At 32.6% G+C, this 276644-nt stretch overlaps 14 protein-coding genes, 1 long non-coding RNA gene, 1 other non-coding gene and 2 pseudogenes across 23 annotated transcripts; 8 read left to right on the top strand and 10 right to left on the bottom strand.

Annotated features, from left to right (window-relative positions):
* Positions 1-3411: 3411 nt before the first annotated feature.
* On the top strand, positions 3412-5846 carry LOC128187531 (BPTI/Kunitz domain-containing protein 4-like). Its single transcript, XM_052857953.1, has 5 exons — positions 3412-3415; positions 3684-3776; positions 4917-5020; positions 5395-5434; positions 5751-5846. Exons 1-4 carry the CDS (start codon positions 3412-3414, stop codon positions 5398-5400), a joined length of 207 nt encoding a protein of 68 aa, XP_052713913.1. The 3' UTR covers positions 5401-5434; positions 5751-5846.
* Positions 5847-10988: 5142 nt separating this feature from the next.
* LOC128187530 (antistasin-like) lies at positions 10989-17942 on the top strand. Its single transcript, XM_052857951.1, has 5 exons — positions 10989-11091; positions 14521-14619; positions 17130-17216; positions 17376-17468; positions 17797-17942. Exons 2-5 carry the CDS (start codon positions 14532-14534, stop codon positions 17940-17942), a joined length of 414 nt encoding a protein of 137 aa, XP_052713911.1. The 5' UTR covers positions 10989-11091; positions 14521-14531.
* Positions 17943-31405: 13463 nt separating this feature from the next.
* On the bottom strand, positions 31406-37106 carry LOC128187529 (uncharacterized). The gene is made up of 3 exons (XM_052857950.1): positions 36998-37106; positions 34240-36893; positions 31406-34060 (listed from the first exon to the last, which is right to left on the bottom strand). Exons 2-3 carry the CDS (start codon positions 36787-36789, stop codon positions 31406-31408), a joined length of 5205 nt encoding a protein of 1734 aa, XP_052713910.1. The 5' UTR covers positions 36790-36893; positions 36998-37106.
* Positions 37107-65942: 28836 nt separating this feature from the next.
* On the top strand, positions 65943-67082 carry LOC128186661 (uncharacterized). Its single transcript, XR_008243972.1, has 3 exons — positions 65943-65981; positions 66680-66813; positions 66977-67082. It is a non-coding gene; the product is annotated as an uncharacterized LOC128186661 (long non-coding RNA).
* A 4471-nt stretch (positions 67083-71553) lies between these two features.
* LOC128190342 (protein IMPACT homolog) lies at positions 71554-72263 on the bottom strand. Its single transcript, XM_052862363.1, has one exon. It carries the CDS (start codon positions 72008-72010, stop codon positions 71579-71581), a length of 432 nt encoding a protein of 143 aa, XP_052718323.1. The 5' UTR covers positions 72011-72263; the 3' UTR covers positions 71554-71578.
* Positions 72264-77125: 4862 nt separating this feature from the next.
* LOC128187708 (epithelial splicing regulatory protein 1-like) lies at positions 77126-94628 on the bottom strand. 2 transcript variants are annotated; one of them, XM_052858193.1, is made up of 14 exons: positions 94446-94628; positions 93542-93869; positions 92731-92874; positions 90684-90909; positions 85900-85989; positions 85173-85227; positions 84653-84763; positions 84336-84511; positions 84134-84228; positions 82606-82818; positions 82089-82343; positions 81754-81985; positions 81341-81642; positions 77126-80301 (listed from the first exon to the last, which is right to left on the bottom strand). In XM_052858193.1, the coding sequence occupies exons 2-14, from the start codon at positions 93665-93667 to the stop codon at positions 80143-80145; spliced, it is 2184 nt and encodes a 727-aa protein (XP_052714153.1). In that variant the 5' UTR covers positions 93668-93869; positions 94446-94628; the 3' UTR covers positions 77126-80142. The 2 variants fall into 2 exon arrangements, with proteins under 2 accessions (XP_052714153.1, XP_052714154.1); XM_052858194.1 differs by having other exon boundaries at positions 80164-80301; positions 81474-81642; positions 94446-94617.
* Positions 94629-101212: 6584 nt separating this feature from the next.
* On the bottom strand, positions 101213-101284 carry Trnap-ugg (transfer RNA proline (anticodon UGG)). The gene has a single exon. It is a non-coding gene; the product is annotated as a tRNA-Pro (tRNA).
* Positions 101285-110289: 9005 nt separating this feature from the next.
* On the bottom strand, positions 110290-130760 carry LOC128189748 (uncharacterized). Of its 2 annotated transcripts, XM_052861485.1 has the most exons (21): positions 130645-130760; positions 129743-129782; positions 128147-128197; positions 127703-127811; positions 127092-127162; positions 125072-125146; positions 124887-124980; positions 124608-124677; positions 124391-124481; positions 123613-123706; positions 123454-123523; positions 123243-123330; positions 120893-120986; positions 120617-120686; positions 119708-119792; positions 117897-117984; positions 116925-117003; positions 116547-116679; positions 113072-115123; positions 112755-112877; positions 110290-111556 (listed from the first exon to the last, which is right to left on the bottom strand). In XM_052861485.1, exons 2-21 carry the CDS (start codon positions 129765-129767, stop codon positions 111306-111308), a joined length of 3813 nt encoding a protein of 1270 aa, XP_052717445.1. In that variant the 5' UTR covers positions 129768-129782; positions 130645-130760; the 3' UTR covers positions 110290-111305. The 2 variants fall into 2 exon arrangements, with proteins under 2 accessions (XP_052717445.1, XP_052717446.1); XM_052861486.1 differs by lacking the exons at positions 127092-127162; positions 127703-127811; positions 128147-128197; positions 129743-129782; positions 130645-130760 and adding an exon at positions 125888-126265.
* A 9097-nt stretch (positions 130761-139857) lies between these two features.
* LOC128190533 (linear primary-alkylsulfatase-like) lies at positions 139858-144612 on the top strand. Its single transcript, XM_052862611.1, has 5 exons — positions 139858-139985; positions 141445-141676; positions 142043-142249; positions 142385-142646; positions 143296-144612. Exons 2-5 carry the CDS (start codon positions 141497-141499, stop codon positions 144414-144416), a joined length of 1770 nt encoding a protein of 589 aa, XP_052718571.1. The 5' UTR covers positions 139858-139985; positions 141445-141496; the 3' UTR covers positions 144417-144612.
* A 349-nt stretch (positions 144613-144961) lies between these two features.
* On the bottom strand, positions 144962-164858 carry LOC128188222 (uncharacterized). Of its 4 annotated transcripts, none has more exons than XM_052859141.1 (2): positions 160957-161140; positions 144962-147141 (listed from the first exon to the last, which is right to left on the bottom strand). In XM_052859141.1, the coding sequence occupies exon 2, from the start codon at positions 147127-147129 to the stop codon at positions 145801-145803; it is 1329 nt and encodes a 442-aa protein (XP_052715101.1). In that variant the 5' UTR covers positions 147130-147141; positions 160957-161140; the 3' UTR covers positions 144962-145800. The 4 variants fall into 4 exon arrangements, with proteins under 4 accessions (XP_052715101.1, XP_052715100.1, XP_052715102.1 ...); XM_052859140.1 differs by lacking the exon at positions 160957-161140 and adding an exon at positions 150047-150184; XM_052859142.1 differs by lacking the exon at positions 160957-161140 and adding an exon at positions 147691-148355.
* Positions 164859-170769: 5911 nt separating this feature from the next.
* LOC128188223 (calmodulin-beta-like) lies at positions 170770-190804 on the bottom strand. Of its 3 annotated transcripts, XM_052859145.1 has the most exons (9): positions 190704-190753; positions 183863-183923; positions 180937-180975; positions 180079-180127; positions 175792-175935; positions 172418-172527; positions 171560-171650; positions 171363-171419; positions 170770-170929 (listed from the first exon to the last, which is right to left on the bottom strand). In XM_052859145.1, the coding sequence occupies exons 3-9, from the start codon at positions 180949-180951 to the stop codon at positions 170865-170867; spliced, it is 531 nt and encodes a 176-aa protein (XP_052715105.1). In that variant the 5' UTR covers positions 180952-180975; positions 183863-183923; positions 190704-190753; the 3' UTR covers positions 170770-170864. The 3 variants fall into 3 exon arrangements, with proteins under 3 accessions (XP_052715105.1, XP_052715103.1, XP_052715104.1); XM_052859143.1 differs by lacking the exon at positions 183863-183923 and having other exon boundaries at positions 190704-190804; XM_052859144.1 differs by lacking the exons at positions 183863-183923; positions 190704-190753 and adding an exon at positions 182824-183049.
* Positions 190805-202797: 11993 nt separating this feature from the next.
* On the top strand, positions 202798-205572 carry LOC128186861 (uncharacterized; annotated as a pseudogene).
* A 323-nt stretch (positions 205573-205895) lies between these two features.
* LOC128186860 (uncharacterized) lies at positions 205896-207526 on the bottom strand. Its single transcript, XM_052856800.1, has 4 exons — positions 207313-207526; positions 206855-207070; positions 206302-206547; positions 205896-206192 (listed from the first exon to the last, which is right to left on the bottom strand). Exons 1-4 carry the CDS (start codon positions 207331-207333, stop codon positions 205929-205931), a joined length of 747 nt encoding a protein of 248 aa, XP_052712760.1. The 5' UTR covers positions 207334-207526; the 3' UTR covers positions 205896-205928.
* A 5322-nt stretch (positions 207527-212848) lies between these two features.
* LOC128186859 (ras-like protein rasU) lies at positions 212849-215594 on the bottom strand. Its single transcript, XM_052856799.1, has 4 exons — positions 214956-215594; positions 214781-214866; positions 214516-214693; positions 212849-213618 (listed from the first exon to the last, which is right to left on the bottom strand). Exons 1-4 carry the CDS (start codon positions 215431-215433, stop codon positions 213350-213352), a joined length of 1011 nt encoding a protein of 336 aa, XP_052712759.1. The 5' UTR covers positions 215434-215594; the 3' UTR covers positions 212849-213349.
* A 664-nt stretch (positions 215595-216258) lies between these two features.
* LOC128187528 (uncharacterized) lies at positions 216259-217719 on the bottom strand (annotated as a pseudogene).
* A 3556-nt stretch (positions 217720-221275) lies between these two features.
* LOC128190569 (GTP-binding protein Rit2-like) lies at positions 221276-222784 on the top strand. Its single transcript, XM_052862661.1, has 4 exons — positions 221276-221697; positions 221822-221910; positions 222027-222210; positions 222388-222784. The coding sequence occupies exons 1-4, from the start codon at positions 221277-221279 to the stop codon at positions 222639-222641; spliced, it is 948 nt and encodes a 315-aa protein (XP_052718621.1). The 5' UTR covers position 221276; the 3' UTR covers positions 222642-222784.
* A 12612-nt stretch (positions 222785-235396) lies between these two features.
* Positions 235397-237444, top strand: LOC128189978 (GTP-binding protein Rit2-like). Its single transcript, XM_052861823.1, has 4 exons — positions 235397-235832; positions 235947-236035; positions 236232-236415; positions 236627-237444. The coding sequence occupies exons 1-4, from the start codon at positions 235397-235399 to the stop codon at positions 236902-236904; spliced, it is 987 nt and encodes a 328-aa protein (XP_052717783.1). The 3' UTR covers positions 236905-237444.
* Positions 237445-248424: 10980 nt separating this feature from the next.
* Positions 248425-276401, top strand: LOC128190326 (neuroglobin-1-like). The gene is made up of 3 exons (XM_052862346.1): positions 248425-249127; positions 274530-274755; positions 275814-276401. Exons 1-3 carry the CDS (start codon positions 248961-248963, stop codon positions 275961-275963), a joined length of 543 nt encoding a protein of 180 aa, XP_052718306.1. The 5' UTR covers positions 248425-248960; the 3' UTR covers positions 275964-276401.
* The last annotated feature ends 243 nt before the right edge of the window (positions 276402-276644 follow it).

Here is a 276644-nt window from a genome sequence, read left to right as displayed (position 1 = left end):
CAGTAATTCTTAGAAATGTCCTCTGCTCCTGGGTATCAATCCGATGAATTAAGTACATAGCTATGATGAAGAAGAGTGCGTCTTTCAAATATAGGAATTTCATGGCCCCTGCATGCCGCGTTGTTAATTAATAATGCGCCTTTGCTCTAGCGCGTCGTACCTTCAGTTCAGTTCAGTTCAGTTTATTTCACTCAACACCATATAATGGTACAAGAGGTACATAAGAAGAACAAACATATTTACATATATACAATATAGTTGTAAAGTTCAAGTAAGTAAGTGGGGTGAACGAACAATATGATTAATTTTTAAAATAAAGAAACACAGTTTTCTTAATGTGATATAATCGACTGAAGACATGATTTCATAAAACTTTTTAGTGTTAGGAGAAGAACAGTAATATTTATCTAAAAACTGACTTCGTAATTTACTTAATGCCTTGCATTCTAATATAACATGAAATTCATCACCAATTTTGTTACAATTACACAAATTACAATAACGTTTACTTCTTTCAACAATACCCCACCTTCCTATTTCAACCGGAAGATGATGATTTGTAGTTCTAAACTTAACTAATATTTTTCTTAATTTACTGGGTAACAAGAGTAAGTAGCGTTCACATTCAAAATTTGTTTTATAAATTCTATATATAACACCCTTAGTCGATTCCTGAATATCGTTATGCCATTTTTGTAAAAATTGATCTCTTAACCTTTGGTTAATAGATGTCTTAATCCAACTGGAGTTGTAATGGTACGATTCGTGATCACACCATAAATTTGAAAGCCCACATTTATCTAAAACATTTTTTAAAGAGCATAGCCATGGATTTAATATTTGTCCCTTATCAAAAAGAATACGTACATACATATATATGATTTTGCTTAACTTGTTTTCACTGCTATTGATTATGTTGGCCCAGAATGAAATCATTCTAGTAAAAATGGTTATATATAGAGGAAATCGTCCAGTTTCGCCATATACCATATAACTAGGTGTACAACTTTTCAGATTAAGTATATGTTTCAAATATTTTAAATGGACACGTTCAATAATTTCAATATTTTCATAACCCCAGACTTCGCATGCATACAATAAAACTGGTACAACAATTTTATCAAATAAATCTAATTGACACTCAATAGGTAAATTAAAAGTTCTTATCTTCCTTATAACTCCATACATTGATTTCTGTGCTAACCTAAAGCGGTTATCTGAACACAGTACGTAAAAAAGTTCACTTGATCACTCGGCCTTGTTTAAAACAAAGCTGAATGATCAATTAATGAAACTCATAGTTTTCTCTCTAGTTTGTTTCCCGCTAAACTGTAATTTACCCTCAAAATCGTTGTAATGAAGGCTACAGCTAACATTAGTTTGACTTTGTGATAAAGCAATTACCCTCTTAAATACAGATTGATAATTGTGATTTTTTTGCTAATAATAGAACACACGTTTGCACCTACAAAAAGTGGCAAATGCGCACAAAAATGGATAAAATGTCAATTATAAGATATATCATCAAAATTGAAGATTCGATAATTTCGAAAATGCATAAAGCTAATAATTGATGCACTAATTATTAAACACTAGTAACCAGGCACTAAGTATAAAAAGTTATGTTCGGCGTTCTCCACATTTTATATGCAATTGAACCAATTATTCTGTCTTCATGACCAAATTGAATTTGACTTTTATTTTACATGAGCCAACAGGTATAAGAGGGTTATAAACAACAAACATCTTTTAGAATGTGATGGTTGAAATTACTCAAAATTCAATTATTAAATTCAATCACGTGTCAAACTTAAAAATAAAATAATATTTCATAGATCTTAATACTATACATGTAGCTACTCCGATTTTTAGAAAATGACAAAATCTTAAAATTGTGAAAATTTAAATAATTGACCTTTAAATAGACCATTTGCATAAATAAACATTTTCACACACTTCAGTTATTCATTACAAAAGGTTAAAATGAGCGGGGAATTTCCTCATTTGACCTAGTAATTAGAGGGGGAGCCAGTGCGTTAGTACTTTGTATAATGAACATATGTGGAATGTTCACTATTCACAATGTATGAATTGAACATATTTTATTGATTAAGTTAAAATCAAATGGATAAGACACAAGTTCTGAATAACTTGGGTAGTCTTCTAATATTGAAATTTTATAAATACATGTATTGCCAATAATAACGTTATATTTCAATATACATATAAATATACATGAATTAACATGAAAAAACAATCTGCTACACATATAATATCACATTTATGAATTTAGACATCTTTTGAGAAGCGACCACATGTATGCCTTACGCAATAAAGAAAGTTGAAAAGTTGAAGTTGTATACATGAACATGTATTGTACAACTAGTAAAATTGAGAGAAAGACGTGGAGGGAGAGAGAGAGAGAGAGAGAGAGAGAGAGAGAGAGAGAGAGAGAGAGAGAGAGAGAGAGAGAGAGAGAGAGAGAAAGATGAATAAAATCTTGACATGACGTCTTTGGAATATTGTCAGAATGTGGTATATGGTCTATATATTTACACATACATGTAGAGTTATGATAAGGTTTTGATCAATATAATTTATATAATTATAATACATGTACTTTAAACTCGTTTTGATTTTACGATAATTACAAACGGCTACCATAAAATGAAATCATTCTGATTTTTCAGCTTCAAATATGTATGAAATTACACATGTACACAAATCGATTAAAGTTCTATATATTAAATTAAAACATGCATATAATTATAACCTTTATCTGTAAATTAATTTTTTTTATCATGACTTGGCAGTAAACAAATCACTTGATCAAAGTCATAATCAAACTTTTATTTTATATAACATAAAGCTTGACCTTTTAATAATTGATCGTGGCGTGATTTTGTTGATGGGATATGAATAATGTTAAGCACTGACCGCAAATTTACGAACGAATAAAATCTTAATGAGACAATTTTTTCCTTTAAATATCAGAGTGTTCAGTCTACTAAACATTTTGGTATCCTTAAAAGTTATACAAAAATGAGACAGTTTTTATTTGTATTAACACTTCTCTGTGGTTTGTGTTTAACCGAAGGATTTCTAGATCTACGTGAGTATATCGAAAACACTGTACTTATATAAATATATCTCAAAAATATTTTATCTTTATAATGTAATCATCAACAAGATGGATTCAGTTCTATCAATTCACCTAATTTGTTCTCCTCTTTTCAACAGAATGCAAATTACCTTGCAAAATTACTTGTAAGCTTGGAAAGATTTTTAATAAACTTGGATGCAAAAAATGTGATTGCAAATCAAAACGTAAGATATTATAACCTATGTAGAATGTAGAATATATATTACATATACTCTGTGTTGTGTCTAGTTCATGTTCGTTGAAGGGAAATGGGTGATCGGTGTAAATACATTTGTATGTAATATCATTCAATAAAATTTAACATATTCATTGTTTCGAAATCGAACTACCATTCTAAAACCTACATATGTACTAATATCCACCTTGTTGTGCGTTGGAAAAAAATGAAGGAAAAAAGATGATTTATAATAATGTCATATGGTGTAATATAATCTAATTCAAATCCGATAGGCAGCGGACCCAGAAACATCAAATTTTGATTAGAACGGTTTTGATTACTAGGTTTTTTTTATTTCAATAGCGCAGTGCTTCCCTCCTGAGTGTGAAAATTTCTGTCCCTATGGTCGTGTAAGAGACAGTAACGGTTGTCAGACGTGTAAATGCAAACCTCCAAGTAAGTCAATGGTGTTATTTTTGTATACTAGCATTCTAAAAGATTCCTTTATACAGCCTTTGCTATATTGTATTTATGATAGTCCATGATCACAACATGAAGATTTTCATGTTTTGTGAAATTATTTATATCCATGAGACACTTTGTCTTACATGCATACATGTATACATGGGCGTTGGAACCGCGAGGGTGGGGGGGGGGGGGTGCCTTTTTTTGCTTGATTTTTTTTTTTTTGGATGAGTCGTTCAATTCTTTCAATTTGCTTCTAACGCCACTGTGTATGATCTGTTGAATGATCATGTTCTGTGGAAAAAGAACCAAACTACTGACCCGCAGATACCCATTTGAATACGACAAGGAGTTTTGTTAATAAATGTTCTAAAAAAAAATAATGCTATTGTTTTGTGTTTTTGATATAAAATTGTTCCATGAATGATAAGTTTGTGTAGAACACCTTGAAATATAAGTGCAGATTAAAGCACATCATATTCAAAATTATAATCACCGTTTTCTTCTTGGAAAATATAACCATAATAGTTGTCCACACAGTTGCAAAAAAATAAAATAAATAATAACTTATCAAAAATATGGTAAAGTCGAAAGTGAAATCAGACATTGGAACGTGCAGGAGTTGAAAGTTTCCATATATATGCTACCAAATTTGATTATGGTCACCGTGTTTTTAAAAATCATAACGTTTACCTATTTTTTTAATACCAAATAATCAGATGGAGATATATGATATATTGATGCTAATGTAAAACAGAGATGGTGAAATGGCATATCTTAGCAAAATCACGTGATCAGCGCATAATCATATGCTCAGAACAGGAATAAATCGACGCGTCTTTGAGACGAGGAAAGTAATTTATGCATAATTACAAAAAATCAAGGCTCTATTTAAACAGAGGAATCAAATCAAATTTTATGTTAACTGAAAGGTCTGGAAAGGTGTCTGACTGAATGGCAGAAATACCAATCGCAAATTCTCGATATTGAGACATCACAAGGATACATTCATTGTCAATTCTTAATTTTTACACGATTTTATCGACATGCAAACGTTACCTGAAAAGAGGAAAATACATTGTAATCAAAATCAATGTAATATGTGATATAATTGCAATGAATTTGTCACAGGATGTCCCCCAGTTTGTCCAATCAAATGTCCAAATGGCAACATCCTTGACAAGAATGGCTGTCCGATCTGCCAGTGCAAGCCCATTCGACCACTTCGTCCGAAGGTAACTATTTAAATACATTAAGTTAAACAAAAGAAATACTTAACTGTTATCAATAGAAATGATCGATGATACATGTAATAGCTTTTAAAACCCTTTTTGGAGATAGTTTTGGGACAGCTTGTTAAACAAAACGTATAGATGTTTGATCCAATAGATCATAAAAGTGGATAGCTTCTCCTAATGAAAGTTATCGGTTGATTTTTGTTAAATCACGATTTTTAAAGGTGATAATGAAATACATTTATTGTAACTGTAAAATACAAATAAATGTTGAATATGTTCATATTAACAATCGAATTTGTATGCTATTACTAAAAAAAACTTAAACAATATGATGATACAACCTTTTTGAAACATGATTTTTCGTCTTTTAGCACTAAAAGAAGATTTCACAATTTAGCTACAACTAAAAATGTAAGTATGAACAACGTGCATTCAAATATATACGTTATTTTTCTATGTAATATATACTAGTACACATGTATGTATTTCATTAGATGTGACAAAGGGGGAGGGGGGGGGTACTCAATCTAGAGTATTATAAACTGGATGGGGAAATTAGCCATATATTTTTTAAAATCTTTTATTCGATTTTGTTTTCAATTTTGAAACATGAATTAATGAAATTAAATCAAAGTTCATAAATTATTTGTTTTATTTCCAAAATTAATATTACATGTACATGTAGGTCATATTAGTTTGAATTTTTGTTTTGTATGATTATTTACAGGTTGGTTCATGAGACCTGGTATCTTGCGAGCCATGCAGTTTAGTTTAGATGATTTCACTTAATGGATACAGATCTAAAACTAATATTGACATTGTGATACATGTATTGGTTGCATAAAATGCAGAAAGAATAAAACAATGAAATCTATAGAAATAGTCATCTGTATCAAAGCTAGCTGCAGGTCTGCAGCTCCCATTCTTTAAAAAATCGGATGAACAACCTGGTCACCCATCCGACTTTTTCTGACCGGAAGCTACAAACCTGCTACGAAATAAAATCTTTTTTACTAGTGCATACAATTTTAAAGGCAATTAAGGAGTCTATTCTTCATGAAAAAAAATGGAAAAAAAATATAAGAGGTCTACAGACATTTAAGGATTAAGTGATTATTTTTGGATGCCAACTGTCCTATGACATACCAAGGCTGTAAAGACAAATTGAATACCGCGCGTTAGCATCTAGCCTTGTATGGCGTGTTAAAGGACAAAAGACATACAGAACTAAGCATTCACTGTTACTTGTAATAAAATATTTGTGTATCATCGCTTTAAAGCCATTATATATGCTCTTAATCAGGGATATGAAACATACATGCACATGCAACATCCATATTAACATGAGTTTGCTTCCGCGATTTAAAATACAGTGCCAGAAACTTTGTCGAAAACTCCTTTTTTAACGAATATATATGATTTAACGATTTTTTCATTAGTATATTATATCAAACTGATAGTTTGAACTTTTCATTTAATCTTACGATAAAAGATATACATACTACCCATAGTCCTCTGCGTCTCTGCACAGTTTAGATTCTAGCTGACGGTTACCATGGTAATTGCAACTACTCGGAAGTCTGAGGTCATGGTCAGTATGTGCAAGTCCGTGGAGTTCGGGCTCTCAATGTAGCGTTTGTTTCGAACGATAAACAAGTAATCCACTCCAATTAAGTCAATCAGAAAGGCACAAACAAGACATTAAAAGAACGATGTTAAAATTATTTATTATAGATACTAAAAAGTTATTAAAGTTGTCCATCAGTCCGACATTAATGCATTTAAAGCAGATTTTGAAAGCTAAAAAGTACTTATCAACTTTTACAAGCCGACACAGTTTTACTGGTCATGAATCGTGGTAGATTTCAATATTGTCAGTTAATAACTGTATGAATTACAATTACAATCGATTTTTTTGAAGAAGTAGAGTGAAAATACATTGGGGATGTAAATACATTGATGTATAAATTAATACGGTTGAATGAGACATTCAGATTAATTGGCAAAGTATATTCTTAAGTTTTTTTTTCACGGATCATCTAAATTTAATGGGTTTGTTTAATACAAGACATGAGAAAATTGACGCATCATATACTGTGTGGAAGAGACTTAAGTTAATGAAAGCTAACAATTCATTTAATATGGATACCTGATACACATTAAATAAGACCTCATTATCCCTGATTAACCGTAACACACAGGAGAGGAATATATGTAGTCATTTATTTAATTAAATTAACTAATAACAGGGTCATGTAAATGTACACAAAAAATAGGACGGAACCAAAACAACACTAGTAATAAGAGTAATTTTTTTAGTATTACGAGGTGGTCAAAGCGGTCGGGCCATGATCAAATCAGAAGGGCTTTATGATGGATTTGATTACGCCCGACAGTATTTGATCACCTCATGATACTAGTATTACTAGTATTCAAAGAATGGTTCTGTACCATATTACATGTAGTTATATTTATTGAATTTTCAGCTTTTGTTTATTAAACAGTAAATTTTAGAAGTTTATGGATTTTTGAGATGGTTGACACCTTGTTATTGTCATTTTTTCATTGTTACGCTATTTGTATTTTGTATAATATGCAAACACCGTATTGCATATCCTCCGCTTCATTGATGAAATATATTGGACTTCTAGTATATGTTACAAAATCGATTCGTAATGTTACTATAGACAAGGACATTGCAAAAAAGTGAATATTTCTCAAACAACTATGCAATGATTATCATTTAAAGTGACTTTTAATGGAATATATAGACAAAGAGAATGTTACAAACTGCGAATGACAGTTAATTGTTTGAAACTTTTGTTAGATCTGATGGATAGTTTGTATTTGCGTTTGCACTAGAAGAAAGTTTAGGCTAGTACAATTGAGACGGATATGTATTGGACAAGAACGGATGTCAAACTTGCATTTGTAAACCACCGAGTAAGTATATTTATCTTTACAAAATATATTTATTTAAGAAAACCAAACATTATTTTAAAGTCACTGTCTCCCTATTCCGTTATTTGATAATAAATTTGCGTTCTATTAGAAGAACCGATTTGTGGAAAAAGAGCGTTCATTAAGTGCCCAGAAAGATGTGCAAGGATTACCAACAAACACGGATGCCCATTTTGTTACTGCAAGCCTACTGCATAAAGTTTATTTAGCACCAGATATGTAAGTATAACACTGTAAAGACCCCCATTAAATCATAATTAATTACAAACACTTTTGTTTGAATATAGAATTACTTTCAAAAGTATACAGGCCAATTATAAAAATAATGATCTTAACGTCTATTTTGATTAAACCTTTTAAGCATTTGATCAATAATTATAATAATCTGACGGATAGTTTGTATTTGCGTTTGTACTTTAAGAAAGTTTAGACTAGTATAATTGAGAAATCTAATAATATACCTTGTTTTCATGAGAAAAAAATGATTAATCTTAAGTTTAAAGTGAAAGATTTAATTCGATGTGGATTATAGGTTTTACAACCAGCGCAAAATTGGAAACATAGATTACTTTATCATCAGCCCCGACTCTATGTCAAGAGTTCGTCAGAATCGTGCTTGCATCCATCCGCCCCAGAAATCACCAATACTGTATACAATTGTACATGTATATGTAACAACGTCAATAATCGTCTACAACAGCAAATTTCTTGGAAATCCTGTTTTGGACATCAATCATTTCTCTTTCCTTTTCCCAATCTGGCTTAGCTGTAGGTTTGCAGCGCCTTGTCTGAACAAATTCAGATGAACCACCTGGGAACTACAACTCCTTACACGTTTTAACTATATTTCTATGTAAAATTAAAAGATCGTAGCTCATTAAAGTCTCTAAAATGCTATGTAAATGAGTGTGTATAGTTTGATGAACCATTTTTATAGACCAAGTACATGTAATTGTCCGGGAAAAAAGTGTAAAAAAGTGGTTCGCAACTCAACTTAAAATTGATAAAAAAAATGTGTACAACGAATGTTCGTATGGATTGTACACACATCATTCTACCTGACATCATATTGAAATAAATTGTGATCCACTGAACATCTGATGGCACTCGATATAGAATTATCAGGTTTTTTCCCAATAAAATGTCAAATCACGTTGAGACATAAGCCCTTATCAAGGTTTTGTATAACGAATATCTATTTGTTATAAAATGAATGTCAGGCAAATGGTATTAGTGATTACCAACCACATATTCAAAGATCTGAGTCTGTTTGATATTTTTTAAATCAAGGTGCTTGCACATAAAACCTACAAGACACGTATTTATTATTTACAAGTTATTTTTTTATTGCATTACACAAATTATGAAAAAAAACCCTGGAGTCATAGACGCCTTTGATAAAGCCCATCTGTGTTGTGGAAACACTGTTGATAAAAATTCATTTTTTTTTCATTATCATTCTCTGCCTTTTACGAAATATAGTACACGGCGTCAATGATATATTTGCAAACCTTGAACGTGAATGCATAATATTTACAATGTCCGAATAAATTCTGAATAATAAGAATGGTAAAATAAATCGTTACATATACATAAAACATTAACGATGCAAATAACAATATTTTTGCGTCACGCATATATAAAACATCATAACTCATTACTCAGCTTCAGTGACTGTAGAACAATGGGGTTTCGTGTTCCTCTCTTCGTTGTTGCCGTCTTTAGTTTTCTTTTCGTCGCTTTTTCTGATGGAGCAGCTCCAAAAGGACGTAAGTGTGTCTTTTTTACCTTTAAAAGAAAAAGAGCCGATGAATTCTTTAAATTCTACATATCATTTTATTTCCTTTATGATAAGCAATTAATCTTAATGTTTTAAAAATGAGCAATTGGAGTTGTTTTTTTTTACATTTCAGACTGCAATATATCATGTATGCTTTTTTGCAAACATGGTGGAATAGGAAGTAGGTATGATTGTGGAAGCTGTGATTGCAGTCCAAGACGTGAGTCTCTCATTTCGTTCTAAAAAGTCACTGATCATGTTTCTGTAAAATATTAGCGATAATTACTTAAAGGGGCATGGTCACGATTTTGGTTAAAAATTATTTTACAAGTTTAACGTTTACAATGCTTCAGTAAGTCATTCTTAATAGGCAACCAAAATTTGAGTGTCATTCGTTGAGTAATAAGCGAGTTACAGAGCTTACAAATCTTTGCTAGGTAAACAAAACTTTTGTTTAAATCTTGAATGTTGAAGTGAAAATTCCCAGTTTTAGACCTAAAATGAATGTTTTATGTGTTAGGAACTGTTCTTTTATGCTTAAAATGAATAACAAGATAGACAAAACAGCTTGAAAAAGCTTTTTAACAGTATATTGAACATATGTAAACAAAAATAGGACACGGGCCTTGTTTACATTACAATGAATTATGAGCCCTGTAGCTTGCTTATTTAACTCTCCTACTGACTCTCAAATTTCTTTTGATCATTAGAAATGCCTTCTTAAAGCATTGTAAACGATAAAAACAGAAAATAGAATTTGACCAATATTGTGACGATGCCCCTTTAAAATTTCTTATATGTAAAACAAAAAATGCAGATAAATATCCCGTAAAATGTTGAATAATGCTTAGTGATGCTTAGAGTGATGCATTCACTCACATTTTCAAAGCAACATGTGGTTAATTAAAATTTCTTATCTGTAATCGAAAATGCAGATAATTATCAATGGTAAAATGTTTAATAATGGTAAGAAAAAATGTACTCAGAAATATTTTCACAGCAAAATGTGAACTTAGATGTCTCAAATTCTGCCCTAACGGATATGTATTGGACAAGAACGGATGTCAAACTTGCATTTGTAAACCACCGAGTAAGTATATTTATCTTTACAATATATATTTATTAAAGAAAAACGAATATAATTTTAAAGTCACTGTCTCCCTATTCTGTTATTTGATCGTAAATTTGCCTGTTATTAGAAAAACCGATTTGTGGAAAAAGAGAGTCCATTAAGTGCCCAGAAAGATGTGCAAGGATTACCAACAAACACGGATGCCCATTTTGTTACTGCAAGCCTACTGCATAAAGTTTGTTTAGCACCAGATATGTAAGTATAACACTGTAAAGACCCTCATTAAATCATAATTAATTACAAACATTTTTGATTAAAGAATTACTTTCAACACTGAACAGTATATAGGCCCATTATAAAAAATAAAGTTCTTAACGCCTGATTTGATTAAACCTTTTCAGCAATTGATAAATGATTTACATGTAATCAAAATAAGATCAAATAATTGATTCTAAGTAAATTAGGATAGACTATTAATATCTTAATACATGTATCAGTTATTGCATGTTGTGTTTAAATATCGTTTACAAAAGAATTTGTTTTACTTTTTTCTGTTCTCACTTACATAACAAACCAATTTTATTTTTTCTTTAGATTTAATCCATGGATGGTGTGACTCCTATCATTTGCCAACCTGCTTCTCCGACTTCAATATTGAATTGTGTTTTTAAAATAAAAACACAAGGACCGTATCAAATAGCTGTATAGCTATGTGGTCGAAACGCACGCATCTTGTACAGCAAAATTACACGTTTACTATTTGTTAATTATATTTTGTTATATTTTCTGTTTACTATCATTTGTGTTAAATAAAAGAAAAAAAAACCTTTGTTTTACCTCCTGTTTCAATTTGAATTGTAGTTTTAAAATTAAGATTTACATTGGAAAAACCATTTTTAATATGTAACACAGTTGTTTGAAAAGAATATACATTGTACATACTATTTTATAAATTTATACAATAGATTGCCTCCGACGATATAAAGAACAATGAACTATATTGAACAATTACAGATATTCAAATAGAAATATCAGTGAATGGAGATATTATAGACTGCAGAAAGAATAAACAATTCAAATAGGGAATTCAATTTGAACAAGAGAAAAGCTTTCAATGTGACAGCAAACCGGGGTTTCTCTTGTGTGAACGGCATCCATAATCTATTTGTTAACCCTGAATTGATGAACACTACCTATTAAGAGAAATTAGGTACCGGTACTCTATATGCAATAATTTTGTAAAAATAAAAAATGACGAAGTTCAACCGTTGGTACTTTTTTTTTTTAATAAATGAATAGAAATCAAAATCTTAGGAGTTTGCACATCTCTGATATAATATCTCTGATATATATATATATATATATATATATATATATATATATATATATATATATATATATATATACACAACTTCCTACCTTGAAAACTGTAGGAGAAGTTCTCCGTACATTAGGGTACCCTATTTGCAATATTTTACAAAAATTGACGAAGTTTAACAGCTATTTTTTTTATTTATTAATTTTTAGAAATCAAAATCATAGTAATATGCACACCTCTGGTATATGTACAATTGATCTGCAAAAGAACAACTTCCTATCTTGAAAACTGTATGAGAAGATATCTGCACAATAAGGGTACTCTTTTGGTAGTTACCCGCCCGCAATTTTCATAATTTCAATAACCGGATTTTTCCTTTGTAAAACCCAGTTAAAAATACTAGTACACAATGAAATTGTTAACTAAAAACAAATGAACATTTTATTATTAATAAATAAAAGAAAAGGACTATATATGATATTGGGCTAAAATGGCCCCCTAAAATGAACATCATCATTTTACTGTAATTCTTTGTTTTCTTTGTACAGATATATATGTGATGTTTTTACATAATGTTCATTTTGATTCAACTGCCCACATTTTAGAAATATGACATCGTAAAGACAACCTTTTCCCGCAATTTTTGCATTTTAAGCATAAAAAAGCTTGTTTTCAAGCAGTATTTCTTTCAGAAAACAATAGACGAATGCTTGAACAAACAAAATATTTTAATCAGAGATGTATCTAACCAAAGCTAATAAGTGACAAAAAAAAATTTCTTGTTCAAGCATGCACTCTTTGTTTTCCATTCATAAAAAGATAAGAAAAATGTCAATGTTTGATTGATTTTGATTGAATTATGGAAATAGCGACACTTCTGACGTCACATAATGCCAGTGAGTACAAATAAATCAAATAAATAGGTGAAAAATATATTTTACATAAACTCATCTAAAATATAACATTTTATTGTACCCGAAACACTTTAAAAATGGCCAATTATGGAGGCAAAATTTAACTCATATCATATATAGTTCGTTCCACAGTTTTGTAAAACAGTATTAAATATCTTAAATATTAGAGTTGCATATCAACAAAATTAAAAATAAGATTTTTTTCTTCGCATTACGATACCAGTAATTTATAAACGTTTACATGTATGTTAAATGGTAACTTCATAATATAAGGTGGTAATTTCAAACAGTTAGACAAACAAGATGATTTACTTCTAAATTATAAACTGTTCTACTCTCTCTAGGTTGATCAACTAAGATAAACAACATTGCCGAAACCCACAGTGTTAAGCCAGGACCCCCTCCACCCCAACCCTTGGGCTAGCTGACTCTCCCTTTCATTCGAATCTCTTTTCAGTTATGTACACAATATGTACCGTTTCAAATATATGAAACTTGACTGAAAATAAACGATTTATGTAAAACTATACCCAAGCTGCATTTAAAAGGACTTTTTTCTCCTGTTTTGACCACATTAAGTCACAGTTAAAAATACATTTTTTTCGTACTTGGTTGAGTGTTTCCCTATAAAAATCAAGCGTCATTTGTCATGTGTTTGTTTATACAGTTAAGAAGTGTCCTGCTTCCCCGCGTCCTTCAAAAAGACCCAAATGCTGTTTAAGTGCATGACTACGCCACTGCAAGTAGTATTTAAGAGAAAGGATTGGTGTGCAGGATTGAATGTATAGTTAACAATTGTTTTATATGAAAATTTTGTTCCATGTAAGGACCCTCATCCACCTACACCCCTAGCAAAAACCCAGAGCATATGCAGGCATTAGAAGACATCGAAAATGCACTGTCCTTGCTATATTCCTAGTCTTTTTATGTTATTTTAATCAAACATTCTTTTATTCTTCATGTATTGATTGAATACATAATAATGTTCTCCACCAAAACTTGAATCACACGTTTCAATTAACAATACTGCAACTTTTTTTTAAGTCTTTGAACCATATAAGATTTGCCACATGTTAAACATGCAAACGAAATTCTGATACTGCATGTTCTTTATATATGTTGTTCTGAGTGTAATACAGTATGAGTTTGAACGATGATAATTTTGCCATAAAGTTTCGTTTAAGTGCAATTGAATACAAGCTACATAATTGTTCTCCACCATCGTTGTACTGAATATTGTATTGAATTGACCAAAGCAAGCTTTACATTTTGGAAAATACATTTTTATAACCTTGAAAGAAGCAAAATGTCTTTTAATTGATATGACGTGTTCCTTTTAGGTAAAATGTGTTCTTGACAATTCAACTTCAAAAGGTTGCATAACTACGCAGCACTTTGTTAAACGTATAAATGTAGGTTAACGATAAACTCTTTTCACTCGACACTAACCAGGTGTGTGAACGATGGGAAGACTAATGCATAGTATCTGCATCTTCGCAGTGTTTGGACTGCTGTACATTACAAGCTCCAAAGCTGGTGTGCCCAGAAAGCGTAAGTTAAATGCACAATAATTGGATGAAATATAAATCAACTTTATTACTCTTTTCAATATACGAGGGTCAATCAAAAAATACGAAGACAATGTGGCTGTTTATCATATATTTTTCATGAAAGTCATACTTAACAGATTAATCTGTGCACCAACACTTATGTTATTGATATGCCAAGTTTTAGTCCATTTGATGAGACGGTATTTTTGTTACCCCTTTTTAAAAACAACATGTTTTGTCACCACGGCGCACGGTAACGTTCAAAACATGACGTCAAGATTAAACACGCACAGTTTATAGATATACCCCATCTTTATATCATGCTTAGTCTCTTGTGTCTTTCTCCTTATAATTTAAAAAATGACACTTAACCACTAAACATCTTATTCGCACACATTTGTACGAGAATCATAAGTTAGTTCTTCAAAGTTTTCATTTTCTAACCTTGTATCTCTTAGTTTACAGTAAGGATAACCCTGAACGTCGGTTGACGTTACTTCTTTTTGACCAAATATTTACAGATATTCTACTCTCTTTCAGACTGTTTTATATTCAAAATACAATGACCACCACCCCCACAAAATTTATTACGGTTAAATACAAACTTGCAAATAATTGTTGACTTATTTTTTGCACCATTGAGCATTTTCACAGCTTGTATCGGCTTTTTCCTGAGTTAAATCCATTTTATTTGAACTTCTACTTGCGCCGTGACGTCTGGCGACGTCGATGTTTTTAGTCAATTCTAAAGAGGACTATCTGACTTTAGTTACTAATATCTGTTCGACAAAACAATTTATTCCGTCACTATTTGGTACATAGAATACCATGAACTATACTAAATTTGAAGTTTCAATATTATTTGGTTTTAAGCCCAATTTATCGAGATACAGTACCCGCAACGTTATTTTTTACAATCCTATCCTATCGTATCGTGTATCAATCCTATCGTATCGTGCGTGTATACTGTTCTATCGTGCGTTAATTCTATCCTATCGTGCGTGTATACTGTTCTATCGTGCGTTAATCCTATCCTATCGTGCGTTAATCCTATCAGGTTTGTCGTTTAATTTCAACAATTCTTCCGTTTATCCTATCGTGTTAATCGTTTCGTGCCTTTTCATAAGTATTACTAAGTTGCAACTCGTTCGGTGCGCCGTATACGAATATTTATCGAACAAGAATTGTAAAACCCTATCCAACATTCCGTCAGGATACTAATTTTTATATTTTTAGATCAAAATTAACCAATATTATATGTAAATCATATCTGTTGATATTGAAAATGAAAAACGAAGTTCCTAGGAAAAAGGTAACATATTTACCTGTATATCGAATATATTAAATCGTACGCAGAGTGTATACCTGCGTAAACATTAACTTTTATGCAATATAATTTTGTTACATCATGTTTTACAGAAACAAAACTATTTATGATATAATTTATATTTAATTAAAACCCGAGTTGTATTTTGAACCCGTTATTATTTTCCGTGTGATATTTGATTTCAGGCTGAAATGTTCTCGACAATCAGCTAGGGTGTGTGGTAATGAAAACAATGTTAACAAATTGTACGCAGAATGTGTATCTGCGTAAATATTTATTTAACTTGTCTGTAATAATTCGTTTTTAATGCATCATTTTCTTTTACAGAAAGAAATGTACTTATGAAAGATTTTTTATTTTCTTTATACAAGAGTTGGATTTATATAATAAAACCCGCTATTTTCCGAGGGATTTAATCTCGGGCTGAAATATGCGCGGCGATCGGCTAGGGTGTTCGGTAATGAAAACAATTTTAACAATACGGAAAATTTATTGATCATTAAAGCTCATAATTTTAGTTGAAAAACAATTAACTGGTCATTTTTATACATTCTATAAATGATGCAGCGATGATTAAAAACTCGGCAATTGTTACTAAAAAGAAATTCCACGTAAATCTTTATTCGTACGTGTTCTCTCTCAAATTCTGCCATTATCAGTTTGTTCGTAAATATCGTTTAAAGCGATCATACGTTTATCATGAACATCGTTTATCCTTTCCTATCGTGTATCAATCCTATCATATCGTGCGTGTATACTGTTCTATCGTGCGTTAATCCTATCCTTTCATGCGTGTATACTGTTCTATCGTGCGTTAATGCTATCCTATCGTGCGTGAATCCTATCCTATCGTTTATCTTGTAAAATATAACGTTGCGGGTACTGTATTACTTTCAACATAATATGGTTTATTGTTGACATAGCACACATTTTGCCCGTGCGCCGTGACCTCATTTTTGCAGAATTAAATTCTAAATAATTCTTAGAAATAAAGAAATTTATTAACTTTTTTTCTTGCAAATTGTTGAAAACTATTGCTAAATTATGTCTACCAAATTTAGTAATGATATGACGTTAAGTAACATTGATATGACAAAAGTCTTCGTATTTTTTGATTGACCCTCGTAATTGTTATTTTTCCATTATTCCTTTTTTTAAAATAATACCTCCCTGTTTCTTTGTAGCCTGCCAAGAGGTGTGCAAAACAAAATGTGAACACGGCTATGTTTATGACAAAGATGGCTGTAAAACTTGCAAATGTAAACCAAAAGGTCAGGGCATCCGAATTAAATTTTCTAGCTTTTTCTGTAATTTTTACGATTCACTGGATCATTTATGATTATTATATATGTATATTCAATGTAAGTATATTCATGTATATTCAAGTTGGTTTTGGGGAAAGTGGACTAGTAAAAAATTCATTTTTGCAGTACAAATATGTCCTCCTGTGTGTGCAATCTACTGCAAGTATGGAAACGTTCTGGATAAACATGGATGCAAAACTTGTAAATGCAACCCAAAGCGTGAGTTTTCGTGACAGAAACTAATTATAATATTCTCATCGAATATATTATTTGTGTTATTTATTCATAACGAAATGTATGTAAAAAAACTTTGATGTATTTTTTAAACCGATTCTTGTAATTACAGTTGACGTTAGTAGCAAAATACATGTTTATCCAACTATGAAGATATTGTCTTTAAACACACTAGGCCGTGATCATTACATTTAAATATTAATGACAAAGTTTATAAAGGTACAACAAATACTATGACTTTTTTGTTATTGGTACTTTGTTGTTTATAAATAACTTTATCTTTATTTTGTTAAAAAGAGAACTTTATTTGCAGCTAAATGTGGACCTGTCTGCGACCTATTTTGTCCAAACGGATATCAATTAGACAAATACCTTTGCCCAATATGTCGTTGCAAACCTCCAAGTAAGTATTTCATGCGTTTATTACTTATTCAAGAAGCGGATGATGGTATGCTTTGATATACAACTACCTAGTAAGCATTTATACGTTGAGAACTTAAAGCAACATATTTTGTTCATTTCATTTATCACAGTATACGGTGGACATTGTCACACATAGCATGTTTAAAACACCGGAGTTTTCTTTGTTATTTTCTTTATAGCAAAGCCAATGTGCCCGAAAGTCAAATGTCATCACGGATCTGTCCATGGAAAAGATAAAAACGGATGTACTGTCTGCAAATTCAAGCTAGAACACTGAAAAAGACACATGTAAGTGAATAATTTAGATCATTTAACACCTGAGTTTTTTGACATTATAATGATCAGAAGAATCATGTCAGCTTAATACATTTTGCATATGCATACCATAACATAATGTTCCGTCTCAAAATAACTCCAGAGTTTTATTGCTAACACTGTATACACAGCAAATGCAGCATGGACGTAAAAAATAACTATGTTTCAGTTTCCTCAAGAACTAAGGACCGGACAACGATTTCGGGAATTAATCATCGTTATTAAGGTCTTCCGTTTCCAACGGAAGACCTTATAGTTTTCGTACTGTTTCTTATTAAGGTCTTCCGTTTCCAACGGAAGACCTTCTTGTTATTCTTCGGTTTCTTTTTCCCTATTATTAAGGTCTTCCGTTTCCAACGGAAGACCTTCTTGTTATTCTTCGGTTTCTTTTTCCCTATTATTATTATTATTTTTTTTCTTCCTTTTTTTGTGCACGCGATTTCTCAGAAACTGCTCGCCCGATTTCAATCAAATTTTAGGATGTAATAGATAGTGGTCTGAACTTGATTGGAAATTTTTTGTATTGATGACGTCATATTCGTTTTTGAGATATTGAGATTTTTCTAATTTTTATATGGGTATTTTGTCTTCTGTTGTTCTCCTAAACTATAAGAGATATTAAGCTCAAATTTTTTACGGTAGGTAAAGGAAAGATTGAAGTTTTGCATGATTGTTGTTTTGTATGTTTAGCACTACTGGCGCCAAAGCTCGCTATGGCTCGAAAATTGACATTAAAAAAGCGTCATGATTTTTTGTGCTTTTCTCTCTTTATCTCTTTTCTGGAAAATATTTTGTTAAAACATGTAATGTAAAAAAAGTTTATTTTTACAAGACATTTCTGCTGATATCAGAAAAAAGGGGCTGGCCCCTTAAATAAGGGACCTAGAGGGCTCTAAAGTCTTTTACCCATAACTCTTTACCGAGTGATATTTTGTAATAAATTATATAAGCAAATATGTTTATCTTACAGATATAAAGCCAAGCAGTATAACGATTTTCTCATATGTTACGTAATTAGGGATTTTTAGGGGTCAGAAGTCCAAAACTTTGACCACCTATATCTCAAAACGGAAAAATATTTTGAAATGCAGTATAAAAGAGAAGAAGCTCAAAATGATGAACTTAACACCATGCAACCTAAAAAATTTGGTTCAGTGGCCCCAATAAGGAGATAAGGGACCGGCCCCTAAAACATTCTTTCTCAGATATCTCAAGAATGGTAACGAATTTCTGAACACTTGTTGAACAAAATGTCTTTATAATCAAATGACCTTTCATTTGATACCATGAAAAAGGGGCTGGCCCCTAATATTAGGGACCTAGAGGGCTCTTAAGTCTGTTTATTATAGTTCTTTACTGAGGGATATTTTGTAATAAATTATAGAAGCAAATATGTTTATCTTACAGTTATGAAGCGAAGCAGTATAACGATTTTCTCATATGTTACGTAATTAAGGGTTTTAAGGGGTCAAAAGTAAAAAAATTTGATCACCCATATCTCAGAAAGGAAAACTTTTTTGAAATGCAGTATAAAAGAAAAGATGCTCAAAATGATGACCTTAACAACATGCAGCCTAAAAAATTTGGTTCAGCGGCCCCAATAAGGAGATACGGGACCGGCCCCTAAAATATTCTTTCTGAGATATCTCAAGAATGGTAACGGATTCCTGTTGAACAAAATATCTTTATAATCAAATGACCCTTCATTTGATACCATGAAAAAGGGGCTGGTCCCTAATATTAGGGACCTAGAGGGCTCTAAAGTCTTTTTCCTATAGTTCTTAACCGAGTGGTATTTCGTAATAGATTATAGAAGCAAATATGTTTATGTAGTAGTTATGTAGCTTAACATTATAATGATTTTCTCATGTGTTACGTAATTAAGGGTTTTTAGGGGTCAAAAGTCAAAAAATTTGATCACCTATATCTCAAAAAGAAAAAATATTTTGAAATGCAGTATAGAAGAAAAGATGCTCAAAATAATGTGCCTAATAACATGAAACCTTACAACTTTTGTTCAGCGGCCCCAATAAGGAGATAAGGTCCGGCCCCTAAAATATTCTTTCTGAGATATATCAAGAACGGTGACGAATTTCTAAACACTTGTTGAACAAAACTCTTACACCTGAAACAAAATAGTATCATGCACTTAAAATGAAGATCCTCTTTTCTTGTTTTAAATCATGTATAGCTGTTAAATAGCAAAATCAAGATCGAGCATAAATCTCAATTTCTAAAATCATACGGAAGACCTCCTCGTTGCTCGCAACGAGATCGTGTCTAGTTAAGGTCTTCCGTTTTCCAACGGAAGACCTTATTGTTTTCGTTCGGTTTCTTTTTCCCTATTATTATTATTTTTTTTCTTACAAAATTTGTGCAGGCGATTTCTCGAAAATGGCTCAGCCAATTTTCGTGAAACTTTCAGATCTAATAGATATTAATCCGAACTTAATATACATTTTTTTATTTTGATGACGTCATTTCCGTTTTTCAGAAAATGACGTTTTAACGATTTTCAGAGGGTCGGCTTGTCCAGGGATCTCCTCCTAAACGGTAAAAGATATTGAGTTCAAACTTTCAGGGATTGTAGACAAGAGATTGTAGATGTGCTATTTGGCGTTCATATTTGTCATGCTCAAAAGGCGTTTAAGCTCGCCAGGTCCCAAAAATTGAGACTAAAAAAACGTCGTAATTTTTAATGGTTTTCTTAGTTTGTCTCTTTTCTGAAAAATATTTTGCTAACACTTGTAATGCAAAAAAGATTTATATTTACAAGACCTTTCATTTGATATCAAGAAAAAGGAGCTGGCCCCTCAAATTAAGGGACCAAAGGCCTCTAAAGTCTTTCATCTGTAGCCCTTTACTGAGAGATATTTTGTGAACAGTTATAGAAGCAAATATGTTTATCTTACAGTTATGTATCCAATAAATGTAATGATTTTATCATGTGTTACGTAATTAGGGGTTTTTAAGGGCCAAAAGTCCAGAATTTTGATCACCCATATCTCAGAAAGGAAAAATATTTTGAAATAAAGTATAGAAGTAAAGATGCTCAAAATGATGTACTAAATAATATGCAATTTTCAAAATTTCGTTAAATGGCCCCTATAAGGAGTTATGGGATCGGCCCCTAAAATGTTCTTTCCTATATATCTCAAGAACGGTAACAAATTTCTAAACACTTGTTGAACGAAATGTGTTGAGATTTAAATGACCTTTTATTTGATATCAAGAAATAGGGGCTGGCCCCTCAAATTAAGGGACCAAAGGGCTCTAAAGTCTTTTATCTGTAGCCCTTAACTGAGGGATATTTTGTGAACAGTTATAGAAGCAAATATGTTTATCTTACAGTTATTTATCCAAGCAATGTAATGATTTTATCGCGTGTTACGTAATTAGGGGTTTTTAGGGGCCAAAAGTCCAGAATTTTGATCACCCATATCTCAGAAAGGAAAAATATTTTGAAATAAAGTATAGAAGTAAAGATGCTCAAAATGATGTACTAAATAATATGCAATTTTCAAAATTTTGTTAAATGGCCCCTATAAAAAGTTACGGGATCGGCCCCTTAAACGTTCTTTCCTATATATCTCAAGAACGGTTACAAATCTCTTAACACTTGTTAAACAAAATGTGTTGAAATTTAAATGACCTTTTATTTGATATCAAGAAAAAGGGGCTGGCCCTCAAATTAAGGGACCAAAGGGCTCTAAAGTCTTTCATCTGTAGCTCTTTACTGAGGGATATTTTGTGAAAGGCTATAGAAGCAAATATGTTTATCCTACAATTATGTATCCAAGCAATGTAATGTCATGTGTTATGTAATGAGGGTTTTTTAGGGGTCAAGAGTCCAAAACTATGACCACCTATATCTCAAAAAGAAAAAAAATATTTTGAAATGCAGTATAGAAGAAAAGATGCTAAAAATTATGCACTTAACAACATGCAATCTTCAAAATTTGGTTCAGCGGCTCCAATAAGGAGATATGGGACCGGCCCCTTAAACTTTTTCTTCTAAGATATCTCAAGAACAGTGACGAATTCTAAACACTTGTTGAACAAAGCTCTTACACCTGTAACAAAATAGTATCTGGCCCCCTAGAATGTAGACACTGTTTTTTTTTATTCTAAATCATGATAGAACAAGATAGAACAAATTCTAAAATCAGACGGAAGACCTCCTCGTTGCTCGCAACGAGATCGTGTCTAGTTATTATTATTTTTTTTCTTCCTTTTTTTGTGCACGCGATTTCTCAGAAACGGCTCGGCCGATCTCAATCAAATTTTAGGATGTAATAGATAGTGGTCTGAACTTGATTGGAAATTTTTTGTATTGATGACGTCACATCCGTTTTTGAGATATTGAGATTTTTCTAATTTTTATATGGGTATTTTGTCTTCTGTTGTTCTCGTAAACTATAAGAGATATTAAGCTCAAATTTTTACGGTTGGTAAACGAAAGATTGAAGTTTTGCATGATTGTTGTTTTGTATGTTTAGCACTACTGGCGCCAAAGCTCGCTATGGCTCGAAAATTGACATTAAAAAAGCGTCGTGAATTTTTGTCCTTTTCTCTCTTTATCTCTTTTCTGGAAAATATTTTGTTTAAATATGTAATGTAAAAAAAGTTTATATTTACAAGACCTTTCTGCTGCTATCAGGAAAAAGGGGCTGGCCCCTCAAATTAGGGACCTAGAGGGCTCTAAAGTCTTTTACCCATAACTCTTTACCGAGGGATATTTTGTAATAAATTATATAAGCAAATATGTTTATCTCACAGATATGAAGCCAAGCAGTATAACGATTTTCTCATATGTTACGTAATTAGGGATTTTTAGGGGTCAGAAGTCGAAAACCTTGACCACCTCTATCTCAAAACGGAAAAATATTTTGAAATGCAGTATAAAAGAAAAGATGCTCAAAATGATGTCCTTAACACCATGCAACCTAAAAAATTTGGTTCAGTGGCCCCAATAAGGAGATAAGGGACCGGCCCCTAAAACATTATTTCAAAGATATCTCAAGAATGGTAACGAATTTCTGAACACTTGTTGAACAAACTGTCTTTATAATTAAATGACCTTTCATTTGATACCAAGAAAAAGGGGCTGGCCCCTAATATTAGGGACCTAGAGTGCTCTAAAGTCTTTTTAATATAGTTCTTTACTGAGGGATATTTTGTAATAAATTATAGAAGCAAATATGTTTATCTTACAGTTATGAAGCCAAGCAGTATAACGATTTTCTCATATGTTACGTAATTAGGGATTATTAGGGGTCAAAAGTCCAAAACTTTGACCACCTATATCTCAAAAAGGAAAAATATTTTGAAATGCAGTGTAAAAGAAAAGATGCTCAAAAAGATGTACTTAACAACATGCAACCTAAAAAATTTGGTTCAGCGGCCCCAATAAGGAGATAAGGGACCGGCCCCTAAAACATTTTGTCTCAGATATCTCAAGAATGGTAACGAATTTCTGAACACTTGTTAAACAAAATGTCTTTATAATCAAATGACCTTTCATTTGATACCAAGAAAAAGGGGCTGGCCCCTAACGGTAGGGACCTAGAGGGCTCTAAAGTCTTTTTCCTATAGTTCTTTACCGAGGGGTATTTCGTAATAGATTATAGAAGCAAATATGTTTATCTAACAGTTATGTAGCTTAACATTATAATGATTTTTCTCATGTGTTACGTAATTAAGGATTTTAGGGGTCAAAAGTCCAAAAATGTGATAACCTATATCTCAAAAAGAAAAAATATTTTGAAATGCAGTATAAAAGAATAGATGCTGAAAATAATGTACCTAATAACATGCAACCTTACAATTTTTGTTCAGCGGCCCCAATAAGGAGATAAGGTCCGGCCCCGAAAATATTTTTCTGAGATATCTCAAGAACGGTGACGAATTTCTAAACACTTGTTGAACAAAACTCTTACACCTGAAACAAAATAGTATCACTTAAAATGAAGATCCTCTTTTCCTGTTTTAAATCATGTATAGCTGTTAAATAGCAAAATCAAGATCGAACATAAATCTCAATTTCAAAAATCAGACGGAAGATCTCCTCGTTGCTCGCAACGAGATCGTGTCTAGTTATTATTATTATTTTTTTTTCCAAATTTTGTGCACGCGATTTCTCGAAAACTATTCAGCCGATTTCAACCATTTTTTCAGAGATGAGGAGTCATGATCTGAATTTTATATGTTTCTGATATTTTTGTTGTCGTCACTTCCGGTACCGATTTATCGGCCATTTTGTAGTTTTTTACGACCTATTTTGTGCAGAGCTGATCTCAGAAACTATCAGAGATATGATTATGAAATTTTCAGGATAGGTAGTCTATAGTCTGAAGTTGTGCACTATTATTTTGTTTTACGCCAGTGGCGCCATTTCTTTGAGCTCGCCTGGGCACGAAAATTGGGTACGAATTTTTATCCAAAATTTTTATACGTTTTGATCTGTATCTTTTTATTAGTTGGTATTTTGTTAAGACATATATAACAAAAGTGGTAGAAAATTAAAAGTTCTTTTCAACAAAATCAAGAAAAAGGGGCTGGCCCCTTAGATTAGGGGCCAAAACACTCGTAAACTCTATGAGAAATAGCTTAAAAATGATAAAGATTTTGTTATGCATTTTAGAAGCAAAGTTGTTGATCGTAACAATATCTATCAGGTAAAATCATTGCCACGCCCATTTATGACGTAATTAGGGTTTTTTAGGGGCCAGAGTACTTAAAAGTTTATCACGATATAACTAGAGAAGGAGACATATTTTCTTAAGTATTGTAGAAGAGAAAATGTCTGTCTTAATAAAAATAATCAATTCCACTAATCAAAACACCATTGTCAGTCCCCAGTAAGGATCTGTAGGGCTGGCCCCTAAAATATTCAATCATTTGTATCTCAAAAATGAAAAACAATTTTAGATAGGTGAAAGAACAAAAAATGTTATTATTCGTGAGACCTTTCGAATGATCTCAAGAGAAAGGGGCTGGCCCCTTAAATTAGGGGCCAAGACACTCGTAAACTCTATTACAGATAACGTAAAAACGATACAGATTTTGTAATGCATTATAGAAGCAAAGTTGTTGATCGTTACAATATCTATCAGAAAAATCATTGCCACGTCCATTTATTACGTAATTATGGATTTTTATTGGCCAAAGTACTAAAGCTTTGACGCAATATATCTAGAGAAGGAGACATATTTTGTTAATGATTGTAGAAGAGAAAATATCTGTATTGATGATTCTTATCGATTCCATTAATCAAAACACCAATGTCTGTCCCCATTAAGGATCTAGAGGGCTGGCCCCTAAAATATTCTTTCATTTGTAATTATAAAATGAACAACAATTCTAGATAAGTGTAAGAACAAAAAATGTTATAATTCGTGAGACCTTTCGAATGAACTCAAGAAAAAGGGGCTGGCCCCTTTATTTAGGGGCCAAGACTGTCGTAAACTCTATTACAGATAACTTAAAAACGATACAGATTTTGTAATGCATTGTAGGAACAAAGTTATTGATCGTAACAATATCAGTTTGTAAAACTCATTTCCAAACCCATTGATGACGTAATTAGGGATTTTAGGGGACAAAAATCTTAGATCTTTAATGTTCTGTATGAGAAAAAGCAAAACTCTTTGTTAAGCATTTTAAAGGATATTGACAATCGTTTACATTTTCTGAAAGGGAGTGGTTGAGGGGAATTCTAAAATTTCATTGATATTTTAATGCTATCGTTTAAAAATTGAACGGAAGACCTACTCGTTACTCGTAACGAGATCGTATCTAGTTCTTTATATAATGCTACTTTAAAAGAAAACAATTGCTTGTTACATAATTATCTGAATTGAAACTATCTTTAAATAAACGGATTTGAGCAAAGAAATAGACTTCATTTTGTTAAATTTAGACTAATTTAAGGTAACTTTAGACGACACTATTAACTAAAGGTAGCTGCAGGTCTGTAGCTCCCGGTCTGAAAAAAATCGGATGGACGACCTGGGAGCTACAGTGCCTCCCAATTATAAAAAACTGAAAAATTACAACGCACAAAAAATTGCGCTAGTTTTTGACTGATTAATTATATTTCCGAACACATTCTGTACAAATATTTTATTTCAAAAAATTTCTTGACATTATACTTCATATATCATCACTTTACTAGTCTCTGGTATCCTTCAAACACCACCACCAGCTCGTAAAGTGAAGTCCTTGGTGCAGTTTGTTTACATGTAATAATGAGGACTCTTGATCTCGACGTGAATTTAACATACTTCATTATCCGAGCTCGGTTAGCGTGTTTAGGAGACAGTCTGAGGCAAGTAAAATGATGATATTAGTAGATAATTGTCTGAAAAATATAATGGTTCTGATTTTTTCTCACAGAATTTTAGTGAAATAATGTTAAAAACAGGGGCAATTTTTTGTGCACTGTAAATTGAAGTTTTTAGCTCACCTGAACTGAAAGCTCGAGTGAGCTTTTCGGATCACATTTTGTCTGCCGTCTGTCTGTCCGTCTTTCCGTAAACTTTTCACATTTTCAACTTTATCTCCAGAACCACTGGGCCACTTGAAATGTTATATTACATGCATATGGCTTATATGCAAGCATTTTGACAAATTGCATGTTCTTTAAACTTGAAAAGACTTTGAACCCTGGTTGATTTTTTGGCCTCACTATTATGACTACATTAAGTTGATTCTATAACGCCTATTGTTGCTCAGGTGAGCGACATGGCCCATGGGCCTCTGTTTACTATGGGAGGCAATGTAGCTCCCAGGTCGTCCATCCGATTTTTTGCAGACCGGGAGCTACAGATCTGCAGCTAACTGAAGGTGGTGAAAATTAATAAATGAAATTTTCTCCAGTCTTGATTTTAATAAACGTCACAGCCACATGTATGCACAATTATCAATAATTTTCCCGTAAATTTGAACAGAATTCTGTACTTGAGAAAGCGTTTCTGCCGATTAATTTTCTTTAAACTAAGTAATACAAGATACTAAGTCGCTTTTACGAAATAAAATATCGAATGTAAGAGATGTTAAGCCGTATAAACAAAATACAACACGAAACTCGTATATACATATTACGATAATGTAAGTTATAAGAACGATATAATAAGTCAAATAATAAGTACAAACTAAACAACGAAAAGCTACCCGATCTAAGTCATACCAACGATCTAATATCTTTTATTTAGGATTAACTAAGTTTACTATACACAACGGGGATATGTTGAAACTCTTAATGCCTATTGGGCTTACCCTCCGTGGTTATGACAAAAATAAATCGGATGGGTAACCTTCCTATACAAAGATGCAGTGGGCATCCACCATCATTTCTGAAGGGTTACGATGAAATATATGTCTACATGTATATGAAAAGTTTAACGGGAAGGTCCTACTTTTGGACAAGTTTTCCAATAAAACAAATGAATTGGTTGTAGGCATTGGGTACTATATTTATGAGAAATATTGTCATGTAAGGTGAGATATTCAACGCTTATACTCGATCACATCTATTTTCCACACCATTATTTCTACTCTGTTCTGAATGGATCAATTGAGATTTTATATACCTGCATCCGATATATTTGACTCTTGTATGTCTGTTGAAGAAATAAACTTTGGCATAGTGACACGAAGTGAATACTTTCATACCGAAAGCAAAAGAGCAACACATTGAAATTATTTTAAAATAACATAGTAATGAATATTTTTATTTTAATAAATCTTTTTGTTATAAATATGGTAATCTATATGTAAGCATACATTCAACAATTAGGAGAATATATATAAATTGGATCCAATAATATTGAACTTAACAATGTATGACATTGCCAAACATTGTTTATGATACAAGTATAACAAATGACAAAAAGTATGCGATATTTATTTTATTATACTACTCTATTAAATAATGATGGTAATACATGTATATGAATTTGACATTTGAAAATATCGAAATTGTGGTCCTTTTGTGTGGACGCTATTAGATATAACGAAAAAAAAACTTGGAATGGCACGATTACTAGTAATTAGTAAATTTTTTTTAGAATTATTGAAATTGACGACCGACTTTAAGTACATGTTTTGCGTTTATTGGTAACTTCTTCAACAGTGATTGAAAGACAATTTTAAAGAGTAAAAGAATATTATTCATTTGACTTAAATGTGAGCATTTTTAGATCAGATTGATAAAGATTCATATATAACTAGTATAACTGGAAGGTCTTACTTTGGGCTTGTTACACCATCATCTCCTGTATTGAAAGTGTGCAGTGGAGATTTTACATGGGTAATAGAAGGTAAATTGAACTTCTTCTATACATGTACATAAATATAACGCGAACCCATTTAAAAAATTTTTTTAACTTAAGTTCTATGGAGGGATTAATCTTTATGAGTTTAATTGCAGCTGGTGTACATGCAATACCTGCATTTCTATTTAAGAGTAACAAGACGTGTGTGAATACTTAAATTATGATAGGAAACACATCAAAATAAAGATTACACATTTAACAAATCTTTTTAACAGTTTTTTTTCTTGTACTATGTTTTTAAGATAATACCTAATATTTATTCCATACGTTCAAATACACTACGTGCATTCAAATGAGATAATTTTACCAACAGCTAAAAATTTTCAAACAAACATCGTTTCAAACAAATTGATCATTATTTTCTCTAATAGTGATTCTAGCACTGAAGAACGTTAAGGTTATTTTTAAGTTGTTTTAAAAAATATCGTTTGCAATTTATACTGTATCCTCGGAAAAACACATAAAAATGTAGTATTCACTTTCGATGGAATTTTTAAAAATGATTTCCCGTCTATGAATCGCTTTAGTCTAGCTAGGGGTTTTTCTTCAACTAATTTTTTTTTAATCAATTTCAGTTGAAATTCTCCTTCAACGCAAATCTCATCAATCTTCTGTTATGTGTTAGGTGTTTCATCAATTTAACCAAATTATTCATGGAGTTATTCTAATAATAAAAAGGTATACGAATTCCATAGTTTTTAAAAAAAATTATTTAACTTACTTAAGTCTGAAAAGTAATGAGCCATTATCACTTGGGCGTAAATACTCACGATCGTGAAGGCGATATATTCTCTAATCTTTGTCGTTGTGCTTGGAATGATTCACTTCACTTCAATCAATGGACAGGCTATCAGATGTACGTATTTTTCTTTAGCTGTTTTACATTGAAATGAAATAATACTATGTACAATGGATCACATTATGTATATAAAAAAAACCGGATATCAATATCACCCAATCAATATACATGGTAATTTTCCTACAAAAGTATGTAAACATTTTTCTTATTTACTTATTAATTTTATATAACATCCAATCGACAATATGTAATAAAGGATACTTGATACTATTATACTGTCACCAGGATAATTCATTTACATTTATTTTGTAACACCAGTTTTGATTTCAATCAATGCATATTTGTAGAAAACAGTGACTGATATTATTTTTTCTCCTTTATTAGTTGACCGTATCTGTAATACAAAAACCCCACTCCTGTGTCCCAACTTCTGCGGCTCGTCCATTGGCGAAAATGGATGTCCATATTGCCGATGCTGGTATCCTTTAAATGTGCGTTAGCACCTGGTAAGGAATTTCAAATTTTAAATGCATAAACATGTTTCTAATTTTATTGAGAGGTTCATTACAGATTAATCATGGCGTAAATTTGTATTTATCCATAACTGATAATGATCCAAAATAACGACTGTAAAATCATCTTTATCAATATTAACCACATAAGCCCTTCATCTGTATTAAGTAAAACTAGAAACAAAAGGTGTATGGTGCACTTTTGTGACTTTATTTGTTACCCAAAATAAAATTACAAATAAACGCAATAGATGATTATGTAATAATCACCTTTTATGATACAAATATTAAATTATGAATAATTGATCTTTTCTCCCCAAAATTATTTGACAACCAAGATAATATTTGGTAGGAAATTTCAAATTTTCCTCATTTTTTTTTTAAATGCATGAACATGTGACAATTTTTATTGAAAGGTCAATTCCAGATCAATCAGGACGTGAATTAATATTAATTGTTCATTCATTTTTGTGCAGTATATCAAGTATCATTTGAAAAAAAGGGAGAACCCTGCTAATACAGTCGTTTTACCGGTAACGAATATTTGCCAGTATCAAATAATTCTTGGAACAATTCTTGGAGAAAAACGAAGTAACTGTTATGATTTCAAGGAAGCTGGATGGTCAAAAAATTAACCACCAGATTCACATACAATTTTAAGATAAGATTTGTTCAGGTAAAAGTTGTCAATTTAAGTATTTTCCTATATATCTATATAGAGCTCTTCTTCTATAGGAGATCGAAGCAGTCTAAAAATGGCCACGACCACCAAGCCCTCCTAAAAATCCTATTTAGTTAATTATAATAAAGAAATTAATATTCTATCCTGGTCTGAGGTTGTTTCACATTTGCACAGTTATTAACCGTATTGTGTACAAATAAAAAATGGTGACCCAGATATGAGCTGCCGGAAGTGCAATGCAGAGAGAACAAAAGTGTGAAAACAAATAAGTTAAACTATCGATATATAAATTTTTTCATAATTTATATATAGTAGCACCATCTAAGTAAAGAAATTAAAAATAATAGCCCTTTAGCCCCTACCTTGAAAATATAGTTATAGAGTTATTGTCCCTATTTTATCAACTGTTTGTTACCGCTACATGTCTCAAACAATAAAATATAGAGAATTGAAATTCATTGTCATTAGTTTACTCTAAGGAGCTTTCAATGTATTTAAGGATTATGTTTACTCAGGGGCGAAAAAAAATCCACTGTTGAACTCAAATATATGTAGATCTGAACCGCCATGTAGTAATCATATTTATTGATTTCAACCTGTTACAAATGTAAACATACGTTAAGTTCACAGGAATTAATAAGTATTATAAATACATGCATTGCAATAATATGCAATAATAGGCTATTTAGTTTTAACTTACACATTGACGGGTCTACATTTTAGATGTTGTTGCACGATTTTCTGTAACCGGAAATAAAACAATCACACTAAATTTGGATTTCATGAATGGAGTTTACAATTCCGAATAAGTTCACTACACTCCCCCCACACTAATGACATATAATATAACCGTATCACTTTTGTTCTTCAATTGGTAAGATGATGACTAAACGTCGTACAGATCTGCTTATAATTGTGTCCAGACATCCATGATAATCACGTCCTGCACTAACGTTCTTGTATCTTAATTTGACGTCCCGAACTCTTCCATCCACAGCAGGGAGTGCTTCACAAATTTCGGCCAATTTCCATTGTCCGCGTATGTTGTTTGAATCCTGAACAAGCACTATATCTCCAACTCGAACATTTCGATTTTCTGTATGCCATTTTTGTCTAATAAGAAGGGTGTGAAAATAGTCCCTCATCCATCGTTTCCAAAATGTATCAATAACACGCTGCACAAATTTCCATCTGATCCTTGGGTTTAAACAGGTGTTCCATTCTCCCACTGGCACTCGTGAACTGGCACGTCCAAGTAGTAAATCATTAGGGCAAAGGTAAGTGCCCTCTACAGGATCGCAATTCTTCGTGCCGATCGGACGTTCGTTGAGTAAGTTTCCAATTTCGAAAAGAACTGTTTGAAGTTCTGAAAATGTCATGACTGCAGATCCAATTGCAGATTCTAAACAGATTTTTGTTGATTTGATGAGGGATTCACTGCATCCATTCTCCCATGGAGCATCTGCAGATTTTATTGTCTCCCAATCCATACCCTCCTGTTTCCCAAATTTCTTTATGTTGTCCCATTCCCATGAATGTACAACAGTCCTTAACTCCTTTCCTGTTGCAACAAGTTGTGTTCCAGCATCTGATATCATTTTTCGGGGATATCCACGTATTGACACAAATCTACGCAATACCATCATAAAACTTCCAACATCATAACCTTCAGCTAGGTCAATGTATACAGCTCTAGACACTAAACAGTTAAAAAGTACTCCATATCCTTTTCCATGAGTCCTTTTCTTTACAGTATCTTTGATAACAAGTGGTCCAAATAAGTCCACAGCACAGAAGTAGAATGGTGGTACTGGCTTGAGTCTGATGTCTGGAATTTGTCCCATTTGTTGAGATTCTGTGATTTTAAATTTTTTCCTGCAAGTCACACATTTCGATTTCACACGTTTTATTATGTTTTTTACTTTTGGTATCCAGTATCTACTCCGAAGTTTGGCAAGAGTAACATCAACTCCGGCATGATCTCTGTCATGAATTTCTTTTACAATAAACTCTGCAAATGGGTGACTTGATGGAACAAGAGCAAATGATGTCTTATTCCAACTATTTTCAATCCATTTGTTCATTCTTTGACCAACAGTAATAATTCCATCTGATGTTAATTGTGGTCCAAGACGTCTAAATCTGTACATAACATCCTTTGGAAGATCTTTTTGCACATGTCTAATCCAATTATCTTCTGCCCTTTTCAATTCGTCTGCTGATAGACAATGTATAATGCCTCGAAATGTGCGTTTTTCTACGATAAGTTGTAAAATACATGTCAGTCTGAGAAGCTTCTGTAATGTTGATATTCTATTGAGATCAACAATTTCTGCCACACTCATAGTTTTCTTGTTTCTCTCTGTTACTGTAGCATCAGTATGTTGTACGATAATATCAGGGATTTCCTTTACTTCTATATCTTGTTTAATAGGCCACTTTTCAAAGGGATGGTACAGAAATTCTGGACCTTTCTGCCACACAGACTCACTGTTAATTAGACTTGGTGATGTTACTCTAGTTGTGAAATCTGCAGGATTCTGATCAGATGGTATCCAATACCAGTCTGTTTTACAAGTTTTGGATTGTATTTCAGCTACTCTGTTGGCAACAAATGTTCCAAATCCATAACTTTCCTTTTGAATCTGTGCTCTAACTATTGCAGAATCCACAAGGTGAATGACTTTTTCAAAGGAAAATCCCAACCCGTTCACAATCTTTTCACGCAGACGAGCAGATAGCACAGCTCCACATAGTTCTAGTCTGGGAATAGTAAGTTGTCTTGTTGGAGCAATACGATTTTTTGCCATTAACAGTCTAGCAAAGAATGTATCCCATGCCGTTTCCCATCGGATGTATGCACAAGCCCCAAATGCCAGGTTGCTACCATCAGAGAATAATATCAGCATTGGTTTTCCATAAATCGTTTCTGGTTGAATACACCGTGGTATCTTTAAAAGTTCGAGATCAAAGAGACCTTTGAAAAATTCAATCCATTTTTGTGTCATTTCTAACGATAGAGGTTTGTCCCAATCCTCACAGCTGTTTGTATTTTCTTGACACAGAGTTCTCATTAATGACTTTGCAGTGAGTATGTATGGCACGACCATTCCGAGTGGGTCATATACCCCAGCAACTTGTTTCAGTACCATTCGCTTCGTGAGTGTAATGTTCATATTTGATAAATCTGACACATTGTGAGACAAAATACTAGAACTATCCTGTGTCTGTTTTCCCTTTTTTATAAAATTCAGTTGGACTTTGAAGGTGAAAACATCGTCCTGTGGTCTCCAAATCAGCCCCAGAACCTTTTCTGTCTCTGCATTCAACAATTTAATTCCAGTTGCCAGTTTGTCATGATTTCCTGAGATGATCCAATGTTTGACAGTAAATCCACCATTCCCGAGTACATGATCAATATCTTGTGCAAGTCGACATGCATCTTCAATACTTGTTTCTGATGTAAGGATATCATCAACATAGCTACTGTTTTTTACAACGTCTGCAACCTTTGGATAATCATCCTCTAATAGTTCAGCTGTTTTTCTCAATGCTATTATGGCAATGGCACCACTTGGACGGTCTCCAAAGGGACACTTGTAAGTGCATAATGATCAGGTGGCCTAGTGGTGTCAAAGTTTCTCCATAAGAATCGGTGTGTGTGTTGGTCTTTTGTTGATAATCGTACAGAGTTGTACATTTTTGATATGTCTCCAACAAGTGCAATCTGATTTTCACGAAATTTGAGTAACACAGAAATGAGATCATTGAGCACTTTCGGTCCTTTCATCCAATAATTGTTGAGAACATGACCCATGAATGAAGCGGACGAGTTAAAAACAATTCGCAGAGGTGTGGACTTGGATCCAGGCTTCAAGACTTCATGATGCGATATGTAGTGTACAGGTCCTTCATATGAATTTATTTCTGTGTTTGTAAGCTTTCTTGCTGCCTTTCTGTGTATCATATCCTCTATCTGTGTGTGATATTCCTGTGCATATTCTTTGCTTGTGTTGATGAGTCTTTGTTCAACTGATTTCAATCGACCAAATGCTGCCTTAATGTTGTTTGGTAAGTTGACAGGATCATGTTTCCATGGATATGATGCAGTCCAGTATTTTCCAGATGTATCATATTCTAGTCCTGCTTCAATTGTGCGTAGTTCATGTTCTTCCTGTATGGTAAATCTTCCATTACCAACGCTACATTGACCGCATCGACAGCCACCACACTTTGGATTACAGTATGTTCCTAGACTCTCAATATCTAGAAAACTGTCAAAATGTTCCTTTAGAGATTTTGTATCGATAACCTGCATGGAGTTTATATCAATCCCAGATAGATGATTGATGTATACGTCCTTTGGAATAGCGGACAATTTCAACATTGAATGACTTCCTCTTAGACAATATCCAAATTGGTTTTTCATTAGCTGAAGGTTTCCTGCACTTTCAATATTCACTGGTAAAAGTATACTACAGTCTGCACCTATCAACAGTTCTATTTCACCATCTGTTCTAGATATGTCACTATCTGATATTCCCTTGAATAAGGTTGAGACTCCACTGATATCTACAGGTTTCGAATTTGTTGATATCTTCTCCATACCATATGCTTTGATCTGCCATGTTTCTCCTTCCACATCTGTTAAGGGAATAATGTATTCCTTGGTGTAAAGATGCTCAATTATATTTCCAACTTTGGATATACGAAGTGTAACATCGATTCCCTTCATATTAAGGCGTTTTGCAGCTGTATGAGATATCAAAGATATATTTGATCCAGGGTCCCAAAGTGTGAATAAATTGTCATCCTTGCATCTGACCTCACTAACCATCAACACAACAGTTTCTCCAGATTGTTCCCCATTCACTAATTGTAAACAGTTATTAACTTTGTTCATAGGTTCTTGGTGTAAGGTTGAATGATGCATTTTGCTACAATGTTCACATCCTTTTTTATCTGGACAACTTTTGGATATATGTCCTATCCTTAAACATATGAAGCAAGCTCTGTTTTTTCTGAGACAATCGATCTTACTGTTGACATCTATTCTGTTAAAGGTCCAACAATGGCTAATATCATGCGAATCAGTGTCGTGGTACCAGCAGAGCTTCTGTGAATTCATTTTGGACATTCTTGGATTGTGTGGTAACTGATTACCTTGACAAACTATATCTGAAATATGAGCCAATCCATCAACTACTTTTTGTAAGATTTCTTGGTTTTGTTTCATTTGGACGCAGAGCTCATTTGTGGCTGTAGTATTTGATGGTTTTTCTATGAAATGATTGGTTGAATTTGTTTCAGATAGGTAATGAACCTTAGCTCTTTGTTCACATCTTAATTCTGATTGCATGTATTCCATTGCATTTTTTTCTTCCAGAAGAAAGTCAAGTAAAGGGATAAATTGTTCATAGTTTTTATGCTTCTTCTTTTGCAGAATCCACTCACGTTTCTGAACTGGAGGAAGAATTTTCTCAATTTCACTTATCATTGTTGTGGTATTCATTTCCCTGTCCATATTAACACGTTTTAAGTCTAAGTAACATCTTTCTATGACTTCAACACTGTTAATAAAACACAAATGATCCCCGTCAGGAATAATTCTGAGTTTTCGAATGTCTGAAAGTATGGAATCTGTGAGTCTTTCAGGTCTACCATATTTCATTTCAAGTCTTTTCCACATTTCTTCATAATCATTATCTACACCCTGCACTGTTTTAAGAGCTTCGCTCATAAGACTTTTCTTTAATGCAAATGGGTCTGTTCCATATGTTGGATACATAATACTTTCATAATCTCTCTTGAAACTAGGGAATTCTCTAATCTCACCACTAAATATTGGAGCATCTAATTTCTTCACTTTAACACTTTCCTTTTGTTTGTCTTTTTCTTTCTCATTTTGCTGTATAGTTTTACACTGTTTATTAACATGTGCGCGACATTTACACAATTCATCATACATTGTGTCCATATCTCTATCTGCATTATCAATGATATCTTGCTCAGTTTCAGGATTTAATAATTCTATATATTCTGCATGTCCACTCTCTAGTTCTTTATAAGAATCCTCCATATCAATTAAAATGTTCTTTAGTAAATCTGGACTTTCAGAATTCTTTAATTTTTCGAATCTGTTATAAATTCTGTGAAACTTCCCTTGCAATATTGACCGCCTCCGTTTCTTGGTCAAGGCAAATGGTGACTTCTGAGGAGTTCCAGTCCTTTCCGTCATATTTCTGTCAGTATTTTCTATTGGCTTCCCTTGTGTTGAAATGTTGAACTCAAATATATGTAGATCTGAACCGCCATGTAGTAATCATATTTATTGATTTCAACCTGTTACAAATGTAAACATACGTTAAGTTCACAGGAATTAATAAGTATTATAAATACATGCATTGCAATAATATGCAATAATAGGCTATTTAGTTTTAACTTACACATTGACGGGTCTACATTTTAGATGTTGTTGCACGATTTTCTGTAACCGGAAATAAAACAATCACACTAAATTTAGATTTCATGAATGGAGTTTACAATTCCGAATAAGTTCACTACATCCACTAATAGGAACGAAAAACTACTTATTGTTCATTGTAGCCCCACTCTTGTGGTGCTTTTTTTCACTTTCAAATAACTAGGTCAATGACCTACTTTTTATGCTAGTGACCTCTGAATGTTTTTTGATAAGACTGTCAAAATTTGTCAAAATTGTCCACCATTTCCAAGGTTTTCTTTATTTTGTAATTATTAGAAATAATAAAACAATTTGTAGATTGGGAAATGATAAAATACGAATAGCTTTACTAATTTTATATTTGAATGAATCGTTTTAAGCTCATATTTTAAATTTAATTTAGTCCGACTTTCCTCTATTAATTTCCAAAAGTGTACCCATTTTTGATCGAGTTTTACAAAATGTTCAGTCAAATGATGAACCAGTGATTAAGCTTGAATACATTTAACATTGCTATAGAGAGATTCTAAATATATCACACTGGTGGCACGATAAACAAAGTAAAAACCTGCATAATAATAGCGCCTTGTAAATTAAAAAACATATATGCATTCATAGAAATTAGACACATTACAATTTCTACTCACTCCATTGTGCTCCAATGCTTGACAAACAAATGAGTATACGAAAATGAAAATGCAGCCCTGCTTGGCTACCCTTTGCATGTACACTGTACAACTTATCCGGAACATGTGGGTCAAACATGAAATCAAAAATATAAACAGTACAGATAGAATATTTCCGGAATAAGGAAATAGGTAACACTACAATGAAAAAACCCCCAATGAAATCGGAAAAACAGCATCTTTTGGTAATATTTGTAAAACCCTGAAAGAGATGTGTCTGTTAGAGAAGAATTATGTCTATATAATATGTTTGTTTTGAAAATATGAACATTTTTTTTAATTTCCAAGATTTATGTTTATATATATAAAAAATCTTTAAAGTTTTAGGTTGATGAAATCTTTTGACAAAACGATCTTTCTCGTAATAACGAGATCTTTTCTCGCCAAAACGATTGCTCGTTATAACAATTAAGTTCTGTTGACATTATAACAATCAGAAGAATTACATGTATGTCAGCTTAATATGTTTTGCATACGCATATCATAACATAATGTTTCGTTTAACACAGCATATGCAGCAAGGACATTAAAAGAAAAATCCGTTTCAGTTTCCTCATGGACTGAGGAGCGGACAAAGATGTCGTGGGTTAAGCAGATTTTTTTCTAATAAATCTTTTTTGAAAGAAAATAACTGCTTATTCCGGTTTTTTTAAAATTAAATTCATTTTTACATTAAAACATTTTAGCAGATTAGTCTTCATTGTTCTGGTTTTTTTTTTTTTTTTTAGGTTATTACGACTCTTTATCTCGTACCTACTACCTTATATTTTGTCCGCACGAATGACATTATGTATAAATGGGGATATGTATAAATCATTAATATGTTTACCTTCCATGGTTTTGACAAAAATGAAGCGGATAGGGAAAATGAAGATGTAGTGACAACCATTCATCATTCCCGAAGAGTGAATGGAAAATATTTAGATTTTATGACCAGTTTAACAAGAAGGTCTTTCTTTGGGACAAGGTTTACTATACAACAGCTGGATTGGTAGTGGGCATTTGGGTATTATACAGATGTACATGTTATACAGGGTGAGATGTTCTACTCTTCTACAAGAACACATTTATTTTGTACATAGATCATTTATCAACAATGATCTGGTTGGATCGAAAACTATTTCACATCCCAAATCAACAAAGTTTTAAGATTTTAAAGGTACTTGGACACGATTTGAGCTCCAATTTAATATTTTTTTTACATTTATAATGTCTAGAATGGTCGATATAGATATATTGAATGCTTTGTCAAAATTTGAAAGTCAAATATTGAGTTACAAGGGAATTACAGAGGTAAAAATTCTTAGTTTTGTAAACAAAGCTTGAATTTTGTTATTGTGTACATGCACGTATGTTTCGTATTGGTGTAAGTTTCAATCTAATGTTCCTGTTTGTTGTTGATAAAATTATATATGAACACATTGAATCGATTTATCTGGTTACCACAAGTTATTTTGACAAAGAAATGGATTTTTTACTTTTCTTTATTTGTAAACTTGCAATGATAAGACACCCGAGCTTTGTTTACATAACAGCGACTCATTTCCCCTGTATCTCGTATGCAATTTGATTTCTAACATTTAAGATGTAGAAAATCATTCAAAATGCAAATTTTTGAACCATTTTTTTAACATAAAGATTAAAAATAAAATCTATATCTAAAATCCTGTTTAGATCCCTTTAGAGTGGTGTTGTTGTAATTATGATCATCTATATGTATATGCAATACATGCACACGAACATGGTTACAAATGAGTATCTTTTAGGACTTCATAATTGTATTCCATTCGGTTATCTCTGGAAAACACAAAATGACTTTAACTGACATTTTATTTAAACTTCCCATGGTGATTTCCCCCCTTTTTCCAAACAAGGGGATCAATTTCGGGATTATCCTTATATTAATTAAAGTGTCAGTTAAAAACTTGTTTTTACCTTCCTCTCATCAATCTTTCGTTATGCAATAGACAAAGGTGTTTTGTTTATTCAACCAATCTGTTCACTTTGTTATTTTAACAATGAATAAGACGTTTGTATATTTTCTACCTTTCTTTATAATTCTGACACGTAATGAACCATTATCACTTGGATGTAAATATTCAAGATGGCACAGGTGCTGTATTTTCTAATCTTTGTCGTTGTGCTTGGGCTGATGTATTTCACTTCTATAAATGGATGGGTGTTCAGCAGGGGTAAATGTTTCTTTTTTAATTTTTAATAAAAATCAAAGAATATCCTGCAGTTTATTTCAATCATCCTTTTGATTACGTCGTAAAACGAGCAGTTGTAACTGTAAATCAATGCTTGAATTGTCTTTTCAGAAACATTGGAAGTCTACTTTTATTTTCAAAATTTAGCTTTTATTATGTATAATAATACTCAAAAGTTTCTATAGGGCTATAGGATAATACTGTAATTATTAATGACATCATATCTATTTTAATTATGAAACATTTAAATTTTGGCGATATATTAAAGATAGAAAAGATGATATATTCTCTAATCTTTACTGTTGTGCTTGGGCTAATTTCTTTTACTTCTTTCGACGAAGAAGAGGTAAAATGATGTCGTATTTCTCTTAGATTTTGAGAGTAAGTTAATAAAATGAAGTTCAAATATGTTTAATAAAGTATCTTTAAATAGCTTTCATTTTCAAAAATTAAAATAGTTTGTCTTATTTGAAATAATGATTTATTTTGGTAAAATAATGTAGTGAATTGAATTAGAAATAATTCATTGGCAAATGTCATCGGGATTGGACATCAATTCTACAACATATATATTCCTCGCATCATGGTACATACAATATTTGTAAAAAAAAAAACAAAGACTGAAAGTTTACTCTTCTATTTTATCAGCTTGTAAAGATGAGCCGATTTATTGTGGATTCTTCTGCGACTTTGCTATTGACAAAAACGGATGCAGATATTGTAAATGCAGGGGGTAATCTGCAAATCCGATTTAGCAGTTGGTAAGAAATTTCTTTTTTCTTTCTTAATTTTATTTAAATTTTATAAACATGTTTTAATTGCGGTAATATTCTGTTTATTTCAGACGTAAATCTCTTTCTTCTTCATATTTGTGCAGTGTCCAAAATATCATTCATGCAAAAGAAGGAAAACCTTGCTATTGATCTTTAATCAAAATACTTCCTTTTACGATTTCCATTATATTCATCATACCAGTCACATCCAAAAAGCAATATTCTTTTTTTCAATATATTTTATATCCATAAATTTTGTTTTATATGAATCTTATGTTCTTTAGCTGTGTTTTATATTTTCCATCGTTATTCTTGAAGTTCATGATTTTTTAAAATTTATTTCTAATTGGCTTTGATTTGAAACATTAAACTTGTTAGACCTATCTGATCTTTTTGTTTTATTATTTAAGTTTAGTTAACAGACTATAGATATAACTCTTTTTAAGGTTAAAGAAAATTAGTGCACAAAATGAAATCTGTGATGAAACATAAGTTGTTATGAAATTAACCCTCAGTGCATATATTTCTAATGATAAAAAATCAAAACAATTTAACTGTTGGAACATACCTTTAATCTGCTGATTTTTTCTAAAGAAAAGTATTTTTTGAATCCGTATTACTGAGATATGGATAGTGAGTGGTTAATCGATGTATTCTTGAAGCTGATGTGTTTGGTAGGCAATTCTTAAGTAAAGAATATGATATAATAATCATACATAACTATCTACAACACAGCCTGTTTAAGCTTCGACAAAAATCAGTAGTATTAATATAAGTAAAGTTGTCAATAACACTATGCCAAAAATATCAAAATATAATAGTCTGATTAACTACATCTGATTATTTTTGTACTTTGCATAATTTTTTTTATAGCAGATAGCATGTGTCTTCAGACTTTGAAACAACTGCCTGACAAATGAAATGAATTACATGATTGGTACATGTAAGCTTAAATTAAAATAAATGATCAAAATAAAATATTGTTGTATTTGTTATTATCAAGTTTTCGAAAGCTGAAGATTGAAACTGACGTTGATGTTACTAATATAAGATTATATATCATATCTAATAGATTATATTTAGTTATAAGACGTGCGTTTTTGTATTTTTAATGAAAAATAATGAAATTGGAAAAACAGCATCGTTTGGGGTAATACATGTCAAGCCTATTGATAAAATTCTGAAAGAAATGTTTCTGTTAGAGAATAATTGTGTCTATTTTATATGTCTGTTTAAAAAAAAACCTTTAAAGTTTTAGTTAGATATTCTTCTGACGAAACGAGACTTAAGATAGCCAAATAGAAACTCACAGTTATTAAATAAATCATAGAATAAAAACCGACCGCCTTTTGAAGGCATGTATTGAAGACATAAATGGTTTAATGTCGAGATCGATATTTTTAGAATAATTTTTGTTATTTAATGTGGACAAGTCAGTATCTCGAAATTTCGAAATAATTTTCTCGCAATAACGAGATAGTCCAAATAGATTTGGATTAGACAAGCACGGTTGCCAGATATGTCATTGCAAACCTCTAAGTTAATATTGCGTGCATTTATTATCTGTTAAAAAGGCAGACAATTGATGTTGTTATGCGTTAATATACTATTAGCTCAGCATATATCCGTAAAGAACTTAACGCAACATTTTTTTTCATTTTCATTTCATCAACCTATGTAAAATGTCACCGTATATGGTTGACTTTGTTACATTTAGCCCGTTTAAAACACTTTAGTATTTGTGTTATATTTTCTTAAGAGAAGCCAGTGTGTCTGAAAATTAAATGTCATCACGAATTTGGCAACGGGAAAGATAATTAGAAGAATTATGTCAGCTTAACATATTTTGTATATGTTGTAATGTTTCGTTTAATTACGAAATTTTATTGATTACACTACAAACACAGCAAATGCAGCATGGACATTAAGAAAACTAATTCCGTTGCAGTTTCCTCAAGCACTAAGGACCGGACAGAGATGTCGTGGATCAGCGGGTTTTTTTCTATGAAATCCTTTTTAAAAGAAAATAATTGCTTGCTCCGTATTAAAGAATTGAAGTTATTTATATAAAAAAGTTTTCAGCAGAAGATTAATTTTCATTGTGCTAGATTTAGGTAATATCGACGCTTCATCTTGAACTTACGACCTTGTGTTTTGTCTGAACGAATTACATTATGTATGAATGGGGATAAAATTTTAAAATCGTTAATTTGCTTACCTTCCATGGTTTTGACAAAAATGATGCGGATGGGGGAAAACCTACATGTATAAAAAATGTAATGACCACAATCCATCATTCCTGAAGATTATTGATCATCAATGGTCTGGATGGTTCGAAAACTATTGGACATCAAAAAGCAAAAAAGTTTTTTTAAATTACGTAGACACATTTTGAGCTCCAATTTTTTAAAATTTATTTTTTACATTTTAAATGTGTAGAATCGTCATCCACTTGCTAGAAATTTACGATTTTTTTCTAAATTTTCATTAGATTGCATGAACTTGTTACTTACTATCTAATTAAGAGGTAAAGTTCAGGTCATTCCAAGCGTATATCTCTTATTTCATATTTTATGTAATATCCGAAAAGTGCTAAATCGAGAGAGAAAAAAAAACATGCTATCAATCCGTCACCAAAATATCCTTTTCTTTTACATTTTTTTTGTCGAGATTTTCGATGTTCATTTTGATTTTTGTGTATATCCATATATTTTGTTCAAAATTTTTGTATTCAAATATCTATTTTCAATTTTTGCTCTTCATGGTTCATGATTTTCCTCAATTTCAAATGGGCTTCGAAATCTTAATTTTTTTTTTACCCCGCTTGGGTTTTTAACCAGGCTTTCTCGTAATGCCAATCGAATCCGTTTTACTGTGACATGTAGGGGTAATTGGATTTATAACTTTTGTTATACATATAATTTAATCACAAACAAGCAAGTGGTAATTGAATGTTTTTTAAGCTATTGGTTTGTAATTTTTAGATACAAGAAATAGAAGTTAATCAGTAGTAATAATAGATATACATGTTGTTAATTAATCCGCGGTATCAATACTATGTTATTAACGTCATGTTATCCCGCTTCCAAAACTATGATTGATCGAAATAAATCGTCTTGTTTCTTTAGTTTCTATCATTAAGTTTTTCAAATTTATTACAATAATTATCAAGTTCTTGACAGACTTATAACATTGTTCATAAAATTATTCATATCTAATAACTAATCAATTGCATGAAATCATGTTTCATTTGTTACTATCAATGATTTTCGAAAGGTGTAAATTGTAATAAACGTTGATCTGAGTGCAAAGTAGAATGTTTCAAAAAATATTTCAGTATTCCTGAGTATTTTTAAACCGAATGCTTGAATATAATTACACTGTAAAATTCGTAATCAACACTATACTATTACATGTACTTGCTTTATGTATAGTATTTATAAATTTTATCATTATATTTCATGAACCAATCGAAACACATAATTTTATAATTTAAGTTAAAATGTATGCTATGTTTATAGGTAACACATGCATAATTTGAAATTTGAAGATATTAATAATGTGGTACATGATTGTACCAGTTATTGCAAGTGAAATTGATTTCTAAAACGTTCACAAATGAGAGATGTTTTGGTTTTAATCTTAATGCATTATGATAATTGATAATCCTTACACCTTTCAGTTTTTTTACTTGCATATGGATGACATGACTTCCGCCCTTTGCTGATCTGCGTCAAAGACTTTACTACTGTGCAGTGTATTGTAATTTTTAAAATAAAAGAACAAGACAGTATCTAATATTTGGCAACCGGTGTGGAAAAATATGCAAAAAGATTTGTCGTAAATTAAATCATGTAGAATTTGATTTTTGTTTGCTATAATTACGTTTTCGCATCAACAGTTACCTTTAAGTTTTGTCGAATTGTGAAACCTTTAAAGAATTTAGTTTTATAATAATAACAGCTGCAAAATTTAATTGAAACTGACGACTATATTTTAGGTTTTGGTTTCATTGTGTACTTGAGTAATACTGATGAGAAAAAATATAAAGAGTAAAAGAACATTATTCATTTTACTGAACTGAGAGCATTTTGAATTAGTCCGATTAAAATAATCAAAGAAAACTGATGGATAAAGAATCTAGCATCAGGTGGACAAAAATATGAAGTACCCAGTTTATAACTAAGTTTTGAGTTTTGCATCGTAAGTTATATTGCGGTCAGTATGTTATATAATCCATATCAAATATGAAAACAAAAGATGTTAGGCAATATTACCATTTCAACATACAGAATGGGTACATGTCACAACCGTCAATGTTCTGTAGTTACCTTCTGTTAGATTTTTTATCATCAATCTGTTAATACCACCAAGTTATCATTGAATAAGCGTTGAAACTATATAAACCAGAATGTCTTACTTATGACAAGTTACACCAAGGTAAGAAAGGTGCACAGTGTTTATACATTTAGATTATTTTGGAAAGTTGATTTTAATCAACTCTCTTATGCAGTTAAAATGGAAGTGAAACAGTGTTTGGACCTCAGCACAAGTCATAACCACTGACAAGATTCAGTAGTTGAAAATAATCGATACATTCGATGAAATTTATCAAGAAGCATTGTTTTTCAAGAAAACGTATTAAAATTTTATAAATACCTTGAAAATAGTCAGATTTTAAATGATACGAATAATTAATTATTTAGATATTCTTGTAGCAGTATGTTTTAATATCATGACGCCAGAGATCAATAAGATTGGTTCGCTGTCATGTCTTACTAATGCGCCATTTCCATAGCGGTAGCATTTGGAATGAAGAGCAGACTATCCAATCAAAAGGTTCTGGTTTAGACTAGTCTTTATTATCATTTGTTTGTTAAAATATTTCTTGGATAAACTTTTCACGAAATGTTTAGATTACTAATACGTAATGCATCTTAGAGTTTGATGGCGTTTATTCTACCTTTAAATATTACATATATGATTCAAAGGGGGTTTCCGATTATTCATCGGAGGCCTTCGCAAAAAAGCGCACACTATGATTGAGATTTTCTTAATTTGCTAAACACTTTTAAAAATGAAATACAGTTTATGAATGGCAGTGACACTAAACAAACACAAAGCTTAAGTTTTCATTCACAATTTTTATAAATACTCTAGTTCGAATTTCCTCTATCAGTTTTCAAATTCGTACCCTTTTTTGATTCAATTTAACAAAAAACTAAATGATGGTAATACTAAAACATTTACAGCATTAAACTAGGTATATAGTGACCTTACTCTGCAGGTAAAAAAAACTTACATGAGGTCAATGATCAAAATTTTGAGATATGGCGTTTTTTATCGTTTTTAAGCATTTTTCAATGTTTTTGTAGTGTGTGCCATTCGATTATCTAAACGAAAAAGTGAGATAAAACCAACATAAAATATGCAAAATTATGTTGACTAACAAATAAAATCTTAACTTTGAATATTGCAGTACTACCAACAATATTTCAGTGATAAACAAAATCTGAAAAAATTAGTCCGAATTTCCTCTGTTTTGCTCAAAGTCCACTTTTGTTTAAGCCTAATTACATAATAAAGTAAAAATATCGAATGGTATGTCAATAATAATTCATTTCATAAATACTTTAAGTGTTTAGAACAAATTTTACTCATGACATTAAACTTTATAACAATCCGAATTTGAGAACTCTAACTCTGAGTAAACAACGTCCTTCAGGGGGAATAGGACACTGATCATGTGACTATCATTGAAATGATGCTTTGATATGCTAACTCTATTATGTCGTCATAATTGAACCGATTGTATGATGTTATGATGTCATTTATCCATTATTACGTCAAACATGATTTGATCTGTTTCCCTTACAATATGGCTCTAAAGTAGTAATTTTCACAACATGAGTTCTTAATTTTAGAAATGTAAATTTACAAAATCATCACCTGTTGCGATGATCATAGGCATTTTAGTTGCAGTTGACATAAATCTAATATTATAAAGTTTAAAAAATGGTGTTTAACCATAAAATTTTTAAAATAAGTTAAAAAAAATGAAATTCTGTAAAAATTTTGAAATAGCATTTCTGTAACATTTCATTATAAAATTTCATTTTAATCAATCAACTGAAGATAATCACACTTGTTATTACTTTTTTATATATTTAATGATAAATATAAACATTTGAAACTTCGGTTTGCTTTGATATTTTAATAATAATAAGCATAATAATGATTTTGGTTGAAATCATGTGATCGAAGAAGGGGGTATGCATCTTCTGGAGACTCTAGTGATAAAAGTAAATAGATAAGACATGTATTTTTGGGATTTTTTTTTATTACTTAAGATATTATTCTACTTGATTATTGAAAAAAACCTAACTTTAACTACAAAAATCCTGAGTAGGGACCTACCTTAAATGCCAAGAAAGTGGACAAAAATTGTTTTAAAAGTTATAAAACAGATATTTAGGTTGATATATGAATTAAAACAAAATATTGAGAATATTTATATGCCATCACATTTTGTTCAAAAGAATCAGTAGAGTCAGTAAAGTTTAAGATGTAAATAATTTTGAAATTTGTTTCCGTTCTAACTAATGAATATAATTTGCACCAAAATTCCATCAAATAAAACAATTATTGCAGAAAATTGAAATTGTCAATAAAAGATATCCTATGGTACCCCAAATTAATACCAAGGATACCAAAACAAATCCCAAAGAACCCGAAGGATACCATAATAATACACAATTGATGTGTAATATATTTATGAATAGATACATGCCAAAGATTGTCCGTTCAAGTTTCATTTATCTGATCGAAAAAATATTTCTTGAAATCAAAATTGTTATTCTCTAATATCTTTCAAATCTATTTAAAGAATAACAATTATTTACATAAAGTACTTATCACACGATTCTATTTAACAAATAAATTGAAACGAAAATGCGAAATTTTTCTAAAAATTACAATTTATCAAATGAACCGATCCCGATCGAAAAAGAAACTGAATAATTGAATGCTGATAAAGGTGTTATTTTTGTACAATCATTTTTAAAAAATGAATTTTTATCATCAATCAAATGATGCATGTGTAGAGCCAACTTAATATTTAATGCTTATGTTAAAATTAACTTTTCAATAATGAATATTTAACAAACACACTCATTAATTAAGACTTGTGTTTCAGACAAAAACCGTTACAAAAAATTGTACATACTTTTCGTTCGTAAAGTGATAACATTTTATTTAAGGTGTTCAAAGAAAAATTAGCATGTTCTACAATTCATCTACACTCGAAAAACCCACACAACCACGTAAATGTAAATTTAGTGTAAACTTTCCACGGTGATTTTTTCTTTCTATTTCCGTCTACGAAGGGGGTCATACTCGGGATTCTCCTTCAATAAATTACGTTTAATCAGTTTCAGTTGAATTTTTCCTTTAAAGTACGTCTCATCAATCTGTTGTTATGCGTTACATGTAGCGTTTTCTTTGTCTAACCAGATAGTTAATGCAGTAGTTCTGATAAAAAATGAGGTGCACAAATTCCATAATGTATTTTTTAATTCCTTCTTTATAAGTCTGAAAAGGAATGGACCATTTTCACTTGAGTGTAAGCATTCAAGATGAGGAAGATGCTGTATTCTCTAATTTTTGTCGTTGTGCTTGGATTGATTTATTTTACATCTGTCGATGGAGGTGTGTTGATGAGATGTAAGTATTTCAGGCAATTTACTACTGATATCGTCACTTTACATGTACTTGCCTCAGACTATCTCTTAAACATGCTATCCGACCTCGGAAAATAAAGTATATTAATTCACGTCGAGATTGAGAGTCGCCATTTTTACATGTAAACAAACTATACCACTTCACTTTACGGGGCTGGTGATGGCGTTTAAAAGAATATCAGAGGCGAGTGTTAAGTGAAGCGACGATATCTGCAGTAAAATGTCCGCGGAATTTTTTGGAATGAAACATTTGTACAGAATGTATTCGGAATACAGATTAATCAGTCCAAAACTAGCGCATTTTTTGTGCGCCGTAAATTGCAGATTTTTGCTATGGGAGGCACTGTAGCTCCCAGGTCGTCTATCCGAATTTGTTCAGACCGAGAGCTACAGACCTGCAGCTATATATATATATTCTTACATGATTACGTTTTGTTGAAAGTGGCTATCTTATCATACAAATACATCACCCAATATAGATGGTTGTGTTCCTACAAAAGTATTGTAAACTATTTTTCCGGAAAACATATATATTTGACTATCTATTTAACTGATTTTTTTTTTTGGGGGGGGGGGGGGGGGGCTAAGTATTTAAATCATATTACAAACTAGACACGATCTCGTTGCGAGCAACGAGAAGGTCTTCCGTCTGATTTTAGAATTTGAGATATATGTTCGATCTTGATTTTACTATTTAACAGCTAAACATGATTTAGAATAGAAAAAACAGGGTCTACATTCTAAGGGTCAGATAATATTTTGTTACAGGGATAAGAGCTTGGTTCAACAAGTGTTTAGAAATTCGTCACCGTTCTTGAGATATCTGAGAGAAAAAAAAGTTTTAGGGGCTGAACCCTTATCTCCTTATTGGAGCCGCTGAACCAAATTTTGTAGGTTGCATTTTGTAAAGTACATCATTTTGAGCATCTTTTCTTCTATGCTGCATTTCAAAATATTTTCCTTTTTGAGGTAAAGGTGGTCATAGTTTATGGACTCTTGACCCCTAAAAATCCTTATTACATAACACATGAATAAATCATTACATTACTTCGATACATAACTGTAAGATAAACATATTTGCTTCTATAGCCTTTCATTATATTTACCTCAGTAAACAGCTACAGATGAAAGATTTTAGAGCCCTTTAGTTCCATAATTTAAGGGACGAGGCCCTTTTTCTTGATATCAAATAAAAGGTCATTTAAATCTCAACACATTTTGTTCAACAACTGTTAAGAAATTCGTTACCGTTCTTGAGATATATGGGAAAGAACGTTTAAGGGGCCGACCCCTTAACTCCTTATAGGGGCCGTTTAACGAAATTTTGAAAATTGCATATTATTTAGTACATCATTCTGAGAATCTTTTCTTCTTTACTGCATTTCAAAATATTTTTCCTTTCTGAGATATTGGTGATCAAATTTCTATAATTTTGGCCCCTAAAAAACCCTTATTATGTAACACATGAAAAAATCATTACATTGCTTGGATACATAACTGTAAGATAAACACATTTGCTTCTATAACTGTTCACAAAATATCGCTCAGTAAAGGGCTACAGATGAAAGACTTTAGAGCCCTTTGGTCCCCTAATTTTAAGGACCAGCCCCTTTTTCTTGATATCAAATGAAAGGTCTTGTAAATATAAACTATTTTTGCATTACATGTTTTAACAAAATATTTTTCAGAAAAGAGATAAACTAAGAAAACCATGAAAAATTATGACGTTTTAGCCTCATTTTTCGGGACCAGGCGAGCTTTAACGCCGTTTTAGCCTGACAAATATGAATGCCAAATTGCACATCTACAATCTCTTGTCTACAATCCCTTAAAGTTTGAACTCCATATCTTTTACCGTTTAGGAGGAGATCCCTGGACAAGCCGACCCTCTGAAAATCGCTAAAACGTCATTTTCTGAAGAACGGAAATGACGTCATCAAAATAAAAAAATGTATATTAAGTTCGGATTAATATCTATTAGATCTGAAAGTTTCACGAAAATCGGTTCAGCCATCTCCGAGAAATCGCCTGCACAAATTTTGTAAGAAAAAAAATGATAATAGGGAAAAAGAAACCGAACGAAAACAATAAGGTCTTCCCTTGGAAAACGGAAGACCTTAATTATTCAATTTTTGTTTACGGGAATAAGATAAAATTTAAAGATATTCTAGTTTCATATCATTTCAAGTGTGTGCAAATAGCTTCGGAATGTATTTTACAACAAATAACAAATAATGCCTATTTTGTCTTGTTGAATATTAACTTTGTGTGTTATAATTTCAATACTAGTAGGTATTTTTTGATAAGCCTCAGTCATCAAATTTATTTATGTTATATGATATAGTTTAAAAATATACCTGTTTTCATTAATTTGAAGATACATTTAACTTAATGACAAATCTCAAAAGGATTTGATACCAGTTCAGCAACTTAAAGAGTCATCTCTTAATGATACATACATCATAAAGGATATGTGATAAAAATACACTACCATAGAAATCATTTCTGAACATTTACATTTTTAGCATCAACGTTTTATACTTAATAATATGATTTATAATTGTGTCTGCCCCTTTAAAGGGGAGCCATATTGTTTATGCCGATTTTCTTATTAAGGTCTTCCGTTTCCAACGGAAGACCTTACTGTTATTGCTTTGTTTCTTTTTCCCTTTTATTATTATTTTCTTATGCTTTTTTGTACAAGCAATTTCTTGAAAATGACTCGACCAATTTTCGCGAAAATAACAGATCTTGTAGATATTGGTAAAAACCTAATATATATTGTTTTTATTTTAATGCGTCACTTCCGTTCGTAAGATATTGACGTTTTAGCGAATTTCAGAGGGTCTGTTTGTCCTGTTATCTCCTTCTAAACAAAAATAGATATTAAGTTGAAATTTTTAGGGATTGTAGAAAAAAATTGTATATGTGATTAAAGGCATTTATGAAACATTTTGTAATATGTTTAAGAAGCAAAAATGTTCATCATTTACTTAAAAAACTATACATTATAAAAACTTTATAATGCGTTATCTAATAGGGTTTTAGGGGCCATAAGTTCAAAACTTTGATCAAAAATATGTCGAAAAAAACTGATATTTTGAAAAGCAATAAAGAATAAAAGATGCTTAGTATCATCGTTCAATCAATATTTAACCGTGAAAGTTTCGTTATCTGGCCCCAAAAAAGGAGATAAGGGGTCGACCCAAAAAGCGTCCAATCCTAGATAGCTGAAAAACGGTAACGAATTTCTAAACACTTTTTGAATAAAGTATGTTTAATATCAAAAGAACTTTCATATAATGTCAAGAAAAAGGGGCTGGCCCTTCAATTTAGGGGTCAAAAGGGCTCCAAAGTCTTTCTTTCATAGCACTTTACTGAGAAATATTTTATAACATGTCTAAGAAGCAAAAAAGTTTATCTTACACATTTGCAACTATCCATTATAAAAATCTTATCATGCGTTACGTAATAAGTGGTTTTAAGGGGCCAGAATTTCAAAACTTTGATCAATAAAATCTCAAAAAGGAAAAAATATTTGAAAAGCAATATGGAAAAAAAATGCCTAGAATTATGCTCTTGTCAATACTCAACTATCGAAATTTTGGCCCCAATAAGGAGATAAAGGGCAGCCCCTTAAACGGTCTTACCAAATGGCCCAAGAACAGTAACGAATTTCTAAACACTTGTTGAACAAAATATGTTTAATATCAAAAGACCTTTCATTTCGTATGAAGAAAAAGGGGTTGCTACTCAATTAAGGGGCCAGAAGGCTCTTAAATCTTTCTTTCATAGCACTTTACTGGGAAATATTTTGTAATATGTTTAAGAAGCATAAATGTTCATCTTACACATATGGAACTATACATTTATTTATAAAAAATTAATCATGCATTACGTAATTAAGAGTTTTAAGGAGCAGAAGTCCAAAACCTCGATCAATTATATCTATAAAAAAAACCCAAATATTTTGAAAAGCAATATGGAATAATAAATGCTAAGAATGGTGCTCTAGTCAATATCCAACCCTCGAAATTTTGTCATATGGACCCAATCAGAAGATAAGGGGTCAGTCCCTAAAACAGTCTTTACAAAATAGCTCAAGAACGGTAACGAATTTCTAAACATTTGTTGAATGAAAAATGTTTAATATCAAAAGACCTTTCATTTGATATCAAGAAAAAGGGGCTTGCCCTTCAATTTAGGGGCCATAAAGGCTCCAATATCTTTCTATTATAGCACTTTACTGAAAAATATTTTGTAATATGTTTAGAAGCAAAAATGTTCATCTCACATTTATTTAACAATAAGTTATAATCATTTTATGATGCGTTCGGTAATTACGGGTTTTATGGGGCCAGAAATACAAATCTTTGATAAGTTATATCACAAACAGAACAAATATTTTGAAAAACATTATTTTGAAAAGCAATATAGAATAAAAGATGCTGAGAATGATGTTTCTAACAATATTCAACCATCAAAATTTTGTTATGTGGCCCTGATAGGGAGATAAAGTGTCGAATATTAAAATCAAGGCCATACTACATCAGAAAAATCGAACGGAAGATCTCCTCGTTACTTGCAACGAGATCGTGTCCAGTTCTTCTTATTCCTCTTCATCCAAATTTTCTCCAGGCCGTTACTTACATACCCTTTTGACATTAAGACTTCAAACTTAAAACATAGGTAGATGGTATTGAGAAGAAGTGCACGCCACCACAATTTTTGACCTTGACCTATTTTGTTTTTCAAGATCAAGCGTTTTATAAATAATATTGTCCGGATCATAACACAAGACTCCTTCAACATACAAACTTTTAACTTGTGTCATAGATAGATAGTATATAACCTAGCTGAACCCTACGAAATTTTTTTTGACTTTGACCTAAAAATAATTTATTAAGGTAAAATTAGAAAAAAATTCATCGTTCATCTCCTGAATATACTTTGACAGAAGGACTTTAAACAAAGAACAATAATAATACACTGAGGTGTACTAGTGATTAATATTTGGCCTTGACTTTGTTTTTACTCAAGGTCAAATCAAGAAAAAATAATAAAATTTTGTCTGGGTCGTAACTTATATACCCTTTGACATTAAGACCCCAAACTTTTAACATAGATAGATGGTATTAAGGTACTTCACTACACCGATACTTTTACTTTTTAAGACACTACGTCACAAGATGGCGATTTAAATGTTTTGTTAAACTGTTTGTATCAATCAATTCAGATATATATCGTCATAGCTCAGTGGTTAAAGTATCAGGCTAGTGAACCGCAGGTCATGAGTTCGAATCCACCTGGGGCTTTTGTTTATGTTTACTGAATGAAATTTTTGAAAATATCATTTTTTATCTAAAATTGCACATTTTTTCGCATATTTGACATATATACTTCTTACCCATCATGCTTTCTATCATAATAAAGTAATTTTCTGCTGATTTGAGAAACTATTTCAAGGTGTAGTGAGACACCTTAAGTAAGAGTGCACAGCACCAGAACTTTTGACCTTGACCAATCTTGTGTCTCAAGGTAATTCATTGTCTAAAAAAATATTGTACGAATCAAAACATGACATTCCTAAATGACTTTAAACTTGTATCACAGATAGATAGTAAGTAACTTAGATGGAACCTACCAAAGTTTTTGACCTAGGCCTAATATTTGTTTCAAGGTCAAATTAGAAAAAAAAACATTCTTGTCTTTATTTAAATTTACTTACACAGAAGGACTTCAAACTCCAAACAAAGAACAAAAATACCATGAGACATACTGTTGTTATTTTTTTTTTACCTTGGCCATTTTCTTAACTCAAAGTGAAATTTAAAATAATCAATTTTTTCCCAGACCATAACTTAAAAATTCTTTAACAGAGAGACTTTAAACTTAAAACATAGTTTGATGATCTAGCAAAAAAGTAAACCAAACCCAACTTTTTGACCTTGACCTATTTGGATCTCGGGGTTAATTATCATGAAAATATTCCTTACCATCATGATTTGTATCATATATGGATGGTATATAACATATAGCGGACATTATTCTTTTTCACTTATTAAATTTGTCCCATATTACAATCCTTGGGGAGACATGTGGGGTTTTTTTGTTAAAAAAAAAAACAACCAAAAAAAACAATACCCACTAGTTATAACGGATATATGCATTTCGAATTCATGGAAAACTAAGACTAAAAGTAATTTCTCTCTCCTTTACTAGCTGTACGACCTTGTGAATTCGCACATGGTTGTCCATGTGGATGTGGATTTGGCAGTCGGTAAGAATTTAGTTTTTTCTCGAAATTTTACTCAAATTTTGTGAACAAGTTTTGTTTCAAGTTATATTTCTGTTGATTTCAAACGTTATTCTCTATATTTTTTTTCTTTTTATTTGTAACTAAAATATTATCCATTTTAAGATACGTATCATTCATGTCAGTCACGTCCAAAGAGCAACATTGGGCTTTGTCAATATATTTTGTATCCATACATTTTTTTTATTTGCACCCTATAGCTGTGGTTTATATTTTCCATTAAAGTTCTTTTATTTCTTCAAGTGATTTTTCATCCGATTTTCTTCCTATTCGTCTTCAGGGGGAACAGGGGGTGCAGTGGAAAATGGTTTATATTTTCCATTAGTGTTCTTTTATTACTTCAAGTGATTTTTCATTCGATTTTATTCCTATTGGTCTTCAGGGGGAACGGGGGGGGGGGGGGGGGGGGCAGTGGAAAATAATTTGTCAATGAATTGTTTTGCTTTTTTAAACATATTTATTTTTATGATGTCCACTAACACATATATCATTTTCATGACACTTTTCCCACCTTGCAAGGGAGATATTTTGATAGGAATTATCACCCTTTTCTGGCATAATGAATTGTTTTTAACAATTTCGATTTTCTGCAATAATTATTTTATTTGACAGAATTTTTGTGCAAATCATGTTCAGTAATTTTCAGAACGAAAACAAATTTTCAAAATTGTTAACAACATTGGCTTTTTTACATAGCAATATCAAAAATTTTATCAATAAACTGCTGAAATCAGTTGTTCAAATTTTGAAGTTTTTAATTCTAAATTTGAACAAAATGTGATGGCACAAAAAATTGTCAATGAAATTTTCTTTTAAAAATTTAAAAATTTCATATATCAACCTTAGCATGTGATCTATAACTTTATACAATAAAATTTTTCATGGCATCTTTCTTGGCATATAAGAGAGATACTAAAATAGGAATCACCCCTACCCCTTATTCTGGAATTATGACCTTTTACGACAAATTCTGTTTGGAACCATCAAAAAAGTATTTCAATATTTAGATGTATCAATTAACACGAACAGATCATATCAGAATATATTTATCTGATTATATTAACCGCTTATGATTTTGTACATTTACATTTCTAAAATTAAAAATATTGATTTTCACTAGCTCATGTTTTGACAATGGCGACGGTAGTGCTGTTTAGTACGAAAAAAAAAACAATAATAAAATAATGAATAAATGACATCATAGCAATATACAAACAAATAAGTTATGACGTCATAATAGAGTTAGAACATCAAGGCATCATTGCATCATTGCAATGATAATCACGTGATATGTGCCCTGTTTCCTCTTAAATTGAAACGTTAGAAGTTCTTCATTTGCCTATAGTATTTTTTTTTCTTGTGTTGGAATCTTCCCATGTTTCTGCTTTAGTTTTTGATCTTTGTTGTGTTAAAGAAAACATAGGAAAATACTGTATTAAAGATTGAAGTGAAATTGCGATCAAAGAGAAATTCAAACTGTGTTTATATTTGTAACAAAACACAAGTTATTATGAAAACTACCAAAATTGCATGTATTTCTAATGAATAAAACTTAAAAGCTGTTAACTGTCGGAACATACCTTTATTTGTTGATATTTTTAAGTCCATTTAATCCGTATCACTGTGATATGGAAAGCAAGTACATGTACTCATTGATTTCATTTTAACTTCAATTCTTAAGTACAGGATATGACTAAAATGATTACATGCATCTGACTCTTTTCCACAACACAGCCTGTGTAAGCCTTCGAAAAAAATCAGTAGTATCAGTGTATGTAAAGTTGTCATTAATGCGTTGTGATCAAAAATATTAAAATATAATTTTATCAAATCTGATCGCTTTGGTACTTTGCATAACTATTTTTTTTATTACAGGTATTACTTGTTTTCCGACTTTAAATCAACTGCCTGAAAAATGGAATGAATCATATGTTTAATATATGATCATAAACTAAAATAAAGGATCAAAATCAAACATGTTAAATTTGTTATTTATCTATTTATTTGTTATACAAGTTTCCGAAAGTTGAAGATTGAAAATGACGTTAATGTTACTGAAAAATGGACTGAAGCTGTTGGCCAGCGTTGTTTATTTGAAATCGGTGTTTCTTATATTGTTCTTATATTAAGAGAACCTTTTGTTTCAGCAACATAAGAAGTCCCACAAAAGGTACATTCTATTCCGTAAACAATATTAGACTACTTGCAATCAAGATGTTCACAATTTTTGGTAAGGAAGCTATGTCCAGTAAGATTGCTGTTTAAGGAAGTCTATGTAATTAATACATTACAGGTTTTACATTTTTTAACAGAACACTTGGAAATAGAACTCATGGAATCGGAAAGGAAATTTTCAAATAAACTCTAATAGAAACTTCACATTACTTCAATTTTCTGAATGAACAGCTTTTTTATACCAAGCTGGGATTCTGAAGACTGTACATATGACATATGTTTAAGGATAATCCGAGAGACATTATCTAAACTCTTAGAATCTTTGCCCCTTATAGAATCTAAAAAGTGACGCCATTTTACACTGAGCACGTCGCGTCACGTCTACCTGTATTGTTTCGTTAATGTGGTGATAACGAACAGTATTCAAAATCAAGTCCAATGACAAAACAAAAACAGAGCAAACACGGATTTTTAAGATGAAAAAAAAACCACCAGCATTTTTAGAAGTATTTATCAAACCCATAAATAATTCCGTAAAAAATATCTACCTGTTAGAGAAGAAATGTTTGACAATCGTTGTCTATTATTATAGCTATATGACATGTCTGTTTTAAAGATTTTATTCAAACGTTTGAAAATATGAACATTTTTTTTTCATAAGAATTATGTTTACTTTAAAAAGCTTTAAAGAAATGTTTGTCGAAACGAGATTTGTTATAGGCAAACAGAAATGCAGAGCTATAAAAAAACTGTAACATAAAAACCGATCGCTTTTTGGAGGCAGGTAATGAAACTATGATTTGTTTAGTGTCTAGATTAATATTTTCAGAATTAATTTATTTTAAATGTTGAGAAGTAAGGATCTGTAAAATTACTGATCCAGTTTCAAGACAAGAACTGAATAAATAACTAGCAAATAATTTAAACTCAGAATATAATAGTATTATATGTATTACATCATTTTAGTATAATGAATATAAAACGCTTATTAATAAGCGAACGTTTTTACATAATATCAAACTAACTGTTTTAGGGTTCTAAAATAACAATAACTTTGAAATGGTCTCAATAATCAAAATAATGATTTCTACTACAGCTGAAACATTAATTATAGCGTTAACCTTTTGTTGTAAACTGATAGTATTTTACTTTGTAAGGTATCATTTACTACTTTTACAGAGATACAAAAACAAAAATAACAACGTTGCACCGATGTTTAATTATGCATATCAGAATGGTTCATTAATAGCTTTGCAACGAGTTTTCAAATATCACACCTCAAGTCTTACTGTTCATCATCATGTTATTTCACTGCTACATGACTTATTATGATTTCTTGAAATCCTGAAACCTGGAAAATTGTAAAATTGCGCATTTATTAAAACGTCTTGAATATTTACATTATAAAAAGCGGTTGTTGTTCTGACCTTTCGTGCGTAATTAATTAAAAAAATTAGGCGCAAATAAAGTCACGTGCATCAATATCAAAGCAAAATTCATATAAAAGAAGTTGACGTCTCGTTTATTCGTCATATTAGGTTTACTACGATCCAACATGCAATCCAAGATTTTAGGTCTCTTAGCAGTCCTCGCCGTTTATGTAATTTTGTGTGTTAGCTTCTCGGAGGGAAGGTACTACCCTGGAAAAATAAGTAAGTACTGAATTGTCATCCTCTGTATACGAATTTTCTTCCCAACATACAACTCTAACTCTATATCTGAATATGACTATAGATATTGTTTGAACATTGACATAACTAACTTTTCACATTGTTAAGGTTCTATAGAAAAGTTTGCCAGCGTTTACTAATAAGAGCTTCAAATCTAGAAATAAAGAATTCTTCTCTAGTGAACGAATAATGAACGTATTTCTTACTTTTTTTTAATTGAATAGAGTACATTCAGAGTTAAAATATGAAGAAAGTTTTTTTGGTAATCAATATGAATATTAAAAAAAAATAAACTCGTAAAATCACATATATTTATTATTTTGAATATATGATGCATTTCGAATATGAAACATAATTCATATAACTACTGGTACTCACTTTCCTCAAGAAATAAATGATTGATTAATAAGGATTTTTTTCTACAAGATACCCTGTCTCTGAAAAACTGTATTACCTAACATGTATGTCACAGGTTTCATAATATTTCAATAAACAAGCCCATACTTCTCTTTATACTTTGGATTTAAATACATGTTAATGATCTGTTTTTACATGTAAAAATTGCTGGAATATAAAATCAACCATTTCAAAATTATTCTCATTATTGACGTGCTAATCAAGTGTTAATTTGTTGTTAAATGATGTTAAACTTTTAAATGTATTTGAATATTTTCATTTGAAGCATGCCCGCCTGTGTGTGCTATCTACTGCGATTATGGCAACGTGCTGGATCATAATGGATGTGATACCTGCGCCTGCAACCCAGCACCTGGATACTATTAGAAACAACCACTAACTTCATATATCTACTTAAAGGTACGGCTACAATCAACTTTGTCCTGGATGAAATCTGATAAATGACGCTTTAACGAATGCTTTATTAACCACCGCCTGAAGTAATCAAAGTACTCAAATTAAAGAGACCCGGGCCCATTTGATGTGTAATGTAACGTTTCGTGATATGACTTTATAACAGAATAATATACAGCCTTATTGAGTCATTATTGAATAAACTAAGTTTATCAGCATATATAAGCATATTTACATTGATAGTAAATGTGATATTAAATCGGGAGGGTCAGATATTTCCACTCACTGTTGTACTAAGTTCTCTCTCTTTTTTTTTTTAATTTAAAACAACAATTTGTGCCGAATATGTAGCTATAGCATGGCCATTGCTTACGCAATAAGCCCGGCTAAAAAGTAGTTAGGGGAATCCATATGGTATCTGCGAAGCTATTATGATTGTAAACGTCTAGTTCAACAAGACAAGACAAGACAAGACAAGAGAGAGAGAGAGAGAGAGAGAGAGAGAGAGAGAGAGAGAGAGAGAGAGAGAGAGAGAGAGAAAACAAGGCCAATTAAGAAAATGAAAATGTCATTTTAAAAATTAATATACAGATTGTATATAATGCGTTTGTGAAAAAATATTTTTTTTTTGCGTTACGTATTTAATATCATGTTGGTATATGGTTTCCAACAAAAAATCCCCACGCTTTCAGTTATGGGATACTTTACTTCATTCACCATTAATATGAATGCTGATATTGTCATGGTTTTCTATATCGTCGGAAAATCACGACCAGTTCCCTTTCATGCGTTTTGACCATGGCTCGACTGAGTGATTTTTTTCGTTCTGGTGAATAGTTTATGCTGTGGTACGATTACGAGGATGGGTCGGCACGGTACTTGGTTAACGAATAATTTCCTTTAAAATTTATGTGTGCGTGTAACATAGTGTTTATTATTTTGTGCGTATGTGTGGTTATGTGTTGTTTTGTTTGTTTATTATTTATGATATCACAAGAAATGTATTTGTTTTTGTTATTTTCAGGATGGTTGTCTGTGTATACAAGAAGTCAGAGAAAGGCTTTAAGTACTTTGTTAACTATTTTACAGAATAAAATTTGAAGAAGAAAAATGTATTCATTCATTTGGTAATACGGTGAAAACTTTGCATAAAAAAAGAAAGGTAAGTTAGATATTTCTGTCTAACACTGTTTATTTCAATATTCAAGTGATTAAGAAATGAAACGATAAATTTTGATTAGCGTCTTGACATCTGACCATACATCAAATGGGTTACCTGTCTTTGTTATGGTATGCTAAATGATATACAGATGTATAGGTAACGCATGAGGTTATTATGTTGCGATTTTTATATGTTAAGATAATAAATGAATAAAAAAAAATCATAAATAAATTTTGATTGAGATTTTTTTTATCTATAAAACGCTTTGTTATTCTTTGTCCCTCGTGTTTGATCATTTTCAAGGTCAAAATAATTAAAATTACGAACAGTATAATGCATACACTTGCCAGGGACGTTAGAAATTTTGACTAATATATTTGTGATCTGATATATTAGTGATGACGTTCGTGGTGTATTGGAGAATAATGTCAGCGGCATCTCTGTGATCTCTACAATAACTGTAGTAGATTGTCGTGCAATTAAATTTTACATTAAAGTCTATGGGTAGAGCATGTATTATCAACATATTTTAAAACTTGTATCTGAACTTATGCGTACACTCTTTCTTTATATATAAAATCTTACTATTTTCCTTTTCATTTGCCTTACATTTAATTTCTTTCTTAATAATGTACGTTAAAATATTAATTTCTAGACTGTTTGTTATACAAGAAGTCAATCTTTCTCTTTAAAATATATAGTTACACATTAATTTAAAATTCTGATTTGTGTTAGCATTTTACCATACATCAAATGGGTTATCTTTCTTTTTATTGGTATCCTGAATGATACACTTTAAAGTGTTGTAGCCAGTATGTCGTAGGATAATTTAAACAAGACAATAACCAATAATTGTAATATTTCAGGTGTAGGGAATTATTCTTAGAATATAATGAGGTGAAAGTTTCGGTCGTACGGCGGCGTGGAAGGGCCAGATGAAAAAAGAAATTAATCTTATTCGTTCGGACGAATTAGCTATTTGTTCGGACGAATAAGTATTTTGTTCGGACGAATTAGGATTTGTTCGGACGAACAAGGATTCGTTCGGACAAATAAATTATTTGTTCGGACGAATTAGCTATTTGTTCGGACAAATAAGTTATTTGTTCGGACGTATTAAGATTTGTTCGGACGAACTAGGATTTGTTCGGACAAATAAGTTATTTGTTATGACGAATTATGATTTGTTCGGACGAATAAGTTATTTGTTCGGACAAATTAGGATTTTTTCTGACAAATTAGGATTTGTTCGAACGAATTAGGATTTGTTCGGACGAAATAGCTATTTGTTCGGACAAATTAGGATTTGTTCGGACGAATTACGTGTCGGACGAATTAGGATTAATCTTAATTCGAATTAGCTATTTGTTCGGACAAATAAGTTATTTGTTCGGACGAATTAGGATTTGTTCGGACGAATTACGTGTCGGACGAATTAGGATTAATCTTAATTCGTCCGAACAAATAACTTATTCGTCCGAACAAATCCTTATTCGTCCGAACAAATTTTTCGATCCATAGTACATTTACTCGAAAGTACTACATCACCACAGAATATTCAAGTTAAAATTGTCCATAACAGTTTATGTTAATTATAAAAAGAATAAATGCTTCTTGACATAATGAAATTTTAGAGAAAATACAGGTGATATGAAAGGGGCAGACATAAAAGGTTGCAGAAACCCAATACATGACAATTGAATTCATCGCAGACGATATTGAAGCACAATTGTGCTAAATTGATCATGTACGAAACAATGCATAGAAATTAACCCAATATTCGTGTAAAATTGAAAATATTAGAATGCAGGGGCAGAGTACAGTAGAAATGCCTGCTTACGTCTGCAGAATGATCAGTCATGCTTCATATAGATATTAAGACACTTTCAGCTGCTGGGATAAGGCTGTATACTTTTTTTAAAATTAAATCACTGAATTATTTAAAGACAATAATATGGCTATGATTTAAACAGCAACCTACTGAAATCGAAAATATCCACTTAATATATGAATAATATATGAACCTTGTCCATGTCTACAAACAAAAGAAAGAAAGAAAAATACCATCCTCTGTTCCAATATTGTAGGAATTTAGAAAGAATGTAGACAATGACATGGAAACGATTCTTGATTTTCTGCGATTCAAATGATAAAAGTTTTGAAAGATATTTTCTACAATTAACAACACGTTAAACAACAACATATGAGGCCAGAGTCTCCTGTACCATTTTTCCTGTTTTTGGTTTAATTAATTGCTTGTTTTTTGGGGGTTTTTTTTGTTTTGTTTTTTTTTTTTTTTGGGGGGGGGGGGTGTTGAAAGTAATATATACTGTATACAAGGAATTAATTGCCCCGTATAATTTTCAACCATTTCACCCTTGTTGTCAGCAGGCGATTTTAAGAATTTAAGAAATTCAATGGCTAATATTATTATAAGTAACTTGAAACACAACTGTGACTCGGAGAATTCTTGACGGGGCGAAACTGTTTTGCAAGTAAAGAAGGGTGAAGATTGTTCAGGACGAAAGTACTCCAGTATACAGTATTTTGATTAAAATATAGAGATAAAAGCAATAATCTAAGAACCCCCTCCCTATTTGAAGAAAGTTTTTATGAGCGAGTGGTTTCTCAAAGTTTAATGGAAAAGAAATCTTAAAAATCCCCTACCCCCCTCCCCCAGATAAGATATTTAGGGCGGTTTTAGATCTAACAAGTAGGTTTGAGTCCTACTTTTTTCCTATCTGCTTTGAGTTATTGGGTGTATACATTTGTATATATAATAATAATGACTAGCTAGTTAAATTTGTAAATAATGCAAACGTGTTGTAAAATTTTTCGTAATAAAGGCAAGAAACATACAAATACACACAAGCACAAATTACAACTGTAAACGTTTTAAGATGCTCCTATTAAAAATGAATTCTCAATGTTTTGAAATCAGTTTCGTTTCATGGGTTTAAATTTTATTAGAAACATTAAAATGGCCTCAGATTTCGCTTACTGTTAATTGATTTAAAAATCAATTATTTATCCATTCTTGTATACATCTATACGATGTATGAACTCGGAGTTATTGTTGTGGAATACATGTATTATTAAGAATTATAGCATCTTTTTAATTTTAGTGTTTATATTAGTTACATGTATTGGGGTATACCAAGTAGTAATGTAAATTACATACGTTCAGTGAATTGAGCCCATTATTCATCAAATTGATTTAATCTTAATATATTTAGAAAAAAGAAAGTTATCGAATAACTCAATAAATGTGAATGTTTCCTTTATAACATATAAAACAATCCCAAAATTAAAAATCTCTGTTAATTTTGCCTTAGAAACAAAACGCTCGCCATTTTGGTGCACAGACAAAGACTTACAACTACCCATTAGCAGGCGTAGATTTAAACCAAAATTTAGTCCCGACTAAGTTTCCGCCTTTTTGTGAAACGCAACTTAGTCTGGTTTTGAGGTTTAGTCCCTGATTTAGTCCGGACTAAGCTTACGCCTGGACGTAGGCCTTTTTGAGAAACGGGCCCCGGAATTCTTCTCGTCTATGGAAAGGTGTAGTAAGTGATTGACTATTAGTATGACGTACGGTAAATTTTCTCTAGAATTCTAACTTTCATTGACAAAACCAGAATAATAGGGTGAATTGCAGTGCTTGTACAGAAGCTGTTGGCCAACGTTGTTTATTTGGAATCGGTGTTTCGATATTCGTATATTAAGAGAACCTTTTGTTTCAACAACATAAGAAGTCCCACAAAGGGTATACATTCTATTCCGTAAACAACATTAGACTACTTGCAATGAAGATTTTTGGTAAAGAAGCTATGTCCAGTAAGATTGCTGTTTAACAGGTCGAGTACACTACCTTATATGGATAGCATGATTTAACACGTAACAGTATCTACATCAAACAGATTCGCCAATCTAGTGAATGAGTTGCAATGCATGACGGTCTACAACGTGTTTACGATTCAACAAACGCACGTAGTCTTTGTCTGTTTTATTCACAATATTTAATTGCTTGCCAGAATGTTTGTACATCTTGATTTTTACTTTAGAAGGTTAAAAAGGAAAGATTACGTACCATTATCTTTGTTCCATGCTCACATTGAAAAATACTGTTGTTTTAGTTGATAAATTGTTGCTTCAAAAAACGATCAGTATCAAACGACTGACAAACATACGCATACAAGTACAAACAGATTTTGATAAGAAAAAACCAACTGCACAATTGTGTATTGGTGACTTTATCATTGTGCACTAGAAATGAATGCAGGTAACTGTACATTTTTAACATACGTGAATAGCCACAGTAGTGGAAATGCACAAATATACAAACGCAGAAGCGCAAGCTATGCAGCATATTGTATTTTGTCCTTTAAGCATTCTGATGAATGTACCTTAAGAAAATATCAAGCGCATTCTACTAATGTTGTCCCAAATATGGGGTATCACGTGAAAAAACGGTACTCACTGCTTCTAATTCAATAGGACGTACCTCTCTTTTGAACATTGACAATGGGGTATTTAAATAGGTTGATATAAGTCCTTATATGCAATATTTTTTAAATGTGAGCATAGAAATTGAAGTTCAGACTTAATTGTCCATATTAATTTCATAAATTCTGAAAAATAATTCAAAATGAGTTTCCAAAGGTCAATTGAAAATGATACATATTTTCAATACGCTTTGTATACACTGAAACTTGTAGTGGCCCACAATGCCTTGCAACTCATTCACCTGATTGGTTTGTCGATAAAAGTAAACAGATGGCTAATTTAGTATGCAAATTTATGCTGACGTCACAAAATATAGTGGTCTCGACCTGTTTAAGGAAGTCCCCGTAATTAATACATTACAGGTTTTACAGTTTTTAACAGAGCACTTGGAAATAGAATTCATGGAATTGGAAAGGAAACCTTCAAATAAAATCTAATAGAAATTTCACATTCCTTCCATTTCCTGAATGAACAGCTTTTTTATACCAAGCTGGGATTCTGAAGACTGTACATATGACATATGTTTAAGGATAATCCGAGGGACATTAACTAAACTCTTATAATCTGTGCCCCTTATATAGTATCCAAAAAGTGACGCCTTTTGACACTGAGCACGTCGCGTCACGTCTACCTGTATTGTTTCGTTAATGTGGTGATAACGAACAGTATTCAAAATCAAGTCCAATGACAAAATACAAAACAAAAACAGAGCAAATACGGATTTCTAAGATGAAGAAAAAAAACCCACCAGCATTTTTAGAAGTATTTATCAAACCCATAAATAATTCCGTAAAAAATATCTACCTGTTAGAGAAGAAATGTTTGACAATCATTGTCTATTATAATAGCTATAAGACGTGTGTTTTAAAGATTTTATTCAATTAGCTTCTCGGAAGGAAGGTACTACCCTGGGAGAATAAGTAAGTACTGAATTGTCATCCTCTTCATACGAATTTTCCTCTCAACATACAACTCTAACTCTAGATCTGTATATGATTATAGCTATTGTTTGAACTTTGACAAAACTAACTTTTCACATTTTTAAGGTTCTATAGAAATGTTAGCAAGCGTTTACTAATAAGAGCTTCAAATCTAGAAATAAAGAATTCTTCTCTTGTGAACGAATAACGAACGTATTACTTTTTTGAATTGAATAGAGTACATTCAGAGTTAAAATGTGAAGAAAGTTGGGTTTTTTTGGTAATCAATATGATTATTAGAAAAAAATAAACTCGTAAAATCGCATATATTTATTATCTTGAATTTATGATGCATTTCAAATATGAAACATAAGTCATATAAATACTGGTACTCACTTGCCTCAAGAAAAAAATGATTGATTAATAAGAATTTTTTTCTACAAGGTACACTGTCTCTGAAAAACTGTATTTATTTACCTAACATGTATGTCCCAGGTTTCATATTATTTCAATAAAAAAGCCCCTACTTCTCCTTATACTTTTGATTTAAATATATGTTAATGATCTGTTTTAAAAATTGGTGTAATATAAAATCAACTATTTCAAAATTATCTTCATTATTGACGTGCTAATCAAGTTTTAATTTGTTGTTAATTGACGCTAAACTTTTAAATGTATTTGAATATTTTCATTTGAAGCATGCCCGCCTGTGTGTTATATCTACTGCGAATATGGTAACGTGCTGGATCATAATGGATGTGCTACCTGCGCCTGCAATCCAGGACCTGGATACTATTAGAAACAACCACTAACTTTATATATCTACTTAAAGGTACCGCAACAATAAACTTTCTCCTGGATGAAATCTGACAAATGACGCTATAACGAATGTTTTATTATTGTTTATTATTTTGTGCGTATGTGTGGTTATGTGTTGTTTTGTTTGTTTATTATTTATGATATCACAAGAAATGTATTTTTTGTGTTATTTTCAGGATGGTTGTCTGTGTATACAAGAAGTCAGAGAAAGGCTTTAAGTACTTTGTTAACTATTTTACAGAATAAAATTTGAAGAGGAAAAATGTATTCGTTCATTTGGTAATACGGTGAAAACTTTGCAAAAAAAAAATACCCCCCAAAAAATTGGTAATATGGTGAAAACTTTTTTCTTTTTTTTTTTTCTTTTTTTTTTTTTTTATGAGTGAATATTTTATTGGCTCAACAATTATGGTACATATATTTTTAGAACATAATTCAAAACGTTTCACAATAGAATAAATAATAAATAGCATGGAAACAGATCAATATACGAGTACTTTGGACATGGAGCTAAAATATTAACATGGATCTAAAATATACATGCATCTTAGTTTTTAACATGGTAGAAAGCATTGATCAGCAATCTTCAAACAATCAAGACAATCCATATAATACTGAAAGACTACAGTTTATAAGTTAACTAATATTGGCTGTCATAATTCGTAAAAAATGAGCATTTGATTCTTCGAACAAAGATAATTTTCTTTTGCATGAAGTTTGTTTCTTAGAAAATTTTTAAAAGCAATGAACTCAATCTGTTTGCCAGGAGATTTTGAATGAATTAGATGTATAAAGCATTTTCCAAGTAAAATACAATAATTTAGTGGAACATTTTTTACTTTGTAAATACCAAATATGACATCTTGCATTGTTAAGTGATTGACATTTTCTATGTGTTGTTGCCACCAATAAATTAGATCTTTTCAGAAAATTTGTATGCTTTTACATTGGAAATATCTATGATGTATAGTGTCAATTTCATTACAGTTGTCTGTGTTACAGTTCGGACTTGGAATCAATTTCATATTAAAAAGCGACTTGTTGTGTACTATGATTCTGTGTAATATTTTGAGCTGAAGAGATTGTGCGTTAGTTTGTGTGCAACACTGAAAAGGTAAATTAAATATCTTTTTATAATCAGAGACTGGAATTTCTACTTCAAATATTTCTGACCATTTTTGAATACAGAGAGTAATTTCCTTACAACTGTTAATTAAAATCCAATATGCATCTATACATTTTAATTCACTTAATGGTATAAGTTTTCCTTGAACAGACAAGGAGTGCATTATATTCCCTTCGCTATGGGGAGGATGTGTTTTGTCTTTGACATGTTTTTGCCAGTTATTTGGGATAGAGGAAAGAAGACTGTTGTATTGAAGAAAAGAGGGTTTAAATTTAAATTTTTCGTAAAACTCATCTAAGGTTAAGAAAGAACCATCATTGTTAATAATATCTTTAAAAAACATTATACCATTTTTATACCATTCAGAAAAAAAGATTGATTTATTGTCGATGCATATAAAATTGTTAAACCACAAGCATTCTGTAAAAATGGGTGGGTTTATACTGATTTCATTCATACAATTTCTAAATATTTTCCATGAAGTAATTATATTATAATAAAAGGTAGGTAACTTTGCTGGAAGACTTGGCAGGCTACATCTTGTTAAGAGAAGATCAGTAATTTCTATTTTACTAAAAAAAGCATTTATTAATTTTTTCCATTTTGCATCACTCTCACTAAAAAATCTTTTGATCCAATTTATTTGAAGTGATTAAACTTGAATTTCAAAATTTGGAGCTTTTAGTCCACCATCAGCTAACTTTTGACAGCTAATAGTATATTTTATTTTAGGGATCTCCGAATTCCATATAAATTTATTTATTTCTTTTTGTACTACATTAATTATGTTTTCTGGTATTGGAATGACAGAGGCTAGGAATACAAGTTTTGACAATGCTAATGTTTTCACAATTAAAATTTTCCCTAAAAGTGATAGATTACACATTTTCCAGAGATTAAGGGTTACTTTTAAATCCTCTAATTTGGTTTTTAAATTTTTGTCGACAGCGTTATTTTCATTTTCACTATTGAACCAAACACCTAAGGAGAAAAATTCCCCTCTGGACCATTTAACTGGCAGAGTGCCTGGTTTATAATTTCTTTTTGATCCTATCCAGATTGCTTCTGTTTTATTCAAATTTATTTTTAGTCCAGATAATTTATAAAACCTTTGCATTATGTTGAGAACTTCATAACCTGACTCTTCATCACTAAGAAAACAAGTTGTATCATCAGCAAGTTGACTGATTTTAAATTCAGTTTCACCTATTTTGATGCCTCTTATGTTTTTATTTTGTCTTATTGCTATTGCTAAAATTTCTACACATAATACGAATAAGTATGGTGATAGAGGGCAGCCTTGTCTTACTCCTCTACTTAAATTGAAAAAATTTGAGGTGTATCCATCATTAATTATACAGCTAGAAATATCAGTATATAAAATTTTGACCCATGACTTAAAACTATTTCCAAACCCAAATATACTAAGAACTTTTTCTAAGTAATACCACTCAACTGTATCAAAAGCTTTTTCAAAGTCTACTAGTAAAATCAAGCCTGGGATATTTTTCAAATTTTTGTATATGCAATAAGGTCTGAAATAGTTCTGATATTTTCACCAATAAACCTTTCTTTTATATAACCTGTTTGATCAGGATCAATTAATTTTGGTAAACTGTCAATGATTCTGTTAGCTAACACCTTTGCCACTAATTTATAGTCAAAATTTAGAAGGGATATAGGCCTCCAGTTTTTTAAATTAGTTCTGTCTTTATCCTTTTTGGGTACTAGAGTGATGACACCCTTTCTTTGATCATATGACATACACTTTTTTTTAATGGAGAAATTTATACTTTCAAGAACTAAGTCTTTGATATCACTCCAAAAATATTTATAAAACTCTACCTGAAAGCCATCGGTTCCTGGGGTTTTATTAAGTTTGAAGTCGGATAGAATTTTAAGACATTCTGATTCCTTAATTTCACCTTCACATTTCTTTGTCTCTTGTTCAGATATTCTAGGAATATTTAAATTATTGAAAAAGGTTAATTCATTTTTAGTTACATTTATTTCAGATGATTTATATAAATTCTGATAATAAGTTTTTTCTTCTTCTAATATAACTTTTATATCTGTCAGAATTGTATTGTTTACTACAAGTTTATCTATACGCTTATTTTTATAATTTCTTTTCTCAAGGGATAGAAAATATTTTGTTGATTTTTCTCCTTCTTCGCACCATTTTGCATGAGATCTTAACATGATACCTTTAGTTTTACTGTTATATATCTCTTCTAATTCGTTTTTCCATTCTTGGTACTGATTGAGATTTTTAGGTGAGGGTTGTAAAACAATCAACTGCGTTTGTGATTCAAGTTTTTTATTTAGTTCTTTTTCCCTTTCTCTTTCTTTCCCAGCTTTTATCTTTGAGTATTTAATTATAATTCCTCGGAGTTCACATTTTATAGAATCCCATTTAAGATGTTTATCTTCCATGTCTTTATATTTTTGCTTTAGAAAAACCTTTTAGATTTTCTCTATAAGTAGAATGTGGTTCACTGGTACCTCCTTTTTTGTCAAATTCTGGGTTTAAAGTGATATTAAAGTCTCCTCCTATTAAAATATTTTCATCACAAATTTCAGACAAATGATTCAACATGAAATCAAGAAACTGATTTTGTTTAGTTTTATGATCTTTAGTTGGTGCATATATATTGATAAAATAAAAGAGGGTCTCATTGATGTTTATAGTTAATTTTAAAAATCGTCCTTCCTCATCAGTGAATGTATCCGTAACTTTAAAATCTAAATTTTGAGGTGTTAAGATTGCTACACCACATTTATTTGATAAACCATGTGAGAACAATATTCTGGAACCCCACTCTTTTTCCCACGTGGGGACAACACTTGGTGTGGTATGGGTTTCTTGTAAAAAAACAAAATGATTTTTGTAGTTTAACTTTAACCAATTAAAGACACAGTTTCTTTTTAAGGTAGCTCCTAGACCATTGACATTTAAAGAAAGTAGAGAAAAATTAAGATTCTGATTCATAGATATTGTTGTGTGTTTTCTTTACTAAAAAATATTGAATAAATGCATAAATGTTGAGGATAATATGTCTACATACCAGACATTGAACCAATACAAACAAAAACGGAAAGGGGGTGCAAAAAGAGATGGAAAGAAAAATTAACAAGAAGAGAATATTTACAACAAAATGTATATGACACATTTTAAATGTAGCTCTGCGACTTACTTGATAATGTCGTGTTGAATATTTATTTGAGCTTTACCAATTCAATATTCCTGATAAATGTGTATGCCGTTACAGAAAACAAACCATGTGTATATGTTTACTCAATATCGGAAACATCAATATGACTATAAAAAAACCCCAAAAATAGAGAGGCTCGGATATCCGAAAAGGCAGACCGAGTAGGTATTGATGGGGAACTAAAAATCCCGGATTAATAATACTCAAATAAATGATACCTGTATCAATACAAGATTATGTATATATATGTATATATATACATTTAAATAATATAAGTATGTAAATAAAATAATAAATAAATAAATAAATAAGATTTAAATATCAGCACGAGGCATTCGAAGTCTGGTTTGTGCAATAGAAGTGCATGTGAATACAATTAAGCAGACAAAAATAAAGTAATAGTTTTGTCAGTATCTCACCCAAGTAAAGTATACCAATTAATCACTCAGTTTGCGCAGTGCATCAATCGCTACATTTTCCATAATGGAGAAGCGCCGCAATCCAACGTGTTTTGCAAAGAGTCTAGTGACAACGACGGCCGCGTTCTCTATGTTGTTGTCGCGCAAGGCACCGAGTATTTTGCGACCAGCGCCGTATTCGCCATCATCCTGGTAGTCCTCGTGGATCAGGCCAGATTTATCTCGAAATCGGTACACAAGAATGTTGTGATCCGCTCTGGCGCAGTCTGGGACGCTCACTACTTTCTTGTAGAAGGCTCGGATGTTCGCGTAAGTATTGACTGCGGCAGCTGTTGCGGTGAATTTGTTACCTGCTTCAGTAACCGGATCACTACTCACGACTTCTAGGGACTCGGTCTTCTGTTTCTCGTCATCGTCTATCAGGAGGATGTCTTCTGCTCTTGGTTTCATGACTTTGTCTCGATAGACTGTTCCGTTTTGGAAAACAAGTTTATTTCCCAGGATACGTGTGCGGACGTTATCTTCTTTGTACTTGTTACTCACCTCGATCAACTTTTTGCGGTTTTCAGTTATTTGAATGGGTTGTTGTGGGGTTATGAAAAATGGCAGTTTGGGGGTTCTGTCTTTCCTCTCTCGTTGTGCGCTCAAAATTTTCTCTTTATCAGAAAAGTTAATAAGTTTGCCTGTGATAGAGCGTGGCTTGTCTTGTCTTGTCTTGTCTTGTCTTGTTTGTTCCAACCATTCCTGTGGATGTTGCTGAATTCGGTATTTATTCCAAAGTGTTCTTTTATTAGTTTTGGTATTTTGACAAAGAGGTTCTCTCCGTCTTCCTCTGCTAAATTGTGGATCATGAGGTTGTATTTCATGGATCTTGACTTCAGATCGACAATGTCGTTTTGGTTTTGAGATACTTTGCGATCTAAACTTATGACTATAGATTTGAGTAGTTGTACCTCTTCTCGGAGCTGAGCGTTCTCCTTACGTAGGGATTCCAAATCGTCAGCGTTTTCGACGTAAGTTTGCGCTAGACAGGATAACCTGTCATGGAAACCGTCCTGTTCATAAAGGTCATCTTGGATTTGCGCAACGTTTTTGGTTAAAGAAGCTGCTATCTCTTCGAGGGGGTTCGCGTCCTGGCTTTCATCATTGTCGTTCCTGAGAGAATCATTTCCCATACTACGACTACGACCACAACCGTTTGATAGACTACGACCGGAGGGTAGACCACGACCGTTAGACAGACCTCGACCGTTAGGTAGGCCTTTGTATTGTGCCCAATCAGGTATAACGCTTTCCCTAGTGGACTCATGTTTACCAGAGCGTTCCAACGGTGAACAGTTTTTACGGTTGCTTTGTTGTCTTGTTTTCATACCTGACATAATGCAATGTTAAACAAAATCCAGAAATCCACAAAAATCCCACAAACTTGAACGAATACACTTTAGAATAGTTTCATACCACACTACACCTCACTCTTTAGAAAAAGTTTCAGATCACAAACGGCATTTTATGCTCAAAACATTTTGGTCAAGGAGCTTTTTTAAAACATGACCACCTACGTCAACGCATGCGTAAAATCGTCCTTGAACTATGTGAAAACTTTGCTTAAAAAAAAAAAATTAAAAAAAATGATAAATCGGATATTTCTGTCTAACACTGTTTATTTTAATATTTCATAGATTAAGAAATGAAATGATAAATTTTGATTAGCGTCTTGAGATCTGACCATACATCAAATGGGTTACCTGTTGCGATTTTTATATCTTAAGATAACTGTACCTTCTTGATTTTTTCATAAAGCAATTAAATAAATTTTGATTGAGATTTTTTTTTATCTATAAAACGCTTTGTTATTCTTTGTCCTTCGTGTTTGAACATTTTCAAGGTCAAAATAATTAGAATTATGAACAGTATTATACAAACACTTGCCAGGGGCGTTAGAAATTTTGACAAGTATATTTGTGATCTGATAGATTAGTGATGACGTTTGTGGTGTATTGGACAATAATGTCAGCGGCATCTCTATGATCTGTGAAATAACTGTAGTAGATTGTCGCACAATTAAAATTTTACATTAAAGTCTTTGGGAAGAGCATGTGTTATCAACATATTTTTAAACTTCTATCTGAACTTATGCGTACACTCTTTCTTTATATACAAAATCTTACTATTTTCCTTTTCATTTGCCTTACATTTAATTTCTTTCATAATTATGTACGTTAAAATGTTAATTTCCAGACTGTTTGTTATACAAGATGTCAAATCTTTCTCTTTAACATTTTAAAATATATAGTAATACATTAATTTAAAATTGTGATTTGTGTTAGCATTTTACCATACATCAAATGGATTATCTTTCTTTTTATTGGTATCCTGAATGATATACATTAAATTGTTGTAGCCAGTATGTCGTAGGATAATTATGTCGTATAATAATTTAAACAGGACAATAATATTTAATTAAGGTGTAGGGAATTATTCTTAGAATATAATGAGGTGAAAGTTTCGGTCGGGGCGTGATCAAATATTATATGTTTAATCACCTCAAAATATTCGAAGAGTGATATTAAATAAATAGTGCCTGTTTGGGAGGGTTACAGCTGTTATCCTTCCAAACAGGCACTATTTATTTTATTATACTAAGTGTCTTATTATTAGACTGCTTTTATATAGAAATGACGGGAATTCTACGGCGAACCGTACGCGCTCAATTTACGCGCATGTAACAATTTGTTGTGTTACCCGTTGCCAAGTGTGTTGCTAACGTTGAGGGTAATAGAACAGAATAGATTATCAACTGCGTCTTCAGATTTCAGTATATTTAACATGAAAGTAAAATAAAAATAAATATGCATGCGCTCGTGTGTTGTGTCGTATATTCCTGAATTAGAACTAATGAACTTTATCATTATTAAGAATTTGACAGTCATATTGTTAAAGAGATAGCAATATAGGCATCGTAAAATGACATTGAATACGCCGTCATTGAAAATTTAGTTACGAAGATTTTACACTAAAGCATTATTCGAATGTTGTGCATGCGATTGTGAATTAGTGAAATTGTACTCACTGCGTAAAATAATTATAAAGAAGAAAGCTTTGAAACATAATTTGATTAAAATAAGTCCCAAGTTTAAACAATCAATGTTAAGGTCATTTTTGCTCCATATGTATCGGACACAAATTAACCATGCATCGGACAGTTTTCAGTGCATTATTTCTTCTAATGATAATGAGATTATGTGCCCATTCCTTGTGATATACTTTAAATGTGAGGTAAAATAACAATTTAAAAAATAATTGATACAAACATTTTCCTCAGACCACTTAAATTTCGAGTTTTACGTACACAGCCTTTTTAGTCCAAAGTTCCTGTATGAGCTGACACGATAAAGAACCCCTCATTGTAAATATTCCTTTTAAACAGAAGCACTAGTCTAAATTCCTATATGCAGATTTAAGAATTTACATTAAAAGTAATCTAAATAGCAATTGAATAAATTTATATTTCCGAACCTTTGTAATTTTGCATTAGAACCAGAAAATGTTGTTATTTTTAAATCTTTACTGTATAGCTGTCCGATGCTTGGTAAATATTGTCTGATCCATGGTGAAATAGTTCAACACTTCATTAATTTGGTGTTCGGGCGGAAAGTACCTGTTACTAAAAATAGCTTTAGGTACCTAGCTGTCGCAATTTGATTTTCGAAACCTGGATACCTGTACTGATTTTATAATGGTGTCTGTAACAACTGATTTGTCATAAATTCGAGAAACTCTGTGTATAACAGTAGTTGATATTCTAAACCGTGATAAGTTCAAGAAAATGCAATTAACTCCTTCACGGTAACTGCTCTTTTGCAGGGCAAAATGATATAGTTTAGTGAAATATGACGTAACGTCAATTCTTTCATTTACGTCATTTAATTATCTACTTACTGAAATTTCGGCAAAGTATCTCATTTTGCCCTGCAAGAGAGCAGTACCGCAGTTATCGTGATGGGGTCTATGGATCTAAGTGTAAATAGAGTACATTTATAGTTTAATGAAGAGATATATTTTTTATATTGGGTGTGCTCATACTAAGACTGAATTAATCAAGATATTTTTAAAAAAACCCAGAAGAATAGATACATGTAACTTAACCTCTATATTCTGTTCATGTTTCAATTCAAGTAAAAAAAAAATACTACTTAGTGGATTCGATCCAGCTACCACGAAATCAAAACGACCTCAGCGTTACCACTAAGCCACGCATCTAACATTATGGGCAGATGCATTTTCAATATACATGGCTATATACAAGATCGTATTAGAAAAGACACTAATTGAAATATTTGTCTAATTTTCAGTACGAGGACCACGTTAAACCAAAAATAATTCAATGTAAACGTGTTCTACAATACCCGTAAAACATAATTTTAATCGGATGTCTTTGGTTTACAGTGGTTCAAATAGTCAAATATCCAATTTTCTATCGTATACTAACTACTTTCCTATATATCCTTAACAAAACCTGAATATTTTAATGATGTCGTGTAAGATAGTTAAGACTCTTTGAGCATGGTGATTGTGTAATTTGCGTTTCTTTGAATATATTTAAACTAGTCTGATGTTTGCAAAATGCTATATTTGAGGCCAAATTGTATATTAAATGCGCTATTATAATACCTCTTTAAAAAAATGAGAATTATAATCAGCGAACTTCATTTTTCCTAACAAACTTCTTTTTCAGTTAACCATGATAAACAGTCATTTTTGCATCCTCGTTTAATTTTCTCATTATTCATATTCTTTGATTCAGAAAACACAATTTAATGGTAAAAATGTGTTCTTAAACACATGACATACATGTATAAAACCTCCAGTATATATGTATATTTTTTTAAAGAAATGTTCAGATAATGCCACTAACACGTGTTTAAAAATAGATATTTGGGTTGCACATGCTTTTTATTTTTCTTCGTAGCTGGTTCCATGAATGAGTTAGGCTCTCTCTTAAATAGTAAACGGCTACAAATGTGTTTCACTCACTATCTTTTTTTTCAATTCTCTTTCACAAAGACAAAATCATCATTTCCCGCCCCAATCTCGACAAAACGTATCCTTTGCATGTCCCTGGTATTCTGTTCAGTAAAATTAACAGGTTCTTACATATCTCACTCATATTTAAAAGGTGTCGGAGCCCAAAACAATGGCGAGATACAATCGGCGCCGTTGTAGAGCAATCAGCGCGTAGTAAAGAATGAATGATCTTCAACAATGTCTCGTTATCAATTTTCGGACATCTTGCACCCATGATAGTCAAGATAAAAAAGATAGGCTCAAAGAACAGAAGTTTGAATTCTATTGTTTTAAGAAGAAGTCAAATCTGCAAATCCCTCAAAGAAAAGCTGAGAACATGGCTCGTGGGACAAGAATTCTTGCAAGTTTTTGCACATTTCAATTTACAGACTTTTTGTCACCAAAACATTGAATCTTGTCTGGACTGAGAAATATAGACTGTGTCAATCATCCTAACCAAACAACAAAATGGTTTCAACACGTAAGGTTTGCAACCAGCCCTTCAACTGTCATGATCAACATATACTTTATTGCTAATAATGCGACAATCAATAAAATAATAAAAATAAAACGAGATACATTAACATTTGGAACAAGATTTTTTCACTTGTCCTAAAAATATGTATATTAAATATATTTTTCTATATTCTTACTGAACACATATACGCATCTTTACCAATGTCCAAGCTTATTTTACACCATCCACCCTACTCGATCAAATACTGGACCTTATGAATTCTTTGTCAAGCAGTATTTGAACAGCGAGATGTTTTTAAACAACGAGATATGTATACTGTGTATAAAATTAAGCTTGTTAATGGCGTATAAAACATGTATAGATAATGTATAATTAAAAGACAATCTCTATAATCTATAAAAACAAATAGTGTGTGAATAAAACAAACGACAATGTGATATGTAGGAATAAATAATAAAAATCATGCAAAATAATTGACTGACTAGTAACCGCATGCTCCGTTTTGACTTTGATTAGATCGAGGTCAGCTAGAGGTTTTTATTGCACAGGTATAAAACCAGCAGCAAGATGGCATAATGGGGTTGAGACAAATGTTATTCTTGATATGTTAGAGGAAAGGAGATTTATTTATTTCTGCCTCAACGGAGGAAGTATTTTTTTTCTGGCATGAGTATTTCTATATAAATATTCAAAACGGTATGGCACTTTGCAACGGCATTATTATTTTGCGTTTCCTAAGCTACATGTTAAAATATGTTCGAGGGTTTGCAGCACTCGTGTAATGGGACTGGTCACCTTTAGTAAAAGCCCGAGTTACACTTTATCCCCAACGCACCATTCTCTAGGATGTAAACCAATTCCAGCCAGTGAGCCCTCAATAGCTAGAACCATTAGGCTCCCCGCCACCGGCTCTTCGAGCAACCGTACCAGATCCAAATCACAAAAAAGGAAGTTGCGCAAAATACCCACACATTTTACACCATTTCCGGTTTAATTGTCAAATTGGACATGGACAGTAAAAATTGTAATAAATAACATGATTTTAAATAAATATATTAATCAAAAAGGTCTTTAGATGGCTGTTAATTTTTTTTCAAATAAATATATCACAGAACGCCATTGTGCTCCCAGTAATTAAAAACCCAGCTATTTATAAAACCCACAACCACATATAAATATTGTCCATAATCCTTATTTTCACAATTAAACACGTAATAAAATGTTGTTAAAATATCAAAATCCGTTTACCAAAATAAATTGATAATGGCGGAAATGCGTGAGAGTTTGCGCATTCTCAGTTGTGCAGTTCACTAATAACAAAAAACTAGTCCCGCACAAACAATTACCAAGAGCAAAAAAAAAAAAAACACTTGTATAATTCTCTGCCACCATAAAACGCTCCTTTTTGGAATAAATTAGTACTTTCTTCCTGGTGAATTCACACACGTGTGCTATGGCATAAAATAATTCTGAGTGTATTGCGCAATTTCGTAATGAATAATGGAGAGTAAAATCAAGCAAAAAGCCACCACCAACACCAAAACAAATCCGGCACCACCACCACTGCAATTCTAATTTGTTTATTGCCATTTTTTTATCGGAAATTATATATATATATATGATGAATGTATACATTCTACAACTAACATTGCTACAAATTATATCTACAAATCTCTAAAAATTGTCATACGAAGTTATTAATCAGCAGAAGATTTTTTTTTTCAAAACAAATGTACAATTATGCGTAGTAGAAACAATTGACAAAATATCACTAGAATTTATCTAACATAGTTGAGCAGAACTCTACATTTTCTAAAACAAAAATCTGGACAGCTCAAAACAACCACTTAGGTTATTAAAATTGGTCAGGTTACCTTCATTACCTTCACATTTCGGTTCAATAATGAAATAAAAAAAATAAAAGAAACCAATGTCCAAAGTTTAAAGCAATTTGTTTCCAATATTGCACATATTATGTAATATCTACTACTTTCATAACTTTTGCAAAGCGAAACTGCTGCAATATGATTTTTTTTTTGTATTCAAATGTCATGATATATGTACAATTCATCGTTATGATCACAACCAAATCTAAAAAAACATCATGAGATTGCTATAACTAATATTTTGACTGCTATATCATATGCAATAAATGTTAAACAACAATGACTAGAGCACAATATTTTCTTAATTTGATTTCAAAGTATTGCATAGCATTTTTGCATGTCTTCAAACAATATTTTGAAAAAAAAAAGGTTTGGCAAAAATTTGGGTTCAAAAATATCTAATGATTATGTTAGATAATCTAAAATCCAACTGTCTTGAAAAAAATTTTTTTTTCATAATAATTATTACATATTATATTTATAAAATACAAAAAAAAATTATATCAACAATGTCATGGAGTGATATGTTTTGATATCAACATAAACAACAATAAAACAAAATTATCAATATTCATATTCACAATAATAAATGATATTATAATAACACAACAAAATACTTGACTCAATACTCTGTAATAGGCACTTGTTAATGCATAAAACCACATACTTTTTTGTCTTTTGCACAAATTGTTTTCTCTGTGAAATACCATAGCATTCTTTCAGACAATTTATTTATTGTTGCGAGCACTAATCACACTAAAACAAAAATCAGCGAAAATCCTTTCTGAAGCATTAGACTTCACAGAGAAGACTTACAATAATACAACCTTTTACACTTTCATGGCAATAAAGTCAGAGATTAGAGAAATGAGACAGGCAAGAATTTGACTGGAAATAACAAATGTTGCTTCGTTTTGCCATGAAAGTACAAGATCTTTAATTTCAAATAGAAATACCAGATCTCAAAAATAATATATATCTACTTTAAAGATCACCTGATCTTTTTCTCATATCTTATATTTATAATAAATATTGTAAAATTGCTTAAATAAAACAGATCTATTTTGACCCTGGAACATCTGAACACATTGTGTGCTGATTGACTTTTCCCCTTTCACAGTAGTAAACGTTTGCATTGCGTACTTTACCAAATATCAGGCTAGGAAAAGCTCTATAAGACACTGCCCCATGGTCTGCTTGCCTCGGGTAGCTATTGCACGCTCTGCTTCCGATCGCGTCATGAAGGAAATTAATGCGTCCCCCGTGAGTCTCCCATCCGGTAAAATCTGGATTTGGATATTCTCTGGAGTTACCTGCAAAAAGCCAAACGTAAATTCGTAAGTCGTTTTTCCCTTTTGATATAAAAGATTCGTTAACTTTCAATAAACATGTCTTTTTGTTTTCTTTAAATATCTCATCGAATTCAATTTGTCATCATTTGATTGAATTATAGAAAAAATATTAAATTTTAATAAAATTGATAATTAATAATTACTACAAATTTTGAGCAACATTGGAAATGTTTAATAAATATTGCAAGAGGTGCAGAATTCTTCAGTTTTTATATCAAAATGCAGATTAATTTATTGAGAATAAGAATTTAAATCAGTCATTTCAATGAATAATTTACTTTATGAAAAGGAATACTAATATTCTGTGCAATAGTAGAAAACTATAATAGAAACTGTGAGAGGTAATGAAATGTGACAAAACCGGTGGATTTTTGGTTTGTTATTAGAGTCAAAAGAAAGGAGTAAGAGATATGAATTATTATTAGTAAAACAACTTCCACCTTGTACGTGAAACATTTATACAATTCAAGTACACTGGTGTCTGTTCACAATATCTGAAGAGCTGTGCATTGGTAGCATCTATAGTTAGGCCCAACGCAATAAAATAAAAAAAAATCCTTTAAAAATCTGATAAGGATTTTTTTCTCTATATAAATGTCTTCATTGCGATGAGCCTAAGCATGTGTACAAGCAGCATCAAACTGTTTCTTCCACTGTCTTTGGGAAGATTGGTTAATAGTGTTTTAATAGTCAGAGAGTACAATAATCCGTTAGCAAAGGATTATAGGTAACTATAGATACACTCTAGAAGCAATATCAAAGCTATATCTGATTTCACACTCTTTCAAACATACAGGGCTCCTGCCTATACTTAATGTCCACGCAATATGTTCCTGTTCAAAAGACTAGGTTTTCCTTTAGCATCGTCCAAAAAATATTTCACAATCTTTTACTATAAAATTATCATTATGAACATTTGTTTCAAAAAAATGAAGTATTGAGATTCTGAAACAGGTTTTTTTTAATTGTGTTTCATTTTGAATAATGGACCTAAACATACCTCTGGAAAACCTTGAAAGAAGTTCAATATGTCTTGAACTTGAGCATTGACAGGTAAGCCTCTCATTACGACAAGAGTGGGAGGCCCTGTATGTGTGACATAGGTTTGTGGAGAGATAGGAGGGCTAGGGTACCAATAAACAATCTGGGGAAAGTAGGCAGGTCGCGGGGCCGCCGCCGCAAGAGGAGCAGACATCATTGTTGGCTGGAAAGCGGCCGTCTGAAGATGCTGTGGCAAGTGGGCAATTGGCAATGTGGCCGGCTGCAGTGATGGCAAAGACGTTGGTATGAGTGTTGGTGCCGCTGAAAAAAGTAAATAAATATACATTTAATGGGCGTAAGGTACGCGTGGTAAACAATGCTTTCAAGATTTTTTCGATAAAGAAGAAGAATGATTTAGAATCAAGTTCAAACCTTGTGAAAGAATAGGTCTCTGAATGAAAGGTATCTGTGGCGGCGACGGTATGGAAGTTGTCGGGATACCGTTGGTCAGAACGAGATTCATGTCCTCTCCGGAGCACTGTATAACGTCAATGATTCTCTTCTTCTGTGCAAACACAATTGGTCTCTTATTTCTGTTGATAGCTGTCAGCTGTGCAGATTCTTCGGAGTCCATTTGTATGAATGCTTCACCAGAAGGTTCTCCCTGAAAACAAAACCCAAAATGTAATTATAGTTCCGGAATAATTATCGTAAATCCGAAAATGCAATATTATACAGTTTTATCAATAGCGTCTGTTTTTACATACCTGTGCTGTATACACCATATGAACACCTTGGAAGATGATGAATTGCGAAAATTCGCCGAGGAATGTCAGAATGTCTGTGACTTGGGCGCCACCTGGAATGTTACGCAGCCGAATACAGTCGCGCCGCGTGCCGCTGGTGATGAGGCTCTGTGGAATGTACGGAAGCTGACTTTGTGGAGTGAGTTGCGTAAGGATTGCAGGAAGGGGCGTTTCTTGCGGTTCTGGGTTCCGCGGGTCCATACTTCTGTTGAGAACCTAAAACGAACGAGGCTATCGGTAATCTATATATTCAACGTAACTTTTATCCAAACAGATTATCTCCCATCCGCTCATCACATAATCTAACGCATTCAAACAAGAAAAAAAAGACTGGAATTGTTAAAGGTGCGAGTGTGCATTTTCTGGAAGTAGGATACTCATGATTCTCATCATGCGTATTTCCACAACAAAACAGCGTAGATGCTAATGCCCGTGAGCGCTTGAAAGAAAGGTTTGCGTCTTCGAAATGGATAATTACCTGTTGAACTTCAGCAGTTGTGCTCTTGAACAGTTCAATGTAACGGGTTCCCATAATCTCCCTGTGTTTTTTAAGGGCTGATACGGCATCTTCTTCCGAGGCCAGAAGAACAAAGGCGTCACCGGTTGATCTGCCATCCGGGTAGTGAACAAACAGGATCCCCTCTTCGCCGTCCAAAACCGAAACAGATGGCTCCCGAGCAAAGAACTCTAGCTGTAAGCGCAAAGACAGAAAATAGCAACGACAAATCTTACAACGCTTCAACATGCACCGATATCACAAGCTAGTGGAAATTAGTATCTGCAGGCCTCGTTGCCTTCCTACCTTGGAAGATGTCGATGTAACTTTCGTCGTTTTGACACAATCGTATGCAGAAAATATGTGTTAAAATGTACTTAGGGAAAAGATCACACTTAATCATTGTCCAGTTCCTTCCCAGTAATGAATGTTATATTATAACTAGACTGTTAAGCACAACTTATTATTAGTGGTTATTAATGTAAATCCCACATGATATATGATACATGTATACCCAACACAACAATACGCGAGAAGATCCCCTGGTCCTGCAGATACCAATATCAGAATAGTGTCAAGGTTCCTGAAGGTGTTTACAAAGAACTGAAGACTGAAGCGTACTTTTATTTTGAAATTAGAAAGAGAATAGTTCTAAACAAAGACATAAACGACCCCCGTTGGTTTCTTGTGAACATGCACTGCGCCCTTCCACTACTGTGACATAACTAAACCTTCTTTAGAAAAGAAATTTACAAAAAGCTAAAAAAAGATGAACTAGAAGACATCAAATTTATAGAACCATCTCTTTCTAATAGAAAATAATTTATAAATCCATTATGATTTGGTAATAATTTAAATATTCAAATGTGTGTTAAATGTTAAAGATATTTTTTTCATTAATATAAAATCGCTTCTTCAGGTCGTTATTGAAACACCTCCAACCTCGGCTGATAGAAATGGATGAGATGAATACATGACCTAATTACCAAGAATTAATTTCATTTGTAAACCATTTGTTACTACGAATATCCGCTTCACGCCTAAGGTGAAGATATCTGAGTAATTATTGTTGTAGCCTGCAACCAACCCTTTTACTGCCCCGCACCGTCGGAAAACTTGCAATACAATTGGTTTCATCACTGGCACCAAAATTTCCATATCCAATATGGCGACAAAACACGAATTATCTCCCCTATAACCGTAACCTCCCTTAGCGTCCACACGCATTCCCCTGTATGAATGTAATATTACTTATAGGGGTCCACAACTTACCTGCTTTTCAGCTCAGATATCGTTTTAGCTATTTAGCTAAAACAGCATGCTGAAAAATGTATCATGTTAAGCAAGTTTTGTACACATCATGCATGGGTAATCTGACGTTCATAGTTAAAGTATGCCGATTCGTTGAGTTGAGTAAATAAACGACTCGTGTAATGCTTAATTTCTATGATGATAAAAGCCGGGATATACAAAACATGTCAACTGTAGAGTAAATACAGCTTCCACTTACCACTTGTTGGGCTGTGGCTGTGAATGGCAAACCACGCATGCGTATAATGACTTGGCCACCTCTCGAAAGGAAAGCTTGTGCTTCTGAATTACTGCCTGTAAGACAAGTAATAATTCATTGTATTGGCATATCAATCTCTCTGGTCAAATCTGCCAAACAAAGTTTCAAAGCAAGATTATTTTTAAGTCCCTTTAGGCCTTACCTCCTGCTACATTGACAAAGTCCTTTCCAGTTGCCTTATAGACCTCGATGTATCTCTGGCCGATATGATGTTTATGCCTTTTCAGTGCCAGATCTCTGTTCTGTTCGTTCTCCAGTCTCACCAATGCTTCCCCATTTCTTCTACCCTGAGGACTTAGACAGAGAGCCACGCCGCCTCTGTTAAGAAGAAAAAAAGTGAGTTGATATACATGTATTCTTTTAAATTTTAAGTTTACATCTCATTAAACGAAAGATTTTTTTTTTTTAAATCGTAAATAATGAATACGAACAGTTTAGATGTGTGAATGTTTAACTTACTTTGCAATGTTTAACCCTTTGAAGAATCGGGCAATATCTTGATCGGAAGACTGCCAAGGAAGACCGCGAGCTCGAACAACATGGTTGTCATCTACTACATCAGATTTACTACTGTAAAAGCGAGAAAAAAAATACAATTTAATTAGTTCCAATCTAATTCAACAATATTACAAATACATTTGTATTAAAGCTTTTTGTAGAAGTTTGTTATGCTACGAGATATCGTGAAAAGAAAAAAATTGAATCATCGTCAAATCATTTCATATATTATGAAAATACTATCTGCAAATAGCAGAGCGTGCGCCCGTTTGTTCAGATGGAAATAACTTGAAACAGCTGAGCATGCAAACTGTAGAAACTCTTTTGTGAATCCACAAATGAGTTTTATTGCCGTTTATTTGAGGAAATTGATGATATTGATCCTAGTGTCTACTATCAACCAACGAGCTGCTTATAAATGACGTAACGACTGCCGCACTTGAGACAGATGTCGCAAAAGACTTTGTAGTATAACGCTTACCATATACCGGGTTCTAGACGTTCGTTGATTATCTCTGGTTCTCCAAACACGTGACCTAAAAAATAATAGTACATTCATGTAGTAACATATTGTGGGCCTTTTTGTACAGTAAAACGATCCAGTTGTGGATAAGAACGCCAATCTTGGGCGCCCATCTATAGTGTTGACAGTATCATGCGGTTTTGTTTTATCGAATCGTCTAACGGTATTTATCATTGCAAAATCTGGTCCTCTTATTAGCCATATACTTATCTCCAATATGTCAATATCTATCCTATGATCCCATGAGATTAATGTTGTCAATGATAACGATTCCACAATGTATAAAGCGTTCACGAGTAGTTATACCCGTAATTTACATAAATGCATTATTCACGCTATTTTGTGCCCTATGTACAGACCTAGCTGTATATTGTGTCATTCAGCGAAAAAAACAACATAAATTTTGAATACCTCTAAGGTAGCGCGTCTGTGTTGATTTTGATTGTCAATGGGCAAAGTGACAAAAAAGGCTTAACAAAGACAAGCACTTCAAAGATATTATCATAAAAGAAGTTAGAAATCTCACCCGAAAAAATGTCTGCAAAGCTCTTTTAAAAAAAATGCTTTTTTCTTTAAGACAAATGTAATACTTCACATACCATTTTCTCATACAAAGCCTCTTGCTGCTCAAGTTTATAGAGCAATGGAAAGAAGTTCAAAGAGTTATTTAAAAAATCATATTTACCGTCATTGATTAATCTGTGGAGTACGTTTGCCATCTCTTGACACTGCCGGATCCCATACTCTACGGAGTTGTCCTCTTGTAATCCTAAATCTAAAGAGTGGGTCAAGGAAAAGGGGCTACATGTAACACATCCCAGACGTTTAATTTTAACTCACTACGACTTCTATTTAATGGTTTCCCCTGTACCCGATTCAACACTTAACTGGAACGCTCTGCGGAACGGGGAGGGGGGGATATGGATAGATAATTTGATTTAAACAGAAATAACTTCCATTTTCATTGCAGAGGTGAGGGTATTTAAAAAGTTCTCTAAGTGTACCAGAATTCAAGTCATTAACTACAATGCAATTAAATGAAGAAAAGACCGAGGCATAACATGTCGTGGTGTATTTACACAGCATAGAAAAGGTGATATCTCTCTTACGTCGCGTTCTGATGGACCAAAAAAAAGCACAGCATTGTGTAAATAGGACAAAAAGAGGGCTTTTTTCTTTCGAGAAAGTATCGATGATAGTCAAAAGAAAAGTCTTTAGGACACCTAAACTTTATGGTCACTATGTTTTTCACTATAAGGAGTCTGGCTGGTCAAAAAGTTAACTAAGTATTTAGATCTGCATTAAACTTTCTAACATGACATTTTTTGGCCATTAACTATCATGATATAGTAAAGTAAAACTCCAATATTTAGCTTTAAAATTTGAACATGTTCCTATATCTTTATGAAGAGCTCTTCGACTAAAGGAGGTAAATAAAGCTTTAAAATGGCCACGACCATCCAACCACCTTAACTTGTTTATCATAGTCCTGGCATATTTTAAAATAGCATCGCAAGTCGTCGGAGACATTTCGATAAAAAAATCATTCTGATTCTTTTTTCGAAGTACATATTGCAAAAAAAAAACCCTATTCATCTGAAAAGGTTTTGTTTGATGTAGCAAGCAAGACGGCCTTGTAGGCAATAAGAGTACAACTGGTGAGTTAGTAGGCATAGAAAATTCCATGGCGGGACAAAGCAAGGTGGGCTGGTAAAACTTGTATACGTCCCCGAGGGCGGTGAACCAAGAAACCACCGAATAAACAAGACTGACATGAAAACATTTTGTTTTACCAGTGTGTTGTAAATTCTATGTTCCTTAAGCGCATTTGGGACGGATTTCGTACAAAGCTGTACAAACAAGATGAAACATTATTCTCTTGTCAAGATATTTTGACAACATACAATATTATGTTTATGGAGAAAAATGAAAATTGTTAAATGTTTTTGTTCTTCTGTTAACGAAGTGTAAAACAGGATTTTGTGAAGTATATATGTATCTTCAAGATGATCGATTTTGCGAGCGGACTAACAGCTAATACTAATGTAAATCAGCCGGGCCCGCGTGGAGCTAGGCCCTTTTACAAGTTACGGAACAGCCTGACAGATCACCACAAAGATTTTAATCGCCGGTGCAGTGACACACGATCGCTTTTTACAAAATAAATTACAGAAGAAAGGGGTTTAGTTAAGATTTGTTAAGTAGCGAGAACAGTTCCCGGTGAAGATAACCAGAAAGTCTTTGACTACTTCACGTTCTGGGGCTATGAAAAGGTTTTACTTAAGTTTCCCCAAATCCGTCCCCAAAACCCGCGAAAGAACTAATCTATACAAAAAATCAATCCCTCTATCTCCCGATTTGCCCTTGTAGATATCGATACCCTTATCTGCTAAGTCCAGTCATACGAAGTTATTCTTTTCTCTTTTTTGTAAGAAGAATTCCACATATGTGAAAACAGATACGTTTATTCTTTAAAACCAGTGTTATACAAATTAAAACATATTTTCTAAATTAGTCTTTTGATCGATGAAAGTGTTATGCGTGTAGTTTCTTACCCAAAACTTTCATTATTATTGTGAATTTTTTTAGAAAACTGTGACAATAGATGATGGCCTTTCTGATAACAGTCATTGTGTGAGTTTCTTTGAGAAAGTCAACCGTAATGGCGAAGATAAGGAATCATAGAAATTGATACTAGAAAGGGAACTTCGGTAATAAAAGAGCTGTCTTCAGGAAACAATGGCACAGTAGACAGGGGGCCTCAATTTGAGTAATCATAACGGACACAGAGGGTGTCAATTTATTAATTGTTGTCAAGACAAAAATGAAAATATTTGGGGCACACAACATTAGCATTGTTTTATAGATATGAGTCCACGCTAAACTTTCTGAAGAAAATATTTTACTTTGCATATGTTTGGGGTTATTTATTAGAGACATAAATCTGCCATAATATAGAATTTATCAGCATAAATTGTGCATAATTTTGTTATTAAAAAACACGCAAGATTTCCGTTTCCTCTAACCCCCATGATCGTTTTTGATGAATCATCAAATGTGAACATTATTTTAGATTAAAATCGATGATATTTTTTTTTCAGTTAAAATTTCCCAAATACAGATACATGTATATGTTTCTGTATTTATGGTTGTCTAAGCTGTTGAATTTTTCGGAATGCCTCGGGCGATATGAATTTACGAACCGTGAATTTCTTCTCTGCTGATAGCTTGAATCAATCACTGGGCTGTCACCACTATGCCCCTTAGGCAAAACAGATATACATCCCACAAAAACATAGATGAACATCGGCAAAAATATCTCTAATCTACGCTTTGAGTGCAGGAAATCGTTAAATCCTACCCAAATAATTCAGTTTTAATGCATTGCTAAATTTACGTCAAACCTTTTTTTTAAAGTTGCTCTCCTTTCTAGTAATTAAAATAAATTGCCATTATATTGTACACATTATTTTATACTAACTTTGGTAAAACTGTGTTTCACAGAAATAAAGTAATTTTGACAGTCACCATTAATTAATCGCCGTTCATGGCTTCTCGAATACGGGTCACGTGATCGTCAGTAAAGTTGGCTTGGTTTTGGAGAATTTCGTTTTAGCAATTAATGATGGCGCCCGGAGTGGACTGTTTAGATAAAATCCAGTCTTTATCCTAAGGACAAGATCGTATATTTTCCTGTGATGGTCACCCTTAAGATGTGACAGATATCTCTAGACCCTTCCCTAATGTAATACACTACCGATGAGAATAAAACCTTATGTTTCCGTCGCTTTTATGACACATTTCATACTAAAATCACGACAGCAAGGCGCGCTTTTTGGGTTCTTTTGGTCTCCAATACTCAGAGAGAGAGAGAGAGAGATAGAGAGGGAGAGAGCAGAGAGAGAGAGAGAGAGAGAGAGAGAGCGAGAGAGAGGGCGGTGGTAGACAACTAAATATAGAAATGACTCGTAGGTCATATTAAATGAAGAAAAAAAAACGTTATGGCATATTTAAAGTAGTAGAGTACCCATCAATGTTACGCTTCGAATCCTTTATTATACGAGAAACTGTCTTAAACTTGATAAACGATGTTGTGTGAATAAACTTTCTCTTTAGACATGGCTGATTCAATAACTCCAGGTACTGATAAGAAAGGGTAGAGAGAGGAAGAACCTGGGTACATCCACCCGGCATGATACAAACAATGCTGGAGTTATCGCTAGACATCGCAGCTATGACAAACATGGAAGAGGAAACTTTGTCCAGTTTCTGCCTATACCAGCAAACACAGAGGCAATCAACATTGCTATGACTAGAGACAACACAACTGGAGGGCCCATTTTTAGGTATTTTTCCTTCCATATTGGAGCCTTCCCCTCATTCAACCAACCAACCTAGTTCATCCTTTTAATATCTAAACAATTACATATATACAACTTGGGCTGAACCAACAAAATAGTAATTTGTTTTTGTAACCTAATTCTTTACCAATGTAACATTGACCATGTTGAAAGTTTCCAAAAAAAGAGAACAAAGCAAAAATCGCTAAAACAATTGTGTATTCGGACCTAAGTCAGCATACATACGTTCAATAAATATACGGTGGCCATTCCTGAAGCGATTACAACATGTTTGGGGGTAATCGGCTAAATAAACACTGGTAGTACATATAATCTGTAAACCTATTTTTCTCCCAAAGGATAGCAGCATTAAAATCTACCAGTGCTAAAGCTTAATCCAACCTGACTAAACATCAGCGGACTGTACTTTCATTTCAGGGACTTTAAATTACACTTTCAATTCTTCTTTGATTAATCCTGTTTCTCCTAATCCCCTTGTTTGTTTTTCTCATTAATTTTCTATTGTCTGAGTGCTTCATGAATATATTTAATTCTCAACATTACCTATAAGTATTAACTTTTGAGTTTACTCATTCAACAGGAATTTTCCTACACACAGTGCCTGTCGAAGCCTTTTGAGCGATTTTTTTTTACTTTACAGAGATGTAAAGGTGTCTTGTTTGACAAGAGCTTATAAGAGTTAAAAAACGATCTTCAGTCTTCGAAATTTAATTGCGAGTTCTGAGAGAAAGGCATGTTTTCTCGTCACACAGTTCCATGTTTTAAAAAATAGATATTGGGTAGCGTGTTGGACTTTTACAGATCCACGATAGGGGCAATTAGACTCTTAGGGCTAGAAGTTTAATAATTACTGTAGTCGGGTGAAAATTCCAAGTCACAACCGTGACAAGTTTTATATAAATATGAAGACGTGAAATGGGATATGAACTGTTTTTCTAAGGCTAAATTTAGATACCACATCCATTCGTCACAAGGGTTTGAGGTCAGTTAAAGAGTTTTCGCTGTCGATGGAATACAGTGAACATACGAAAAATAATGATACATACTTACTGTTCATTTCACAAGCTGAACAAAAAAGTGTTGTTGATGATAGTAGAAAAAAGGATACAATCTAACATTGCTTTTATATTTGGAATACTGTCTGTTTTGTAGAACTTCTTAAATTCTTTCCGTATGTCGTAAAACTTGTACAGATATGATGGCAGGGAAATGTTCTTGTTGCTGGCTTCTGGATGAAGACATTGCCTAAGGTGCAACTGTCCATCTGTTAATACACAAAACGATTTCCCGCCATGTTCCGGATGCACTCCTTTGGAAGACAAGAATCTGTCGAACTGTAAGATATATAAGTAATGCAAAAATAAATATATGTGTAAAATTGTGCACGTGTAAAAAAACTCAGATACAAAAAAGCTAAGGTTTGTGATAGTTTTGTTTTTCTAAAATGCACAGCAGTGGTTAAAAAACAAACTGGAAAGATAGATTATTCGTCTGGATGCATGCATATGAAAAAGGTATGTCTGGGTTATTTTTTCATATATGCATGAAAAACTCTTTATGAAAACTTAACAACCATAAACAAGCATTTACTCCTTTAGTTTATTCATTTCCCTTCGCGAGTGAGGCGGAGTGTGATATATATTCCTTGACTTTGTTTTAAAATTCGCTAATCTGTCAGCAAGTAGTGTTTTCCTAGACGATCTTGGGATTTTTCGTCCAGTTGTCGTCTGCTGCAGTACACACGCTTTGCTGTTGGCTTGTTAGATTTTGGGACAGGTTTCATTTTCCCATGACATTTAAGAATTAAGATAACGATGAAACTCGTCAGGTGCCTGCAGATATCTAAAAGGACCCGCCATACACTACACAGGTGTACTTGCTTGCATAACACCTTTAACTAGTATCCTCCAAGAAACAAACATACATGTAACCCTTGGATAATATTTGTAAAAATTCTTATTTTCGTATTTTCCCCTCTTGCCCCCCACATTTTGTGAGTCGTTCAAGTCCCCTTCGTTTTTATATGGCAAACATGACATTTATAACTAATTCACAAAATTGGACAATTTATATTAATGCTGCAAGTAGACTGTATGTTACAGTATTTCTTTGTTCCATTTTTGTCATTCTATGTACGCCGCTGAAAGCAGCCGACAATATGTTACCAAGACCCCTTTCGCGTTGTACTATGGACATGATTTCGAAGGGGCAATCTTGGTTCAGCCAGCTGATGCAGTAGTTGCAGCAACATCGAAGCTGTTGCCACACAATTTTCAAACACGGGGACGAAACAATCGACATCGATTGCCAACAGTAGGGTGACAACAGGTTGCAGTTACAAAGAATATGAAAAGAGACACTCCAAGTCTACCGGACCAATCGCCATTTATTAAAAATTCACGATATAAATGACGACAATTAATTCGATTATTAGGTTTTTTCCGCCTGCTTCTTCTGGAGACAGTTGGTAATTAAGAATTATTAATTATTCTCCTCACAAAATGGCATGCCGGGTTTGGGAAAATTAAGCTAAAGGATAAATGTATAAGTGTTTCACTATATTGTCTTTCCTCCTGATTTTTTGTCACCGCTTTGTATCTAATTATGAAAATTTTGACACTAAACTTCTCATAAATCATGCACATCGCGCGAGGGAGAGAGAAAAAAATCCAAAACAAATTATTCATTCTAAAAGAGAGACTACAAAAAAATTTACAAGCCAACAATTTCACTCGAGGAAATCGAATTCACATTGACACAGCAGTAAAGATTTAAATGCATATGTGTATAGGTGTGTATAGGAAGCCTTATTGTGTCAATTATTATTTAGCACTGTTAGAGTTGTTTGTTAACCAACAGCTGATGGTGTTTGCTCAAGAGTAGTAGAAGCACATAGCAATGTTTAGTTCTGAAGAGGGAGGGCAAACAAATATGAAATATACCCTCAAAGGGTCGCGTGGATATACGTGCATTGGTGACTGGGTTGTAAATATTAACATAAAAGGCTATCAAACTATGAAATAAACACCAATAAGTGGGTATTCGACAGTAGTCAAATAGATATATGGAGGAGTTTGATAAGATATATAGGTAAACCAGGATGTTAACGTGTTGGTGGGAGGGGGATGTAAAGATTGGTTGTAAATAGAACTCACCTCATCCAGGATGTGTTCAAGAGGCTGTGAATGCTTGACGGCTTCCTCGTTTAGTCCCGTCTCTGTTTTGCATTCCTCGGTAAGCACCGTCTCAGTCGTTTCTGAAGGTTGTGGCTTCACGTAATGCTGCTGCACAGCTACCACCTAGTTATTTGGATGAAAATGGGGAAGTTGAAAAAAAAACCCAACAAAACTATTTTACACGTGCAATAAAGTAAACATATTTATTTTTGGTAGAATATGTAAAATTGGTCAGTATGTAATGCAATTGCTTCTTGTACTTAATATGTTAATGTAGAGACACCTAATGTCAACCCACCATGAAGCACCCATTATTGGTGACACGTATGAAGACACCATATGGTGGCAGTTAAAGGCAAAATTAACAGAGTTTATAAACTTTCAGACATGCTGTCATGGAATGTATGAATTAAAACTAGCATACCTGTGAACAGGTAAAATTGGGACAGAGGAAACGTGATTATTTGGGGGTAGAAAACGGTGTCCCCCTGGCTTGTTTACATTCTTATTTCGGTATGTCTTTTCAACGTTCGTGGGCTATGAATCACATGATTAATTTGGTGTATCGGACTGTCGAAATGTCTCTTGTGTCAGTATTTATAGGTGAGTGTGTAAATAAGTGAGAATGTGTTAACTTTTTTCCACTTTTTCCTTACACAACAAATGTACACAAAACCGCGTGCTACTTCGCCACACAGGTGATTGAATGGGAAACCGGATGGTCGTGAGAGTGTGTATTTACAAAATGTGGGTTACGTGGGAAGAAGTTAGATAAAAGTTTTCCTCTCACCTTGCAGTTAAGCACGTCGAATAATAGATACACAAACAGCACAACTTGTTCCTCGTCCACTCCTAAGTCCTCTCCATTTTTGCCAGCAGTAGCACAGAAAGTCACCACTAAGTGAGAGGTAGCCATATCGAACTACCTGTGTCCAGGAATACCTGCGCTCAGAACTCTTTAATGCAAATGAAATGTTTTGTCACTGCGATCACCCATGTGCGTCGTCGCGGGACTTTTTATCCTAAGGCAATCTTATTGGTCTTATTTACGTGGCACTCGAACGAAAATACCGCCTCGCCTGCGTGCGCAAATTTCTCATATATGTTGCACACTAACTCTAATATAAAATTACCTTAAAACAAGCTGTTACCTTCCGAATATCGTTCATGACAAAGGAACACCTCTAATCAATAGTCCAGATCGAAGTTTTGACGACTTAAGACCTGTGATTGAATACTTTAAATCTCCGCGTTGAATTGTCAACAAAAACTGACAAAAACCCTGCTGTCATTACTGCTCTGATGGCCACTGTGCATTGTTTAAAGTAGATGACTACTTATCAACAGTGCTCATCTAACAACAATTGCAGAAATCAACACAAAAAAACCCCTGATACTACTATTACAGTTCCGTATTGTCTGGACCGGTATAGATTGTATATCAACTCAAAAGACCTCCAAGGTTACGTTACCAAAATGGCCCAGTCTGGTTAAAAACAAACTGACAAAAATATCTACACCCACCGTCATAGAATTTTAGCAACGATCTTAAAGAATATTGCAGTTTTAATAAAAAAAAAATGTGAAGTGGTTCTTAAAACTTCGACCTGTTATTTTTTTGAAAATACATATAAGCACAAGTGTCCAAGTGTCCGATATTAAATTCAATTTTTGATTAAAAACTGTCGTCTTACCGTCGTGAAAGTTCTTAAAATGATGGCCAGATTTCCAGGCACAGGGTAAATATATATCCACGCCTTACGAAGTCGATACACCTACTACGACAAGCCAATAATCACTAAATCTTTTAATCCGACAATAGATATAAAGCCTTAGTCCTAACCCCCGGGGTCGACTTCGAAATTGCCCGTGTTATCAGATTCCACAGGTTATCACAACAGGTGCGAAAATTCCAACACCTAACCTCGGGACAGTTGCGTTGGACACACATTTTCCGCCTGGTGGCTAATGATAAAATTAGATACGTGCATTAAGAACAATTATGAGTAATCGTCCTATACGCTTGTCCGTATTCTTGCACGGGGACACTATTTTCACCCATATTGCAGTCATCATACGGTTTATGGGGATAATTTAGTCTTTCACCATTTATTCGAGGCTTTGATATTTGCAATTGTCACTAATACACTCATGGGAGCAAATTGGACTTTTTAGTGTTGTTCATTCATAAAATAAAACTAAGCGGTCCGGATTCCGAATTATAGAATCGATTTTCCATGAAAACTAACACATGAAATATTTTTTTTCTGCTGGTCTTGTGTAGAATATAAAAAGGCATTATAAAATAAAAACTTAAAATAATAAAAGAAAGCTTCACATTCTCAATGGGTTTTTTTTCTTCAGATACCATAAAAACTAATAAAAAAGATTCGTTTCATAATGATTACAAGAAAGAAATCTTTGTATTAAAGAAATAAAAAGCAATACTATATGAATTACACGTATACATTTATTCATGCAAATAAGAATTATTGTTATCAGATATACATGTAGATGTAAAGTAGAGCATGCATCTATTGCATTAGTTTCTTTAATTAAACGTGTGATATGAAGCTCATATATATACATGTAGTATCGAATACATTTCATACAAAGTTCATTTAGAAGCATATACATGTCATCTAAAGCTCATAATATTATACATGTAATCGCACATATATTTTATTTGACGCTCATACGCAAGTGCATGCATGAAAGCTTATATCTTAGCGCAGGATATATCCATAGAGCTAAATTAAGAAGCGTTTTCATACAACATTTCGCTCAAAATAGTAGATACATGTCCCTAAATGCTATAAATGCAACAGCACCCTCTAGTCAGTTGCATTTATGTCCATAAGGGGTTTCGGTGAGCAAATCTCAAAGTCATATCTATCCGTAACTTCTTGAACTCCATGGGCAATGTCGACGTACATGTATTTAGGATGTCAAAGTTTTCACATGAAACTCTTGTCCAATTCATTTACCTGAAAATTACTTTTTTTTAGTGTGGCAAATTGATAAGTTTTGCAGATAAAGAACTATCTGCATCGAAAGTTTATGAATTCGCGCTGAGCCAATTTGAGGTTTTTGTCAGTAAAATATTATATTAAATGCCGCCATCAGGAAACATGCTGCTTTTTGCTTATTTTGAAGTACATGCATGTATTACTGCATACTTTTGCCTTTGAAACTTAACGTTTTAAAAGCGCTATTACTATTTCTAAAGATATTTGATCCACTAATGTACATGTAGTACATGTATTATGAAACCATTTATGAGATACATGTCGGTTAATACTACTACTCCGCTATTCACTTTATCCGGAAGTTTGATTTGGTATGAATATCAGAAAAATTATAAACTTTTCTTGTTATAGTGAAGGAGTTTGAAAGTTTATACATTTTATATTATTCAGACATGTATGTACATGACATTATGAATTGATGCTATTTCCTTTGCACGAATTTAATTTTTGAATGTTCAATATTTGAATTTCTTATTTTTTTGGGTGTGTGTAAATTCACGACTAAGAATATTATGAAATGTAATTTTAACACGTAAACAGTATTTGTAAATTCAAACTACACAGCTGTATATCAATGAATATCAAGGAACTACATTCATGTACTCTTGGTAATATAAATTATCTTGATATATAAGCTGTCATTAGAAAAAAATAATTTATTAACCACTGTTTAATTATCAAAACGCACACCATTTCCTTGTTTCCAGGGGAAGGGGTTTTCTATTCAGTAGAGACGCCAAGTCGTAAGTAAAACAGCTGAGGTGCTGTGGCTATGAACCAAGTTCCTATATAACGAATCATGCATGTCAAATTTGTCCAGCCTGTGTCCAGAAAAGCTGTTTCCCCATTCAAACGGACGGAGAAATATCGATAGTAGTCCTCACTGATTTAAGTTATATGTAGATTAATAATGTAAAGTGCACATGTACTCACGTGTATGCATCTTGGTCTCTGAGTATGGTCTAGCGTATACGATTTCGGAACACCGTCATTTTTATTGACAACAATGCACACGTGTGCACGTGCTCCTCTTATTTTCCTTTCTGTTTAGGTCAAAGGGTCAGATTTCAAGTACTAGCTGACCACTGGTCGAAGAGGCTGGCGGATCTGTGTTGAAATCTCTAAATGAAATACGTTTGCGTTGATTTCTGTTTCTTTGTTTTATAAGGGGGGGGGGGGGGGAGGGGGTGTTATGTTATGTATAAGCAAACTGGCTTCAACACTTTGAGTACAAGTAGACCAGTCTAATCGACTGTGCAGGCACCGTCCATTGGTACTCTCTGTTTTCAGGCCACTTTTTTTCTGTATATACACGCATTACCTCACACAGATAAATGCGTAAATCCCATACATATATTTAATTGTATTGATGAATCATTTTGCATATTGTTGCCTGTAATATGAACCTGGACATTCTAGGCTATTATTTCATTTATTATTTGTTATGATCATGATATTATTTTTTAAAAATGTATTATATACACCTAGTTACATGGTATATGGTGAAACTGGACGATTTCCTCTGTATATAACCATTTTTACTAGAATGATTTCATTCTGGGCCAACATAATCAATAGCAGTGAAAACAAGTTAAGCAAAATCATATATATGTATGTACGTATTCTTTTTGATAAGGGACAAATATTAAATCCATGGCTATGCTCTTTAAAAAATGTTTTAGATAAATGTGGGCTTTCAAATTTATGGTGTGATCATGAATCCCAGTTGGATTAAGACAACTATTAACCAAAGGTTAAGAGATCAATTTTTACAAAAATGGCATAACGATATTCAGGAATCGACTAAGGGTGTTATATATAGAATTTATAAAACAAATTTTGAATGTGAACGCTACTTACTCTTGTTACCCAGTAAATTAAGAAAAATATTAGTTAAGTTTAGAACTACAAATCATCATCTTCCGGTTGAAATAGGAAGGTGGGGTATTGTTGAAAGAAGTAAACGTTATTGTAATTTGTGTAATTGTAACAAAATTGGTGATGAATTTCATGTTATATTAGAATGCAAGGCATTAAGTAAATTACGAAGTCAGTTTTTAGATACATATTACTGTTCTTCTCCTAACACTAAAAAGTTTTATGAAATCATGTCTTCAGTCGATTATATCACATTAAGAAAACTGTGTTTCTTTATTTCAAAAATTAATCATATTGTTCGTTCACCCCACTTACTTTCTTGAACTTTACAACTATATTGTATATATGTAAATATGTTTGTTCTTCTTATGTACCTCTTGTACCATTATATGGTGTTGAGTGAAAATAAACTGAACTGAACTGAGGGCCCTTGATTGGTAAATAAATAAATAAAAATAAATCTAATTTTTTTTTTTTACAACGTGAAAAAAATTAATGCAAACTCAGGTAAAAGGGAAGAATGAAGGCATGTGTGAAATTATGTAAATGAGAATGCATGTTTTGAATATTTATATTTATTTGGCTTAATATACATTAACATACAAATGTGCGTACTTGGAAAAATATTAATTCAAGTTCTTTTTCAAAAGTACATGTACGTATTATCAAAGATTCTATAAAGAATAACATAAATGAATAAAGAATTTATAAATGAAAAAGATGCGTAACTACCAATAGAAAACCGGAGCATGGATAAGAAAGTGAGAAATGAAAATGCCTACAAACATGTACATGTATCTAACTTACACTTAAAAATATCCGTTCTAGACAATGTTTATTTTCAAGACAACTAGCAATGCAGTAAACATTTGATGCAATCCGATCTATGACTGCCAAAATCTTTAATTTTTCAGAAGGCTAGATGGTCAGCAAATTGATAATCAGATCTACCTAAAATTTTAGGATATGATTTATACAGCTATAAAGTATTATTTAGTAAAGAAAAAAAAATTCAAATATCTAACCTTTTAAATTTGAGTATTTTCCTATATTTTTATGTTAAGCCTTTCTTCTAAAGGAAATTAAAACAGTCTAAAATCGCGTTTTAAAAGAAATTTTAATGAGTTAATGATTTTTTGGAGATACATTTCCAGTTTGAGAACGGATCCTACTGAGAAATAGCTCGGTGCGATGGCCCACCATGCATGTATATAACTACAGTTATAAGCATTATTTATTTATTGTTTTTATGTGGGTTTTTTTTTGGGGGGGGGGTAAAAATATAAAAATACTTATGTTTAGATTACAGAAGTCCAGAATTTTGTATTCATGTACATGTACGTATTAATAGAATACCATACCACTGTGGGTGGAAAGATGATAGTAGGATTTTTTGGATTTGATCCCAACAAAGACTTTCGTTTTCTTTGTGTTTGTCAAAAAATACCACAGACTTATGAAACATTTTTTGATTGCTTCCATTTCTTTGAAAAACAAATAATTCAAAACAATATTTTATTCATTTGAATATAAAGCTGCTTGGTCCGATTTTAAATTAAATTCTATGAACTTTTTGTTACATGTAACTAAGTGTAATATGTATATTTATCAATTTTATATACAATGCATACGCTTTTCCCGATTTTTAAGCGATATTTCGATGGAAAAAATGATTCAAGAAAAACTTTACATAACAAGGCAACGTTTGCCCCTCATTAACTTTCGACCCGGGGTCGAGGCGGATTTGATTGATTGCATTTACTAAAGAAAAATGTAAATTAGATTTCAAAAGTGTTATGTCAAATCAAAAATGGATATATGCACACATTTTTCGACTAATCTTCCTTTTGTTTGTTCCTATAATCAATGCTTAATATGCAGGCTTATTCTGTATAATTTACCTATGTTATCAGAAGACTTTCATACCAACTTTGAAAAAAAAATAAACAGTTTATATTTTTGTGCTGTAGCCCATATGATTAATACATGTGTCTTTTACTAATTAACAATTTTTAATTGTCTATGAGTCCATGACTTCATTAGTCATGGACTCATTGACAATTAAAAATTGTTAATTAGTAAAAGACACATGCAATAATGTCTTCTTTTTTTTATATATATATTTTATAATAAAAGTAAGTATGCAAACATACATGCAATATATTTTAGCGATGGAAAATATCTGCTATGATATTTCACTGAAAATCAACTCTCAGTATTTTAATACGCAGTATTGAACAAATTTGAACTATTACTAAATTAAAGCAATATGAGCTGTATTTATTTGTATAATTTTATTTTGCTGCAAAAACCTGATAGTATGATAAGTCTGCATGTAACTTAAACTTTTATGATATTTAAGATTTTAAAAAATCATGCATTTTTGTAAGAGGAAAGATTTCTCTTATAAGGAATATATAGCACATCAATTTTTGTACAGGACGACAATAATTCAATTTTGCTTAAACATTCTCAAAGGCTTTCCCCACAAAAATATGGCTAACGGAAATTTTAAAACCGTAATATTTTTTGTCGTGTTAGTAAAAAATAACATTTTCGTAAAAAATAAATTCAGCATGGAAATGCAGCTCACATTGCTTTAAAAAAAGAAATCGATATTAAGAAAGCACATGTAGGTTTGAATCATGGTAGGTTTGCCATTTTTTTTAAAATTCATCAAAATGGTAGCTAAACAAAACCTTAAAGCTGTTTATTTCATGAACTATTTGAAAATTATCCACTTCTTGTTACAAATGATACAGCTCGTATAAAATAAATGATTCACTTGGACCTGCGTTTAGTAATGTTAATTTATTTTGAATAAGGCAGAGTAGACTAAAAGATACATGTAACAAAGTTATTTATTGCAAGATGTAATAGACCAAAACAAGTAAAGAGTTATTGATTGCGTGGCATATAAGATCTATAATACGGGTACATATGTTCACAGGTTAAATATTTATTTCAAGATGTATTAGATCAATAATTGTAGAGAATTAATAATGTGTGTCAAAAAATGATTACGCAGTATCCGTACTTTGAACACTTTTCGTTTGTAGGACTACCCATAAATATAACAAGATTATGATTATATGAACGAAAGATGATAAAGCTACAAACATGTCGACAAATGCTGGATGAATGGTCGTGTCCATCTTAAGACTCTATTAATTATATCCCTATAAAGATGAAGAGATGTACATAAAAAAAGTTTGGAAAACTGTTGAAATTTTAAAGTTAGAATAATTGATTTTTCCATCAAGTAAAATATTGTATATGACCAAAATAATATTTTTAAGGTAGGTCTTAAGTTTAATTTAATTGTTGACCATCTAGCATCATTAAAGAATTACATGTACATGTATTAGACCTATAGATTTGCTTTTTAAATAATGTACAAGTATCTCTTTACATGATAACTGAGTGGAATGAATATAATTTTGTTTTGAAAGTTCAGTGTCTCTTGATTGACAACGTACATATAGAAATATACTATACACTGTACTTAGATTAATTATTCGATAGTAAAAGAAAAATGATGCGAAAAAAAGTTCGGGCTCGTCCGGGATTTGAACCCGGGACCTCTCGCACCCAAAGCGAGAATCATACCCCTAGACCAACGAGCCGATATGAATATAGGAAATTATTTTTGATTACATCAAAAAACACATTTCACTTATCAAAGAGATTTGTTACCTTGAATAAAATGGAGAACACTATGAATAAAACCATATACAAAATATTATTAAACAACAAAATAGATTTAAGAACGTCTACGTAATCCACTTAATACAATTTATATGGAGAATCCTGACTGCATAATTATCTTTTCAAAGACAGATAACCCATACCTACATGTACATTTTAGGTTTAGGAACGAATGAGAGTTGTTGGTCTTTAAACAAAATTATTTACAGTGTCAGTTATTAATTTAATCTGTCAGGTTTGTTAGAGGAAATTGGGGTATATGGGACACTTTTCGATGAAATTTCAAACTACTAAAAAATGATTCTCATATTTTATAAATGCATTAAACTGTTTTGGATTTGTGTTAATAAACGGTAGTAAAGTTTTGTTTTGTTATCAATGGATATATAAACACAAAAATAAGAAAATAGGACAAAATGTAAATGTATTTTTCAGGAATTTAATCTTCCTGTAAGAATTCTTTTTTTCATCAAAAATTTAATTGGTGACTCATGCAGGTATGAAGGTAGATATATATAAAAATTGCAGAAAAATACGACTTAGTTACGGGCGGGGGGTGCGTAATTCTTTTCTGCAATTATATGGATGTATGAAACACCGAGAAAAGCATGTTACTGTTTGCATAACTTTTTTACGTATGTACATGTAGCTCTGAATCATTTAATAAATCATCGATAAAAAAAGTATAAAAAGTACAAAAATACAATATTATCATATACGGTTGCGTTACACAAAAAAAAATTCGAAAGGCTTATATTTTGTTCTTATATGTGAATGTTACCATAATAGTAACTGCAACTACTTCGAAGTTTGACAGTCCGTGTAAGTCTGTGGAGTATACGTTCCCTCAATGTAACTTTAGTTTTGATCGATCAAGAAATAACCTACAAAATGTTTTTTAAGTTAACACAAACAAAAGAAGACATAAATGAATGAGGTAAATTTATTTCATTATAGATTATAGTATTAAATTTACATACATGTATAATAAGCTATAAAATACATGTCTGTTTGTTTTTTTTAAAAATAAGATTAAGATATGCACATAAATCGGATTATCCATTGATCTAATACAAATTACTATTATATAGACTTGTAAAACCTATATATATGCGGAAAAGTCGTTTCACTAAATCGTCTAGTGTTCAGTTTTGTCAGTTTCTGTTTAAAAAATTATTTTCAAAGAAATACAGGTGAAATTAATACCACGTGGATCTAAAAAAAATCAATTGTCTTATATATATATATATATATATATATATATATATATATATATATATATATATATATATATATATATATATATATATATATATATATATATATATATATATATATATCCTATAGTAATACAAATTACTGTAGGAAATAATTTAAATTCAGTAGCAATTTTCATGCATCCTGTAAGATATATTCTTTTTCATCCATTGAAAATTTCATTTTTTTTTTTGGAGGGGGGGGGGGGTATAAAATATAGTAGCTGCAGAATTGTAGCTCCACGGGAATTCCGGCCGGGTTGACGGAGCGTGAAGCTACAATGTGTACAGGTTAATCCATTAAAAACTTTATATCTATTGCGCACAAAAAGTTGCACATGCTTTTGTATTTATCAACCTAGTTAAGGAATATTTTCTGTGAAAATTTCAACATGCAAAAATTAAAGGTCTACTGTGATAACATGAAAATTACCCGGATAATGATGTTAGAAAAAATGTGGAGTTTCGAGAATAATCGAATAGATAAAAGCTAAGATATCGGTTCTTACTATTATAAATCCAGGTAAGAAACGTATTTTCTTTTCTTGTGAATTCCTCCGAGTATAAAAGAGGTTACGTGTGAAATAAAAAATCTGAGAGTTTTTGGCAAATAAAATTTATATCAATTGTTTTCACAGACAGGTATGTGCATATAATTTAAAAAATCAACAAAAAGTTATGGACAGGGTAATTTAGGACAGATTTAGATACAAATCGCTTTCTTGGAATTTTTTTTTTGGGGGGGGGGGTGGGGGGGGGGGGGGGGTGTGGGTGGGTGGTAAATGTAGGGATGAGGGTATCAAGTAATCATTCAATACTGGTAGAGGGTAGAAGGTGACGTCACACACATTATTCACGGGTATTCGACCTTAAAATTTTGTTCTTGATGTTTTTTATAGATGTATACATAATTTGCAGTTCAAACTAGTTCGAAGTTTGTTTCATCTCAGAGTCTCGAAGCTTTTAAGACAGCCACAATCAAGATGGAGGATCTAATACTACATTGAAATTTATATTATATAAACAATCTGATGAAAATAAACTTCAGGTTTGAACCAATGAAATTTAAAAAAAATATATTACATAACTACTTGATGAATTAAAGAATTCTCAAATTCAAATCCTACAAAATCTCCGATGTCAGAAAACGCCTTCTATTGTGGATTGTGGATAGGAGCAGAGGTGCTTTTATCTGCTAGGATCTGTTAGAAATTGTTGCCAAGGTATAGTCCTCTGGCCTCTTACATGTATTTTTTTCATCCATCTTTCTAAGAATGGCAATGATGGACGAGTACTATAGACAAATGTACCACACATTACACGGAACAACGCCTGTTTTCATGCATAATTCTGATGTACATCTACATGTAAACAATCACGTCCCTGGATGAAAAGTGCACCCTACTCGACCATGTCCCTTTGGGGCGAGGTTCCTCATCTCTGTTTTTCTATTTCTCCTGTTTTTGTTTTCTGATTTTTGTTTTGGAATTTCTTAATTTAGTTCCATCAGGAATCTTTCGCGATAGAGGGCGCACTCAGTTTCAGACATGTTATGGGGGGGGGGGGGGGGCGGTAATATACGCCATCTGCAGAGAAATCGTTGCATCCTGTTTGTTTAGCATCTCCACACATTGTCTATCACATTCGCGTCTTTGTCTGCCGTGGATATCACGTAATCCTTAAATTAATTGCTATTAATATATATTTATAGGTTCATCGAATTTTCTCTTTTAAAACACCGATTTATATTTGAATTACTAGTATTTAGAAAGAGTTTGGTATTTTCAATTATTGAATCTTGATGTGAAATAAAAATGTATAATTCTATAGTGTAGAGAGGCGTGCAAACTGTGAAATTATTTAAATCATGTGTGTTTCACGCTAATAACATCACAGACAGACAATCTTTTTAGATATGAGCTACATGGATAACTACACGTTGTTTGAGGAAATTAAGCTGGAAAACAAAGAAGTCCATAGACCTATCTCGAAGGAAGGTAAATGACTTCAAATCAATCGGCGAACGTTCACTGGCACTAGGCAGACATTGGTCTACAGAACACAGGGTGTTTGACAGTTTTAAAATCCTCTCGCTTGGGGCTGAGATGGTCTGAAGGGGCGCGGGTGAGGCCCAAATCCTGCAGTTTAAAAAGGCCGCAATCTTTTATATTACAAGTCTATTACAAAATATATGCACGTGTTGGTGTTGGAGCCGTAGGTATATATTTGTTATTCTGTTTTACACTAATATTTTTGGCAGCACTATTATAACAAAGGCAATATAAGTTCATATCTATTACTCGATGGAATTTTGCAATTTACTTTCGGTTTTATCTCAATTATTCCTTCAGATAATTGTAAAGCATGCAATGCGAAAAAATGAAGAAAAAAAACCCACTAGAAGGTAAACAGTTCGATTTTCGTTCCCTTCAGTGAATTTTCTTTTTTCTTTTTTTTTGGGGGGGGGGGGGTCTGAGAAAAAATCATCTTTAAGTAATTAATCGATTGAAACGACAATGACAATAGTGTTCGTCTAAAACTTAGATTATAACTAATACCATTATTAAGCTACCGTGATGCTTTGTACAAAACACTCAACTCACTATATATATACCGAATAATTTAAAATTATTCGTTTAAGAAGAAAATCAAAACAGTAGAAGAATAAACTGCGACAAGTAAGGGAAATAATCGAGACGTACGATAAAATGGGAATACATGTGTAACAATGTAATAATTTCAATGTAGCCTTTATTTATGGTTACTTACATTGAAATTAATGTTAAAACGGGCTTGGCTCCTGTGATGCGATAGGGGGGAATCGAGTCGGTGTAAATTAAATACATGTAACCGAGGAGAAACCGCACCCGCTGTTTAAGAGAACCTTATCAAATAGAAGAGAATACAGCAGAAAATTAGTAATATTGATGAAAAATACAACTAATCTAGATCAATCTTCAGTTTCATTTCAATTATTTTGAGCATCAGGTGATTTATCATAACAAATCAGACTATCGTCATTGATTCGGTTTGTGCAAAAGTATACCTCCAGACAGGCAAACTGTGCCAATGAGCTTCACAATCAGAAAACATATTTGTAATCATGTTCAACAAACCATTTGCCACTGTATACAGGGTTATTTTCGCGCCGTGTAATTTTCGCCCTTTTAAACTGCAAACAGTTTCGTCCCGTCTTGAATTCACCAAGACAAAGCTGTTTTTAAATAGAGATAAGTTAAGACATTGGAATTCGCCCAGTCTTAAATTCGCCTACTGACAACGAGGGCGAAAAGGGTGAAAATAAAACTCGGCGAATATTTCCCTATATACAGTATGTGCATAATTGCTACACAATATTCGCTTACACGTGTCAATGCCGGAAAAATAGTCTGTCACATGATCAAAACAAGCATGGCGAGCACATGGCATTGTTGATTTACTTCTTCTGTACAATCAGCGTGAAGGGAAGTCATCGACGGGCGATGACTTTGAGGACACGTTTAAAAACATCACAGGAGATGACATTGCTGCTGATTTTTGCAAAATCATCGATGAATCGGTAGCGTACAGAAACTGATTTTTCAAACATCTGTCTAACTAGATTTTAATTTTACCTCCACAAAATAGTTCTCCCAGTAATTACGTTGAACGTTGAAATAAAAATAAATAACGGCGTTAAAGATTTAAATTTAATTATTCATAATCGTATTCATAGATAAAAGGAACAATTACATAGATTTTAATAACATTTTGCTTATCGTTTAAGTTTGTACAAGAATCTTGTACATCTAGTGTTGACAAGAGGTGTAAGCGAAGCTTGTGAAGCACGACCTCTGGTGAGAGAATGAATTCGTCCATCATGTGCCGTAAATTATGATATAACTTCTCACTATTCTATTTCGCTCATTTCTACATTGGTGAAAAACACGTTTCTCGTCGACACATGGATGATATTTTATTAGATCTATGTGGGCATATAGCGAGAAACAAGACATACATTTCCTACGTTGTATTTTATGCAAGAGGGAATGAGGCAAAAATTGCAGAAAGAAATACATAGTTACATTTTCTGCTATGACCTCTTCCTGTATTAGTAAACACCATACCATTTAACATGATTGTGTGTTTGTGAGTGTGTGTGTGTATATATACACACACACACACACACACACACACACACACACACACACACACTGGTTTATATTACATAAAGAGGTATAGATTTCCATAAAAACATTCAGAGGTATATGCTTTATTCTTCCATTTTAGTAAAATGGCATAGCAGTTTATGTTGACTTCACACTTAAGATTCCATTCATCATCCATTTTTTACAGGTTTCTTTATAGGTGCCTCGCAATACCAATATAATTTTTGTTCACTATCCGAGGTATTCCTTTTAAGGTTATATCCAAATATGGTATATACCTCAGTATGTAGTAATCTTATTTGCGAATTGTAAATTGTTACTGTGTTTTCCATGTTAATACAATGGTTAAGACATCCGAGGAAAATAATATTCACTGAGCCGAATGGCGAGTTGAATATTTTACTAAAGAGGGCAATTCAATCTACCCTTATATCATACTTTTGTTTACATTTGTTGCAGTCTCATTTAGATATAATCAGGAGTAAGGGGATCAAAATTTATATAACCTAGTGGATTAATTTGGATTTCTGAAAATATATTTTGGATGTAGCGCCCCCCCCCCCCCCCAAAAAAAAAACGCAAAAAAATTTCCCGAATTTGGGAAATATCTGTGTTTAATCAATAATTCTCATCACAAACTAGATAAATTATTCGTATTATGCATAAAAAGCGGAACGAACCACTTTTTTACTGTAAATTCATTAATTTACCAAAATGGCAACAAACAATAAAATGACTCAAGTCTTTGTTTATATTACTAAGAGTTCTAGACACTATCTACCTTGTAACTTAACAGTTGACTTGGAAATTGTGGTCAGTCATTAGAAATGCATATATAAACCATTCTGGACATCAACTTTGAAATAATAATTTTTAGTTGAAATCACGTCTAAGCCCCTATAACCTAAACTTAACCATAATCGTATAACACTTTTAAGAAAAATGTTATCTACTCGTAGAGCGAGTTGCTTAGTTCTTTATACACTCCTAGTTTGGGGAGCATTATTTGTTCACGAAAGTGCATCAAAGAACCATAAATTATTGTTTCAATATACGTAAAACGAGGATTATTTACTGATATCTTATGAATTATGCAAATAGCTATTTTTCAATACTTGTTGATGATTTTTGTATACATGTTAAAAATAAAACATAGATTCTTTCAAATCAGTAAAAATGCCGTCTTATTTTCCAATACACTTATTAACACGCCGCATTCAATAAAACTAGGGAGAAATTTCTGTGACACGTACATTATATCTTGAGTATATTTTAGCATTGAATAATTATTTTTTGAAAGATGCGGTCACATAACTGCAACGGTGTGTGCATACAAATTGAAAAACGCGCGTTAGGATATTTTTTTTTTTTTGTACACACCGTTGCAATTATAAGACTACATCTTTCAAAAAATAATGATTCAATGCTTATATTTAAGTTTTTAAACATTTATTCTCTTTCCGAAAAAATGAGTTATCTTTTTAAAATCAACTAGTAATGTGCAATTTATGGAAGAGCCACTGGAACAGCCGAATCATGGTGACAAAAATAGTGCACAGAAATTTGATAACTTATAAAAGAATTTTATTTTTCATTCACTAATTTGATGAATTTACTTTTGGTATACTAAGAAATTAATCAATTGAATTCATTTTACTGTTAAAAAATGTTTACATCAAGAAATATTAATCAGCGTAAGTATAATATCAAGTCGTGATTTGGCTTGAAGTCGCGAGGAGAGTCAGTCATGTTCTTCGAGAAATACTAAAGGAAGACTGTATTCATACGCACCAGATTTGATGATTTTGACTTCTGTGTTATGCGTAAATATCATTCAAATAAATCAATGCAATTTGATAGGGGGAAAGAAGGTAAATGTAAATATTAATCAAATAAATATAATTTCGGACAACGTATTTTGTTAACTGCTGCAAAATGAAGATGCCCTTCCCTAATATAATTGCAAAAAGAAAAGGACCAGACCAGCATCAACAAAACTAAGTACATGTAAAATGAAGGACAGCAAGTGTAATTAAAGAAAACTTTGCTTTCATTTAAGATTAATTTATTACGTGAATATGTCAACTCAAAAAACAAAGTACAGCAGTTTTTCTTATCACTCTTAAGAACCAAAATGCAACTAAATGTACTAGTATATACTTTCTCTACTGACAAAAAGAAATAAACAATGACCAGTTCAAAAAGAGATTCTAGAAAATAATGTTCGAGAGAATCAAATTCAATTAAAAAACATAGGTAATCACAAATTACAAAGCTCACCGAGACGAGGCATCACCTTCATGAGACCACCTTTATCATGTTATGTGAAAATCAAACTTTATGATCTTGGATATTCATGGAAACTGTTTTGACACAATATCGTATATCATCTGTTAAAATATTGTATAATATGATCATATGTTCATTTCATGCGGTATTATAAGATACAATGTTTATCAATACAATAATATAAAATACAATATTGCTTCCTATCATACTTACAATATATATCATATAATTCAATAAAATACCGTATTAAACAATGATGAGATATGATATTGTAACATGCGATATAATATTGTATTGTATTGTGTTATACATTATTGTATTTGATCACATAATACAATATCATAATATATAATACAATATAGTATAACATTATATTATACAATATCAAATACTACAAATTCAAGTGAAAACTATGGCTCAGATTCAGCATTCAAGCCTGTCAGGTGCATCAGTATCTTAAGACGCATCATCCATGCTAGTTTGGTAAAGATAGGACCAGTAATAACTAAGATTTATTTTTTAGCATCCTTGGAAATGGAGATCAAGCTTTGCATCTGAGGCTATCTCTGGGATTCATTCATATTTTAGTTTAATCAACTATACAAGTTTGAAATAGTACTATTATCTATTAATCATAAGACCTGTTCCAAAAACCTAACCTTATCCAGCATCTGAAACCTAAAGCTCAGATTCAGATTCAAGCCTGTCAGGTGCATAAGTATCATAAGATGCACCATCCATTTAAGTTTGGTGAAGTTAGGACAAGTAATAATTAAGATATCATCATGAGAGGGCACCTTTTTAAAAACCTAAACCAGCTCTTAAAACCTTAACCTCCTCCAGCATCTGAAACCTATGGCTCAGGTTAGGCATTCAAACCTGTCAGGTGCATCAGTATCATAAGACACACCATCCATGCAAGTTTGGTGAAGTACAGACCAGCAGTAACTTAGATATTGCTATCAAAGAGCACCTGAAACAAAATCCTTAACCTGCTCTAAAAACCTTAACCACCCCCAGCATCTGAAATTCAGGACCCAGATTCAGCATCCAAGTCTTTCAACTCCATAAGTAGGTCCAGATGCATAATCCATGCAAGTTTGGTGAAGATAGGATAAGTAATATCTTAGATACAGGACCTGCAACAAAAACTTTAACCAGGTCCGAACGCCGGTATAGCATAAGCTCCCCCCAACTTCGTCTCGGTGAGCTAAAAAAAAAGAAAGAAAGATCTATGTATATGCCCAATTTACTGGTACACATGCAACTGTAAGCATAAACAAATAAGGTACATAAAATAAGATGGTCCCTTTATCAAGCAAACATATGTATCATCAGATCAGTCTACAGATTATCTAACTAAAGAACAAGACACACATTGTGAAACGTCTTTCTGACACCTAAAATTAAACTGACTGTATTTTGAAGTACAGATAACTGTTGAATACACAAAAATTACAAACCTCTGTTTTACAAAATTAAACAACAAAAAACCATGTATTTTCAATTTTCCATCTCATAAAATACACTTTCTCAACATAATATTATGCTCAAATTGCTTTTTAGAACTACTGTAGAGTTTTACCTCCTTAACGGTACAGTTAATTTATCCCCAAGACTTTTTGTTTGGTGCAATCTAAATCAAAAACTAGCAATCTAGCTATTAAATGGTTTAAAGAGAATCCTGGTAAATGAAAACAGAAAGTAAATTTAAGTATTATTAATGTAAAGTCAGTGAACTTTTAATTTGACCCCTTTATATTTATTCAAGATTCTGCAGTAAATGAAATGCACTATTTTGCAAAATATGCTACAGAAAATGCAAATGAAATGCAATATTTTGCTAATATGTAAAAGAATTTGCAGACAAAAATGTACCGGTAATTTTAAAATTTCAAAAAAATCAATACAAATATGAGTCATTAATAATTATAATTATTTAGGACAATTGGTACAGTATTTACTGACTAAAATGTTGACATTCTTTCAAAAAGTTTTTACATGTAATACATGTAAAAGACAGGAAAATAAGAGTCATTACAGATGATACCAAAAAAATAATGCCTGGGTTGAATTATTTTCCTTTTCAAATTGTTTAAATAATGAATTTATATTCAATTTGTTATCTTTTTGATATCTGAAAGTTTGTTATCATCATTTGTTCCCAATTCAAGTAATTCCATTTTACATTAAAAAAAACAAAAAAACAAATGAGTATATCCACACAACAGGGAAATCTCAATCAGTTAATTCTGCATCTGAATGCTAGATTTTCCACTCCTTGCTTGCATTTTCTTAATTTTTTTTTTCTCCAGTGTAATGAAATTGTGCACAGTGTTTTTAATTTTTTTCCAGCTTAATCTTCTCAACTCTTTATATTCATCCATTGCTTTCTCACATTCTCTTTTCCGTAGCTCTTTGTGTTGTAAAATATTAATTTTGAAAATCTTTCTTATAATGTTGACTTCTTCCTCCTTTAGTCGGCACAAATCTTTTCCTACAAAAAAATGCAACAAAATTACCGGTACATAAATTCATATTTAGTTTTTTCCTATATGCGCTAATAGGAATTCCTATCTACAAACACAACTATATGTTGATATCAAATATAAATGAACCTCATCATGCATTTTTAGATTACTATATTATCACAAATGATTTTCAATAAGCATGGTAAAAGATTTTAATATACACACATACTTTACTTTGCACTAATAAGCATGGTTTCCTATTTGTACCATGTGTTTCCTATAAGACAGCATGTACCTCACTTTGCACAGTTAGAGTTCCCAAGATTAATGAATACCTCACTATGCACAGTCACATATATAAACATAGATGAACCTCACTATGCACTGTCAGTGTTTCTTAATATACTCTCATGTACCTCACTATGCATAGAAAGTGTTTCCTACATATAAACACATAATTGACTACATCTACCTCATTATGTACAGTAACTGTGTACTATACACACATTACATACCTCACTATGCAGTCAGTGCTCCCTATATAAATACATATACCTCATTATGCACTACTTGTGTTCCCTATATATAACACTCAAACCTCACTTCGCACTGTTAGATATTCCCATTTAAAAATTATTTTACTGTGCACTTGAACTGCTAGTGTGTTTTTATACACTTAAATAAACATGTACCTCACTTTGCACAGTTTGAAATTACTATATTTAACAACACTTGTACCTCACCATGCATTTTTCTTTTTATATATCAATTTGTAAATTTTATCTTCATTTCTTCAATATATTTTCTTAGCAAAATCTGTTCAGTAGATTTTATAGATATTAATAACAGAACTATCCTTCCAATACAAGTATCCTTCCAATACAAGAAATACTCCCCATAAATCTAATGTTTCTATGATTTTTATATAACATTTTGTAGATATTAAATTATTTAATTCAAATATGTTTAAAAATTGAATTAAGCCTGTTAAAAATATTTTATAGCTGAAAGTTCTGACCATAGTCTTCTCAAGTGTTATTTACAGATGTGAAAAATCACTTTTGTGAGATATCAAAAAACTACATGGTGTGACTATTTTATTATATAAGGAAACTAAGTCAGAGTGTCTTAAATCTCAAAAGAAAAAGAAGTCAGCATATAGAGGTATAGAAAGTACAAACATTCATGGTACTTAAATATTATCAAATGCTAATATATTTTTACCTCTTGGGTGTTTAGCTTTTGGTTCCATTTCATTTTGTCTGACTGCTTCATATTCATCTGGATTTTCATCATCAATTTCAACCTCATCATCTTCAACTTCCTCATCCTCACCCAAGTTTATTTCTACAATGCACAGCAATACATTGCCATATAATCTGCACATATTTTTTCATGTTTATACCATACATGTAAAATAATTACCTTCTTTGAGATGTGCCTTCACAACTAAATTTACAAACATTTCTTATTGTACTCCTTATTATAGTCTCTGTTTCAAATTACTTTTTTCCCCTTTACACATAATAAAAAAAAAATACCTTCACAGGCAATTTCATCCAGAGACTTCCCACTATACTTTGAAATGTCACCATTGTCAAATGCTGTTAAAATTGTTCCCATTCTTGCTATCAGCAGAGTGTCACTTGGAAGTCGGTAAAATGAATTGTGAATCCTTATGTCATGCCCAAGAAAGCCTGCCATGATTTCCAGATCATTTTTTTCCAAATTGAGGATTTGGGAAACTGTCGCTACATGCTTTCTTAGTTTAGTACTTGTTATATTTGTAGCTTTTGTAACGCTGCATTCTACTGCAAATTTTCTAAGGCAATCCGAACTTCGAATAGGATTCAGAGAATCAAAGCTTGATCTTGCAAAGACATATGGATTTTGGGGATTCACGCCAGCCAGTTTTCTTGTTTCAATAAGCAAATTAATGCTTTTTTCAAGTGCTGGAGTTAGCAGGATAGGAACAGTGCGGCCTCGTTTCCCCCGTATTTCAACTCGGGAGAAAGTTTTACACAAAAGTTTTTCCACTGGTTTTAGAGAATCTTCAATTTCTTTAAGCGAGTCATTTTTAGATCTCTTTTCACAAAAAGCTTGAACAGTTATTCTTTCTGCTTCACCTCCTCTCCTTCTATTAAACATTACAAGTCTTGCTAATGTCGTTTGATTCAATTCATCCCAGATGGATTTTTTAACAGATTTCTGTAACAAAACAACTAGTTTTTCGTTTTTTTCCTTTAACAGGCTTTGAAGCTTTTTGATGTCTTCTGTTAAAGGAAGTCCTTGACCTTTGTTCATTTTGTTTGCCGTTAAAGTTTGTAAAGCACTGCTTGAAATGGAATCACTCCATTCATTTTCACAAAGAGTATAAAATGCATCTGCATTTGTTCTCATATCTTCACTTCCTTCAATCAGAGCGATAGATGTTTTTATTTTGGCACATTTCTTCAAAGAATGACCCAACTTTAGAGCCAATGATGGGTTTGCATATGAATTTGTATTGTCATTGAATCCACACAATGTTCTTGTGCATTTCACTACAGCTGGGAATTTCTGAGGTAGAATAGCATCTTCAAGTGAATGAATGTCTTCATCGAGTTCTCTCAGTGAAATGATAAGCCTTCCTAATTCTCTCATTTTTTGGCTAACATGTGTGTATAAGTGAGTCAAGTGTCCATGCTTTTGATACAATTTTTCTCCAAATTTCACAATTATTGTATCATTTCTAGCTGCAATGCTAATTTCATCTGCAGACATTCTTTTCAAAACATTTTCTCGCAGCCCATTACTAACCTCTGTTTTCGTTGGAAGAAGAAGTGAGGCTTGGGATGAAACCTTTCTATATTTCGGTTTTCTTTCATCAGGGGCAAAAGGACAATTTTTAATGTGCCTCCACAGACAAGATTTCAGAAAAAACCCCAAGCAATACTGACAAGGCAAGAACTTCTCAGCAGATGCATCATTCCAGTTTCTCGTATACGTTATAAGAGTTCCATGTCCTGATTTTAAAACGCTGCAATTGTGCTGATAATCTCCAGAGTTTCTTAGTTTCAGAAGAGCATGTTTTCGGTCCTTTGATTTCAATGGATACGACTCGATATGTTGTACTTCTTTTTCTTTTGCATGCACTCCTAAATAATGTTTTGTAATGTTAGTATATTCTTTCTGGCAGTAAAAACAATAGTGTACTTTGTCCCAGATACGGATCCCCCTTTTGTTACTTGAGTGCTGAACATCTACTTCTTCATCAACGTTGCTTGAAATAATTTCAGTTTTTGAGTCCTTAACTTTTCGCTTTTGTTGTTTAGTTGCTGAATTTGAGTCAGATGTTGAACTAACTTTGTCATCCTGGTTTATGATTTGAAAAGATGCTGTATAAGGGATAATATCAGATTCTGAATCTGAAACACATTCATATTCTTCCTCCTGTCTTTTCTCACTACACTCTTCAGATGTCATACTGCCTGCATCACTGTCCATCTCATAATCGGGATCTTCAGGGTCTGACCACTCCATTGATTCCTCTGAATTTTCTGAACCCTCTGAATCATCTGAACCCTCTGAATCTTCTGAATAATTCTCAAGTCCTAAAAATAATGAAGAGGATGTAGTAAGCAATTGGTGGCTTTTAATAATTAAATATCAAATACAAAACAAACATAAACTTGCGAAATATATAATATACAGTCAAACCTCGTTATCACGAACTAGATGGGACTGGTTAAAAACTTCAAGATATCCTAGTATTCGAGATATCAAGTACAAAATACTTAAAGTTTAAGTGTTTGGGACCTAAAAATCACTTTGCATATCCATTGTATTCGAGATATCGGTGTTCGAGATACCGAAGTTCAACTTTTTATATGCATAACAAACATGTTAACATATTTTGATCACATATTGGAAGCTTTAGAACCTTAAATATCAATTATATCATACTGCGTAAGTCTCACTATGTACACAAGGTCATGGCACATTTCTTAAGCTTGTTAAAGCTGAACACACTTGGTATCTGCCATATTAAATTGCAATTTCTTTATCTGGGGGCCCCTATATATAGTAAGTCACTTAGTCCCTTTTCAGTGTTACCAGTCTGTCTACACAACAGCATATGCTATACAACTCTTGGTAGTGAAAAAATGACTTTACATTAAATGCAGGAAAGTAAGCTACCAACTGAAAGAAACTTACAATAATCTCACAGGTCTATGCAGTAAACCTGAAACTTATGATTGCAAATTTCAAGGGTACAAGAATTTCCCAGTGCAAATATCCTAGCTTGTACATGTATTATCAAAAATATCGTACATGCCTATTTAAGAGTTCAGTTTTACATTAACATGACCTCTTTTAAGAATTTTGGTTCAAAGGTCAAAATTGTGTAAGATAGTGTAATTGAAGATGACACAATGAAAATCAAGATAATCTGTGACATTGAGTGGCCAGACCCCTTCTCATTTCCTTGATTCTTACATAGAATTAGTCTTAATACTCATCAGACTGTTCAAGTGATTCATGCTCCTATTCTCTGTAGTTGCCAAGTCATATGCTGTTTACTGTTCAGATTTCATATATGATTATTTAAATTTAACTATAGAATATAAATCAATAAAGTGAGCATGAATCTGGGGATATTTAAATACATGATAGTTGGACAATATCATTTGTGTCTTGGTGACTTAAAATTGAGATATATTTACAAACAGTTTTACATTTGGACATCATTATGCACTGAAAGACATTACCATATTTATACACATGTACTTCACTATGCACAGTCAGTGCTTAATTCCTATACAAACAATGTATCTCACTATACACTGACAGCGTTTCCTAAATAAACACTCATTTAGAACCTCAGTTTCATTATACTGCGAGTTTATAATTACCCATTAAGTACTAACTACTTTTAGAAAAGCCATATTGTACAAAATCCATTTTTAATACTTTCTTCATGATTTCATAGTGATTATCATATATTGAAAAGAATGAAAATAGCAATGCACTCACTTTTTTCATAATTAAACAGAAATTTTCTGCCACCAATCATCAGCATATCTCCATCATTCAATTCTTGGCCAATTTCAACTGGTTTTCCATTGAGAACAACAGGAAAGCTTTTACTATAATTTGTTAAGTGAGCCTGAAAAATTGCAAAAGTTGATACTTAAAAAAAAAGAATAATTACATCAGATAAAGAATTTGAGACACGTTCAGGGTGAGGAATTTGTAGATCACATTATTTCTTTAAGAAGTGAAATTATAGAAAAAATCAACTTAGGGCAAAACTTACTGCTCAAAATATTATGAAAAAAAACATGTATGTCAAATCAGATAACTTAGAAATATGCATGCAATGATAAACTGACATGTATTAGTATATATTACCTTTGATATTCCAACTGCAACAACTGCATGAATCTTGTCAACATTTTTGAGGGACACTTCAATATCGCATTCTCTTCCACTGCAAACCAATAAAGATTATTAAAACTACAATTAAGTTAAACTTTAATTATTATCATGAACATGGTGTCTCATTTACCATGGATTATCCAAATGAAGTTTAAAGTCCCAATCACTTTTTAGATTTTTTTCAATATATAACACTTCATTGGTCCAGTGAGGTTTGAGATAACAAGATTGGACTATATTGAAAAAAAATTAAAATAAAGAGACACTACAGACCAATTTACCATATTTTTGTCAATCATTTTTGAATGTACAGATTGATAAGCATATAGAAAATTTTAATTTAATGAAGGTTAGAACCATCAAATGTTAATGATAAGCCCATAATTATGTGTTAGGTGTCCGGAATTATGTTTGTTTACGTTATGAGTAGCCAATCATATCAAGGTGAACGACAAGGTTTTTAAATACATGACAAGCCTGTGCTTAATGGGTACAAGTCATCCTGAAATATTTACATAGGATCCGGATGTGTTGACGTATGTTGCAATATTTACATGCCAGACTGTCTTTATTATTGAATTAAACAATGAAATGGGAATCTTTAACTTTGAAAATATGGTAATTCCGCAAAGTTTATAATTTCAATATTGCAACAAAATTAGTAAACATTTTGAGGAAATTATTTTAAAATGACTTTTGGCAACCTGACCTGTAGTGCCACTTTAAACTGCTTTAAGTCAGTATTTCTATGCACTAAAATGTAAAGTACATATTACTCAAATCACTGACAGCATACAAATAAATTTAAGTATAGCATTATAGTACTTAATCCAACACATTTTCTTTCCATTTATTGTTGGCTTGGAAAAAATTCTACTGTAACCAATGTTTGCCATTTTAAATATGTTTTAAATTGCTGAACAGTCAAATCAACATATTCTATACCTTCCAATGACACATTCTTCATCATCCTCCAAAGAACAAGTTGCTCCTAAATTGTTATCCTTCTTAATCACAGTAATTTTTCCAATATCTATCAACCAAAAATCAAAAAATCAAAATAGATCTCCATGTATATTCACAAATATTGTAGTATTCAGTGATCACTGTAAAAAGAAAATCAAAGGCCGGAATGGACACAAAAAAAAATTCATTATATTTCCTTATAAAATAGGTAGTGATGCGTTTAAAAATCAATAACTCATAATGATTACAAAAATCAAAAACAATTCAAAGTTAACAAATAAATGATTTTCTTTCTGCTTTATATTCTGAACAATTTTAAAAGGTTCATAATTTGAATACCTTAACAGTGTATCCCTAATTAAAATAATAAAACATACTTTTATTAATTTCAATTCCCGATTGAAACAAGATTACCTATGGTATGGTTGTTTACAAATAAATCCACAACACCTGCTATCTAAAATACTTCATAATCGTGTTTATTTATTGCAACAAAATCACAATATACGTTTATCGCTTATTTATTTTGGAGACCATGCCTGGTAACAAATAAATTTACATATCAAATTTTATTTTTATCGGGCACGGTCTCCAATTCAAATGTAAGCGATAAACGAAAATAATATTTAGTGAATAAACGTTTACACCTCATTGTATTCATCCGCCATTTATTGATTAAGCAAATTTATGCTTATGCAATGAGTTGTCAATAACCAGAGACTCTGAGGCAAAGTTGGGTTTTTGTACACAATGTAGCTGAATAAATGAAATAAACATCCTGTAATACGTTTAATACTTTGAGGAACTTTTTTCTTATGCGTATTTAAAAGGCAGTGCGGAGCATGAATTTTTGGACCATTGCCAATCCAGACGACTGCTAGAAGGCTGCCGAGCATTAGCTCGACGCCTTAAAAACTGGACTTGCCATGGATTGACGATTGAATAAAAAAAAAAGATTGAATAATAGAGCTAAGAGAAAGATTATCAGTTTTATTATCAGTTTTTATTATGTGCACACACGCATGTACATTACAATGCATTGTTAACTTTTACTATATACACACACATGTACCTCAGTGTGCATTATCAGCTTTTGATGTGCAAACATGATTGAGCCAAAGTAAGTGTACATCAGTGTACACCGGTGTAAAAAGTTGTAATAATATAATCAAGTGGATTTTGTGGTGTAGTTTAGATTAAACAATGCAGTTTTCAGGAAGAATTTGCTTTTTTGTTCAATATTCCTCTGTATATTTTTTGGTTATCAAACACATGCATTTAATAAAACCATGTAAATAAATAATATAGAAATCTGACCAAATGCTGACGGCAAGTTTGTAGCTATAAAATTATGAGGTATGCTTGATTCTTTTTTATGTCTTTACTTTATAAAAATCTCATTCTTGTCGTTCTGATGCAGATTTTATTTCAAAAATGAGAAAAAATTTAAAAGAACAAGAAATTACTTGTCAAAAACTATCTTTAAAAACATAATTTTATCAAACATCATTGCTCTGATACAGAAATCAACTTTAAATGATAAAATGCATTTTCATATTCATTATATTACATAAATTCATCTGTCAAATTTCTAATCACATCATCTTTCTGCCATATTGGAAACAGTGTTACACCTTTCAATACATGCACTAAATTTGGTGTAAGGAAAGTGTACACTGGGTGTACACCGAAAGTCTACACCCATGCACTTGATTAAGAAAGAAGTACACAGTGTAAGCGGTGTAAGTAAATAAAGTTTGCCCGATATTACAGCAATTAAAAATACTTACTTCTATATACCCTTCTTTCTACCTTCCAATTGTATTTTGCTATGTTGGAACAATTTCTACTGTGTTCTGAATAACTGGAGAGATTCTAATAAGAAAAGAAAATAAATTTAATGACAACAAGATGTAATTATAATCAGAGCGATTATAAAGTCTCCCGAACAAAGCAAGGCAGAGCTATTATAAAGTCTCCAAACAAAGCATGGCAATCAGAAGAATAAGACTAAATTCATTATGTCTAGATATTTAGGCACTTCCTGTGTCAGGTGAGACGGAACCACCTTGCATGGTGTTAATCAATAAATCATTTGATATGCCCTTATACACAAGGAACATGAATACATATGGTTTGTGGGCATGGATCTAAACGGTTTTAGAGATATTAGGGCACTTCCTGTTTCAAGTAGGACGGAACCACCCCAGCAGGTCATGACCTACCAGTATATACCATTTGATGCTCCATTGCAAAGGAAACAAGAATACATAAAGTGGAGGGGAAGGGATGTCAACAGTATTAAGTATTTTACCATTCCTGGGGGGTGGGGATAACCCTAGGAGCCAGACCTAATGTACCCCACATATTGTCTAAAACACTCAATATAAGCATCTGAAGACTCCATGTCAATATCTTCATTGGTTTTCAAGCTATAGTCATTTACAATATAGTGTATAAATTTTCCCATAGGATTCAATGTTAGACCCAACCCTCTTTGACCCCCCAAAGATTGGTTGACCAACCCAGAAGAAGAAGAAAAAGAAGAAGAACACTACAAAAACAATAAGTGTCCAAACTTTGTTTGGGAGACATAATAAAAGTTTCCATTCTATCATTATCAAAGCATATTTGACACACAAACACACATCACAATTAAGATTTAAAACAAACAAATTGATGTTGTCTATTGTGCTGACCTTTGATCCGTCGTCTGACACAACTTCCTCAACACTGTCAACAATTTCTGGGGACACTTCTTCTACCCTACTAAACCAAAAATTAAATATACAATGTTTTATGCTTCACAGTTACAAGTATTAAAGTAATTCTTTTTTTCCAAGTTTTTTTTTTTTTGCTGAAAATTAATTAGAACTATCTTCTTAGGATATAAATAAATCAAAATTCTGTTTGTAATTTTAAAAGAGTTGATCCAATTTTTGGAAATCAAACATTGTTTAAAACAAAGAATTTACCTTTGAGTAGCATTATTTTCTTCAGATACACAGTCAGCATCTATCAACTTTAAAGCATCTTCAACATTAATTTCTGCAGGTGATGTATCCAGACCTATTAATCAAAGTAGAAAGAAATGCAGTAAAATACTATATTCTTAATCTGCTTTTATTTATTTATCAGTCTCCATAAGATTGCATGCACATACATTTACCTGACTATGCATTCTCAAGATTTACCCAAGTACAAACAAATGTGTACCTCTCAATTGGTAATCAGATTAAACTATGTACAAATAGCTACATGTACTTCATAATGACTATGATCAGATTACACCATGTACTATGCATTCACACATGTACCTCACTATGTATTATCATCTTGTACTATGTGCACACATATATACATGTACCTCACTATGTATTATCATCTTGTACTACGTACACACATATATACATGTACCTCACTATGTATTATCATCTTGTACTATGTACACACATACATACATGTACCTCACTATGTATTATCATCTTGTACTATGTGCACACATATATACATGTACCTCACTATGTATAATCAATTTTTACTATCGTCTACCGTATATACTCGCTTATAAGTCGGTATTTTGGGAGTAGAAATTTGAATGAAAAGTAGGGGTCCGACTTATAGGCATGACATACAATCAGATAATTTTTCCACTGAGTAAAACTTCGTTTTTGGGTGCCATTTTGTTTCCAACTTTTGACTTGCGATCCCTATTCTTGACATGTTCATTTTTTAATTACTAAAAAGATAAACACATTAATAAATACATTGAAAGTTTCAACTGTATTTCTTAAAAATACGAAAAAGTTTTTTTTTAAAGTATTTTTTATTTAAACAGGCAATTATTTACGCCTTAGGTGATAACAGCTGTAGGTATATAACTGTACTTAAAACAACACAAGCCAACACTGAGTTTAAGAGGCTAATTACCAACCCTAATCAGTCAGTAGGGGATAAAATCACTGTCATTTTATTTCCAGTAGCATTTAAAAAAGTTTTTGAGCTATAATTAAGTTGTATTGAGTGTTTAAAAAATATAATGGCGTCCAAAATCGTAAGTTACAAACTTCAAGAAAGATAACTCTGTTTACAGAAAACTATTAAAAAACATGGCGTCTAAAAGCGATCTAGTTGGATTACAGAACAGCAATTTCTGTTTAATACTTAAAAATTAAACACAAGAATAATTGCTGGTCTGCTTTAAAAAAATAAAGATCGTTTTATAATTATTCATAATTAATTACACCTGAGGTGATAATAGCTATATTGGTGGCTGTAGGTGGCATGTCATCTAAAACAACACAAGCTTACACACCACTTTTAAAAGGGGCTATACCATCTTAATCAGTCAGTTGGGGATCAAAATCACTATCATTTTATTTTCAATAGTATTTTAAATATTTTTAAAGCTTTGACAAGTTTTCATTAGTGTATCCAAAGAACAAAATAAAAACGGCGTCCAAAATCGAAAGTTATTAATCCAGGATTATGAGATGTCTTAACAACAACACTTAAAATGCATTGCATCTAGAAATGATAACAGAGGGGTCAAACACCAATATTTTTTTTATCTACAATATAGCCTAGTCATGCTTGATAAAATGTGCTTATTTGATCGACAATCTGTAGACTGATTTTCAGAAAAAATAACCTGACTTATAAGAGGGTCAATGGCAAAATCTTGTAAATGAACCTGAAAAATGGCAACCGACTTATAGGCGAACAATACTTATAGGCGAGTATATACGGTATGTATACACACATGTACCTCACTATGTATCATCAGTTTTACTATGTATACACACATTTACCTCACTATATATCATCAGTTTACTTTGTAAACACACATGTACCTCACTATGTATTATCATCTTGTACTATGTACACACATATATACATGTACCTCACTATGTATTATCATCTTGTACTATGTGCACACATATAAACATGTACCTCACTATGTATTATCATCTTGTACTATGTGCACACATATATACATGTACCTCACTATGTATTATCATCTTGTACTATGTGCACACATATATACATGTACCTCACTATGTATTATCATCTTGTACTATGTGCACACATATATACATGTACCTCACTATGTATTATCATCTTGTACTATGTACACACATATATACATGTACCTCACTACGTATTATCATCTTGTACTATGTACACACATGTATACATGTACCTCCAATCCATTATCTATACAAGTGTATCTCACTATGCATTCTTAGCTTTTATAATGTACACACACATGTATTCACTATGCATTATCAGTTTTTAATATGTACACTAAGTAAAAATACTTACCGGTACTTCCATGTTCACCTCTCTCTGCCTTCTTGTCTTTTGCTGTGTTTGAACAATTTCTACTGTGCTCTGAATAACCGGAGAGATTCTAACAATAAAATCAATTTAATGCGATTAAAGTTTCCATTCTATTATCTGTATAGCATTTGACACACAATCACACATAACAAAGATTTAAAACACAACAAATGATGTCGTCTATTGGGCTGACCTTTGATCCGTCGTCTGACACAACTTCCTCAACACTGTCAACAATTTCTGGGGACACTTCTTCTACCCTACTAAACCAAAAATTAAATATACAATGTTTAATGCTACAATTATGATCCAATTTTTGGCAATCAAACATTGTTTAAAACAAAGAATTTACCTTTGAGTAGCATTATTTTCTTCAGATACACAGTCAGCATCTATCAACTTTAAAGCATCTTCAACATTAATTTCTGCAGGTGATGTATCCAGACCTATTAATCAAAGTAGAAAGAATTGCAGTAAAATACTATATTCTTAATCTGCTTTTATTTATTTATCAGTCTCCATAAGATTGCATGCACATACATTTACCTGACTATGCATTCTCAAGATTTACCCAAGTACAAACAAATGTGTACCTCTCAATTGGTAATCAGATTAAAATATGTACAAATAGCTACATGTACTTCATAATGACTATGATCAGATTACACCATGTACCTATAAATACTTCCTACTATGTCTAATAGGACTGTACTATGTACAAGTGCACATGTTCCTCGATCACTATGTATTATGAGTTTTAATATATATACACATGTACCTCACTTTGTATAATCAATTTTTACTATTGTCTATGTATAAACACATGTACCTCACTATGTATCATCAGTTTTACTATGTATACACACATGTACCTCACTATGTATTATCAGTTTTACTATGTATACACACATGTACCTCACTATGTATTATCAATTTGTACTATGTATTCACACATGTACCTCACTATGTATTATCATCTTGTACTATGTACACACATATATACATGTACCTCCAATCCATTATCTATACAAGTGTATCTCACTATGCATTCTTAGCTTTTACAATGTACACACACATGTATTCACTATGCATTAACAGTTTTAATATGTACACTAAGTAAAAATACTTACCGGTACTTCCATGTTCACCTCTCTCTGCCTTCTCCTTGTCTTTTGCTGTGTTTGAACAATTTCTACTGTGCTCTGAATAACCAGAGAGATTCTAACAAGAAAATCAATTTAATGCGATTAAAGTTTCCATTCTATTGTCTGTATAGCATTTGACACACAAACACACATCACAATTAAGATTTAAAACAAACAAATTGATGTTGTCTATTGTGCTGACCTTTGATCCGTCGTCTGACACAACTTCCTCAACACTGTCAACAATTTCTGGGGACACTTCTTCTACCCTACTAAACCAAAAATTAAATATACAATGTTTTATGCTTCACAGTTACAAGTATTAAAGTAATTCTTTTTTTCCAAGTTTTTTTTTTTTTTTGGCTGAAAATTAATTAGAACTGTCTTCTTAGGATATCAAATCAATATTCTGTTTGTAATTTTAAAAGAGTTGATCAAATTTTTGGGAATCAAACATTGTTTAAAACAAAGAATTTAATACCTTCGAGTAGTATAATTTTCTTCAGACACACAGTCAGCATCTATCAACTTTAAAGCATCAACAACACTAATTTTTGCAGGTGATGTATCCAGACCTATCAGTCAAAATAGAAAGCAAAGTAGTAAACAAAACTGTACTTTCTAAATCTGCATTATCAGTCTCCAAAGGAATGCACATGCTATTACTGTTTTGTATTGATTTGGCTTGCTTAAGGTCCTGCAAATACTTCTCTTTTAAGTGTCTTGGACTTCTTAGTTTTTCTGAAATGATTAAGACATATTGTAATGATTTTTTTTGCATGTGCATAAGGACATATACAGAGGAAAAGTAAATTGTTTTAGTTTGAGTGTACATGTATATAGTGAACAAAGATTACTAAAATCAAGCTTGAAGAAACAAAAGTGAACAATGTGTTTTCGTTTCATGCATTAAAAATTTCTTTTAAATTAATCTTTAAAAAAATCAGTTCTAAACAATTCGCACTTTCTTTAAACTCGATCAGTCATATCATTAATTTACATGTATCATTCTTTAGGAAGATCAATTTCACAGTTCTTTACCACATTCCCATAAGAACAGCATAGGACTTGATGGTTCTAATTCTAATGAAAATTTCACTTACAAATTAATTTATGTTGCTTTACAGTTTTACAACTTGAATATCGAATTTATGAGCTGATTCAGACAATAATTAAGTTCGCTGTTACACTTCAGTTGAATTTTTCTTGATCATTGTCCTACCTTGCCTTCTTTTCAAAGCATGCATTAGTAGAAAAAAAAACAACAACAAAACAGTGTATGGGGTTATATAATACCAACATTCAAATAACGACGTATCTCTTAGTACATGTTAAAGTTTACTCAAGAATGGTATATACTGTAAAGCATTATCAGCAATATGGAATAAATATCTGCGAGCAACCCCTGCTTAAATATTTTACTTGTCATGAGCTAGTTGTTCATTAATCATGTTATTATAGATAAACAGTTTATCAGCTGACCTGTTAACCCTCCTGCGTTTCGCAAAACTCTACCCATAAATTGTTAAAATTGAACAAATATTCTGCATAGAGCCATATCCCATTCGAGAGACAAAAATCTCCTGCATTCAGCAAGTGAGTGATTTTTACAGAGCTAAAGTTGATCATGTTAAGCATTGTTGACACACCATTCCTATGCGGGTTAGGCTAATAGCAGGAAATATGAGGTTACACTAATATCATTAAAATCATCCTGGTACACTGGCAGAAAATCAGATGGCAAACTATTATTTTATTATATTAGACAGCAAATAATTTTTTTTTAAGAAAAATAATATATTGATAAATCTAAATAGATATGATGTGACTAATTTTATATTTTTACTAAATTAATGCCAATTTTTTTTTAATACAAATCGGATAAATAAGTTATAATCCTGGAATAAAAAGGTAATACCCGGTAATTGGTTTACAGTATGTACCACTCTTGATATAAAGAAATGAAATTGTACCCCATAGCCTATACATATTTCTTTTTTCTTTTTTCAATTACAATTTATATTAACTTCAATGTTTCAGTTTAGTTGAACATTGAAGTTAATTTAATTTGTAATTGGAAAATGAAAATGAATATTGTTTAATTTATGTCCGGTTGTCGCGATGAACTGTCATAATTGCCAGGCTATTGAGAAAACTGAAACTTAAGTATAACTGTAAAAACTCTTCTAAAACTTAGATCCCTTCAAGGCAATTAAAGAAGAGTTTTGTTGGATTATTTTGGTAATTACAGTATTTATCACTATTAAGGGTGGTATGGGACACTAGGTAATGTTTATGTGAATAAAGGTACATTATAATTTAATTACATTCCTTGGTTTAAAATTTTCAAAATTTACATTTGTTGACCAAAATAATACATCTAAAATTTCATTTTAAAATTATATCAAAAATCCAAGCGGGGATTCGAACTCATGACTTCCAGTTCCGCAGCTTACACGCTAACTGATTGCACTATGCCGTTAGGTATATGTAATTGGAAAGAAAAAATATATAATTTAGTAACAAATAATTTTATTGTTTATTTTGTTAGGAAAAACATCACAAATACTTTGGAAGTGTCCCATACTCCCTTAAATAAGCATTTAAGAAAATCCATCTCTTGGACTTGTTTCAAATTAAAATGTTTTGAACAAAAACAACCTTAATATAATCCAAAGATATTTACTCAAGCTTGAAGCGATTAAATTTGAATTGCTTTGAAACTCTCGAAGATTCAGCTTGCCATTACAAGTAATCCTACAGACATGGAAAACAAAATATTTATAAAGTAATTCCGCCTTGATCCATTGTGCCATGTTTTTGTTAACATATTTTGATATACCAATCATACCTTCTTTTAAGCAGAATTTATTTATCTACTAATTTGTTTCAACATAAATGTACATTTTTTTGCATTTTTGACCATTAATTGCTTTTAAGTTAAAATCAGGTTATTCATACAAATCCTCGTTTACATCACAAAGACTTCAAAGTGTGTATCTTGCATATAACTTAACTTCTGACTCTTGAAATTAGGTTGAGAAATTAAAATACCCTGTTCCTGCATTCAAAAATTTTGATGAAAATTGTGACAATGCTCCTTTAATATGCAGACAATTTTTGACAGTCTATATTTTCCTTGGTGCATTGGATTATGAATTTCTACGCATATAATTGTCTGAAATAATTTTGTTTATTTTAGAAATATCAGATAACAAAACCCAATTTTAACGTATATTTTTAATAATAATAAAAAAAGAGATGTATATATATTGCTTTAAAAAAAGAAAATCTTACATTTCATCTTCTTCCCAGAAGGAAATTTTATATACATCTTCCCCCAAAACCTCTTCTACAAAACCAGGCCACCAGATTCCATGTTTCCATTTGCAAAAAACAATCTGACCTGGAAACAAACCCAACTCTCAAGTAACATCAAAGACAGTAGAGATACAAAATAGGTGGCAAGATTAAACAGTGACACACAAAAACGACTGTTTCGGAACCATGCACCAATTTTAACATAAACTGAGAGACCAAAAACTCTAATTATTATAATTAAGTAATCAGACGGGATCGAGCCTTAATTATTCACTGCATATTAATAAAGGCCCATGGTGGCACCGAAGCAGTATATAGGGATCAATTTTACAGTACTTTAAAAGAAAATCTAATTTCCAGACTTTAAAAAATTATTGAGATTAATTCGGCCAAGTTTATAGTAATCTACACTTTACTTACCTTTAACATAAGTAACCAACTTATGTAACTCAGTCTTTCTGCTCTCTACCTCTACAAACATTTATAAATACATCATGATACATCTTTATAAAGATCTCATTTATTTTTTGCCATGTTTATGTATCAAAGTAATTAAATGTGATATTTCCTATGTACTAGATTAAATCTTCATTTTATAAATAACTAAAATGCCTGAACAGCTGAAACAAGCCCGGATCCAAATTTTTTCCTGTGTCTTTCAAAAAAAAAATCGAACCTGTGACATAATATACAGTCATGAGTAATTGTTTTCACTGGAGGGAACTATAGCTTTCCTCTGCATCCGTCAGTCCATCTGTCCGTCCGTCTGTCTGCATGTCCCACTTCAGTTTCCCACACTTTTTTTCTTTAGGCGTTTGAGGAATAATATGAAATTTGCTGAACAGCTTCAAAATGTCCAACTACAGATCAAGTTTACACTTTGGTAGCGTCTGGTTGACATATTTTCGAGAAAATAATTTTTTATTCCAATTTTTTAATGTTCGGGTTCGATATTCTGCATAACAGAGCATTGTTTTCACAATTTCCACAAACCAGTACAGGGCTCTACATTAACTTTTTTCCTACTTGTCCATTCGAACAAGTGCCCAAGATATTTACTTGTTCGAACTTCAACTTCACTTGTCCAAAAAATTTTCAATATTAAAGATCAAATATTGTCAACTTGTCAACTACAGTTCTGTATTACTAAAATAAAGTCATTTATTGATTATTCTTGCCATAATTAATAACCTGACTTCTTAAATGGAAACTTAAAGTGTCTTTCCTAAATGTATTGGTTCCATATATAACATTAAGAAAAACATGATTTGTCAGCTGTAGCTTTGTCATGGCAAATTACAAGACATTTTAAATTTAGCATCAGGTTTTAAAATACCGGGTACATGTAACTCTTATATTGATTTCTCAGCTGTTTTTTAAACTAAACATGGAAAGTCATCATAGTCTATCAATAATGAATGAAACCTAAAATAAATTACATTTCTTTCCAAAATCCTTAAGTTTATCCTTGCTACCTGTTCTTCCTTTCTTTTTGATAATGTGTGTTTGGTACTTTTTAAGAACTAAGATCCACACCTTTACAGTTCAATATTGAAAGTTGTTTGTAATTAGTGAACTTCAATCCTGATCAAGAGTAACTCAATTGCATTTCAATTTGAAGTTGGGATCCAAATTCAAAATAACTAATCGATAAACTTATAACGGGACTACGGATAAACTTATCACAAAACTTTCTTTACTTTCTAAAATGTTGGAGACTTCTTTACATAAAAATGCACTTGTCGAGTCGGACAAGTGGCAAGCACTATTCACTTGTCCGTATATTTTTTTTAACTGGTACCGGACAAGCGTTAATGTTGAGCCCTGCAGTAGGGGACGTGTATTGCTCATGCAATACTCTCAGAATGCTTGTTATTTTTGCAAATTAATGGGGGGTCCAGACCCCCCCCTCCCCTTTCAAGATCCACGTAATTGAAATCTTACAAACAAAATTTTAATAAGCTTACTAATCGATGACATCGGCAGCTAGTACGTACTACAACATGCTATGCATACCTTTTCTCTTCCTTCTTGTTTCCATTATCAAACTCAATTTCTAAAAAGATAAAAATTTTAAAAATAATTACATTTAAATCACTCCTTGTAATACCAACTACATAATAACATGTGTTTACTGCAAGTTCAGTTCAAATGTACCCAGCAGGCAGTCAAAATTTCAAATACAGTTTTTTTGCACATAAAATATTTTTTCTTTCCGTCATTAACCTAGCTGCAAATTATGTTTTTTAGATGACTTTTTTACAATAAATTCATGTCTACAATGAGAGGTAAAAAATATATTTCTTCTAAAGAGAAATCGATTTAAATTATTCTTCATATTACCGATATGATTTCACAAAATTAATCTTGAGACACCCACAATCAGCACAGTGAGACTGAGGACTTGCCAAAATTTCCACACATGCAAAACAAATTTTGGCATGTGCTCTCTAGCAATCAGTCTGCTGAACACACCTTTCAAGTTATACCTTTCCATTAGGCATAGTGCAGCTTCATAACATATTTACAAACACTGCATTCAAATTTCTTCTCCGGATAAATTCAATGACACGCAAAGCATCTTCCAATGAGAACAAATGAATTCTAAAAACCCCATAATATTCGTGATCATCGCATTCTGGCATAAAATCAATTCTCTTTTGACAACAAAAGGCAATAAGTTCATCATATATACAATATCGTTTTGTCAATACAAATCCAACAGACTTGGAAATGGGAAAGGCTTTTAAAGACATCCTTATAATCCTTGGCACAAAATAAATTTTTTAAAAAATCAAACACACGAAGAAGCACATGGTTGATTCCTGTCAAAACATGTAATAATTTCTATTTAAAAAGTTAATTAACTGCATATATGTAGTACCTTAATTACATTACACTGTATATGCTATAATTACCTATAAAACTAAGTATCCAACGTCAATCTTTTTAATAGAAGGAAAACTCAAAAGACCGAGAGCAGGCTCATGTCATCCATTAAAGTTATCTTCCGTTACAAGAAATCTCATTGGATAAAAAATTCACACGAGTCGATACCCGGATGAAAAAGCCCCCCCCCCACCCCCCCATTCATGTCTATCACAAAATCATATCAGGATGAATTTTTTTTATATATGCAAACAAACATGATATCCAGACATAATTGGTGGTGAGTTATTTCTACCTCTGGCCTTTTCGGTCCATGTCATTTGGACTTTTGTGATTTTCTAAAATCAATTAATGACAGGCACGGATCCAAAAAAATAAAATCCGGAGTGAAGGTGGGGTGGCTCGCGCCATTTATTTAAAAATCGAACCCGTGATATAATGTAAAGTATTTTTTTATTTTTGCAAATTTCAGAGGGGGCCCGGACCCCCACCCTTCTCCAGATCCGCGCATGGATGATGAGCCGAAGACAAAATTTTACCATTACATGTAACAGTATGCAATTTATACAACAAAATATCATTTAATCCATTGAATTTCTATGGGATTTTTTTTACCTGACCCACGATTTTTGTCAACTAAAAGAAATTTGGAATAAAATGCAAATGAGTAAATATTATATCCAATAAAATTTAGATTACACTGGCGTCGGAAGCAAATTGAAAGTTTGGGGGGGGGGCAGACCAATCCTCAGAAATATTGGGGAAAAAACCTAATTTCCAAAATCATGAAAATCCTAATCCGTGGAAGGAGGGGGGGGGGGGTATACCTATACTTCCGAAAATAAATTTCCCTACCCAACCCCCCCCCCCCCAAAAAAAAAATTCCTAATCGTGTGTGTGTGTGTGGGGGGGGGGGGGGGGGGGGGGGCTAGTATGCCTATTACTCAAACTTCTTACTCTTTCAAGGTAAATTTAGGAACAATTACAAATTACATTTCCGGCGAGAAAAAGTGTGGGGGGGGGGGGCTAAACCCTTTATGATGCTATGTGCCTAATGGTTAAGTCTAACTTTGCAAAAAAAGCAAGCCAGAAGAACATTTAAAACTCATCATGATCCCCCTGGCAGTAGATATTAAAACTGCTTTTTTTTCAAACACAGAAACACATGCCTCATGGCTGCTAGCAAGCATCGTACTGTGATATATACTTGTAATATCAAAGAAATTGAGGGGTAAATAACTTGGTAAGCATTTCTCCTCAACACGTCAAATACAATGTATAGTAAATTACAACTGCATAATAAAAACAATGCAGTCCATCTCTTGACACAGTATATTATAGGAGAAAGATACAAATGACGTAACTATATGCATTTGGAAACATAAGCTTGATTAGTAACATAATTTGTCTAGATACACATAATCAGGTTGAAATTAAAAAAAGAAACCACATTCCATTTTGTCAAATTATAAATGCATATTATACATAAAAATAGTGTTTTTGATAGATTTTTATGAAACATTGGAGGGCGCATATAATATCCTTATGTGTACCATACATCAACAATAACATGTCGAAAAACTTTAAAAATGGCGGTTGACCACAGTGGACGTGTTTGAGTGGTCTCGGGGCAGGGTGTGCAGTTTTCTGATTGTATCATTGATATTTAACCCTCTTTCCTTCAAAAATAGTAATAATTAAGGAAAGTCTCTACGTGAGTCCCTACGTGAGTAAGTGTTTTTTTTCAAAAACGAGTTTGGAGTTTAAACTGTGTATTGAATCCTGTTTCGGAGCGAGTCAACAGTGTTCACTACTAGCACGAGAAATGGCTTATGTGAGTAGATCGAGGAAACCTCAGGTAGCGTCACCTGGAAAACAGACAACTGAAGTAAGTCTTGATGATTTACGTGCAGATTTATTAGAAATAAAAGATGAACTGAAAAAAACTGTGAAAGAGGATACTTTAGAAAACTTAGTAACATCGATTATCAAAAAAATCTTGCAACAAAACAACAAAGAACTCGGAAAACTGATTGACGAAAAGGTAGAGAAAAGATGTAAACAAATTGAAGAGAAATACGAGAAGAAACTAGATAATATGACTCGAAACATAGATATTTTGGAGAAGAAAGCTGAAACCTTAACTGAAAAATTACTGGAATGCAAAAAAGAATTAAGAGAATACAAAGAAAATTTAACTGAAACTCAAGAAGCGGCAGTCGAGGCCCTTCGGAGATCTAACCATAATGAACAGTATTCAAGAAAATACAATTTTAAAATTATGAATCTAAAGGAAACAGAGAAGGAAAACACAAGGGAAAAGGTGAAAACGTTTATAAAGGAAAACGCGGGAGTCGCTCTAAACGACCAAGAAATCGTAGCAGCGCATAGAATTCCAGGGGAAAAAGGAAAAGGTAGACCGATTTTGGTTAAAGTGATCAACACCGATGTCAAGTCCAGGGTAATGAGAAAAAGGTCCGCGGTCAAAGATAACGGATTCCGACTGGTGGACGATGTCACAAAAGCAAACGTGAGTTTGATTAAGCGTCTCTCAGAGCACCAAAATATCGAAAGTGCCTGGTATTTTAATGGTTCGGTCTACGGAAAAGTCGGAGACAAGAGAATGAAGTTTGACATCACTGATGATATTGATAATAAAGTGAAAAAAGCAGCGCGATAAACCGTACAATGTTCTCCGGAAAAATATCGTCCATTTAAGTTCTATGTTTACTGTGATCAATCAAACTTCCGGTTTAGAGGCAGCATGTAAACCATCCCCATGGACTCCCATCCCTGCCCATAAACTGTGGTAAGACCAACACAGACTGTCATGAAGTCTAAAGACTTTTTAGTTACACTTTATTTTGTTAGTATGTGTGTGTGTATGAAAGAACTGTATGGATGTAAATATTTAGTTTACTTTCAAAGCACAGGTGATGGCTGATGGTATTAAAATCGCAACGGTGAACTGTCAAGGGTTAGCAACTCTTTCGAAACGACAAGATGTCCTTAATTTTTACAAAACAAAAAATTATTCTATACTCTGTCTGCAAGATACACATTTTGTTTTAGATACTGAACCATATGTTGAAGCACAATGGGGTTACAAGTGTGTTTTTAATTCCTTTACTTCAAATTCAAGAGGAGTATGCATTCTTTTTAATAATAATTTTGAATTTAAGATTCTCAGAGAAAAAAAAGATAATGATGGAAACATGTTGGCTTTGGATCTTGTTATTGAGGAAAATAAAATAACTCTCATTAATGTCTATGGACCGAACACAGATACTCCTGGTTTTTATGAAAAAGTCCGAGAGACTTTTCTTGAATTTGATAATGATTACTTTGTTCTCTGTGGTGATTTGAACATTGCACTTAATGCTTCAATGGATACTTACAACTATTTACATGTTAACAATCCCAAAGCAAGGGACAAAGTGCTAGAAATTATGGAAGATTTACAAATGGTTGACTACTACAGAATCTTGTACCCAGAAAATAAAATTTATACTTGGAAGAAAAAAAATCCAGTGAGACTAGCTCGCCTTGACTACATACTAATTTCTGAAAGTTTATCAAATGTTATTAACAACTTTTCTATAAAGCCAGGTTATAGATCAGATCACTCAGCTGTGATTATGGAAATAAAATTTAATTCGTTTACTAAAGGGCATGGTCTTTGGAAGTTTAATAATAGTTTACTACATGATGAAGTATATGTAGAAAAAGTAAAACAAACTATACAACTAGTAAAGGAAACTTTTCTTAAAAATCCAACAAATTATGCTGATAATCTTTATTACTTTGATACCATTGATGATAGCACATTCCTTGAAGTTCTTCTCATGGAAATAAGGGGAATAACTATCTCTTATGCATCTTACAAAAAAAAGGAAAGGGAAAAAGAAGAAAAATTATTATATGAAGAAATAGAACAGTTGGAATCGGAACAGCCTTTAAATACATCTACGCTTGAGGAAAAAAGGTTATCTTTAGAGAAAATAAGAAAAACAAAAATGCAAGGTCACATAATAAGGTCACGTACAAGATGGGTGGAAGAAGGGGAGAAACCCACTAAATACTTTTGTAACCTAGAATCACGTAATTTTATTAATAAAACAATAAAAAGGGTTGATGTCGGGAACGATATGATTATATATGATCAATTTGAAATACTCAAGCAAATAAAATCCTTCTATGAGACTTTGTACACTGACTATGATACAGATTTGATTGATATTGACTTAAATGATATTATAGATAATACTTATGTAAAGAAATTAGATGACCATACTTCTAAACTACTTGAAAAAAAAATATCAGAAAGTGAAATTCTCGATGTGTTAAAAAACATGAAAAATAATAAGTCTCCCGGAAGCGACGGATTTACTGCTGAGTTTTTCAAATTTTTTTGGAATGACTTAAAGTGTTTTATTTTACAGGCAATCAACTGTATTTTTACAAAAAAACAATTACCTATTACCCAAAGACTTGGTATAATATCTTGTTTACCCAAAGGGGATAAACCTAGGCAGTTTCTAAAAAATTGGAGGCCAATTACGTTATTAAATGTTTTCTATAAGCTTATATCTGGCTGTTTGAGTCATAGATTAAAACCTATACTTGATTTAATTATCTCTGACACACAGTCGGGATTCATGAAAGGTAGATATATTGGTGAAAACACAAGATTTGTTTATGACTTAATGGCATACACGGAATCAGAACATATACCTGGGTTATTAGTTTTAATCGACTTTGAGAAAGCTTTTGATTCAATTTCTTGGTCCTTTATATACAAGGTTTTAAATTACTTTGGTTTTGGGAAAAACTATATAGACTGGATTAAGATTTTAAATACAAAATTTAAAGCATCTGTTTTACAATGCGGACATCTGTCTGAACAAATTAATATACAAAGAGGTTGTAGACAGGGTGATCCTATTGCCCCATATCTTTTCCTGCTCTGCGCAGAAATTCTATCTATTCTAATTAAACAAAACAATAATATTAAAGGCATTATTGTTAATGACAAAGAACATAAAATTTCACAATATGCAGATGATACTTTGCTAACTCTTGATGGCTCACCAACTTCTTTATTTGCTGCTCTTGATAACCTAGATTTTTTCTCAAAATTTTCTGGTTTAAAGGTAAATTGTTCAAAAACTAAAATTATTTGGATTGGCTCTAAAAAATTCTCAAAAGAGGTCTTCCATCATACTAGATGGAAACTAGACTGGGGTTCAACAACTTTTGTTTTGCTTGGAATTCATTTTTCAGTTGATTTAGAAAACATCACTGAATTAAATTATAATATTACTTTACCAAAAATTAAATCACTGATACAACAATGGAATAGACGAATACTCACGCCAATTGGCCGAGTGACAATTGTTAAAACTCTTATTTTGCCAAAACTCAATCATTTATTTATTTCTCTTCCCTCACCAAAATGTGAAAAAATAACTTTACTTTGTAAAGATTTATTTGAATTTATATGGAAATCAAAATGTGATAAAGTAAAAAGAGTTGTTGTATCTCAAGATTACTTATCTGGGGGCTTAAAAATGGTTAATGTAGACTTTTTCATCAAGTCATTAAAATGTTCTTGGATTAAGAAATTAACCAAAAACAACAAGCCATGGTTAGATATATTCTTAACAATTAATGGTAGAGACATTGTAAATGAAATATTTGATTTTGGTGATGCATTTATCTCAGATATTTTGATACCTAAAAATAATGATTTTTGGAATGATGTTTTTACCTCATGGCTATATGTCATGAAGAATACTGAAAATGAAATGTATGCAAAAAACAATTTTTTAAATGTTCCAGTATGGTTTAATTCCAATATAAGGATTAATAACAACAGTGTTTTCTACAAAAAATGGTATCAAAATGGTGTTAAAAATGTTGGTGATTTTTTATCAAACGAAGGTAATTTTTTAACGAAAAACATGTTTCAGCAAAAGTTCAATATCTCAAGAATATGTATAATGCAATACAATAGTATTATTGCTGCTATTTCCAGTTTTTTAAAATGTATGTCATTGAACAAAAATGTTGTTGAAAGTAGATATGGTCCATATCTACCTTTTTATTTTGAAAATATTTTACTAAATGAGAAATGTACAAAGGTGATTTATAATTGTATAAACAAGAACAATATTGTTCCCACTTCAATATACAAATGGAATGAAGAGTTGTCTCCACATGGACTTGAAAATATATGTATACAAGATGTGTTTAAAATTTGTTTTAAAATTACTATGGATTCCTCATTACAATGGTTACAATACAGAATCCTTCATAGGATTCTTCCTGTATGTTACTACCTTAAAAAAATCAAAATTAAAACCGATGACTGTTGTAGATTTTGTGGCAATGAAATAGAAACTATATTGCATATGTTTGTTATGTGTGAAAAAATATTACCTCTGTGGAGAAATTTTAGCATGCATATATACACAACAACCTCTAATAGAGTCGGTTTTAATATTACTAATATTATTTTAGGTGAGACTCCATTAAATGTAAATAACAAAGTAATAAATTTTATTATATTATGTTGCAAACAGTATATTTTTTCATGCTTGTTGCAAAGTAGAATTCCAAATATGTGTGGCCTTCTTAGTCATTTAAGAATGAAATATTACATTGAAAGGTGTGTAGCAATACACAATTCAAAATTATTAATTTTTGATAACCAGTGGTTGCTCTGGAAAAATATTTTTGAACAAAACTAGTTGTGTTATATTTTATATATATTTTTTTTAGTATCAAGAGCAGTAATTGATTAATTTATTTCATTTACCTGTGTAAATTTTAAAGCATATTACTTTACTTATGTGAATGTGTGTGCATGAATGAGTGTGTGGTGAAAGGAAAAAAAAAATTCATTGTAAAACCTGTATATATCTTAAAAGTGTTTATGAAAATACAATGAATAAATGTTAATTAAAAAAAAAACAAAAAAAAAAAAAAAAACAATAACATGTCAAAAATGAAGATATTTTAACCCACCTTTCAGATTCCTACAGCTTCAATCAAAATTTACAAATACTGCAGTAAAATTTCTACTCTTAATAAAATCAATAATTTTCATAGCATCCTCTAATGAAAACAAATATATTCTGAAAACTTCATCATAAACATCAAAGACTGGCACATAATCAATCCTTTTGTGTAGGCTAAATACATTCACTTCATCGTACACGCAATATTTTTTGGTCAAAATATAGCCAACAGACTTGGCAAACTTTGTAGAAGCCATCATCTATACATATCTGACCATTTTTAGTGGATTATTTTGATCAAATTAATCTTCAATGCAAAGCACATGGTTAATGGCTGCCTTGCCTGCAAACTTCCTGTTTTAAAATTAAATAAAGTTCACGGGTAATAAATAGTTTAACACATACCATTACCAATCAGATTGTTCCCTATTGCAAATCACGATTCCAAGATAAAAACAAAGCAGTCCACCTTCTAGATACTGTAAATAATAGGAGAAAAACACCGATTAAAGTTCCAAATGAAAGACAAAGAACAGAAAATATGAGTATCAGAAACAGTACAATATCCTCCATTATGAAAATCCCATTGGATAAAAATAAATCACATGACTCAATACCTCACAATTTATAACTCATACCATCATCAGACTATGTCAACTTTGGTTCACTTCAAACCGGTCTCCAAAAATATATACGTCCAACAAACGATAATGAATTCTATTTAGTATCTTTAACATATTCAATCATTTTAATAATATCTATCTATCCAATATCAGACATATTCTTAAAAACCCGCAATCAATATTACCTATAAATAACTACCTAAAATCTAGAAAACGTAATTTGACCTAATTTTGACGGTAAAATAGACGGTAAAATAGATATGCCTGTTGGCTGCCAATCATTTTCATTTCATTAATATAAGCATTTACGGCCTACATGTTATACATTGAATATCTTTCTGTTTGAAAAAAACCTTTAGTTTAGGTATTCTACTGATACTTACCTGCTAAATGTCATTTATGCCATCATGTTATCAAATCAAAATGGCCGAGACTCTCGAGTAAAGCGAGATAGTTTCCGAATAATGTTGAACAACCAATCAAAATTTCAGCCAATCAGAGGCTTCGATTGAGAAAGTGTGTGCTTGAGGAAAAAATGACAAATTATGATTCGAAATTTGTAGAACACACACCTGCCAACCATCTGACGTCTTAAAGAGGTATATGCTAAATTTAAACCACGCAATCTTCACAAGCTGAGCACGTAAAAAATGAGGTATACATTCCGAGGTTACGGAAAAAGTACCTCGCTAATCAATACATACCTCAGTCTGTTGGTGTGTAAACAGAGATAATACCTCAGAAGTGTTTATAGACGAACACACACACACACACACACACACACACACACACACACACACACACACACACACACACACACATATATATATATATATATATATATATATATATATATATATATATATTTGATTCCTTCATAATTTTTATATAGAGAAAGAAGAACTTCGTGAGTTGTCGCTTTTATTCACCATCCTGTAACACAGAGGGAGTAGTAAATTCGTCGATCGGTTTCTGCAAATATACAATTCTCCAAAATCTTGAAAATCCCAAAGCGTTTGGGGGAGGGGGTATACATAATAAAAATAACTTCAATAATACCTCCGTAATAATTCACTTTTTCATCTAAGAATTCAATAGAAATGTCTGCTGCGACAAAAAGTATGGAGGGGGCGCTACCCCCCCCCCCCCCCCCCCCCCGGCTACGTGCCTTTATTATATCATAATTATAAAAAATTCAAAAAAAAAATTGTTAAATGTCTTTGCTGTGCCATATTAATAATTAAAAAGAATTATTTTGAAGTACTACTTTTGTTTGACAACAAGAATTCTGAGTGTATTGTCTAAGCAATACACATCTTCTACCGACAACCCATGTCGAGGGGGAAAAAGGACAAACAAAACAACAAGCATAATTGTTTTTTCTAAACATCTATTGATCAAACTTGAACTTATTCTACAGAAAACTGCTTTCATTTAAGCTACACGGCAATTCTCTACACCATAACGAACAAAAAGTCTTTAAAACCCAAGCTGACAGACTGACCGACAGAGAGACAGAGATTAAGACTACAGTCACAATGATTTCACCGGGAGGGAACTTAAATAGTTTTTCATTAACATGTTATTTTATGTCCGTAGCTCGTCTCCATACCATAGTCCTGTTTGATTGGTCATCTCGTGGACCATGCCTGAGTTGATTTACTCAAGGTCACTTACGTATACAGCGTACACGAGCAAGCCCGGGCTGAGCGACCATGAATTAAGGTAAGTCGATTTTACTTTGCACAGATGCCTAAGACAATATGCATAGGCGATTGGCACCGGAAAAATATAATATTTAGCCATCCCCTTCACTTATAAAAATGGCAAAGGATTTATAAACCGGGGTATCGATCAAATCAAATGTAATGGCAAAGCGAGTGTTGGGTCAAGTTGAAATTTTCGCTGAACGTAAGGAGGGAGGATTGTGACACTTAGATATGCGAAATCGTGCGATGATAGATAGATATACATTATTAATCCACCTGCATGTTTAATATGTTTAATAATAATTCCCTTATACAGGTTGGGACCGCAATCGCCCAAATGGGATATATATAATAATCCGTTTGGGATATAATGGCCCAAATGGGATATAAATTTTAAGTGCAAAAAATAAAAAAAAATGATTTTGAATTTTTTTTATATAAATCCGCATTAATGTGTATCAATTGCAACAACTTTTGGTTAAGAAGTTTTTCTATATGTCTATAGTTTGCAAGATTGATCCCCAAGAAGTTTTGGATATACTGAGGGATCAATCTCCGTAACAGTACGGTTCCAGAAAAAGTTGTTTACCAAAAGTTGTACCAATACATCCATTTTAATGCGGATTTATATAGAAAAAATTCAAAATCAAAAATATTTATTTTTTGCACTTAATATTTATATCCCATTTGGGCTATTATATCCCAAACGGGTTATTGGTCCCCACCTGTTATATATCAGTGTCTATGCACATGTAATACAGTATGTATCTTATAATAATACAATGTAAAACCGATCGAATCAATACCTGTTTTCTGGATAAATAATATGCGAGTAGCATTTGCGTACGATATACATCAAGTATCAATGAAAATTTAAAAAGTAAATAAATGTTAATTGGTCAACCGATTAAGAGAGGAAAAATTATTTTTCGGAAGCTATAAAAAAGATAAATTAAATTTCAGCTTGAACGTTAAGAATGTTGGATATAACATGTAGCCGATATTTGATAGTTTCTGAATATCTTCAAAATTCTTGTCTGATTAACATGTACATGTATACACTATTCTTGCAAGTCAACAAACATGTTGACATTATATTATCTTGCATGTTGACATAATCTATGGGAAATAACTTGCATTCAGGAGGCAGAAATATGCCACCTACATGTATATTACAAAGTATGGCAGCTGGATCGTCTACAAATTAGCTATCAGATTTTCATCATTTTCTGAATTTAAGGTGTGATTGCTAAGCCATGAACTACATTTTTGCAACGAACCCCCCCCCCCCCCCCAAATAATTAGCCTGAAAAATTAAATGGTTTTAATATCTTTATATAAAACTAGTTTTCTTAAGGAAATTATTATAGTCTACAGTGGACATAATCATCAAGCTCTGCTTAGCAACCTTTTAAATATCTATGTAGTATTTCTTCTTTGTTTCAATTTGTCACGGAAATTACGATTTTTTCCAGCCCTCATTTCAGACCAGTTTGAAAATTTTCCAGCGATAGTTCACAACCAGCCATGAACACGGTCGAGTTTTTGTTCGTACTTCTGGTGTGTGCCCTCGCTGCTTTTGTTGGGTATCAGGTTCAACTGTCATCCAAAAAACCAGAATTAAGTACTCGAGTTATCCGGGATATGGTAGCCGAAAAAGAATTGGTGGAACATTCGAAAGAATTCCAGAAAAAGGAAATACGGAAGGTAGTATATGGCCTTCTTTGCCCATGTAACCGATATTTACAATATATGTAATATATTAAACAATTGTATTTTCAATTCTATTCCACATCTATCTATCTAGTATTAAGAACGATTTGTGTGATCAACCATTAGACTTTCGACAAAAGGAAATGATATTATGTGTCTTTTTCTAATTAACAATTTTTAATTGTAAATGGTTCCATGACTAATTAGGCAGGGACTCATTAACAATTAAAAATTGTTAATAAGTAAAAGACGTATGTATAAAATATAATTCAAAATGACAGATAACATGTACAAATATTTAGTGACAAAAAAATAAATAAATCATTTATTTGAAAAAGGTTTAATTAAACATTGATCTAGGTTTCGGACAACATCTACATGGGCATTGGCTATGCTTTGGGTAATGCCATCATGGTCATTGCTCCGGACGGCCTCATCATTGTTGACGTCACAGAAAGCAGTATGGCGGCAAAAGAAATTCTAGCAGAGTTCCGAAAAATCACACAGAAACCCATCAAAGCTATCATTTACACTCACCATCACACAGATCATATCGGGGGAGTGGGAGTAAGTTTTTCTACCCTTGTACTAATTTCTACTAACAGGGCAACTCTTGTTAGTTTCGATTATCTTTTCTGAATTGTCATGAATATACATAAAATTGTATATATATGAATAAAAGACAGCAATCACTTTTCACAGGGTTTTATTGAAGATCCCTCCAACTTACCGGATATTTGGGCTCACGAACAACTTCCGCTGGAAATACGAAAGTTTCATACAACCGCCTATGGAGCAAAATTTAAGCGTTCAATGCGGCAGTTTGGGGTGTTTGTGACAAAGGATAAATTTCAGAACGCCGGAATTGGAATCCAGTTGAATTATGGCAAAGCAAAAGACTCTATGGGCTTCATTCTTCCAAATAAACTTCTCGAGGAAATGGAATTAGATACAAACATAGCAGGTTTCTTCCTATATAGATTTACATTGAATTTCTAGCATTTAACAAGAATTTTGAAGAAAAAAAACCCCAACTATGCTACATTGTTGTTTCATACTGTGGATTTTGAATTTACTATGAAAAAGATCACAATATGAAAACATAACTTTATAAATATTGTGAAATAAATCTGTTTTGAAACACCGCAATTTACTGTGACAATATCTGATATCAGTAAACAAAGAGATTCTCTATTAGTTCTACATGTATAATATCAAACCACATCACCCCCGTTGTGTAAACATGTATTTGAACTTTTGGTATGTCCACACCTCGTTCGGTGAATTTTCTTTAAAAAGAAAAGAATAAATGAACGGATATATCTGTAAGAATGCACGTATTGTTTGTAAAACCTAAACCTGTTTTTGTGTGGATATTGTCCTGAATGACTGAGGTAATTTCACGGGTTAAGTTGTTATTGACTGTTCCCTAGAGCGTACTAGTCATGATGATGCATTCACCTTTCGAATTTATTTACGTATCATTTTAAGAAGTTATACAAAGTCATGTTTTTCTTCACGTAAGTTGGATGACATGAACATGTTTACATACTGTATCCGATTGGATATACGTGTTTTAAATATCTATTTTAAGATTTTCATTCCATTTACAGGGTTAGACGTCCGGCTCATGAAAATTCCCGGGGAAACAAGTGATCAAATCGGTCTATGGGTCCCATCTTACAAGGCGTTTATGTGTGCAGATGATATATACCGAGCATTTCCGAACATCTATACCATTCGGGGCGCCCCAGCCAGGGACCCTGTCGCCTGGTACACGTCTTTACAAAGAATGTTGGATTTGAAACCAGAATATCTTGTACCCAGTCACACCCAGCCAATTATAGGCAAAGAAAATGTACAGAAAGTCCTCGAGGTGTACAGAGATGGTATTCAGTTTGTTCATGATCAAGCCATTCGGTTTATCAACAAAGGTTATTCTCCAGATGATGTAGTCAAACACGTGATCATGCCTGATAAACTTCGTCTGCATTCTCACTTAAGAGAATTTTATGGCACAGTCCCATGGTCAGTTAAAGGTGTATTTCAACTGTATCTTGGTTGGTTTAGTGGCGATCCAGTTGACCTATTTCCGTTATCCAACTCGGATAAAGCTAGCCGTATAGTGGCGCTTGCAGGCGGTGTATCTGAAGTGTTGAGTGCGGCAATCAAGGCTTGGAATGACAACGATATACAATGGGCCCTTGAGTTAGCTTCATACGTTTTGGTGGTTGATGACAGGAATGCAGAGGCCAGAAAACTAAAGGTGGATTGTCTCACACTCCTAGGAATGCGGAACATTAATGCTATTGCAAGCAACTACTACATTACCAGTGCTCTGGAAACTTCAGGCGCATTGCATCTAGAAATCGACGATAAACACAGAGCGGAGATTATACAGGCACTCGGAGCGCGAGAGTTATTCGAACTGGTGACAACTATGTACAAATACGAAGAATGCGGAGGTCGTTCCGATGTAGTGGTGTTCGAAATCACTGATAAGAAGGAACTGTACACTATACAGCTGCGAAACTTTGTAGCCATCATGAGAGCCGACATCAGACCGGAACAATATGATCTCCGCGTGAGTACCACAGAACAAGCAGTGAAGACAATGATGGCGGAGAGGATTGTAAATGTACGCTTGCGAGATCTGAAGGATTTCAAACTTGAGGGTAGCGAAGAAAAATTCAGAAGTTTCATGGCTTGTTTTGAATCCGATTGGAATAAATGAAAAACTTAGTTTCTTGACGAACATAAATGAATTTATCATCATTTATCATCATCATATATTCATTAATGTATGCAATTAAAGCAAGCTCTCTCTCTCTCTCTCTCTCTCTCTCTCTCTCTCTCTCTCTCTCTCTCTCTCTCTCATGTTGACATAAAAATAAAACTTTAAAAAATGAATAAACATTATGATAATTGTTTCCGTTCGTTTTTCCTATGAAGTACTGTTTTTTCTGTTTGTTTTTTCTTGTAGTAAGAAAAGCGTTTGTTAATTATTAGTTGTGTCCAATGAGTTTTTTAAGAAGATTGATATGATGTATTTGTATAATTTTCAATAGTTTATGCGTAATTACTATTCAGTAAATATGCATGTACTAGGACTTTTATAACATCGACCATTTCGGTGTATACTCGACATAAGAAGCAAGTTATCTCTAAAAGAATTACCGCGAAATCTTAACAAATGCTATTCAATAAACATATAACTTTTTTATAAGCATGGAATAGAAACTCGAGGGGGAGGGATATAATGAAAAATATGACGATGGCAGGGAAATATGAAGATTTTTAAAATAGGTATTGCCCTGGCACGTGATTGTCTAGAACCAATCAGAATTATATAGAATAATCATAATGAGGTATAATAATAATTTTTATGGAATATTTATTGGCAGCATATTGCACAGTACGTGTATTTAAGCTCATTTCATTTGAACTTGTAGGTATAATAAATCGAGTAGGAAAGACGCAAGACAATATTAAATCATATTCTTTTATGTCTATTAAGACATAACATAGTGAATGTTATGGAAAATTGTGAATAACAATGACCTACAGTCTGTAGAACTTTCGGAAACTGACATGCTTATTCTAATTATTTATATATTGATAAAAGTAACAGTAAAATAATACAGTTATAACTTCTAATAACAATTACAGATAACCTTGTTGAATCTTGACTTTTTGCAGAAATGACATTAGACCTTGATTGATACTGATCTAGTGAAATTGGAAATTGACAAATGACTAAATTGTCCGTTCGTGACTTCTGAAAACAGTGACATGACCTTGATACATTTAAAATGTTAACCTATATTTACAGTCAACATGCCCGGAATATTATTTTTTAAAATCATCAGCGATATACATGCGACATGAAAACATATAAACATATGCTGGTTCTGGACTTCTAGTTACATCTGAATAAGATTTGTTAGTCTTGAATATCGCACTCTAGAATGGTTAATTTTTTTTCTAATAGAAACAATGGCATGCTTTGAGAACAACAGTTACTGTCTTTTTTTCATGCTAATAAATACTATTATAGAGTAAGTTAAACTTCATACACTAGTTATCGTCAGAACATCTGGTTCTACTACATGTACGTATCATTTGTGAAACAAAACTTTAGACAATTTCTTTTTAAAACCATTTCGCTTCATGTTTTTAAGTGGAACAAACACAACCAAATCAAATAGCTGATCAGCTGAGTGCTCGCAGGGACAGATGATAATATGTGTCAAATTATTAGCGAGGAGAACTGTTCTTGTCGATACAAGGGGTCCTATTTGAATGCAGTCGAGGAAACTGCCATTTGAATACTGATAACACCTTATGTTTGTAAAGTTTTCATAAGCTACTGCTAGGATGTTGTTAGCTAAAGTGAGTGACACTGGGTTTCTTTGTTCAGTTATCTCCCACATAACCTTTCCTTCATCATCAAGGCAAGTTACTGTCTTTTTGATTTGGTCAGCAACAAATATTTTTTTACAGTCGGAGCTCAATAGAACTTCGCCTGGAAACACAAATCGAACAGTTGGTATAGTTCTGCTAGACCTTCTTCTCATGTCGTAAAGAATTATTGTCGGTTTCTGAGAAGAATCAACACTTTGAAGATTACAAGACATCGCAAAAGTGTGCATGCTATAGGAAAGCCCATGTACTGTTGTAGAATCGTACTGAAAGTCGATACACCTCTCATCCTCCTCTTTCACCTCCTCCTCAAGCAGCACGAAAAACCGAATTTGAAAACCACAGGACACCGCTATTTCGTGCTTGCCAATGACGGTACATTTATCAAACACAGCGTCGAACTTTTCCAATAACAAGAACTTTCCATCAGGAGCGAGTATCACTACTTCACCACACGACGTGATTAAAACAATTTTTCCATCTTCAATGCTAGCAACGTCCGTAAAAAACAAATTCTCAGTGCTGGATTTTGACTTGTATCTACTTGATTCGTTTTGTTTTGTGGAAACCAATTGATTTTTAAGATATGATTGAAGCGTACAGTAGTCACCGCCGCTATATCGACAGAGTTGTAGCTCGCTACCTTTCGGAATTTCCTTGACACAAACACGAGGCTCCATTTTCTTCTTTAAGTATTCGGAATCATTCATCTCTATGTAATCTTTATCACTGCTCGTGTCGCTTTTTGAAGTACTACCGCCACCATTCAAATCAGTCAAATTAGAACAACTAACGTCTCCATCATTTTCAACGTTTTCATAACGTTTGTCTACTCTCACTTCACTGTACAACACACTATCTTCATTAACTTTTTCGTCAGATACAGCAGGCTTTTCAGACCAATGGTTTGTTGTTGACCGACCAAAATAGATTTCCGAGTACTCCAACTCTGAATCTCCCCTCTTCGCTGGCGGTGTCAGTGGCGCTTCCATATCCTCGTAATCGTCATCCACTTCATCCATCATTCTTGTAATGATCTGCAAAATATAGAAAATACCTTTTCTCAGACAGCGAAACAGTGGAAGACCAATCTTCATTTCATGGATATGTTTTTTAGATGATAATCATGATGTTTTCCCTTAGTTACTAGCACTCTCTGAGGCAAGACCAACCAATTTAACCAATCATAATGAGTTTCTTCTTTTCAGTTAAGTTAATTTGAATTTTATCTTTTTTTAAATTTATGCAACTGATTAAATTCTATTGATTTTTTAAAAAAAAAGTAATGAACAAAATCAGCCCCTGTCAGCACTTCAGTACTTTGATTTAGATATGCTTTTTACTATATAAATGATTTTAAGCACTTTTCATTTCATATTCGGAATTTATTTTGTAGTGCCGAAAAAGCCCAATTCTCTCAAATAATTAAATCACCGAATGTCATGTTTTAGAATATTTTCAAATCTATTAGGCCAGCATTTTTTTTTTAGGTTTACAAACAACAAAATGATGAAGTTCCGTAGAAGGAGGAAATAAAAAAAAAATCACTTTTGACTAACATTTTTTTCATTGTTAGGTTTACGAACCACAAAATTGTAAAAGTTCTCTAGGAGGAAATAAAACCTTTTATGACATCATCTTTATTCTATCAATATAATGAATAACAACTTCATGATAGTGGTGTGTAACTGCATCAAGTGGAGCATGGGAAAAGTATGTCATCTGTGTAACATATCACTGAAAAAGTACAATACAATATTAGACATATAACTTCGATATTACATATAGCAATTTCCATTTGTCATTTTATAGGGATCGAGTCATTTACCATTAAAAGAATCTTTATTTACAGTTGTATCATATAAGCATTTTAGCTAAGTACATATAGTTCGCCAATTTATTTGTTGAAATTTATTGGTTGAAATACATGTAAGGAATGCTATATATTAGACAATGTTGCTATAGAATATGTTTTCTTTCGTTGATTAAACAAATGATATTAGAATTTCATTTTTTCTGCATTTTGGATGCTCGAGTGACCGGCTCCTTTCCACGTGCAACACATGTTTGACAACATTGTTCGATCTTTTTAACGGGGCCGGGTCTAATTTGTTCTGACCTAGATTTTTTAATGAAATTCTTTACATAAATTTCTACCGAAAAAAAATTCTTTTAAGATGAAAAAATCAGACATTTACCACATCGTTTGTTTAGGAGTCCATCTCAAAGTTGATTATTTATTTTATTAATTTTTAACATAGGGCCTTGTGGAATTCTGCTTTAAATGTATCGATTTTGCGCATTTTTTTTTTTAACTTCTGCCCTATGGATTTCTTTTTCTGTTCTACATATGAAAGTTATTGCAAAAAGGCATCAAATGGTCACTATAAAATTTTTTACCTCCTGGTTTGTTCCTGAGGTCCTATCAAAGTTGTTGTTTGAATACCCAATTTCCCAGATTTGTCAGATAATGGCTATTTTTTGTATGACATTGTCGGAAATGGTGAATTTTATAGTATTATTGAAACATTCAGACATATTTACGTAATAAATAAATATATAACATCACATATTAAGGGTCATTAAGACATTTATGTTCATTCTACAATATGATATCAATTTCACGCCTCAAACGAGCTATTTTCGACAAATTTCGTTGAATATCTTCAGTTGAAACTATAACGCCATGGCGTCAACCAAGCAAAAGGATAACGTCACAATGCAAATGAAACTGACTGCACTGCACTCGGCCTAGGCCTCGTTAAGTCATTGATCTCGGCATTTTCCGTCACTGCGAACAAATTTCAGACTAAACCAGGCCAAAATAAATCTAAACCTAGGTTCTATGTGAACGTTTTCTCGCGCCATATTCGACAGGAAGTAGTTGCTTTACAATATCGATCCCGATATTAAATCTCGATTTCGAACCAAAAAAATTCAATTCCGTAAAAAATTTGCTGTCGGGGAGGAAAAAAAAGGTCTTTTTGTAATTTTATTTTTTTTCTAAAAACTCAGAAAACCAAGCGGCTGGTTTGTAAAACTAAAAATAAAAATAAAAATGCTGGCCTTAGATACATTGTACTTTCATGAAAAGTGTTTAAAACAGATTCTAACCAGGCCACTGAACTTTATAGTTACACCAATCCAAATTTGACAATTCGAACTCGAGTAAAAAAAAAACATCGTTAAGATGTCATAGTCATTTTTAAATGATATTAATTCAAAACCATCAAATAAGTGTCATATTTTAATTTGGATGGAAAATCTACTGTTAACAAGGCTATTTTCGCCCAGTGTATACAGTATTGCAGAATTTTTAAAAATTATATATCTCTCACACAAGAACGCTCTTTCCCATTATGTTCAAACATAACACAACCATTTTTTGAAATGGTCCCTACTAAAAATCTTATTCGATTTTCATATTTGTTTTTATTGATTTTTATATATCTTTAGTCACTCTAACTCATATAAAATTTTCATGAAAATCACTATTGTAGAAGTGAATTGGGTCCGTCGTCCTTAAAATGCCAAAGTTCACGATAGAATTTTATTGATCATATTAATTTCTCAAGTTTGAACATTTTTACTAAGTTTTCTTTGACTTAAAACCCGTACCTTTAAGTCATGAATCAATTCTTAGTTACTCATTTGAGAAACTTATCAGAAATGTATGATATACATGTATTAGTTTAAGCTTAATATGTACATACATAAAAGTAGATACATAGAGTAGTGACATAACAAAATACATGTATTTAACATGCAGATAATATTAATTTGTATATTTGTAATTTGTAATAAGAATTTGTCCCAAAACAGTCTTGTTGAAAACATCTGCTTAGTACATATAAAATTATTAACTATTAAAAGTTTAATTCAATGAAACTTTATATATTGTGCTTTACAAACAATCAATGTGATAAAAATTCATGTACTCACATGTTCTTGCAATATCCTGTATGTAGATTAGATTATTTAAATATATATATAAAAAAAATATCTGTGCTGTAACAATTGGGGTTACACTTAAAAAGAACCTAATGTGCAAGAAGGCAAACTAAAATATGATCAATAATCCTATGGATTTCCTTGTCTTATATATAATACTATATAATACTTCCTCATATAATATCATTCGTTACCCAAAACAACTATATATATATATATATATATATATATATATATATATATATATATATATATATATATATATATATATATATATATATATATATATATATATATATATATATATATATATATATATATATATATATATTGATTTCCTATTTCTACTCTTGTTCCTATATGTTGAACTTTATTAAGTTTTAAGTTAACTAAGATAATTATTTTACAACTAAATAAGGAAGGTCTTTTCCTTACGACGTCAGGGATCCTATACATTGTACATGTAACTTTCACTTTTGGCCACCAGGAAAAGGGCCGAGACGTCACGAGGATTATACTTGTAATACGCCTACCTTACTTTATCGTCCAACACGTACGACACATTCGCATTGTATAAAACACTGTCAACTTAATATAAGTTTATTTGTTGGGTTCTCCAAAATGAACCCACATGAACCCTAATGATACATATGTATACTGATGAACCTTTATTCATGACACTCCTCCCTCTCCCCATTGATAATAAAATGTATTTGTATCTTAAGATATACGTACCTAAATGATACCCTAATGAACCTCAACGGTATTAAAGTGAACATTAAATAGTACCTTACTGAATATCAGTGACATCTCATTGAACATTTAAACCTACAGAATGTTTTGGCATCCCAATCCGCCCTATTGAACCAAATTGATACTACGATGATAATATTCAAATGTACGTTACGAGCCCTTGTATCCTAAATACACCCCCAAAGAAACCAAAATCTACCTCACAGACTAAAATCAATCCAAAATGATCATCTAATGAATCTCAATGTCTATAATCTTTATCTTTGGACTATGGAACTCTTATTTTCCACTTCATATGGTTTTCAGGTATAGATGCTGATTTCAAAAGAATCTAACTCATCTTTGGCCAACAGAACAAAGTAACAATGTTGGGAGTTAAGATGCTTGAGAAAATCTCTCATTTGACTAGTTGACTAGTGGGACTAAGACTACATGTATTGACTTTTTTCTGGGATGTTAGAACCATTTTAACAAGAGCTTGGACTTTGGATAGTTGTGTCAAACAGATTTGTCTGGCTTTTGAGCTAAGAATACGCAATCGATGCATATTTTGCTTGAAACCGCGTCATTTTAAATTTGTTTGACGCATGGAATAGATAGCTACGCCCTACTGAAAGTCAAAGGTCTTGTTAAAATGGTTCAAAAATTTTAAACAAAATAAGGTCGTCCCTCAGCCGATATTTGAGGTGTTGGCTGGACGGATTATAATATCTCTATTGTTGTTATTTTAAGGTTTCATCGTTGAATTTAATGGATTTTACCTCCAACCTCAATAGATTCGTGTCCTATATTAACATCAGTGTTTGTGATAAAAAATAGGATTTACTTGTCATAGACGACCACGTTGTTACGAGTTCGATAAGTTGTACATGTACTTGAATTTACTTATTGTGTAGACATTCTTGGAGAGAAAAAAATACATTAGTATTAATGTATTTAATTGTCTTAAGAATGATCTTACAAGAGTTGTAATATTCCGGCCGAGAATCATTCACAAACAGGATATAAGGTGTAATTAATATTTTTTTTTTAGCTATTATTTAGATATTTTTTGATTGTCAACTCAAATGCAGATACAGTCAAACCTGTTTTAAGGGCCACCTCGGAGAAACTTTGAAAGTGGCCACTTAAGACAAGTGGCATCTTTTTCCTGTTCGCATCCCAAAAGTCATTCACACATTATATGTGTAGTAACTAAATTTACCCATAGTTTATTCTATGACTTATCATAATGATACCCCCAACTTTTTCAAGAAAACTAAAATACTATACAATTGTTGCTGTTTTTGAGGTCAGTACGATGATTTAGCTACCCAAGAATATCTATATTCACCGAGCCGGGGCCATGGGGATTATTGTAAATTTCGAGGGTAGCTAAATCATCCTATTGATCGAAAAACAGCAATTATTTTTAAGGTCTTCCGTTTCCACCGAGAGACCTTATACAATTTTCTTCTTTTTCTTCTAGACGTTTCTTTAAACTTTAATATCTCGCTTGTTTGTCATTAGTTTTTATTCAAATTTTCAGCGTCTATTGGAAATGACAATAGCTCACTAAAGCACAAAATATTGTGAAATTGCTACTTCCGGTTTTGAGTTATTCCCCTTTGAATATATTTTAAGTGGGTCTCGTGTACCTGCAAAGGCTCCGAGTTGATCCGTAGCAAGTAGTTTTAATTTACAAATCTTTAATGTAGACATCTTGAACGTTGTCCTCATAGTTTTACATGTTTGATTAACCCACGTATACTTTTTAAAAAAAAATTACATTGAAATTTATGTTTCAAAAAATGTTAAATTTTGCTTATATCTTTACTTAATAACTTTTTAGTTGTAATTTTTTCTTAAACACATATAGAACAAAAGTTGTGCAGAATATTAAGAGCTTTCATTTGATACCATAAAACAGGGACTAGCCCCTAAATTGAGGAGTCTAGATCCATTAAAAGTTTTTGCTTTATAACTCTAAAACGGTAAATTTTTTGATATGTGCGTCGCTGCAAAAATGTTGTTTGTGACTTTATTGATCTCATAAAACTGTTTTTGTGTTCGGGTATTGCATAATATGAGGGTAAAGAATAATACGTGTTGACTAGTACTCGCGGAATTTGGCCAAGTTAACGAAAGTCTGTGCGTACAAATGACATAAATTTATCACAGAAAGAATACCAGTATAAATGTTTATACGGGATGCCTTCATAAGAAAACTTTTTTTTTTTAAGTATACATGCTTTTATGTGAGGACTATAAGTCATATTTTGTTAAGTTCTTATAGTGAACAATTCTGTAAAAAGGAGAAACAGAAAATATAAACATTCTTTTTCCATTCTAGTATTACGGATCTAAAAAAAAAAAGTTCTGTGTAATACATTTTAGTTATTATACTGCATGCATTTGAAATCTATCTGGGATCTGAGCTGCGTGTGTGTACCATTACGTAACCTAGATCTTGCCCGCGGCCGAGGATATCGATCGCAGCTGGACTACTTTGCGCTCAGCGGTATCTATACATGTACTACACATATGGTTTTATATAGCCGCAAGCACATAGAATTGTTTTTAATTTTGAATACATACACATGTAAATGTTTTTCCTTCTTAAATTGAATCAACCGATAGTGTGTTTTAAAAATAATAAATCGTTCTGTTGATTAACGAAAGCAATGTCATTCCCAATCTTAAGCATAAAAGGACATAGAACTTTGGATTTTTCAGTAAAAAAACCCAAGATATCTGTGAGCCGATGCTCACTAGGGATACCCCCGCTCTGATGTGAATATGCAAAATAGGCAAAGTCGATATTTAACAGAAAGCTGGCATCCGATTGGTACAGAAATATACATGTACCCCACAATATGGCATGCCTAAACAAATATCGTGTTAAAATTTCAAGCATCTGCGATAAATAGCTGCATAGAAATCTTTGACGAAAATTTGTTTGAAAATTTTGGCTAAAATAAACAAAGTACTCATCTAACAGGAAGTTGACATCCGATTGGTACAAAAATATATCCCACGATATGGCATGCCTTAACAAACACTGTGTAAAAATTTCAAGCATCTGCGATAAATAACTTCTGAGATATCTTTGACAAAAATTTGTTTGAAATTTTGGCTAAAAATAAACAAAGTCATTATTTAACAGGAAGTTGACGTCCGATTGATACAAAAATATATCCCACAATATGGCATGCCAAAACAAATAGTGTGTTAAAATTTCAAGCATCTGCGATAAACAGTTGCTGAGAAATCTTTGACAAAAATTTGTTTGAAAATTTTGGCTAAAAATAAACAAAGTCGTCATTTAACAGGAAGTTGACGTCTGATTGGTACAAAAATATATCCCACGATATGGCATGCCTATACAATTACTGTGTAAAAATTTCAAGCATCTGCGATAAACAGTTGCTAAGAATTCTTTGACAAATTTTGGCAAAAAATAAACAAAGTCATTATTTAACAGGAAGTTGACGTCCGATTGATACAAAAATATATCCCACAATATGGCATGCCAAAACAAATAGTGTGTTAAAATTTCAAGCATCTGCGATAAACAGTTGCTGAGAAATCTTTGACAAAAATTTGTTTGAAAATTTTGGCTAAAAATAAACAAAGTCGTCATTAAACAGGAAGTTGACGTTCGATTGGTACAAAAATATATCCCACGATATGACATGCCTTAACAAGCACTGTGTAAAAATTTCAAGCATCTGCGATAAATAGTTGCTGAGATAAATGCGACAGAAATTTTTGTTACGGACAGACAGACAGACGGACAGACAGACAGACACACAAGGGTAAAACAGTATACCCCGTCTCCTTCGGAGCGGGGGTATAATTAACGTCTATTTAATATGTTTTAGTCAATATACTGCAAGCATTTCAAATCCTTCTGGGTTCTGTGCGTAATCAATCCCTCGCCTGCGGCCGATAAAATCGGTCGCGGCTGGACTACCCAGCGGTCAGCGGTTATCTAATACACATGCGCGATTCGCGTCTTAAATATTAAATGTTTTTACTTTAGCCGCAAACAAAAGAACAGTTTTTTACTGTTTTAATTTTATGCCATAAAAGTTTCTTCATCTTCAATTGATTTCATTAACCGATAGAATGTAAATAAAGAAAGTGTTCTTAAAAATAGTAAAGGTGATATTACTCCAAATCAGAAGCATCGTCATACATAGTTCAAGGTGGGTTTGTAAGTCTTAAATATTCTTAATTGTACAAATTATGTTTAATGTATAAGATCAACACAAAAACCACACAAAGATGAAACCTTTAAAGGGGCAAGGTCACGATTTTGGTTAAATTTTATTTTTTGTTTTTATTATTTGCAATGCTTTAGGAGTGCATTTTCAATAATAAAATGAAATTTGAGAGTCAGTCGTAGAGTTATAAGCAAGACACAGAGCTCACCATTCTTTGAAATGTAAACAAGGCTCGTGCCCTGTTTTTGTTTACATAGGTTCAATATACCTGTAAAAAATCTTTTAAAGCTGATTTTGTATCTTCTTACTCATTTTAAGCATAAATAAACAGCACCTAATGTTTAACACATTCATTTTAGGTCTAAAACGGGAATTTTCACCTTAACAATCAAAATGTAAACAAAAGCTTTGTTTACATAGCAAAGAATTGTAACCTCTGCAACTTGCTTATAACTCAACGAATGACAGTCAAATTTTGGTTGCTTATTAAAAATGTCTTACTTAAGCATTGTAAACATTAAAATCGTCAAAATAATTTTTGACCAAAATCGTGACCATGCCCCTTTAAATGATGATCATCCCTCGCACATAGCCGAGGAAATCCCGCGCGACTGGACAAGTGATCCGCTGTAGTTTCTTGTGCTTCTACCTTATCACACGTGCATGTTTATTGATAATTTGTACAAACACCACTATTAAATTTAATTCAACTACCTTAGTTTAAGACGAAACGATAAGTTTATCTTACTTGTACAGTTGATTTAGCATTGGAACTCCGGAGTTAACATCCGACGTACACAAAGTTTTCTTTCAAAAGAGTTGTACAAAAATTTAGCAGTGTGTACAAAGTAAAAGTGAATTTAAAAAATCAAACATTATCTAAGTGTTCAACGTTAAAGGAAGTGAACATGAAAAAATTATCAAGGGCTCAAATTTGTGTGTTTGATGTGTATAATGATATCTGAAAACCGTTTAGACAGAGCTTTCCTCAGTAAAAAGATATACCACTTAGAATAACTTATTCTTGCAATCCATGAGCGCTGCCATATTGTTAAAATCATTACCTCCCTGCTGGGTTATCTCTAAGCATCTAAGAGAGGGCAGCACTGATGCTGCCGTCAGTGGGACACATTGCATTTTTACACACGTTTAGTAACAGAGATAAAATGCCATACAAAATGTGAATGGAAACTTGAAAGGAATGTAAAGAGTTGTCATTTTAAACGATGTTTATGGAGGAAGATTTTGGATCTCAGAATGATGCATTCCCACCAGCAGTTAATGTGACATGTAACTAGAATGGAATGTCCGTGGATCAGTGTTATTGTGACCTATTTTTTCTTGCACTCGGGAATTTCTTGTTTATGAGTTTGAACATTATGTGTGCTACATAAATGAGCACACAAGGTGCATTGCACAGCATCCTGACTTTTAAAAAGTGTCTTAGTCCTGTTATTCTTCTGACAGCATAAACAGAGCCGGCGTACATATCATCAAGATCTTATGTATAAAAAAAAAAACAAATCAGAAAAATTTCCAGGGCATTTAAATAAAAAGTAACGGTAAGAAATCCCACAAAGAAAATAAAATTACAATTTTTATATTAATTCAAATTGAAATCTAAAAACAGCATTTTATTTATGTAAACACTGACTGCCACATCTCCTTACAAACATCTGGAATGTGATGGTCTTAGATTTTACAAATTAATTTATCTACCGGTATTCATTTTTTGTACAAATCATAAATAGTTATCTGAGGTTCATTTATAGAAATGTACTAAATCCTTGTCTTCTCATGACAGTACACAAAATTTTTCTTCACATCAAGGCATATTTTTTCTTCGTAACTTTTATCAACTCTGTACATAAACACTGGCCTAGTTCCAACATTGACCCAGTCACCAGCAGCAATGTGGCTGATCTACGTCAGAGAACAGATGCATGCTGGGGAATAATGGATTACCTCCATAAACCTTTCACTGAGAGTGTTAAATTGATAAAATCTCTTGATAGAAATAAACAAAAAGGTAACAGACCTCATTTTTAAGTTTCAAAAGGCTTTTAAAATTTATCAAGCAACAATTATTTTTTTCATGTTCACTCCCTTTAAAATCAAATCAATTAGAATCAAAGTTCCGTGTTCATTATTACATGTATGCGGTAGGTGCTGGCACGATAAAAGAATTGTACGGAATTGAGGGATTCAGTGATCATTTCAAAAAAATATTCACATGAATTTTTAAACAATTTTAATTTTTTTTTTATAGATAGCTGTCACTTGATCACTTTTGTAGTTATCATGTATGATCGTTTGCTTCATTGTAAAAACAAACTCATTGCTGTTAAACGTTTTACGTCAAAGATCTTGAATTTATAATAATTACACATGTATTTGTTCTCATGTTTAAAAGTTAATGAAATACGTTAATTATGCAATACGGTCGGTCGCCATAGCAATCATCAGAGTAGTGCAAATGTCGATGGTTTCCTTATTTCTTTGAGACACCTTAGAACATAATTCACCTGACTTAACAAAAAAGCAACATATTTGTCTCCCCAAAATAGATGCACTTCTCAAAGTTACACATAATAGACTTAAAACCCAGCAGAACATTTTACATCTGACTTTTTAAAATGGGAGATCGTAAAATTGTAGCCACTCTGAAATAGTAAAGAACAGAAGAAATCATGTCTTTGTGACTTTCACTCCATCTTCTTATTTATGTGTATGAATCCATAAATATTTATTTCATTATATAAAAAGTGTTTTGCTCTCTCTCTAACTAAGATCTGCAGATTTTCAGTATCTTTACTTAGAAATCATTTAGTGATACAAATAGACACATATCAATAAGGAGAGTGCAAATATACATACATGTACGTGAAAAACAAGTTAGTAACACGTATATGTGATATGATAGAAATAATTGTAAAACATAGGTCGATATTCGTGCCGCACTAAAGTGGCAAAAAGGATTTTTGATCCAGTGGGAGCTCTGGGAGATTCGTGTATATGGCCTCTATTCCTATATATTGTTGCAGCTGTATGACTGAAAAAAAAACCCTGCAAACTTTTTCATTTTTCCCAAAGCAGGGAGTGGCTGTACAGTTCGTCGATTCTCTTTTCTAAATTTTAGGGGTTTTTTTTGGTCTTTTTGCTTAAATTCACTTAAACTATTATCACTGCCCCCAAAAAATTTAGATAAAAGACTGTATCCTTACCAGTCCCGATTCAAATTCCTCCTTTTATGCAAACAGTCATCATCTATTTATACAGACTTAGAGTTTTCAACACGATTTGTTTATGTTTTTGTATTACAAATTAATGTACATGTATATAGTTTACTACCAATCTGCAGTGGTATAAAAAATGTTTGTAGTTTAAAAACGGTAGATATCCCCCCCCCCCTTCTCCTTACATTCGTCAGGGTCTGATAGGTATCGATAAGAGGCCATCTTCACATTACCTCTACATTTGCATACAATCGAAATATAACCCCAATTTATCACATACATGCCTTTATTTGTTTTATGAGAGGGGTAACTCTTCAATAATCTGCAGTTGGAGGTTCATAGAAAACAGACATGAATTAACTTGTCTATCAACTTCTGAAACGTTCCAGTTCATTTTTAAAGCCCTGATTGGGCAGAATTTTTGGTTATGTGAAGATGATCTCCTATGTAAGATGACCTCCTATCAATACCTGTCAGATCCTACCAAGTGTAAGGAGAGGCGGTGGTTTTATAAAGGCTGATTGACAATCCTATCTTGGCTTGAAGTTATAACGGAGGACCTACTCGTTGCTTGTAACGAGCTCGGCTCTAGTTTTATTATATGATTCAGCGACGAATTGATACATATCAAATTGGCTGTAATATCAAGCAAACTTAAAGCTGCTTGGTCCGATTTTATATCAAATTTTATGCACGCTTTTAAACGATGGCTATGCTTAGTATATGTATAATAATAGACAATGCAGTAGTTTTACCCGTCAATTATGCCAAATTTCAATGAAGAAAAATACGTACAAAATTTGCTAACAAAACAAGCGACATTAAAACGTACCGCGTTATTTCGCCTCATGGTAAATTTCACCCCTGACGACGAGACGGGTATGGTTGTATTACGAATTTGACATCGCTTTAAATAAAGGTCGAAATGATCAGACAAATTACAAATAAACATGTGTACGTTTTGTTCGCTAATATTTCCAAAGTCTGCTTTCTTTACAATCGATGCATAGCATGAGGGTTGAATAACCCCAATTATTCGGGGGACGAAACCAAGGGGTTTCCTTTTCTAAACATTCCCGTGATGCATTTTGGTTTGTTTTTTCGTTTGCCCAAAGAGAAATTATTTTTATTTACTTTGAATATTTCTAACTTTAAGAGGAGACTGATTCTGCTGGTGTAAATAGGAGAAAGTCCATAACTTTCTAAGATAAATGATTTGTATGAAAAAAAATTTGATACTGTAATTACAAAAAAATCGGACCAAGCAGCTTTTAAATTTTAGTTTAAAACCATAGCCGAACAAATTGAAAAACGAGATCTTTCATTGGACGATCTATTTTTAGTCCAATGTAGAGAAAATCAAATGTTATATTGACCTCCTAAGCCACGTGCAGGTGAATATTACGGGTTTTTTTTTCTAGATTGTTGGATATCAGCCAATTAGAGAGCTAGGAATAAATCAGTATTTTGTTTTTTTATTTATAATTGTTTACGCCGATATCGCTGTGTGGAATAAAACAAGTTTACACGTTTGAATACCGTATTTTGCCAAATATGATGCATACCGTACTTCATTTTCTCTACTAATTCTACACTAATTCTTTGTGAGAGAGTGATGCGTAATATATACCACAATGGATGTTTGGCACAGTTTCCTTCCAGACGAAGCACGGGCTGTCATACTGAAAAAAAACCTTTAATAGTTGAAACCAACGCACACTTCTGATTGTGTAACGCAATATCTAAACAAAATGTATTCTTTGTTAAGGGGAAATAAAACTGGACGCTGGTAAAGAGTGGCCGCTGATTGCGGGTGGTCGCTAAGAGAGTTGTGACTCTAAATGTAAAACAAGTAGTTTTCTAACCTCGGCTTATTAAAAGCGTCTAAATCTAGAACCGAGTGTTATTTTTAATATATTTAATTAATTTTGCTTTAACAGCGATTCTTACATTATCATAATAGTAAGTGACAAAGTCGGAAGTTGTTTTTGTATTCAATTGTTGAAGTTATCTAACTAGCAAAAGTGCATCCTTCAACAAATTAAGTAGTTATTCCCGGGATCAACTTTGCAAATTTCTAATTTAAAAGTAATACCATTCAATATAGACTTCAAATGCATGGGGGGGGGGATAATATTGTAATGAGTAATCTAAAATTAGAATAACAGTACTATAACAGTACTGGACTCTCTCTCTCTCTCTCTCTCTCTCTCTCTCTCCCTCTCTCTCTCTCTCTCTCTCTCTCTCTCTCTCTCTCTCTCTCTCTCTCTCTCTGCATGTTGCCATTTTTTGAAGAAGAAAAATTATCTAACATAATATCGGTCAGCACAAATAGCCATTAATTGTTGATAGAAAAACCAGTAGCTGATGTCAACAATTTACATGTTCGAAAAGAATTTAACAAGTAGATTAATAAGTAACGCACATAACCGATAATCCGATAATCTCTTAAAGATATCTCAGAGAAATGAAGTAAATAATCACGCGATTGGAATGAATTGAAATATGCAAGGACAAATATTACCGCCTAGCAGAATGCGTGTTATCGTACACGTCAAAGGACGGACAACTTGTATTCACAAAGTTACCTGTGTTAGAGATCACGTGGTGAATTATATATAATTTAAACAAAAGCTCTTATGTCCTTAAAAGCAGTAATTCTTTGGTATCGAGAAATTTTGGTATTTGTATGACGGGGGCTTACAGTGTTTGTTATGTTCGCCTTCTTTCCTTCCGTCTCGTGTCTATCCGCCCCTCTGTCCTATTTACGTCCGTGGCAGCACTTGCAAATTATGAATTTTTTCCTTCCTCAGTGTCAAGCTCATTTTCACAGAATCTCTTAAATAACTTTTTTTATTCAAAGTTCAGACACAATAATAAGAAAATTAGGAATCATTTTTTGAGTATTTTGAGGTGATATTAGAAGTTTTGGTCGGGGCATGATCATATCCAATGAAGCCCGATTACTATACATGTATATATTGTATGTAATTTTCAGCAATTCTACGATAAAATATTAAATTATTGAAATATTTACATTATTTTCATTTCGTATTATTAGAAAAACCCCTTCTTGCGCCCCACAGTACGGTATATGTACGTCATTTTCTCATGGGTGAAATATCTACTTGTGGACTAAGCGTTACAAAAGCACAGACAAAGACACTGAAAAATGTTAATGTGTACAGGTGAGAATAATTTAGCTATCTCATAATTCACCTCTCACACGACCTTCATTTTTTTCATAATTTTTGTATTTGGCCTTCTTTCTTAGAAACCGGTGGGCACTTGGTATTTATCAAACGCAAAACAAAACATAAAACTGTCATAATTTTCTTACTCTAAACAATATCATTGTGTTCTAACCTTGACTTTAGCTATGACCTTGTGATATCTTTTTGATTGAAGGTTTAGAAGGTACATTTGGTAGAAATACATTTCAAATATTCGTACATGTAATTATGAGTGCGGTGAAAATGCAAGATCTACGGGATAGTATGGACAATACAAGGTCTAGTCTACAACTGAGGATCACTGAGGGCAACGGTTAATTAATAATATATATACAATATAATAAATCATACAAGAGTAACTAAAAAGAATCCCACTGGACATAATAGATGATGAAGTGTTTGAAGGGCTTGCTCGAGTATTTACAATTAATTCTTAGTGTTTGACGATCAATGTCTATTTAGAACCACTTCAATTATCCATGTTTCCAAAAAGCTACGGTGCATTTGAGTACATTCTATCTGACAGCTATTCACGCACAGACAGTTTCACAAAAATAATCTAAGTGTTTTAAATATAATTATATCTACTTTCAATACCTTCACATCCGTTATTTTTAAACACCTTGACAAGTGTCAATTTTGATATAATTTATAAAATACACAACATACATGTATGTATATTTTAATTATCAAAATAAATTAATGAATATAATTATTATATCAGAAAGAACACTAGCAAGTTTTGAAAATATGATACTAAAATAACAATTTTCATCAAAACAATACAGGGCTGACATTGACTGAAGTATAAATAACAATCGATATGAAAACATTTACGTCTGACAATAAGCTAGAAATTTTTTTTAGAAAACAAGTCTTTAATTCCTAGCTCTGTAGAATGTGTTAACTTTATAAAAGCCAGACATGTAAATATCGACGATTAATAAAAAGTATCCCCTTTTCTATGTTGCAGACAAGGCGGGTACATGTAGTGCAGCTAAATGTAATGTATTAATAGGAGTTTCCAGTAAAACTGTTAATTTTTAGGATTTCCCTGCAGGTTTTTTTGTTATTTTGGGGATTTTCCAGATATTAGGGATTTTTTTTAGTAAGTACACATGTACCTATACATAGTTATTTGGTAACAATTGGCAATGTTTGGTCAGTGACCATTCATTACCCCTGATGCCTCTTTTTGATTGATGAATTTTCAAAGCTCTGTTCTAACAATAAAATGCTTTTGCTTGTACATTGTTTTATTCTGGCTTAAAGGAAAGTAATGTAATTTTTTCTTCATTGCCGAGTAAAGCACCAAAGAAAGCATGTTGCTTATACAGCTATTTGCATCTATCTTGAATCTTACATTCTATTATCCATAAAAAAAAGTAGTACGTAAATTATTATTTATCTATTATTGTCGATGAAAACGTTACACAGAAGGAACAGCCAATGTTAAGGTTGCCATGGTAACTACAGTCTACTAGAAAGTCAGAGGTCAGTCCGTGCAAGTCCAGTGAGTTCGAGCTCTAAGTGTAGCTTTAGCTTTGATCGGTTAAGAAATATTTCACGCAAATAAGCAGCAAAAATATTAAAATAAAAAAAAAACATCAATAAACAATGAAACAAGACTAATTATGACTACTTGAATCAAAGTTGACATATTTTTAAAAAGCTAAACAATGCGTCTATAACAGGTTTGAAAAATTAGAAGAATGCACTGATTTTCACAGCGACAGCTAAGTCGTATTTTTTTTTATTGCGTAGACTCTTTTGTCTTGTCATGCACGTATAAATTACAATCAATTTCCGTAGGAAATAGTAAGCGGGAAACATACTTGCATGTCGTGATGTAAATGTAATAATTTAATACCAGTGAGCAAACTAGAAAGACTCGGACCATGAAAATATAAGATCCTTATAATAATGCATACAGTAATCAAATACTTATGAATTATAATAAATATCGGTTCATCATATCAAAGGATAATAGATTATAAGGAAAATCAACTAAAACCGATACTTGAAACAGAAACCGCTTTCTAAAATAACAACATTTACATGTAACGTAAAACACATACAGAAAATGATGCTTAACTTGAGAAGTGAAGCAATTTCCAGCAAATAATCCTAATCTTTGAACCTTCACTAATGACAAACGTAGTATTCAAATAAACAAAAAATATAAAATGCAAAAGCCTGATCCAATTCTTTCCTCACACTTTCCTTCCAAGACCATATTTGACAAGATGATTGCAATTTTTTATTTGGCAACATTTTAAAATTGAGTTTTAAAAAACTACTCACTTCATTGAATTATGGTGAATTGAGGTAAATTTGCCAGAGATGTATTTTGCATACACTATATTATATAATATTATCTTGATCTAGTATGATAACTTACACAAATATATTATATACATATTAAAGCCAAGACAAAAAAAAATCTTACTAGCTTTCGATGACGAGCGGAACGGTTCTGGCCTTACTTTTTGAGGTAATGACATATATGTATATCTACCCCCCCCCCTCTCCCTTTTTCTGAGTGTTTCTTTAGTGCTTCACACATTGCACAATATATGAAATAGTGCATAGATCTGCTGATCTAACAATACATTCTTTCTTCATTTTATCGGAACCAGTCATATATGGTACAAGGTATTATTCTAATTATTATTACTTTCGGTAATTTTCTGATTTATGTTGTCATCGGGCGAGTGTGAAGGCCCATGATCCTCTGGAATTTTACATTTTGCAATACTAGTATTGATGTCTGTTGAGTAATGACACATGATTATGATATTCATATCGTGAAAATACCTATTTTATTTTTATTATCTACCTTCCTGTTTAATAACCCGATCTGCGCATATATTCGAAGATTTTTTACTTTCGAAACAGAGATTTCTGAAAAACTTCTACATTTTCAACGCCAAAACAATACTCATAAAAAAAAATATCATTTGCTCGACAAAAGCATTTTCTCGGGCGATTAAATTAAGTACATTTGCACCACGCGTAACAAGTGTATAGAGAGATAGAGATACACATTCAGCCATTCTGAAGAAGCGTAAGTGAATATAACAGGTGCACAGCAATTGCCAGGAGCGTTATTATAATAAATAAATAAATATATGAACTGACAAATCAAAACATTGTTAAATTGATATACCTGATGAGCGAATGCTTTCCTTTCCTTTTAGGCGTTGCTTCAACGTAGATTAAAAATGACAGCACTAGCACTATACTGGCGATAAACTTCCCTTTCCTCAACTCCACTATTCGAGAGAAAACTTCCAAATAAAAATGTGTATTAAAATACTTTTTTATCGTTTCAGAGTTGGACGAATACATGTACGTGTGTACGTGTGTGCGCATCCATTCACCTAAATCATGCCAAGGACATTAGCTATTCAAAGGACTGGACGCCATTTTATGATCATTGAAGCATTTAAGAGCATAAGACCGTCAAATTTATTGCAATGTGCATCAGTAATTATATTTCAGGGTTTTAAACATTGCTTACATACCTTTTTAAATACTCAATTTTTACTCTCATTGGATTTCATTGGATTTCTATGGATTTCATCACTCGATTTGATTATAAACAACTTGAATTTGTAGTTCGTTTGAATTAATCAAATAAAGTTAAAAAAAAAAAGCTGTGTGAAATTGAAGCAGAGCCAGCTAGTCTGTTTCTATTCCTAATAACTACTGAGCAAATTTTATTTTCAAGAGGAGATGTATAATAAAATTTAATTAATTTTTTTATCAGGGAACCAAAGAGCCAATAAAAAATTATCTAACTTTTCCTTTACACTTTACCCTGTGTCAGATTTTAATTTCCGCCCCTTAGTAAATAATTACATATCTTTAAGCGGAAAACAGTTGAAATCGTTATTTAACAATTTCCTCTTAAAATTTCCAATATATTTACTCTGAGAAATTGACCCGAATGAAAAATAAAGATTATTACCCCTACTTTTAATCTTTATTGAAAATACCTGATATCTTTTCATCTAATTTATCCATTCGGAAAATTTCGGAACACCTCGTAAATGTTTGACATTATCAATGATACATTCATACTGGTACTTGCATGTTGTTTACAATACAACATACCCAACGACTTTATGATTTTCGTCATCTCATACACCTTGGCGCAATCAAGGGAAAATTATTATCATGGGAAAACAAATTGTAAAAGTAATTAATCTGATAATTCAAATGGGTAATTAACAGTGCGTGTTTTTTTAAACATGGTAACTTTTATTACTTTGTCATGTTTGCGAATTCTTTTCACTCGCTTTCAAAATTAAGTTCGTACATGTATCAATTAAATGTGTGTAGTCTACCACAGTTTTCATACAGTTTTCTTGTTTCCCTTACAGAGCCGTTGACCTGGTAACGTCACGGTTCATCTCAAGCCAAATTGGCTTTATTAAAAAAGTCTTTGGGTTTTCTCCAAATATCTTAAAAAGTACTGTACTTAAGCGATCGAGGTAAGTTTTTCAGAATGACTTTTTTTTTCTCACATAAAACATTTGCAGGTCGAGTAGAGATAGGATATCCTGGTCAGTTCCACCCGAGTCTTACTGAATGTTAAGTATGGAACTGTATTTCTGATCGGGCTTTTTTGTTGACAATGTTTCCATTTCCTGGATTTAAAAGGACACTGAAGTGTTGATAAACAAATACACACACATCATCATAAAGTGTTAATCGGAGTCATAAAGAATCGCCTTTATTCCAAATTCCTGTTCCACTTCGATTTTTTTTTTATAAATAAGTACTTTGAAGTATGAACAATTATTAACGCTATAAAGGGAAAAATATTATTTCCTTGCCATTATAAAGAATAACAATGAATTCATATCAAATCTAGTATGTGAATAATATGGCTCCGGCACATGTAAAATTTTTCAAGATATTATAGAATTAAGCTAAAAACCAACGAGCTTGCGCTCGTAGTCTTCATTCTGGACACAAAGGTAGACACTCTTAGTGGTCATGAAAGAGATTTTACGAAATTCTACGACTGGATTTTAGAGTGATCTAAGAAAAAAGAAAATTAACGCCGAATTACGTGAGAAAAATGCGGGCAACCAAGTCCATGGTCTCCGCAAGACAAGGCCATTGCAAGTTTTTTCTTTGTTTAGCGTCTACCCAAAACTCAAAAACCTGTCTTTCTATCAGGAAAAAACCACAAACCTTAGAAAAAAACACAACTTTAAAGGTTCAACAAAATAAAATTTGTTATATATTTTGAAGTATTTTCTTCATTTTGTAACAAAAATACAAAAATACCAAATACCTTCTATATGAATTCCATTTTGAATGTTGTTATATTTGATTTCTGATCCGGATTTAAAACTGCGATCCTGAGCCCGACATATAAAAAAGCGATCTAATTTTGTGAACAACAATTGTGGGTTTTTTCTTAATTTTTACATCTCAAAACCAATCCGTCCGCGGACGCTATACATAGAAAAAACTTGGAATAGCCCAAGTCTTGGCAAACGATGTCAAGCGCGTTGTCTTAAGGTTGATAAATCAGGCAATTCAAAACAAAAGCATTTTAAAAACAAAGGTTCAACAAATTAAAACAAAGATTGCAAATAGTCTCACTTTGTAGATTCTGTCCACTTTCGTCGTTTAATAAACAACTGGCACCAGTGATTGTAATTAAAAAGTTGACAGTGTTTAACGTACGTTATTTGCTTACTTATCTCCATCGTCGCAAAAATGCATGGACACAAAAACCGTGGCTTGCGACAATGACATTTCTCTCTGTTATTATTATTTTTTTATTTGGAAAATTTACGAAGGGAAATAATTCAATTTTCATGTTTTAACTTACAGAGTTGAAAATTTATTTATTCTCTTTTACAAATCATTTTGCAGTAAAAAAAAACAGTAAACCAAAAAAAACAAAACAAAACTAGAACATTAGATTTTTAAAAGAGATGCCTTTCATAATATTCAGTTTCATTAAAAATACACATAAAATGCATACAGCAATTTTCTACAAGAACATGTACACAAAACATAGGATAAAGTAGATTTCCTAAAATAGAACGCATATTTCCTAGTGACAATTTCCCATGTAGTTTCGAAGATGAAGTTAAAATTGTTATGGATGACAAACAATAATTACATCAAGTAAAAATACATGTTTATAATATGATCAAATTTATACCCCCCCCCCCCCCCCCCGATAAAAAGCCCCAACTTCTGTCCAATGGCCTTGAGCTTAACATCAGGACAGTTTGAGCATGATAGCATGACTTTTTCTGTCATGGCTTGATAGTAAGAAAAATATTAAATCAATACATTTTCACTATGTGACTATATTGCCCCCATCCTAGGGCCTGAACCCCACAACCGACCGAGGGACCATGCATTTCACAATTTAGGTCGAGGGCTTCATGGACATGAAAATACACATAGGAGTAGAGATTTAATATATTTGTTCTATATGGCCATATTGGTCCCAGCCTTGGGCCTAAACCCCTGACCCTGGAACCACGCAGGGTCGTCCATCGTCGAGCGTTAACAATTATACATATTTAACTTCTTGAAAATAACGAGACCAGTTGTTACCATATCTGGTGTGAAACATCTCTTTGGTAAGAGGGATCTAAATTGTGAAATTCATGGATCTATCACCCCTGGGACGCCATAGGTGGGGCCAAATACTGTGGAATTATTAGATTTCGTGGTGGCTCAATTTTCGTGGAATTCGTGACTACCTCTCATCCACGAATATACACCCTCACGAACTAATAAATTAGGGCTATAAAGTCATAATCCTTATGTGTGTATACGAAAATACACGGAATTACGTCCGCTCGAACCTGTAAAATTTAAGCAGTTCACGAAAATTGGCCCCCCAAGTTTAATGATTCCACAGTATGCATCAAAAGCCAAATTTTCAAAAATCGTTTCCTCTACTCCAACACGTGGGGAAAAAACTAAATGCATGATTATGATGTTCATGAAGATCACTACCAAAATTATGAAATTCGTCAAAGCATCAAAATATGAAATTAATTTACACGAAAGCTGTCACTGCATAGTTAACAAAGTGGTGCAAGGCGCATTGTTTGCGCAAATAGTGAAATTCGCCGCATGTCAAATACTATACGTTTAATGTGCATTGATATAATTCATTTTTATGTAATAAGTATTAATTTTTATAAATAAATTCTGAGGTAAAAGGTCAGAGCTATGCGTGATACAACGGACAGATTTAGTTGTAAAAGGTACTTTATCCATGCAATATTTATCATGACACTTTTTCAATTAGAGGTATCCCCTGCAGGTAATATATAAGAGCATATAAGGGCTAGAATCGGTGGAATCTCTGTTTATTTTGAGGCTTTCACGTTTCCGTTAGAAACACATAGGCCTACATAGGGTCCACGTATTGCTGCATTTTTTCCAAGGACAGCAACTTGTTTTTCAGAATTTGTCTGCCCAATTTGGTTTCTTGCGCTTCGTAATTTAGTAAAACATTAAGAGTATTAAAAAAACTCATGAACGATAGTTTGAGCTCTTAGTCAAAAAAAATTTCTTTAAAACACAACAAATTAACTGAAATACATGTATGGATAAAATGTAAGGTATCAAAATGTTCTTGGAGTTATCAAACAAGGTACTACATGTAGTATGTTAACGTTACCATCAGGCCGAAATGAAAACCTTACGCTTGTTCAAGTATTTAATGTCCTAGACAAGGGCAGAATGGACAAACATTCGACATGATCGAGAAAATAAAAAAACATATCTTTAAACTTGTGAAAGATTTTATAAATCGAATAAAGAATTAAGTAGACTGATAACAGAATACGTGAGGAAGATCGGTTAAACTAAATGGATAAATTATACATCAAATGATTTTGTTTCATCTGTATTTTAGCAGCATGCATTTAAACAATCAGTCCACAATATTTGCCAGACAATTCAACCCATTTTCTTTACTAATTAATTATCTTAAATAGACAAGGAATCCATGACTATAGACATTGACTCGCCGATAATTAAAAATTGTTAATTAGTTATAGACACCATCGTCTCGCACCTTTATCATGCTCAGATACCCCTGAGAGCTGAATGTCTAAAGAATTTCACCATGGTCAGAAAAGTAGCTTTGTTTCCACCTGCATATGTATGGTTTTTCTAATGTCGTTCTCACTTTGTTTTCTGCCCTCCTTTCGTTTTAACGGTCAAATAGATTTTTGAAATTATAACCAAGAGACTCGGAGGCCACATTCCCATTTGAGTAATATCGGCCATAATTCTAATCAAAGCAAATTTAGTAACTCTAATACGAGAACCTTTAAATAGTCAAATACAAATATCTAAGCTAGTGTTGTCTCAGCGGTTGCTGTGTTAACAATTAGGATTAGAATTGGGATGCTTTGATCCATGCTATGTAATATTATTTCAAATTGGGGCTTTGCAGTTCAATAATGCAATATAATTCAAAGATCTTAACCCACCCTCATCTTACTGATTCTTGAACCTCTCCTTAGACCCATTATAGGTATGGAAGGGGTGCGGGTCATAAAATTTTCAAGCGTTTTTGGGGTCCTAAAATTGTCCAAGGATCACAGTTTGAAAAATTCAGATGAACACTACAGGTTGTTGTTCAACCCTCTTGTTATTTTCGCCTACTAGTATTTTATTTGAAAGTAATAAACGATATCCCCTCATTCTCATATTGCCTGAGAACTGAGTAGTTAAAAGAATAAACTTGCTCTAAATGGATAGTCTTCATTTAATTTTGCTAACTGTAAACGAGGGCAAAATGAGATGAGATGAAATTAAAACGTTATATGAAAATTCAACTTCTAACAACGCTATGAACAGTTACGCATTGATTATACCAATGTTTATAATACACCACAAAATGATCCTTATAAATTCCTCAAAACAGGAGCAGAGCAAATACGGACCTCTAAAAAAAAGATACGATCAGGCCTAGGTGCCATGGAGGAGTGAGTATCCTCTGCAGACCGGTCACACAGGACAGGTGCTCTCTGTCGTAATCGGGAAAACGAGAAAATCCGTAAACAATTTGGTAATTGACACATGTAATGACCTAACAATACACGTGAGTATGAAAAAAGTCAGCCAGCATATGACCTTTAAGCTAGCGGAATAACTAATCAATTTCTGATCAAATGTTAAGCTTTAACGTGATGTTTTTTTAATATTTTGAAAAGCAAAATAAAAACCCGCTAGACGTCAGATAATTTTTAAATTATAATGTAGCCCACGGAGAGAGGAAAGCCCTGTTTAGTGATAACCTTGGCTTTTAATTTTTATTTTTTAAAATATCTATAATCAGGAGGAGGCAGAAGACATCATTAAATATTTAGTCATCGAACGGATCCTGTCTCTTTACGTCTGTCTTATCCTCGCACATACAAGCGATAAACTCTACAAAATAAACAAGAAAGCTTGCATTACCATAGATATTTATTAAATATCAGTTTGTGTGATCATATAATAATTTTTTGCTAAAATTCCAGTGTAATTGATACTGTAATTCTGCAAACCAACTTTTATTCCCGGCGATTTTTTATCTTTCGCAATTTACTTTAAACCGATTTCGCGATAAAAGATGTTGTAATAACAACCATACGTCAAGTTCACCACGAGAAATATCCGCGATGACCAGGCTTTCGCGAATCTCGCGGAAATGTCTCGTATGCGAAAAAAATTTAGTTTACAGTTGCTGGTCGGATTGATTTTAAACATGAATTCCTTTAAAACTAGCTAGAAGGCCTGTTATAAGTGGAAAAATGTTGGTTTTTATATTTTTACACATGTGAGGCAAATGTATATGGTTTGCATATACATTTAGCTTTACCTTCAAAGTCTATTCTTCCGTCCCCATCAATATCCACTTCAGCAATCATTTCATCAACTATAATGATAAAGTGACAATTAAGTCGACGCCATATAAAAGTCTAGTACATGTTGTATGCACATAAAGAATCGAAAAATTGAAAAAAAAAATTGAAAAAATTGAAAAAAAATTGAAAAAAATTAAAATGCTTTTCTTACTCTCTTCCTCTGTAAGGTCTTCTCCCATGCACTGTAACACCGCTCTCAAATCAGACGCTGTAATATAACCGCACCCACCCTTGTCAAATACCTACATGTAAACAAGAAAAAGAAATGTAAAATAAAATTTGCCTCCTTATCCATTTAAGAAGAATGTTTGCAATATATATATACACTGTGCAATATATATACACTGTAGTTGTTTTAAAAAATTGATTAATTATTACAATCTTGAATTCAAAATTGTCTCAACTAACTCAAAACAAGTCTATGCTTTTAGTCAAAACGAAATGAAAAGAATGTGCTGTTATAATATTCCTTCAACTATAATGAAACATCATTATCATTATAATGTGGCTATTTTGTTTTGATTAAGCAAGGTATTATATCCTCACTATGATTGTTCCATGCTACGCCCTTTTTGACAGACACTTTACTTCCGTTTTCGAACCTGTAATCCTTTAGAGAAAAATTGGGAAAGAACTCTCACTTAACATTTCAATTTATTATGATGTATCTTATCTAATCTGATTAACGTGTTGCAGACATAAGTGTTTACTAGGGAAACGGTGTATCGTCAATCGTTACATAATTAGGCAGACCTTATTAAATGTCAGTTCTAATCAGAAGGCTTTACCCAGCCTAAAGTGTATGAACCAAACTGTGTGCTCTTGTCTGACGCCCATCTTTTTATATTCTTTCTCTAAAGAGACAAGAAAGCAATTTTTAAAAGATTTTTAGCCGGGCTTTGCTGAAATCATAGTATTGGCTGTAGGCTGTAGGCATGCAATTTGCCTGTGTTCCTATGAATGGAGCACGACTGCAAATGTAAACACAAAAACCAAACTACTGGAATACCCTGAATGCTTGTCTCAATTCTTCTTCCTCATCCTCAGCTGACTGTTCTGAGATTCCTCCCATGTTGGCCATCACCTGCACAAACTCCTCAAAACTGAACGTGCCATCACCTTATAGAAGAAAAATTGTCAATATCATTTATATTTTCTTACATATAACCCTCTGAAGAAATAAAACTAATCGATGAGGCCTGGAGGTGGATTTAAGGTATATGATGAAGTAATACCGAATTCCCGTTGCCAATAAATTTCATCATCTTCCTTGGAAGACAGGTTACAGAGAAGAACTAGTTTACTTTCTTCGGGTTGTGTACTTCCTCTCATTTGCGATTGGTAGAAAATAATACGAAGTTAAGATTTACATTTATTTCATTAGTTGCAATGCTGTGCAAGGAAAGGAGATATTTCGCAGATGATCTTATTATGTAATTCACTAATGAAATTGTTAAATTGACTAATTTTCAGTCTTAAACAAAGAATAATTAAATTCATGATATGTTAGATTTATTTAATATGACCATTATATATTAAAATGATATTATATGATGTGGTAAGGTGTATTTGCTATATATTAAAAGAAAAGGTCCAGAAATAGTTTGGAATTTACTTTCGTTTTATTAAAAAGATAATATAGGTCCTTATTCGATGATAAATAAAAAATAAACTAAAAAACATGTTGTTTGCGAGTTTAAATTTCAGGCACGCACGCTTAAAAGGCATATAAAAATTAAAATGCTACAAACATAGTATGTAGAGTAACGCGACATTTAGCATTTAATTTGTTCTACAAAAATCATCGTGGGAAACCCATGACGCCTGACGATTGTCTTGCCTCTCTCACCTTCGACAAGTGAGGCTACCGTTGGTTTCCGACGATGGTAAAAAATAAAATTAATATTTTCTTAACTAAGCGGGTTTGTTCCAAAAGGTAAGCTTTCACGAAAAAATATATTGGGCATGAGGCCTAGGGGATACATCACTCACCTGAGCAACACTAGCCATAACTCTGAATATATGTATTTTGGAATTCGGCACAAAATACCTGGAAATTTTTCAAACAGTTCTCAACATTTTCGTATGTAAAACATTGGGCTGTTTTCGTTTCGTTGGCAACTAACAACTTTCAGTTATATAGATTGCAATTTCTGTAACAAAATTCATATTAATACATGTAATTAATTTACCTGCTAATTTTGATTTCTAAAATTGTACATCCATTGAAATCAAATAATGATAGTTTTTTTTAAATCAATAAGCAATTATTAATTTTGTCGTAAGTCGTAAGTTTTGTTTGTGGTTACAATCCAGCCCAGCACGTTTAAATGTTAAAAGAAAACATTATTGTTTCAAATTTACAAATTAGTTATCCCAGATTTTCACTTTTAAAAAATTGTTATAGTTTGATTTCATGATCAACGTGTATATAACTTTATAAGTGATGCTTTTTAACAATCTATACATTCATTTTTCCCTTCAGTTTGAATTTGAAATTAAAGCATTCAGGATAAATATATCTAATAGAAAACGACTTGGGATAAGTTACTTTGACGTCGGGCAACCTTATACTTTGATGGCTAATATCTTTTCAAATTTTTATTGATCAAATCAGACACTGCACTCTAAAATCACTTGTTTCCTCTTTAGCTAGACATAGGTAATCAGAGATTACAAAGCTCACCGAGACGGGGCATCACCTTTATCACATGTATATCATATTTGAAATTGTTAAATATGACATTGTTTCAAAATATGACATTGTATCATAAAATATAATATTGTACTGTATCGTGTTATATGTAACTGTATTTTATCACATTCTACAATACATGTATTATAATATAATAATATAAAGTATCATATGATACAATATCATATCATATATTTACATCACAATATTGTAACATATAATATTATATTGCATGATATGAGACCTTCATATATTATACAAATATTGACTGGGGTTGAAGGCAACATTGATTATATTAGCCCCCGAGGGACGAAATATTGCCCGACGCGAAGAGTTATACAGTGAGAATATACTACTGAATATAACAAATTATGATATTGTATAATATGGTATTGTTTTATATGATATTGTATCATATATAATATTAAATATATTTTATCATATGATGCATATATTATGAGACAACAATGAATCTTATCATATGATACAATATCATGTTATAAAAATATATATTATATTATACAACATCATATTATATATAATATCAAATTGTATGATACAGTATTATATTTGACATTATCATATGATACAATTTTATGTGATACAATACATGTAATACATTTTATATTACAATATCATATAATTATAAAATATCGTATGATACAATATAATATGTAATACAAAATTGTATCATATGATACAATATTACATAATGTTGCAATCTCATGTGATACAATAATATATTTTATATAATACAATATCATATTATACAAAATATAAAATATATGAAAGAAATATCATGACATCTATCATGAAAGTTTGAATAAAGTAGGTTTTTTTGGCATCCTGGATAATGGAGATCAGGCTCTGTATCTGAAGCTACCTCAGCATCCAAAACCTATGGCTCTGATTCAGCAGCATTGCCTATGGAGTGTATCAGATTCATTAGACGCACCATTTATGAAAGTTTGGTGAAGTTAGGACCAGTAATAACTAAGATATAATCCCCAGAGGGCAGCTGCTCCAAAAACTTTAGACAATTTGTGAGGACAAGACAAGTAGAAACTTAGATACAGGACCTGCAACAAAAACCTTAAACAAGTCCGGACGCCGACGCCGGGGGGATTGCGTAAGCTCCCCGGACTTCGTCTCGGTGAGCTAAAAAAGTTGTTTCTATGCGTATATTACACCAAAAACTGTACTAAGTAGTTTGTCTTAGAAAATAAATGCAATCTGAAAATGACTCGACAAAATCAGATTCAGTTTGATCAAACAAAATTAATTTAAACATTCTCAATCAATGGTCTTCTCATGAAAAATCATACAATTTTTCTGATTTAACCAATAAAACAAACTGTCTGATCATTTTGTAAAAGCACATTTAATGTGCACATTATATATCTACATTGATGACAATAGCTTGTGACTTGTTTCATGTTTACTAAGACCAAACAAGATTAATTTTAAATAATAAAAAATAGATTCATGAAGGTTGTGTTCGGGTGTGAAGGACATGCAGGTTTATATACATGTACTTTTATCGGTATGTTAGAAAACTTTAAAAATATGTAAAATCAATTCTTTTTCATTTGGGAATAATACTGGATCTAAAAGATATCCCCTTAAAATTGTTCGCTTTTATCGTCCTCACAAATATCAAACACACAAACAAACACACAAATACTGACCATCAATGTCAATTTCTTTTAGCATGAGATTCAGTTCATCAGAAGATGGAAACTGTCCGAGGTTTCTCATAACTGTTCCCAACTCGTCTGTGGTGATAGACCCATCTCCGTCTTTATCGAAAAGTCGGAAAGCCTCCCGAAGCTCTGAATTGGAAGTTTATTAAAAGTATATTTTTGAAAATTCTAAAAAAAAAAATCAAAACTTGTCAGTATAGTTACGAGTATTGTTTGTGTATAACAATAAATGTCCCTACTGCCAACTTAATACCAGAATTAAAAGCAATTGCATGAAAATACAAGGAAATGTAAATTATAAAATGTCAGCATGTATTTCAAAAACGGCATATCTTAATAAAATCAACAGGATACACATGAAATAAAAACACCAGCGTAATTTTTTTTAAAAGAACGCCACAAAGTGCAAATAAACAGTTTCAATAAACATAAACAATACACAATTGAAAAATACCATCATACGTAATAACTAATTTCGGCATACATGTACAATAGTACATGTTAATATGACAAGCTATGAGCATATCACAAATAATCACATCATTTGATGTCAAAAAATCGAGAATAATAGGGAGCAATTTCTGCTATTATTGGTAGATCGATTAGGGTGCCCTCACATCAGTACTCAATGGCAGTTCGAAATATTGTATTAACAAATCAAATCATCAATTTAAGAAGGGTCCAAGATTGAGCGATGTTCGAATGGAATCAAATTAAATTTACGAAAAAAAAAAATAAAAATGGAATACTTTTTACGACATAATATTACGCGAATCAGGCAATCAATTTTCACAAACGAATCTTTTATTCGGTTTTAGCATAACGATGAAACTCATTTAATTTTTTATTAATTTTGAAATAAATATTGATCATCATTGTCGCATTGTACGTTTTGTTCACCAAAGTCAGCCATGATGCAATTATTCCAAGAATTACAGAAACTAGATTTATTGCTGTTATCTGTACAAAAAGGTGTTTTCTACGATATCAGGGTTGGTGAACGGTTTTCATATGTGTCTCAAACTATATGTCACCACAAACAAGACTGACTCAAAAGCAGAATTTTGCAAGTGAATTGGAAGATGACGAAATTCAAACATACATGTACATGTACATATTACATGAACTCTTTAAGCAGTTTTAGCTCGAATTTAATTAAAACAAAACAGCATATAAATTATACACGTAAATTTCAAGTATAAGGTTTTTTTTTTTAAAGAAAAGTTTGAAAAGATAATCTTCAAACAGATTTAGAAACAATACAGCATGCTTACAGTGGAATCAGTTTTATAAAGGTATACCGAATAATGAAAACTTCTCATCAAACTAACCTTCATAAATTTTCGTGCCAGGTTTCGCCATACCATGTCAGTAGTCTAAGAAGCGATCAATGATATTGGGTGCTAATATATATTAGGCCGCGAATTGCACTAGCACTTTAACCTAATATTACCGATAGGTCATTTGTTTTTATTGTGACCATGTATGCAAGTGCAAACACTGCGAATTCTAAATAATACCCAAGTTGTACAGCAGTTTTGTTCTTGCATTCATTTTTACTTATTTTTGAGATCAATTACTACATGATGATTCCTTAACCTTTAAAGAATCACAACTGGAAAATATATATCTTTAAAACATGTGAAGCCTCATATAATCATATAATAAATATGCAAATAAAGTATGTTTTAATGAAAAATAGAATACTACATGTAGTTTCTGTTTCTCTACACCCCCCCCCCCTAAAAAAAATCACTTTAATAATTATATAAATTTAGTCTTGATTGATTAAAGATTAAATATGGTTACCGAACTGATGTTAAAAACCCCCATAAAGTAGAAGTTTATAAATGAAACGACCTACATTAGTCTTTGACATTTATTGATATTTCTCACTAACTTAAGGATATTAACACTTCATGTAATTATAACCGGTTATTTGTTTCATGACCTGCAATTTTCTAATATTGTACACCTGAGCATTGTTTGACGAAATAAATTATGACCTATATAAACAAATTTATCAAAGCTTATTAATTACAACATAGCTAATTAAAGTTTCAATTAAATGCTAGAAAATATTATTTAGAATCAGAATGGTTGCGAGTGAAAGGTTATTTTAATGTCATTCCATGTGACAATAATAGTCATGACGTTGTCGTATTTTTTTTTTTGGGGGGGGGGGGGGTTAAATAAAGTAGGGCAACTTCCAGTCCTGATTTAAAAGTTATGTAAAATTAAAAAAATCTACTAGTAGCAAGGTGTTTTATATGTACATGTAAAAGCCTGCAATTGCAGCTTTTAAGTGATACTAGTATTTAAACAGTATTTTTAAACTGTAGTTGTGCTTATCATATAGACTTCTTAACTGTTATTACGAACTATATGTAACAGCCTGCTGAAATGTAGTTATTGAGTAAATAGCGCAACTATACTATACAATACATATAAATAAAACTATGAAATAGATGCTTTAAAACCAATTAAAAATATTAATAAAGAATATGTTCTATTCATTCCAAGTATTATGGAGGAATTTGATGATTAATTAGACTAACCTATACATACGACGCTCATTTTCATCGGTCAAATGCGGCATTAAGTTTACAAATTGAACCATTTCAACAAGACCTTGGACTTTCGGTTGGACGTAGGTATCTATTTCTTGGGTCAAAACAAGTTAAAAATGACGCGGTTTCAAGCGAAATATGCACCGATTGCGTAGTTTTTTTAGCTCAAAAGCCAGACAAATCTTGTTGATTTCAAAAGAACCATTGCCGAGTGGCCAGCGGTGAAATAGACAGGCCTACGTCACATTGCTCTTTGACACAACTACCCAAATTCCAAGCTCTTGTTAAAATGGTTCTACCTAGAACATGCATATGGTGACAATTTTTTTTTCTTTAGTTTAGTATCGGCGATTTTTTCTTCTGAGTCTGAGTTTAAAAGTGATAAACATCAGTTTCAAAATTGTTGACAAAAGAGACAACCGTTGGTGCAACGTTTAGTAATTATAGACTATCGGAAACCCACGCCGCCAGGATAATTGTGTCCACCAAAGATATTACACGGATGATTTAACTATTCTCAATATATTTTCATTACGTAGAGTCTCAATTAAGATGTCTCGATGGTCGTGGCCATTTTTTGGACAGTATTGATCTCATTTTGAAAAAGGGAAATAGTATCAATCGACGCATGAACACAGCATTAGCTTTGAAATTCCTAATTGACTTTTTTTCTTCAAATATTATTGACTTTATAAAAAGACAAGAGATGTTTGTGAAACACTCCACCCCTCCCTTTGAAACATCCACAAAGAAAATGAACGTATTTGGAACGTTTCAAATTTCTAAATTTCATATCAATATAAGCACCCTCTCCGAAGAAAATGAGCGGAAACTGCTAATAACTGGAATTTTTCTACGTCCAAGAGCCATAACTCTGTCGAAAATTGCTCGATCGTACCCATTATCGAACTAGATATTATCATGATAAACCTGTATACCAAATTTCATTTCAATATGTTCATCCTCTGCGAAGAAAATGATAGGAAACTGCAAATAACTGGAATGTTTCTAAGTCCAAGGGGTATAACTCTGTGGAAAATTGCTCGATCGTACCCAATATCAAACTTGACCTAGATATTACCATGATGAACTGTATACCAAATTTCATTCCAATATATTCATCCTTTGCGAAGAAAATGAGCGGAAACTGCAAATAACTGGAATTTTTCTACATCCAAGGGCCATAACTTTGTCGAAAGTTGCTCGATCGTACCCATTATCGAACTTGACCTTAATATTATCATGATATTTAATTCGGCATACCAAATTTCATTTCAATATGTTCATCCTTTGCGAAGAAAATGAACGGAAACTATTAGTGGACAGACCGACAGACAGCAGCAAAGCAATATGCCCTCCCTTCTTCGAAAGGGGTATTATGAAATTAAATTATATCATTAAACACACCCACGTTATAAATAGAGAATCGTATTGTACATACACTTCGTACTTTTAATATCGTATACAAAATTATACATAATGAGGATAAGCAACCCAAGTTAGTTTTACAACAATCTCTCTCCTCTCTCTCTCTCTCTCTCTCTGTGAATGTTTAAAAAGAAATAAGATCAAAGTCATCACCTTTCTATAGTAATTTTTCTATCGGTATAATTAAGCGCGCTACTTGTTGTCAACCTGCATCAAGTTCTTATGCTACTCACTTAAAAATCAAATTTCCAAATATGAAAATACTATATTTTACCTCTAATCTGTCCCTCTGAATATCTTTGCAAAATGCTGACTTCTTCGCTCTAAAATGAAAAGAACATATGATAATATAAACCTTTATTGCAATACTTAATAATAAATAGGGTTTTTGCATATGCGATACAGCTAACTTTATAATATCCGTATCAGCTTATATCCGTATCAGCCTAAAGAGCTACATGTTATATGGATTCTGCAAGACTGATATTGATCTGCGGGGCTGATATGGTTATATCACACTAAATTCCGAACTCCTATGTCTTTTCACACTTCAGAATTAGGTAGAAATTTAAGGCAATGATCCATATGTCACAAAACAACGTCTGAAGTAGTTCACACGTTATTACGTCTTCAATGAACTTAGGCAAAGAACATATATTCGATATGTTATTACTAAGTATGCAATAAATATAATAATACATACCGTCTTCTACAGTACACCCTGTATCAGCCCTCAAGCCAATAAAAGCCATCAGGCCCTTGGCCCTCTGGCTGATATTGGTGTCTCGGTCAAATACAGGGTGTATGGAAAAAGGTATGTATAATTCTCTTTTTACATCAAAATTTTACACTTTGTTGCGAAAGCGCGTAGTCTACATAAAAAGTTACAACATACATGTTTTATAACCGCGTGATTGTAGATGTTTTATGAAGAATAAATTGATACAGGAATCAGTTGATAACAAATTCAATGTTACAGAGGGCAGTTAGGATGTTTATGAAATGAAACCATTTGTAACAGATCGAAACGTAATATATGGACAACATTTCAGATCGTAACAATCGTAACTTAATCACACTTAACCAGATATTGTAATTCAACTGTAGGTTATAAAATTTATTTTGAATTTACCTGCGATCCAGACATTGTGTGCTCTCCAATGATGTCAGTCTGAAATTAAATCATAAAAAATGTAAACAGTTCTGGACGGATCGTCTGTTTACATATCCGTATTCGTCAACAAACACTGTTTGGCACTGCCTTTCCAATTAAATTCTCATTGATTTTTTTGAGAGGTATTAGTTAAACAAAACATCCTGTTGCTTCCAAATATAACCATACTACCGTATAAATTTGCACCACTTATACTACTTATTATTAAGGTTATAAGGCTACGTATTAAGGTTCTTTCGTGGAATTTTTCATACAGATACAATTGATGAAGCACATTATCCAAAAACTCCTAAACTACAACACTTTTATAACGATTTTTTCTTTAATACTATAACAGTAATAGAACTTTTTGATGGACAGTTGAACTTTTTGAAAGAATGGAATATCAAGAAATAAAGAAAGGTATACTAGTTATACATGTAATAAGATTTCGAACGGCAACCTTCTTAAACCTATTTATTCCGACTGTCTCTAACATTATTCTAAATTCTATCCATTTCTGGTTAAATATCACTAGAAATAATTAAAAAATACAACCCCCACCCCCCAAAAAATTTTTAAAATCATATTTACAGGCATAATCGACCTTTTTCTGTTTGTGTTTTAACCTTACATAAGCTGAAATTTTAAGATATTACGTCTTGAATTTTTAGTATATTTATGAGAATTTCCTTGATTGCTTTTCATCCACATTTGAAATAATACAAATTAAAGTTTATACAAGCACAACATTTGCAATTTTTTTTAAATACACAAAACACTTTTTTCTGTGAAAATATTGCAAGAAGAATTATGTAGAAATGCGAGAAAAGTATGACAACAATGCTAGTACATGTATATCCACAGGCAAGATAACAGTTACTGTCTTGATGCAAGATATTAATGCCGACATGCAATATTCCAATCCTTTTCGGAAATCTAATTTAAAAATCAAAGAGTAAATTTTTTCTCAGTAACGGCCTTATCTGACATCATTCATTTTCACTGCAACTTCTTAAGATAACATGCGTTTATTTTATCGACGTTCAAGATTTATAAGCTTGCAGACGGCCAAAAAAATGGTTCCGGGGGTATAAATACTCTATATCTTAAGTATTTAATAAATAATTGGGAGGAAGGTACATGTGATGCGCTCGCCAAATCGGTCACAGCGTAAATATATTAGGGACTTACATAAGATCTAAGGTTTTAATATGCCTTGTACATGAAGAGGGATAGACAAGTACAAGTAGCTTGCTTTGTAGTTACATTGAAACAATTAAAAGAGATGATCGAGGGTGGTTCAACCAGGGGAATTCAGTCGCAGACATTAAAACTAACTTGTCTGAATTATAGCATATAATTACATGTACTTTAAGGTGGTTGATAATCTTGGATGTCTAAACAATATTGTCGGGACACCAGATGCGCCCACCCCCTTAAATCCGCCCCAGGATAACAGCGAATCAATAGTTCTTTACATGATATATACGTTAAATTTATAGATTGTCCTTAAAAAAATGATAAAGAAAATACTGGGAAATAAAAATAGTTTTCTAAACCCTTGGTAATACTCATTCGTTACATGTAATACTCCGTATGCAAATCCAAACATACATGTTTTATGTACTATACTTATGAAAACAGAATTTCTTTACTATTTTTATCAAGACGACCAGAAATCGATGCCAAATTATAGTGAATTGTATAAATTCTTTGTCATTTAAACCAATTGGCCTAACGCGAGCGCCTAGCGTTCATTTGATGCCAACTTAAAAAAAACCACACTTGATCGTCTGTTGATATATACATACATGTACATGTGTACATAGTTTGTACTTTTGAGTGAACATAACAAACACTTACTTGTATATGTGATCACAGGAAAACGGCCTTCGAACATATACAACCACAAAATCGTTTAAACGTAAAATTCGATGGTTAATGAACGCAGTAGCTAGTCTCTGTAACTGGATGCACTGCCTGTGATAAATCAATCTAAGAAGGGAGCTGAACAATGTAAATAGAACAGGTTTTAGACGCCATCGTTCGATACTTAAAACTTGTCGGCTGACGGTCGGTATTCAATAAAATCCCCTTGTACATACAGCTACTAGCTTTATTGTAAAAGGATGCTACTGAAAAGACGAAGACTAAGTGGTTTACAAATCAACTCAAACATCTAGTTCACTGATATTAAGTATTTTAAAAGAGTGATGAGAATTTCTTTAAGGTTCACGTAACAAATCCGTCAAAACTGGCCTGTTGATTTGATATGAACTTGCAATTTGTATCCAATCGATAAAAATGGGAATAAAAAATGTTACTGGGGAAAATTACATTTATTTCGATTTGTAGCTCTTTCGTGAGGATATTTATGAGGCGCAAATAAAACTCGGAAAGCACGGTGTTTTGAGAATCAGCTTTATGCCTAGTTTACACTTGTTTTATACCATGGTCGTTTAGCGATAAATTTTTTGTACTATTTTCTGTACGAGCACGTTTGCAGTGCGTCGTGAAAGGTAAAGCTAGGACTATGCGAGATTTACGCATTTTTAATAAACGGACATCGCGGCACCCATAAAATTAACCTCTCAATTAGATCAGAAATACCCCAACAGAAGAAATGCACTTACCAAGTTTTTATCATTTCAATGCTAAGTAATATTTTGAAAACAATCTTAAAAATTTTATTGAGAATAACAATAATAGAACATAGAAATTTGTTACCGGTGACCACCGGAAGTACAAATAAAATATTGATATTTAATAGAAACAATAACAAAAACGTGTGGATATAGCAGCTCAACTATTTCTTTGAAAGCACAGAGGTTAAAAAGTTGAATTTAAAACAAAACGTCCAAAATACATAAAGAACGTGCAGGCGTGCGACGACTGTCCTTACCTCACTCTCTATATATGTTGTCTTTAGAAGTAAATATCGTTTTGCATTAAAATTTTCAGATCTACAAAAACATTCGTAAATATTTTATCGTTCGAAATTTTGTCATTATGGCGTGTGACACTACTTTTTAACCAACCCTCATTTAAATTCTACAGTTTAATGTGTTTGGTGATCTGTAATATGTAAATGTCTCACATCCGAATGCAATTAGTGTGAACGTCTCATTTAACGTCAAGCTTGAATTATGTAGAGATTATTTGACTATCAAATGTGTTTATTCATTATCACTAGCTCTGATTAAAGAACGTTATAATTTTTCTCGACTTTTCCCTTTAAACAAAATCATTCTTTAATTTTTTATTTTACACACAGTTTATTGCTACAAGCACTAATGCACAGGGAATTTTTAAGTACTCAAACTTAAAAATTAATGTCCAAAGGCAATAGGTTACCCATTAGACTCAAGTAACCTTAAATACATTATCATTAAATATTAGTCCCCCCAAAAGAAAACCCCTCTATTAAAAAGTCTCTACACCCCCTGCACGCTGGACAGTTAGTTATACAATTTAAGAGGACATTATAGACTCAAAAATTCACGTGGACTTAAAATCCCGGACTTTGAACTAGAATGATTTTGCAACAGACAATGAACTTATCTTGTCATAAAATATATACCTCTCCATTACGATGGTAATGATGGCATAAAATGTAGGCTGAAGCTTTAATGTGCAAATTACTAACACATTATGGTTAAAAAAATAAAGAGCTTTGCAATTGAAATTTAACGCGAAAAAAACTAAAATTAACCTTCTTAAATACACTTCTATATATTGTCGTTTGCAATACAAAATTCCCGTAGACTTTTTATTTCTGGATATGTATTGAGGCAATAGAGGTGGAAAGATAGAAACTCTGGACTGTTTTCCGTTTTACTGGATGAATGTTGTTAGGAACAAATGTATCAATTATTATCAGAGAAATTGTATGCGAAAAGTTGTGGAAGGAAAAAATTGGGACAGAGTATAGTCGGACTTAAATGTTATAAACAATGACAGAGAAAAGCCTGACAAAGGAAAAACGCATAATAGCATAGCTTTTAGCCAATATTTCATAAAATTCACATCTTTTCTATTAATCTCTTTTTTCTTGTATTCTTATATTTCAATGCTTTCTATACATTGTTTTCGTCGAAACATTTTAGTTTTTTCACTTGGAAAATTTCTTACGTCATAACGTCATCAACGAATGCTTTTGTCTATTCCAAGGCAGCACATTTAGATGATTTTAAACTAGATAACATTGAGATGGTGACCATCTCAATGGGCCCCGCTTAAATAATGGACAATGGGATGAAAAGAATTTCAGAAAATTTTGCTTTGACCTTCACCATTATCTTTTTGAGCTGGCATAGAACTTCTAGTTCAATATCATTACCCCTTGCATACAGGCGTTTTTGTTCAATCTGAGCAAGATTAAGCAAAATTAATGTGAAATAATCTTGTAGTTATATTGTCTAAAATCGGTTATAAAGAGATTCACAATGCCGTTCACATTAACCATTGACAAAAAAGCTCTCTTTTAAGTAAAATATTAGCCAAAATAGGGCTAAGCGAAGAGTATATACACATGCTTTAAAAAAAAATTGTGATCCGATATGACCTTGACACTTGACCTACAAACATCGGTCAGAATACTGCATACTCTTTAATCAACGGAGCCAAGTGGGGGAAGTATAAGCGAGGTTGGAGCAAAGGGAGAGAAGATATGCTCCGAACAAAGATCTATAATATAACTCTTCTATGACCTTCACATCTGACCTTGAAAATGGGTTGAAGATCACAACACATCCTTTATTCAAATGCTCTGTTTATGTGAAGTATGAGCCAAATAGAGCTAAATGGAAACTATATATGCTCTGAAAAACCTTAAAGTGGTACGATATGACGTTGACCCTTGACCTACCGACTTCATTCAAGATCCCTGAACACCCTCTAATCTTAGACACTCTAGAAGTGAAGTATGAGCCAGAATGCCCAGATTGGACAAAAGGAAGAGAAGATATGCCCGAGCCAAGGATTTGATATATAACTCTGATATGACCTTAACCTTAGACCTTGAAACATGGTTTCAGAGTTACTGAAAACCCTTTACCAAAAAGGAACTCTGTGAGTGAAGTATGAACCGGATTGGACCAAGGAGAGAGAGAGCAGATATGCTCCGGTATAGCGATATCGGACTCACAGACGGTCTGACCAACATAGGGCACCCACAGAGCGGGGCCCTAATAAAAACAATCATGGGAAAAAAGTTCAATTGAAATCGATGAAAGGAAAAATATCCAAAATATCGTCATTGAAACATAATTTTTCACTCGGAAAAAATCTCAGGTACGAAACTAAATTTCTTACGCAGATTTTATAATGAGAAATGTTCACATATCTTATAGAGTAAAATATACACATTTCAATTTTAAAATTTTTCTTAGGGCTAGGTTTCTTAAAATAGTTATTCTATGTTCATAAATACTAAGACATTTTCACCCTTGCATGGCGTTCGAGACCAAGTATTGATCACCAGGGAAGGATCTTTATCGTGCTAGCGCCTACTGTGCAGCATTGATTTTTGGTAGTTTAAAAAAAGAGGTACTATTTGATACCCCTGCTGAATCACGAAACTAATACTGATGGAAGGACATTTTAGCTGAGTGATCATATTTTCATAGTAGGCCGAGAATTTAGGAATGTGTCTGGATGTCTTACACGGGAGAGTTATGACGCAAAAATGCCACGATATCTTCAGAAAGGCAACAATCAGAACATCAAAGAAGAAGCTAAATAAATACAAGTAGACTTGTGACAAAAGTGAGATGGGTAGTTGAAAGTGTCAACACACGGACTAAACATTGGAATTATTTGGATAAAGTAGTTTCCACCAACTGCATACGAATTGACGAATTGTACGTATTAATGGTGAAACGATTGTCGCCGACGATCGATTGTCGATCGTTTATGGGCTGCCGATTCCGATTATCGATTACGAATTTTATGATCGATTGTCGCTACAATAAACATGTGTTAGAGTAAAACGAAACAAACACGTAGGCATTAATAATACGATGGTAGTCATGATACAATTGAAAACGAAACAAGAGAAAATGGCGTCCGAGGTCGACGAAGAGATAAATAACAACGAGATGGAAATATTTCCCTACCCGGGGAAGGCAAACTCTGATGTGTGGAAGTTCTTTGGCTTTCTCAAAAAGACGGATGGTCCACCGATAAAAGCTAATTTGGACATGACTACGGCGATTTGCCGAGTATGCAAGTTTATTTCTAATGGAAAAAAATGTTTCTCTTTTCGAAGTCCTTTATTGTTATTTTTTGTTATTAATGCAACAGAGAGTTGTCTTGAAATGTTGAGATTAAACTCAAATTACTTAATATGTGTTGTCCTTAGTTTGTTCTATGCATAAAAAATGCTAAACAGAAATTGAATTCTGTGAATAATTTATTTACTGATTATTTCGATCATTGATCGATTATGCTTCTCCGATTTTAACCGATTATCGATTTTAAAATTTTTCCGATTATTCAACACTAGTACGTATCGTTCGCTCCCAATTTAACAGCTCCCGTCAACACTTTGGCAGACATTAATTCTTCTTCTAAAGAATGATGTTCAGAAAATAGTGGAAGAAGGACTGTTCAAAACAAAGTTGATATTAACAATAGTAATGATGCAATGCCCTTGCCTGAATTTCCCATTTTGTCTATGGAAATGCTTAGAAATTACGTTTAGAATATGTGAGTTGAAAATTACAAAAAACTGTCTTGGATAATTTTACAGAAGACGAGTATGAAGTTTTTGTGTGCAATTCAGTTGGAAATTTATCGAGTGTAAAACTGAGAGCAAGACAATAATAATTGTTAAATATAAAAATTGTTAAAAAATCGGGAAAACGTCAGACATTTTGGACTCTGAAGCATTATTTAGATTAAAATCGAAAAAATAAATGTCGACCAACATCGTGACCATACTTCTTTAAATATATGTCATATTTTCAAAGCTGAAGTTGCTACATAGCATTTAGTCAAGATAAATTTATCAAAGCTGTAAATAAAAATATGTATTTTAATATTTTAGGGACTAGAAGACCAAAAAAGTTTTGAATGTTGCCAATGGTAGTTTTTACAGATGTAAAAATAAATTAATCCCTCTTCTTCATTTTATTATAAAGATAAGTAATAGGACAATTTTTAAACAATTCGTTGTTTTAATTAAACGCGATATGTTTGAGGTTTAAGACTTCAACCACTAACATAAGGGTTATAGGTATCTATTATAAATTCCGAAAGAGATAAAAATTTTTTAAAGACGGGGCCAGGGAAGAGCGATTGTAAAAGAGGAGACTACCTGAAACACTGTGCTGGATAATAATGCCAGTGCCAAGGTAGCATTTTTGCACCCGTTTAAGCTGCATATATCGAAAAAAATTCAAATATGCCACATGATAGATCATTGCTTAAAGAGTTAACAACCACCTTAGTTATCATCGTAACTCACCTTTCAGGTGAGATATTTATCTTTCAAAAATAAATTCCTACATGAAAATAATTTCTCCAATAGGAAAAACAATATTCCTACAGGAAAGTTGAAATTTCCTATCGGAATACAAGAACTTCCTAAAGGAATTTCAATTCCGACAGGATTTGATAAAATCCGATAGGAGATAAAATTTCCTATAAGAAAACTGCCTGTCTGAATCAAATTCCCACAGAAAATACCATTCTCCTACAGGAAATATAATAATTATTCCTCTAGGATTTTTTGAAATTCTTATAGGATTATTAATATTTCCTGTAGGAGAATCATTTCTCCTATGGGAATTATCATTTTCCTATGGGATATTAATTTTTAAAGATTAATATCTCACCTGTCAAACAGGTGAAACATACTAAAAACAAAAGTGGTTATTATACTTTCTATACAATGGTCTAGACGACTTTACATTTTCTTATTGGCCATGGGCTATCAACTGTTACGACCCCGCAAATGTAGCTTAACCGGAGTAGTCGTGTGTAACTTTTCTGTCCCAAATATATCGCTATTTATTTGTCCGAAAAACTAACGCAAAGATTCTTTTTTAATTTATAAACGTATTTCTTTGGCAAAAGATTGATTAATTTTATCTCTGTTTCATTACTCATTTATCAATCCAGCCATCGTCTTACTTTCATGTATGTGGAAGAATCAGCAGAGTCTCATCTTGTCCATACAAGCTGCCAATGATTTGTGGGTTTGTCATGACCCATGTAATTTGAAGTCACTTAGAAGGTATTGGTCCTTAAGTAATCTAGGGATGGGACGATCCACCGATGCACCGGTGCATCACGGTTTTTATTTTGACGATATTAGGATCGATACAACAACGATACCTAAGGGAACTTTTTTTTATTTTCCAAAAATATCCGAGCTTCATATATCGGCCATGTTGAGCCTGCGCGCCTAATATGAAAGTACAAAGATGGCGGAAAACCTCGTAAAGTTGTCAAAACTGTTAGGAAGCTAAATCAGGAGTGTGGACAACTTTTGGATTACTTGTTTATGAAAAAGTAGTGTATATGAGACTAAAGTAATTTGTAAATTGTGCAATGCTCATTTTAAATATATCAAAATAACTTTGGACATGCGGTAATACATCGACAGATTGAATAAATTTTCAACCCTTATTCATGTTTTCATTTAGTTGAAATGTATCGTGGTATGTATCGTATCGCATCTCATGTATCGTGATATGTACCGAATCGGCTAAGTACAGAATCGTCCCAGCCCTAAAGTAATCATAATCAATATTAAATTCATTCTAAAGAGATCTTACTGGTTATTAGACCTTTGTTGAAACTAAAATTGTTAGATTTAGCTACACCCATTGGATAAAAAAGCCTTTGGGGAAGTTTGTTGTTATTCACATGCAGTTTTAAAGTTTATAATACAATGATGTAGGTCTGATTAAATATTTAAGAAATAAACTCAATGTCTACCCAAGTTATACTCGTATAACCTGGGTTGGGGCAATTTACGCTTTATAATCCGCGAAGCGGATTATAAAAAAGCGTAAATTGCTCCAACCCAGGTTATACGAGTATAACTTGGGTAGATATTGAGTTCATTCCTTATAATTTAATTTTCTGGAATTTGCTGTACAAATTGAGGCTGTTTTACTTTTAAAAATGATATAAATCTGTTCAAAATTCAAACGTAACGTCAAGTGAATTAGTACGTTGGTGCATTGTGACGTTTCTTGTGACGTGCAAACCAGGTTATACAAATTTTACTAAATTTTTCTATCCAATCAAATGCCGCGTTACAACCATAATTAAATTATACAAAAATAAAAAAAATGTTGAAATTAAATGTTTGCTACCCAGGACCTGTCAGCCTTCACTAGACGTAAATTAAATTAAAGTGAAATACAAACATCTTTAAATTTATTTAATTCATTCTTTAATTCACCGCGCAATTACGAAATTCCTTTCCTTTAAATATCTTCAATTTTCTTGCTTTGAAGTAATGATGGTGCTATTTGAACAAAGCATCAAATCACACAGCGACGGAACATGTTGATAAGCTGGAGTGATTGATTACCAAATAAGACGCCTACACAGGTAAACTTGAAAGTCACATGTGAATAAAAAAAATAGTGCAAAAATACATAAACTTGCACTGCATGTGTCACCGTGTGTAGTATAAAAATACTTAGCTAGAATTTTGTAGATTCCAGTGTCTGTACTTGTTGGAAAACGAGTAATATATAAATGAACAAAATTAAAATATTTACCTGTCTCTTCAAACTTTAACGCTGGCCGACATCCCTTGGTGTGTACACTAACTCGCGTTGTTTTTAACTGAGTTCACCGGTCCCTCGCTGCTATCAATGTTTACCTTTTCATATTGCGATTCATGACGTCCGACCAAGGCAGAGATTTAAAAGTCACAAATTAAATCAAACGCACTTCAAGATGGATATAACTTTGCTTAGATTACAACACGTGGCCACTTTCGCGTGTATTGTTTGTGCTGATGATATGATGAATGTAATTTTTAAAATTCTTTATAGTTCGAGCCATGTCATTGCGATCTAGAATTAAAAATGCATATAAAACGGGTATAAAAGTTACTATATATGGCAGAAAATGATTCCAGATAAGTCAAACTATTTTTTTTCTGTCTTGGTAATTCGGTACAAACATTACGAAATTCTTCACGTAATGGTGACGAATGAAATGCATATTTCTGAAATTAAAATAACGTCAGTCACGTTTCAACGTTAGAACTGATATTTTCTTTGGATTGAATTTGACGATATTTCATTTATACAAATAAACAGAATTAAATTTAGTCTTAGCATTAAGTATCAGCATGTGTACGTTTGATTTCTTTCCTTTTAAAAGATTGATTGTTTAATGGTCTAGTAAAAAGCTCCTTGGGGGATCTCACACATCCCAATGTTTGGGGCTCTGGGCTACTACACAGTGATGGATGTCTTGCGTAAGCTACAGAACAGGAGGAGTCTATTCGAAGTTGACGAAAACAAATCAATTGTACAACAAATACAGCCATCTTTAAACAAAGGACAATATCCAAAAACTTATTAACGGCCCCTTTTGAAAAAAGAATTAAAGAAAGTCCAACATGAATTTAATAATTATAAGACAAGAGTGAATAAAAATGACACATCCTAATAAGTGTTAAAAGCTTTAAATTGAATCGTTTTAATGGAAGAATGATGCACTATAAAGTCAGCAACACAGACTTCTAGAGAAAGACCAAACAGCAACCAACAGAAAAAAACCCAATTAGAACACGTAGTTGGAACTGGTTAGGACATACTTTGTCATGAACCTTTTTCTCTGTCTACTTTCAAATTATAGGTGAAATTAAACAATAATGTATTAATTCGGAACATGTGCACATAATTATATACATGTACTTCAGATCAATAAATCAATATTTCAAGTAAATACTTATGAACCATAATTACATACCGGTATTGTACTTATTATGTTTTACTATTGGACTGGTAAATTAACCATTATTTTAACACCAACAAACTTTTAAGGATAAAGTAATCGTATATGATTACTTCAGTAATGTCAGACTGGAAAATATTACTATAAACAGCTCAGTAGATACACATAGCTGTATATTAAATTATAATACTTTAACAAATCATGACTGTCTCCATTCACTAAATCAAAAGTCTTTCCCCCAAATAGATAGAAAAAAAAATTAAAAAGTTGTCTTTAGCTTTCTGATATATTTTTATCCACTTAATATTATTTATATGACCTGCCTCCCTCCTATACCCACAATTATTGTAAACTACTGTTAAAATTCTGCTATAGCAATGCATGTAAAGTATACGCCAATAAACTACTACTATTAAAAAGAACAGAAATACTGCTTTTTCTGTAACTCTTAAGAGGACTCGATGGTCTTGGCCATAATTATTAGATTGTTTTGATCTCATTCAGAGGTAGAGTTCTACGTAAAAAGCTGAAAGGTTAAATATTTGGAATCTTCCTTTTCTAAATATATGTAATAATTTACAGTCAAAGAAATCATACACTATAATCTGAAGTTGACCTGATTGTTAATTTGTTGACTATCTTGCATCTTTAATCAACAAAAAAGAATATAATAAAAACCATGGGACTTACATTGTAGCCATTGCTAAAACAAGAGACCATGATGTCCTAACAATAAAGCAAATATATGCCGTAACAATGGATTAGAGGTAAGTATGCATGTGTAAAATGAACCTTTACCCAACACGTTATTATCACGTCAACACATTTCACACATCATTTATACTAAAAACGAGAAAACAATTAAGTACGCATCGTTAACAATCAACGAAAACCATCAATAGGATCAAAATTTACGACTTTTCTACACCTTATACAACCAACCCCCACGATTAATTAAAGTCCGGGCTTTTTGACATCATTGACAACTGCTTTTTGAAAATAAATGGATCAGGTAGATTTACTTACCTTGTCAACGGTCATTTGAAAAACTGTTTTGTTGAAAACCATGCGGATTATGCACACAATTACTCTGAAGTGGGTATTAAAAGGATGCCCTAGTTTCTGATTGACAACTTCTATTTTTTTTTAATATTTGGAATTTCCATGGATACCAATTGCGTCCCATTGTCAGCAGACCTAAATGTATTTTTGTATTCATATGAAGCAGAATTTGTTTGAAAAACGTGTACGTGAAAAAAATAAATCTTTTACTGGCTTTCAACTTCAACTCAACATTCAGGTTATATCGATGACGTATTGTTACTTCCATTCTTACATCGACTCTTATATCCAAGTGAACCTAAAATAAAATATACCATATTAGCCTACTTGGGACGAATAAATTATCTTGAGGCTCCTTTTCACGTATTGCAATATTACACCCCACGGGGGCTAATATAACCAATGTTGATCTCAAACCCAGTCAATATTTGTATAATGTTGGATCTAGATTGTGTTGTGTTATATACTTTGAAAATTTCGAATTATGCATCGAAAACACTGAATTTTCATCATTATTTCCATAAAAGTTAATGTCAATCAACTATATTCGGAAGTAATGTATCAAGACAAATGTGTGTCATTTGCAAAACAAATTAATTTAGAACTCGGCACTCGACAGTGTTAATTATCCTGTCAGTAATAATAACTTTAAAAAAAAGACATTTCATGTGACATTTAATCCCGAACTCATTTTCAAACGAATTTTATTTTTTTTCTCCATATTTGGAGAAAAAATTCAATGGAAGAACATAATTTTATATATTCATCATACTTTTTCCCCGTGTGTATTTTGATGTGATGATTGCTTGGATAAAAAACAATGAGATTTTTTATTAAAACTAAATTTGTAACACTTACAACTTTGTAAGTGATAAGAAAACTAAAACATCGTTCATGACAAGGTTGACATGTAATGAACTTCTGATAAATTCTCTGTAAAAATGAAAGTTAACCATATGCATTGTTACATGTACAAACGAACACTTAAATAGTACAATGACGACATTGTACAAGAAAATAGAATAAAACCATCATTTATTACACAAAGTCTAGAAGAGGTTTTCATCATTTCTATTTATAAGTATCTCTACATTTAGTTTTAATATGAATTATAAAAAACTGGTGAAAAGGTACTACAGTATTAACAACAAACTTTTGTCTTTTATTGTGCAGTAAACAGTGGTGTGACATTTACAAAACTGAAAAGCTAATAACCAGTGAAAATTAAGACATTGTTAAAATCAATATTCGCAAATTAAAAAGAATAGTATCTGATATACAAATATATCGGAAGTATCAATTATTCTTTAAATGTGTACAATGGAGTTAAGAGTTAAGCGAAAAATAATTTAATAGGTGCCCATTTTCTTGGAATGACTAGTTTGTAAAATATACATCTAATGCAATTGATATTTTTACAATGTTTAATTGTCCATATCTTTGGATTAAGTCATCTACATGTAATTCACAAATTCAAAAATGGAGACATTCTTTAAATTTAATATACAAGGCAATCATTTTTTTTTTTGTACCTGCTTCGCTAATAAGCTCCCTTATTTGTAAGAGTATCTAGACGACTCTTCCAATAATATTTTTACTTTGTCTGGAATACTGGACTTAAAGGTCATGAATAATTTGCGTGATAAAAATCAGTGCTTTAAAGAACTTAATGTTTGGATTCATGAGACACCTCAAGGAAAGAGATTTTAATATTCAATTAAGACAGACTGTCTTGACATTTCTTATGGCCAACGCATCGATTAGCACGTTATACACCTGCTTGTTCGATTCAGTGGTATAAAACTTCCGATGCGTCGATACATCTACCCCATGAGGACGACTTAATTTTCCAATAGTGAAGGTCTTCCGTTTCCAACGGTTTGTAGACCTATCATTGTTGATATGACAGAAGTATTTTCATTGTTCTGCAACAAAAAACACCGAAGCTCGCCTGAGCTTAAAAATTGAGACAAAAAGCGTCATAATTTTGTTGGTGTTTTCTTTGAATATCTTTTTTTCTCAAAAGTATTTTGTTAAGACTTGTAGAACAAAAAAAAACTTTAAAAAGTCAAGAGCTTTCATATGATATCAGGGGAAAGGGGCTGACCCTTTGAATTAAGGGCCGAAAGGGCTCTAAAGTATTCTAATAATATCTCTTTACTGTGAAATATTTTGTAATACTTTATCGAAGCAATTATGTTCGTCCTAACGTTTTAGGGTCTGCCCCTAAAACGATCTCTTCCAGATATCTCGAGAACGGTACATAATTTCTACACACTTGTTGAAAAAAATGTGTTTAAAATGAGAATAGCTTTCTTTTCACATCAAGAAAAAGGGGCTGGCCCTACAAATTAGGGACCAATAGGGTTCTAAACTCTTTTAATCATATCTTTTAATTGTGAAATATTTTGTAATACATTATAGAAGCAATTATGTTCATTATGTACCTAAATATTTCCATTGTTTACTCTTATGTTACTTTATTAGGGATTTCAAGGGGCCAGAATTCCGACATTTTGATCTTCAATATCTCAAAATGAGAAAAATTTTGAAAAGCAGTATTGAACAAACTATGTTCAAAAATGTCGTTAACAAAATGTAACCATATCTTTAATTTTCTGAAATTTTGAAGATATTTTGATTATTTGTTATGCTTCCAGTATTAAAATATTTCTGGTTTTTACATACATGTATTATGAATACTTTATATAAAGATATAAACCGACAGAAAAGCAAATACATTGACCCTTTAATAAGAGAGAAATTGGTTAAGTGATTTTTTTTTCACACAAATCTATGTATAAGAATGAGCGCTAAAAATAGCATAAAAAATATAATTTCATAAGCATATCATATTTTAAGAACATATTATGAAACTCAAGGATCTTGTCCTTAGTTTAAATTAGTTTTAAATAATCCCAACATGAGTGTTATTGATTTTTAGAAATGCTTAATAGACTCATAAATCTACAGAAATTCTGAATTGCAAAAACGTGTTATTTTCCTACACCAGTGTTCCGCCAAAAACATAGTTCTTGATAGATTCAGAACTTTGATTACTATTTCTATGCCAAATTGTGTGAAAGTAAAAAAGAAAGAAAAATATTTCCTTTTATCTTGATTTAATGAACAATTAATCAAATTTACTTTTGACAAGCCGAAAACCAGAAAAGATTCCTTCCCTAAATTTGCCCGCTGACAACGAGGGCGAAAATAAAACGGAGGCGAATATTTCTGTGTATACAGTATGTTTTTCACAAATTTATTTTGACATTTCTACTTCATGCTGTGTTAACATGTATATACTAGTATTTATCTGTTCTAAAATGGGATAAGAAAGACGCACCATTATTCGTTTTTAACCCTTTACAGTAACACGACGCTCTTTAACCCTGTGCTAGTTGCATTTAAAATCAACATAACCAAGTATTTAGACACCTAATGGATTGCCATGTCATTTACAATTAAAGTTATATATACTTCATGATTAATTAATATGAAAACTAATTTGTGCACCTTAAAATTCAGATTTTATACTTCTTATGTAACCATATTGTGTTATAAAGGAATAAGGTTTCATATTTTCAATCTCATAGATTTTAACTTACCTTTCATTTTCTTGTCCTTCATTTCCAAATTATGCAACAGGTGTAAATTCGGCTTTAGTAGTAAAGAGATTTGCTTATTCAAAAAAATGTTTTAGGGGTGCAGAATCTAGCAATCTAGAAATAGGCTTTATGTTACATGTATATTAGTTTAGTTTTTTAGTTTTAGTTTGATCAATATTGATATTTTACAATAGCAGGTACATGTATTTGGCATAAAGTTATATGTTAAATTAAATGAGCAAATCAAATTAAATCCTTTCTCCTCGCTTGATAAGTTATAGCGGAGCATACCTTTTCTTGTCGAACTGTACTAAACCAACACAAACAAGTTAAAAAGAAAACATTTGGCGCTCTTGATCAAATGATAGAAATTTATCTCACTGTTAGTTACTATGTTGAGATAGGAAACATATATACGCAATGTGTTGCATGGTAGTTACCAAACTGATACAGTTAAGCATTGAATCATTATTTTGAAAGACATAGTCTCATAACTGCAGTGGTGTGTGCATGTGCATACAAATTGAGTTTTTAATGCTAGATTTAATGCTTATATTTCCATTTTTAAACTTATCGCTTTTAACAATAAAAGGTGCAGTGTGAATTATTATGAAAAATACACACGCCAACGCCCTGACGTAAAACTATGTGATGCATTTTATCTTCGTTCGTTTACCAAGCCAACCGGAAAGGCAATGCACTTTAAGGGCTTTGTCTGTCTCAATCAAGTTAATTTGCGCAAATTTACTGCTTTCATCTTTATTAAAGATGAAACAGCTTCTTTTGCTGATGATGTTGGAAATAGGTTGTAAATCTGGATACACTCTGATGGAACTTTTCTGGGAAGAACAAAAAGCATTTACAACTTTTCCAAAAGGTTTACAAAAGATAACCAAGAATGTTCGTGTCATTAGTAGGATAGATAGTTATAATATTATTAGAGTTAAAAATATTACTATACATGTAAATAATCTAGTACCGGTAATTGTTATTAGCTATGAGATGGCATCCGATTTGCCATTTATCTCCGTTGCCAAAGTCCCAGCACATATAAGTCACTGAGAGAAAAAAAGAGTTCTTCGACTACCAAACAAGGCTACTCTTCGGGACTACACAAATTCCATCCAGTCTTAATCTGTTTTCAGGTTGAAGCTCTTTATGTAAATATAGTTCTCGGATTGATATGATGTACTGGCTTATAAAAATTTGTTTTAGTAAAAAAATATTTCAAAATGGCCTAGAGAAAGTGCACAGTATTATTTAGATTTATCTTGCAATAAATTATTTGAATAACCGAGATTTAAAAAGTTGCTATGGACTTGACATCAGAGAAAAAGTAGGTGTGTCTCCTACACGATGAAATAAAGGTCAAGTCGGATCTTGTATATGTCAGAAGCGAACAAGAAATAGGGTTCACCAACCCGGAGACCTGGACTTTTGATGAGGTTTATATGCCTAAAAGTTTTTAAATATAATAATCATGATTGCCTGCATACATTTTACTCTGTTCATAACCTTCCTAAATCTTTTTATTTTCACGTTATTTGATCTTATATTTAGGATGAAGCAAAAAATAATCGCCACCCATGTCTTGGTTTCCATGGTGATCGATATTTCAACATTAAAATGAGCGTTGGGCTTTTCCCAACAAGACCTTCAACAACTGATGAGTTGTTCCTTTTTCTTTCAATTCATAAAATTCACTTAAGATGAAGGAGCTTGCAAAATGATGTATCATATTTTCCTTAAAAGAATATTAAAGGTCCTATAAACAGTATCACGTAAAACAGATTTATGCCTAACTTTTGATGTGTAACATAGACTGGTAGATTTACACTTAAATGATCTTATTCACAGGGACAAAGCGTCTCCGAATCAGAGGCTTTACAGGTTGCACAGAACAGGGAACGAAGATGTGGCATTCTTTGCGGACAACCCTTTCTCAGAATAAACAAGAGATGTTTGGAAACATCTACAAAGAAAATGAACGTAAACAGCAAATATTTGGAATTTTTCTAAGTACAAGGGGCATAACTCTGTCGAAAACTGCTCTATCATATCCAAAATCAAATTGACCTTGATATTATTTAGATAAACCTGTATACTAATTTTCATATCAATATATGCACCCTCTGTGAAGAAAATGAGCGGAAAATGCAAATAACTGGAATTTTTCTACGTCCAAGAGCCATAACGCTGTCGAAAATTGCTCGATCGTACCCAATATCAAACTTCACCTACATATTATCATGATAAACCTGTATACCAAATTTCATTTCAATATGTTCATCCTCTGCAAAGAAAATGAGCGGAAACTGCAAATAACTGGGATTTTTCTACGTTAAAGGGCCGTAATTTTTTCGAAAATGGCTCGATCGCACCCAATATCGAACATGACCTAGATATTATCATGATTAACCTGTATACTAAATTTCATTTCAATATGTTCATCCTCTGCAAAGAAAATGAGCGGAAACTGCAAATAACTGGGATTTTTCTACGTTAAAGGGCCGTAATTTTTTCGAAAATGGCTCGATCGCACCCAATATCGAACATGACCTAGATATTATCATGATTAACCTGTATACCAAATGTCATTGCAATATGATCATCCTCTGCGAAGAAAATGAGCGGAACTTGTAAATAACTGCAATTTTTCTACGTCCAAGGGCCATAACTCTGTCGAAAATTGCTCGATCGTACCCAATATCGAACACGACCTAGATATTATCATGATTAAGCTGCATACCAAATTTCATTTCAATATGTTTATCCTCTGCGAAGAAAATGAACGGAAACTGTTTGTTGACCGATAGACAGCAGCAAAGCGATATGCCCTTCCTTCTTCGAAGGGGGGCATAAAAAGAAATATTTTTTTCTTTTAGGACGTCCCACACCTCATCACAACCATTAGAAGTAATATTCACAAGTCTCGGCCAGGGTGCACCAAATAAATATCTGTGGGCGAGTAATTTAAATAAATGGGTGTAGTCCAATAATAAACAATTAGCTATATAACCATGACCCTCCTGTGCTTATTCATACTTATAATTCAAATCTTTCATGGTCATATTTTGAGACAGTTTATAATGATGACATGCAAGGACGGTTGTTCAGGACCAATAAATATTACGACTATGTTCACTTAACTCCTTCATCGACCATGGATCTCCGTCTGGCAGCACTGGTGCCCATTTACCCGACATGCTCTAGCAGCATCTCAAAAAAGAAACAAGAGATGTTTGTAAAACACTTAAGACCCCCTCCCTTGGAAACATCTGCGAAGAAAATGAACGGAAACTGCAAATAATTGGTATTATTCCAATTTAAAGGGGCATAACTCTGTCGAAAATTGGACGATCGTACCAAAAAATTGACCTATAAATTATTATGAGAAAGCTGTATACCAAAATTTATTTTAATATGTGCATCCTCTGCGAAAAAATGAATTTAAACTGCAAATAATTGGAATTTTTCCAAGTTCACGACGCATAGCTCTGTCGAAAATTGCTTGTTCACACCCAAAATCGAACTTGATCTAGATATCATTATGATAAACCTGTATACCAAATTTCATTTCAATATGTGCATCATACACGAAGACAAGTGAAAAGCTGTCAATGTGACAGCAAACCGGGTTTTCTTTTATGTTAACTGTATCCATAATCCATGTCAACCCGTATCCAGTGAAATGGAGTACCCTATATACAACATTTTGCCAAAAAATGACTAAGTTCAAAAGCTGGTATTTTTTTCATAAATAATCAGAAATCAAAATCCTATCAATATGCACACCTCTGATATATGTACAATTGATCTGCAAAAGAACAACTTCCTATCTTGAAAACTGTAGGAGGAGTTATCCGTACAATGAGGGTACCCTATATGCAATATTTTGCCAAAAAATGACTAAGTTCAAAAGCTGGTATTTTCTCGATTAATTATCAGAAATCAAAATCCTAGCAATATGCACACTTCTGATATAAGTACAATTGATCTGCGGAAGAACAACTTCCTATCTTGAAAACTGTAGGAGGAGTTATCCGTACAATGAGGGTACCCTTTTGGCAGCCGCCCGCCCGCCCACCATTTTCATCATTTTAATAACCGGATTTTTCCGTTGGAAAACCCGGTTAAAAATGAACGGAAACTGCAAATAATTTGAATTTTTCTATGTCCAAAGCACATAACTCTGTCAAAAAATGTTTGACCGTAAGAAAATAAAACTTGTTCTAGATATTATTATGATAAATCTGTATACCAAATTTCATTTCAATATGTGCATCTTACGCGAAGAAAATGAACGGAAACTGTTGGTGGACCGACTGACCGACGGACAGCAGCAAAGCAATATCCCCTCCCTTCTTCGAAGGGGGTCATAAATTTATTAATATTGGCTTCATATCAAAAACTGATAATTGACCTTTAATAGTTACAGATATCTAAATATATTACATGTGTATGTGTTAAGAAGGTCTTTTGGCAGAGTGGTATCTGCCTATTATGGCCCAGTGATGGTAGAAACCCCTGAACTCTTTCAAATGATGGACAGGTTTTTTGATCGTAGATTTGAGGTATTAATAAACACCCCTGCGAATGTTATTGTCATTTAAATTTAGACCACGTGGTTTTATTTGACCCTTTCAGTTTCGCAGTAAAAATCGTGCCTCGGGATAATAGTATATTTCCTAGAATCTAAAGGTACAAGAGTCAAATGTAAAATCCAGGCGTTTATTGATTTTAAACATTATCTTCATTAATTAAAGGATAAATCGAGTTCTAGAAATAAATAAGTCAATAGAAATTATAATTTTTTCCGCTATTGCAACAATTAACATGCTTAGTAACGGTCCCCCTTTTAGGATTAATGTTTGATCCGCGCCTGACCTAGTAATAGCATCAATTGTAAAACAGACTACAATATTTTATGCAGAATATTCCTTGAAAATAGCTCAATATACTAAGTTTTTATATAAACCAAACACCCATTCTTTTTTTACAAAGCATGGTATTGCATGCCAAAAGCCTCAAACATGGCTATGATTTTATTAGGCAACCAATGTTTACGTATTTTGAGAATATTATCCGAACACTTATACTTCCTCTCAAAATTTCACAGGAACTGAACAAACCTAGGTGAAGTCTTGTGAACTTTCATTCGAGCATCTCTGGATTTATTACATACTTAGCAACGATTAAGAAAACATTCCGAACACATTCGCAGGGGTGATAAAGACAAAGAGACACTCCAACACTATCAGATTGATGAGTTCTCAGATAAGATGATTTTATTCTTAATTTTGCCAAGACGGAATAATACAAGTACATAGTACACACGCCATAATTTTGTTAATTTTCTTTGTGTTTGAGAGGCGAGTTCCTAGATTATTTAAGTAACTGGCAGGCCTCAGTGACAGCAAGGCCAGGGTTTACAGAGCAGGAGATCTTCTGACATCAGACAATCGAAGGAACTGTCATGACAGCAGTAGATTACTTTTTGATCAAAACAGAACATAAACTATTATATATTTTGAGGTGTGTCAATTCAAATGGCAAAATGAATCATCTAGTGTGAATATTTTATAAACAAGCAAAATTCGAAAATAAATTTTTAACTTGAAGTGGATGCCTTCGTTGAGGCTGTCACATTAAAATTCATCATTGTATATTTTAATTTAACCACATATCCCGTGGTGAGCCCTTTAGTGTTTTAGTTTTACGTATTTGTAAATACTCTTATTGAACCTCAGTTCACTGTGCCTTAAACCCGCCAGTCCGTGCAGTGTCAGTTTGGACGCGGCAATCCAGAGAGAAGGACGTACTTATACTTCTCTCGTGACAAACCATCCAGTACCTATGCATGTTGTCAATTTAAATAGCTGTGTGCCGACTCTGGTGTGAACCTGGTACCGGCTTTTTCTGAGGTCCCTTTTTCCAGCCAGTGTGTAAACCCACTTTCATCGATGGTGGTGCTCATTAATGAATAGTGGTGCTCATTAGCGAATATTGGTGAAGTATTGTGTATGCTAAGTGGCCAGTGGAGAACATTGTCTCATTGAGGACCTTACCAGCACATTCTTGTTTAGGCCAAGTGGCAGTAGACTACATGACCATTGGAGGACCTTACCAGTCCGAGTATTAGGACAACTACTTAAAGACTATGTATCGATTCAAACTATATTAAATATGTAAAAACAATGTAAAATATCTTCTTATTCTTTGTCTTAAAGAGACACGGTGACGCAAAAACTAGTGAATTGGATAAAATAGAATTTTTGGTGGCTTTTGTAAATTTTGTTCAGTTCTTGAAAATATAAGGTTTCACAAAATAACAAGTTTTTTAAAGTAAAAATTCAATTGTTACGGATAAAAATATAATTACTCGTTGACCAAACACGTAAATATTGTTCGCTTCTCCTTCTACAATTGTACGCATGCGCAGAAACGACATAAACAAAAATGGAGTCTAGCCACGAGAAACGAAAAGTGGATTGACCGAGGTTTTTGACGGATTCTGCAAAGAAAAGAATTGCCAGAGAAAGGAACAGGGCAGCCGTGTTCAGAACAAAGGTGTACCTTGGAGACCAGTATGTTAAAGAAAGAGGAACTTGGTGAAACGCATGCTGTGAAATGTTCATCTCTGGGGGGCCCCCACGGGGTATTTATTGAATAAACGTGGAAAACATAAACAAAGTCGTTAAACACAACGAATGCGGCCAAACATTTTAATAATTGATACATAATATACGTTAAAAAGTTGACTTTTTTTATTTCTGGAACAATCATAATAGCGAGCGCAGCGAGGCGGCGCGAAGCGCCGCTCGCGTAGCGAGCTCGATAGACAACGTGTACGAACGGAGGAAATTCGAGTTAAAATCTGCACATTGTTCAAAGAAAATTTTGTGGACCCGCGTGAAAACGTTCTACTATCCCAGTGATCCTTTGCGGTGCATAGCAAAATCGTGGAACAGGAAGTGTTTCTACGGAAAATTCTTACCTCTACATCGCATACGCAGTACATCATTTTCATTTAACAATAAAAAAAATCCTTCTAAAAACATTACAGTAAACAAATAAGCTTACGTATATATGAACTTTATATGACGTCATTTCCTTCTCCGAATTTGTCCGACAATTTACGAAAACTGTCGAGCGCAAAAGAATGTTAACTATGACGTCTCGCGTTTTAAATTCCCGCGATACATTTAGAGGTGGATCAAGCATATGTACTGGATCATGTAGGAAGTACTCAGTATCAGTGTTAACGGTGACTCTTTGGCTGATTAGTTTTGTTTTGATGATTTTTTTTGCTTAGTAAATACACATGCAAGTTCCATGCTAAATGTATTGTCATATTGATCCAATCATACATGCATACGTTAGGTAGGTGACAAAAATTATTAAGAAAGAAAAGTCTAATCATTATTAGATCTACGTGCAGCCACGTCATTTTGTAATGAATAGATAAAAGAAAAGAATTAAACTGTTAAAATATCTACCGTTACAAGTATTTGTTATATTGTTGCATATGTGGTCAAATAATATTGGATATCACACACTAAGAAAGGGGTGAGGGCACATGTCTACAACGCTTATATAGCGTACAAAAATTAAAAAGATTTAAAACAAAATTAATGTCACAGAGGAAAATAATTAAAACACGGGTTACAGCAAGGAACAAAATGAGAAATAACAGACAAAATTTATTTTTTACTGATTTTAATGATCATTATTAAAAGGTAAAGAAAAGATAAAACATAATTGTATCTACATAAAAAAAACGGCGATGTGTTTATCAAAATATTTTAATACAATTTAAGTCTGTTTAACATTTTATTAATGCTCAGTGGTAGTTTGTTTAAGTGTATAAGACTAGGAAGGGGCCATTGGAATAAAAGTTTGATAACTTCGGGTTCCTTGCGGTGGTAAACGTTTTCGAGACAAAGCCAAAGTTTTTTGGTTAGGGCAAGTCCACGGGTTGCATTTAACAATGATGACAGATGTGTGGTTCCTTCTGCGCTCGCCCCAACGGTCACACCGTAAAACATATTATGTACATTTAATAGCAAAAGTTGCTGGTAATGACACAGTAAAAAAGAATTCTATATACAAAAAAGTCCAAACCTCTAAAGCTTTCAACGCAATGATGTATTTCATTTAATAGGTTTTCTACAGGCAGTGAGACAGAGTCAAGTTCAGCCAAAGGAGCCCCCTATCATCAGCAAGGTAAGGCATCAACTCCTGTCACAAAATTCAGGAAACGTCACCTTTGTCTCCTCAGCCCTGAGGTAAATTTAAACAGACAATTGAAAAAAAATAAACACTGAAAAGTGATACACACAAGAACATGGGCAATATATGATAAAAGTTTTTTTTTTCATTTTCGAATTGATTGCTTATTTTGAAACTTTATGAAAATTCCTATTTAGGGATAATAAGGCTTGGCATCAAACCATGCAAATTATTGGGCAAAAATGGTAGGAAAGCTAATATGTAATGTTGTCTCACTTTGTCAAAGGCAGAGGGCAACTAAGCATTTCATTGTCTTTCCTTGCACTGAAGGACAAATCTAATTCTAGTAGGATTGCCTTCCAGGGGATTTTATATACATGTATAAGATAATTCTCATTATGATATGATTAATTTATTGTAAATGATGTTATTCTCGTTTTTACTTTAGAACACTTTTATTTGATTTTTTTTGGTTATATTTTAAGTGAGAACACAAATACAGATGTAGGTCCAGCAGTCTTAAGATTATCCATTCAACCATCACCTCAACCAATAACCAGTAAACAAGAATCTCCTGGGTTAATCTGAAACCAATATTGTAATCGTTTTGGTTAACAGTTGTCTATCAATCAATTTATATGGGGACTAAATATATACCGGTAGCTAAGTACATGTAATTAGAGTGTTGGAGGATTAAATAGGTTGGCTTACGTACCAATTTACATTTTTGATATATAAAATTGATCACAGAACTTCTAATAATATGTCTAAGATATGCATACATGTATCATTGTACCGGAACATACAGTTTGTCCATATGCATGTATATCTGTACATGTTGGAAAATTGTTATAAATTTGGAAATAAAACTATTGATATTATATTATTAAATGCTACCTGAAAATTAACAGTTTCATATAATTATCCATTCCATCCTTTGCTTAAGTTACTGATAGACTTTTAAGTCACACTCATACAATGTTGAAAATTATTCAAATTAATATGCTAGTCAAGACATGGTATCTAAGTTTTTAATAAATTCGTTTAAATAATTTAAAATCTGAATTCTCACTTATTTTGGTGAACACTATCGGGTTATGCAAAACAACAGCAAAATGAATTTTAACATTTTTATTGCAATGGATCATTTTTAAATCCAACATAACGACCAAGTGGGTCGGGAAATTTTTCTCTCATGCGCCAGACACAACAACTTGGAATAACACGTCTGTCTCCTGCCCCGAGCCTACCATAGTGCCAAAGAACAAACTGACGGTAGGCTGCATGTCTGTTCGCTCGGTTCCTGTCCTTGTCTTCTGGCATGGCCAGGATATCCTGCCGGTAAAGTCTGGCTACAGCCAGGACAGCCTCATCGAGCAAAAAAACTCTGAAATCCTGTTGATGACATAAAACATTATACTGGTACATGTGAATGATTTATGATTGTAACAACTTGTAAAAAGTTTCATTACTTTTTAATTTGGTGACAAAATAATCCACTTACAGGTAGTCTAGAAATGCAACTCTCCGGATCTTTTTGACAACACAGTCGTTCCCTTTGAGTTTGCATTTCCTTACAAAAAGTGCAGACACACCAAGACGGTTGTGACTGCGAGGGCATAGGACCTTCAGGTTGCTGTGGTTCCTTGTTGCTGGAGCCCAGAATAGCAAGCAAGTACTCTGGATTCTCCTCGACAACTCTTACGAGAGTTTCCCTCATCTCAGTAGGGGAGAGTGCATCAACTCTTCTCTAAAAAAAATATTAAATGAAAGAATATATATGCAAATTTATAAATTTAGTATGTGAATTTACATTATAACATATAAGCCCATAATAAGGGTTTAGTGCATAATAAATACATTTCTTCAAAATTTATATATGCAAAAGGAATCATGCAGTATGCAATTTCATTTTATTCAAACTTATAAATACCAGTATTGTCATTGTTTCTGTACTGTACATGCTCCTAGCTAGTGAGCCTTTGTTCAGTCTGTTGAAATTACATTTCCGACTTAATATAAAATGGAATAAAAAAATAATTTTATTTAGTATATACCCCAATGTCTCGCCTACGCTCTTCCAGTGCTGCGAGTGCTTCGTCAGCGGGTTGTTTTCTTTTGCTGGCTCTGTTAACAGGCCTGGTAGCCCACGGCCGTTGTGACTCAGCCCGAACCGTTCGAGGACGCCCTCTCCCCCTTCCCGACACCTTTCGTGGTCTCCCACGCCCCCTTCTCTGAATTGTCCCCTCCTCGGTCGATTCGTCGTCTGTACTCTAAAAGGGAAACAGTTTTGCATCAATTGACACATTTAAGCAATTTCAGTCTAATTCCCCCGCCGAAATGTCGGTATATCCTGTCCCTTCATGGGGCCCCACACAATGAAATCTACCATTTATGGTTATTTTAAGTTGATTATCCAGACAAAAACGTTATAATGTTAAAACATATTTACATTTAAACCATTTAAACAGATATATACATGTACGCTATATGCAATTGTACCTGAAAGTCTTACCTCGTTGTATTCCGATTCCATCCTTTTCTGTCGCTTGTCAATTAATGTCACGTGACACTAAACGTAAACTAAAAACCGTTCCGGATCATGCAATCTTAGTTTTCCAGGTGCATGCAAATTGCATGTTTCGTCTGCATTTCGGTGCAGATGAATGCACAAAAACTTGGCTATGGGCATCTTTCTTCACAATCTTTGAATTTTATGAAAAATACTTACGACATAAAATATATGTTTGAGTCACCATGTCTCTTTAAAGTAAATAAAATTTTAACCAAATATAGTAGTATTCCGCTCGAAAATCTGTGACAGACGGTAAGGTATATCTTCTAAGACATGGTGTGCCATACATATTAAGCAAAGTGTTCTGTAAAGACCCTCTTAAGGAGCATTTCTGGAGACACAGGGGACTGGTGGATCGACATGACAACCCCACTGTGCACCAGTTCATGATCAGGTTAGTGAATTTTCCTAAATATTAATTGTCGAGAGGAATGAAGCTTTACAAATAGTGAGTTTTAATGATGATAAATTTAATATCATACACTTCAGATTTGTCTTCATCTATCAGTTATTCAACTAACAGAAATTTAAGGTTTTTGAAATTTTTTATTGCAATGTCATAGCCACAAAATTAAACACCATTTATTATCATAAATGCAACAAACAAACTCGTGTTTATTTAAATATTAATATTTCAGCTTCCAAGAAAACAAGCTGAGACTACAAAGGACACTAGCTAAAGACCAACACAGCAGGCAGGACAGGGGAGAAGAGGCAGCCAACAGTTTCCAATAGTCCAGATTTTTAAAAAAAAATCAACAATGAAATCAAATAAATCCAATGAAGTAATCGAGAGATTTTGTTATTGATCAACATTGTAGATATATTTGTTAAATTATAAGAACAGTAGGTAAGCCTTTATAATACAACAAGCATTCTGAGAGTATTGCGAATTAAGCAATACATGACCCCTACCGGTTTGTATTATTCTATGAAGGCTTCGAAGCATACAGCTATTTCAAAACTATTACAAACGAGATGTTATGCTTTAATCAGAGATAAAAGAACAGAGGAAATTCAAACTACATATTTGATATAGAAAATAAATTAAAAGTGGGTAAAATAATACTCTTTATTTTATCTCCTGTAATTTCGCCAAGTATTTGCTGGTAGAAATTTGTGAAAACAATGCACTGTTATGCAGCATATCATTTCTTACCGTCTTCTGTGGCCAACCTGGTAACGAACCCGATTGTAATAATACAAAAAACCCTGTCGATGAAATTTACAACACAATGCTTGGCACTATTTTACAGAACTTGTTTGTTTGTTAGAAACATTAAAAGGAATGGTACAATTAATGCACGATATTATTACTGACTACATACTTTCCTCCTTATTCAATACACACTTAACCCGATAACGAACCCACACATATAAAAATTAATTTTTTCTAAAAATTTGTCAACCAGACGCTACAAAAGTGTAAACTTGATCTGTAGTTTGACATTTTGAAGCTGTTCAGCAAATTTCATATTATTCCTCAAATGCATAAAGAAAAAAAGTGTGGAAAACTGAAGTGGGACAGACAGACGGACGGACGGACGCAGAGGAAAGCTATAGTCCCCTTCCGGTGAAACCGGTAGGGGACTAATAATGCACATGAATAAAGTCTTTAATATTTAGTGTTGATTGTTTAAAAAAAACCTTGAGATAACATTTGGAATTGTTTTGAGAATTTCATCACAAAATTTGGGGTTTAAAACCATAAAATTCATAATTTATAGTGGGTAACTGACTAATACATATATAAAAAGTGCACGACCTTTTAAATACTTTAATCCTAAGACAACTTTCAAGAAATAAAACCGTTTGATAGACTTACAAAGAGCTTTGACACCTAATTTGTGAAAAAGGGACAATATTGTTAAAAAACAACTCTTCATGCACATCAGTTTTTGACTCGATGTATTATGTACAGTTATTAAATTTTGTTACAGCATCATTTTTCAGACAAACGAAATCAGTAAATTGACGAAGTGTAGGAACAGATATTGAAGTACACAACTTTCTCAAAACTACCTCCAAGATCATAAAAAATCTACAATATCTGATGATGGCTGCGTCAGAGTACCTCTATAGATATCAATGTAGTTGTACCATCTCTCTCTGTTGATTTATCTAGGCATTGCTCAATGTCAGATTGTGAACACAAGTTCCTTTTGCACCGAAAAGGCACATAGCCTGCAATGTAAGCAATGTTATCTCTCATCGGATTTCAGAACCTTGCAAAAGCCTGCAATGCAAAACCTTGCCACCTGCAGTATTACATTTGCTGGTAATTGACATTGAGGTTTGCTTATGATTTTCTCGGCTTTTAAAAGTGAAATATAATCAGAAAGCTGGTAGTTTTTGTTTTTTTTTTATAATTTTAGATATTTCAACAGTTATTAAAGGACATATCGCATGTTTCTAAAGTATGGGACATTTTACATTTTTTTGGCTTCCTTGTGCTATTTAATAATTACTTTAAACAGTTTGTTAACGGTAGAACAGCGATAATTAGCCATAATATCAATTTAAACTATAGCCACGATCGTTTAAAAACTCGTTAATTAGATAGCGTGTCACGTGGTACAGTGACGTCACATGCGACCTTCTTCAAACAGCTGGTTGTGAACAAATTGTAGGATTAGAATTATTTTCTTTGAATCTTTGAAAATTATCCACCACGTACGTTGTTTTTTTTTACATGCAGACTAAATTAAAAGAATCCTATTATTCAGTCGTACATGTTTGAGCCAACAGTACGGATAAAAAACGATGATATAGCCGAAGAAGCGACGATCAAGTCGGCAATAACGATCAAATTGATCGACGTGTAAACATTGTAAACACAACTTAGTAAGGATTTTAGCTCATATAAATCAGTTAAAGTCTTGTTTTATGGCGTTCCTAACGACTCAGAATGTTCATTAGGCCTACTGTAAAACTGTGGTGCACAAGAAGTTTGTTTCTTCGGCCGTAACTGGTCACAGCTTTCTAAGGTTGTTTAAAAAATACATCATATTACAATGTATAAATATATATAATAAAAGCAGACAAGAATGTTTCCCTTAATTATTGTCCAATCTCTGTATTTTATTTTATCCATTTACGTATAGATGTATTGGGCCTATCAACAAACTTTGTCTATTTATCTCGTAAACATTAAGTATCGACAACTCGATCCTTGACTTATCCCACAAGAAAATAAAACTCAGAAATCTCACCTACCGTACCTAAATAATGATTTCTTCAGAGGTGAGCTATGAATGAAGAAATCATTTATACAAAACAAACGCATACATGAACGTATAGTTTAACAATAAGAAAACAGCTTACGAAGCAAGGCGGTATCCAAAATGGCGTCCTATCTTGTTATTTTTCTCCGATGAACTTGTGTTTTGTACACAGGCACCTGTGTATAAACTACTATTATTTCTCTTTGAAAAATAAATACGATTTATTTATGAAACTTTAATTACAAAAATATACCATATAATTAATATACGTATTGAATGTTTATTTATAAATCCTCTCGTCGACAGATAGACCCCTATTTGTCGCAAGATTTCCGCATACTTTCGGAAGGGAAACTTTAAAAAGCAACACTCCAAATCCCCATTTTTGACGGGTAGAAACACGAGTAGGAGGCACAAAACACCATCATGTCCCGTTATCGGCAATTTAATAGGTGACAATTAGTTTAATTGTTGTTTAAATCTAATCTAATTACAAAGATGGCTAACAGCACCTTCTCGCTCGAGGTCGCATATGACGTCACACATCATGGCGGGTAGATCGAGAGAGAAAGTATGCATATCGCGACATTTGAATTTCATCGCTTTCAAACTCACAAATTAGCCAGATAATTTTATGAAAACGATAATAAACTTCATTTTTAATGAGTATAGAATGATTTTATTAAAAAAAATTCCGAAAATTGAAAAACATGCGATATGTCCTTTCCTTTAAGTGAAAGATGCAGAACCTGGTACATTTAGTTATGCCAGGCGTTTTTTTTGGCTGAAGAGGAGAAGATTTCTGTAATAATTATATGGCTTAGGGACTTTGGAACTGGAACCAATTGGAAATATTGTAAAAATCTTGTTTTTAAAAGTTTACATAGTAATTTAAATGAAATTGGTTAACCTCGTCCATTAACAAATATTGAATTCATGCATAAATTTTATATAGCTAATATTTTTTATTATATTAATTTTATCAGTTCAATTGACGACTTAGTTTTAAATAATTGACAGCATTTTAATTATTATCTTAATTATGGACAATTGTTGATGTTTTATTAGTTATTGTATATTTACAATGAAAATGAAGATGCAAAGTGCAACATATATGACCTATTTTGTAACTTAAATGAATTAACAATTGATATGTAACTTTTAAAGGATAAAGGTTTTCGATTACTGATTTAAAACAAACTTTGAAGATTATTTGGAAATTTAAACCTTCACTTTATGAAATAGAATATAATCAGTGATTTAAGTACAAAAACTAACAATTAAATTTAAGCCAAGCTCTCTACTTTTGTCATCTGTCACAGAAAAATAATTGTAAAATGCATGAAGGCAAGTCATCAGAGAAAATAATATCAAGCCAACAGTATAATGTAATAAATCAATAACACTGTTTCAACTGTCTCTTTAAAAAATGTATTACCATGCACGGACATAAGCATGTTCCTCTGTTTGTTTTATGTTAACAGAACTTAAGTCCAAAACCGTGTGCAACCGAGTTTTTTTTAATTATTTTTTTGTATGGACGGGGCTCCTCAGTCCGGCATCCCGTGGAACTACAGTTCTGCAGCTGGTCTAGATAGTATTTGTCATTTGTTATGAAGCAAGTTTTCTAAAGACTAGATATTATAATTATCGAAGCAGTCCTTGACTTGGTGTGCGCTTCACTTGTTTCAATTTGTTTAAAGGTGAGGAATTTTTATTTTGTGTAGGTATTTTTAACAAATTCTGTAAGAATTTCGACTTTAGGGGGCATTAAAAATGAAAGGAGGTATAGTATTAGGTTCTGGTGATGTATTAAGCATATTAAAAATTTGAATCTGGTCTAGTGCCGTTTGATTGGAAATAAGAATGGCCAAGGTCCATTAAGAAAATTCATATCCATATGAGGATTATATCACCAGAAACATATTTTTAAAAGCACATTTGCTTTTAACTTGACCTGTCAATACAATTGCATTGGTAAAAAAATAAATTCATTGCATATCTGAATTTAATTAAATCGATAAAAATTTATTTCCAGGCCATGAAACCAGGATAAGAACACGTTCATGCTTTGAAATCCAAAAACAATGGAAACACATTCCTATTGCAGTTATAGGGTGTGTATCATAAACCAGGGGAAATTTAAGTTTGTTATGTACGGCTGCTAAGTAAGTTTAACGTCAGTCTAACGTTACTTCAAAATACCAAACCTATGAGTAAGGGCGATGAAATTAAAACAGAATTTTCCAAGCAGATTTTTATTTATTTAAATGAATACAAATGCAGTGAGAATTCAAACTACAAATACAGGTTATCGCTTTAAGAGATTTTTTTCTGATAATCCCATTGAGTATCCGATTAAGTATAGTCCAAAATGTGCTCTAAACATTTCGAATTTCTACAGATTGCAGTATTTTAGCATAATAAAACTGGTAAAAATCAAATTCGAATAGTGGTTTACGTAAAATTAACTTTGGACAGGCTAATGTAAAACAAAAGGAATTGTAGTCACAATTTTTATTTTTATAATAAAACTATTGTTTTCGGTTACACATAAATAAAACCCAAACTTGTGGAAACTTTTCAAATGCAATATTGTCTGCAGGACATAACAAGAAAAAAATTCAGAAAACTGACCAAAGCTACATTTACATGTCAAAGTAACTCTTAAATATACATAATATGACACAGAAACTAGACAACATTATCATGTGTAAATTGCAATATAATTAATTTACATCTTAATCATATTTTTAAAAGACTTTTTCTTCAGAGCCCTTGTATTTTTTTCTTTTTAAGAGTTTTGAAAATAAGCCAAAAATTGGCCTTTTAGATTTTGGAATGGATCTTGGTATGAGTTGTTCATTACATATTTTCTCCGCTTTTTCAGCATCTATACATGTGTCCACCTTAAAGAGAACTTGTTTCGCAATACCATGAAGAAGCGTATCAATATTAGGTTGGCATAGGAGCGAGATTTCAATGTATTTGCAGTTGTGTAGTCTTGCCAAGATCTTCCCATCTGCACAAAATAATGAAAAATATTAATTTCGAATTAAAACACATTCATATGCTGGTAAACCTTGATATTAATACGTGTACTTTTGCGATTTTACCTATACATTTTCACATTTATATCATAATCAAAGTACTGAAGAACTGACGGGAGTTGATTTTGTCGATGTTTATTTATTTTAAAATCAATGATATGTTATTTTGCATGACAAGTACATGTAAACGTAGTTTCTAATTTGAATTACGCATATTTTTATAATATGATTTTTTTGAACTTTTTCGACTAGAATGTCGAGAAACCTCCATATGAATCATGTTAAATAATATTTAAAGATAAAATTAATTCAATCAAACTATGTATCAGTGGTAGAAATATTTCTCGAAAATTGTATGGATCCAAGCAATTATTTTATATTGAACTCTAGTCTCGTTAAACCAAGCGCTCGGCTGACACCGTAAATCTCCGACAAGGGTTTACGGAGACAGCCGAGCGTCGAGTTGAACGAGACTATATCGAACTCTGGCGTAGGAATACATACGACTACAAAAAATATTTAAATTGTTCGTACCATTTAAAATCTGACTATTTTTAAGGCATTTGTTAATAAGTTTCCTTGAAAAACAATGCTTTAGCATACATCACATCGAATTCATCAATTATTTTCAAGAACTAAGTCTTGTCAGGAGCAATGATTTGTGCTGAGGTCCAAACACTGTTTCACTTTCGGTTTGTCCGAGTGACTGCATAGGAGAGTTGATTAAAAATCAACTCCCAAAAATGGATTAAATAGCTACAAATGTTTTACAGATTGCTATAATGCAAGGTGCAAACAATTTCAACAGAAGTGTTTTTTTAAACCGATAAACAGTGCGATACAAAGAGAAAATGAAAACAAGGTCTTACCCTCTCTTGGAATATGCAGGTTCCCAAGATCCAGTTTGTTGGCAATGAGAAATACTGGCTTGTTTACCCTGTATTTGTTCCGCAATTGACGAATTATCTGAGCTACATGAGAGAGTGACCGTCTGTCCGCAAAAGAATACACCAGGATGTAAGCATCACAATCTCGTGGTATATATCTCTGTAATAAAAAAGTTTTGTAAGGTTTTGGATTTATTTAATAAGTGACAAACTAATATAGGAAGGATTCAGTAAAATTTTACCCTACCTGCATCCGCATATCGGTTTCTTGGAATTCAAGGTTCAACTTTTCATCGTCTAGCTGCACGATGACATTTTTGGAAACTTCCAAATCTAAATTTCAAAAATTAGAATCTCAGTTCATATTAATTAAAACTTATTCAAGAAAGAAAGTAAGCAAGTAAAATTATAATTTCATATACCTTCGTATCTCTTTATTTCGGAAATATCGCTTGCATTTATAAGTCGTTGTATTAGACTTGTTTTCCCAACATTTGGCGACCCAACGACGCATATTTTAGAGGTTGCACAAATAGCAGACGTATTAGAAACACGACATTGCTGGCTAAGGTTACGCTCGCAAAACGCAAGACTGTCTTTCCAAAAAAACTTGGAATATCCACCTTTTTGGTATCCTGTAGCCGAGTTCTTAAAGTATTGAACTTTCTTCCTGAGATGATATGATGGTTCGGAAACTGTCATAGATCGAGATTCTCGCATTTGTTTGGGAGTAAATATTTTACCATAGCTGGAGAATGTTCGGGATGTCTTTCTGAACGTCAACTTGTCTGAAGCACTGGGCTCTGCATCTTTTACCGACTTCTTGTGTTCAAGCTTCAAAACTCTTCGCGGTGTCGTATATTGAAACATTGCGAAAAGTTGTATGTTTGAATAAAGCATCGTTTCTCTATTTATATATGTCAACAGTAAAGGCAATCATCCAATGGTATCGACAATAGGCAAATACACTTAAGAAGCGTTAACAACAAGTGATGCTATGAACATGACAAGAAGTGACACTTGTTTCTGAGTTAGAAGTTCATTTAAAGTGGAATAACACACCTGGAAAAAGTCACTCAAATTAACAGGATATTTGTTGATGATTAAAGATAAAATGATAAATAAACTGTACATATGACAAATAAGGGAAAAATTTGCAGTTTGGGGATAAAAAATGAATATCTAAAATAATTATTTCAGTAAGTAACAACAAAAGCCCCTGTGGGATTCGAACTCGGGATGTACTGATCACAAGTCCAACACTTTATCCACTCGGCTATGGAGTAAGTTACATTATTTAGTCCATAAAATCCTTTTTATAAAACTAAATGTTTCGATCAGCGAAAACATCGAGATGGTCTGTCCACCCTGTAAAAGTGGAGAAAAATTACAGTTATGTTCAAGACATAATCCGGCATATTATCACCAGCAGGATAGAATAGAAGATGACATTGGAATGAACAGACCCATGGAGTTGGCGGCAGACGATCCACGGCGGATATCTGCACATTTGGCACCAGTTCCACCACCATCAACGAGAGACATTGTGGCTACTCAAATCTCTAGATTTAAAAATCTAAATAAAACAATCGAGCAATAGACAGCTGAGGGGCAGTAAGGCTTTCATTTGTGACAATATTATGCCATTGATAGGGCTGGGTATTGCCTAGAGATTTTCATATTGCCATGTTCTCTGATATTTATCATGAATTTTATTACAGGGAGCTAAACATAGTGGTTTGCTTCACTTGTATATGGATGATGCTGTAATCAGCAATGGTTACAGGTTTTTCTCTTTGATAATTGTATGTCATTAGTCATCAATTGAAATAAATAATTCACGTTTTTTATATCTGAGATTTTAGATTACAAATTAATAAAAATATGAGCTTTTCTTGTCTTATACAAAATGCTTAGAAGAGAATTTTAGCAACACATGGAAAAAATTGACAACTAACAACTACTTTGTCCTGATTAAAACCAGAACAAAAACTGTTCTGCAAATGTAATTTAATTTCAATTACCCCCCCCCCCCCCCCCCCAACGAAACCTTTATATTGTCCAAATGGATTGGGATACTTGTCCCGGATGCGCCAAACACAACAGCTGGGTCTAATCCCTGTCCCAAGTCTGTCATGTTGCCAAACTATGTACTGCCTGTAGGCCGCAAATATATATGCCCTTTTAAGGTCTTCACCAGGGGGCATGACGAGCAACTCCTCCCTCAGCCTTCTGTCCACTGCAAGAACTGCCTGTCAAGGACAATCAAGTAGAAGTCCTGCAAAAATAAGAAAATGAATCCATATGACATATTCCTTGAGCTATTTTGTTATCTAAATTATATAACTACTCGTTAGTTTAAAAGTGATTAATTGAAGGTATAATACTGAAACTTAAAGTGAATCTGATTTGTCAACTGTTGGTTACATACAGGCAGTCTAGAGTAGCAGTTTGGTCTAGTTCTGCCACAACATCGTCTGCTTCCGTTGGCATTTCCCGGCAATATGTGTAGGTACACCAGGCCGGGGTAGGACCACCTAGATGATGTCCGCCATGCTGTCTGTCGTTCCTGTCCAAAACATCGAACACAAATTCAGGGTGATGTGATGCTATATCGACAACAAGTTTCCTTAGGTCGCAATCCGATAGGCGAGAAATTCTATCCTGAAATAATTAAAAACAGTTTTTGTATGTCTGCACATCTTGTCCAGAATTGCACATATTCGGTCACAAATTGTTGAAAAATAATATTCTTATATCCATGAATTTTCTTTTTCAAATTCAAATTCAATACATATGTTTGGATAACTTAAAATATTAATATTCATACCTGCAACTGACGAATTCTCTGCTCTAAATTAGCTGCTGCTACCTGAGCCCTGTCGGGTCCATCCGCAGCTCCCCTGCGTGGTTGACCTCTTCCTCTTGAAACTCTCCTTGGTCCTCTGCCACTCCCTCTTACACCCCTGAGGGTGTCACGGCCCCGGCCCCGGCCCCGACCCCTACAATTACCAATTGTCTGGTCAGGATCAGCTGACTCGCTGCTGTAAGAACTACCAGTATCATGTGGATACATTGAGCTTCTAGAGTTCTGAAATAACCACAAATACATGTTTGTCTTCTTATATATTTTAAAAAAGTAAGAGGGGTGTTGCAAATTTCCAATGAAGACTATCAAAAATTATGTAACTTGTATCTGATAGATCGATTTTTCCGATTTTTTTTTTAATTTTTGGTTTGTTATTACAGTGTGTATTTGTATGTTTATTTTATTTTTTTCCCTGAATTTTAAAGCAGAGAACTATAATTTCTGCTTTACAGATAAACTGGAATGTGCATATTTACATGTACAAGAGGTAAAATCTAAATATATTTACGAAAACTCTAACATAACACAGTCACCTGAAATTTTATTAAAAACTTGCAAAGATGGCTCAATATAGCCAAAACAATTCAATCCCCTCTAGAAATAAAGTGTTAAGGGTAGGATTTTCCCAACACACTTTTAATAAAGAGGTAAAATATTTCAATTTTGGCTGTTTATTAAACGACTTCTTGATAAAAAAAAATCAGGTGTCCGTGATAATAACAATAGAACGTCTATATGTGGACTGATGAAATAGAGACATTACACATCGAATCTCATATTTATCAATTTTTCATACCCATCTCTTTCCTTATATAATAATCAAGTTTGTTTTATAAGTATGAAACGCTCACAATTTATTACATGTATGATGCTTTATGTTACAATTTTACTGAAATAAAAAAAAATACTCCTTTGGGTACCCCATTCATGTTTCAATGTACAAAACATCGAACGGAAACAATTGTCATTGATTTATTACAAATTATTAATAGAAATGGATTAAATAATACTTTCTGGAAGGGATAGGCCTGCAATACACCTTTCACTATATATGACTAATTTTATTATCACATAAGATTGCTCTCATGTGCTTACCTCGTCATCCAATACGCTGCATCCGGGTATGTGAAACTTAGCTTCGGCAGACGTCGGAAAAACTTCCGATGCATAATTGAGTTCGGACGAGTTTAATCAATTAATTAATGATTAGGAGACTTTTTATAGACAAAGTGATGCATTCTTTAAATATTTGATGTTATATCTTTGTTTTATGGTAACTTTCAGCAGTATGAAAAGTACATCAAAATCGTAGAACTGCTGTTCTCAATATGTGATATAAACTACCTTTATTGCCATAGCGATTGTACAAAGGGTCAGGCATTGATTAAATGAAAAACTGCATGTAGAGATTTGTTACAGTTATCTTTCTTCTTCTGTCAAAGACTTTGTTGAAAAAGATGAGAGCAGAATTCGAGCAGGGGATTTAAAGATTCGAACATTTGTTTTGTGACCACTAACAAATTACATGTAAATCACTAATCGGTGCCTTCTGAAGTCTATAATTGGTTGTCGGGAGTTGACAATGTACTGGCTTACCAATGGTACCTTTGTTTACCAATATTATTTCTAAATGGATAGCTAATTATAGACAATTATTATAATCTAGATCAATGTTATGATTGGTACGTTTAGTGCAACGTCATTCATAATTGAGTACCATATACATCTCTGCTACTTGTAATGACAACACTTTGCCCTATATTTCATATGAACTAGTAAGAATATTAATGAAGTATTTTCTTAAAGTAAATAATATACATAAAAATTACACATACCACTGTTTGTACCGGATTTTTCTTTCTTTTTAAATTATCTTCTTAACTATTCCTTCTAAATAAAGTGTATATTTTTTTTTTACCGATCCGAACAAGTCGCTCATGATCATTGAATCCGGTAATACTTTTGCGAAGTTCCTAACTTTGTCAATATTTCAATTATTAATGAGAAAAGGAAGCATTTTGAAATAGCTTTCTACTAATTAATCATTTTGTGACGTTTACTTTAAAATCACAAAAGTACCTGCTTTATTTAGAAACACATGAGTTAATGATAAATAAAATTAACTGAAAAACATTGTTTCTTTTCTTGGAAATTCCGTAACATTTATATAACATAGCGTTTTAGTGCACGTTTACCGTATGATGACGGAACAACAGTTGAAATATTTTAATCATTCTCTGCACAGAGTTGTAGTTCCAACTTAATAAGAACGTAGAATGCATGTATGATTTCATATGAGTTGATTAATGTATATTGACATCTGATATATTTTAAGATTACACGGTCATTTTGTTCTTTTTAACATTCTTAAAACTCGAGTTTGCAATGTAAAGTTGCTGATCATGAGCGTCAGAGAACATTCTTTACACAACGATGTAGATTACGTTATCAAGCTGATCGTACATATTGTTGCAGGAACTGTTTTTAGAACGTGACACGTACAGATACTTTAAAACCTAATTAGTGGGCGTTTTAAAACTTCTTACACTTCCACGATTCATTATATTTACAGTATCAATATAAATATTATAAGTATGCTTAAAAAACTCACTCAATTCACTATATACTGATTGAATGTGTCTATATAATCTATCATAAAGCCATTTCATGTAAATGTTTTTATTACCTAATCAAAGGGATTTTGTTGTTTTATTGCAGATTAAATATTTTCGTCTATTTTGTATGAGTATTCGGGTTTAAAAAAGGGCTATATTGAACTGCCGGTCAACAGACTGTGATCTATTGACCGCCGGTCAATAGACTGTGATCTATTGGACCGCCTGTCAATAGACTGCTATCTATTGTACCGGCAACGTATTTTAAAAAATGTTCAATTGATACAAAATTAAAAGATAACTTTATATTGTTTATTCTACTATTCTTCTTAAAATTTATCTTTTAGGTCATCTTGGTATTGATTAACAATGACCTGAATGCATAATGGTATAAAAACCTTCTGTAATTTATAATTGTGAACACAAAATACTAAAAACGGAATTAGGTAATAAAACAATTATATAATGCCTGAACGGTCAGTATATTCGGATCTATTGACTGCTCAAGCATTAAATAATTGTATATTAATGCACATCTAATGAGCGCGGATATCTGTTCTTTTGGTACTTTGATTACATCATATGATTTGTGTTTGCTTAGCAAGTGTTGATTTGTGTTTGTGATAAAGAGATACATTGTAATTTATATCATAAGATATTTTGTAAAATTTATAAAGCACTCGAGTGTTTTATATCATGTGATGTTGACTATAATTGGTAACACAGACCTGAATATTTCATTATTACATGCATATGTTTGTTAAGAATCAAACTGGTAAACTTTTAACTTACAAAACATTTGTTTTATTTTAAAAATGCCAATCATTCAAGCACTAATCTTCTTTTTAAGGAGAGAGATAGCCCAACCCCAAAATTTTAACCGTATTTAAACCTAATTTTTATATTAACTCTCAATATATTATTTTTCACCGTACCATTAGCTTAAAGTAGACAGTTTGCTTTTATTTGTTTTCTTTTCTATGATAAGAAGGTTACAAATAGGTTAACAAACCAAAGAGTGTGCCCTTTCTTCCAAGTTGCTACGTGCCTAAAAGCAACATAAACATTTTTAATTATTCACCTGGTGGTAAAAAATATTCACAAAAATTAAAGGATCCCTATTGAAAAAGGCAAACATATATAAATTACTCATGAAAAGGATTGTCTACGTGATATTTTCAAAGTACAAACTAACCAATAACCACCTTTGGTACGCTATAAATAAGGCACAGGCGAATATGTTTCCCTTGAACGCAAGTATGGAAGAAACAATCGGAACAACAAATGCCAATTCTCACAAGCGACTTAATTCTTTCTCTGACTATGGAAAATTGGATCGAACATTATACCCAGCGGAACGAAAACGGTTTCTCACTTTTTCTGAAAGAAATACATGTGAACGAGTTCGAAATTTCACAAAAACAAAACGGGGCATCAAAAATCGTGGAGACTTTCTTCGACTCTCCTCATCAAGTTCTTTGTCTAATGTGGAAACTGATGGACAAGGAAGAAAAGTTTCTGCATTATCTCTATTTTCATACACAAGTGAAGATTGCTTCGAAGAAAATTCAGCTCGCGGGCAACGGTTCAGAATTGTATTGCATGGAATCCCGCGAGTTGGGAAATCGTGTTTTCTTAAACAATTGAGAACTTCCGAGTTCCTAGGAGCATGTCCTGATGGTAAACTTTTTAAATGTAACACCACCTTGTTCTTATGGGATTAACGTAAAGATTGCTATATTATTATTTTAGTTATCGGTAGCGCTCTAGTTGTCTTTAAAGCTAATTCATTTATTTATTACAGGTCCTGATTCTTCTTGTATCACCGTCCCTGTAATATTAGACGGCAAAGAATCCATCCTTGATTTCGTTGAAGCTCATATGTATATTCAAGTATGTTGACTTTCAATTTTGAATAGGTAAACAAATTAAGAATATAGAATACTGCATATTTGTGCAGGCTGATTAATTCTGTTCCCAGTCTCGTACAAATCTGTCTTCTCTTTTAGAATTATGGATGGAATCGCACTTACGACGCTTTTGTAATGATGTTCTCTGTCACAGATAAAAGATCGTTTCATTATATCGCAAACATAGTAGAGCAGATTAGGAAAGAGGTTGGCGACACCAAGCCCATCTACATAGTTGCCAACAAAACAGATCTCATAAGATTTCGGGAAGTTTCTTCTCAAGGTGACACATTTGCAAATCTAAAAAGTCATATTTGCACATATATATATATAAATCGTTTAAATGGATTCTAATTCTTCAATTTTTTTCAATCCACATCCATACTGTCATAATGATCTTTGATTGGAAACGACATTTTATTTTTTTTAATGTAGTAACATATATTTTATTTCATTATAGTTGGAATGAAGTTTGCAAAGAACAACAATTGCTATTACGCTGAAGTTTCGGTGCCCCTGCAATTGAATGTTGATAAACTACTGGTGGACATCACAGATCAGCTTGAGCGCTGTTATAAGACAAACAACACAGAAACAACAGTTAAACCTTCTATGAATACCCAATCAGGGAAACACCAAGGAGGGAGATCATTCAAAAAATCGAGATTCTCACTATTTTCAAGATTACGAAAACTCTTTTTTAAAAATACTTAGAAGTTGTTCCCTGAATCATGATGTGTCTATTTCGTATTTTAAAGTTTGATTATTACTAATAATCATTAGTACCAAACTCGTATGTTTTACATGTAAATATGTATTCATTCTGATAAGCTAATGGAAATAAAATATGCTTCTTTACCAAACTCTAATGTTGTTTTATTGAACTGCTAAACATTCTAACCGTATGATTTAATTACACATTTCATTTTTCGGGTAACGAACCCTTTTTCAAAAAAAATAAAATCAAAATTCGATTAAAAATAGGGAACAAAATATTTTGACAACGTTAGAGTACGTTTGTTCTAAAATCACTTTTAAATATACATGTGATTTCATTTTAAATACACTGAATGATGTTTACAGATAAATATGAATATCAAGTGAACAGGGATAGGATAATGGTAGCGGATATCATGATGGCATGCATTTAAAATCAAAATAAATATCAAATTGTCTCAGTCTCATTAAAGAGTTTGAGCTGAGACGTTGACTGTGTAGATGAATGACGTCACCAATGGTGAAAACCCATGACTGAGGGGTTGGTATAAACATAATGTCCTTCTGACACATTTTAATTTTAGCAATAAAAAATTGCATTAAGACTACTTGATCATATTTATTAGAAAAAAATAGAGTTTATAAGAATCAATCATGCGTTAAAACATAGTAAAATTGTATCAAAAGTTATGTACATGTAAAAAAAATTTACATGTAAAAAAAATTGACGTATAAAAATAATTCTTATTGTTAAACTGATAGGTACATAAGAATTCTTTAGGCAAAACTGATGCTTGGTCCGCGTTGACATTTGTCGGCAGATAAATAATATAATCCCTAAGTAAAAGGAGGATGTAGCTTTTCGACCTTTTATAAAACCGAATTTGTCAGACTGTTTATAGATATAAAGTCTTTATGTTGATTCCTCAAGCTGACTTTTGTAAGAATCAGGCATGTAGGGTTATTTTTTCAGGTACAACAAAGAAACCTTCGGTACACCTATTTATGCGTAGGGTTTGCCTTTAGAATTTTTACTTTTACGGGTAATTTTCACACTTTAAATTTTGGTTAATCTCAAATTCATCCATTGATTGGTCATTATTTACAACCCGTTGCGTTGGTCTCTGTTTGGGTTTGCGCCCAACTCTGGGTCATTCTATGCAGAGACGCAAGCGAATAAAGTAGTTAACCTGTTATTTATATAAGTCTTTTATATTTTTGGTTGTACATGTAGGTAAATAACAATTGATATTAGTTTACTTTTATGTTCTAGGTTTGAGCTTCATACTTTATCTAAGTTTTAGACTTTAGCTTTCATAATGAATTAAAAAAAAATTATTTTGGGTTGTTTAAAAAAAAAGGGGTCTTAACGAGGCCGGGTCTAATTAGTTCTGCCCTAGATTTTTTAAAGAAATTTTTTACCTGAATTTCTACTTATATAATTATTATTTGAAGATTAAAAAATAAAACATTTACCACACTGTTTGTTTAGGGGGTCATCTCAAAGTTTGTTAATCTTTAACATAGGACCCTATGGGATTTCGCTTGAAATGTATCAATTTTGCACATTTTTTAAACTTCTGCCCTAGGGATTTCTTTTTCTGTTCTACATATTAAATTTATTGCTATAAGGCATCAAATGGTCAAATAAAAAAAACCTTTTACCTCCTGGTTTGTTCCAGGGGTCTTATCAAAGTTGATTTTTGTATGCCCAATTTCCCAGATTTGTCAGATAATGGCTATTTTTTATTTGAGAAAGGCGGAAAAGGTGATCTTTATAGTATTATTAAAGCATTCAGACATATTTAAGTAATAAAAAAATATATAACATCACATATCAAGAGTCATTAATATAAAATACATGGTTACTGTCTTGACATATATGAATTAAGCTATATTTAGGCGGGTTAAGAAAACGTGACAGAGGGTTAGGCCTGCTGAACCCTCGTCACGTTTTCGACCCGAGCCCAAATATAGCTTATACTTCGAGACAGTTATGTTTATTCCACAATATAACATTAATTTTACGCATTAAACGAGCAATTTTCAACAAATTTCGCTGAATATCTGCAGTTGAAACTATCACGCCATGGCGTCAACCAAGCAAAAAGATGACGTCACAATACAAATGAAACGCTGCGCGAAAGCGTGCGTACTCGTTCTGTACTCGGCCTCGTTAAATTAGTTTTCAGTTTTTTAATAAATGCAAAGATTTATTCTATTCGAATCAAGCGCTCTTTTAGAACTCCTTCGTAAAGTAGTTAAAAATAACACCTAGTAAAGGTCAACTAAAGTTTTTCAGTGGCGAGTTTTAAAACCTTAATATATACTCATACATGCTGTTGATTATGATTTTATTGATCTTTTCCTAAAGTGTTTGGTTATGATATCTTTGTTTCAAATTGTTCATTCTGTTTACTTGATCACTTCTACATGCATGATTCGAGAAATCGTCATTCTATGCAGGGACGCTTAATGGGGCATGGTCACGATTTTGGTCAAAAATTATTTCATCGATTTCAATGTTAACAATGCTTTAGTAATGCCTTTTTTAATGGGCAACCAAAATTCGAGTGTCATTCGTTGAATTGTAACAAGCATTCTGAGAGTATTGCATAAGCAATACACGTCCCCTACCGGTTTGTATTATTCTATGAAAGCTTCCAAGCACACAACTATTTCAGAGCCATTGTAAACGAGATGTCATGCTTTAATCAGAGATAAAAGAACAGAGGAAATTAAAACTATATAGTTGATATAGAAATTAAATAGGAAATAGGTAAAATAATACTCTTTATTTCATCTCCTGTAATTTCGCCAAGTCTATTCTGTATTCGCTGGTAAAAATTTGTGAAAACAATGCACTGTTATGCACAATATCATTTCTTACCGCCTTCTGTATCCCGAATCAAACCAAACAGTTAAACAGCCCAACCCGACAACGAACCCGATTGTAATAATAATACAAAAAAAAAACCCTGCCGATTAAATTTACAACACAATGCTTGACACTATTTTATAGAATTTATTTGTTCGTTAGAAATGATAAAAGGAATGGTACAGTAAAAGGAATGGTTCAAGTAACGCACGATATTATTACTGACTACATACTGACCTCGTTTATTCAGTTACACACCGAACCCGATAACGAACCCGAACATTAAAAAATTGGAATATAAAAAATTAATTTTCTCGAAAATATGTCAATCAGACGCTACAAAAGTGTAAACTTGATCTGTAGTTTGACATTTTGAAGCTGTTCAGCAAGTTTCATATTATTCCTCAAATGCATAAAGAAAAAAAGTGTGGAAAACTGAAGTGGGACAGACGGACGGACGGACGGACAGACGGACTGACGGACGCAGAGGAAAGCTATAGTCCCCTCCGGTGAAACCGGTAGGGGACTAATAAGCGAATAACAGAGCTAACTATTTTTGCTATGTAAACGAAGCGTTTGTTTACATTTTGAATGTAGAATTGAGATTTCTAGTTTTTAACCTAAAATGAATTGTGTTCAACAGTAGGAACTATTAATTTATGCTTAAAATGAATAAAAAAAATAGACAACTTAGCTTGAAAGAGTTTTTTTGTACTAATATATTGAATATATGTAAACAAAAACCGGACACGAGCCTTATTAACATGACAACGAATTGTAAGTCCTGTATCTTGCATTTCTAAAGCATTGTACATGTAAATGATAAATAAAAACAGAATTTGATCAAAATCGTAACCATGCCCCTTTAACGTTTTTAATTTTTTTTATATTTTGGGTTATAGATAGCTCCACTTTTGCGCGATTCATCTACACCCCAGAGGACGACTCTGTAGACCCTCACGTTAATAAAACTAATGAGTTAATTATGTATTGATATTATTACATTGTATGATGTGAGCTCATATGCCACCATCGCTATTGTTATACCTCAATATGATTGTTCTATATAACGCGACATCTGATTGGTTCTAGACAATCACGTGACCGGGCGACAAAACGTCGTGTCTCCCGGGGAATAAATATGAATCATGTCTCACCTCTTCGATAATTTCGGGTTTTTTCATCCCAAAGATATAAAAAAGCCTATATGAGCATACGATGTTGACAAATATGATGAAACTAAAGATATTTAATCATTTAAATTCTCTATATGCTACAAAAATCAATTATACTATATTTGATTTGAATTTATGAAAGCAATCAGAAAAAACCCCAAAGATCACGACGTTATTGCTTTCGACAAGTCGAAAAATTATTATAAATCGACGTATGTTGTATAATCATTTGTTGTTCGGTATAATAAAACTTTTCCTTTGGGGATTACCCCAGAAAAATCATATTTTCCTTGGGCAAAGCCCTCGGGAAATATGATTTTTCTTGGGGGAATAAATCTTCATATTTCCCGAACATTCATGCAATAAATGTATATTGTCTATTACCTTTACTTTCATTTTTTTAGTTTTAAATTTGCATTATATACATTAAAGTCATAAACAACATTAAGAGGACCATAACATTAACCTATTCTTTGGCTATGCAGCTCATCGCTGTAGCTTACAAGAAAAACAATGAGAGCAATGTTTCTGATGGAAAGTTACAGATGATAACTGATATCACACACTCTAATTGTACGAATATGTTTGATATTGTGAAAAATTTAAAGACCTTGACACATCCTTGGAAATCAAACAAGTCTGGATTCAGAGCTTAAGTTAGAACAATGCAATTTGTAAGTGAAACAATGGTAAAGACTGGAGATGGATGATACAACTTCTGAGTGTAAAACGTAAAGTTAAAAGCCACCGTCGAGTCAGTCTTACTTGCGCTCCATTTATGAAGACTTTGAAGAAGGAAATGAGAAAAACAATACCAAAATTTCAAAGGAAAAGTATACTGATACATTTACATCTAGTCTAAAAGACCTGCTCTATTAGTAAACTGTCATAACTATATGGTTTCCACGATTCATGTACTCGTACATAAATTTGTGCATCAACAGGTATAACTTAACTTTTTTGCAATGTGCATTAATAACAAGATGCGCTGGGGTTGTGTACAATTGATGTGTATGGAAAGACAGAAATTTTCAGAGCCAGTAGTGTAAATAAAGATAACAAAATGTTACTTGTATTACAGAGGCTTGGTTGTCACCAAATTAAACAATCCAATATTCGTCAAAAATTTAAAATATTTGTTTGGGTATAAACTACTTTTTAGTAGGAAAAAATCCGGGTACTTTTTATACTTTTATTTACAGCTCTTCTTCTAACGAAGATCAAGACAGTCAACAAATGGACACGATCATCGAGCCCTCTTAATAAGATCATGTTGTTTTCTTTAGCTTGGTATGAAGCATAATGTTTTTACTATTATTTATATCATTAATACCTACCAGGAATACATGTATAATATCATTTTCAGAAGGGTTCTGCATTAGTCAAAACATTGACCTTCTTAGCAACGTGATTTTGTAAAGTTTTGCGAAATAAGGTTGCTACATGTAGTAAGCAATAGTTAATTAAACATTTCATATGAGTTTAATGTCAAGTGAGTGACGGTGTTGACATATAAAGGACAAAGTTCTAATCATTGATATCATTTTATTTAAAAAAGAAAAGGTGAGCAACCTCTAATACCCCACGCTCCCCATATTTTTGGCATTGCTGCACATAATGAATTGTAAAGGCGTTAAAAACATAAAAAAAATTGATACAGGACATTAATAATTATAATTCATCAGATAAAAAATTCCTGCAAATATGCATATATATTCCTTTTTGTTTAACAACAGGTAAATCTTAGCTCAAAAGGGTTGATATTCCTTGAAAAAACGCAATCCAAATTTCCTGGTAATGTTGGGTCTTAAATACCTACAAAGTTTCTCGAAATTCTGTGCAGCGTTTGAGATTACAATATTACAGGACTGACGGACTGACTTATAATAAACCTGACACCCCTTGCATTTTTGTTGCTTAAGATATCAATCCTATTATGCAATTAACCAATTTTAAACCATTTTATGAAAAAACTGAGCACATTTTGCAACACAATTGACCCTGATAACGTAGAACCAGAAATGTGGAATAAAATGGCTGCACAAATAGAAAAAAACAATATTAACATCATTATTAAGATCCAGATATCTAACCTGATGGCAATGATGCGGATATCTTACATGGTCGCAAAGATTCAGATATATTACCTGATGGCAATGATGTTATCTCAAATCGAACTCAATACAAATCCTTAACAATATCCAAACACATACAGTAAAGGCACCGATCCACAATTTTACAATATGGTTTAATCTCTTAATGAGAAAAAAGTAACGAAATTCTAGTTTGATTCAATGGTAGTATTTAGTCATTGCTGTGTTGGACAAAAATGTACACTTAGATCTAAATAAAAACTAGATGTGTTGTAACGCCACGAATGCCCCCGCAGGTGACTAAAATTTCAAATGCAAAATTTAGTATAACATTTGTTTGATTGCAGAGTAAGATACAAATCCCTGAAAATTACTCATTTTCTTTAAAGATCAAGAGGCATAACTCTGTCAAAAATTATCGGACTGGAACCATGGTCAAACTTGACTTGTAATTTCTCATAAAATTGACCTTATATGAAATATACATCTTACATATGCATCTCTTCAAAAGTTAAAGAGCAAAAACTGAATATTTCTAAAAAAAATTCAAGTTCAAGAGGCATAACTCTGTCATCGGAGCAGAACTTCATTTAAACTTAATCTGTGTATTCTTGTAACGAACATGTCTGTGAAATATCATCTTATTACATGTATATGCATTCATTCAAAAGGCACGAGAGGCACGACTCTCCCGAAAAACATCGGACCAAATTCGAAATTAGCCTGTATATTCATGAAATATACATGTACATGTATCTATACATTAAATATGAATTGAATGTGTGCAACGATTTTTGAGATGATGATCAGAAAGCGAATTTCCCTTTTTCTCCAAAGTTCACGAGGCATATGATAGCTCTGTTAAAAACCATTGGTCCGGAACAAAGTTCGAACGAATTCGAAAAACCATCGTACCAGAACTAAATATGAACTTGATCTGTATATTTTTGACAATCTTCGCTGCACCCTTGTTCTTTTACAGTGTTTTATTGCTGTTTAATTATATATGTTTTATCCTCTCTATTCAGAATTCAACGGGTAACTACTGTAATATAAAGGTAATGTAAAGAGGTTGGGGCCTGAAATACTAGCAATGTCAGTCATCTGAAAAACACTTAAATATTAAGACGGGGGCCTAAAATGTTCATTTATTTTAATTGTGACCTATGGTACATGCCATTTTTTTGGAAATATGGGGCCCCAAACAGAATCGAAATGATAATTTTTCTGAAATTTTGGCTCAAATTTGGCATGGAAATTGAATATTTAAATAAATGAAATAAATATTTATAGTTTGAACTCTACGTATAATTTAATTATGATTTCAATACAATATAAAGTTGAACACATGTAGTGACTTTTAAAGTATTATATAAGTCAAAGTTTTAAAACACTTGCATTTTCGGATGGCTCCAAATGCCAGTACATAATGAACACAATAGCAGATGTTAGGATTGTTAGAAAATTTTGGAGTAAAGAAATTATAACGCAAATTAAAAAAAAGTATTAGTAATGCCATTTTTCCAAAACTTTGCATGCAAATAGACATTCATAAAAAAAATAGGGGTCATATCTCAAAACATTGAGATATGACACGAAATAAGCTAATTTTTGACAAAAATTGGTTTTAATTTTTTTTTGACTCTTATGAAATGTAAGCTAAATATGCCAAAATATATCGATAGAAATATCAAAATATTGATCAATATTGATCAAATATGTTTTTCAGAGCAAAATGAATATAACGCAATACACAAACTACAAGTATCTGGAAGTTTGATCTGCACTGAAAATTAGGAAGTTAATTAAAGTAAAAAAAAAAGTCTGAAACTATTCAGTTATGAAAACTGTTCTTTTTCTTCTTGATAACCTTCCGCCACATACATGTAATATAGTCCCTTAATAAACTCTTTAAATATATAATTTTCTTTTGACATTTTTTTTCAATATGGTTTATTTGCCATTGTAAAATATAAATATACAAAGAGATTTAATATATAACGCAGGATTTTTAAACAAGCAGTGACATCAAATAGTTACCCCGAAAGAGAGAAACGAATCTCGTTAAACGGGCAACTACTCCAAATATTTTAACAACTTACGGAACGTGGTGTTTTTGTTAAATATTATGAAATATCGAGATGAGTAGGCGAAGCGTCGGTCAGATTGTCGAATATTAATTTTTACCAGACGGACAATCAGATATACATGTATTCAGCAGTTACGTGTCATGTAAAAACCGATGAGTGTGCAATTACAATCCGAGGGAAAACAATTAACATAAGCACTTATAGTCTACTTATAGCACTCGGGTTGTTTAAATATGTATTCATAATAAATGAATCAATTCGATTAAATAAATATAATCTCTTTCATTGGCCGGTATCTAATAATCTATAAAACACCAACTAAGAACCTCTAAGTGAGTAATAAGCTGGATTCTTTGCAATAAATAAATATATCACAAAATATCAGACTTCTTCAATCTTTATTGAAAACTAAATTAACGCGTCTCTCACTTTATCGACAGCGCATGTTCTATTTTAAGATGAAAAGAAAGTCAAGTACAAAGTTCATGATGAGCTAGAGTGTTTTTATTAGTCCCAATCCGGTGAAACTGGGGGAAAGGGAGGGGGGTGGGAGAGAGAATACGTGTATTTTTTTCTTTCTGTCTTTCCTTTTTTTGTCCGTCTATCAGTCCTTCTGTCCCAACGTCGGTTTTGGTAGTTGATTTTAATCAACTCTACTATGCAGTTACTCTGGCAAATGAAAGTGAAACAATATTTGGACCTATGCAAAAATCACCACTGACAAGACTAACAGGTAGTACTTGAAAATACAATGTAATCTATAAATTCGATGGTATATATTCAGAAAGTTTTTTAAGGAATTTTATTTATAAATACGCTGAAAATAGTAAGATTCTAAACGGTACGAACAATTTTGATAATTGTTGTAGTCGTATGTATTCATTCGCCTCAGTTCAATATTGCCTGCCAAAAGATACAATTTTCCAAACATATTTTGATTAATGATACATACATGAATTATATCCTAGAGTTTGATGACGTTATTTTCATCTTCATGTTTCATTCATATTAATACAACCGTTGCACAATTTCAACTCAAATTTGACATATCGATGTATCTTATGAATAAACAGGTTGAGTTTGAATTTGGTTTCGAACCGATGGTTTTTGACAGAGTTGTACTTCAAGAACTTCGGAAAAAATGGGAAATTTACTTTCCGATCAGTATCTCAACAACCGTTGCACATATTTAACTCAAATTTTTTATATTATATATGTATTCAGGTTGAGTTTGAATTTGGTTCCGGTCCGATTTTTGACAGAGTTGTGCCTCTTGAACTTAGAAAAAAATGAGTTATACTTAATTTTTGCCCTATATCTTTTGAAGGGATTCATATATTAAGCTGATATTTTATATGTGTTATTTAATTACAAGAATATACTTTAGATTAAGATCTTGTGAAGGTACATGTATCAAACAAACGTTTTATAGCAATGAAGATGTCCAAAATGAAAAACTGAAGCGGAAGGACAGAAGATAAAAAAAATCATTCAATTTTCACCGAAACAAGCTGCCGAATTTCGGGCATTGATTTTTGGATTACTACAATTAAATTTAAAATAGAATTCCATATAATTTTCTGAACAATACATTTCATGACGCGAGAGGTTGCTCTGCATTGCAGTGCCCTTGTTACTCAGTAAATATTTCTTGTCCATCAGTCTCGGTTCAGCATTTAGGCATCTACGAGCTTCCGGTGTGTCCGAGAAGCCATTTGTAGGTTGTACTACAGTTACTGTATTAAAGTTTACTATATATTTTTACCAAAATTGCACAATTTAAGATACAGATTAAAAATTCAAAACGAACTTCTGGAAAAAGTCCTCTTGGCATCTTTTTAAACAACGCTTCATTTACAATTTTCTAGCAAATTACACACGTGCATCCAGCAAGGCGTGAGACACATGTGCTTGAAAATCAAGCCCGGGCCTTTTCACCCCCCCCCCCCCCCTCCGGAAACAACAAGCATCAAAATTTCAAATGACCTCGCATTATTACAAAACTGGGATAATAGACCTCTTACACATTGTTTTTCATCTCATATAGAAATCAGCTCCTGTTGCGTGCGGAAACGCCCAAAATTCAAAGGGAAATTCGGAAAGTATTATGCCTCAGCCATGGTTTGACGTGAACCTTCAGTGAAATACTGTTATGACACCCAAAACAGGACAGTCTTTCTTACAAACGACAAATTTTAGTGACATTAGTTAACAAAATTAAGTTTTGCTCACAGCGAATTCTTAATGGGTTTTTTTTTAATTACTCGAGTTTTCATTGATCCGATTCGTGTTTGTGATTAAATCAGTAAATGTTATTATAAACAATTATTTAAAAATATTTCTAACATGAAGCTAGACAGCTATTGATAAAAAAAAACCTTGTACATTGAAATACCAGGCTATACATTTATTATTTTTCGGTAACGGGAACAAAAAAAGGTCACATCTACATGTAAATAAGGTTTTGTTCAAAATTCCTGTTTTATTCGCCTTTTCAAGTATAAAAAGATAAAAACAATCCGCCAATCTCGCACCTCTGTACGAATATAATACGAAGAAATCTTAGTATAGATCAGAATACATGTACTTGTTCTTCGTTAAACATTTTCTCTGCGGGAAATGTATCACAAAATATTTTTTTTTTAAAGTTACAAATAATTTTCAATCCCTTTCCGTGGTCTCGTATTTATATCTTGTTCCTTTCAAATTGTTCAGCAAGTATTTAGATATGTAAAGTTATGACTGAATTTGGTTTCAATTTTTAGCCATAGCATTTTTTTTTCTCTAGCTATAAAATTTTAAAGGCACGATTACAGCGAAGTACATAGAAGCGTTTAATAGGCATTTACTACAGAAATGTTGTTACGTAATGTTTTTGAATTGACTGCCCTCTGTCCAATCAGATCGTAGAAGGCGGAGTTGAGACATTACCGCTCGTGACTTAATTAGAGAGAGAGAGAGAGAGAGAGAGAGAGAGAGTATTACTGGTTAATGGTGTAAATTATAGATGACCCAGATGAGCGAACTATCTACCAACGACAAATCAAGGTCTAGTATATCTTATAAATTTATGAAACTTTTGAAGTGTTTTGAAATTCTTTAACCGATGAACAACGAACTATCTATCAACAGTAGTTATAAACTGACAAATCAAGGTCTAGTATATCTTATAAAATGAAACTTTTGAAGTGTTTTGAAATTCTTTAACCAGTGAACAACGAAGTCTATATATAGATAATGGGATGAGGCAATGTCAAACATCGAAGATAGTACTGTCAATTTGTAATATTGAAGAACTGTTTTTATTACAAGTGTTACAGTTAGTATTATAATCATAGTCAAAGTTTGCCGAATCTTCTTTGAATTAAACATAGGTTGTAAATTTACTTTGTATAAAAACTTTCTTCATGGTTACTCAGTGTGAAACATTCTTTACCTTAGTGCGAATTTGTCCGCCATTGTTTTATTTTTCCACTTAGCATCCGCGCCTGCGTTGCCTAAAATTTCCTTTTCACTACATCTAAATTCATTAGTGATCAATCGTTCGCATTTCAAAATATTTAATGCCCGTATTCTCGGACGACTATGGAATACTAGGAAATTTAGTTGGTTAGCTACGTCATTCTTATACATGTACATGTTGTCGATGGCGCGCGGCCAAAGAAATTTTCCCAATCGTTCTTTAAAACGCTTTAAAGTTACACCAATATAAGATATACATGTAATTTTTATATACAGACCTAAATTAATTTGTTGGCAAGTTTATAACTGTCTTATGATTATTTCTTCATCGGCATCACTTATAATTTACTCAATTCACTTTCTCTCTCTCTCTCTCTCTCTCTCTCTCTCTCATTCAAGTCACGAGCGGCAATGTCTTAACTCCACCCAGCTACGATCTGATTGGACAAAGGTCAGTCAAAACTTTTCTGGTGTTAACTCCTATTAAACGCTTTAATGTACTTTGCTATATGTTCTGTACATAAATATAGCAAGTATCTATAGATCTCTTTAACTTTTGTTGCGGGGGTGGGGTATCAATATAACGTCAAAACTGTTTTAGGTTTTAAAAAGTCTGGGATTTTCTTTTCTTTAGGGGGTTAGTTGCAAAAACTATTAAGCGATAGGAGCTTACATGTAATTTATATTGACAGCTTTTACAAGATCTGTCAAAAATATGAAATGACGTTTTTTTAAAGTCAGAATATTTAACAATTTGATTCGATTGTTCCATCATTAGTTGCATTCATTTCAATTTTATCATAATCACTTTCAGGTTATTTTTTTTATTTCATTTGTCAATTTCAAAAAGCCAAACAACTTTGGAAATGCATATTAGGGTATATTATGAAGGTACATTAAATGCTTGAATCTTTTAGAAACTTCCATTAAATGCTATGTATTTGATATGCTCTCGAAGTGTTAATAATCTAGCCAATTATTAACAGGCTTAGGACAAACGCTGTATATAAGACACGAAGACGTTCTTGTTATCACATTCGTTTAAAATACAGACATGGAAGAAACAATCAGAAGACCAAATGCAAATTCTTACGACGGTAGTTTTCGTCAACAAATCAATTCTTTTTCCGACTTTGGAAAATTTGATCGAACATTATACCCAAGGGAACTTAAACGGTTTCAGACATTTTCTGAAAAACATTCAACCGAACGAGTTCGAAATTTCACCAAAACAAAACGGGGGATCAAGAATCGTGGAGACTTTCTTCGAAACTCTTCATCAAGTTCTATGTCAAATATGGATACTGAAGGAAAAGAAAGAAGGATGTCTGCAATATCTACATTGTCGTACACAAGCGAGGATTGCTTCGAAGAAAATTCAGCTGAACGGCAACGGTTCAAAATTGTATTGTTTGGCATCCCAGGAGTAGGGAAATCTTTTTTCCTGAAACAAATAAGAACCTCCGAGTTCCTGGGAACATGTCCTGATGGTAAATCATTTTCTTTTTTTTGAGCTTTCTCCTTACTTGCAATTCACTCACAAAATTAATGGTATTTTAAATACTCAGTAGTACTATAATCAATTACATTCATTTGCCTTGCAGGTCCAGATTCGTCTTGTATCACGGTTCCTGTGGTGCTAGACGGTCAAGAATCCATCCTTGATTTTGTTGAAGCCGATATGTACATTCAGGTATGCTGAATATATTTCAAAATTTAATAAACAAATTCAGGAAAAAAAGTGTAGCAATATATATCTGATCAGGTTCTTTTCATTTGTTTCATGACTTTCAATTGTGAATAGAAACATTGAATCAAGTAACGAAATGCTTGGACAGGTTGGTTAGCTTAGTTGTTAAAAAGTCTGATAAAGCTGTCTTCTCTTTTAGAATCATGGATGGAATCACCCTTACGACGCCTTTGTAATGATGTTCTCTGTCACAGATAAAAGATCGTTTCATTATATCGCAAACAGAGTAGAGCAGATTAGGAAAGAGGTTGGCGACACCAAGCCCATCTACATTGTTGCCAACAAAACTGATCTCATAAGATTTCGGGAAGTTTCTTCTCAAGGTAACAAACTTACAAAGTCAATCAATAATATTTATTTTGCGTTTATGTATAAAACTATCAAAGTCATACAAAGTTCTTTAAAAAATAATACATACATGATATCATGATATCAGTTAAAATGAACTTGAATACAGAAAATTTTAATACCTTGAAGAAATGCAGTTAAATACTGCCGATATTTATTTTCATTTTTAACAATTTTTCATTTTAGTCGGATTGGAGTTGGCAAAGAACAACAACTGTTATTACGGTGAAGTGTCGGTGCCTTTGCAATTGAATGTGGATAAGGTACTGGTGGATATTACGGATCAGCTGCAGAGTGGTTATAAGACAAACAGTATGAAAACTTTGCAGAAACCTCCTATTAAATACGATCAGTCGGGGAAACAGGAAGAAGAGAATTTGCGTAAAAAATCGAGGTTTTCACTATTTACTAGATTACGAAAATTCTTCTTAAAAAAGAAATTGAAATTGTTTCCCGAGTCATGATATCATTTGTATTGCGTATGCTCATGTTAAATCACAATTTTGAATCGAATCATCCTATTGTACTTGCTTAACTTGCTTGCATTATTTATTTTTATATATTCATGGAAATAAAGCATGCTTTCATTTATAAAATGGTGTGTTTTGCGAAGATGTTTGCTTGTATGACATAATAAAATTTTTACCGTGTTTAATTAAATTATTTCACAGAGACATGATTTGGATTCTTTACTTTTTATTTTAGTTTTTTGAAACGACAACTTCTATTACCGTGGATTTTCATGCGTTCGTTACAAAAGCGCATTTATAGTAAATCAAAATGTGTTAGGTAAAAATGTGTACTTTTTAAAGATATTAGTTGATGAAACAGTGCTCAAAGAAACTGGGAGGAGGAATCTTGTAACAAATTCGCAGTGACCGGAAAGTAACCTGAGAAAACACTATTTTCTTTCAATAACACATTGTTAATTGACTATTAAACATAGCTGACATTAAATGTTGTTTGTAGACTTGTTTGTAGACTTAATGCAGTGACTTATTGGCAAATACATACAAAATATCAATATATTGAATGAGTTAGCACGTTATGCAATGCTGTTAACACACTAAAATAGTTACCGTGAGCCAGACACATTAATTCAAAATAAGATATATCTCAAACTTTAAAGATGAACGTCTGTTCTGTAGTCAATTTAATGTTAACTGAAAGGTGATTTAATGATATACCTGTTGTACCAATGTGCATTCAATGCTCTAGGAAGGTGACTAAATACCGATAGTGAGTAAAAGTCGGGAATGGTGAAATGGCAATGGTAACTCAAATGTCTAAAATGGTGACTTAATGGCAATGGTAAATGCATGATCAACTAGATCAAGAATGGTGACTTAATGGCAATGGTAACTGAAAGGCTTGGAATGGTGGTTAATGGCATTGGTAAATAAAAAGTCTAAATAAAAGATCAAGAATGGTTACTCAGTGGCTATGGTAACTGAAAGGCCTGGAATGGTGACTTAATGGCAATGGTAACTGAAAGGTCTGGAATGGTGACTTAATGGAAAAGGTAAATGAAAGATCAAGAATGGCGACTTAATGGCAACGGTAACCGAAAGTCCTGGAGTGGTGACTGAATAGAAATGGTAACTGATAGGCAAGGAATGGTAACTAAATGGCAATGGTAACTGAAATATCAAGAATTGTGACTTAATGGCAATGGCAAATGGCAATGAAAGGCTGGACTAGTTACTGAGTAGAAATGGTAAGTTAACTGAAAGGTCTGGAAAGAAGACTAAAGGGAGAGGTTCATTGTTTATACGTTTCTTTCTATTAACTTACCTAGTTGTGCATTATGCATATGACGGATACAGGTGTCAAGTCAAAAGAGCGCGGACTGATATCGCCCGAGATCGAGATCAGATCAGCAGTATGGTGTGATTGGTGAATTAAGTTCTTAAATACGGATTATCACGAGACAACCTTCACATACACATTAAATTATCCGAATAAACTGTAATAGCGAGCGCAGCTCGCCGGCGCGCAGCGCCGGCGCGAAGCGAGCTCTACCGGCAAGGCGTGTGTGAATAGAAAATTCGGACTAGTTGCACATTCATTCAACGGATTTTTTTGGCGTCAGTAAATCGGACCAGTAATGCATCGTTTTAATCGTCCCAGTAGTTCCCTGTAATCATGGCAATTTTTATCACTTCACACTCTCACGAGAATTAGCAAGACAAATTTAGACAGTAAAAACAATAACGATGTAAGCGACATAGTCAATGTTACCTCTAAAGTTCACCTCAGTACACTTTCAATCAAAAATAATCGTGTGACGTCACAAACGTTTACACATTGATCCGATATATTTTTTCGGAGTCAGTAAATTTTGACCCACAATTCATAGTACCAATGGTTTCCAACCTCACGTTCCAACATCACGTTCTCCCGAGAATCAAAGTAAAACCTTTGAAAAGCTTATAAGATGTGTAATTTTAAGAACATCATGCTTTTTAAGTAAATAAAACAGTATACTTCGCATACTTTTATTTCTCAGGGGAGTTTTAAAGAGTAAGACGACACTTAACCAACGTCAGCTTTGACGTCACAATAAGCACTGATAAGGGGAAATTACTCTAATTGAAGTTATTGTAAATCTGCTGAAATGACCAAAATCCTCTCAAAATCTTGCAAAGGCTAAGATAAAGAACAGCTGACGAATAAGGACATTTCTTCAGATACAGGAAACAGTTGTAAATTGCACTAATTTGGATGAATGCTCACTAATATTTTATTCAATAATATGTTTTACGGTGCCGCTACCGTTCTGGCGAGCGCAGCAAGAATTATACACATACCTTGCATCATTGTCAACTTATAGTTTTATTAAGGTATCAACGAACGTCAAAGAATTTTTGAGAGAGTATATTGCTCTACAATACGTATGCCAAATGTACTAATTTTAATGGTTATGATACATACAGCGCAACCCACTTCCCAGAGAGAGAGAGAGAGAGAGAGAGAGAGAGAGAGAGAGAGAGCCCGGTACCTGTTTGTAGGTGGGTAATTTCCCACTTTTAAATTTAATGGTCTGACTATATCCCATATCTACATAATTTTTTTAACTGTTTATTTTTTTATTTTATTCCTTTTTGATTTATTTCAAAATGTCCTATTGTTTATTTCCTCCCTACTCATTCATGCACAATTAGCTTAAAAATGGATCGATATGACAGTAAAGTATGGCTCTTGCTAGTATATATACATAAAATCTCTATATTAAAAAAAATTAAAAACAAATCATACGTCAATGAGGCAGGTATCGCAGTCTACTGAAATAGCTAGTACACGCATTACAGATGTTTGATCCACCTCTAAATTTATCGCGGGAAATATACCGCGAGTGCACTGTGACGTCATCCATGACTTTGTTCGTCTTTGTTTACGTTTCTCGACTCATTACGGAGGTATGGAAGCATGTTACAAATCTTTTGAGTCTCGCCAAAGCATATGCGGTACTCAAAACGTGTCTTCAAACTTTAAGTCACTGTAAATTACGAGTTAAAAGTCGGCCATTTTTGGCATAGCACCACGGGTGAAAACATTAGAGAGCATTATGGGACGTAGACAAAAAAATTTGTTTGATGAACTGTAGGTTTAACTCGTTCTTTTTCCCGCGCACACTGGTTCTTAGAGCTTGCTTCGCTCGCCGGCGCTGCGCGCCGGCGAGCTGCGCTCGCTATAATTGCAGCCTCATCCAAAAAATCTTTGCAAGCAAAAAGAAAAATAAATCATGAAAATTCTAATCCTTCAGCTCTTTAGCAGTTCAATGGTTTCTTTATTTTCACTTCCATTTATTACATGCAGGGGGGGGGGGGGGGGGCAACACCATGTTCTTTTAACATGATAAGCAAATATTTTTAAGCGTAAATTAAAAATAAAATTAAACATTAATTTTTTTTTAAGTGGAGGGGCAAATCCATGGTAAGTCGATTTTCTATGTATAAATTGACAAAAATGAAAAACATTTTAGCATGGGGGGAGCTCTATGATGAGTCAAGTTTTATATGTAAGTTTAAGAAAAAATGTCTACTGCAAAAAAAAGGGGGAAATCAATCAATCAATCATAATCACAATCACTTTAAAAGAGGAGATGCAGTGCAATGAAGATTTATATATTAAAATCTTTATCATTTAACAACATTGTATCTGAGATTAAACTATTGTTATACATATAAATAAATAAATTATAACAAATCTTATAAACTATGAATAATGAAAATTTACTGAAAAATAGGTATGTTTTATTTTTTGGCATTTAAATTTCACGTTGTTAATTTTATTTTATTAATTTATTATAACTCATTGTTTGATCACATGCTGTGCTCGCCCCAACGGTCGCACCGTAAAACATATTATTTTTTTAAAATCTGGAACGTCCCTTTGATACAGCAGGAGATACATCTTTCCATGCTCTTTTCGAAAAACCTACCACTAACCTTCATCATGCGCGGATCTGGAGAGAGGTCCGGGGAGTGGATGTCTAGGTCTCCCCTCCCCTGGAACAATTTCAAATTTCTTAAATACATAGTTTAACTCGACAACATTTTAATGGTGACCATGTCAAATGGCCCCGCTTAAATAATAGACAATCGGATGAAAAGAAATTCAGAGAATTTTGCTTTTACCTTGTTCTATAACTTAATCTTCTAATCCATTCTCATTACCTATTACGTAAAGGCAGTTTTGTTCAATCGGAGTAAGATGAAACAAATGGGAAATAATCAATGGTCTAAAACTGATTTTAAAGAGATCCGTTATGACCTTTACATTGAATTGGTTTAAGGTCACTGCACACCATTAACCAAAAACCTTTGTTTAAGTAAAGTATGAAAAAAGAGGGTTACATGGATGGTATATATATGCTCTGAAAAAGGATTATTGTGTCATCCATTATGACCTTGACATTTGACCTAAAAGATCATTCAAGGTCATTGCATATTATTTGATCAAATGCACCATGTGGGTATGAGCCAGGTTGGAGCAAAGGGAGAGAAGATATGCTCCGGACAAGGATTTTTCATATAATTCTGGTATGACCTTCACATCTGACCTTGAAAATTGGTTCAAGGTCACTACACACTAAAAGCTCTATTTATGCGAAGTTTAAGCTAAATTAGGCTTATAAAAAAATATATGTGCTTTGAAAAAAAGTTTTTTTTGCGTGATCCGATATGACTTTAAGGTCACTGCACATCATTTGACCACTCAGTAGAAAATTATGAGCCAGATTGGACCAAAGGGAGAAAAGATCAGCCCTGGACAAGGATTTTATATATAATTCTGCTATGAACTTAACCTTAGATCTAGAAACATCGTTTAAAGTCATTGCACTCCCTTCACTCAAAGGCATTCTGTGGGTCAAGTATGCGCCAGATTGGGCAAAGGGGAGAGAAGATATGTTCCAGACAAGCGATCTCGGACGAATGGAAGGACGGACGGACAGACTGATTACTATGTAGTAACCGAAAATATGCCTCGGACCTTCCCCCTCCCCGACAAACTGAAATATCCCTCGGACCCCCCCCCCCCCCCCCCCGATAAAACTCTCTAGATCCGCGAATGTCCCTGGCATTTTATGGATCACCACAATAAACAAATTGCTGAAGTTTCGTGTATTTAAATTGTCACATTGAAAAACTCCAAAGAAATGGCGTCTATAAACATATAAATTTCGGGGGTATTCTGAAGGCGTAAAATGACAGACCATGAAAACTTCGTAAGGAAAGTACATGTAAAATCATTTGAAGTAAAGAACAATATTTTGTATTTAAAACGCACGACAAAATATGAGTCGAGGAGCGTTGATGACAGCAGTGCGTATTGCACCTGTTTACTTTGCACAGTTCACAGTAGATGAACTGAATGAAATGAATGCCTTAATGAAACAGGGAATTTATCAAACCCATCTGCCTGAAATTAATTGGAAACCTGTTGATATCTTATACGAGTCGTGGAAAGAAAATCAAGGACCGTTCCAGAAACTTCTTCCGTGATGGGATTGCAATGTTTGATCTTTATTGGATTAATCATATTCATGTTAAAAAAGATGTCTTGATGGATCGTACGTTAGATTGGGAGTAGAAAAAGGAATCGTTTGTGTTCTTTTCCAAGATGAAGTGTATACTTCAGGTTTTTTATTTAGTTTATGTCCGAAATCAAATACGCTGTGAATTCAAGTTTATTTTATCAAGATATCACTAAGAATACACTTTAAGTATTCAGCGATGGCCATATTTACCTCCTTGTTAAAAGAACTTTGTATAAGGATATAGTCAAATGCTTGTACTTTATTTTCCGAGGTCGGTTATTGTGTTAAGAAAACGTTTTAGGTTCGTCCAACTCCAAAACCTTGTGCAACTTTTTGTGCACAGTAAATGAACAGTTTTTTGTACGAAAGGAACTGTAGTTCTACAGTCCATCAATCGTAGAACTGTAGCTCTACGGCCCATCAATTATAGAACTGTAGCTCTTCGGTCCGTCAATTGTAGAACTGTAGCTCTTCGGTCCATCATTTGTAGAACTGTAGCTCTTCGGTCCGTCAATTGTAGAACTGTAGCACTACGGTCCGTCAATCGTAGAACTGTGGCTTTACGGTCCATCATTCGTAGAACTGTGGCTTTACGGTCCATCAATCGTAGAACTGTAGCACTACGGTCCGTCAATCGTAGAACTGTAGCTCTTCGGTCCGTCAATCGTAGAACTGTGGATCTACAGTCCATCAATCGTAGTACTGTAGATCTACGGTCCGTCAATCGTAGAACTGTAGCTTTACGGTCCGTCAATCGTAGAACTGTAGATCTACGGTCCGTCAATCGTAGAACTGTAGCTTTACGGTCCGTCAATCGTAGAACTGTAGATCTACGGTCGGTCAATCGTACAACTGTAGCTCTACGGTCCATCAATCGTAGAACTATAGCTCTACGGTCCATCAATAGTAGAAGTGTGGCTCTACGGTCCGTAGACCGGAATTTCCTGTAGAACTACAGTAACAGTTCTGCAGCTTCAAAACGTTCCGTCTTCTCTCCTCACGTTCACATTTTGAAACATTAATATAACCCGATCTAATTCGATCATAAAAAAAATCACATTTAAAAATTGATTATGTAAATAAAAGTCATGTTCATAGAAAAATATCTTTATCTGTGGGGCAACATTATATGTGAAGTTACACAGGAAGTTAGAAAAAAAAGTATTACAAGAAGGGATATTATAACTGATAATCTGCTTATAATGCTACATGTAAATTACCCCACCTCCCGGTTTCAGCGGTAGGGGAATAAAATATATATACGTGTTGTTAACTACTCTGAACAAAAATAAGTGGAAAATCACGACTTCTCAAAGGCTACATACAAATCAACACAACGCATATCATATTTACTGTGGTTTCATTAATATTCAAAGGTATCAATTTTGGTGGATAAAGTGAAAATCACAGTTTCAAGGATACGTAAATTCGTGGCCAATGACCCTACCAATACAAATTGTTAGTAGAAATTTCACTTCAATGAACATTTAATTTCATGGACAAACTTAAAAACGAAATCCACGACAATTGATATTAAACGAAAATTGATGAAACCACAGTTATTCATGAACTGTATTGCACTATACTGGCTCTCAACAGTGTAGTCAATTAGCAACGACCTACGTTTTGTTGTTTTGGTCTATATCTACTTTTTATTGGTTCAAAAACCTTTCGTTGCTCTTAATCGTTTCATAATTATATTTCCAACATGAGAAAGAATATCTCCAGGAGATAATAAAATTACCAACTGGCAGTTGAATTTCATTTAGTGTTAATGAACAAAGGAAATGTCGCAAAGCGTTGTTAATTGCAATATCACAAATCTATTAGTAAACAGGAAGTTTTTTTGCGTAGCAAATGGTTAGAGTATGCACCTTAATTATTATTGGTAGACATGTACCAATATTGATATCGACGTGACATTTTCCAAAACTTAATTTGTTGCAGCAAAACAAAGCATAAAATTACATGCACGGAAACTTTCCGTGAAAGGAAATTACTCAATATAGTTTTAAATCATAATGAATAGCTTTTCTTATGTATTTATGATCTCAATTTGTTCTATATTTCAGTTCGGAGATATCTTTTAATATATCATGGGCTAAAGGAAAAATTCTAAAACCCATGTTCAGAACCATTTGTTGTTTTGCTGAATAAGATTAGAATGTATAATTTCACTTTTAGAGAAATTGGGTATGTTTTACAAAATTAAAGAATTTATGACGTACGACCAGTTAATAAATGTTAATTAATTCAAACTGATGCCAGTAAAATATCATTATTGAAATCAAAATTCAATCAAATGAAAGGTTTTATGTATATTCTGTTTGCCAAAGACAATTCCTTGTGAATGAAAATATTAATGACTTTTGTAAAACGCGCATCTGGGACTCTTAATTTTAGGAAAGAATCATGATGAAAAAATTGATGTCTTTTTTAGCAACTATGTTTTAATATTAGAAATTTAAATGCCCCTTGGTCATACCAGAGACATAATAACAGAGATTGTCTACTCCGCCATTAGCGTGTTCAGTTGTTGAAAAATGGTAAGGGACCAACCTTTACTTTGAGAACTACATTTTAGTAAACTGAGATAATGATCTTAAACCAAAAGTATATTGTTTTATTGAAAAGTGTGCATAGGTTTTAGACTTTTTTTAAACAAAAAATTGAAAAATAAGATTAATATATAAGAAATATATTGGCCAGCTATAAAACATCGGCGAAATCTCGGACGACGGGTAGCCAACTGCCTCCTAAAACTCCTTTTTAAATATTACTTATATGACATAAACTCATGAAAATATAATATTTTGACTGTTTTGGTGATAAGTTTCAGCTGGTTATATTTTGATACAATTGTTTATTAGAGATATGTACTGGTTTAAACTGGGAACACTTTACAATAGGGACTGCGAGATTTCGATCAGTTGCCAATCTCTGTTATTTACGTCTCTGGCCATACCTCTTTCTCTGGCTTTTCATTCAACGTCAGGGGTTCTAGAGTCACGGTATAGGGTTTTAGTGGTAATATAGTAATTAATCATCACTAAATAATAAAAATGCCGGGCATCTTGCATGCAGACCAACTGCATGGTTAGGATGTGCGCAATGAATTTTAAACCTCAATCACAATTACGAAAATTATTTTTTTTTAGCAAATTAAAATTAAATTCATTCCGAACATTTCAGTACATTTAAATATTTGTAGTTAACTGGCAGAGGGTTATGCTTTTGCAGCTTCTCGATATCAAATACAGCAGATTTTTATACGATCTAGTAAGCCTCACTGTCAGCGTCTCCTAATACGAGGTAATGCAGCAAATCAAACCGACTGATATTTGTGAGTAAAGAGGGAGGGGTGGGGATTCTTGAATGTTTCATGGCATCTATGTAGTATTCCATGCATTATGTAATATGAGTATTTTAAGCTGTTTTTATGCAACATTTTGCGTTTAATGGCTTTGATAAATATTTACTGTTAGCTGTTTGGTTTGCGTGAACAAGTTTGAATTACAGAGCAGTGCTTAGTTTTTATGTCAACAGATGTGAATTATATATGTGGTCGTTCTGGAAAGGGTTCCAGGTATCAATACGCATAATTTCGCAGTACGAATTATAAAACCATGTCAATCATTTCCTCCATAGTGCGAAAAATCTGTGTTCATCTACTCTGCTAAAATCCTAATGTGTGCAGCAAGAATAAACCTTTTAGAACAATAGAAGATATTTACATCTTTAATGTCTAGATGTTGAAATGTATTTGAATATAAGACAGAGATAATGGCGAAGAGCAATTTATCTGGGAAAAATTGTCATTTCCGAAACAATAATGTTAGTGTTATTGCTTTCCGGAGAATAACTCCATTCAGAATTCGCTATTTGCTTTCAATCACGTATGCATGGGGTAACAAGGTTATTACTGTGAACTTGTACGTGGAATCGTATTTCTGAACCATCTTACCGCTTTCCTTTTATTTATTATGAAGCACTTTAGTGCATAAACAACTTTTGCATGGTGAAATTTTAACCAATCTAATGCATGACCTTTTTTATTCTATTCGTATTTCCGCTACTCTCCCAATTCTTACATATTATTATAAAATTACTACAACGCATCCGGGGGGGGGGGGGGGGGCAATAATTGTGCACAGCAAAGATATTTCTTAAATTTACATACAAAAAATTGATTTAAAAAGAAGTTCCCCCCCCCCCCACCCCGTTTTATAGGACCATGTAAAAAATGAATTGAAAATAAGAAAATAAACAGTGAAATTGAAGTTAAAAGTGTACTCGTCCCCCCCCCCCCCCCCCCCGCGCCTACCCCCCAGTGTTTAGGATTTTCAGGATTCTGGAAAGTAACATTTTCTCTTCTCTTTTTGTGTCAAGATTTTTTGGATGAGCCTGCCCTCCCCCCCCCCCCCCACCCAACTTTCAAAAACGATGCTACGTGCCTGCATTTGGCCTGTAACACAGTTGTTATATTTATTTCCTGTCTATCACTGTATACCTGTAAATGGACGTCTGCGGGTATTTTCTAATCCCATTTCTATAAAGAATACATATAACTACAGTTTATTTATAACTGATATAATTCTTTTATATTTAAACAAACGTCTCCATCTTACAATGTACATAAGATGTTACCATTCAAAACCCCTCAAGACCACTGGATTAAATCTAACTGAAATCGGTGAAAATTAGTGGTTTTTATGACCAGGGGAAAGGGTGCTTTGAATCGTGAAATTAGGGAATTACATTCTATAGTCGCAATTCTTGTCAAGTGCCCGTCTGAAAATGACATTTTATCACAACAGATATTGCTTATGGTTTTCACTTTGTTCGTACCTTAGGAATTCAGAGAAACCTTTTCAAAATTAACTTATCTTAGTTCTTTTATCTAAAAGGGTGGATTGCGAGCGATCTATACATTTATCATAAACTAATTCATTTATTTTTGAAAGTGAATGCACAATTAACTGCAAATGCGATACCTTCATCGCATTTTTCCAATAAACATCTGGGGTGATCAGAGATTGATTTTGCATTATGGTTTTCATATTCTATGTTCTATTCCTGTTCCAAAAGAACTTTGCCGAACACCTGTAATACCAATCCACTATTACCAATTGAAATCTACGGAATATAAATGTAAACTTGGATTATGAGTAGTCTTTATGTCATGGCCGACTACGACGTTTTAAAAAAAGAAAAAAAATAATAAACAAACTTCTGTCTTATAAAATACGTATCTCGTATATATTTATATATTTCATACATTTCTAGTTTTGATTTTGTTAGGCAAAATAAAGGGAAAGAAAATTTATTTATCATACCTTAAACAGTGAAATATGTATACTCTCTCTTTCTCTCTCTCTCTCTCTCTCTCTCTCTCTCTCTCTCTCTCTCTCTCGCCATTCACACACATTTGTGTAATAAAATGCCATAGTGTAAAAGAATAAACTCAATACCAAAGTTATAACGTCAACATTTATTTTATTTTCATAATATCGTTATGTCTTTTTAAAAGTACATACACTGGAATGTGACCCCCATATTATGGCCTAATAATGTCCAGTTGTCTGTTTGCAAACAAACAATTTTACAACTTAAACCTTTCCCAATTTAGACGAAATGAATGAGATCAACGCTATTGAACCCGATATCAGATTTCATTAAATCTCCAAAATATGAGCCGACTACCTTGTTGAAACGTCTTATTAAAGTTTCGTTATCTGATAGACAGATTGTTGTCACACATACTTATTTTAGTATTAAAACAACAAATATGAACCATCTTTTGTATAGACACAGTATTTACAGTACCTGTATATGTTTTAAAATTAAATAGTTCATAGAAAAGAGACACAGCGAGACTATGCAAGAGCCAGATAACAAAGGCCTAGTTAGTATTCCACTGTCACTAATATGATCAATAAGTTTAGACTAGTATCGGAAGAAGGTGAACTTTTCTTCCCTCGAAGGTGTCTAATGACGATGGCGCGGTGTTATGTTTACACAAGTTATTTAACAACTTTAAAAATTTCATGCATGTAATGCTGCGAACAAAGACACGTGTTCCGAGGTATAGGAAGGAGCTGAATGCACAATAGCGCTGGTCGATTTGGAACGGACGTTGTTTGGTCAGAGTACATTGCGTTGACTGCGTGTATCTCCTATCAGTAATGATTCCGATAGCTATAGCTCTCTCTCTGTCTGTGTATAAATATATATTGATACGTCCTATATCCTAAAAGCCAGATCGCATGTGTAACCCTGCGGGCTGATATACCGATTTCTTTTAATTTAAAAACTTGGCGTACGAGTCGAGAGGTTGCGGAAATAGTTAATGACTACTAGTGTTTCCTTTCACAATTCACAGGATTTAGTGTGAAAAAAAATATATATATTTACTACAAGCCTCAACGAGATAACAATTTAATAGCATGTAGAATTCAATGGGCGCTATTTTACAACATGGGATGTTTAAAGTCTAAATTTGCGTCCAACAACAATAAAGATAAGTACTTAGAGGTTCAACCGGAAGTGCCGACACTGACAGACAGACAGGTCGAAATCTTAGAAAAGTCGTGGGATTCCTTGAAGCATGATATTTCAAAAGTGGGAGTTATTACGTTCATGAAGTGAGTATACATCTTTGTTATTGTTCGTAGTTATCTGTTAGATGCTCTCTTGATTACACAGAAATGTTATCAATGATGTAGAAACGAGATTTGTGCATTATACCGAGTGGAACAAATGATGGTGTGATAAGTAAAAGTGAAAGGGGGGACTATACATGTATGTGCCGCTTCATTATCTAAACGAAGCAAAATATCTGTTAATTTTTTTTAGTTCAAGGTGATTTCATCAATTTCGGTAGTATTTTAAAACAGCAATTACATGTAGGTTTTAAATTAAAGCAAAATACGACAAAAGTCCGTTTTCAATATTACATGTAGGTTGTAATTTATAGTATACATGTATTTTCATTTGCTCTGTGAACAATTCCCTTCTATATGATATCATGCATATGGTGGGTTTTTTTTTTTAACAAGCTGAAGCTTTTTGATGCTTATATTGTTTGTCATCCGGTTAACTTCAATTCATTATCGGTAGCAATGGAAAGTCTTGAAACTGTTAAAACGGATTTGTGGAAAATAGCTATTATAGCAAATCTAAAAGCCTTATAGACTTTACGACTGGACGAAACAAACGACCATTGTTGAATTTCATGTTTATTTGAAAAACAAAAAAGATAACAATGATATCTCTTGTGTTTTCCTGGTTGTCCTTGAACCTTTGATTCGTCCAAAGGGTAATTTTTACCTTAGTTTTTATTCTTTGGTGCAATTCAAATGCATTTGAATGTCCTTGTATATCACATTTCCTTCCGGTATAATAAATATTCGCTGTACGCTATATCTTCCTCATAAGTTTTTCATCTATCGTTCCGTCGGATGATAACAGCGAAGTGGTGTCATTTTTTTAACATTCAAATTTCAAACGGTGTTCGAACATTTCTATAAAATATTCATTGGCAAAGAATATCAGATCAAGTTCCCGGGGGATATTTATTTAAGGTCACCAAATTTTAATTGATAGGCATCGATAGAACTGCCTGGTGTAAATATCGGGAAATCTCGATTTTCATCCTAGGGACAAAATAATTTTTTAAAAAATTTCTAACCACCTTAAGATTAAGAGTAGGCAGACGAATAAAAAAACCAAGGTGTCAGGAGAATTTCCTGACATTTTCTTGACACTAAATACGCACCAATACATTGAAAAAAATTTTTTTTTTAGATATTCGAATCCCAAGAACCACAATATTATGAAACTGGTAGATCAACATGTAGTCCCCCCCCCACCCTAAACACCCAACCCACCTCTTTTTTAAACAAATTATTAGATAAGTCGACTATAAAAGGGGGTAATTTAACCACCACCCCCTTCCTACTCACCATATTTTAAGCCTTAACTGTGTGTTTTAGGTTAACTTTCTCCCTTCAGTGAGTCAGCATTTTTTAAAGGGAAAAAAATCCAGATGTATCAAATGATCATGCTAGCTTTCAGCTTGATTAAACTTTCTGAATAGGAAAAAATTAGTCTGGCTAGGGCGAAAGTTGCTTTTAATGATGTTTTAAAACACAAGAATATACAATTACATTTAGTTGACATGCGTTCACAACTTCGCTCGGGTAATCACGTCTTATCTTCCTTCATTCCTTCGCGTGCACCAATACGCAAAAAGCTTCTCTTCGAAAACTACATAACCAATCTTATACATTGGAAATGTGACCCCTACACTACGTAACCAGTCTTATTCATTTGAAATGTGACCCCTATACTATGTAACCAATTTTATATATTTGAAAAGTGACCCCTACACTACGTAACCAATTTTATATATTTGAAATGTGACCCCTACACTACGTAACCAATCTTATACGTTTGAAAAGTGACCCCTACACTACGTAACCAATCTTATACGTTTGAAGACCGTACACATTATATACACAAATTCGGTCGATAATTTTTCTTCTGTAAAGGGGCTGTATAAACTGCAGGGTTTTTAAAATCACCTGGACGTCTAGTAGACAATCTAATTCAAAAAGTACATCTATATATGTTGAAAAATATTGTGTTTAAAACAAAATTATGAAATCAGTGACTGAAGAATCAATTTTTATATTTAACGTGCCTTAGGTTATTTTGAATACCTAGTTGCGATGATAGACAACAGTTTTTGACAAGTGTATGTACATGGATTTTTGACCACTTACTTGCGGCGCAAGTTGTGCAGTTATAGTGTAGTTATAGTGATGCTGTTCGATCCCTTACAAACAGTTAATCTGTTTCAAACCTTTGCCTTTCTTTATAAGTAACCCAAAGAAACGCTTTCGATCCTATAATCCGACGGCACTTGTTTGACCAAATTACTTGTACAGCGTCTATGCAATCAGAAGATGTCGGCCAATGTTTTCTAAGAGAACCCTTCAAAAGCAATTAGGCTGATATGAAACCATGTACACCGCTATTGATGTTATAATGAATCAGAAGCCAATATTTGTGCTGAAGGTGAAATAGTTTGTTATTTCCCATGCTGTGAAAACTGGCACTTTGATACTGCGTCAATCAACGAGTTATTTTGCAATTGTAAACATGAATCTTAAGAGCCCAACACTTTAAAAGAATGTAAACATACACGGCTTTTTTTTCTAAGCTTCTTGTGAGGTTGATTGATTAATTAAAAGTATATCGGAGTTCGGAGGTCTGTTTTAGCTGCAATAAAATTGCATTATATCGTTTACAATTGTAAATTATACCGCTTCTACCATCAAGATGTTTCGTTTATGTATTTCCGACTTCATTTCCAGTAAAATTGCATGGTGGACAAACTAAGCCCTCTCCCCTGTTGTCAAATATGGATGGGTGATCAATTTCATGCGAGAATTAGAAATCGCCTTAGAGGAAAAACATACAGACCATGACTACTTGGGGAAAAAAATCTGTCAAAAGTTCAAATAATATACTTCAGTTTATTTCATGACCTTGGACTTGGGTTCTTTCTAGTAAAGAGATTGTATATAACCTGCGTCGTGGATTAGAAGATAAACGGCCGACACAATGTCGTTGTTACACACAAATACCGTATCTCTGACCGGAGCCATCTTATGGCGTGGAAAATTGGCATAACATTGATATAATATTATTATTATTATTATTATTATACGAGAACATTTACATCTATAATATTAAACGCCCTAGCCAACCTGCATGGTTAGTATAAGCATGTTATTAAAAACATTTTTGATACAATGTAGGTTCGTGGGGGCGAAATTTCGTGTATTATTTTACACATACAAAGGGGATATATAATTTTATAACCCCAATTTATTAACTCGTGGAGGATGTTAATTCGTGTATGAGAGGCGCCCATAAATTCAACGAAAATTGAGCCACCACGTGCACGAAATCTATTGCTTCCACAGTTTCGGATTTATTTTTCAATCGGCTCTGGGCAGACATAAAGCAGAATATCCCTGTTATTGTTACACAAACCATAACTCATGCTCATGACATTCCTTTCACTTTTTAAAACTGTTTCAAATGCGTGGTTCAATTTCAACTCAAATGCCAAAATTAATGATACATCGTTTTTCCAATGCTTTAAATACCTTTGATGTTGACTTAGAGTGGATATTTTCGTAATTGATTAAAAAACGGTAGCAACAATCTTTATTTATTTAATAAAGCAAAAACTCCGCGCGGACTGCACGATATGATCAAGACTTGGAAGTAGTTTTATTGGATTTCTACGTATAAATTATTTTAAAAGATTCAGAAAAAGAAAGATGTAGTTATGAACAGTTAAATACTTTTGGAACCATTTTAACAAGAGCTTGGACTTTGGGTATTTGTGTCAAACAGCAACGTGACGTAGGCGTGTTTATTTCATTGCCAGCCACGGCTCTTTGAAATCGACAAGATTTGTCAGGCTTTTGAGCTAACACAACGCAATAGGTGCATCTTCGGCTTGAAACCGCGTGATTTTAAACTTTTTTGACACAACGACCACATGTACAGTAGATAGCTAACCTCTACTGAAAGTCCAAGGTCTTGTTAAAATGGTTCTCTTTGCTTCAAAGGTAGCGATCATTGCATGGAGGGGGTGTCATAAATTGCACGTTATTTATGATTCTGCAATGCTCGCCATTATCTTTAAATAAATGTTAAATAGAAATTGTTTTATTGTTTATATTAACATTAAGGTAAATAAACCGAACAAACACGACATTGCACCAGATGGTTTTTGAACAAATTTATCCATGTTGTTTTAAATGGCATGTCAGTTTATATTTATGAAACGGTACAGACCATTTTGTACCCCAAGAAGAAAAAAAACCATCTGGTGCAATGTCGTGTTTGTTCGGTTTATTTACCTTAATGTTATTATAAAATGTTTTATTAAAACCTGTAAAAAGCGACGTATATATATATTCAACGTGTTAATCAGAAAGTGAAAACACTTCAAGATCTTTTACCAAAATAGGTCATCTACAAAATAAAACTATAATATTTTATCACATGTCAGAAAATATTAAAGCTCTATTGGTTTTTTTAAAGTTTAATATTTATTGTTTCATTTGCTGGTACTTCAAACGTTTTTACAGGTTTCCTCGGCCTTTGAGTTGCCTTTCATCTTTTCTGTCTGGTGAAATATGAAAATCGATAATAGAACTGTTTGGACCATGATACACATGTAACACGCGCTTTAAATTTCACCAACATATAGAACCATTTTGAATAGACCTTGGACTTTTGGTAGGACGTAACTATCTATTTCTTGCATCAAAGCAGACAAGAATGACGATGGATTTATGTAAAAAATGCACAGATTGCATTGTGTAAGCTCAAAAGTTAAACAAATCTTGTTGATATCAAAAAGCCATGGCTGTGTGGCCAGCGATGAACTAGACAGGCCTACGTCACAATGCTGTTTGACACAATTACCCAAAGTCCAGGCTTTTGTTAAAATGGTTCTATTTTCTTCAATTGCAAGCAGATTCCATTCTTAATTATTGTTTGACAATGCAAAATGGCAAAACAATTCGGCGTATCACAAATGGAGGTTAGTGCCCGATTTTTGACGTTTGACTCACATATTTATACCCAGTTGATTTTCTATCGTTTTAATCATTTCAATCCGAACGCGGATCAAGAAGTGGGGTCAAGACTCTTTTGGTCCATATCCTGTCTACAGATTCAGTTAGCGATGCAATCCCAACCCTAACTAACATGGGGGTACTTTTTAATATCTAAGAGGGGATTTCGACAACGAAAGCAAACTGTTTTGTCAATAATTGTCTTAGATGAAAACGTCTTAAGTTCGATTGATACTTTGCTTTTAGAGCCTTAAATAACTCAAAATTATTGCTTAAGAGTCATCACCGATTGATTTTAAAGCACGTTGTATTGGTGTTTAAATAGTACATAGGATTTACTTCAATTACCCCGAGTCTCTTTTAATCTGAGGCCGTGAGTTTTATGACCTATATGGCAGACTTGCGTCTTATGTTTCCATTTGAAAGAAACAATCTCGACAGGACTTTAGACAACAGTCAATCGATCAACTTGGCCCCGGTGGTGGTTTTAAACTTCGCTTTTTTAAACTTTTATTATACCGTGTTTTTCCGTTGAACTTTTGTGCCTGTTCTTTATAAAAAACCTTAATTTGTTGAACCACCTAACAGGTGATAAGAATAATCTTTTAACACAAGCTTTACATTTGTAGCATTAAACAGTGGTAACTTATCATTTCGCAAGATTCTGCTTCAGTCCCAGGATTGTGGGCCGATTTACATTGAAAATGCATTATTCTGTCATTTGTATGAAGAAAAAGAAGATCCCAAAAATCATATGCTTTGAAGTATAATGACAAATGTTCGTATTCTGGAATGTAAATGAAGTACACTAGAAGTAGAAATTACATTACGTAATAACCTCTTTTTTTGTCTTTTGAAAAAAAACCTAAATGGCACAAGTTGGTTGATCTTAATTATTATTAGGAATTATAAACAAATAGCAAATTGCTTGCATGTCTTCCGCTTTGAATGTTAATCTCAGACAGAATCGTGAGAGGAAGTTGAGACAAACCCTGTCTCGAATGGTGCAGTGCTTTTCCCATTAGTGTTATATAATCGGTATCAATACTAGTACGTGTACTTTGTTATTTTTACCACATCCGTCGAAGTCATTTGGTACAAAATGAAAAAAGAAATGCAGGAGTTCTGCAGTAAAACTGCAACCATGAAGCAGTCCTATTTTTTAAATAGAACTGTATGAATCGTGCCAATAGGATTCTAAGTTGTTGCTTAAAAACTTACGTTGTTTTTAAAAAAAATGGCTTTGTACTCTCTATATTTCAGATTTTTACTACTTCATTAAATGATGGACTAAATAATTTGTGCTTTGCTTTGATAGCTTTTTTAATTATGGTTAAGGTTTTGAAATGTAATGTAAATTTTGTAATGTAAATCTCATTGGATTTAAAATCCCTGTAGGAAATTCTTTTATTCCGGTAAAAATTTGTAAAACTATGTAGTTAGGATACACTATTTCTAAGAAATTTCGATTCCGTTATTTTTCTGCAAATTTTGGTCCTTTGAAATTTAAATCTACACATTGATTATTAATAGTGATGAACAGTTTGTCAGCGCAACTCCCTAAACTCCTACACGGAGTTTAAATAATTTTTTTAAGTATTTAGGACACAGTGTGAATATGTGCATTTTATCAGGTAATTCCGAAACCATCTTTTCTTTTTTGATTCCGAATATTATTGTCAAGTATAGGGAGCGTATGATATGTGATCTTTCTCATTTTTTCTTTCATTCACTCCTCTTTAGTATTTGTCACATCTGTAGAAAAAAATAGTGCCATGCCTTGCTCTTTCAAAGTAACCTTTAGTTACTAGTATTTTTATCTTTTCATACTAAAAAGGTTACTAATAAATTGACATGAAATGTTTGCGCAAAAAAATAGACAAATCACGTTGATAAAACAGTTGCAATTGAACTACTCCTTAAAACCAATGAATTAAAAGTATATACCATTCACTTAAAAGTCCATCATATTCACATGTATATTCGTTTATATAAAACAGCGTATAAGTTGAATTTTAACATTGTCGAAATATTGTACTAGTATTGTTACTATCTTTACATTAGTGTACATGCAGGTAAATTTATCTAACATTTGTTTAAAATTACATTTAAAAAAGGAAATTTCCTATACTTACCAGTAAATTAGAATTCATTGATTGATTGTCAATCAAAAAACTGTTCAGATTGGATTTTGACGTTCGGAGGTTTACCTTCTATATATACTTGCAACTATGAGTAGACTTTAAAATGGGGATCAACAAAATACAGTTGTACGTATATTCTGTATATATAAATTTGATATATCATTAGCTTTTTGTATCATCAGCGTTTCATCGTGTGGATATTTGATTATTTCATAAAGTGCTCAAACTGCTGCGCATTTGTGACGCTTACATGTATCCATGTATATCCTCTTAAAAGAGGTTTGTAAAACACAAATTTTTTTTTTAAACAAAACCATTCAAATAGTTAAATTCACATTTTTTTTTTCTTTGTTAAATTATAGTTTATAACCAAACAAGATATGAAGGTTAATATCCTGACCAACCAGCCTCTTAAATGATACATGTATAAATCGCTCAAAAAGCTCCAATTTAGCTTAAGTTGCGATTGGCAACGCTTCATTATGCGAAGCCGTAACACTAGCGGCTGTTACACTGCAAGCATTCAAATAAAGGGCTAGTTAAGCTTTGATTTTAATATCCAATTCCTTGCTTGCTTGATAGTCAACAAATTAACATCAGATCTATGTAAAGTTTTAAGTTTTGATTTGTTTAGCTATAAACTATTATTTAGTAAAGAAAAAATCCATAAATTTTATCTTTTAAATTTGGATACATGTATTTTTGTATCTTCATTTATAGCTTTTTTCGAAAGAAAACCATTGCAGTCTAATAAGAAAGCAAATTACAGTTTCGGATAAAGTAATCTCAATACTTCTGTAAAATTGAGAGTTCCTGTACTTGAAGGCTTAAGAGTGTTGCTAAAATCAATGAAATGAATTTAGTGATTATCATTAGTTATAAAGATGTCTTTTGCCGAAAATAGTATGCAATATGTATGCCTCTGATAATCGTAAGTAAAATGCGAAACTTGCGGTTTTGACTGTTGTGTTGACTTTACACAGTGAAATTGCAAGTGACAGACGGGAGGAAAAATAACACAAAAGTAGGTGGATGGGACATAGTAAACTATTTTTTTTATATAATACACCGGTAAGTTTCTAGCTTCTGGTGGCGCACACGGCAGGGAAGGTCGACCCTTTGCTGGGAATCAGCTGGGAGCTGGCAAAAACATTAAAAATAAAATCATATTAATCATATTAATGAAATCATATTAAAAATATGAAACGTTCTAAATCTCAGAAACACCACTATCTATAAAAATTTTACAGGTTCTGGCAAAAAATTCTCCTCAGAAATTAGTGATTTGCCTTATAGGGAGTTAATAGAGGGTATGTGTTCTGAATGGGAACTGAGGAAATTCTGGTTACAGAGTTCCCAAGACACACATCCCCTAAATACAGTGAATTGAATTAAAAAATGTTCCCCTCCAATTAATGGCCGCAGCCATCGAGTCCTCTAAAATATGTTACAATCATATGTTTCTTGTAAGTGGTGGCCGTTGCATATCTTTTGTATTGACTAGTAGTGTATATTTTCTTCAATAATTTTCATTAAGAATGGAGTTAATTATACCCCCGCTCTGAAGGAGAGGGGGTATACTGTTTTACCCTTGTGTGTCTGTCTGTCTGTCTGTAACAAAAATTTCTGTCACATTTACATGTATCTCAGCAACTATTTATCGCAGATGCTTGAAATTTTTACACAGTGTTTGTTAAGACATGCAATATCGTGGGATATATTTTTGTACCAATCGGACGTCAACTTCCTGTTAAATGACGACTTTGTTTATTTTAGCTAAAATTTTCAAACAAATTTTCCTCAAAGATTTCACAGCAGCTATTTATCGCAGATGCTTGAAATTTTAACACACTATTTGTTTAGGCATGCCATATTGTGGGATATATTTCTGTACCAATCGGATGCCAGCTTTCTGTTAAATGTCGACTTTGTTTATTTTGCATATTCACATCAGAGCGGGGGTATCACTAGTGAGCATTGACTCACAGATACCTTGTTAATTGTCCACGTGACCTTGCGCTTTGGGAGATATTGGGAATTCCGATTTAAAATAAACATCTGTTTACTAACTACAGTACGATTTTATGAGGGTCTTATTAAAAAGTAATTACGTGTGACAAGGCACATGCAAAATTATTATTTACATGTACTTTGTCAATAATTCTGTGAGAATGGTGATGATACATGTATAATGATTTTGTTATTAGTATTGCATGTAACACAAGGGTCTGTACATCGTATCACAATTTATGCGTTCTAAACCTATCGTTTCGACACGATATAGGATCTGTTTAAAGATTTATGTAGACGTTCCATTGAAAAGATCAACTAACAATTATACCACCTTTATCTACTACAGGTTGATGCTTTTTTACATTGGGTCAACATATGAAATTCAATCGACACATTTTATATATTTATAAAAATAAACGGCAAATCAAATATAAAATACAAATTTTATTCAAACTTGCATGTTCATGTATATAATAACTTTAAATTATGTTATAAAATAATATTCACGAAAGTTAAAGAATAAAACATGCACTCTTAGAACCATTTTAACAAGACCTTGGACTTTCAGTAGGACGTAACTATCTATTTCTTGCCTTAAAACAAGTTAAAAATGATGCTGGTTTTAAGTGCAATATGCACAGACTGCGAAGTCTTAGGTCAAAAGCCAGACAAAAATCTTGTTGATTTCAAAGAGCCATAGCTAAGTGGCGAGCAATGAAATAGACAGGCCTTCGTCACATTGCCGTTTGACACAACTACTCAAAATGGTTCTAAATCTAGGCATTAGCAATAATGTTTAAATTTTACATTCCAGCACATGTTAAATCTTAAAAAACTGAAATCGACTGAGAATAAGAAGAAAGTGTTAGACATTATGTAGAGGAAGACGAGGTGTTACAGTAACAGATTCAGACCTTATTTTTTAAAATGTTACACAAACAATGATATAAGACTTTTCACTACCGCTATTTTCAATAAGAAAAATAGGTTTACTACCAGATTTCTTCCAAAATCCTGTCAAATAACACGGAACAAGTTCTCGAATCTACGATCAAGGAGTTCGTATTTCAGTGATATAATTGTTTCTGTATGTATTTTTAGATCATAAAATGAAATATTCTGATTTATTCGTCTCTTTTTTTATTTCTATGCAAATTAATGTTCAGAGAAGATCTTGGCATATGGTGCGCCTCTAATACCCACATATTACTCTTTATCCGACTTTTGTAAGGGAAAAACCCACAGAGTTGAGAACATAAGATTGAAAAAACAAACGTTTTCTTCATGAACAAAATAATCTCAAAAATTGACAATACATTATATTTGATTATGCTTTTTGACACCCCCCCCCCTTTTCTTGCAATATACATGTCAATAAATCTGGCAAGGTTCGCTTCGTTCGACAAAGTCATCAATTCTACAAACAACTAGTACATGTATTCATAAAGCTTTCAATTTCGTTAAAATTGCTAAGGGACACATGTAATAACTACATGTATTCTGTTCATATATACAAATAAAATGTTATTACTTTACGAGAGCTACCACTTTCCCCTTCCTTACCCCCTCCTCATCACTGCAAATGTTTGGGAAGACGGTCCATAAATAGTTCTTGCGATATAATGAAAATGCAGAATTAGTTTCTCATCTGCCTGGATGGCTAGGAATTGTGATCATGAAAAATTATTCAAAGGTAGGACACTTTAATCAGAATTTATGGAACATCAGAGAGTTACAATTAACTGCAAGCTGTCGGAATTAGTAAGCGGTTACTATCAATTATGTAAACGATTTTTAATATGTCGAGCTTTTAGATATATCCAACTCATTAAAGTTCCCCTTTGATGACAATTGCCGTGGGCTTTTTGAAAAAGATTTATAAAACATGTCGAAGCGATGAGACAAAAAAAGCTAAACCGGGGTCTTTTATTCCTATGAAGATTGATTCTGGATAATTAGCAGCGTTTGAATTTGCCATGCCTTTGAACTTTTGTTTGATTTTAAAGACATTTCCTGTTGTTTATATGTCGGGGTGTGTTCTGATAGCGTGATTCCGACCTTCATTCGAACCCTTTCTCTAATTGGGAGCAACCTCTTTGTCAACAAAGGTTCAACAGGTAGATAGAATCATTTTATCATTGTCAATATCGAAAGAAAATTTAGCATAAGACAATAAAATAAAGAACAGAAAAGGAAGGCAGAAAAAAATTCATTTCAAGCAACTGGTCTATGGGTTGTAATTGAGAAAATGGTAAATATTTGTAAAAATGTAATATTTGCTTATGATAAGATGTATTCAAAGATAACGCGGGGATGTTAAGGAAGCATATGGGCAATATGCCGTCTTATTTTGACTGTTGTATTCAAAATCGTAAAATTAAATAATTATTTTGAATAAGATCAAAAACTTAGTATCATCCTTTAAAATAGATGTCAGTGCAATAAAATCGGGTAGTACATCACTGCCACATTGGTGCATTATCACGTGACAACTATAAATAGCTTACGTATATTCCTTAACATATAATGAGATAGAACAACACTACCCCGCGGTTTCCAAAATAAAATAAACATACCAAGTGAAGGCAAAACATCTCAGTTTAATCAAAACCGCTGCTAGAATCCTATGTTTATCCTTATTAAAAAGTTATTCATCCGGTTCTCGTAAAACCTTCCCAACTTTTATAAAGTTTGCACGGAAAACGGCACATTGCATTTAAACAACACACACCATGGGATTCTAGCAGCACTTTTCAATTTAAGCATTGATCAAACTAACGATACGTGTAAAATTTCAAGTTCAACATACACGGGGTAGTGTTGTTCTAGTTGGATTTTTATATCGTAAACAACGACAGAGGAAAGCCTGGCCGAGAAATAAAAGCATATTTACATACCTTTTAGCGAATGATGGATAAAACTAACATCTCCCCCAGTATTCTTATGTCCAATTCTCAATAAATCACACCACAATACTTTATTAGTGTTCTTAGATTAGCTATATTTTAAAAATGTTTACAATGCTTTCCGATCAAATTCACACGGCATTCAAATTTTAGTCATGACGTCATCAATGTGTAAATCTACGTAATACAAACTAATTTCTGGCAAAAATTGTCTTTGTAGTATTTTTTATTTGTTTTTGGTCTACGTTTCGTTGCTTATATATTTGAATATGTACATAATAACTAAGATTTGTGATTTCACGGAATTACATGTAACTCAGATTCCATAATTATGTTTCCTTAACACCTCCGCGAAATCGTAATTAGGTTGCCAGATGCTCGCAGTATGTCAGATACTGTCTTATTTGTGAAACATGGAATTTAGAGTGTCATGCTAAGTGAGGATCCGCCCCTCCAACGCCAGATATTTCATTTTTTTCTCCATTATGTTCCATAGACCAGTTGCTATAATCTTTTTTAATCTTCTCCTCTTGTTTTTTTTTTTGTTTATTGTCTAACGCTAATTTTCCTTAGACCAGTTGCTTGAAATGAATCTTTTGGCCCATGGCCCTTTCATATAAAAAGGTGGGTTTGTCTAACATATCCGTACTGGTACTTCAAGATAAAACATATATATAGAAGGGTTTATATATATCAGTGGGGTTTTTTTAGGAAATGGCAGTAAAATATATGAAAAGGGCTATTGCTATCCTTTGGAACTTCAATGCCCTTTTCTATGTAAAAGTTTTAGGTCACCTGAGTCACTCAGGTGACCTATTGCAATTGGTCTTCGCCCAGTTTCATAAAGTAAATAGCAAATAACATTTGAAATTGACACCTCTCGAAAACAACTGTTATCCTCCGTTTTAAGTCGGTTGACAATGGTTTTCCCGCGGAGTATCAATTTCCATTGTTACCCTCCCAACAGGCACTATTTATATAATGTATCTGCTTTGGCTCTTTGGTCTTAGTTGGACTTCTGTCTGTTCTGGGAAGTTGTCCTCGTTTGTCTGTTTGCTTCCTTCAAGCACAGCTTTAGCTATTCTATGTACTTGGTTGAACACTTGTCTTCATCATATGGTCTCGACAATCCAAAGATGACATCTAGAGGAAACTTTTGCTCTCTCTCAAACATGAGAAAAAATGGTGAGCATTCTATGGTGTCGTAGACTGTACAGTTGTATGCATGGACTAAAAGTGTTGATATGACTTGTCTAGCTTACTTTCTGAGATTTTTCTAAAGTCCCTAACAAAGAAAGTCAAGTTCTGTTAAATCTCTCTATGATTCCATTATCCACCGGCTGGTATGGAGTGGTTCTGGATTTGTAGATGTCTAAAATAGAACATAAGTCTTTAATAATATTGCTGCAAAAATATGGGGCACAGTGACAAAATGGCGAAGTTGTTTCTTGCTATGACATGTAGACCCATTAAAATCATACACACGTATGTAAGTTTGGTGAAATCATACCAGATACTTTGAGTTAAAAGCTCGTGTATACATTTTTTTTTAAAACAGTTCTTCAAAAAGCTACGTAGAACACTTTTTCAAAGTTATTTAACTAGCTGTTCTAGACCTAAATGCTGAAAACTAGACCTGAAAGTAAGGCATTGTCCAGAAACAACATGATTTTTAAGAAACTGAATTTAATTTCAAATGCATTAGATTACATCTGATTCAGACTTTCTCTTTTAATTGCCAGACGGAGGTCAATTCCTCGTGAATCATTCACCTCTACGATTATCTCTTTAGGAATAAACGGTGTCTCATTAACCAACACGGATGATCTGTTTAGAAACACGTATTACACGTACCTTAACGGACGGTTATCATACATGTTAGTTATACTTAAAATTAACATGTGATTTGATAGTCACATGTCAGAAACAATTATATATATATATATATATATATATATATATATATATATATATATATATATATATATATATATATATATATATATATATATATTCCAATTGCCAAAAAAAAAATTGCACTCCTGTAAAAATCCATTATTTAAAATTAATTGTGAGAAAAACAACATACGATGCACATGCAGAATTGGAGGTTATTTGAGAATTTGATATCATTGTATCATTGAGCTTATGAATAAGGTACCGCGCGTTATAACATTACTGTGCAATCATTAGAATTCGTGGTGGTTCAATTTTCTTGGTATTCGTGGGTAGCCCCACCCCATAATGTACATCATCGATAAACATTTTTCGAACTGGTTATTAAAGTTTACTTACTGGAACCGAAAACCAACGCATCCATGAAATTCCTCACAGATAAGCAGAAATGCTCAAGCTTTTAATGCATAATTTGAATGAATTACTGAATATAAAAATTGTTATTATGAATACAAAATTAAAACTCTTTTTCCGGAACATGAGCAATAGGTGGACAGCCATTAAAATACTGCTTCGGTGAAATAAAAAAAATACAGTGATAGTACAAATGAGCGATTATTTTTATTTTCGAAATGGACAAATATTGTTAAGTAATTGATTTAATTTAGGTGAGTAAGTTTGGAAAATGCAGAACATTTTTACAATAATTATCAACTACTCGTAATAATGTTTACTTATGCCATGAAATTTGATTTGTGCTTTTCAAATCACATAGTAAATGATAGACATAGTCACATATTTCAAATGCAAACGTAAGGGAAACCATAAACTGAAATTTTATGCAAGGAGGTTATTAGGCTCTGTAACTCATCACTTTTCTGCTATATACAATTATTCTTTTTGAAAAAGTGAGACAGTGATCAAAGCGATCGTCCAAGTTTTATGGCCCTGGGGCCTGATCTGTGTGGTACATGTATACTGGTTATAATTGATTACTGATATCAGGCATTGTTGATAAATTTAATAAGATTCATTTAGATTAAGTTTTCATAAACTTACCCTTCAAGACAACAGGGATCCAGACCTCAAATTTTGGATAGGCTTGACCTGATCAGAACTTGTCCCCATTGCCTTAATAATTATAACACTATACAACAAACATCAGCGCTCGGGCTCTAGCAACTACGTTAGATAAAATTTCTGCAATACGCATGCTCGACCTCACGGTCGGGCATTCCGAGGAAAACTACTGTACGATAAGAATTTCGTTTTATCAAAAAAAAAAATAATTATGATCCGAATTCTTAAGTTTCTCAATTCATTGTCAAACCTACACGTAGGTCTTATAATAAAAACGTAGGTCTTATAACGCCAAAATGATAAATATTACTATACAAATCATATCAATAAGTAAATTACTAGCGCACCTTTTTGTATGCGAAGAACTGTTGCACTAAGCACCAGACGAGTCAGTCCAAATTTTCTCATAGACCATCAGATCTGCAGCTTATTCAGCATTTCATACGACATGACAACTCCTTTAATCTCTTTTTCTGTTTGGTCCTTTATTGGTCAATCAGATTTTCATGTTTGTTACTGGGAAATAACAAAGGGTTATTAACAATTCAAACTTTTGAGGAGGGACAGTTAACGAAGTTTTAGAAAGAGTGGAAAAATCGGGTAAGGTAAATAAGTTTCAATCGAAATAAAATTGTAAATATAAACTTGCTTAATTCTCTAAACCCTTACTTCCGTTGATTCTAGATGGACGAAGTTAGCAACCTTCTTGTATTATATAAGTAGAGGGTCTGATTTTTTTAAAAATATTTGTTTTAGGTAATTTTGTGCAATGAATGTATAAATTAGATTAGAAATATTTCATAAAAGGATAATTTAATAATAAAAAAATAAAGTTCCGGGGTCTATATATCTGGGGTAGGGGGTGGAAGGGGGGTCGATCCTGTCCTGTGAACGTATTATGTTGGTATGTCCATTTGCCTTTCGCGACAAAGATTTAGACGCCATTTTCTACTCAATCAGTGCCAGATATTACATGTAACTATCACATTATCAAAATTGGCGATTTTAATAAAAGTCAGAAAAACAGATTTCAAAAATGAATGATTAACCACTCAAAACTCTCGGTATATGGGGAAAAAAGAAAGTCACCCTGACTAACTTATGTTCCAATATATCTCTTTCCTATTTTATTGTTATTTTCCTGTCATATCTTGGATTGATAAGTATAAACATCCAAATAAGTCAAGCAACGACCGAACGAGCTTAGTTCTATGCATCATATGTAAACAAATAACTGTATGCCACGCTTACAAAATAAAAATAGATCCACGATCCTCAACCCACCACCTTCATGTTTACATGGAACTTTCCACACGCGTACGTGTAAACTAACGTACGCCAGGTTATTATCATCGCGACAGATCTCGGTGAGAAAAATTCTTTCCATTAAGTCCTATTTTAAATTTTTTGTCTTTCTCTTGGAGTCGCTTCTATTTACAATGCACGTTTTTCATCTTTCTAAAGATGTTATGAATGTATGGAATGACAAACAGAGATAAAGAAGATGTTTTTACCTAACATAGTATTACAAGGTTGACTATATATTTTTATAGATAATCAAAATATACTGCAGGGTTTTCTATTATTATGCTCTCCTTCGAAAAAGACCTGGCATAGTTATTGCATTGCTGTAGTCGGTCGGTCGGTCCATCATCAGTTTCCGTTCATTCTCTTCGCAGAGGTTGCACCGACTGACATGAAATTTGATATACCGGATTTATTATATGGATATTTGCATGTAGGTCAAGTTCGATTTTTGGGTACGACCGAGGAATTTTTGACAGAGTTATGTCCCTTGGACTTCAAAAACCCCAATTATTTGCAGTTTCCGTTCATTTTCTTCGCAGAAATCTTCAAAGGAGGAGGTATACGTGTGTCACAAACATCTCTTGTTGTAATATCTTAGCAATGTACTATGACTAATTGATCAATAATGCCAACAAATGATTAAAATCTAAACTTAAAAATGAAGACATTTTACCACTAAACTAAACAATGCCTGCACAACTGCTTACATCTGTAGTATTTCAACACCGGTGATATAATATCCGTAAGATATAATTATTGAAATTTCCATGGTGTTTAATTATTGTAAAATTAATTAAAACTAATTTTAATTTCCGATAAACAAGCCCGAACTTGCAAAAATGAAAGTAAGGTGGTGGACACGCTTTGGCGGATCAAATTCAGTAGTAGTATTAGCGTCAAAATATATACTTGCTATGAAATAATATTGAATGGTTATGTAAAGAGTGAGTATATTTACCGGGAACTTACTTAAAGTATACAAAGAGGATAAGATTTAAAATACGTCGATTATATAAAATAGTGCAATTTGTTTCTTGAATGTACGATTTTAGTTTTAATGGAAAAAAAACTTGCAAAGTGCGAAGTCTGTTTGGAAAATGGAATAGAACTTTCCAAAACGGGGTAACCAAGAACGCGGGTTGACTCATAAAGTCTTTGAGAAAAGTATAGGACGGATTGATCATGCATCGCGGGCAGAGTACCGATCAGACCCAACCTAACACCAGAGTAAACCCCAACTAAACCCCGGGTTTACTTTCTGGGTTTACTTTGGGTTTACTTTTTGAAAATTTGGGTCCACTCGGGGTTTACTTTGGGTTTACTCGGGGTTTACTTTGCGTTTACTCAAGAATTGCTTTTGGAGTCAACTATATGCACTGAAGTGTGAAGCAGACCTGTATTTTATCTTATCATCCTACTGACTGTGATTCCTGATCTGTCCAGTCTGATCGGTACTGTACATTAGAACGGATATTTTTGATTAATACAAAAAAGTTGATAAATAATTTGAAACAATTTGATGTGATTTTAGTTTTAATAAACTTGTAAAAACAACTTTTCATTCCGGGTTGCCCAGGAATGCGGGATAGCTAATCAACGTCAAAGTGGAAAGTGTAGGACGAGTTAACCATCGGGCAGATGCTTGGGCTCTGACATCTTTAATTAAAAATATGCAAATAAATATGTACACAAGCGTGGTTTTTTTTTTTAATTCAGACATTACTATGACAAATTGGCAATAAACCTTAAACATCAATTTGTAAGCAATGAACAGACTGTATGAATAAATGATGTATGAATGAAACGGGAAAGTGGAAAGGGGTGCCCCCCTCCTTCCCAATTGTTTTACCAAAGCAGTCATCAATTTGAAACTCTTTTTTTGACATGATAAAAATTCTTGTAATTTCCAGTGAAGATTGTTTATTTCTGCTCGCTCCTTTAAATATCAATCCATGCAGTTTTTGGGTTTTTTTTCTAATTAAAAGGTTGAGAAAGCAATTTTAAAAGAAAAATTTTGGACACACTACATGTATATACAAAAATGAACAAAAATGTTCGCTTCGCGTCGGGCAATATTTCGTCACTTGGGGGCTAACATAACCAAAGTTGCCCCCATCCCCAGTCAATTTTTGTATAATGCTAAATATGTCGAACAATATTTTTGTTCATTTTTGTATCATATTAAAGCGTAAATTATTAAATCCCGTGCTTGCACGCGATACCATCTTATTAAAACTGAATAAAAAATCATACTGCCGATGTTTTCAAGAAAATAACGTGTTTATACTCAACAGTGTTACTATAACATTACCACATGAAATTAACTTGAATATCTGCATAACACTGCTTTTAAAAAGAAGATGGGTGGATAAGGCGTGTAAAATGCCCATACGCGGTCGGATAGGATACTGAAAAATTAAAGTATCAATAAACCTTTTGGGTTTTTTTTAAATCATTGAAAACAATAAATATTTAACGAATCATTGATTTTTAAACTAAAGGTATGTTCAATACTTGGAATATGTTGACTCAAACAGGCGTGTACGTATCAAAACCTGCAAATACTGTCATTTTTTTAGAACTTCAGGGCATCTTCTTTTATAGAGTGGGTCTGTGCTCCATATTTTTCTCATAGTCTAATTAAGGTCTATTGGAAAACAAACCGAGTTCATTCAACAAAAACGTGGAGAGATGACCGACTATACATTAAAAATATCATTTTGTATCCCAACAATTGAACGTTTTGAAAAAATAATACAAGTCCGGTAGTTCGTGGCCTTAGTCACACATAATGTTTAAAAAGCCCACTTTGTTGTGTCTGAAATGGCTCAATGGTTAGAGCACATGGCATAAGCTAACCTTATATATCTAGGGTTTTTATGTTACGGGTTCGATACCACCAAAATTTTCGACAATATTTTGTTTCCTTTTTTTATTTGTTATATTAAAAACTGACTATAGTTAGAAATTTTGCTTTTGCAAAGTTTTATTGTAATATATTTGAATAGATTTAATTGGGGAAAAATAAATTCAAAATTGTATTTCACTACTAAACCGAATGGGCATTTGCGCCATCTTATTCCCCATCTTCTTTTCTCAAATAAAATATGATATCATTGTCCAAATGTAGCTTCTGTTTTTGGTTTTTGAAATGCCAATGAAAGCGGGTACATACAATTTTAACAAACAAAGCTTCAAGTTCTAATCGATATTAGATTTTCTTGACGCCAAATATTTTTCTATTGATTAAAGGCCATGTATTCCTGTTGATAGAATCGACGTCAATGTTGAATATTGATTACAGTTGCATCACATATTGCGTAGCAATTGTGAACGGTCTTTCAGAGTTTTGAAAATTATGAATTTTTTATTACTTGAATGTATAGAAACAACTGCAACGCATTAGGTAGATTCCTAGCAACTTGTAGAGAAAATAAATACAAAGTGTTTACCTGATCAAAGACTGGAATTACCACAATTTGATTAAAACAACCAGTTATCATGATTTTAACGATTCACATTACACCTCTCTCTCTCTCTCTCTCTCTCTCTCTCTCTCAGAGTGTTGAAATACACATTTGCAAGTGATGTGCAGAATAACATCAACATAATGAAAAGTGTTTATTTTGGACACACACGAGCCTATCACCTACTGTGTCTATTAAATCCCGTTGTGATATGTACAAAACTGTAGTAAGACCCTCTGTGCTTTACGGATGCGAGCTTTGGAACAACTTGTCAGCGAAAGATACTTAGTGGTTACACGTATTCCAACACTCGGTGTGTAAAACGGCGCAAAATTTACCACGCAAAACAAGGTCAGATATTTGCGAAAGCCTCTTTGGTGTGTACCCCATCAGTTCTGAAATTGACAAAAGAAAGCTCCTCTTCTTGGGACGACTTTGTCTTCTAAACTACGAGATTCTAGCTAACAGGATATTCTTAACCCGCCTTTTCTCCTTCCTAGAAAACCTATCTAAATATCAACTTGGATTTATACCCGACATTCTGAATTTGCTGACAGAATATATAATCTCCTAGAATTTTTACAACAGTGGTTGGATACTGGAACATTTCCCAATAAGCAAACCTGGAAAAAAATCGTGAATCAAGCAGTTAATCAACGTCACAGAACTCTCCGACAATCCTGCATTTCCGCTGATCCCGGATTCTCACGATTTTTAACTATATTCCAAGAGAAGGATCCAGCTAAGTTTTGGCGTTTTCCTACAAATTGCTACGAAATCTCTCAGTGTAAATTTATCTGCAAATTAATTTTGGATCAACCTTACGAAAACCTAGATACATGTCAATTATGTGGCGCCATACTTTATGATTTCTTCACTCATGTAACATGTTCCTGTTCTGTAACCTACGCAATCCGTAATGCCTGGTGGACAGAGATATCGATCTCTGCAGCGAACTCTGTGCTCTTTCATACGATGACCTTTTTTAGATACTCCTCGGTCGCAAAACGTGTGCGTATTTAGATGAAAAAAAAACACAAGCAATTTTCAAAAACTCAGTAATCATCTAGTGCTAGATTGTGCCTCGCTCCACAACCGAACCCTATCACGAGTCGTCCGCTGACAAGGTCAGCAACTCGAACAATTAAATCTCAGAAATTTATTTATTTATTTATTTATTTATTTGCATACTGTGTGTAGATATATATAATACTTGTATATAGACTAACTTAATATATTGTATGATGTTATATTACTAATAATAATTTTTGATATGTATGTGTTTACAATCTCTGGAAAGAGGAAATAAAGAATAAATGAATGAACTTTGTAACATATTACAGGTCATATACCTTGCTTCTTATATTTCTTCCTCAACGCAATTTTTGTAAGTACGCTGTTAGTTCAACTTTAATTTTTCATATATGAGAAATCCTAACTTGGACATACCAAAATTTGAAATTTGTAGAATTTATCGATGGAAACGGATTTATCTATTAAGTGTTTACTCGTTTCCAAATCCTGCATTATTATACATCATTATATACATGTAAAATTATTGGACGTTGTAAATAGAGGAATATTGAATCAATCTTTGAGGATTTTGAGGTGATCAAAAACGGTCGGGAATAAACACTTTACTTTTTTTAAAACAAAAAATGCGTGTATATTTTGAGAAAAAAAAAACCCACAGAGAGAGAAAGAGAGATTATTACCACACAATAAGACTATTATTAATTTTTAAACTGGTCGATTGAATAGAACACTTAGAATTCGAAGAAAATGTATATTGTAATATTTATTGTGTGGAAGATGAATTTTATTTTCTATTGGTGTGTCATTTGTATGATCTTTTCATAAAAAATATATCAAACCATATTTTTGGAGGAAATATTCTATGTTATATGTACATGAATACGGATGGGCTGTTAAGCCTTAAGTGAATAAAGAAAGAATGTATAAACACTACATGTACCTGTGGTCAATCAAAACATGCTTTTTGATAATAGGTACATTTGTCTTCTAATTAACTTCCTTTTGTTTTTTCACGCCCCCTTATAGTTACCACAGTTACGTATGTTCACTATATTGTCAACGTATATCGCTTTTATTCAGGTAATCCATACACATGTATGCGGCCTCTTATCATTTATCATACACTAAATAAATCTTAAATCTACCTAGAGAAGTATAAATTATTAGTATAAAATCATGCGTTTCTGACCTACTGAAAATTAAACAAAGAACGAGCTAAAAAGACAATCTAAGTTGTGTAGAACACTACAGCGGAGACATTTTTTCTTTCACAGTTCAGGGGTGTATTCTGATTAGCACAGGTGTGAATGCCTGCAGGGCTTCTTTTCCCGTGTTCACCTGTCGTGAAACCCTCTGTTAATACATTTACACCGGAAGAGATTTAAAAACAAAGGGACTAAATAGTGTGTGCAAATTATTGTGAAAATACTCCTGGTTTTCTTTTTTCAGATTCTAATACAATTGGTCTAAATCTAACCCGCTATCAATATTTAATATTCCAAAAGTAATTTAATTAGTAATACGGTCATACATGTACGATACACAAATGTCCAATTGGATTACATAAACAAAGACATCTTTAAGATACATGCACAGGAGCAAAACGAATAATTACTTTAAGAGAACTTTTAATAAGTGACTACGGGTAGGGCCTTTTCTTATAGGGGAAAGCCGGACCCTTAATGTTAACATTAAAGGTCCGGCCGGACCATTTTACAGGGCGGACCTTCAATTATACGACACCGGTCAGCAGATGATGCTCACTCCTCCTAGGCACCTGATTCTACCTCTATCTATTTGGAGGTCCGTGTTGCCCTGCTTTGAATTAAATTGTATTTCGTTTTCATGGATTTTTGAGATGGTTCACGGTTTGTTATTGTCATTTTTTCATCCCAGGGTATACGTGTGTTTACTTTTTATTGTGTCTAGACTGCCACTCCTGTAATGTACAATGTACCATCCCCGTGCACGTAATGGTTTTCCCATGGAGCCCTTAAAAACCCGCCTACATGTTTGCTATAATAATTATAGAGAAATAATTTTTATTAGTTTTATATTTTTTCTTTATTTAAAGATACATGTATCATCATAGGTGACACTTAATGGTACCACACTACATCAAGACTTGTACTTTTAAGTCCCTACGTCACAAAATAGCGATTTAAATCTTTTTTTTGGAATTGTTTGCATCAATCGTTTTAACTGTACATCGTCAAAGCTCAGTTGTTAAACTATCGGAGTTGTGACCGCACATCATAAGTTTGAACCCCCCTTGCCTTTTTATCGATATTTACTGAATTAAATTTTAGAAAATCATTAACAAATTGCATATTTTTCGTCTATTTGACTTATATACTTCTTAAACATGAAGCTATTAATCATAATCAAGTAATTCTCAGCTGATTCGATAAAGTTTTTCAAAGTGTAGTAAGCCATTTTAGTCCTAAAATAAGACAAACAGACATTGAATTATTTTACAGTAATTTTTATGATAAATTTTTCACCTTAAAAAGTGTGGAAGAATAACACAATAGTTATAAAATTTAATTATATCCAATGTGATTGTATGTTTATTAAGTATTAATAATTGTGTTACGCGTATATTTGTTGTTTACTCTGTAACAATAACCATCGATACATTGGAATAATTCATGTTGGCGCGTCAACATGTACATGTAAGTGAATCATTTAGAACGAGTTGCTGTTTATAAGCGAAAGCAATGACATGACCAAATATGGAAAGTATAAAATGTCAAATGTGCACTTTTGTACGTCATGCATTTATGATAATAGTAGAAAATGCTTAATTTGAAAAAATCTGCAACTTATGTTTACTTTGTTTCATACAAGTTAAGGAGATTATGACCATTAAAAAAACAATTTTCTGTTACGCTCCTACCGTTCTAAAATATAACACAACAAAGAACAGTAGATGTTCTTATTGTTTAAATTTTGCGACAATCTTCGTTTATATTAACTGCGTATGCGCACATTTCTCACATCTGTGAGCAAGGTAAGGGTATTTTGTCAGTAAACAATCGAAAGCATGCATTGATGAAAGAAGCAAAAACCCAGCAAATCAAGATCATAAAAATTAATAATAACTGACAACCACTTATTCCCAGCAATTGCTTTTAGGCAACAATATTATACATGTATCTAGTGTTTATAAACACATCACTCACATACTTATGCTTTGTATCAACATGATACTAGTAAGATGAAAGACGAAAAATGAATCTTTAAAACAAAAATTAGTTTGCGATTGGTTATGAACAAAAAATATTTAATTGAACTTAACATCATATTTTCCAATATTTCTTTTTCTAAACCATGTATTCCTTGTTCTCCGAATATTTTCCAAGACATGTATTACTTCATAACTGATCATACGTTGAATGCCCTCGATAAAATATAAAAAATTTGAATTCATTACAGCCCAAAAGATATAAAATAAAATTATAAAACAACGCGCTTTGTTGGTTCAATTCATGCAGATGAAAAGATTTAAAAACGAATTAGGTGTTCTTCACATTTCACATGCTTAAATCATATATGATATCCTTGTCATGTGTTATATAATTTCGATCCGAGATTTAGCAGTGGTTAAACCATATCTTTATACTTTATGCATTGAGAACTTCGTATTTTTTTTTCAAATACACTGATTATTTCTGTCATACATGTAAACAATTATGTTTTTGGTTTATTTATGGCGATAAAAATTCTTTTTTTTCAAATCGCTTCCACCTAACTGAACCCGTACATGCACAAGTCCTTGCTTAGTACTGCTAATAGTTTACGCATTGCTAACCTTAAAGTCTATTAGATAGTTGAGCAGATGTTAGTTTTCAGTAACGTTAAAAATCCGTCAATCAAATACTCTGAACAATACTTATTGAAAGGAAACATTTTTAGGGTTTTTTGTATTCATACATTTCCTTTATAACTCTATTTTTATATTCAGCGTATAATACGTCGGAAATGTTTTGTGATAAGTTTTTCACATTAAAAAAAAAATTACTATAGACAAATTCTAATCTGAGCTTTGCTCTTTTATTGCTACCAAAATAAACATCTTTTTTTAAATTTAAGCTCATAAACATGATGCTTTTATACTTGCGTGCATATTAACTTCTTTTATATGGTTTATTACAATGTACATGAGGCAATGATTTTAGAATTTGTGCCTCATCATCGGCCTGTTTTATAAGTGGATATGGCATAGATACCGTTATATAACATGATATTTGTAGTCATCTTGAATAACAGGATACAATTATCGAGGTTAAGTTTTCGAATCAATAATTTTTCTAAAATGAACTGCTTTAGATGTTCTGTTATTGACAATACCAATCCTATGGCACACTCTCGAGAACCATTCCTTCGAAGTTCCGTTTGAAAGAAGACCGAACATTACATCTACCAGTGACGGAACGCACACTCGGCACTTCTGGAAAAACTCAATTCTAGCAATGGTGACGCACGAAATATAGAAAATAACGATAAATGTGTTTTATCTTTGCAGTTTATTTCAAACTCATCCAGAAGTTCAAGATGCTTTTTTGCCATTCCAACAACTTTCAAAAGAGGACATGGAACACAGTGCCATTTTGAGATCGCATGCCTTACGGGTCATGGGAACTGTAGAGAAATGCATTGGGAGGATCAAAACGCCAGAAAAGTTGGAAAATCTGATGCACGAGCTTGGAGAGCGACACACGCATTATAATGCTAGATATGACTTTGTGGATGTAAGAAGTGTTTCTCTGTTATTATCTACGACAACAAAAAAATTAGCTGTGTCATTAAATTGTTATCCTACTTTAACTTTATCGTTTTGAAACTAGTTCAAAAAAAATCATTTTCCCCTTTTCTCCCCACTTTTCTGCTACTGCATAGATGTAAAATTACACGTTATATTTTTATCTTTGAATTAATTAACGCGAACTAGTGGCAAAGGACGTCGACGTCAGTATAAAAATCATATATATTGAGCTGTTGAATTATTCTTATTTTGAGCCAGATAAAATAATCATTCTTTTTTAACTTGAATCAAAAGAAGGAATATCCTTTTTTTTCTTACATGGGCTTTTTTTCTTACATGCCCATGATTCGTATATTTGTATATTTGCATATGATATAACTTAAATCACAGCTCACATATAGGTGAAAGTTAATATATGAAATATTCAAATTTATTAAATAAATTTATTGATTTTATCGAGAACCCCACATAGACACCTCCTGGATAAACAAATACCTCCATGAGAGAAGTAATTAGCAACCATACATACATCCTTTCAAAATAATTATTCTTGGAAGGAAATGATAATAAACATACACGCTGTTATCATAAAGATATACCACTGCGGTTTGTAATGCGACAGTTTAAGCATTTTGATATACCCCACTTGGCGTTGAGCATTGAAGAATCCCTTTCCTTTTCCGTTCATTTACGTTTGAGAAAATTGTTCAAAGTCATAAATATAATTGTTGTTTTTGTTTACAATAATGCAACCGTCAAACGAAAAGTACGCGTGGTAATCAGTTTGACGTCATGAAAAAGTTTACACAGCACTGAACTTCATTTAATTCGCCGTAGTTAAGGATATACTACCTTAAGTTAGGCAATTTTAAAAGGTAAATACTAATAACAGTTCTCAATACTTAAATTCAATCGGATGGAAATTCTACAAATATTTTTTTTTTTATGAATTGGAATGTTATCATAATTTCAGACAACATGGCTCCTATTTACTTGCAGTAGATCACAAATGTAACTAATCAAAGTATTTGGTTCATTCTACAGTTGGTGGGAAATCAGTTCGTATTAGCCATAAAGCCTCATTTTGACAATCAGTGGACACCGGAAATAGAAGATGCTTGGGTACAACTTTTCAAGGTCATGACCTATCATATGAAAAAGGGATTAATTGATGCTCCTGTTATAACATATTAAGAGTGCGCAACGAATATAAGAAGAAAACGCAAGCATTCCGCTGAGACGTAGAAGATTTCTTTGTAGAAATTGACCAAAATATCCGCCAGAGAAAAGCCTACCTAACTGTACATCGAATCTGACTATTGTGATAGTAAAAAATTGTTTCAGCAACTTGCCTTTACGATCTCAGTAGACCCCGATTTTGACCGAATCACTATACGTACAACCGAATAATAATAGCCTCACGTTTGTTCATTTAGTAAAGGAAACATTTTTATGTCAAACCAGCATGCAAAAAATCATTACATGTATATTCATATCTAATAAAAAATGAAACATGAACTTTAAAATGCTTTAAAGATTTATAATAAGAAATGTTTAAGAAAATTAATACACATGTATATGTAAAATATATTAAATGTTGATGAAAAGAATATAAAATTGTTAATTTAATAATGTTGTACTTTGATTTATACAATAATAAAACCCAGCACGTGCTCTGTCGTGTGACGTATTCGGTCTTCCCAGAAACTAGAGTTATCGTTACTGAAAGAGTTATCTTCCCCTCATAGCAGGTATGCAGTACTTCCGGTTATTAAAAGATGAGTAAGCAGCGCGGGAGTTTACATATACGACTTTTCTTACAGCAAAAACATTTGATGATATTTAAATTTCCAAACAGAAAACATCAAAAGTTAT

The sequence above is a fragment of the Crassostrea angulata genome, chromosome 6 (genome assembly GCF_025612915.1).
Source record: "Crassostrea angulata isolate pt1a10 chromosome 6, ASM2561291v2, whole genome shotgun sequence".
Lineage (NCBI taxonomy): Eukaryota > Metazoa > Mollusca > Bivalvia > Ostreida > Ostreidae > Magallana > Magallana angulata.
Note: the sequence above shows the minus strand (reverse complement) of the source record. Positions and strands in the feature narration are given on the sequence as shown.

Bases quoted from the DNA above. Each gene is read 5' to 3' on its own strand.
- LOC128187531 (XM_052857953.1), top strand. The intron at 3,777-4,916 runs GTAAGTCAATGG...AATTTGTCACAG, and splicing joins GTGTAAATGCAAACCTCCAA to GATGTCCCCCAGTTTGTCCA.
- LOC128187530 (XM_052857951.1), top strand. From the start codon at position 14,532: ATGGGAAGACTAATGCATAGTATCTGCATCTTCGCAGTGTTTGGACTG. The intron at 14,620-17,129 runs GTAAGTTAAATG...GTTTCTTTGTAG, and splicing joins AGCTGGTGTGCCCAGAAAGC to CCTGCCAAGAGGTGTGCAAA. The intron at 17,217-17,375 runs GTCAGGGCATCC...TCATTTTTGCAG, and splicing joins TTGCAAATGTAAACCAAAAG to TACAAATATGTCCTCCTGTG.
- LOC128187529 (XM_052857950.1), bottom strand. From the start codon at position 36,789: ATGACGGAAAGGACTGGAACTCCTCAGAAGTCACCATTTGCCTTGACC. The intron at 34,061-34,239 runs GTACGATTATCA...GATTATCCAAAG, and splicing joins TATCAAAAATGTACAACTCT to GTTGCAGACGTTGTAAAAAA.
- LOC128190342 (XM_052862363.1), bottom strand. From the start codon at position 72,010: ATGAAACCAAGAGCAGAAGACATCCTCCTGATAGACGATGACGAGAAA.
- LOC128187708 (XM_052858193.1), bottom strand. From the start codon at position 93,667: ATGGCTACCTCTCACTTAGTGGTGACTTTCTGTGCTACTGCTGGCAAA. The intron at 92,875-93,541 runs GTGAGAGGAAAA...CCAAATAACTAG, and splicing joins TCGACGTGCTTAACTGCAAG to GTGGTAGCTGTGCAGCAGCA. The intron at 82,819-84,133 runs GTAAGTGGAAGC...TTGCGCTTACAG, and splicing joins CAGCCACAGCCCAACAAGTG to CTAGAGTTCTTTGCTCGGGA.
- LOC128189748 (XM_052861485.1), bottom strand. From the start codon at position 129,767: ATGGAAACAAGAAGGAAGAGAAAAG. The intron at 120,687-120,892 runs GTAAATTCTTTG...TTTTTGGTTTAG, and splicing joins GAAAATAATGCTACTCAAAG to TAGGGTAGAAGAAGTGTCCC. The intron at 111,557-112,754 runs GTAAAAATATAT...ATTTTTTTGTAG, and splicing joins AAAAGCTAAACACCCAAGAG to GAAAAGATTTGTGCCGACTA.
- LOC128190533 (XM_052862611.1), top strand. From the start codon at position 141,497: ATGAACACGGTCGAGTTTTTGTTCGTACTTCTGGTGTGTGCCCTCGCT. The intron at 141,677-142,042 runs GTAGTATATGGC...ACATTGATCTAG, and splicing joins AGAAAAAGGAAATACGGAAG to GTTTCGGACAACATCTACAT. The intron at 142,250-142,384 runs GTAAGTTTTTCT...CACTTTTCACAG, and splicing joins ATCATATCGGGGGAGTGGGA to GGTTTTATTGAAGATCCCTC.
- LOC128188222 (XM_052859139.1), bottom strand. From the start codon at position 147,129: ATGATGGATGAAGTGGATGACGATTACGAGGATATGGAAGCGCCACTG.
- LOC128188223 (XM_052859143.1), bottom strand. The intron at 171,651-172,417 runs GTATTCCAGTAG...GTTTACATGTAG, and splicing joins AATTGAGACAAGCATTCAGG to GTATTTGACAAGGGTGGGTG. The intron at 171,420-171,559 runs GTAAGAAAAGCA...TTATCATTATAG, and splicing joins AGACCTTACAGAGGAAGAGA to TTGATGAAATGATTGCTGAA.
- LOC128186860 (XM_052856800.1), bottom strand. From the start codon at position 207,333: ATGGAATCGGAATACAACGAG. The intron at 207,071-207,312 runs GTAAGACTTTCA...TTTCCCTTTTAG, and splicing joins TGGAATCGGAATACAACGAG to AGTACAGACGACGAATCGAC. The intron at 206,193-206,301 runs GTAAGTGGATTA...TGTCATCAACAG, and splicing joins GTTGCATTTCTAGACTACCT to GATTTCAGAGTTTTTTTGCT.
- LOC128186859 (XM_052856799.1), bottom strand. From the start codon at position 215,433: ATGCTTTATTCAAACATACAACTTTTCGCAATGTTTCAATATACGACA. The intron at 214,867-214,955 runs GTATATGAAATT...TTTGAAATTTAG, and splicing joins CGAAATAAAGAGATACGAAG to ATTTGGAAGTTTCCAAAAAT. The intron at 213,619-214,515 runs GTAAGACCTTGT...TATTTTGTGCAG, and splicing joins CCTGCATATTCCAAGAGAGG to ATGGGAAGATCTTGGCAAGA.
- LOC128190569 (XM_052862661.1), top strand. From the start codon at position 221,277: ATGGAAGAAACAATCGGAACAACAAATGCCAATTCTCACAAGCGACTT. The intron at 221,911-222,026 runs GTATGTTGACTT...CTTCTCTTTTAG, and splicing joins AAGCTCATATGTATATTCAA to AATTATGGATGGAATCGCAC. The intron at 222,211-222,387 runs GTGACACATTTG...ATTTCATTATAG, and splicing joins TCGGGAAGTTTCTTCTCAAG to TTGGAATGAAGTTTGCAAAG.
- LOC128189978 (XM_052861823.1), top strand. From the start codon at position 235,397: ATGGAAGAAACAATCAGAAGACCAAATGCAAATTCTTACGACGGTAGT. The intron at 236,036-236,231 runs GTATGCTGAATA...CTTCTCTTTTAG, and splicing joins AAGCCGATATGTACATTCAG to AATCATGGATGGAATCACCC. The intron at 236,416-236,626 runs GTAACAAACTTA...TTTTCATTTTAG, and splicing joins TCGGGAAGTTTCTTCTCAAG to TCGGATTGGAGTTGGCAAAG.
- LOC128190326 (XM_052862346.1), top strand. From the start codon at position 248,961: ATGGGATGTTTAAAGTCTAAATTTGCGTCCAACAACAATAAAGATAAG. The intron at 249,128-274,529 runs GTGAGTATACAT...TTATCTTTGCAG, and splicing joins GGAGTTATTACGTTCATGAA to TTTATTTCAAACTCATCCAG. The intron at 274,756-275,813 runs GTAAGAAGTGTT...TTCATTCTACAG, and splicing joins CTAGATATGACTTTGTGGAT to TTGGTGGGAAATCAGTTCGT.